The following is a 288358-nucleotide window of genomic DNA, read 5'->3' as shown; positions in this document are numbered from 1 at the left end:
GGACACCCACACACACCCACACACTCACACCCACACTCACACAGAGTGGCAGCAGGCAGCCGTATAAACCCTGGCCCCTCTCTGTGGCATTATCTCATGCCCAGAGCACTCCCGCTCCATCCTCTGCTGGCTTGGCTCCGCGCACAGAAGCATTATGCGCATCTGCCACACATTAATCGTCAAATTATGGAAAAATTGCGCGTCAAAAGCCATTACCAGGGCCTGGGTCCCCAGGGGCCTTCTCTGGTCTCACACTTTCTTCTCTTCTCTTCTCTCCCTTTTCTATCTCTCTCTCTCCATGCTAGAAAGGGAAACACTTTCTTAACTTTTCGCACATCTCATTATTCTCTCCCAACTCTTCCCAGAAATACATTTCACAGTACTTTCTTCTTGCTGAATCATCCTCCACCATCATCCACCCCTCCACTGACCACTGCCGCCCCACCCAATCGCTCCCTCTGCTTCTGACAGGTAGTGACTGTCTCCCTCCAGACCACAGAATGCCCCAGATATTCTTGTCATGAATAAATCAATGTTTTCTCGCCTCTTGTTTTGGTGTTAAGAGTGTTTTTGTCAGCACCTCGGGTCCCTCTTCCTGACTGACCGGCATACTCGTGTCACACCCTCTACGCCCCCGGAGGCCATACATTTAGACATTGGCCCAGCTCTGAGACTCTGGCCTTGGGTCCCTCCCCCCAACACAACAACGTTTCCTTGTGTTTTGCATATTCAGGAAACAACTTGGCGACAGATTTTGATTCCAATATTTTAAAATCCGCATAAAAAAATATGCACATTTTCCCACCAGTGGTGTGTTTCCACCAAACTGACTTGTTGCAGATAAAAATCAGTGTGTGATGACGTAGTGCACACAAAATGTACTTTTTTGTTTAAGTTTTCATTTACCGAGTGTGGGTAAACTGTGCGGGTAGGCTAGTCGACATGATGAGATTATTATGGATAAGAGCAAGAATATTTGTATTTGTCAAACGGCAGTCAAGCATCGACCACCATGTCACCAGAATAAGAGCCTCAATATTTATTGGAAAGGAGCATCAAGATCACCTGCACTTTCACCACCCTGTGAAGTTCATCATAACTTATTTCCTCTGTAGCTTAATAATCTGCATAGTTTCCAGAGTCATCCATGTCATCGTGTGACTCCAATTTTACTTCGAAATGGCGTTTCCAGCTCCATTTATCGCAATGAATTTTACAGACACAAAAAGATCCAACCATGTCGAACGAACAAATGATCTGTCGGCATTTATACAATTTTAAGTTATGACTTTCCTCACATAAAAACTGTCGATGGAAACATGGTTGATATTACGCCCTCTACGTATGCCTCAAACCATTAACATATATTATGCCTGTCCCAACCCCCTTTAAACCTAAATATTATGCAATTTTTTATAATCTATCCCGATGCTGCCCTGCTGCAGTCTCAGTTTCACACCAGCAGAGAGACATTCATTACACGTTTCAATCCATCCACTCACTCCAGATTTATTTCTTTAATTAAATGAAAGATATACATTGATATCTGGTTACACGGCATCCCTGCCCCATCCTCCATTCTCCACCCACCCACCACCCCAAAAACTCTCACTCATGGCAAAATCATTTGGATGTGAAATTTGGTTCCCACCCAAAACCACTCAGGCTCTTGGACATGCAACAGGAATCGTTTAGGGTTGTGAAAGACAAGATCAGAGGTTTAGCCAGGGGCGAAGGAGAAAACACACTAGCAAAATAATTACACACCTCCTAAAATGCAAGCAGGCAGGCACGCACACACACAGTGTGTAAATGAAAGATCTGCGCAGATTACAGCCTTCAACCACATCCCTGCTTTTTTGTGTGCTAATTTGATAAAGCCAGTAATCAATAACTCCTAGAGGAATATCAACAGTGAACAAACGTCTAAGTACACCCAGACTAGCAAAAATGTAATGTACCTAAAGTTTTTAATTGTGCTTTGACTGCTTTATTGCCTTGCGAGGGCAGGTACTTTGCCCCTGAATTCTCTCAAGTGGTATTCTGACGGTAAAAACAACCCTGAGGATCAAATGCCGGAGGAACTCATTGATCCGATGTCAGGCTCACCCTGGCGGAGATTGTAAGAGAGATTTGTGGGGGCAGAGAGAGTGGTGGTGAGACAAAGGGTGTGGATTCAGGTAGCTATAGGGCTAAGGGGTGACCTCACATTACAGTACTGTGTCATGTGTTCCTGAGAGGCAGGGGGAGGCAGGGGATGAGGGGGTGAGCAGAGAGGCCTAAAGCCTGGCCTTTCACGGCTCTCAGGGAACAAAGGACCACTTATACTACCAGCAGTGACAGCTGAAAACATCTTTAAGCTGAGACTGTGTGTGTGTGTGTGTGTGTGTGTGTGTGTGTGTGTGTGTGTGTGTGTGTGTGTGTGTGTGTGTGTGTGTGTGTGTGTGTGTGGGTGTGTGTGTGTGTGTGTGTGTGTGTGGAGAGAGAGAGTGGGGAAGTGAGAGGGGAAGAAAATCAGAGAGCGAGACATAGAAGAAAGGTATAAATATATGATGGATGTTTTGTAACCCGTATCTAGCTTCCCTTCAAAATACCCAGCAAAACAAATATTGGCCAATATTTTAGAGCTAAATCTGTATTCCAAAGGAAAATCACACTACAGACCAATGTCTTCACTGTTTGCAAAGGGTCCTTTTCTGGTCGCATAGTTGCGTAACAATCAGAACTGACTAATAATTACCATGCTCTCCATATTAATGTACCCTTGAAAAGGTTCCATTGAAAAGGGCACCAAGGGTTCTCTCCTCTGACTGACTGGCACAGTATGTCTGACCCTCCCAATGCCCTGCTTCCAATCACATTGGGCCTACATGTGAGCCCCTGTTGCTGAATGAGAGTCCTGACACAACTGAGGAACAGCAGGTCTCCCCCTGACCATGGATGCAGGGGAGGTTGGGCAATCCCACCCCTCTCTTCTACCCTTCTCATGAACCCCTCTCCCACCCTTCCTCCACACCAGCTGCTGTTTTGAAGGCTGGGATAAAGGCCTGCAGGTCAAGACCCAATCAGGACCCATACAATACCCATACATACAGCAACCATACAAGATCCATACATACAGGACCCATACAAGACACACGCATACAGGACCCATACAAGCAGTGTACAAAACATTAGGAACACCTGCTCTGTCCATGACATAGATTGACCAGGTGAATCCAGATGAAAGCTATGATCCCTTATTGATGTCACCTGTGTATGCGCCATTCATAGGGGGACTGGGCAAGACAAAATACTTAAGTGCATTTGAACAGGGTATGGTAGTAGGTGCCAGGCGCACTGGTTTGAGTGTGTCAAGAACTGCAACGCTGCTGTGTTTTTCATGCTCAACATTTTATCAAGAATTGTCCACCACCCAAAGGACATCCAGCAAACTTGACACAACTGCGGGAAGCATTGGAGTCAATATGGGCCAGCATCCCTGTGGAACGCTTTCAACACCATATAGAGTCCATCCCCTGATGAATTGAGGCTGTTCTGAGGGCAAAAGGGGGTGCAACTCAATATTAGGAAGGTGTTCCTAATGTTTTGTACACTCAGTGTACAAGACCCATACATACAGGATCCATACAAGACCCATAGATACAGGACCCATACAAGACCCATACAGTACATACAAGACCCATACGTACAGGATCCATACAAGACCCATACATACAGCACCCGTACATACAGGATCCATACAAGACCCATACAGTACATACAAGACCCATACGTACAGGATCCATATAAGGTCCCATACGTACAGGGTCCATACAAGACCCATGTATACAGAACCCATACAAGACCCATACATACAGGACTCATAGGCCTGAATTACACTATATGGCCAAACCATGCAAATCCAAGCCGCGCTGGCCTTCTTACGCATCCACCATAGTTGCTGGATCTGCACTAGAACGGACAATGTAAAACAAAAATATCAGAGCCAGCACAGTATGGTTTGGGTTCAGCCCAATAATGTGAATAAGGAAAGGCCCATATACGACCCATTCAGGACCGTGAAGGACCCATATTGGAACATACAGGACCATAGAGCTGTGCAATAAGGACAAGAATCCATATCGAGATAAATTGCCTGAATTGATACGATAACGATAAATAGAACGATAAGTTAATTTGCACCACAGTTTTTTTAATTACCCTTTAAACTACTACTACTAGTTTGATTGTTGTAGCCATCAATTGTCAAAGTAACAATCACACATATTAGCAAACTTTTTTCATTTCAAACTTCACATTCCTCTAGTATAGGCTAGAGCGATATCAGCAAAATGCCTGCGATAAGTGGTCGGTACAGCCAGTGTCGATCATTTTCAGTTTATCATCCCAGCTTAATAGGACCAGCACAACCTGAATGTGGGCTTTGTCCCCCATCGCAGGGATTGGCGATAAGGTGTGTCTGTGTCTGGCAAGTGGTGACCCATCACCACCCATGACCCTTGAACCCAAACAGCCACAAAGGCTACTTGTCCCCAGAAGCCATTTCAAAGGCCATGTCAGTGGAACTGGAGAACCTTGACCTCACTTTAAGATTGCGATGGTCGGAAATTGTTGAGTAGGAGTTGTCTTATTCTCTATAATGCAAATGTTTTTTAATTCAGGAACATCATAATATATATGCCATTTAGCAGATGCTTTTATCCAAAGCGACTTATAGTCATGCGTGCATTTTACGTACGGTGGTCCCGGGAATCGAAACCACTGTCCTGGCGTTGCAAACACCATGCTTTACAACTGAGCTAGATAGGACCATATTATTAGTGTAAAGTAACTTGTAAATTAGCTTCGCTTCGCAAAAAAGGTGAGGCTAATGGGGAATTTCATCTTCCTATGTGGCCCAGTCAGGCCATATGGGCTAATGGGAGGTTTGCAGTGACAACCGCCGCACATTGTGACAGGGGGGTAGCGGTGAGCAGGAAGTATCCAACTGACTCATCAGATGAGTCCACCAGGAGCCCTCACAATGGAACAGGCAGGGGCCAGAGGCTCCCAGAGGGAACTGGTGCATGTAATGAGGTCATCTTCCTGCTGACACAGCATCTCACATTCAACATGAACACCAATATCCCCTTATTATTTAGGATACTGAAGTTTTCTTTTTTTGAGTTGATGCATATATACATCATAAAGCTTGGTTATGAGAAACCCGGATATAACCCGGATATATACATCATAAAGCTTGGTTATGAGAAACCCGGATAAGATGCCTGGGATATGCTGATCTAAGACGGGATACTGTGGCATGTAAACATCTTATCCCGTTTACTGTTGTTTTATGGTCTGCGCAGGCTCAGTTTCACATATCATGGGTGTTGTGTGATGATGTTTTCATCTGATTGTCAAACAAATCACTTCAAAAAGTAGGCTACCTGTGCAGTTCAGTCCACCATAATAATTACATAATAATTAAGCCTACCATAATTCATTGATTATAATTTAAATTAAGTTTCTGCTTATAATTTCCTACATTTGGTAGGCCATATAATAATTTCCTACATTTGGTAGGCCATATAATAATTACTGACATTTGGTAGGCCATTTGTAAACTATAGTTTGATACATGCAGCTTTTCTTCTGTCATAACTTGATGCCCCAGAAGACTAATTAAAGTAGTGTTCACCAGAATAATGTCTTAATCTAGTAAACACTGGTCAATTTGTCTGTTTGGTTTAGGGACTGGGGAGAAAACGCAATAACAGTGGAAAGATTGGTCCTGTGAAAAATGTTCAAATGTCATCTGCTTGACCGGTTTTAAGGAAATGAAAAGCTTAGAAAATTACAAAATACATTTCTGATAAGACTTCAGTTCATCTTGGGTGCATATTTTATGTTGTTGAAATACTGTCTACTTGCATAACAGTGTCAAAGATAACAGATTAAACGCACATTCACATTTTCTCAAGACTTGCTGAATGAAAGAAATCATATTTCTCCACTCCTGTTCTCAAGACAAAATTAGCATTTGTATAATTTCACTGCAAGAACGGAAGGACTTACTATTACGCTACATGTGAGAGGTTATAGGCCTATAGTCAGTGTTCATATTTCAGTTACTATTCCAATTAACCCATATACTTAAATGAAGAATATTCTGTTTATTCACAGATACAGAGATACTCATGAGCGGGACATCAAAGTTGCATGTAAACAGTTTATCCAGAATAAGACCTTAACCGGGATATGAGCTACTATCGGGAATGCTGTGAGCATGTAAACGTGGTCCTTGAATGATTGGGAAAAGGCAAAAGGCTGATGACAAAAGACTGACCGAAAGTTGAAGTCGGAAGTTTACATACACCTTAGCCAAATACATTTAAACTCGGTTTTTCACAATTCCTGACATTTAATCCTAGTAAAAATTCCCTGTCTTAGGTCAGTTAGGATCACCACTTTATTTTAAGAATGTGAAATGTCAGAATAATAGTAGAGAGAATGATTTATTTCAACTTTTATTTCTTTCATCACATTCCCAGTGGGTCAGAAGTTTACATACACTCAATTAGTATTTGGTAGCATTGCCTTTAAATTGTTTAACCTAGGTCAAACGTTTCGGGTAGCCTTCCACAAGCTTCCCACAATAAGTTGGGTGAATTTTGGCCCATTCCTCCTGACAGAGCTGGTGTAACTGAGACAGGTTTGTAGGCCTCCTTGCTCGCACAAGCTTTTTCAGTTCTACCCAGACATTTTCTATAGGATTGAGGTCAGGGCTTTGTGATGGCCACTCTAATACCTTGACCTTGTTGTCCTTAAGCCATCTTGCCACAACTTTGGAAGTATGCTTGGGGTCATTGTCCATTTGGAAGACCCATTTGCGACCAAGCTTTAACTTCCTGACTGATGTCTTGAGATGTTGCTTCAACATATCCACAAAATTCTCCTTCCTCATGATGCCATCTATTTTGTGAAGTGCACCAGCCCCTCCTCCAGCAAAGCACCTCCACAACATGATGCTGCCACCCCCGTGCTTCACGGTTGGGATGGTGTTCTTCGGCTTGGAAGCCTCCCCCTTTTCCTCCAAACATAACGATGGTCATTATTGCCAAACAGTTCTATTTTTGTTTCATCAGACTAGAGGACATTACTCCAAAAAGCACGATCTTTGTCCCAATGTGCAGTTGCAAACTGTAGTCTGGCTTTTTTATGGCAGTTTTGGAGCAGTGGCTTCTTCCTTGCTGATCGGCCTTTCAGGTTATGTCGATATAGGACTCGTTTTACTGTGGATATAGATACTGTTGTCAACAAGAAATTTGTGGAGTGGTTGAAAAACGAGTTTTAATGACTCCAACCCAAGTGTATGTAAACTTCCGACTTCAACTGTATGTGGCAGGGACTACAGGAAATCACGGACTACAAAAAGAAAAGCAGCCACGTCACGGACACCGACGTCACGCTTCCAGACAAACTAAACACCTTTGTCCACTTTGAGGACAATACAGTGCCGGCCCGCTAACAAGGACTGCGTGGCTGACGTGAGTAAAACATTTAAACGTGTTAACCTTCGCAAGGCTGCTGGCCCAGACGGCATCCCTAGCCGCGTCCTCAGAGCATGAGCAGACCAGCTGGCTGGTGTGTTTATGGACATATTCAATTGCTCCCTATCCCATTCTGCTGTCCCCACATGCTTCAAGATGGCCACCATTGTTCCTGTACCCAAGAAGGCAAAGATAACTGAACTAAATTACTACCGCCCTGTAGCACTCACTTCTGTCATCATGAAGTGCTTTGAGAGACTAGTCAAGGGTCATATCACCTCCACCTTACTGGCCACACTAGACCCACTTCAGTTTGCATACCGCCCCAACAGGTCCACGGACGATACAATCGCCATCACACTTCACACTGCTCCATCTGGACAAGAGGAATACCTATGTAAGAATTAATTTGTTTGAAAAATTGCTTGTGTCATGCACAAAGTAGATGTCCTAACCGACTTGCCAAAACTATAGTTTGTTAACAAGACATTTGTGGAGTGGTTGAAAAACAAGTTTTAATGACTCCAACCTAAGTGTATGTAAACTTCCGACTTCAACTCTATACATTAAGATTTTTGAAGTAAAACATTTGCCATGCTCACATTGTGATTTAATTTGTTCAAAGTCCACATATCATAATTACTACAGAAGTAAACTTATTTTCAAACTGTAAGCTTATTTGTGTCTAAGGCCTACTACAAACTGGCCTTCTTCCATAGAGCTGGTGAATTCTATGTTCATTTGGGAATAAATAATAATCAAGCCAAGGCCAGGCTTGAAAAATGTAAGAATACATTTCGGACAGAAATAAAATAGGCCAAAAAGGCTCTGTGGAAAAGCAAGCACGATATCCAGATATGATAAATGTGTTAATTAAATCTGGCCCCAGTCTGTAATAATCTAATCTATCCGTTATTGCGAAATCCGCAAGAGGGTGAATTACAAACCGAGTATTTACTTGGGCCATAGTTCAAATCTGTTTCCTCTCAACACTAGGCATCTGTAGCATCTAAACAGAGGACCTTGATACTGCTTTGGTTCCAGACACCCTCCTGGAGTGGAGTTAAGGGGCACTTTCCAGATATACAAATGTTGAGCAGGCTTGCACAGAATATCAGATCTTTACATTGCCTGGAGAGGTGTTTAACGTCCCAGGAACCACATCAATATGATGTAATGATCTTGAAAGGATCTTGGTCTTGTACACAGATCAACAGTACAGAATGTGTGTATCTGGAACACACCCAAGACGCCCCGTTGAATTGTCCTCAGAAGGCATTTAGCTGCAGACACTTCAGCAGTGTGTTAAACGGTTCAGTGGATACACCTGTTCTGTTTGCCTGGCTGTGCCTCTGATAGCACTGGTTCACTCTCAGAACAGATCAGACCTGTAATTTACTCATTCTTTCTCTCCCCCCTTTTACTTTGTTTCAGGGTTGTGGGAGGTACAGATTATGCAGAAACTCACTTCCTGAGGAAATGTCTCTGGTGCTGACAGGCTACCTTCCTGCAAAGACTGTTATGCTAATCTGGTCTTGTTAAATGCTGCAGAATGTCTGTGGTGGACTGGGGAAATGCACCATGAAACTCAATAGGTCCAGGCAGGAAGAATTGGGATACAGTAGAGGAAGCAAACATGGCATGTTTTTTATCCCCCCACCACCCCGCACATTCTAGACCGCACTGACCCAGCCGAGGGGGGCAATATCTTGTTTTCAGAGGGGGTTTCGTCCCTGCCCAATTTTACAGCTGGATGGAGAACATCAATGGGGCCAGTGAGGCTGGGGCCAGACAATAGACAGGGAGCCAAGCCGGCACGCCAACCCAGGATTTCCTGGCTTAAGGCACAAAAAAAAGTTAGACTCCGCCGCACAATAAAGAATGAAACTCTTGTATTTTCAGAAATCGAGGTTGTGTAATCTATGAGCCCAGATCACAATTCAGAAATCCATTGCAAAGCAATGACGGACGTTAGTGATGATGTAGTATTGATGTGTGTGTTGGTGGAGATGGATGACCTATCAGGTGTATTCATAAGCTGCGTTGGCGAGTTAATGGAACTGTCCGCTGCAGCAGCACTGCCACCAAACACAACAGGACTTAAAAAAGCAAATAGAGACGTGGGGGTGGGCACTTCAAACTCGGCCGCCTCATGATCAAACAGCCTAACGGCAACCCTGGAAAATCCTGTCCACAGAGCTCTTTTCATCGGCTCTTAACTTGCATGGAAGCTGTCAGGACCAGTTAATGGGTTGATGCTGACTTCCAGCCAGTCTGCCATCCCAACCGTCCCCCGTTTCTTTCCCCCCTAGAACTTTCGGAAGTCTGGAGTTTTTGGGGGGCTTTTTTCCAGGAGTGTCTGCTGCCAGGCGTTCCCCCAGATTAACCTCCAGTTTCAAAGACACCCCCAGCTGTACCCCTTTGTGTGGTGTGATACCCTTGTATTCATGTGTGGACTCATTCATCCAGTCAGTCACTGTGCTGTGCTCTGCTCCATCAGCTGCCAAAGCCTCCTTTAACAGATCCATTGGTGACCCCTTATGATGCAGACCCCATGATCATGGGCAGTTTGGAAGATTCTGCGAATCCTAAAAAAAAATCACGAGACTTCTTTATATAAACCATCAAAAGCTTGAAAGCAAGATGCCGGAGGCAAGTTGCAGATGACACCTGGTAGATGGTGGTAGAGCATTTATTTAAACTTTGAATCTGTACTCTGTACTCCTTGCCAATAATCAGTGTTGTTTTTTCAATCTACTTTTAGCAGAGCTGTGGTTAAACGTAATTTTCAGTCGTTTGAGTTTCGGTTCAAAACACTTGACTACTGTCACTAGACTAGAAGAATTCTAGAAAGTCACTTTTCACTCTCACCCCTTTATCTGATGTTTGACTTTCTTCCTCAATCCCTCTGAAAGATCCTGTGATGCTTCTGATTTACGGTCGATTGGGGATGCCCTCATCCTTCCTGCCCATCCCTTCCTCCACCCATTCATCCCCTTCTTCCTTCTTTCTCCCCCTTGCAGGGGACATAAGCCTCTTATGGGGCAGCCTTGCCAGGGTTGAGGGGCTGGGGACGGAGTGTGGCTGTTTTTGTGCTCCGGCCCAGCCTATTGGTGGCTGAGCAGACTGCGGGGAGGGTCAGGGAGGGCCGTCAGGCTGTGTGGCCGGCCTCCACTCCTTCAGAGAGGGCCAACAGTGCTGCCTTTGTGTGGCAGAAACAGGAGAAGTCACTGATTACAAGCAGCAAAGGGGAAAAGATCCCTTCCTTCTTAAACCCCTTCGATGGCAGCTAAGAAGCCTAACATGGTCTATTATTCCACCTTATTTAAAACACAAAAGCTTATTCTTGAGCTCAACATGATGGTGGAAGGTAGGTGGTAGGTCTTAACTAATATGAGGTAGTGAGTTCATTGCATTCTAGGACATATTAAAGATTATTATTGGGATGTGCCAACATTAATCCAAAGGAGTTTCTGTATGGCATGAACTTCCCTTTCAAGTACTGCTGTGAACCACAACACGTAGGATACCTAAAGCAGTGTAAGGCAGAAATCCTTCACCAGCTCTCAGAGAAACCTGCTGTTCCATATAGAGGAAGAAGCCCCTCATACCCAGGCAGGGATAAAGGGACTATCCAATAGATTGTACCTCCGCTGAACGGCCTGCTCCAGTTCAGGGTATAAGGCAGTGATCCATGCCTCCTAAATGCCCTTGGAACTGCCAAACAGAGGTGTTGGATTCGGAAAGCTGCTCATTTCACTGCTGCTGTGTACAAGCCTCTCTCTTCTAAGCCCGACCAACAGGCTCTGAAAGAGGTCATTGTGCTGGGCTTGAGCCCCACTCTTTTCTCTCTTCTCCTCATGGCCACGCTGGTTACATTAGCTCCCGTTTAGCCCTCCGCGGCTGCCTGCGATCTGCTTCGCATTCAGCCGATCAAAGCCAAAGGCCCTGTAATGCAATAATGTGTGTCCACAGGGGGAATGGTGCTCTGGGAAAGTGCAATAGGTTAGAATATCAATGAGATGTGCCTGTGACCGTAACCGCTCACCTGTTGTCTGGTTGGGTTCTGGTCAAGGTCCTGGTCTCATGGAAGCACTCTCAGGTTCCCTGGACATGTAAAACACTCACAGTTCAACAACGACGGCCATCTGGCTGCTGGGCCATGCAGGTTTTAGGTGGAAACCTTTAGGTTTGGGGAAAACCTTTTTAAAATCACATGCTGTGTTTTAAGATCTTGATTATGTTTAAGTTTACCCTGATTGGATTGTTTTATTTAAATTGTATACCACCTCCCCTCTCATTGCAGAGATCTCTTGCAATGTAGTCTACATATTCCTGCCAAAAATAGGTGAGATACAATGTAAAGCCCTTTAAGCCCTTGCAAAAGTGCCACATAAATCAAATGAATGATAAGTTTTCCCCTTGTAACCATTCTAAACCAATTCTTCCTCTGAGAATAGACCTCCTATTCTAACTCGACACCCTCGACAATCTGTCCGAATGGCAGGGAGGAAACAGAAAGCGGAAGCATTTGGATGAGCCAGCTTTCTCTCTCCAGTCTTTAACCAGATAGTGTGGCGATACCATGTCTATCATGTGACAGGGGCTCCTAACAGGTGGCTGTCTGAGCTGCCTGTTCACAGGTTGTACCACTTATTCCCAGCCTGCCTGAGGTAGATTAAGTGTGTCCATCTGTCAGAAGAATTAGGGATAATCCGCAGGAATTTTCAGATTGTGAGGGATGGCAATAGGAGGTGAAGAGGGAAGAGGAGGGAGTAGTGGGAAGGGGGATTGTCAGAGGGGTGGGGGAGCTGGAGAGGAACTTTCACTGGGGTGTGTAACCTGAGCTCCTCAGCCACCTGCACTGGTCTGAGAGCCCAGGAAATTGAGTCCATGGGTCCATTATCTCAGCACCACGAATTACCCCACTCTGCACTAGGCTATCGCTAATCCTCACTGGAGGAGAGTCACATGCAGACTACAGTATGTGCAGCTAGCCCCCATTATGCAACAAGTGCCAAGAGAAAGTTTGACAGGGATTAGTGTGAAATCAAATGGAGCGTCTAATCACAAGGGACTAGCTTAACCCTCTGCTCACTTGTTCACCATTAGATCAATCAACCCTTTGGCTTTATAACACAACAGTGGGCCTAACTAACCTCATAGCTTACAAGTTTGAACAAACACTCTGGGGATAACACTGCCTAGTGGTTAGAGTATTGGGCCAGTAACCAAAAGGTTGCTGGATTGAATCCCCGAGCTGACAAGGTAAATATCTGTCGTTCTACCCCTGAGCAAGGCAGTTAACCCACTGTTCCCCGGGCGCCGAACACGTGGATGTCGATAATGGCAGCCCCCCGCACCTCTCTGATTCAGAGGGTTAAATGCAGAAGACACATTTCAGTTGAATGCATTCAGTTGTACAACTGACTAGGTATCCCCCTATCCCTTTCTTCCAAACATAGAACATACATGTGTACATGGCAAATATTCACAACAGAAAATACACTTAATCCTAATTTCACATTCGACCTGCACACAGACCCCACAATACTAACAAAGGAGGCAGGTGTTGGGCCTGGCAGGCTAACCTGTAACGTCCCTAGCTGAGTGACTGACTGACAGACCGGCATGAGATAGGAGATAGTGGTGGCAGAGGAACGAGCTGATGACAACTCGTCCTGCCCTCCCTCTGTGATCCCTCTGATTGGCTGAATGTTCAGAGGGCCGGGAATAAGGGAATGTGCCAAGCAGCAGTGGAATGCCCTACCATGCAGGTGTTAACATTCGTCTCAGTTAGAGTGGATGGGATCGGGTTTCCATCCTATTGCTCCACAACAACTCCCACGCCACCACCCCTATAGCCACCCGTCCGTGCAACCTTGTTGAAACAACAGCGGTGTTGAAAATCATTCACAAGTGTGTTGTTATTTCCTGTTCCCTCCTCATCAGTCATTCAGCATTCCCAGACCACATACATCCCCATCTAGCATTCCCAGTCCCATTCCCACAGTGTTCATTCACAGGAAAGAGACAGAAAGTTAGACAGTTATTCAATTGATCGGGCTACAATGAGCAGAGGGTTAATAAAATAAGTTGTACTAAATTGAATTTGACTAACCATATCCCAAAGGACACAATACCTTCAGCTTCTAGGGGAAAATCTAGTCTTATTAGCAGTGCACCCAAAGGCGTATTCCCATAGATTGCATATAGAGTACAACAGTACAACATAATTCCCATAAAACTTAGTTGGCAAACAAGGAAATCGTTTTTCCACCATTCATTTTTCCCATAGGGGATTTTAGAAACACTTAAAATAAGTGCTTTGTTTCGTGTAGGCTTACTCTGGCGTGACGTTTTCTGAACCGTGTTAATCTCTCTAGGACAAGGTGACTTTATCAATATATTCGCCTGTATTTACCCCCCCCCAAAAATGAAATGCTAATTAGCTGCTAATGTGGCTATCATAAAGAACTACAAATGTCATGATGATCTGAACAAAACTGCCAAATCGAGGCAAAGGTAAGAATCTCTGGATTAACTATCTAATGTTAACAAAATGTTGTAATTCATAAATTGCCAACATTTCTTTAAATAGAAAATTCTGTGAACTGTGTTGTGCAAGTTTTAAATTGACACAATACCTGTAAGCAAAGGTGTCAGCTAGAGATGACGTGCCAGAGCTTGCAAGGATTTGTAGTCTTGCATGATGTCTATGTTGATGCTAATTAGCATTTTCAAATCTGAGAGTAAATAGAGCCGAATATATTGATAAAGTCACCCTGTTCTAGAGAGATTTACATGGTTATCAAACGTAAAGCCAGGGTAAGCCTACACAAAACACAGCCCTAATTTTAAGAGTTTCTAAAAAATATATGGTTGAAAAACGATTGGAACCATTTCCCTGTTTGACTGCTAGGTTTTATGGGTATTATGACACCTCCACTGTGGAGCTCTATTAGTAACCCCAGGGCTTGGAGTGGTTAAGGTTGAGTTTTTTGTTGTTGACAAAAGCATTGAAAGAAAAACAACCAAGAGTGTTTTCAAAGAATATGCTGATGCGCAAATCCAACATGTTGCTTATAATTTGTTTTCTTTGGAAGACAAGACATAGAACAGGCAAAATCCCCCAAGTTCTGGTTGCAAAAAGCAAACCTGAATCACGTGGGGGTAAAAACTAGGTGGGCAACAAAACAGCTCTCTTTTCCTGATACTCCTAAGCATGGTTTCATTACCTAGTCTAAACTCTCCATCAGTCATTCTCAGTCATGTCCTTGCGAGCTCCAAGTTCACCCCTAAATGCCAAACAAGGGGAGGTCATCTGTGAAATACAACCAAATTGCATTGCACCCACCAAGTCCAGAACAAACTTACATAGGGATCTGCCTCCCTGCTATCTGTGTCTCCCACTCCAACCTCCAACGGGTGGGAGGAGGAAGGGCCTTGGTTTGGTTCCTTGCTCAAACATTGAAATGCACAAGGCCTCCGGATGTCTCCATTTCTAGTCAATGTCCACCCAAAACTGTCACAGACAAAACATTGTGAATGAGGCCCTCATCAACCAATCCCTCAGCCAGCCTCAACAAACACACATATGCACGCGAGCACGCACACTCACTCGTTCTTAGGTCATGTGCATGGAAGGGAGATTTAAGATTTGACAGCTCCCCCAACCTGGACACACACATACACCATATCTGACAGCAGTATTGGAGTGGTTCTGAGTGATTTGACCTCCTCTTCCCTGTTTTTTTACTGTCCTGTACAGTATGCTGTACTGTGTAATTCTAATAGACCAGGGGGGTGCCAGTTTTTCCTGGAAATGTATCCAGTTAATTTTGAGTCCCTAACTGCAAATATTGACTCATTGGTGAGTGAGTGTGTCATTTAAACCGGAGTTGGCACAGTCTATTAATGCATAATATGATTGAATGTTATAATAGTTGTGCAGCATGTGCTAAAGTTCTATAATTAAATGACAAGAGCAGTCTTGATAGTACTCATGTGAAAATAGTAAATGGAGCATAACTGAAATTAAATCTGTCACACCCTTAACACGCAATTACCTTCAATATGGGTATCAAATACACAGACATTCACAAACAAACTATTGTTTAAGTATGCCAAGGCATTTAGGCAGGAAATCATGGATCATTAAATGTAAAGGTAAGCATGCAATGGAAAATGTGATGAACCAAATAGACCTACTAAATACTCCTGCTCTAGTACCATTTATTGCAACAACAAAAAAACTGCATGGCTGCACTAATGATCTTCCAGATTATCAGATGTTCTGGAAAATGTGAAAGTGTGCAAGTCTTGTACAGGGACTTAAAAACAACAACATATTCCCAAGGTTCCACTTTGCTAGTACTGTACCTGCATGTTCAGGCTTTATTAATAGCAATGAGATGAATGTTGGGCTCTGTTGTCTCTGTACAGTCACATGCTCAAGACGAACTGAGGGTAGGTAGCCCCCTCCAACAACTAGTATCATTGGAATTTTTCAGATAGGCGTAGACAATGAACAGACCTGTCATCAATAGGCATGGCCATGGTGAATAAGTGGTCAAAGGTTAATAAGAGAAAAGGCTACTTACTGGTGGTTCTGTTTAGGGTAGTAACTACCTATTCTGTAACCAACCACACCCAACCACAATCATCCCCAGGCCCTGACATCCCAGTCCGCCTGGCTCCCAGCCCACAGTCCTAGACACCCAGACCAGGTAGTGACCTTGTTTCACAGGGGCAGTTTGTCAGGCTGGTGGCCACCTGCCTGGGAAGTTGGCTGAGGTTTAGCCTATTTGCACAATTGATTGGGAGGTTTGGCATATCTGATCTGTAATTATATGGTCTCCACATAATGAGGGTAATACCAGAGCTACTGTATATAATGACGAGATGGTCTTGTCTCCGCCCTAACAATGGGAGTCGTCGTCCCAAAGGCGGGAAGGTAGGTCACCTACGATTCTGCTTATTGTGGACAGATTTTAACGGGAGTGAATCCTCTCGTGTCGCACCTTCCTCTCTGTAAATATAGGAGGAAGAGAGTATGGCGGCTTATGCTTCCTCCCCCTCCCCACACCTAACCCCCAGCAGGTGGACTGCTCCTTACTCATTAAACCTGGCTATATTGGCTTTTTCATTTACAAACGTTATTTCAAGAATCATATTAGGGAGCAGAACATTTTAAAGATCTCAAGTTGCTTCCATTGGCATTTCAAGGTTCATGACCTGTACTTTTCAGTGTTATTGCTTTGTGAGTGAATCCAAGCCAAGTAAAGCAGAAACTGTCCCAATGGCCGAATATGGTGCAACGGTCTAGATTTGAAACCAGAATTCTCTTTCCTGCACAACACAAGCTGGAGATCAGACTCTAATGTTCTCTCTTGGATGATTTAAATGGGCGCCACTGTTGCTGTAAAAGATTTAAAGGACTTAACACATTGCATCTAATGTCTGGTGCTGTTGCATCTCAGGAATATCAGGGCCCATATTCATAAAGCGAGTAGGAGTTCTGATCTAGGATCTGTTTTGCTAATTTTGAATAAGATTCTATAAACAGGGGTGACCTAATCCTAGATCAGCACTCCTACTATGAGATTCTTTATGAATATGGACCCAGAACAATATAAGGATAGAGGCTCAGACTCCAATATACAGTATGTAACACTAAAAAATACATTGACAACATCCAAACTTCTCAATTCAGTATCTCCAATGTATATGACAAGGTACCATGGTTTATTTGAGATATTCATTTCAACTGTATATTTTGGGTTGCTATCATGTTAGTGCTGGCTTTCATCTCGTTCCAAAAGAAGAACAGCCCATTCATCCTGACCAAGACAAATCCTCCTGTCTGGTTGTGTTATGGCCATTTCCCCTTCTGACAACATCAGGCAGCCTGCACAGTTACACGCAATGACAGCACGAGGGTAAACACACTAGGCAGCCTGTTAATGTTTATGTAAAAGGTTAACCATACAACATTGCTATCCTATCTTCTGCTCCACAACAGGGGGATGTGTGCGGGGCCTGTTCCAGATGTGAGCTGGCCTACGTGAGTCTGCAGTGTTAATAAACCTTGGCACCTCTGACAGAGGCCTAGTAGTGCCAAGGTCTATGAATTGTGGCCCAGGACACCTCCCCATTGCAGTAAATAGAAGTTATCAATGAAAAGACAGCCTCCCTACCTCCTGCGCGCACACACACTTTATGAATGGAACTTGTACCTAAGCCAAATCAAGCTCATTGACCTCTTTGGCACAGAAGCAATGTCCTGAATAGACACAGGGAGAAATAAAGTAAAAAGCAGCCTTTGTATCAGCTAATAACTTCCCACCCAGTTTGATCAGTGTACTTCACTCAAACAAGATGGCCCATTTTAAAATAAGCTCTATACACACCTCAAAATTCAGCCATAAGAAAATGTCCTCAAATAAAATGTCAGCTAAAAACAAAACCATCACCCAAATAGACATGTGGTTAAATCTTAGTTGAGAACCACATGAAACAAACAGATGTGTATAATTATACTGTGATAACAATATAGAACATGTTGAAAAGCTGAACTGTTCTTGAGAAATAATTTGAGTGTTCACTGGATGTTTGCTTGTCTGTATGATGTACAACCCTGGCAAGAGGCTTCTGAGACCGATAGACTGGCTTGCTCTACGGCTCAGGCTAGAAAGGAGTAAGTGCGCCATACAGTGGCAAGCCCATAAAAAAAGTCACATTCAAATGTACAGTAATGTGATTGAGGAGCAAACACATTTGGGTGAGAGGAACACTGAGTAAATAGAATAAAAACAGGAAATCTGACTTTTGTTCAAACATTTTAACTAGATACGTTTTCTAGTACTTCAAGCCATACATAGTTCATATTGAAAATAAATCTCAATTTACAACACAATTTTTGTTTGTTTTAATGTATTTAGAAGCCCTCGAATGAATTACATCCAAAATCAATGCAACATTTCTTCAGCCAAAGGCTGGGCCACACATTCAATACTAAAATACCCAACTTGTCATGTCTGATGCTAAAAAAAAAAAAAAACTAGTCTTAAGACATGCCAAAACTGCACATAACCAAAACAACTAGTCACAAATTAAACTGGGATGGGCTCTTATCAATCAAAACATGTATTAATGCCTTTATAGATCCATATATCACCTTTTCATTTGAAAGAGTAAATAAAGTACAAATCTAGGATACTTTACCATCTGTCAGTAACTAATGCACCGCACATTCAATCCCTCACTTATCTGATACAGCCAGTCTATGAACCATGTCCAAGTAGATATTTAGTATTTTCAATAAATGCAAAAACATAGAAAGTATCAGCACTAACTAGACGACAACAGCCTTTGAAATAGCTTATTTTAGTTTCACCACCGAAGAAACAATCTCAGATGATCTTTACAATCACATCAGACAAATTCCATTCAAATGCCACTCCATCAGACTCACAAAATGTTGACCAACATTCTGACAATCTTTCCTGGCCCTACCAGCACAGATGGACAACTACAGAATAAAACATTATTGCATGAATTCTACAACTATGACATAGCACAGCAGATGTCTAGTAAAGGTATATGTCACATTGTAAGTAAGTTGTTTCATATACTTTTTCCTGTGTGACCAAAACACAAATACATTGCTTTTTAAGTCCTGGTACCGACAGCGCATTCCTAATAAAGAGCACAGTTAGAATATGACATTACTTCTCTGCTGCGGCGTATTGTTAGTATGACAGCGCAGTTTGTAAACTGATACAAGCCCATGTGCATATAATAAAACGATTATAGGATGTGCTTATCTGCCAGTCATTTACTTAAAATAGACATCAATCTAGGTTCTCACAGAGGTTGGTGGGTGCAGAAAATGTAACATATATATATATAAAAAACATCCAAGGCCGCATTTACACAAGCAGAAGTATTCTGATATTTTATCCAATTATTGTCAAAATAGCATTCTGATTGGTCAAAGGACTAATTAGTGGAAAAATATCAGAATTGTGCTTCCTGTATAAACACATCCCAAGTCACTCTCCATGTTGCTAACAGCAAACTGAAAGAAATATAATTAATAGAACGAGTAATAATTCTAGAAATAACTTCCTGTACAGGATATGTTGGAGTTTCTCCTCAGCCAGTCGAAGAGAAACGTTTAAAAAGAGAGGGATGAAATGATCAAGTGTTGGGGGGGGAGAAACAAGGATTAGGAACCTAAATGGGAAAAAAGGTGAAAAAAATAAATTAAAAAAATCCCACAGATCCAGAACACAACTGCAAGTCCCTTGCAAAAACCCAAAAGAATATCCAAGGAAATTCTGTCCACAGTCATATCATTGTACTGTATTATGTCTGGAATTTGAAATATTTATGACATCATTATGAACTGAACAGAATGATAGATAACATGTCCAGGAGCCTCTATTCCTCTCTGGTCTGACCGACTAGAAACACAACCAACACACACTGCTGGTCAAAGGTTTAAGAACACCTACTCAGTCAAGGGTTTTTCTACATTTTTACTATTTTCTACATTGTAGAATAATAGTGAAGATATCAAAACTATGAAATAACACATATGGAATCATGTAATAACCGAAAACAAAATTGGAGATTCTTCAAAGTAGCCACCCTTTGCCTTGATGACAGCTATGCTGACAGTTATACACATGGAATGCATTTCAATTAACAGGTGTGCCTTGGTAAAAAGTTAATTTGTGTAATTTTTAATGCTTTTGAGCCAATCAATTGTGTTATGCCAAGGTAGGGGTGGTATACAGAAGATAGCCCTATTTGGTAAAAGACAAAGTCCATATTATGGCAAGAACAGCTCAAATAAGCAGAGAAACGACAGACCATCATTACTTTAAGACATGAAGGTCAGTCAATACAGAACATTAAGAACTTTGAAAATGCAGTCGCAAAAACCATCAAGCGCAATGCTGAAACTGGCTCTCATTAGGACTGCAACAGGAATGGAAGACTAAGAGTTACCTCTGCTGCAGAGGATAAGTTCAGAAATTGCAGCCCAAATAAATGCTTCACAGAGTTCAAGTAACAGACACATCAACTGTTCAGAGGAGAATGCGTGAAATCAGGCCTTCATGGTTGAATTGCTGCAAAGAAACCAGGACTAAAGGACACCAATAAGAAGAGACTTGCTTGGGCCAAGAAACACGAGCAATGGGCATTAGACCGATAGAAATCTGTCCTTTGGTCTGGATTCCAAATGTTTGATTTTTGATTCCAACCGCAAAGACGCAGTATGGGTGAAGGGATGATCTGTGCATGTGCATTTCCCACCGTAAAGCATGGGGGGGGGGGGGGGGGGGGGGGGGTGCTTTGCTGGTGACACTGATTTATTTAGAATTCAAGGCACACTTAACCAGCATGACTACCACAGCATTCTGCAGTGATACGCCATCCCATCTAGTTTGGGTTTAGTGGGACTATCATGTGTTTTCAACAGAACAATGACCCAACACAACTCCAGGCTGTGTAAGGGCTATTTTACCAACAACGAGAGTGATGGAGTGCTGCATCAGATGACCTGGCCTCCACAACCCCCCGACCTCAACCAAATTGAGATGGTTTGGGAAGAGTAGTCGGAAGAGTAGTCGGACCACAGAGTGAAGGAAAAGCAGCCAACAAGTGCCCAGCATATGTGGGAACTCCAAGACTGTTGTAAAAGCATTCCAGGTGAAGCTGGTTGAGAGAATTCCAAGAGCGTGCAAAGCTGTCATCAAGGCAAAGGGTGGCTATTTGAAGAATCTCAAAATAAAAATATATATTTTTTGATTTGTTTAACACTTTTTTGGTTACTACATGATTCCATATGTGTTATTTCATAGTTTTGATGTCTTCAGTATTATTCTACAATGTAGAAATAGTAAAAATAAAAGAAAAACCCTTGAATGAGCAGGTTTTCTAAAACTTTTGACCGGTAGTGAACTGGAATTTAGACATGGAGTAGACAGAATGATATAGAGCTGGAGTAGAGATTCATCCATGAGGCAGATACAACACCACAGAAAGAAGAACACCACATTTAGGCTGCCCTCTGTCCAGGGATTGTTCCTGACATGAACAGGAAAAACTCTGGAGCCTACTTGTAACCTGTATTGTAACAAGGACGTAGAGTTTTTCCTGGTCAGGTGATCCTTCTGGCCCTAACTGAGGGAACTGTGGTGTTGGTGGGGGGTACTGGGAGGCACGTCACTCGTAATCTTGGCTGAAAGCGCCCCAGTCCTCCTGTACTGGTTCGGCTTCAGGCGTATACTGGTACTCTGACTGCTGGTTTTCTGCTGTGTACTTGTTTTCCGATGGGCTGATGAACATCGGGCTGCTCACTTTCTTCCCTCTGACACTGAAAAAATACATTGAAATTGATTAGAACAAAGCCACTAAAACATAGAAACAAAAACGTCAGTAACAGGTATTTTCTGCATACGTTAGCTGCTGTTTGGAATCAAAACAAACTAGCTTGGCAAATAGTGAGGTATACACTGGTGTGTGCATGCAGTGGTTGTTGTTTCTACTAGCTCACTGGGGATTGGAGTGAGAGAGAGGGATACATACTGGTTCTTATGTTTGGAGCCGCTGATGTGTGCCTGATACTGTTCCACAGAGTTGAGTTCGATGTTGCATACAGTACATGGGTAGCCCTTTACTGTGGAAGCTGGAGACACAGGAGGGACTAGTTGGCAAAGAACTCCATTTTAGACACATAAAACCTACATGCAATGACCCAATACTGCATTGGCACACAATTGATTTGCCTGTAGTGTCTGGCTCCTACTGTATATTACACTCCAGAGACACTTATTAACACCTGTTAGAAAAAAAGGGCCTCAAACATATGCAACACATATAGCCGATTAATTTGGGCCGATTTCAGGTTTTCATAACAAAATCGGTAATTGGCCTTTTTTGGACGCCGATTATATTGCAATCCACGAGGAAACTGCGTGGCAGGCTGACCACCTGTTACGCGAGTGCAGCGTCAAAAGGACCTTGTGGCTGCAAGGAGCAAAGGTAAGTTTCTAGCAAGCATTAAAAACTTCTTATAAAAAATATTTTACAAAATCTTCACATAATCACTAGTTAACCTAGTAATATCATCAACTGTGTGTAGTTAACTAGCTTGTCCTGCGTTGCATATAATCAAAGCGGTGCCTTAATTTATCGAATCACAGCCCACTTCAACTTCGCCAAACAGGTGATGATTTAACAAAAGCACAATCGTTTCACAAATGTACCTAACCATAAGCATCAACGCCTTTCTTAAAATCAATACACAGAAGTATATATTTTTTTATCTGCATATTTAGTTAACATGAATTTCTTAACAGGCAATATTAACTAGGGAAATTGTGTCACTTCTCTTGCGTTCAGTGCAAACATAGTCAGTGTATATGCAACAGTTTGGGCCTCCTGGCTCGTTGCGAACTGTGTGAAGACCCTAATTATTTTGCCAGATTTTTACATAATTATGACAACATTGAAGGTTGTGCAATGTAACAGCAATATTTAGACCCGTTCAATAAAATACAGAATGGTTGCGTCTTTCACTGAAAGAATAAATGTTTTGTTTTTGAAATGATAGTTTCCGGATTTGACCATATTAATGACCGAAGGCTCGTATTTCTGTGTTTATTATAATTAAGTCTCTGATTTGATAGAGCAGTCTGACTGAGCTGTGGTAGGCAGCAGCAGGCTCATAAGCATTCATTCAAACAGCACTTTACTGTGTTTTGCCAGCAGCTCTTAGAAATGATTGAAGCACAGCGTCGTTTATGACTTCAAGCCTATCAACTCCCGAGATTTGCCTGGCAATACTAAAGTACATTTAAGAACATCCAATAGTCAAAGGTATATGCATTTGTTTATTTATTTAATTAACCAGGTAGGCTAGTTGAGAACAAGTTCTCATTTGCAACTGCGACCTAGCCAAGATAAAGCAAAGCAGTTCGACACATACAACACAGAGTTACACATGGAATAAACAAACATACAATAGAATATTCTATATACAGCATGTGCAAATGAGGTAGGATAAGAGAGGTAAGGCAATAAATAGGCCATGGTGACAAAGTAATTACAATATAGCAATTAAACACTGGAATGGTAGGACGTGCAGAAGATGAATGTGCAAGTTCAGATACTGGGGTGCAAAGGAGCAAGATAAATAAATAAATAAATAAATACAGTATGGGGATGAGGTAGATTGGATGGTCTATTTACAGATGAGCTATGTACAGGTGCAGTGATCTGTGAGCTGCTCTGACAGCTTGTGCTTAAAGCTAGTGAGGGAGGTAAGAGTCTCCAGCTTCAGAGATTTTTGCAGTTTGTTCCAGTCATTGGCAGCAGAGAACTGGAAGGAGAGGCGGCCAAAGGAAGAATTGGCTTTGGGGGTGACCAGTGAGCTATACCTGCTGGAGCGCGTGCTACGGGTGGGTGTTGTTATGGTGACCAGTGAGCTGAGAAGGCGGGGCTTTACCTAGCAGAGACTTGTAGTTGACTTGGAGCCAGTGGGTTTGGCGACGAGTATGAAGCGAGGGCCACCAACGAGATCATACAGGTCGCAGTGGTGGGTAGTATATGGGGCTTTGGTGACAAAACAGATGGCACTGTGATAGACTGCATCCAATTTGTTGAGTAGTGTTGGAGGCTATTTGTAAACGACGTCGCAGAAGTCGAGGATCGGTAGGATGGTCAAATACAAAACGGTATAGAGAGAAATAGTCGACGCGTCATAATTCCTATAATAACTACAACCTAAAAACGTATTAACTGGGAATATTGAACCACAAGCTTTCATATGTTCATGATCTGAGCAAGGAACTTCAAACGTTAGCTTTAACATTACACTTTTACTTTCTCCACGGTTTTTGCATTATTTAAACCAAATTGAACATCTTTCATTATTTGAGACTAAATAGATTTTATTTATGTATTCTATTAAGTTAAAAAGTGTTCATTCGGTAATGTTGTAATTGTCATTATTACAAATATATATATATATATATAGAATTGGCCGATTAAACGGCATCAGCTTTTTTTTGGTCCTCCAATATTCGGTATAAGTCAAAAGTTTGGACACATCTACTCATTCATGGGTTATTTATTTTTCTATTTTCAACATTGTAGAATAATAATGACATCAAAATTATGAAACAAAGATGTCGACCGATTAATCGGAATGGCCGATTTCAAGTTTTCCTAACAAATCGGTATTTTTGGCCACCGATTTGCCGATTTAAAAATAAAATGTTTTTTTACGCCTTTAACTATGCAAGTCCGATTAAGAACACATTCTTATTTTCAATGACGGCCTAGGAACGGGAGTTAACTGCCTTGTTCAGGGGTAGAACAACAGATTTTTACCTTGTCACCTCGGGGATTCGTTTTTGCAACCTTCCTAGTCCAACGTGCACTCCACGAGGAGCCTGCGTAGCAGGCTGACTACCTGTTACGCGAGAGCTGCAAGAGGCCAAAGGGATTCGTTTTTGCAACCTTACTAGTCCAACGTGCACTCCACGAGGAGCCTGCGTAGCAGGCTGACTACCTGTTACGCGAGAGCAGCAAGAGGCCAAGGTAAGTTGCTAGCTAGCATTGAACTTATCTTATAAAAAAACTAGCAATCTTATCATAATCACTGGGATAGGGGGCAGTATTTTCACGGCCGGATAAAAAAAACGTACCCGATTTAATCTGGTTACTACTCCTGCCCAGAAACTAGAATATGCATACAATTAGTAGATTTGGATAGAAAACACTAAAGTTTCTAGAACTGTTTGAATGGTGTCTGAGTATAACAGAAATCATATGGCAGGCCAAAACCTGAGAAGATTCCATGCAGGAAGTGCCCTGTCTGACAATTTGTTCTCCTACTAGGGCATCTCTATCAAAAATACAGCATCTCTGCTGTAACCTGACATTTTTTAAGGCTTCCATTGGCTCTAGGAAGGTGCCAGAAAGTGGAATGATAGCCCTCCAGTCTCTGGGCGAAAAACAGCAGGGGTTTTTGTGAGTGGTCCTTCTGAGGACAAGGACACTGGCGTGCGCGCGTGCACGAGACGACTCAATTTTTTTCTTTCACTGTTTGAATGAATACAACGTCTCCCGGTTGGAATATTTGCCATTTTACGAGAAATCGCATAAAAAAGTATTTTAAACAGCGTTTGACATGCTTCTAAGTACGGTAAAGAAATATTTTGTCATTTTTTGTCCCGAAACGCACCGGCATGTCACCCTTCGGATAGTTACCTGAACGCATGAACAAAACGGAGTTATTGGAATATAACTATGGATTATTTCGAACCAAAACAACATTTGTTGTTTAAGTAGAAGTCCTGGGAGTGCATTCTGAAGAAGAACAGCAAAGGTAATCCAAATCTTCTTATAGTAAATCAGTTTGGTGAGTGTCAAACTTGGTGGGTGTCAAAATAGCTAGCCGTGATGGCCGGGCTATGTACTCTCACCGAAAAGCTATTTTAAAAATCGGACACCACGATTGCATAAAGGAGTTCTGTATCTATAATTCTTAAAATAATTGTTATGTATTCTGTGAACGTTTATCGTGAGTAATTTAGTAAATTCACCGGAAGTTTGCGGTGGGTATGCTAGTTCTGAGCATCACATGCTAATGTAAAAAGCTGGTTTTTGATATAAATATGAACTTGATTGAACAAAACATGCATGTATTGTATAACATAATGTCCTAGGAGTGTCATCTGATGAAGATCAAAGGTTAGTGCTGCATTTAGCTGTGGTTTTGGTTTTTGTGACATATGCTTGCTTTGAAAATGGCTGTGTGATTATTTTTGGGAGGGTACTCTGACAATCTAATATTTTGCTTTCGCTGTGAAGCCTTTTTGAAACCGGACAGTGTGGTTAGATTAACGAGTCTCTTATCTTTAAAATGGTGTAAAATAGTCACATGTTTGAGAAATTGAAGTTATAGCATTTTTTAGGTGTTTGTATTTCGCGCCACGCTATACTATTGGATATTGGTGAGGCGTTCCTCCCTAACAGGTAACATTTTAGTCATTTAGCAGACACTTATCCAGAGCGACTTACAGTAGTGAATGCATACATTTCATTCATTTTCTTCTCTGTACTGGTCCCCCGTGGGAATCGAACCCACAACCCTGGCGTTGCAAACACCATGCTCTACCAACTGAGCCAACAATGAACACTTATTTTAACTTAATACATCAATAAAATCTATTTAGTCTCAAATAAAATAATGAAACATGTTCAAATTGGTTTAAATAATGCAAAAACAAAGTGTTGGAGAAGAAAGTAAAAGTGCAATATGTGCCATGTAAAAAGCTAACGTTTAAGTTCCTTGCTCAGAACATATGAAAGCTGGTGGTTCCTTTTAATATGAGTCTTCAATATTCCCAGGTAAGAAGTTTTAGGTTGTAGTTATTATAGGACCATTTCTCTCTATACCATTTGTATTTCATATACCTTTGACTATTGGATGTTCTTATAGGCACTTTAGTATTGCCAGCCTAATCTCGGGAGTTGATAGGCTTGAAGTCATAAACAGCGCAATGCGAAGAGCTGCTGGCAAACGCAGTAGAGTGCTGTTTGAATTAATGCTTACGAGCCTGCTGCTGCCTACCGCCGCTCAGTCAGACTGCTCTATCAAATCAGACTTTATTATAATATAATAACACACAAATACGAGCCTTAGGTCATTAATATGGTCAAATCCGGAAACTATAATTTCGAAAACAAAACGTTTATTCTTTCAGTGAAACACGGAACCGTTCGGTATTTTACCTAACGGGTGGCATCCATAAGTCTAAATATTGCTGTTACATTGCACAATATTCAATGTTGTCATAATTACGTACAATTCTGGCAAATTAGTTCGCAACGAGCCAGGCGGCCTAAACAGTTGCATATACCCGGACTCTGCGTGCAATGAACGCAAGAGAAGTGACAATTTCCCTAGTTTAATATTGCCTGCTAACACGAATCTGTTAACTAAAGATGCAGGTTTAAGAAAGGCATTGATGTTTATGGTTAGGTACATTCGTGCAACGATTGTGCTTTTTTTCCACAAATGCGCTTTTGTAAAATCATCCCCCGTTTGGCGAAGTTGCCTGTCTTTGTTAGGAAGAAATGGTCTTCACACAGTTCGCAACGAGCCAGGTGGCCCAAACTGCTGCATATACCCCGACTCTGTTGCACAGAACGTAAGAGAAGTGACAATTTTCCTAATTATAAGACATTCATGTTAGCAGGCAATATTAACTAAATATGCAGGTTTAAAAATATATACTTGTATTGATTTTAAGAAAGGCGTTGATGTTTATGGTTTGGTACACAGTGGCGCAACGAGTGCTTTTTCGCGAATGCGCTTGTTAAATCACCCGTTTGGCGAAGTAGGTTGTGATTCAATGATAAATTAACAGCCACCGCATCGATTATATGAAACACAGGACAAGCTAGATAAACTATTAATATCTTCAACCATGTTAACTAGTGATTATGTTATGATTGTTTTTTTATAAGATAAGTTTAATGCTAGCTAGCACCTTACTTTGGCTACTTGCTGCACTCGCATAACAGGTAGTCAGCTGCCACGCAGTCTCATCATGAAGTGCAATGTAGTCGGCCATGATCGGTGTCCAAAAATGCAGATTGTTATGAAAACGGCCCCAATTAAAAAAAATATAAAAATAAAAAAAAAATCGGCCATTCCGATTAATCAGTCGACCTCTACCTGGAATGCATTTCAATTAACAGGTGTGCCTGGTTAAAAGTTAATTTGTGGCATGTATATCCTTCTTAATTCATTTGAGACAATCAGTTGTGTTGTGACAAGGTAGGGGTGGTTACAGAAGATAGCCCTATTTGGTAAAAGACCAAGTCCATATCATGGCAAGAACAGCTCAAATAAGCAAAGAGAAACGACAGTCCATAATTACTTTAAAAGACATGAAGGTCAGTCAATCCGGAACATTAAGAACTTTGAACGTTTCTTCAAGTGCTGTCGCAAAATCCATCAAGCGCTATGATGAAACTGGCTCATGAGGACTGCCACAGGAATGGAAGACCCAGAGTTACCTCTGCTCAGAGGATAAGTTCATTAGAGTTACCAGCCTCAGAAATTGCAGCCCAAATAACTGCTTCACAGAGTTCAAGTAACAGACATCGCAACATCAACTGTTTAGAGGAGACTGCGTGAATCAGGCCTTCATGGTCGAAATGCTGCAAAGAAACCACTACTAAAAGGACACCAATAATAACAAGAGAATTGCTATGGCAAAGAAACGCGAGCAATTAGACTGGTAGAATTCGGTCCTTCGGTCTGATGAGTCCATATTTGAGAACTTTGGTTCCAACCGCCGTGTCTTTGTGAGATGCAGAGTAGGTGAACGGATTATCTACGCATGTGTGGTTCCCACCGAGAAGCATGGAGGTGGTGGTGTGATGGTGACACCATCAGTGATTTATTTAGAATTCAAGGCACACTTAACCAGCATGGTTACCACAGTATTCTGCAGCGATACACCATCCCATCTGGTTTGAGCTTAGTGGGACTATCATTTGTTTTTCAACAGGACAATGACCCCAACACACCTCCCGGCTGTGTAAGGGCTATTTGACCAAGAAAGAGAGTGATGGAGTACTGCATCAGATGACCTGGTCTCCACAATCACCCAACCTCAACCCGACTGAAATGGTTTGGGATGAGTTGGACCGCAGAGTGAAGGAAAAGCAGCCAACAAGTGCTCAGCATGTGGAAACTCCTTCAAGACAGTTAGAAAATTATGCAAAGCTGTTATGCCAAGACTATGCAAAGCTGTTATCAAGGCAAAGAGTGGCTACTTTAAAGAATTTGTTGAACACTTTTTTGGTTACCACATGATTCCATGTGTCATTTCGTAGTTGCGATGTCTTCACTATTAATCTACAATGTTGAAAATAGTAATAAAATTTAATGTGGAAGGCACAGGCTCACTTTCCATTTCACCCTGACAAACCGGAAAATCCAGTTGTTGGGGACTCGGCAGCGGCTAGGTCTTACTTAGCTATTAACGCTCGCATTTGATTGGCTGGGAGTAGAAATTACATTTCCCGTCGGTATAGGCATTTCTTTATTTTCCATTTCCCTACCATGTCGGTAGAGCAGGGCGATATGAAGAAAATTCACATTGTGATAAAAGTATTTAGCTCGATAACAATAAATACAAAGACAAAAAAAAAAATTCAATGGACAGTTACATTAGCGGCAAGGCTCTAGACAATTTTTTTGCAGTTCCAAGTAAGACAGAAGGTAGCCTATGATTAAAAAAGAAAGCAATTTCGAACCTAACCAGGGAATGCATGATTGACATTTTGATGTGCAATCTGTCAAAATAGGATCCTAAAATATACTGCTCAAAAAATAAAGGGAACACTTAAACAACACATCCTAGATCTGAATGAAAGAAATAATCTTATTAAATACTTTTTTCTTTACATAGTTGAATGTGCTGACAACAAAATCACACAAAAATAAATCAATGGAAATCCAATTTATCAACCCATGGAGGTCTGGATTTGGAGTCACACTCAAAATTAAAGTGGAAAACCACACTACAGGCTGATCCAACTTTGATGTAATGTCCTTAAAACAAGTCAAAATGAGGCTCAGTAGTGTGTGTGGCCTCCACGTGCCTGTATGACCTCCCTACAATGCCTGGGCATGCTCCTGATGAGGTGGCGGATGGTCTCCTGAGGGATCTCCTCCCAGACCTGGACTAAAGCAGTCGCCAACTCCTGGACAGTCTGTGGTGCAACGTGGCGTTGGTGGATGGAGCGAGACATGATTTCCCAGATGTGCTCAATTGGATTCAGGTCTGGGGAACGGGCGGGCCAGTCCATAGCATCAATGCCTTCCTCTTGCAGGAACTGCTGACACACTCCAGCCACATGAGGTCTAGCATTGTCTTGCATTAGGAGGAACCCAGGGCCAACCGCACCAGCATATGGTCTCACAAGGGGTCTGAGGATCTCATCTCGGTACCTAATGGCAGTCAGGCTACCTCTGGCGAGCACATGGAGGGCTGTGCGGCCCCCAAAGAAATGCCACCCCACACCATGACTGACCTACCGCTAAACCGGTCATGCTGGAGGATGTTGCAGGCAAAAGAACATTCTCCACGGCTTTTCCAGACTCTGTCACGTCTGTCACGTGCTCAGTGTGAACCTGCTTTCATCTGTGAAGAGCACAGGGCGCCAGTGGCGAATTTGCCAATCTTGGTGTTCTCTGGCAAATGCCAAACGTTCTGCACAGTGTTGGGCTGTAAGCACAACACCCACCTGTGGACGTCGGGCCCTCATACCACCCTCATGGAGTCTGTTTCTGACCGTTTGAGCAGACATGCACATTTGTGGCCTGCTGGAGGTCATTTTGCAGGGCTCTGGCAGTGCTTCTCCTGCTCCTCCTTGCACAAAGGCGGAGGTAGCGGTCCTTCTGCTGAGTTGTTGCCCTCTTACGGCCTCCTCCACATCTCCTGATGTACTGGCCTGTCTCCTGGTAGCGCCTCCATGCTCTGAACACTAGGCTGACAGACACAGCAAACCTTTTCTTGCCACAGCTCGCATTGATGTGCCATCCTGGATGAGCTGCACTACCTGAGCCACTTGTGTGGGTTGTAGACTCCGTCTCATGCTACCACTAGAGTGAAAGCACTGCCAGCATTCAAAAGTGACCAAAACATCAGCCAGGAAGCATAGGAACTGAGAAGTGGTCTGTGGTCCCCACCTGCAGAACCACTCCTTTATTGGGGGCGCCTTGCTAATTGCCTATAATTTCCACCTGTTGTCTATTCCATTTGCACAACAGCATGTGAAATTTATTGTCAATCAGTGTTGCTTCCTAAGTGGACAGCTTGATTTCACAGAAGTGTGATTGACTTGGAGTTACAGTGTTGTTTAAGTGTTCCCTTTATTTTTTTGAGCAGTGTATATATTTTTGGCTCTTCAGAGAAATTGCAGACATATTTGTAACTATTGGCTATATTATTCACCACCTGAGGAAGTGGGAACTCAAAACACTTAGCTAACTCTAAATATGATATTGTTGCTATATAAACCATGTAGGCTTATTGATTAATCAGTAAATCTAGGCTAATATCCTACCAAAACTTTTCAGCGCTAGGACAAGGCCACTTGATGTAGGCCTAGTGACTGCAAATAGTGCGCTTTGCTCCACGAGGGCATCAAAACCATACTACAGCCTACTCCGGTTGTAAAGTGGTGCAATTAACTAAATATTAAGAGGTGAGAAATAAACTATAGTTGCGTTAAACTGTCTCTCCCACAATTGCATTTTGAGCAATGTCAAATGCTTGTGCTTCTCATAATGCATCTCTCCCTCCTCCATGCGCAGTGGGGAGAGGGAGTGGCTCGCTCACAGCAGCAGACAGCAAAACAGGGACATGCAGATACATTCATAGCAGGAATCAGCAATGCATAGGCTATTCCTCAACTCAAAATTAGAAAGGTGTTCCTGATGTTTGGTATATTCTGTGTATATAAATATTTCCATCTTGACTCCACCCATTTTTATCGTCTTCCTAAGGAGAACTTCTCCAGGTTTACAAAAAGAGAAAAGCCTGGCCACACGAGGCTGTCCTACCTGGTGCAGTGGATGGCCCATAGGTCTCCATAAGCTTCTGCTGGGTCAGCTGTTTTTTATGCTTCTTGCCTTCATAGTGCTGCTTGGCCATGAGGGGGTTGTTGAACGAGGCATGGCAGATGGAACAGAAGTTGCCCTGGTCGTCCTCGGCCGGGCCTGACGATGCCACGTTGCTAGCCTCCTCTGACTGAGCCTCCTTCTTCTTCTTCTTCTTTTTCACTACTGGGGCCACAGCCTGAGGTAGTGCTACTGGGGAGGTAGGAGGCAGGATATGACACGTTCGTCAGACAGGAAGAGGGAGTTTAAGTTATATTTTTACACATTTGACAAATACAGGTATGCGACAGAGGAATAACACAGAATGAGGAGAAAAAGAAAATGCGTGCAGATGGGGTGGAAAATTTAAAACAGGCTTTTCTCATATATGGCCATAAGTGTAGATGGCCCATTACCTGCGGGCTGGTTGCCAAAGGTCTTCAGTCTCAGGTTCTTGGTGTGTACCTTGCCCTGGTAGTGGGACTCAGCCACCACCGGAGAGGAGAATGTCATGTTACATATATGACAGGCTTTGGAGCGGTCCGTCTCGCCATTACTGCTGGCCTGGAGATGGAGCAGGGGAAGAATACAGCAAAGTACAACAGAGGACACAAAAAGGTTAAGGGCGCTCTATCCATGAACGCAGTCTATTTATACTGGGCAGAGCAGGGCTGGATAAAACCTTTTCTAGCTGGTCCCATGTGACTCAGTTGGTAGAGCATGGCGCTGGCAACGACAGGGTTGTGGGTTTGATTCTCATGGGGAACCAGAAGGGAAATGAATGCACTCACTACTGTAAGTGGCTCTGGATAAGAGTGTCTGCTCAATGACAAAAAATACAACAAAAAAATCTAAATGTCTAGCTGAGAAATAAACTTACACTGTCTCCCGAAGGCGACTTGAACCTTTTGATGGTGGGCTCCTCTTCTTTGTGGATGCTCATGTAGCGTCTCACTTTGTTGGCATGCTTTTTGCTCTGAAAAGAATGACAGAATGAAAGAATGAAAACATCAGATGCTGCTCTGTATAGTGGTCAAGAAGATGACCATAAATAAATATCAAACTCAAGTGGGATCACCGACCTGATAATGTGCAAGTTTCTGGGAGTCAGAATTCAGGACAGCACTGCAGACTTTGCACAGGGCATCAGAAAACAGGTCACCATTCTCCTGTATCATTTTGTTTACTGAAAAATAATGTCAGCATTGATTTCAAAAAGAAGACATCAAAGATCTGTATATATATCCATCCATCCGTGGTATCACTATGATGCTCTTCAGCCTTTGATGAAGCGCTCACAGCTAAGTTAAAAGGCCCAGTGCAGTCAAAAAAGTGATTTCTCTGTTTTATACATTTCACACGGAGGTTGGAATAATAACTGAAAATGATAATGCACTTTAAGTGAAAGAGCTGTTTGAAAAGGCCACCTGACATTTCTGCCTGTTTTGGTAGGAGGGAGTTTTGGCCTTCCATGGTGACATCACCATGTAGTAAATTACCCAAACCGGCCACGCGCCAACTGATTTCGTCCCCCCCACACCAAACGCGACCACGACACGCAGGTTGAAAAATCAAAACAAACTCAACTAATTATATTAATTTGGGGACAGGTCAAAAAGCATTAAACATTTATGGCAATTTAACTTGACGGCTTCCAGTTGCTAGCTAATTTGTCCTGGGATACAAAAATGGAGTTGTTATTTGACCTGAAATGAACACGGTCCTCTACTCCGACAATTAATCCACACATAAAAACGGTCAACCTTATCGTTTCTAGTCCTCTCTCCTTCATGCTTTTTCCTTCTTTGGACTTTACATGGCGATTGGCATTTAACTTTTATAGTTACCACATGACCGACCAAACTCAGTTAATCTTTCATTCACCCATGTAGGTATAACCAATGAGGAGATGGCATGTGGGTATCTGCTTCTATAAACCAATGAGGAGATGGGAGAGGCAGGACTTGCACCGCGTTAAGCATCACAAATAGAACTGACTTATTTTAGCGCTTGGCAACGCAAATGCAAATTAATTGAATAACATGTGTTTAAATGTATTTTGCAACGCAAGCGGTGTGGTCAGCATGTAATAAGAAAGAGAAGTCCAAACTGCCTGACAAATTTCTCTTTGCTAAGAAGCGGGTTCTATTTAACCATTTTATTTGAAAGAAATCACAGTAAGGTACTAAATTGTTACGCAGATTTTTTTGATAGAGGTAACAGCTGCATTGGACCTTTAAATTAGAATACTGCTTTATGCGTGGTTGTTGTTATAACGTTAGCTAACTTAGTGGTACTAACGTTACTGCACTAGCAACTGATTTGGCCAATTTACTTAAGACACAGAAATAAAAACTAAAAGTACATAAATCAATGCAGTCCTTCGTAAGGCCAAGGCGGCTAGGTAACATTACTACTTTACTAATGCATTGCATCGACCTTGGAACTTGCTGATCATATGGCTAATAGCTAGCTAGAATAGTGCAGAGCTAGGTATTGCTAGCGTTGATTGTTTATGCTCTACTCACACGGGCAATGGTGGTAGCCCTTGGTTTTGGCTATAATAAATAATACATACTAGACCAAAGTGGATATCCATTATATTGAGCGAAGGAAAACATCAGCTTACCCTCCGCCGCCCCTGAAGGTAAATATGGAAAATCTCCATTAGGTTCCTCGAGCGCCATGTTTTCTGTCGTGTCAGCAGCAGCGGGCACATGCGTAATCGTGACGACACCAAAGAGCTAGCTTTCAAGACAACTGGAAATCGAAAAAAAATAGGTAAAATCATGACGTCAGTGATCTTCAGGACGGAAAGTCGGAGCTCTAGGTTTAGAAAGGTTAGAGTTCCCCGATTTAGAATTCCGAGTTGGATGACGGTTCAAAACTACTTTTTGAACCGTCCGTCCCCCCCCCCCCCCCCCGAGTTCCCAGTTGTCTTGAATGCACTGAAGTCGGAGATCGCCGAGTTCCCAGTTGCTTTGTATGGAGGACCAAATCTGGCATTAAAAAAATTATGAATACAAATGCACAAATAAATAATTGCAATAATAAATAATGAATAAATGCACACAAATGCATCAATACATAACTAAATGGATGAATACACACATAGATAAATCATTAATGAAAAAACTTTCATTTATTCATGTCTATTTTTTTCATTAATTTATTCTTGTATTTCTTCCTGCAATATGATGTGGGTGTGTCAAGCAAACGTATGTGGGTGTTATCTAACACCATTGGTTGATCAATGCCACAGCGCTTTGAGTGATTGCATGATAAAGAATAACATCAAGACGAAGCAGCTGCATTATAAATGGGATGCACTGTTGAGCGATACATCCTGAGGGGTTCGTGCTGATTGTACGGAGATTGTGACAGCCGGTTAAATGGCGTCCCTTGAGAGGGCAAGAACAAGATGTATGTCAGATGTGCAGTATTATCATAAGGAGACGTATACTTGGAATACGGAGGAGGAATGGAGGGAAAAAGAGAAGCAGAGGAGGTCTAAGAGAGGGAGGGAGGAAGACGGTGAGCTTGAGTCGGTTAAAAATGGCAGAAAAAAGGGAGATGGTTTGTTGAAGAAGAACGGTAGAAAGTGTAAGCAGAGTGAGCTGAAGACAGGAGGAGAAATGGAAATGAATGAGGGCGAAGTATCGGAGGTGGTAGGTGTGGTGAAGTTCTTGGAGCCCGAGGCTTGCACCGAGGGACAGGATAAAGATGAGTCTGACAGTAGGAGGGAAGTTTTTGGGAAAAGTGGACCCTTGCCTTTTGGCTGATCCATTTGTGGTTTTAGGGTGGGTGAAAACAGAGTTGGGTACTGTGGAATCCGTGAGGGTAACCAGAAGTGGTCTTGTGATAATTGTTTGTGTTTCTGCTGGTCAGAGGGAGAAGACGCTCGGCGTTAAACGAATGGTGGCAAGAAATGTGATTTGTTTCTCTCTCAAGAAAAGGGCCCCATTGAAAGGAGTGATTACTGGGGTAGCAGTAAATGTAAAAGTTGACCAACTGAAGGGGAAGATTCCTGGTATTTGTGATGCTCGTTGTTTGGTGCGACGCAGACAGGGTAACAGAAGAGTCATTGTCTGTTCTTCTGAGTTTTGATGTTGAGTCTTTGCCCGACAAAGTGATATTTGGTTATATAAAAGTTATCCTGTACGAGCTTTTGTACCAAATACATTACATTGTTACAGGTGTCAAGCTTATGGGCATGTGGCAGCAGTGTGTAGGAGGGAGGTTCCTAGGTGTGAGAAGTGCGCAGAAGGGCATGAGACAAAGGAATGTGTAGCATTGGGGAAAGTAGTGGTATTTGTTAATTGTAGGGGTATGGGCTGGGGATCATGCAAGAGAGGCAGATTGAGGTTTAGATCGCTTAACAAGAGTTCTGTCCGTGGTGCTGAATGCACAGTACTTTCCCCTCTGTGTTTAATAATGAAAATACCTACCCCAGAACATGGATGTGGTTTATTTCTGTGCATGTTAAAAAAGTAAAATAAGTAGCATATCTGGACATGATTTACTATAGATATATCTGTCAACACATTCATACACATGATGTATAATCTTGTAATATGATTCTGGCCCGGAATGGCAAAAATATATTCTGTGGCCCTCCATGGAAAATAATTGCCCAGGCCTGCTCTAGCTTAAAACGGGCATGCACAAAAAAGAGAGAGCTCAACATTATATTTAAACTACTCAATCAGTGTGAGGAGTGAAGTCTGATGGGCATTGACTAGAGCAGTGAAGTCAGGTATAGTTTCTGACGTCGTTATGCACAGGATTGCTGAGAGCTGAGAGTCAGTAAGAGATGATCTGTGCCTTGACTTGTTATATTTCATCACTGATAATGTCTGTTCACATACATAGGTTGACCCAAACAGTACAAACATCTGAGCATGACTCCTAATCTTTGGAAAGTTTTTGTTAATCGAGAAATGCATAGAACCTTGTCAGTGACATTGTTTTGAATAGTTCTCTAATCACTGCATCAGATTGAAGATCGATAAGTTGAAGTTGCAGGTCAGTGGGTGCGTTATCCACATTGAAGGTGAAAGGAGAGGAAACCAACAGCATGTCATTTTCCAACACTTTGAACTCTTCAAATTGATGAGAACTCACCGTTCGAAGCACACAGCAGCGATGTATACTTCTCATGCTGATCATATGATAGGGAACAGACTAGTAATGTCGGAAGGTGGGTGAGATTGTTGGCTTAATTTTCCAGAGAAGGCTTGACAAGGCTGTACACCTGATGTGCAAAAGGCCCTACCCTTGTAGTTTGGAATTCAGTTAATTCATGAGGGCCATGATGTCGATGGTGAAGGCAATATCAGCCAACCATTCTTTAACTTGTAGTTGAGGGAAATCCACATATTTTCCTTTCATTTGCAAAAACTCAGCAATCTCCGACTTCAGGTCCCACACCCTTTTAAGCACCTTCCCCAAACTCAGCCATCTCACGTTTGTGTGGTAGGGGAGATCTGCATGACCCGACTCTGTCTCTTCCAACAGTGAGACAAACTGCCTGTGGTTTAAAGATGTAGTGACTGTATCCACAACATGGCTCATTTTCAGAATACATTCACAGAGCACCTCCTGATGAATAAATGCAATGCAGGAAAATAATTTTCTGATCTGGGTTCAGCTCAGCTACTTGATCTTGTATCCTTTTCAAAAGGCCAATGTTTTTTCCTGTCAAGTTTAGGCACCCATCAGTGATCACACTAGATAACTTTTCAAAACTCAGTCCCAGCTTTGCCACACACTTATTAACCTCCTCCAATAAAATCTTTCCCTGTGGTAGTGCTCTTCATTGACTGCACTGAAGCTCCTCTGTCATTTCAAAGTCTGGGGTTATGCCTCGTAAGAATATCAATAACTGCGCCGTGTCATGTGGATCACTGCTCTCATCCAGGGCCAAGGAGAAATAGGTGCAATCCTTTACCATGTCTTTCAACTGTTGTTCCATATTCTCTGCAATGTCCTCAACACGGTGTGTCACTGTTCGTCTTGACAGGGAAACATTTTCTAACAGCTCTTTCTTGTCAGGGCAAAGTATTGCTGCAGAGTCAATTAAACATTCTTTAATGAATTCGCCCTCAGCGAATGGATTGCTATGTTCAGCAATTTTGTGGAGAGTACATAGCTAGCTCTCGCAATTCTGCTTTTGCAACTGAGAAAATAACTGTTTCGATGCACTTGCCCTCTGCTCTGACGACAAATTCCTATATTTCTCTGCATGCTTCGGCTGGAAGTGTCGGGACAAGTTGTAGTTTTTCAAGACAGCGGTGCTCTCTTTGCACACTAAGCACACAGCTTTCCCTGATACCTCAATAAATAAATGTTTCGATGTCCACTCTTGCTGGAACATCCTACATTCATTGTTTGCTTTCCTTTTCCTTGAAAAACAAATCTTCTGCAAAAATCAAATGAAATGTTATGTCACATACACATGGTTAGCAGATGTTAATGCGAGTGTAAAGAAATGCTTGTGCTTCTAGTTCCGACAGTGCAGTAATATCTAACAAGTAATCAAACAATTTCCCAGCTCAGTTGGTAGAGCATGGTGGTTGCAACACCAGGGTTGTGGGTTCGATTCCCACGGGGGGCCAGCACAGAAAAAGAATAAGAAATGTATGAAATTGTATGAAATGTATGCATTCACTACTGTAAGTCGCTCTGGATAAGAGCGTCTGCTAAATGACGTAAATGTAAATGTACCTAATACACACAAATCTAAAGGGGTGAATGAGAATATGTACATATAAATATATGGATGAGCGATGGCCGAGCGGCATATGCAAGGTGCAATAGAAGGTATAAAATACAGTATATACATATGAGTAATATAAGATATGTAAACATTATTAAAGTGGCATTGTTTAAAGTGACTAGTGATCCATTTATTAAAAAGTGGCCAGTGATTGGGTCTCAATGTAGGCAGCAGCCTCTCTGAGTTAGTGATGGCTGTTTAGCAGTCTGATGGCCTTGAGATAGACGCTGTTCTTCAGTCTCTCGGTCCCAGCTTTGATAAACCTGTACTGACCTTGCCTTCTGGATGGTAGCGGTGTGAACAGGCAGTGGCTCAGGTGGACGTTGTCCTTGATGATCTTTTTGGCCTTCCTATGACATTGGGTGCTGTAGATGTCATTGAGGGCAGGTAGTTTTCCCCCAGTGATACGTTGTGCAGACCGTGCCGCCCTCTGGAGAGCCTTGCGGTTGAGGGCGGTGCAGTTGCCGTACCAGGCTGTGATACAGCCCGACAGGATGATCTCGATTGTGCATCTGTAAAAGTTTGTCAGGGTTTTGGGTGACAAGCCAAATTTCTTCAGCCTCCTGAGGTTGAAGAGGCGCTGTTGCACCTTCTTCACCACGCTGTCTGTGTGGGTGGACCATTTCAGTTTGTCTGTGATGTGTACGCCGAGGAACGTACGTTTCCACCTTCTCCACTACTGTCCCATCGATGTGGATAGGGGGATGCTCCCTCTGCTGTTTCCTGAAGTCCACGATTGTCTCCTTTGTTTTGTTGACGTTGAGTGAGAGGTTGTTTTCCTGACACCACACTCCGAGTGCCCTCACCTCCTCCCTGTAGGATGTCTCGTTGTTGTTGGTAATCAAGCCCACTACTGTTGTCTGCAAACTTGATGGTTAAGTTGGAGGCGTGCATGGCCACACAGTCGTGGGTGAACAGGCAGTACAGGAGGGGGCTGAGCATGCACCCTTGTGGGGCCCCAGTGTTGAGGGTCAGCGAAGTGGAGATGTTGTTTCCTACCTTCAACACCTGGGGGAGGCCCGTCAAATTCCAGGACCCAATTGCACAGTGCGGGGTTGAGACCCAGGGCCTCCAGCTAGATGATGAGCTTGGAGGGTACTATGGTGTTGAATGCTGAGCTGTAGTCAATTAATTCTTACATAGGTATTCCTCTTGTCCAGATGGGATAAGGCAGTGTGAAGTGTGATGGCGATTGCATCGTCTGTGGACCTGTTGGGGCGGTATGCAAACTGAAGTGGGTCTAGTGTAGCCAGTAAGGTGGAGGTGATATGATCCTTGACTAGTCTCTCAAAGCACTTCATGATGACAGAAGTGAGTGCTACAGAGCGGTAGTAATTTAGTTCAGTTATCTTTGCCTTCTTTGGTACAGGAACAATGGTGGCCATCTTGAAGCATGTGGGGACAGCAGACTGGGATAAGGAGCGATTGAATATGTCCATAAACACACCAGCCAGCTGGTCTGCGCATGCTCTGAGGACGCAGCTAGGAATGCTGTCTGGGCCAGCAGCCTTGCGAGGGTTAACACGTTTAAATGTTTTACTCACGTCGGCCACGGAGAAGGGGGGGGCACAATCCTTGTTAGCGGGCCGGCACTGTATTATCCTCAAAATGGGCAAAGGTGTTTAGTTTGTCTGGAAGCGTGACGTCGGTGTCCGTGACGTGGCTGCTTTTCTTTTTGTAGTCCGTGATTTCCTATAGACCCTGCCACATACAGTTGAAGTCGGAAGTTTACATACACTTGGGTTGGAGTCATTAAAACTCGTTTTTCAACCACTCCACAAATCTCTTGTTAAACTATAGTTTTGGCAAGTCGGTTAGGCTACTTTGTGCATGACATGTAATTTTTCCAACAATTGTTTACAGACAGATTATTTCACTTATGTATCACAATTCCAGTGGGTCAGAAGTTGACTGTGCCTTTAAACAGTATGGAAAATTCCAGAAAATGATGTCATGACTTTAGAAGCTTCTGGTAGGCTAATTGACATCATTTGAGTCAATTGGAGGTGTACCTGTGGATGTATTTCAAGGCATACCTTCAAACTCAGTGCCTCTTTGCTTGACATCATGGGAAAATCAAAAGAAATCAGCCAAGACCTCAGAAAGAAAATTGTAGACCTCCACAAGTCTGGTTCATCCTTGGGAGCAATTTCCAAATGCCTGAAGGTACCATGTTCATCTGTACAAACAATAGTACGCAAATATAAACACCATTGGACCACGCAGCCTTCATACCGCTCAGGAAGGAGACGCATTCTGTCTCCTAGAGATGAATGTACTTTGGTGCGAAAAGTGCAAATCAATCCCAGAACAACAGCAAAGGACCTTGTGAAGATGCTGGAGGAAACAGGTACAAAAGTATCTATATCCACAGCCAAACGAGTCCTATATCAACATAAGCTGAAAGGCCGCTCAGCATGGAAGAAGCCACTGCTCCAAAACCGCCATAAAAAAGCCAGACTACGGTTTGCAACTGCACATGGGGACAAAGATCGTACTTTTTGGAGAAATGTCCTCTGGTCTGATGAAACAAAAATAGAACTGTTTGGCTATAATGACCATCGTTATGTTTGGAGGTAAATGGGGGAGGCTTGCAAGTCAAAGAACACCATCCCAACCGTGAAGCACAGGGGTGGCAGCATCATGTTGTGGGGGTGCTTTGCTGCAGGAGGGACTGGTGCACTTCACAAAATAGATGGCATCATGAGGGAGGAAAATTATGTGGCTATATTGAAGCAACATCTCAAGACATCAGTCAGGAAGTTAAAGCTTGGTCGCAAATGGGTCTTCCAAATGGACAATGACCCCAAGCATACTTCCAAAGTTCTGGCAAGATGGCTTAAGGTATTGTCAAGGTATTGGAGTGGCCATCACAAAGCCCTGACCTCAATCCTATAGAAAATTTGTGGGCAGAACTGAAAAAGTGTGTGCGAGCAAGGAGGCCTACAAACCTGACTCAGTTACACCAGCTCTGTCAGGAGGAATGGGCCAAAATTCACCCAACTTATTGTGGGAAGCTTGTGGAAGGCTACCTGAAACGTTTGACCAAAGTTAAACAATTTAAAGACAATGCTACCAAATACACTCAATTAGTATGTAAACTTCTGACCCACTGGGAATGTGATGAAAGAAATAAAAGCTGAAATAAATCATTCTCTCTACTATTATTCTGACATTTCACATTCTTAAAATAAAGTGGTGATCCTAACTGACCTAAGACAGGGAATTTTTACTAGGATTAAATGTCTTGAATTGTGAAAAACTGAGTTTAAATGTATTTGGCTATAAGGTGTATGTAAACTTCCGACTTCAACTGTATATCCCAGACAAGATTGAATGGGACAAGTAGACAAAGTGAATAGAAGTCCATGATTACATCCCTAACAGTTTGTATGAATGACTGGCTACAAACAATACATGTTGCCAGAATGGCTGAGAGAGAGTTGCTGTACTCTCTGGTAAGGCCCTTGCGTCCAGTACCACTGAAGGCCGCAGTATTCAGTAAGGCAGTGTAACCATCCAGGTACACGTCACCGCATGCAGTGGCCTGATGACAAATGCATTATGCACCTTTAAATCACCAAAGCCATGTTAACGTTTACTCTACATGTTTAACAAGGCAACCCTTTTGTTAGTGTCATTGATATGGAAATTCACACTCAATATTCAGTTCATAAGCATTGACAAATCGGGGTAGGCAATCCTGGCACTTCATGTTTTTAATTTAACCAACCTGGAAGACGAGGTGTATTGAATTTACGCAATTACTGAACTGATCAATTATCTCAGTTGGTCAGGGCTGCATTCAGTACATAAAAACATGATAGCAGTACTGTACAGAATGACCAGTTGAAAAACGGGGAAGGGTTGGGTTGTGGGTTCAAAATGCACCACAGCCCTTTAAATACGTCACTCCTTGCATCAAGCCACACCCACTGAACAAACATATCTCAGTCTGTTTAAGAACGTTTTGGGAAAGTGTTGTTCAGTACAAACCGTTGTGCAATGTAGAAAACGTTCAAGCGAACTGAACGCACCCCTGGTTTAGGGCTTAGTTGGAACAAAATCCTGCAGTACCTGCGGCACTCCAGGATCAGGGTTGCCTACTGTTAAGTGACTACTGTGCAAAGTATTGGGCAACAGCTTTCTTCCAGGGCCCATATTCACAAAGCATCTCAGAATAGGGAGTGATCTACGATAACCTCCCCCTTGTCAATGTAATTGTGAAAGTAAAATGGATCCTAAAATCAGTACACCTACTCTGAAGTTATTTGTGAATCGCTAGCCTGTCAGAAATGCCACTCTACCTGAAATGCAACAAAGATATAAGAATTAGCTTAGTCAGTCAATAACTTGGTTAACTATACTGAACAAAAATAAACTTAACATACAACAGTTGGTAGCTCAGTTGGTAGAGCATGGTGTTTGCAACACCAGGGTTGTGGGTTCGATTCCCACGGGGGGCCAGCACAGAAAAAAAAATGTATGAAATGTATGCATTCACTACTGTAAGTCGCTCTGGATAAGAGCGTCTGCTAAATGACTAAAATGTAAATGTAACAATTTCAAAGATTTTACTGACTTACAGTTCATGAGGAAATAAGTCAATTGAAATACATGTATATCTATGGATTTTACATGACTGGAATACAGATGCATCTGTTGTTCACAAATACACAAAAACACATGGGCCTCAGGATCTCATCACTGTATATTTGTGCATTCAAATTGACATAGATTAAATGCAGTTGTGTTTGTTGTCTGTAGCTTATGCCTGCCCATACCATAACCCCACAATGGGGCACTCTGTTCACAACGTTGACAGCAGCAAACCGCTCACATGGTCTGTGGTTGTGAAGCCGGTTGAACGTACTGCCAAATTCTCTGAAACGACGTTGGAGGAGACTTATGGTAGAGAAATTAACATTCAATTATCTAGCAACAGCTCTGGTGGACATTCCTGCAGTCAGCATGCCAATTGCACACTCCCTCAATATTTGAGACATCTGTGGCATTGTGTTGTGTGACACAACTGCACATTTTAGAGTGGCCTTTTATTGTTCCCAGCACAAGGTGCATCTGCGTAATGATCATGTTGTTTAATCAGCTTTTTGATATCCACACATGTCAGGTGGATGGATTATCTTGGCAAAGGAGAAAAGCTCACTAACAGGATGTAAACAAATTTGTGCACAACATTTCAGAGAAAAGCTTTTTGTGCTTATGGAACATTTCTGGGATCTTTTATTTCAGCTCTTGAAACATAACCAAACACTTTACATGTTGTGTTTATATTTTTGTTCAGTGTAGGTAATGAAACACTCATGTAAAATGTGCACAAGCCTAATCTTCCAAATTATATGGTAACAGTCTAGTTGCAGTGAAATTAGGAGGGGCATTTTTCTTGCCACCTTTCAATCACCAATAAACAGGCAGGAGAACAAAGTAGTTTGTCAAAAATGGTTGAATAGTCAGTAACTAGTTAGTCTTTAAACTATAGCTACAAATTACATAGCTAGTTCTTTTGTACAGTAGCTAAACTGAACTCTGACGGTGGAGTAAACTAAATGTTAGCTAGCTTTACCCCAGCAGCTTTCTGGCTAGTAATGGCATTTTTATCAGCTTTATTAATCAGATGAATAGCTAGCAAATATATTCTTACACCTGTCCCCCTTGTAGCAGCTTGCTGACCCAAGTTTTTGATGCATGCCTCCACGCGGAAAAGCATGTAATCTGGAGTTGTGTTTTCAGCAGCGTTTAACCAAAACAGTAAAAAGTCCCGCATTTAAACTGATGCAAACGGATACAAATAGTGGAATCATGGCAAATTTGGACTAGATAATGCTTAACAAGTTAGTAGTGTTATATTAATTCAACAAAAGACAACAATTAGTTAATTTGACAAAAAGGACAAGTCAGTTAAATCGCACCGTGGAAGTATTAGACTTCATAATTGCATTGGGGGTATACTTATATTTCACTGTACAGCCTTACTTATGGATCTTGGGTCCATGATATGGGGTAACAGCCTACTCAGTGACACCCACAGAACCCACCTGTGAAGAATTTACACAAATATTAGCATTTTAGCTCTTATTGCAGAATTTTGACTGGGAAATCACCTCCCCAGTCAGTCGATTGTGAAATGAGCCACATTATCCCACCAGTCAACCTACTACTTGTATTGAACTTTCATATTGCAATGTACAGACTTAGCTAGGGATCTTGAGTCCATGAAATGGGGTATCAGCCAATTGTGTAGTGCAATTTTCTTTAGGTGAGGGAGTGGACATGATCTAATATCAAAGTTTGTACTGACAGGTATAGCCTATTGAATATCATTGTACATTAGGCCTACACATAAAATGCATCCTCCAATTGCAATGTCTTCTACCTATGCCCACACAGTCAAATGTTTTTCTATTTTTTGAATTACTGTTCGGCAGGGAAATTAAGGCAGATGGCATTAAACTATCAGCTTTTCTTGTAGGCCTATTTTGTTGAAATCCAAGCTTAACCTGCCTGGTTGCACACACTGTTACATTTTGGCAGCATGAGGAAATAAATGTGACTATTCAGCTTCAGATAAGAAATGACAGATGTTTTTGGTGTAATATAGGCCTACTATGCTACAGTAGCCTTAATACATCCTCCAATTGCATCATATTTGGTTCTGTTATGTTAAATACACAATCATTGTGATCTTACGAGACATTGATTCAGCTTTGATCTATCTTTACTAAATGAGCACCATTGTGAGAAGTGAATCTTATATTTGTAATAAGTGATGAGTAGGACTATTAGGTGTAGGCAACAGAGCTTGATGAGGGTTATATTAAGCGATTTGAGCGCCCTTCGAATCATGGCGGTGAAAGGACAGCACCGTAACCAAGAGGTGTCACATCGTTTTGGGTTCCACTGCGCAAGAGGGGTCCCGTGGAGTTTTATGAACATCAAGGCAGACACGCTGGGAATTTGGATCCTAGATCTCGTTGGTGTGATGATGATGTTCTTATGGTTGATCAGTTTGTCTGCATAGGCAATAGATGTGGTACGTTTCTGTAAGCTAAGCAATCAGACACTAGGTCGAGTTCAAGTGTGTTGTAGGCCTACAGGAGCCCCAATTCCATTACAAACTGTTGAGGACAGCCGTTTCAACAATTTTCGATCTGTTGCTGTTCTAGTTACTTCGGATTTGGCACACTCAAAGTGGTCAAGCCACAGAAAGAGAGAAAACAGGGAAGAAACCATCATTTACCAGCCATAAGTTTGGACATACCTACTTATTCAAGGGTTTCTTAATTTTTTACATTGTAGAATGATAGTGAATACATCAAAACTATGAAATAACACATATGGGATCATGTAGTAACAAAAAAAGTGTTAAACAAATCAAAACATATTTATTTAGGAGTTTCTTTAAAGTAGCCACCCTTTGCCTTGATGACAGCTTTGCACTCTTGTCATTCTCTCAACCAGCTTCACCTGGAATGATTTTCCAACAGTCTTGAAGGAGTTCCCACATATGCTGAGCACTTGTTGGCTGCTTTTCCTTCACTCTGCGGTCCAACTCATCCCAAACCATCTCAATTGGGTTGAGGTCGGGTGATTGTGGAGGCCAGGTCATCTGATGCAGCACTCCATCACTCTCCATCTTGTTCAAATAGCCCTTACACAGCCTGGAGGTATGTTGGGTCATTGTCCTGTTGAAAAACAAATGATAGTCCCACTAAGCTCAAACCAGATGGGATGGCTTATCGCTGCAGAATGCTATGGTAGCCATGCTGGTTAAGTGTGCCTTGAATTCTAAATAAATCACTGACAGTGTCACCAGCAAAGTATCCCCACACCTCCATACTTCAGGGTGGGAACCACACATGCGGAGATCTCTCCGTTCACCTACTCTGTCCACCTTCTCTTCATCTATAAGTCTCTTCTTCTTATTGGTGTCCTTTAGTAGTGGTTTCTTTGCAGCAATTCGACCATGAAGGCCTGATTCTGATTTACCTCCCTAATCTTACTACATTTGCACACACTGTATATAGATTTTTTCTATTGTTTTATTGACTGTACATTTGTTTATCCCATGTGTAACTCTGTGTGGTTTGTGTTGCACTGCTTTGCTTTATCTTGGCCAGGTCGCAGTTGTAAACGAGAACTTGTTCTCAACTAGCCTACCTGGTTAAATAATAAAATAAGAAATTCAAAGTCTTCTCTGAACAGTTGATGTTGAGATGTCTCTGTTACTTGAACCCTGTGAAGAATTTATTTTGGCTGCAATTTCTGAGGCCGGTAACTCTAATGAATTTATCCTCTGCAGCAGAGGTAACTCTGGGTCTCCCTTTCCTGTGCCGGTCCTCATGAGAGCCAGTTTCATCATAGTGCTTGATGGTTTTTGCGACTGCACTTGAAGAAACTTTCAAAGTTCTTGAAAAGTTCCGGATTGACTGACCTTCATGTCATAAAGTAATGATGGACTGTTGTTTCTCTTTGCTTATTTGAGCTGTTCTTGCCATAATATGGACTTGGTCTTTAACCAAATAGGGCTCTATTCTGTACGTCAACCCTACCTTGTCACAACACAACTGATTGGCTCAAACGCATTAACTTGTTATGGATAGGGGGCAGTATTTTCATGGCCGGATAAAAAACGTACCCGATTTAATCTGGTTATTACTCCTGCCCAGAAACTAGAATATGCATATAATTAGTAGCTTTTGGTAGAAAACACTCTAAACTTTCTAAAACTGTTTGAATGGTGTCTGTGAGTATAACAGAACTCAAACGGCAGGCCAAACCCTGAGAAGATTCTGTACAGGAAGTACACTGTCTGACCATTTCTTGGCCTTCTTTGTCATCTCTATCCAAAACAGGGGATCTCTGCTGTAACGTGACACTTTATAAGGCTCCCATAGGCTCTCAGAAGGCGCCAGAACGGTCGGAATATTATCGCTATTTTACGAGAAAAAAAGCATAAAAATTGATTTTAAACAGCGTTTGACATGCTTCGAAGTACGGTAATGGAATATTTTTACATTTTTTGTCACGATACGCACATCACCCTTCGGATAGTGTCTTGAACGCACAACAAAACGCCGCTATTTGGATATAACTATGGATTATTTGGAACCAAAACAACATTGGGTGATGAAGTAGAAGTCCTGGGAGTGCATTCTGACGAAGAACAGCAAAGGTAATCCAATTTTTCTTATAGTAAATCTGAGTTTGGTGAGTGCCAAACTTGGTGGGTGTCAAAATAGCTAGCCATGATGGCCGGGCTATCTACTCAGAATATTGCAAAATGTGCTTTCACCGAAAAGCTATTTTAAAATTGGACACCGCGATTGCATAAAGGAGTTCTGTATCTATAATTCTTAAAATAATTGTTTTTTGTGAACGTTTATCGTGAGTAATTTAGTAAATTCACCGGAAGTGTTCGGTGGGAATGCTAGTTCTGAACGTCACATGCTAATGTAAAAAGCTGGTTTTTGATATAAATATGAACTTGATTGAACAAAACATGCATGTATTGTATAACATAATGTCCTAGGAGTGTCATCTGATGAAGATCGTCAAAGGTTAGTGCTGCATTTAGCTGTGGTTTTGGTTTTTGTGACATTTTATGCTAGCTTGAAAAATGGGTGTCTGATTATTTCTGGCTGGGTACTCTGCTGACATAATCTAATGTTTTGCTTTCGCTGTAAAGCCTTTTTGAAATCGGACAATGTGGTTAGATAAAGGAGAGTCTTGTCTTTAAAATGGTGTAAAATAGTCATATGTTTGAAAAATTTAAGTTTTCGGATTTTCGAGGAGTTTGTATTTCGCGCCACGCCCATCATTGGATATTGGAGCAGGTGTTCCGCTAGCGGAACGTCTAGATGGAAGAGGTTAAAGAAAGAAATTCCACAAATTAACTTTTAACAAGACACACCTGTTAATTGAAATGCATTCCAGGTGACTACTTCATGAAGCTGGTTGAGAGAATGCTAAGAGTGTGCAAAGCTGTCATCAAGGCAAATGGTGGCTACTTTGAAGAATCTCCTATAAAATACATTTTGATTTGTTTAATACTTTTTTTGTTACTACATGATTCCATAGTTTTGATGTCTTCACTATTATTCTACAATGTAGAAAATAGTAAAAATAAAGCAAAACTCTGGAATAAGCAGGTGTGTCCAAACTTTTGACTGTTACTGTACCTATAGGCTGCTATAGCCTACATATTCATGCCATCATTTTCCTTGAATTTTTGTGGTAATTAAATAGAATCTTTCAGAATGAATTTTACAGAAATATTTTTACCAGCTCAGTGTATTCTGAAATTGAAAAAAGTGAGGGAGCACTACGGCAGCACAACATCCCTGGTATCAGCCTACTCAGTGACCCCCACAGAGCACAACTGAAGAGTGTACACACATATTAGCATCATAGCTCTAATTGCAGGACTTTGAATATGGCAATCACTTCACTATTCAGCCTATTGACTGGTGAGCTAATGTGGCTTATTTCACAGTGGTGTCAAAGTCCTGCAATAAGAGCTACGACCTTAATATTTGTGTAAACTCTTCACGCTGTGTTCTGTGGGTTTCACTGAGTTGGCTGATACCTATGGATCTTGGGTCCATGAAATAGGCTAAGGCTGTACATGGCAATATAAAATGTCCAATACGCACAATAGACTGACTGGTGAGGTGATTTTCCACAGTCAAAGTCCTGCAATATGAGCTACACCGCTCATATTTGTGTAAACTCCTCACAGTTGCGTTCTGCTGGTGTCACTGAGTAGGCTGATACCCCATTTCATGGACCCAAGATCCATAGGGAAACATTGCAATTAGAGGTCGACCGATTAATCGGAGTGGCCGATTAATTAGGGCCGATTTCAAGTTTTCATAACAATCGGAAATCGGTATTTTTGGACGCCGATTTGGCCAATTTTTTTTATAAATATATTTTTTGGCCTAGGAACGGTGGGTTCACTGCCGTGTTCAGGGGCAGAACGACAGATTTATGCCTTGTCAGCTCAGGGATTCAATCTTGCAACCTTAAGGTTAACTAGTCCAACGCTCTAACCACCTGCTTTACATTGCACACCACGAGGAGCCTGCCTGTTACGCGAATGCAGTAAGAAGCCAAGGTAAGTTGCTAGCTAGCATTAAACTTATCTTATAAAAAACAATCAATCAATCATAATCACTAGTTAACTACACATGGTTGATATTACTAGTTTATCTAGCCTGTCCAGCATTGCATATAATCGCTTAGGTACACGTTGCTCCAACCATAAACATCAATGCCTTTCTTAAAATCAATACGCAAGTATATATTTTTAAACCTGCATATTTAGTTAATAATGCCTGCTAACATACATTTATTTTAACTAGGGAAAATGTGTCACTTCTCTTGCAAACAGAGTCAGGGTATATGCGGCAGTTTGGGCCGCCTGGCTCGTTGTGAACTGTGAAGACTATTTCTTCCTAACAAAGACAGCCAACTTCGCCAAACGGGGGATGATTTAACAAAAGCGCATTTGCGAAAAAAGCACAATCGTTGCACGACTGTACCTAACCATAAACATCAATGCCTTTCTTAAAATCAATACACAGAAGAACATATTTTTAAACCTGCATATTTAGCTAAAATAAATCCAGGTTAGCAGGCAATTTTAACCAGGTGAAATTGTGTCATTTTGCGTTCATTGCACGCAGTCAGGGTATATGCAACAGTTTGGGCCGCCTGGCTCGTTGCGAACTAATTTGCCAGAATTTTACGTAATTATGACATAACATTGAAGGTTGTGCAATGTAACAGGAATAACGTTTTGTTTTCGAGATGATAGTTATTTGTATGCGTTTACATCAGTTTCAATGCAGGACTTTTATTTTGAAGGTGAATCGCAAATTACACTATTGTGGCAAATCGTTATTGTGGCTAGTTTCACATATGTAGTGCAAAAGCAGGCAAACACTATTGAGCAACAAGTGACATTGATCAACCAATGGTTTGTTAGATAACACCCACAGACATTAGATTGACACCCCCGTCATCATATTGGGGGAAGAAATACAGAAATAAATGAATACAATAATTATATTTTAATTATACAATGAATAAATAATATATACTTGTATACCTAGATATGTAGAGAACATTAATTTATTTTATTCCGTATTTCCTTGCTAATTTATTTAAATACTTGTGGTTCATTTATATGTAAATACATTTATAATTATGGCAGTTTTGATTCTCCAGTTTTCAACGCGGCATAATTTGCAGCAAAGATTGTGGTAACCTTAGCAGGATCCATCCTCTTTGGCAACCGGGTAAAACCTTTACCTTTTCTACAAACAAATGCTTTGTCAAAATAACTCATTTGAGGTGTTTCTGAGCTAGCAGAGTTATCTTAGCAAATTAGTAAACTATGATCACCTTTGGTTGAGAAAACAAGAAAGGGGTGCGTGAGTGTGCCGTAGTTCGCTAATTTAGCCGTGGCGCTGCTAAAAAGTTATGACATTATTTTTGACAGAGTAGTTTTACACAGCTTGCTGTAGTTTCATCTGTTAACATTTTAACGGTTCTCTAGTGTTGTAAGATCGCTTACCTTGCATGTTTGCTTACATATGTGTACCTGTTTGAAATGTGCATTCCAAAGAGAGCACATCACATTTCACCCCTCCATCAAAAAGTTCGCCCTGCTTTGAGTCACGTGGTCGAAGAAAATGGCTTCTTGAAACGAATTTTGTCAAATGTGTTGCTAAAAGTAGAAATTATAACTACCTAAAACTGAATGCGAGTGTTAGTATTGGACTTAAGGGTTTGTAACTTCAATCTCAAATCGTTATGCATAAGTAACCGTTCTACTTTCGTTTTTTCACGATTCTCAGGAAGATGGGTGTGCAGCAGATCTCAACTGTCGTAACTGAAGATAGCTAACGTTAGCTAACAGTAGCTAGCTAACTAACAAATCTGTCTCGACTTAAGCACCAAAGTCAACCGAACAACATGCCTCCTCGGAAAAAGCGAGAGAACAGAGACACCGATGATTGTCCCAGGAAACGACGACGAGCTCAGGAAGAGGGCAATGTCGTCATCTCAGACAGCGACGAGGTAACCAGCTGAACTGATGTTAACGTTACTGTATTTAGCTAGCTGGTAGTACACTGAATTACTGTATTTAGCTAGCTGGTAGTACACTGAATTGCTAGCAAACTATCTTCCCACACTAGACTCAGAACTACCGCGCTAGGTATATTTCTGTGTAAAGTGACCTTTCATTAAATCTTAGGTAGAATATAAAGACTGTATGGTATACTTGATAACTGTCTGCTTTCAAACAATTTGTATTTGGATCTCTAAGCTAGGCATCCAGGCTTGAGTAATAATATTATACAAACCTGGATGCCTAGCTTAGAGAGCCAAATGCAAATTGTCTGAAGCAGAGAGACTGCTTGGCCGACAGTTATCAAGCATAGCAGGCAGTCTTTATATTCTACATGTCATTGACAACTCATCTCTCTTCTAACCCAGGATGAAGACTTCAGACCAACATCATCATCATCAAGAGGGGAGCGCAAACAGGAGAAGGAGAGTAGAACACGATCAAACGGTATACTGACCAACATGTCTCCTTATTTGTAGCTAATTAGACCCATAATTTTCATGTACCACATCACCAGAATGCAACTATTGAAGCACTGCAAGATGGAACTTTAACCTACTGTACTGAAACTGTCCCTTCTCTTCACAGAGATGACAGAGGAGGAGATGCTGGACCTGGCCATGAGACTGAGTAAACAGGAGGCCAGCAGCGCTGCTCTCCGGCAACGACAGGAGGAGGAGGCCGTGAGGAAGGCCATTGCTGAAAGCCTCTACGTAAGTGTAGATATTACTGACAGAAATCAATTGTCGCCTGGAGATTTCCTCTAGCAGTCCTCACCGTTGTTTCGGATCAATCCAACCATTTGTATTGCATTCTATCTATCCTATGATACATGAGTGTTGCTGTATCCCTCCAGGCAGACAGCCCTACTCATCCCCACTCAGAATCTTCGCTCGGTGCAGGGAGCCCTACCCAACAATGTCAAAATTCTCCTCCAGAGGGAGAGAGCAGCATACAGCCCCCCAGGCGTAAGCTCTCCTACCCTAACCATGGTGTGGCTGACAGGGAGGGAGCCCGCGGTGGAGGTGTGCCTCCCTCAGACAGGAGGGGGAAGAAGGATGGAAGCCCATTACTAGATATGCCTGACCTGTCTCAGACCCAGAAGGTCTACTTCCAGTCCTCCCCCCTCAGCCAAGCTTCCACCTCAGTACCTCTCCCATCCTCACAGGTCAGTGGTGCACACACACAGACCTACGCCATTACTTATCTGTCATTGTCTGTTCAACCCTGGCTGTTGTTCTGCATTTCTTCAGGGGCTTCAATGGGCCCAGATCTAACTAACTACGCTCATACCTTAAGACTTAACTAATGTATGTGTTAAGTTCTGGTGACAGCAGGGTAGAAGAACCAACAACTTACTTAGATCTAAATGTGTTTTTAACAACAATGTTAGCATCATCTTACACTCATCACAGGCTAAGAATGCATGCCAGATCAGTTGTTACAATGTTTTTATGATAACATCTTCTATGCCATTTTAAGGAGGAGGGGTCTTCTCAGAGGAACCTTTTCGGAGACCGCTCAGCCAACGCAATAGAATCTCAGGACTACAACAACTCCACAAAGAGTGACTCCCAGTCCCAACTCAGGATCAAGTCCCCTGTTTTCCCTTCCACTACAGCTCCCCAAGCCAGCAAACCTGTCCTGTGCCTGGAGAAGCTTAGCCAGGACCTCCTAGTAGACTGTCAGGCCTCTGGGTTCCTACTAAAGGGTCATCCTAGCTTAACGCTTCCCACAAAGTCCCAGAAATCTCAATCTTATCAGCCCGAGAGCCCCACATTCTCCAATACCCCTGTGTTTTCTGAAACAGAGAGAGGTGTGGAACCAGGCCAAAGTACTCTCTCCTTTCCTAAACGCGCCATGTTCTCTAATAGTGATTCAGTAGAGGAAGAAAAAGAGGCCAGTCCCACCGTTCCTAAAAGCCTGGTCTTTTTCAAGACTGACAGAGGAAAGGCAGAGGCACAAGGGAGTACAGCTTCTCCTAAAAGCACCGTGTTCTCTAAGACTGAAAGAGGACCAGAAGAGAAAGAGACCTTCTCCGGAAGTCCAGTCTTTCCCAGAACTGATCAGATAAGGGACCAGGGTCCACAGAGCTGTGTTGAACATGTCTCTACAACAGGAGACTATGAGGATGGAGACAGAGATGATGTTGTGAAGAGCAGGGATGCCTCCGAGTGCCTTCCACCACGCCCCAGAACAACCCTGTCCCTGAACAAGAGATTTGTGCCTATAAGGAAGACCGCTGGAGTTTCAGACAAAGTTGTTGACCAAGAGGAACGTGAGGGTGAATCCTCGCAGAGAACTGTAAACAGGATTAGCACGCCTGCAAAGTTGGGTATGTTTTTTTCCCCTATTGTTTTAACCACTGTCATGCATACAAAGCAATGTTACGATCATACATTGAGTTTGAATAAGAACAAGAAATACCTTTATGGCAGGTTCAAATGGCCTCTCTGCCTGCCCTTTTGGCTTTTTATGTTCAGATTCAATGTATGTATTGACATGATTGTTCCCTGTAGCTGCAGAAGAAGACCTTAATTCAGAGGAGCTTACATTGGCTTTGGAAACTCAGCCAATGCAGGAGTTAACCAGTAATATAGCGCTACGCTGGTCAGATGACGACGGAGAGGAAAATGGTCCTGAAAAGGTGAAGCCAGAGAACTACAATATTGTCTATCACCAGTACTGTTATATAGCTTTTGGCCTCACCTGAAACCTAATTTACAGTGTATTGTGGAAACATCTCTCTCTTGCAGTCAGCTCACTCACCCAGCCCAGTCTTCCCAAAGGAGAATGACCTCCCTCAGTCAAGCAACCAGGGTCTCTCCCCAAACACCCACCACCAGCGTTCCCCCCAACACAGACACAGCCCCTGCCTCGTCCCCAAGAAACGCACTCACAACTTCAAAGGCGCCACGTGCGAGGAGGGGGAGAGCCAGTCCAAGTGCATCCGGAAGAAGTTCACATTCAAGGGCATGTATGGAGCCCCCTCTCTTCTCAGACAGGCTGCAGGTAGAAGGAGCCAGGATGAGGCCAAAGCCGGAAGCACCTCGTCCCACCAGCCCCTGGCCTCCTCCAGCCGCCTCTCCCCCCCCACAGACGGCCAGCGTGATGGGGGAGTGGTGCGCTACTACTGGGGTGTGCCTTTCTGTCCACGGGGGCAGAACCCAGACGCCTACACACAGGTGATCCTTCTTGGTCTGATGTCATTTTCATTCATTTTTCTCTCACACAGACATTTTCTGGATTATGAGTCAATGTGGGTAACTGACATCTGGGAACACAAAAAAGTGAGGGGTATGAATACTGTGTGCTATTGTATTGTGTAAGAAAAGTTCCATCCATTATTTTGTAATATTTCATTGATCTGATGTTAGATGTCAGGACTTCTAACTGTAAGTGTCTAATAGAAATGACATGATTTTCCTTACAGGTGATCCTGTCCCAGCTGGAGGTGTATGAGAAGAGCCTGAAGGAGGCCCAGAGGGGTCTGCTGAGGAAGGCAGGCTGGGGGGAGCCAGTCCTCCCTGGGCCCCCAGAGAAACCCTTCTCCAGGAGGGGACGCCTCGAGAGACGCAGGGCCCCACAACTCCTGGAAGAGGAGAGGGGGGGGAAATGTCAGGAAGAGCTAGTGGAGGTGGTAGAGGATGGTGAGGGAGAGAAGAGGGAGAGACAGCGGTCACGGAGGGGGGAGGGAGGGAGGAGAGGAAGACAGGAGTGGAAGGACTGCCAGGATCTGTTTGTGTCCTCTCCTGAACAAGAGGAAGTGAGTATTGCTTAATAATTAGAAATGCCTATTATAGGTAGCTTGGAGCAATGCATTTATGTATTTTCGTAGGCTGTATTAATATATATATATTTATATTTTTTGTGAAAAAATCATGTCAATCATATCAAAGGTTCTGATGGTGCTACAGTACTTACTAAAAGTTCCTTGTTACACTATCTAACCACCAGATGGCACTATCAACAATTTACAATCCCAATGTGTTATTATAATACGGGCTTAAGTGTGTGTCTTTTTGGGATAGACACATTTTGTTATGTAGAAAGGTCAATCCACTTGATGTTTTTCCCCCAGCAAATTTGTCTTTGTTTTGTCTTCCCATAGAAATCTCCCTCCCCTGTATTTCATGCAGATACCAGTCAGCTAGTTCTACTTCAACGGTAAGGGAGGCGTAAACTGCTAAATCATACACTATGGACCTAGGTTGTCTTTAATCTCAATGATACAAGTGTATTAATTGTGCACAAGAATGAAAAAAAGTATAAAGAATTCAAAGTTGATTTCTCATTTTATCAGGAGACTTGGCCTTAGAAGAGAAGAGGAAAGACTAGCAGAAAAACAACTGCCTGATTTACTGGAGGAGAGGGAGGAAGACGAGAAGGAAGAAAAGATGGATGATAAAGAGAGTGGAGAGAAGAGGGAGGAGGAAGAAGTGGATGTCGGAGGCTTAGAAGTTCCAGGTATAAGAAATTATGTAATTATTCCATAAACCAGTAGGTATATATGGTTACATTTGAATAATTAATGTTGTGAGCTTCATATCTAGCTGTAATTGTCATGTTGCTACTTCTCCTTGTTGTTTCTGATGGCAGAGACCCAACTCAGTGACGACAGCACTCAAGACCTCATTGTCACCAGCCCTGCACAGGTTAGAGTCACTTCAACACTACCAAAGACACTCATACATCAAATCAAATGTATTTATATAGCCCTTCTTACATCAGCTGATATCTCATAGTGCTGTTCAGAAACCCAGCCTAAAACCCCAAACAGCAAGTAATGCAGGTGTAGAGCATTTTGACTACGGTTCTGAATGATTCTCCTTCTTTTACCCAACACCTAGAAATAATGGGTGTGTGCATAGAATTGTGAGGCTATGGTTAAAATTTTAGCCATTTAGCACAGTGGTTCCCAAACTGTGGTGCTTACCTCGGGGTCCCCCCCTCCAAAAAGAAAACTCTGTCCGGCTTTCAACTTACTCTTGAAAGTTGTAATAGTAGAATCGAATGCACAAGGTACTATTTCGAAATTGGGGAGTGCATCATCAGTATTCCTCTTATCATTGCATACCTTAGTGAGCTGTTTATAACTTGTCAAATGTCCAGATCAACTAACCCATGTCAGGTAGCGTTTTTTAGCTAGATTGTTACCCTATACATTTTGTTGTGATGTTTGTCACTCAAATATGACATGAATACACATGAGACATGGCAAAATGTATAGAATCAAGAAAATTTGCTTTAAGCTGCAAAATGTTCTCTGCACCCCATGACAAAATGTGTAGAATTGCAGGAAATAAGCTTTAAACTTGCAAAATGTCCTCTCCGCCAACAAAATGGGTGTGAACAGTTTGTGTCATGAACAGTGCTTGGACCTATGGAAATATGGGTTGTGGGAGGTTCCCCAATGCAGGAAGGGGGGCCTGAGTGAAAAGGTTTGGGAACCCCTGATTTAGCAGACGCTCTTATCCAGAGAGACTTACAATTAGTGCATTCATCTTAAGATAGTTAGGTGAGACAACCACGTATCAGTCGTAGGAAGTACATTTTCCCTCGAAGTTATCAGCAAAGTCAGTGCTAGCAGGAAAAGACAAGTGCAGTTTTTTTTGTGGGGGGCATTGTGGGATTTATTTAAAGTACTCTTTGAAGAGGTAGGGTTTCAGAAGTTTTCGGAAGAGGATTGTTGATGTCTGATTGATTTGGCAACCTGTAGCCCCAGCCAGAGAGCCAGTCCCTTCCTCAGATCCAGACCTTTCTTTCATCACCCCGTCCCCTGGAACAGCGTGAAGAGGGGATGTTGGTGGTTGGAGAGGAGGAGGGGCGGAGGAGTAGCCCTGTGGGGATCCCTGCTGTAGGAGAGGATGTTCGGATGGAGGAGGATATTCCAGAGCCTGCCTTCCCTCGGAGCCCCAGCATGGACTGTCCCATGTGCATGCGTCTCTTCCCCCTGACGGAGATTGAGATGCACGCTGCCTACTGTGACGGGACCACCGGTATCATGGAGGAGGAAATGGCAGAGGAGAGCCACTTGCAGGGTGATACCATTTTCCTGTTGTAGGACAATACATCTGATTCTGAGTAGGCACAGCAGACCAGCATGCTGAAAATTATTAACTTGTCAATGTCGCCAAATTTCACAGTACCCACAAATGGTATTTTATACTACTTCAGGACTGATGTACATACAGTAAAACAGTCCTGTTGATATGTAGTTTCAGTCAAGGCTCGTAGGAAGAGGACCAGAAGGGGAGAGATCATTGGAGAGGAGCAGCCCAGCTCTTCTGGCTCTGGCAAGTAAGTAGGTATGACAGCATTTACCTTGGTCTAGCAGCACGTCTTACTCGGGTTACTTTGGGATTTTGTTGTGTGTCCCATCCTAAGGTGTTGAAAGTAAATGTCCCTTACTCCCCCTTCCTGCAATGCCTGTACATGTTAACACATATGAATTAATGGAAGACAAGCAAATGATGTTCATACCTTTTCTACGTGTGTTGTCTCCACGGCAGGGTGGTACAGGGAGAGAAGTGCTTCCTGTATCAGCAACTATATCCTCTCAAGGACCATGAGAAGCATGTAGAGGACTGCATCAAGAACAAAGAGGTCTCCAAGGCTGCACCCAGAGACGGACAGGTACTCCTGGTTAGCAGTACTACACACACTAGTACTTGTTTTTTTTCTTCTTCCTGGCACTGATTCTGCTGATAGCAGCTATTTCAAAGAAGGGTCTACTTGCAGTGACTGTGATATATGGTTGTTTTTTCTTACTAAACTTGGTTGAATGCAATGACTTCAAGTTACTCTGGATAAGAGTGACTGCTAAATGACTGTAGCTCTTCTGGTCTTCTGTCTGTGTGACGATCTTCCAGAGTGGAGACTTGCTCAGTGCTCTGGACCAGACAGAGCATATATATTCAGGTACTGTACTCTAACTTTCTGTCATTGGCTTGTTTTACACTTTCCTGAAGCCTCTTTCCACCATGTTTGAATGGGAGAAAAGGAGAGCCAATGTTTTCACACTATTTGGTCTCTTTCTAGGGACTGCTGAGGCTGAACCATGTGATACCACCTTCAATAACCAACAAAGGTAAGCAAAACAACAGGAAATAGTGATGGATTCTTTTGGGGGAAACTCCATTTGACCGTTACTGTAGTACCAACCCCCGGTGACATGGGGAGGGGAGTCTGATAAGCGGACCCTATTTGTCTGTCAAAGATATACCCTGATAGTTAGTTCTCTGAAGCATCATAGCAAGTCTATTACATGCTTATAAGACTTCATAGTTGTCCATAGTGGACTAAGGCTGTTAGTATACCCCTATTTAAGTAGTTATTAATTTGCCATTATCTGCTGGTTTAGTAGTTCATAAAAAATGACTTTTTGAGTCAATATGAGATGGTAGTAAGCAGACTGCAGCGTTTAGTGCTGGTCTACACTTGATTGGGGATTCCACAGCACTCCTGTAACTATATATCATCAATCTACCTCTCAAGCCCATAACTTCTCTGTATAACAGTGTGCATGTTACACCTGCACTTGTCCAATATGAAATGCAAATTTTCACTCTCCGTTGCATAATGTTTTCCTACGGTCTACACCAATGAACATGACCCTGCTCTGTATAACTGTGTTACTTTTATTCCAGTGGCCTGATTGATGATCTGGACACAGCAGAATCTGGGGGAAGAGGAGACGCGCCCCAGGTTTCAGAGTGAGCACCTCGCCCATCCAATCCTTCACCCCTGTCTCAGAAGCCACAGACTGCCTTATCGACTTCTAACGCCAATGCTCTTCCTCTACCTCCTCTTCCTCCTCCAGGCCCAGCCAAAGAGAGAGATTAAAACAATAGTTTACAAAAAAATGTAAATTACTGTCAACCACTTTTTATACCCCTGCATATCTTTTATTTGTATTGTTTGTTACACTGAATTGAATGACAAAAATGTGTGTTATTAATATGGTATTAAATTATACTGATTTATTTTATCTACTTTCTTTGGGAGACATGTTTGTTGGATTGTTACTATGTGGATGTCATGAGGTATATGTGTAGTTCGAAACTATTTCTTGCAGTAATACATACAGAAATCTATGTAGAGTCAATTCACTTTTGCAGACCAACCAAAAGAATGCATGCATACCAAACCGTCCTCATTGTACATTATTGGGTTGTAGTTCTCCCCCCTCCAAAATATCAGGTTACAGCAGCCTTCATCAGTGCCACTGGCTGTATGATTGTCATAGAAATACAGTGCTACCAGTGTAAACAATTATTACAAGAGGACTGATTGTCAATTGCAGGTAAACATTTCTTAAATTTATTTTGTAGTGAATTTAGGTACGTTCTGTCGAGTTAATTTTGTTTTTGTTTTATGGTATATCAAGTATATGGTAGGGCTATTTACACCTGATGTTGCTTGAAGTATTTATTTCCAAAGTATGCTGAAAACGTGTACTTTCTTCTGCCAACACTACAAGCATATCAAGTTGTAAGTGATTCAATCCATGGAATGTGCTATAGAAGTACAGTTAACACTGCTATTAATCTTACAGCTCTTTGCCATCTGTGTACCATTCCAGTGATTCTATATCCTCCCAGATGAGCAGCAAGAAGACCAAGAGGGCCAAACTTAGCCAGGATTCCTCAGACCAAGTCAGCATATGCATATCTGCAGATACCTTCCACATGGTACACCTGCTGTGTGTGACCTTACCGCTGCGTTTCATCCTTCCTCTGCAGGGGAAAGTGTCTCTGAGTAGGATGAGGACCTAGGAGAGGTGTCATCTCACCTGCAGAAAGACCTGAATGAATGACTGGGCGAAGACACCAAAAGGCTCCTCTTAAGATGCTTCCCACCTTTGTGAGGACCACACCTAATGGAACAGGTATGTTATAAGAGACATGGTCTCGATGTGGTCCCGCGAAAGCGTCTTTTATGTGGACTGAATTTTGTATACTCAAGGAAGGTGGAAACTACTCTGGTTGGCTTCAACAGAGACTGGTGACTTCCTGGCACTAGACCTGGGAGGGACTAACCTACATGTCCTCTATTTGAAGTTATGAGAGGAGGATCAGCAGCATGAAAGATGTTTTCACCATCCTTGAGGAGGTTGATACTTCTGGAAAGGTATGTGTTAACATGCGAGTGTTGACCCACAGTGTTAAATGTAACACTTTATTTGTGTGTGTATGTGACCCACCGAAAGAGTGTAAAACTAACACTTTTCAAAGTGTTGACAAACTAACAGCCTAAGAGTGTTGGGTCTGTAACACCGTGGTGTTGCAAATTCTGACTTAAAATAACACTTAGTAGTTTTGCAGTCATTCTTGGAGTGTTGTTTTAGCGTTGTAGGGTGTAGAGCATTATTTGCATATTTCCCAGCATGCATTTCAAGTGAATGTTAGTGATACCCACCCATGACTGTGTTTGGTAGTAACAAAGACATGGTTTTGCAGTCAACATCAAGTCACTGCCTGAGTGAATGTTTTTTAATTAAAGTGAACTATTTATGTAGATATATTATACATTTCGTAAGGCCTAGTTTTCCCCCAATATTGTGGTCTGATGATCCTGGTTCAAGGGCCATATAAAATCTGCAAGTCACAATATGCTGGTTTTTGAAGTGATTTGTAATTCCTATTGGAATCCTGCCAGAGGGAGGATATTCAACGATTTTTATCACCCACAACCAGCATTCAGAATGACTGCTATGGTAAAGTACTAGCTAATGAAGAATACCTAAACCATCTAACCACATACAGATTGGATTAGTACATTTATTTTTAATTTTTGGGGGGATTAGTTTAGATTTGTTATTTATGTCTGTGTAGTACTATTCTAAAAATCAACCTGCAACAAAGCATGCTGGGAAATGTGTTGAGGCCCCTCCCTAGTACATCTTTTTCACTCAGAGTTAACAGAAATGAACTCGACTCAGTTGAGTAGCAACACCACACGGTGTTGATTCACACTTGATTTATCCCACTGGTGTTAACTCCACTAGAATAACACTCACCTCCACACTAAGATTTTAACACCTTCAAATTTTAACTCCGAGAGAGACCTCAGGAAAATAACTGAAGTTAGTGTGAAAGCGGAGAGTGTCGCAGAAGAAGAAACAGAGAATCCATCCACGTTCCTCGCAAAACCATGAGCAGCAATGAGCTCAGATGCAGAGGCTGTGCCAGTGGGTTAATTTAAAACTGCCTTGTTCAGGAGCAGAACAACAGATTTTTACCTTGTCAGCTCTGGAATTTAATCTTACAACCTTTCGGTTACTAGTCCAACGCTCTAACCACTAGGCTACCTATTGGAAAATAAAATAAATAAATGTGATGCTGGATGACAACATAATGATGTTTGTTTCCAACATTCGGGCTGTTTTCCTAAAGAAGTTAAATCTGCTTTGCATTTTGTTTCCTTTCCACGATACTAACGAGTATCCCAACCCTAGAAGGAACCAGTGACAGTAAAAAAACAGCAGGGATGAATGTTGAAACTTGTCGAAGGTATTTCAACAGGGCGGAACGTTGAGGGCATGCCACTACTCTGCCAGGCAGGCCCCAAACAAGAAAGAAACATTTTAGAGGATTTTCTATCTTCAGAGGTCTATAATATTTTTTTTATGGCTGACTGTGTTCCACCCAAACAATAGCAGTTCCTTTCCTGTGGAACTTTTTTGCCTGTTTTCTGACGTGTAGGTCAGTTTACACCCCCTAATAAAATCGTCAATTAGTCCATGTTTCAAGTCAAGGACATTGCTATAAGTTTTTTAATCTAACCTTTTATTTATCCAGGTTTCATTGAGATCAAATATATTTAACAAGGGAGACCTAATTGAACCTGGATGAATTAAGATGTAAGTATAGGGCTGGGTGCCTCCTGAAAAGATATCAACGTTGCCATGAGCAGATCTGCTTTACAACATTGATTTAAGATTAAAGTATCATATTTGAAGAGAACAGAAAAGTAGGATCTAGGGATTCATCCAGTCAACTTAAAATGATACATGACTTTCACTGGAGATGGAATATTTCTGACGGAGAATTGCACCTCCATACCTTCAGGCTCTGATCAGTCCCTACACCCAAACAAGGGCACTGCGTTCATCCACCTCTGGCCTGCTCGCCTCCCTACCTCTGAGGAAGCACAGTTCCCGCTCAGCCCAGTCAAAACTGTTCGCTGCTCTGGCACCCCAATGGTGGAACAAGCTCCCTCACGACGCCAGGACAGCGGAGTCAATCACCACCTTCCGGAGACACCTGAAACCCCACCTCTTTAAGGAATACCTAGGATAGGATAAAGTAATCCTTCTAACCCCCCCTTAAAAGATTTAGATGCACTATTGTAAAGTGGTTGTTCCACTGGATATCATAAGGTGAATCCACCAATTTGTAAGTCGCTCTGGATAAGAGCGTCTGCTACATGACTTAAATGTTAAATGTAAATGTCAAGCAAGAATTTTGCTAGGACTTTCTGGGAGTGGTCTGAGTGGAAAGGGGAAAACTGAAAACTAGCTGTTATTGGCAGAGAGGTTTGGAACTGTCTTTGTCATTGGTCTATTAACCAATTTACTCAGTGCTTAATTTGTAAATTGGGAGGTACCGGGAACAAAAAGCGAGCCCAGGAGGGGTGACCTGGGGAGGCTCTGAGGTACAGGAACGCACAAAGAAAAAAAAAAATGTTTATAACAAAGCAGTAGAGGCCTTATATAATTGCATGAAATGTGTTTAGAAATAATTTTAGATGACAGAAGACCTTTGCAGATTTTTTTGTAATAGCTCACAAATGATCGAAATGACAGCCAACTTTGACACTGAGAATCTGAGATCAATAAAAATGGCCCTGTCTTGAATACATCAATAGCCTAGGTGTGTGGAGACTAGGGTTGCAAAGAGTGGGGAAACTTTTTCCATGGGAAGTTAAGCCCGGGAATGTTGGGAATTTTGCTTAAATTCATCAATAAAGTTAGCTTATAACAGTGAACCTTTTTTTGTGGGATACACAAAGGCAATTCTAGGTCTTGAGGCATAGTTTAACCAAAATATCTCCAATTCAATGGAATTGCAACCCTCTGCATGCACAGTGCATTCTTCCATCACATGTGCAGTGCAGTCTTCTATCCCATGTACAGCTGATTCTCAAGATCTTGCACACTAATGAGATGCTATTGAGCCCACACTACTACACTGTCTGAGCCTAGGACTAAATACTTTCTGGGAAGTTTTGATTTCAGTACTATTTCAGTACTAGGTGGGGTAAATATATTTTATAACATACAATATCTTTTGTTAACTAGTAAATAGTATCCTGCAGCAAAATGTGTTTAAATCATTTCTAACTTAACAATTTCTGCCTGTTCGTTTTTGCTACCATGTGGGTTTTAGCTTGCTTGAGCCTGCTAACTGAGAAGTGTTAATTTACCTGTTTCCATACATGTTTCATTTTAAAACATTTATCTTACAAAGAATTTGTTTAATCTAACTGCTTAACTATTTATCTGTACATAGAATTGTATTTGTTTAGTTTTTATACACTTTTTTTCTTCTAATCTTTACAGGAATCTGCCACGGGCACTATCTGATGTGTGGAGACATTTCACTGCAGCTAATGTAGAAGGAAAAGCTGTGTACATTTGCAAATACTGTGCCAAATCATATGTGAAGAATGCAACAAAGATGCAGAATCATCTGGCCAAGTGCATAAAGCTCCCCCAGCGCTCACAACAAGCAACCTCTGACAAAAGTCCCTCTACTTCTATTCAAGGTGAAAATGATGAATCAAACACCTTATCAATAGCAACAGCTCATGGTCCTCCTGAATCAGAAGTGTTTTTGACTCAGTAGAGGAACGTAGTCAGAGAAATACGGATAAATGTCTTGCTCAAGCCGTGTATGCAACTGGTTCACCTCTGATGCTCACAGGCAATGTGTATTGGAAGAGATTTCGGAGTGTTCTTCGCTCAGCATACACCCCTCCAACCAGACATGCTTTATCTACTAATTTGCAGGATGCAGAGTTCAACAGAGTTCAAGGTCAAGCAAATCATAGAGAAAGCAGACTGTATTACAATCATCTCTGATGGGTAGTCGAATGTTCGCGGGCAAGGAATAATTAACTACATCATCTCCACCCCGCAACCAGTATTCTACAAGAGCACAGGCACAAGGGACAACAGACACACCGGTCTCTACATTGCAGATGAGCTGAAGGCAGTAATCAATGACCTTAGACCACAGAAGGTATTTGCACTGGTGACAGACAACGCTGTGAACATGAAGGCTGCTTGCTCACATCACACCCATTGGCTGTGCTGCTCATGCATTGAATCTGCTCCTCAAGGACATCATGGCACTGAAAACAATGGATACACTCTACAAGAGAGCCAAGGAAATGGTTAGGTATGTGAAGGGTCATCAAGTTATAGCAGCAATCTACCTCACCAAGCAAAGTGAGAAGAATAAGAGCACCACATTGAAGCTGCCCAGCAACACCCGTTGGGGTGGTGTTGTCATCATGTTTGACAGTCTCCTGGAGGGGAAGGAGTCTCCCCAAGAAATGACCATATCACAGTCTGCTGATATGGACAGCCCCATCAAGAGGATCCTCCTGGATTATGTATTTTGGGAGAGAGTGGTAAGCAGCCTGAAATTCCTGAAACCTATAGCAGTAGCCATTGCACGGATTGAGGGAGATAATGCTATCCTGTCTGATGTTCAGACTCTGCGCAGATGTAAGATAAATCCTTACTGCCCTGCCCACTTCACTGTTGCTCTAAGCAGAGGAAACTGCAGTTCTGAAACGCATCAAAAAGCGTGAAGACTTCTGCCTGAAGCCCATACACGCCGCAGCGTACATGTTGTACCCCAAGTATGCTGGCAAGAGCATCCTGTCTGGTGCAGAGATCAACAAGGCCTATGGTGTCATCACTACCGTGTCTCAATGGTTCATTTTAAGTCAAACTACAAATATGGGACATTGCCTGGAAAACCGTCTGTCAGCCACAAAGTCCTTTTTAAACCACTCATGTGACTGATCAGGAAAACACAAGTCAGAGAATTTAACTTAGACATACTCAAGGTAATACATCTTGGTGACTCATGTGGGCTGTGACTTTGCCAGCTTTTGATGGCTGAAAGCCATGCTCAGTTTCTAGAGAAACCGCATACGATTCCCCAGCCTGCATAGGTATGAATCCCCTTTCAGACCCGTCTCTTGGATTTTCACACTCCGTTGTAAAATGTTGACTCATTGTGATGTCTTTCCCTGTCCAGTGGTTTTACCACATTGCGGCCTGCCTGGCTGAGTTCCTGGAGCTGAAGGATCAGATGCTACCTCTGGGCTGTACCTTCTCCTTCGAGCAGAAAGACATCGACAAGGTTCATCAGTCAGCCAACACACACAAACACATGCACCCACAAAGGATCCATACATGCAGCCAGGACTGATATTAGTAGAAAATACCAAGCCCAGGTTACTTCTCAACATTGGACTAATTCAGAGTCATGACATTTGAACATTTAATTGTCTTTACACTTGTTTGGACAGTCTATTTGACAACTTTGTCAGAAAAAGTCAAGGGCTAATAGTAAATGATGGTCAAATCTCACTCATTGTCTGTGACCTCGACTTCCAGAGTATCCTGATCCGTTGGACCAAAGGCTTTCTTTAACTGTTCAGGAGTGGACGTGGTCAGGCTACTGAGAGAAGCCATCCACAGCAGAGAGGTGAGTCTGTAGGCCTCTTTTACCATCCAACTACCACCACTTTCTAATAAACTAATATTTCTAATATTTTGATGGGATATGCATTTGGAATGTTATTACTACATTAGTAGAGCCTATAAAATAAGTTGTTATACCAGTTAATTTATTTCTGTCTTTCTTTCTCCCCCTTGGACTATGACTTTGGTTCAGTTGCAATGGTGAATGACACTGTGGGGACCATGATGAGCTGTAGATACAGGGACCAGAGCTGTGAGATTGACATGATCATTGGTAGGTAGTACCTATCTGTACTGCAGCCACACTACTGCAAACATAGCATTAGAGGAAAGAACACATATAAAGGCACAAGATGCCCCATTTAGCCTAGCAAGTGAAGGAGAGGGTGACTGTAGTAACCATATATAAGTCATGTTATTACAAATTGCTTGCCACAATGTTAGGGATGTCAAGGATAACCATGGAGTCCTATCTTGAAACATATCATGTAGTTTAGTGCGATTTCTAGCACTTCCACAATGCAATGGCTCCCTCTGCTGGAGATGATAGCAACTAGGTTTTGTTTGCGTTTTTGTGTGTGTGCATGCAATATGTTGCGTTCATTTCTGTGTAAGATTCTCTGCCTCCCCAGGGATGGGGACAAACGCATGTTACGTGGATTAGATAAAGAACATGAAGAGAGTGGGCAGGGAGGATGTATGTATTTACAGGTAGCCTGGCAGGTAGGAGCATTGGGTCAGAAACCGAAAGGTGACCGACAAGGGTTGGGGGGTGTTGTAGACGATGGGACATCCAAACTGAGTTTGACCTGGTGGTGGATCGACATTTACTCAACCCAGGCGTGCATGCGTATGTGTTTCTCCACCAAATTAATGAGCAGTCAAAAGTACGTAGCTAAAGTAAATAAAAATACATAACTTCTATGTTTGACTCTCTTGACTTTCATTTGCCGAATACGGGCCAAACCTCATTCACCCTGGTCAATTTATCTGTGTACTTAACTGTTTTGTGACTTTGTCCAGGACAGCTTTGAGACCAGATTCATCTCTGGAGATAGTGACTGACACACCATGCTCTTATGTGTCATATCTCTAGTTACACAGATCCTAAATTTAGCAGTTATTTTTTTTAAATCAATGTGCTACATAATACAGAAGCTACTACTGGGTAAGATTGAGAGAAATGAGTGCAACTGTCTTTACAACTATATATTATAAAATCGACTAGAAATGGAAGGGCTGGGAATTGCCAGGGACCTCATGATACGATATTATCACAATACTTAGGTGCCGATATGATGTATTGCAATTCGATACTGGAATTTTTGGGCAATTTAACGTTCCTAACATTGCTCACCATATGTCTGCTGCAAAGGGACATGAGAAAATGAGCTTTGATCAGTCATAGAAATATTGTTAGTGCTGAAAACAAATTAGCTCCCTCATTAAAAAGAAGCTGAAGAACTAGTTATGAAGGAAAAATACTGGAATTTTGGTGCCGGTACAGGCAACTAGCGCCAAAACTATATTGTGATATTGTCGTTACGATATATGGTAAAAATACGTTCACCTCAGAAATGTTATGAAATTATCCACAGGGTTATTTCAGTTTAAGTGGAAAGTTACAGATAAATCCTGCTTTTTATATTCTTGAATGGAGAATATCCTCTTGTGCTGCCATAATAACAATGTGGATTTCCTGCCTTTGTTTCCTCAGCATATTCACAAGTCACTGAATCTCAGTAATATGTCGGTCTAACCACTATCCTAAAGTTAATTACACCCCTCCCTCAACCTTATCCCTGCCTTTCCACTCTGTTTGTCTAAATGCAGGAATTTCACATGATGGAAAATTATTTAATAGAATAGTTATTTTCCAATTGTCCATGGAGATTGTATCTCTCTTATTCACTCCTTTGGTCCTCCTGACAGTGCAATGTCAGTATCAGGTGTGCAGGTAGCCATACTTTGATTTGACTATCTCCCTGTCTCTCTCAACATTGTTATCCCCCTGTTTCTCTTCCCTCCAGCTTCAGTAAGCAGCTCCAGTAGACCGTAAGAATTCTGGTCCCTAACTGTGACATCACTTTCCTCGTCTCGGAGGATGGCAGCGGAAAAGGGCACTGCCATGGTAACGGCGGTGGCACAGAAGCTGGCCATGTAGCCCCGACTGTTAGAGGACAGCAGAGGAGGATGAGGAAGATGAAAATTAATGAATGTGTTAGGCCAGAGTGGAAAGACTACTTGAAATGGAGCCCCATAAAAATGGCCACCTCAAATGCTTTTGTTGTACGGTACATGCTAAACAGCTCACTCACTTTCTCCTACTGTATGGAAAGTAATGAATTCATTAAGGTCAACTTTTTTATAGTAGGCGTAGGCTATTTATTTTTTTATATTTGTTTTATTGTACATGGTTAACTTTCAGTGAGGAAATTCCCTTTTTTCTGAAACTTCTGTGTGAAATATGTATTATGTATAAGAAATGTTACATTATTTTATACAAGAAAACTTTTAATGGGTAAAATCGCACTGTATTGTTAGTATATTTCTATACCAGATATTTGATACTTGGACATCACTGCAGCTATATTTGAATGGCAGCTTGGTAATACAATTTGTCTTGAAGTAAAAATCTCTGAATTTCATGGTCAAGCCAAGTTCCACAGAATGGAAAGAGACACATGCTCACTCCTGTTGGAGAAACTGTACAGAGGAAGATCAGGTCATTAAATCAATGTTTTCAGCAAAATTATACAACTTTAGAATATTCAGTCACTCTTAAACAACAGACACCTTTCTGAACACGTGTTATGTTGTTCAAAATGTATTGCAAATGAAAATGGCTAGCATTTGATATTGATACAATGTTGCACTGTACATTTCCCTGCACCCCCAGTAGGCTAGTAGTTATGTTGCACTTTTTAAGCCATAACACCTATCACGTGCTTGTCTTTGCTCACCTTTTCTCCCAGTGTGGTATAGTGTAAAATACAAGTCACGATTACTTAAAATGATCACCAGGCGTTTGTCTCCATGTCGGTACCATGGTTATACCCGAGGAGCCGGACTGACCAGCTCAAAGATTGATATTAGGCTACACTGTTACTAAATTTCAATTTGATGCAACACCATCGTGAAAAATAAAATAAGGACATTTATAAGCATGAACAACAATGATTTCAGAATGGGAAAAATGTCCTCTCATTAAAAATATCCACTTTCATATTAACAATAAGTTAGGCTACTCTCGCAAACAGTTTTGGCCACACCTAGATCCTGTCCTATTTTGATAAAAAACGAGGAGCCTTTTCTTGTGCATTTGTTGTGTGCCGGTGAGTACCCGGCTGTGTAACTTGATAGGGGGCTTCGAGAGGGAATAAGGGAATGTGGGGCTGCAATGGAGCAGAATGCAATACAGGTAAAACTGACACTCACTATATTGTTTAGAAATAAATCGTAATTTTTCTATGCGCACACATGCCATTTTTACCTGTTGACATCGGGAATAAAAAGACTATTTCGGTCTTAATTTGATATCAGTTTGCCGGTTTTCAAGTCTGTAATTTTGTTTAGAATGTAGACTTGATTGTCCTATCACGCTAACAAGTCTTGCAATTGCAACTTAGCTGAATGAGTCACAACTTTCCAGTGGAGAAAATAGCTCGCTATGATTTTTGAAAGCCCCAAATTTCGCTAACATGGTTTCACGATTTTATTTGCCAGCGTTTGCAATGTAATTCAACTTCAATATTTCTATATTTTCTTCCTGTTAATGATTAATTTCTTTGTGTCGTGTCGACTACCTACGTTTTTTACCCCCACCCCCACATTAAAGAACGTTTATCTGACGATTCGACAATATTAAGATTATTTTGTTTTTCAACTAAAACAGTGGTGTAACTTAACCGTGTTTTGAATAATTCGAAAACAAATATCTTAAATTTACAGTGACGTGATATTAAAGATTACAACATCATCGATGCAACTAGGTGGAGCAATATATTTATCGAACAAATAGCCAACATATGGATAGAAAAAAACCGCCGACGTTATGTCGTGTGTATTTGGTATTGCTCAGAACGGAATGAGGATTTTCGTGATGGAAATCGTTGTACTTTTTACTTGAAATTGTGATGATTATTTTTGATTGTATCATACCAGGCCTACAAAAACGCACAGGATGATTTTGTTTCTGTCGAATTGAAAGACTTCAATAACAATAAACCTACATTGGTTTTATATTTAATATCAGAAATATTAAAGTTATATCATTCGTGATGGTATTTAAGTTATAGGCCTGGCAAGCATAGTTTTCTCTACATTAATATTATATGTCCCTCGGATCCTCCTCTGTTCTAAATAAATCCAATAATGTACTTTTGTACCCCTTAGAATGTTGTAATATTGTGTTAACGATCATTTGTATATTATGATATCCAAGGTCACATAATGTTCTTTTGCAGATAGAACACATTTTCTATTAGTTCCTCTCTTCCTGGAACAGCAGTGCCAATCTAAAGCCATCACGAGCATTGACGTAATCCTATCTGTTGGTTAGTGTTTCTATTTAAAAATCCACTCCAAAAATGTAAAGCCCAGTCTTTTATATTTTGTGGCTTTATTGTAGAATCAACCTTACTTAATTTTCACCACTAGTTGGCCAAGTGATCAACGTGTTCTGTTCCTGCTACACTAGGTAGGGGACGGGGTTGTCCACAAGAGGGGGTGGGGAGGGGTGCGAATTTGAGACATTTCCGCATTTAGGCATCTGGGCTAGGCCCTATAATAGGCCTACAGGGGTGTTAATTTTAGAAGACCCTGAACATAGATAATGGACCGACCTATTCTTTTTTTTTTAGATTAGGCCTTCAGAGTAAAAAAAAAAAAAAACTTTATAGAAATTAAACATTATTACAGCACTTTTCTTCATAGTTTTGGATGAAACACCCAAAAATGTTTTTTTTTTTTTGCATAGATAAATTGTATAGTTTTTATTTTATACCCCTCCAAAAAGACAATAGAATATGCTTGGAGGCCCATATCTATGAGTTGCCTACTAAGTAGATTAATACTTTGGAATGTGTTTTGGTGAATGGTAACGCTAAAGTGGCATGATGCTAGAGTGGCGAGCAGAAGGGCACTGTATTTAGCCATTGTAATTTATGGCCACTTGCAGCGAGGTCACTCACGCATAGAGACATAGACTGTGCAAACTATACTGAACAAAAATATAAATGCAACATGTAAAGTGTTGGTCCCATATTTCATGAGCGGAAATAAAAGGTCCCCGAAATTTTCCATAAAGCACAAAAAGCGTATTTCTCTCAAATGTTTTGCACAAATTTGTTTACATCCCTGTTTGTGAGCATTTCTCCTTTGACAAGATCATCTATCCACCTGACAGATGTGGCATATCAAGAATCTGATTAAACAGCATGATCATTACACAGGTGCACTTTGTGCTGGGGACAATAAAAGGCCACTGTAAAATGTGCAGTTTTGTCACACAACACAATGCCACAGATGTCTCTAGTTTTGAGGGAGCGTGCAATTGGCATGCTGACTGCAGGAATGTCCAACAGAGGATTGAATGTTAATTTCTCTACCAATGTCGTTTTAGAGAATTTGGCAGTATGTCCAAACGGCCTCACAACCGCAGACCAAATCTAAACACACCAGCACAGGACCTCCACATCCGGCTTCTAAGCCTGCAGGATCGGCTGAGACCAGCCACCCTGACAACTGAGAAATACTCCTGTTTCATGTCTGTAATAAAGCCATTTCGTGGGAGAAAAACTAATTCTGATTGGCTGGGCCTGGCTCCCTAGTGGGTGGGCCTGTGCCCTCCCCAGCCCACCCATGGCTACATCCCTGTCCAGAAATCCATAGATTTGGGCCTAATACATTTATTTCAATTGACTGATTTCCTTATATGAACTGTAACTCAGTAAAATTATTGAAATTGTTGCATGTTGCGTTTATTTTTGTTCAGTGCATTTGGAAAGTATTCAGACCCCTTCACTTTTTCCACATTTTGTTACGTTACAGCCTTATTCTAAAAGGGATTTAAAAAAATCCTTGTCAATATACACACAATACCCCTTAATGACAAAGGAAAAACAGGTTTGTAGTCATTTTTGCAAATGTATAAAAAAAAAAAATTGAAATATCACATTTACATAAGTATTCAGACCTTTTACTCAGTACTTTGTTGAAGCACCTTTGGCAGCGATTAGTCTCGAGTCTTCTTGGGTATGACGCTGCAAGCTTGGCACATGCATTTGGAGCTTTCCCATTCTTCTTTGCAGATCCTCTCAAGCGCTGTCAGGTTGGATGGGGAGTGTCACTGCACAGCTATTTTTCAGGTCTCCAAAGATGTTTGATCAGGTTCAAGTCCGGGCTCTGGCTGGGCCACTCAAGGACATTGAGACTTGTCTCGAAGCCACTCCTGCGTTGTCTTGGCTGTGTGCTTAGGGTCGATGTCCTGTTGGAAGGTGAACCTTCGCCCCAGTCTGCGGTCCTGAGCGCTCTGGAGCAGGTTTTCATCAAGGATCTCTGTGCTTTTCTCCATTCATCTTTCCCTCGATCCTGACTAGTCTCCCAGTCCCTGCAGCTGAAAAACATCCCCACAGCATGATGCTGCCACCACCATGCTTCACAGTAGGGATGGTACCAGATTTCCTCCAGATGTGATGCTTGACATTCAGGCCAAAGAGTTCAATATTGGCTTCATCAGACCAGAGACTCTTGTTTCTCCTTTGGGTGCCTTTTGGCAAACTCCAAGCGGGTTTTCATGTGCCTTTTACTGAGGAGTGGCTTCCGTCTGGCCACTCTACCATAAATGCCTGATTGGTGTAGTGTTGCAGAGATGGTTGTCCTTCTGGAAAGTTCTCCCTTCTGTCAGTGACCATTAGGTTCTTGGTCACCTTCCTGACCAAGGCCCTTCTCCCCTGATTGCTCAGTTTGGTCTTGTGGCCATCTCTAGGAAGAGTTTTGGTGGTTCCAGACTTCTTCCATTTAAGAATGATGGAGGCCACTGTGTTCTTGGGGACCTTCAATAGAGTAGAAATGTTGTGGTACCCTTCCTCAAATCTGTGCCTCGACACAATCCTGTCTCGGAGCTCTACGGACAATTCCTTCGATTTTGCTCTGACATCCACTGTCAACTGTGGGACCTTTTATACAGACGGGTGTGTACCTTTCCAAATCCTGTCTAATCAATTGAATTTACCACTGGTGGGCTCCAATCAAGTTGTAGAAACATCTCAAGGATGATCTATAGAAACCGGATGCACCTGGGCTCAGTTTCGAGTCTCATAGCAAAGGATCTGCATACTTATCTAAATAATCCATTTCTATTTTTGATTTTTTTAAATACATTTGCAAACATTTCTGAAACGGTTTTCGCTTTGTCATTATGGGGTATTGTGTGTAGATTAATGATGATTTAAAAAAAATATATTTAATCAATTTGAGGATAAGGCTGTAACGTAACAAAATGTGGAAAAAGGGAAGGGGTCTCAATACTTTCCGAATGCGCTGTACATATTAACTAATGTTGATAAATGGTGAGTAATGCAGGCCTTTGCCAAGAACATTGGGTGGAATCTGAAGGTGTATGTTCATGGCCAAATTAATAATTTCTGTAATGTGAAGGGGTGTCTGTGTGTAAAGAGTTGTGTTTGATAGTCAGTTTATACACATTGATGGGATAAATAACATCTATATTTAATTCAAACTTTGACATTTAAATGATGCTTTCCTTGTCTGTTAGACATTTGTGAGGGGCACAAGTTAGTTGAACTAATCAAATGAAGTATTTTCTTTTTAAATGAAGTTGATTTATGTAGCAGATGTCAATTGGGCTGTACAAGACATAGTCACAGTGCTATTGCTCCCAGTATAATTGCTGAAAATAAATGGTGACAGTACACATGGTTTTGCTGTTAAACGAAAGCAGCTTATAATAGTGAAATGAACATACAATTATCAGAGCAACAGCTCTGGTGGACATTCCTGCAGTCAGCATGAACCTGTATATAGCCTCGCTATTGTTATTTTACTGCTGCGCTTCAATTATTTGTTACTTATATTTCTTATTCTTATTTTTTTGTAGTTTTTACTGCATTGTTGGTTATGGTTTGTAAGTAAGCATTTCACTGTAAGGTCTACACCTGTTGTATTTGGTGCATGTGACAAATAACATTTTATTTTAATTGCACACTCCCTCAACTTGAGACATCTGTGGCCTTGTGTTGTGTGACACAAGTGCACATTTAGTGGCCTTTTATTGTCCTCCAGCACAAGGTGCACCTGTGTAATGATCATGCTTCTTGATATGCCACCCCTGTCCGGTGGATGGATGATCTTTTTCAAAGCAGAAATGCTCAATAACAGGGGTGTAAAAAATGTGTGCACAAATTTGAGAGAAATAAGCTTTTTGTGCATATGAAACATTTCAGGGATCTTTTATTTCAGCTCAAGAAACCAACACTTTACATTTTGCGTTTTTTATATTTTTGTTCAGTGTACATTATGGTCCGAGGTTGATTCAAATCACATGCCTAGTCACATTGAACAGACGGGAATGGTTAAATGACTCTAACCGCTCTTTCTTTTTTTGTGAAAATTGCTCTCAGTGGTTAGGTGCTCCCTCCTGCCTGCGTGGATCCTTTGCCTTCTATAAGTCAGTGAGCTGTGGGGCCTTGGCCGGGGCCCCTGCACTGGTCTGGAAACTGGGGGAGTTCTACTATGTCCGCTGTGGCCCCCAAGAACCTGTGTGCATTGCTGAGGTACGACTTCCCATAGCTCCGTTAGTTAGCGCATGATACTTGCCATACCAGGGTGTATTCAGGGTGGTGAAATGTGCAAAACGTTGCAGATGGATACATAATAATCTGTTCTTCACTGAGGATTTCTACCTGATTTTTGAGCGTTCTGTAACATTGCAACCTCCTAAACAAGACCCAGAGTTTTGAGTTTCATTCCTTCTTGTGTCACATGTACTGCTTACGTATTAATTGTAAGTCGCTCTGGATAAAAGCATCTGCTAAATAACTATGCATTTCTTATTTCAGGTGACTTTACTGTGGGAGGACCAGGCCCAACGCCATCTACTGGCCAGCTCCAGACTCTACTACCTCCCTGAGGATACTCCCAAGGGCAGGACCAGAGAGCATGGAGAGGTGGGGGGGGGGGGGGCACTGAGCTCTATAATATAGACATCATTTGGGGGCAACCAAGGGGTGTGGGTCTGGTGTTTCCTCACAATGTTTATTTTTTTGGTACTGATAGATTAATTGAAAATATTTATTTTTTGTATAAAGAATGAATGAATGTGTATATCGTTTTTCATCGTTTAGGATTTTTCAATAATTTTCACAACTCTGCTATTCAAATCTGAAAAAGATATACATTTTCACATCTACATTACTGTAAACACTGAACGTGGGTGTCATTTTCTCTGTTCAACGTAGAAGTACTTAGAATCACACAAAATTACAGTCCATATCTGTCATTGCTAGACTAGTATGTCATACACAGCCTAACTCATGAAAGGACATACTGTATTGTGCAAGATAATTTGTTGCTTAGGAAAAATGTGGCTTGGGTTGACGTAATAATGGATTGTGTGTGCCTGGCATTTAGCCGACTTGTTTAACCACCGATAACTTTAAGCAGGAATCCTTAGATTGTTGTGTCACTTCTCCCCTCATTCAAGTGAAACATTTTGTTATTAACCTAGACAATTCATGTGTAGTTAAATGCATTTTCATTCAAGTCGGTTTTTTAAACCTTCCGTTTTAATAATGCACAAGTATGGCAAAGACTAGTTACATGAGATGTATTTATTTTCCCAGGTGGTTGTTGCTGTGATGTAAATCATGAGTTGTTATGAGTCCCAGATTTTCCAAAGTTGTTTCCTATTTCTCTACAGTCCTATGTTAATAACAAATGTGTTGGGAGGAGTAGGGGGCCTGATGGCTCCTCATGTGCCACAGGCTATTGGCACTCTGACTTATATCATGTGAAGTATTTCCTTGATTCTTAAAGTGTTTGACCCTTTCTTTTACGGTATGCACCAATTTAAAGAGTGTGTGTTCCTCAGGATGAGGTGTTGGCCGTCTCTAAGAAGATAGTGGTGCGGGTGGAGGATCTGGTGAGGTGGACCTGTCCTGAACCTCCAGGATGGAAAGGAGGAAGCCAGAAGTCCAGCGAGACCAACAGTCATCACAAACCTACCCCCATCATTACCAATGGACCCCCAGCATCACTCAAAGAGAAGGGTGAGAGTGAGCGTCTGGGGGTCAAGGTGCTCAGCTACCCCCAGTATTGCCGCTTCCGCTCCCTGCAGAGACGCATTCAGGACGGGGTGGTGTTGGGGCTGCAGGATCCCCATCTGCTGGCCCTGGGGGGGATCAGGGTGGCCCAACTCAACACCCGGGTCCTCTACTGCAGGGACACCTTCAACCACCCCACCCTGGATAGCAACACCAGTGTCTGGACACAGCTGGGTGAGTGGCTGGGGGAACTTGATCTCTCTATGTTGATGAACTGTAAATGTGGCCATTGTGTGGCCATTGGCCAAAGTGATTTGATTTTATGAATCTAATTGTGCAATGGAATCTGAAATGTGATGACAAAGAAATTTTTATTAATTAATGCCAGATCAAACTTATCTTATTGACCGACTAATTTACTGTATGTTGTGGACAAAATGTGCTGAAGTTATGGGATATACAAAAATACAATATTTTTTGGGGGCACATGCTTCTCTTCTTATTTGGAATTAGGGTGAAATGTGTGTCTCGTTCCCAGGATGCACCTCCCTCAGCTTGAAGGGGCGACCCCTCAAGAGAAGAGGAAGGCCAGAAGGCCAGAAAGCTGTGGAGCCACCAGCACTCAACCAATCAGAGTCCTGGATAGAAAGAATAACGGTACAATTTGTTTTGTTCTATAAAGTTTTGCTATGGCTACATACCAACTTCTTCCAGTTACTTTCAGATGTCTTATTATTAACCTCATATTCACTTAATCACTTTATATCCTAGTAATTACCTTGAGTTTTTTGTTTGTTATGAAATGCATCACAACACACTATTTATGCCAAGTAGTTACTATTCTTAGAAATGAAAATTCCACATAATTTGTTAATGGACACCAACTGAAGTGGGACTGTAAGAAAAAAGAAAGAAATGGGACTGTACAGCATTACCACATGTAGTAGGGTTGAAAACATTATGTATCGTGTAGGAAAATGAGATGGGCAGTTTGGAGATGCAACGTGAGGGGGGCTGTCTCCCCCACCCTGAGGAGCAGATGTTCCTGGATCAACTCTACTGCTACATGGAGCGCTGCGGCTCACCCATCAGCAAGGTGCCCAACCTCGGCTTCAAGAAGAGTGAGTCACAACAACCATTAATATTCATACCAAAGACTTTGAATACAAAGTGCGTTTTCCCTACGGAACTAAATAAAATGTTCCCATCATGTGGTTATGTCTTTGAACAAGCTCTTTATCTGTCAGTGATGTAAACCAGACAGTCAAAGTCACAGCTCTTAGGACCTATGCTATGCTTTAACACTCTTACCTGTGTGTGTCCACAGTTGACTTGTTTGTCATGTACTCTGTAGTCAAACAGTTGGGGGGCCATGAGAGGGTGAGTAGTGAAAGCCGTCGTTCTTTATCAGCCACATATCTTATACACTAGTGGATAGATCGCAATGTCTGAGCAAATTACTTAGACAATTACATTTTTATAAATAGTTCTAACTCTTTACCATCTCTCCTGTAGGTGACGTCCCAGCGTCTGTGGAAGAAAGTGTATAATGAACTAGGAGGAAGCCCGGGCAGCACCAGCGCTGCCACCTGCACCCGGAGGCACTATGAGAGGTGAGGCAGGAACACTGCTGGTGCCAGACTAGTTTACATTGTGCCCCACCTAAAGCATGCCTATTTTTCTTGTGACAAAAGGTAACCATGTTCATAACTAAAGTGCACAACTATTACCCGTGCTTCAGCTGTGAGAAACTGAGTCAGGGCTGAAACTATTCATAAAAAGTTTTCAAAAGATTGTAGTTCTAGAATGATGCCGTTAATGTACTTGATGGGAATCCCCAGCAGTTGAGGCTTCTTGGCCTTGGTGTTTCCTTACAAAACTTGTTTTTCATTCTGAAACTTTTGGCTTTGTGTGTTTCCCTCAGGCTGATTCTTCCTTACGAGGAGCACAGAAACGGAGGTGGTGCAGAACTAAAACTCCCAGCATCCTCTGGGCCTACCCGGGTTAGGGGGATGAGTGGGAGGAGACCGCTGGTGAAGGGGAGAGGAGCAGAGGCCAACCAGGAGAAGACTGTAACCCCTACCCCTCCAGTGAGTCTGTCTGCTAATCTCTCACTCTACATACAGTTAATAATTTTTGACTTGCTCAGTAGATGTCAGTCATTTGATATTTAATATGCAGTCACCACTCGTTATGTCTTGTTTTGATCTGAATCTGATGTAAATGAATGTATGATTGTATTCTATGATGTTATAGAGACTAAAATGAGAATTCCTCATGTATGGCATCTCTCTCACTAGACTATTTCTCCAGACGGTGTCGTGGTAGTGAAGAGAGGCCGTGGTAGACCTCCAGGCAAAAAGAACCAGGTCAAACTCCTAGTCTCCAAGGCCAGTCCAGTGGTCCTGTCTCCCCCAGCTAAACCTAGCCTGGACCTTGGGGCCCAGCCCCCTCTCCAGGCCCCCTCTTTCGAGTCCTTGTCTGTGTTCCAGGGGCTAAACCTGGCCAACCTGCCACTAACCCCAGACCTGTCTCCCATGTCTGCCCCCTTCCACCTGCCCAAAACCGAAAGGGAGGTAAAGATGGAGAACGGAGATTCTCCAGCACCATCACCCACTCTGTCTCCTGCCACTTTCTTGCCTGCTCTCCCCAGGCTCCACACAGGGGGGTCCTTCAGAGGATTCAGCCCCACTAAAGGCCTCTGTACCCTTGATCTCTTTAGGAGCCGACTGGGCCTCACTAGCCTGGACACCCCTGGTCTAACCCCCCAGGACCCTGCCTCCCACCAGCCCTCCAGCCTTTACCTCCAGGCCAAGACAGGGAGCCCAAACACCACCCTTCTCAATGGGAACCAGCCCCACCCCCAGTCTCACCATCAGTCCCACCACCAGTGCTGGGGGTGCGGGCTGGATGAGGAAGCCCAGTGGGGGGGTAGCAGCAGCACCAGGAAGGTCCGTAGCAGCAGGCCTCCTCTGCCCCCTCTCCGGGTCCTCCCGCTGGATCTGGACTGCAGCCTGCAGGTGCGCCAGCTGATGCGTACGCGGTTGGGCCCGGCCCAGCTCCACTCTTTCACCAAGCGGCTGTCGGAGGTCTTATCCCAGGACCTGAGTAGCAAGCCACATCTGCCTGCCACCCCTCCCCCAGAGCAGGCCCTGCCCCTCAACCTCAGCAAGTGCTCCACCACCAAAAGATCTGCCTTTGATGAAACTGACTACAGGATGTCTTCAGGGGATCAGGATAATCGTGACTCCACACTCCCCTTAGCTAAAAGTTGTAGGGTGGAGTCGTGTGATGAGGCTGAGGACTTGAGCTCACCCAGCAGGGCCAGAGCTTTCCTCCTGGAGCTGCCCCAGCACACCACAACCACCACCAGCCCAGACACCTCTACTACACCCACCCAGCTTTTCCTCACCAAGTCTGGGGAGACCTGGGGAGACACCCCCCTGGAGAACCAGGGCAGGACGTCTGACTCTGAGCCAGCAATCCAGGTGAAGGTGGAAGAGGACCTGAGGGAGAGCAGCTTGGTGGAGCCTGAGGAAGACTGCTCTGCTCTGCAATCAGAGAAAGATGAGATGGAGGGGAGGAAACTAGAGAGGATAGAACAACAGTGTAATATCATAAAGATGGGCGATGGCATATCAGAGAGGGTGAAGGGGACTGAGGATTCCTTAGCCCACTCTGCCAGTGACTCTGGGGGCCAGCAGGTGCCAATGGATGATGAGGAGATGGAATGTGATGTTGAGGCATCTATCAAAGGGCTGCCCAGTCCTATCCTACCCCCAACCCAGGCCCAGCCAAGCTGCCTGAACACCTGCACAAAACCCCAACTGCACATAACAGACTCATGACCAACACCAACAATCACTACACCACTCTACCTTATAGGAGGATACTGTCAAACACACAATCAAAGACTAATCCTTTAAACTCCGTAACGACTCACACACACACACTTTGAAACACTGCCATTGCCTTTAGATGACACCATTATATTGTTCTGTATAGTACTATGCATCATACAACTTTCGTGCTTCTAACTTTATTACACAAAAATTAGAGTGCAGAGGTTTTTACAACAATTCACCAATTTCCTGAAAAGGATTGGATAAAAGATGTGCCTTACATCTGTTGCGCTCTGATTTCGTGTCATTCACACAGTACAACAGCCAGGGGTGTATTCATTGCCAAATGGGAAAGGACCTATCTGAATTTGTACAATAGAAACTCTAGTTGTCATTGCAAAACATTTTTCCATTGCAAAATGCTTTGCTACAATGTGCACTAATGAATACACCCCAGGAAACAGTGTTTGAGTCCTATTTGTACTTCCTGTTTGCGAGTCTTTAACACTGACAGGATTTGCACACCTACTGTACTTGTTCCTTTTTTTCTTTCTTTTATGAGGCAGTCATTTATGAATATTTCCTCTGATGCCAATTTTTTGGGTATTTTAATGTTTGTGTCTAGTTTAGAGAAACAATGCTGACACCACTTGAGGTTTTTAGTCCTTGGTGCCTTGATCAGAGTTTGACCCCAGTATGTCTGGTATATTGTATCTTGTGTATGGACCTGGGGTGTACTCCGATCTGTTTTAGAGTAGCAGGGGAATTCTATTGACTTCAAGAACCAAAGGCCTTTCATAACTCATTCAATAGAGAGAGTACAAGTTTTCAGTTGTGCTTTATAGATTTTTCTAAATAATTTTAAAGATATATCCCTGTTGATATATCTTTATGATATATCTGGATCAAAAATCTGAGCTATTTGTGGTTCATCCTGTTAGTGTTGAGTGTCTATCCTCATTGCAGCCTGATATATTTCTTTATGTATAAAACAGGCAGCGTACCTTTGGTGAAAGGGCCACATTGGGTGAGTTGGCAAAATGTTGTAGTTGAGCTACACACAATTTTGGTGTGGTAAATTCCTTATCAAGTTGAATAGAGATTAGGGATTTAATTAAATTATTGTTTGTGTAGCTTTTTGATGTTATTTTGATCATTTAGAGTTTAAGATCAAATGTTTACATTCAATAATGCAACTAATAATATTAAGTTGATTTTGTATCTTTAGTGCTTTGCAGATGGTCAGACTGGTACTGTGTTAGAGTTGGTTCAGAGTATACCTACTTCTGGAATGGGAACAAGAGTCCATCTTCATTCAACTATGGTGGACTTAGATTCTCTGCTACTTTTTTATACTTTTTAGCCAGTAGTTCTGAACGTAGCACTTATGAGCCAAAAGTAGACCCGGAAGATTGCGTACTACGTCACATATGCAGATATGTGCGCCACTTCATTGCTCACACTCACTCTCTCTCTATTAATCTCACTCACTCACTGAGCTGTTGGGCCCGCACTGCAACCTCATTGGAGATCACTGGGCAAGCCTATTGGTAGCTGTCATATTGCTAAGGGACTGGCCCACTAGAGATTTTGTGGCTAATTGAGGTAAAACAGTAATTCTTCTCATAAATTATGCATGTATGAACTACACATTGACACATCCATCCCAAAGTGGGAGGATTACAAAATACTTTCTTAGTTGCCAAAGTACCAGAGAATGTCTTTAAACTATTCTTAGAAAAAGAAAAAATAGCATATGGAATTGATTTGCAGTTGACTCCGATCTACTGTCTTTTATTTTCCCCCTATCTCCCCCCCCCCTTTATTACTTGAACAACTGCTACAGAGTTAATGTCATGTAGTTATATCTCTATTTAAACCTGTGTATCAGTTGAGCTCATCTTGCTCATGGCAGACATTGTCTCTGGTATTCCTTTCGCTGTATGTGAGAGTAAGACCAGTGCCATGCACATCTTGACTCCTGTACTCTGACAATTGATTATATGGTAATTTCAACCATTTTTGTTTTAACACTGTATATTTATATTAAAGATGTATCTGTTAAAAGGTGGGGGTTGCAGATTTTTGTATGAGTGTATATAAGTCTTTTAGGGGCGTTTTACAAAAAAATTCAGACACAGATTAAGTCTAATCCTGTACTAAAATCTGTTTTTTGGAGATTTTCCATTGAGCTTGTGTTTTAGCCCAGAAATATGTTTAATCTATCTGGGAACCACCTCTAGTGTATGAAACTGTGTCACTCTTTCACGAGGCATGATGTATAGAGACCCGCAGTTTCCTAAAATGACTACTAGATGGTGACAAAACACCAGCACTGTCCTGTGACAGGCCTGGCGAGGCATTCTACAGTCCTGAAGGGGAGGAAGGATACTCTACCTAGCCTACAGAAGTAAGTGCTGAGTTTGCTTCAGCGCTAAACAGATCATTGCCGATACATTCCATCATTTAACAGCCCAGAGATCTTGAATAGATATGAGCTTCAATGGGCCATGCACTTGGGCATGTGTCAAAATGCCCACCTTCAGCTATAATTTGAGAAAGTGTTATGGTAACTGCTAGGCCTACATGTGTCAGGAATCACAAACCATTTACTGAGACCTTCCAGATAAATGGATGTGTGTTTGGGGGACAAGCAAATCTTATTAAACATATAAAATGTGCTTTCAGTAGCCTAGTCTTGCTTTATTGTATTGTTTATCCACCCCTGTGAACTCATTCAATATCCCACAAGCACACAAATACTTCCATACTTTTACATATCAAACACACTGGTTTCTTGTTGATGGAAGCAGCTCCTGTATTCAATGCTTTAGCCAGGCCTGACATTTAGTTAAACAATCACACCAAAGAGGAAGTTAACACATTCCAGAAGCCACCAAAACATTGCTTTGTTGTGCTGGTCGCTGCTCAGTGAAGAGGTAACTGGGGTTCAGGTTGGGGCAGAGATGTGCTATTGTCTGTTTAGCCATGTCATGGACTGGGGTCACACTTTGTCTTTCTTTCTGTGACCGGGATAGCATGCAGAGAGCCTGGTTGACCTGCATTTTTGGACACGTTTTTGTAGAGTACTGAAATTCCTGTCATTCAGCTGCTATCGGTGGTCCGATTCTGTTTTCCAACTTAAAAAGCTCTCCATGGGTCCAGGCTTCACTGGTCTGGTATGTGGATAGTATTTTTTTCTGCACAGCAAGAAGTTAACCCTTTGAGTCATAAATCTTTTTTCTGTAAGTCTGGCCGCCTTGTCTCAGAGTGAGACACTCAAACCGCACGTATTTCCTCCACACTTGACCAAGGTTGTGTTGACTAAAGAAAACACTAAATGCTTTATTAAGTGCGTTAAGAGGTAGTGTGAGATTTACATGTTAACTCTTGAACCCACTTAAGATCAGAGCACCTTGCCTCCCTCTAAAAAGAGTGTTTCAAATGAACTCACAAAAAGTTTGCCTTTTATCCTCTCCTTTTGATGTTAGTCTTTGTTCATTATGTGGAAAATAAAGCACAGAAGAATGAATGTCTCACCAAAATGAAGTGTTTTGTTTTTTTTCTCCAGGGGGTTGCAACAATGGCCCTTAAGTGCTTATTTGGTGTGTTTTGTTTTTCAGCACATCAACCATCTGTCTGTTCCCCATGGCAGCAGAAAGAGTGTGTGTGTTCAGGGGGCCTGTGTCTGAGCAAGACTTTTGGACACCACACAATTGTTTTCCTTTTGGAAACTAACACAGTCAGATGTGAGGCTAACTCAGGGATAGGATACAGCCATTTGTGCATGCCTGCCTATGTGTCAGTTGTAGCAGACCTTTCCAAGGATGTGGTCCTCATCCCTCATAGACAGAGGAGTTGGCTAAAGCATAAACAAATCACATTTTATTTGTCACATGCTTCATAAACAACAGGTGTAAACTCTGTGAAATGCTTACTTACGGCCCGTACCAACAAAGCAGAAACAAAGAAATACATAATGAGTAACAATAACTTGGCTATAGATATTGGGTACCAGTACCGAGTCGATGTGCAGGGGTACGAGGTAATTGAGGTAGATATTTACATATAACTAGGAATAAAGTGACTAGGCAACAGGATAGATACACTGTTGCAACTGTTTATGTGATGAGTCAAAAAAGTTGTGCAAAAATGGTCAATGCAGATAATCCAGGTAGCAATTTCACTAACTATACTGAACAAAAATATAAACACAACATGTAAAGTGTTGGTCCCATGTTTCATGACCTGAAATATAAGATCCCAGAAACGTTCCATTCGCACAAAAGCTTACTTCTCAAAAATAAGCTTTTACATCCCTGTTAGTGAGCATTTCTCCTTTGCCAAGATAATCCATCCACCTGACAGGTGTGTCATATGAAGAAGCTGATTAAACAGCATGATCATTACACAAGTGCACCTTGTGATAAGGACATTAAAAGGCCAATAAAATGTGCAGTTTTATCACACAACCCAATGCCACAGATATCTCAAGTTTTGAGGGAGTGTGCAATTGGCATGCTGACTGCAGGAATGTCCACCAGAGCTGTTGCCAGACATTTGAATGTTCATTTCTCTACCATATGTCGTCTCCAACTTGGTTTTAGAGAATTTGGCAGTACGTATTCAGTGTATGTAGCAGTCTTATGGCTTGGGGGTAGAAGCTGTTCAGGGTCCTGTTGATTCCAGACTTAAATAAGAAATACAATAAAAAGTAACACAATAAAATAACGATAGCGAGGCTATATACAGGGGGTACCGGTAGATAGAGGCAAAGTGACTATGCATAGATAATAAACTGGGTCAATGCAAATAGTCCGGGTAGCCATTTGATTAACTGTATAGCAGTCTTATGGCTTTGGGGTAGAAGCTGTTAAGGAGCCTTTTGGACCTAGACTTGGCGCTCCGGTACCGCTTGCCGTGCGGTAGCAGAGAGAACAGTCTATGACTTGGGTGGATGGAGTCTTGGCCCCAGTGATGTACTGGGCAGTGCGCACTACCCTCTGTAGCCCCTTGTGGTCAGATGCCAAGCAGTTGCCATACCAAGTGTTGATGCAGCCAGTCAAGATGCTCTCAATGGTGCAGCTGTAGAACTTGTTGAGGATCTGAGGGTTCATGCCAAATCTTTTCAGCCTCCTAATGGGGAAGAGTCATTGTCGTGCCCTCTTCACGACTGTGTTGGTGTGTGTGGACCATGATAGATCCTTAGTGATGTGGACATAGAGGAACAAAGCTTTCAACCCGCTCCACTACAGCCCAGTCGATGTGAATGGGGCGTGCTCTGCGCTCAGTTTCCTGTAGTCCACGAGCAGATCATTTGTCTTGCTGACGTTGAGGGAGAGGCTGTTGTCCTTGCACCAAATGGCCAGGCCAGGCCTACCACCGTTGTGTCGTCAGCAAACTTAATGATGGTGTTGAAGTCGTGTGCGGCCACGCAGTCGTAGGTGAACAGGGAGTACAGGAGTGGACTAAGTACGCACCCCTGAGAGGCCCCCGTGTTGAGGGTCAGTGTGGCGGATGTATTGTTGCCTACCCTCACCATCTGAAGTTAGGAAGTCCAGGATCCAGTTGCAAAGGGAGGTGTTAGTCCCAGGGTCCTTAGCTTAGTGATGAGCTTGGAGGGCACTATTGTGTTGAGCGCTGAGCTGTAGTCAATGAACAGCATTCTCACATAGGTGTTCCTCTAGTCCAGGTGGGAAAGGGCAGTGTGGAGTGCAATAGAGATTGTGTCATCTGTGGATCTGTTGAGGCGGTATGCAAATTGGAGTGGGTCCAGGGTTTCTAGGACGATGGTGTGGATGTGAGCCACGGCCAGCCTTTCAAAGCATTTCATGGCTACAGATTTGAGTGCTACTGGGCGATAGTCATTTAGACAGGTTACCTTAACGTTCTTGGGCAAAGGGACTATGGTGGTCCTACTTGAAACGTAAGTATTACAGACTGGGTCAGGGAGAGGTTGAAAATGTCACTGAAGGCACTAACCACCTGGTCAGCGCATGCTTTGAGTACGCATCCTGGTAATGCGTCTGGCCCTGCGGCCTTGTGAAAGGTAACCTGTTTAAATGTCTTACAATGGCTACAGAAAGTGTGATGACACAGTTGCCCGGAACAGCTGGTGCTCTCATGCATGGTTCAGTGTTGCTTGTCTTGAAGCGAACATAGATGGCATTTAGCTCATCCGGTAGGTTCACGTCACTGGGCAGCTTGTGGTTAGGTTTCCCTTTGTAATCCGTGATAGTTTGCAAGCCCTGCCACATCCAACGAGGATTCGATCTTAGTCCTGTATTGACGCTTTAGCTGTTTGATGGCTCGTCGGTGGTCTTAGCGGGATTTCTTATAATCGTCCAGATTAGTGTCCCGTTTCTTAAAAGTGGCAGCTCTAGCCTTTAGCTCAGTGCCGAAGTTGCCTCTAATCCATGGCTTCTGGTTGGGAGAAACAGTACCAGTCAAAAGTTTGGACACACCTACTCATTCCAGGGTTTTTCATTACTTGTACTATTTTCTACATTGTAGAATAATAGTGAAGACATCAAAACTATGAAAAGGCAACAAATGCTCAGCACATGTGGGAAGTCCTTCAAGACTGTTGGAAAAGCATTCCTCATGAAGCTGGTTGAGAGAATGCCAAGAGTGTGCAAAGCTGTCATCAAGGTAAAGGGTGGCTACTTTGAAGAATCTCAAATATATTTTGATTTGTTTAACCATTTTGTGGTTACTACATGATTCCATGAGTGTTATTTCATAGTTTTGATATCTTCACTATTATTCTATAATGTAGAAAATAGTAAAAATAAAGAAAAACCCTTTTGACTGGTACTGTATACGTATGGTCACTGTGGGGACGACGTCATTAATGCACTTATTAAGAAAGCCGGTGACCCAGGGGCGAAAATATGATATCAACTTTGGAGGGGACAATTACATTACATTTTCTCAAGAGCAATTCCTGAGGGGGACACCAAAAGTAGTGCTGTAACACATAGCCTACATTGTAATATGGTAAATGTATATTGAGGAACCAAAGAAATAAGGTGTTTGCCGTACTCCTAACTACCGGTACCCAAAACTACACAACTAATCACAACAGCAATACCATTGCCTTTAACAAATCTTAGTTCAGTCACCAGTTTAAGTTGAGAGTGGGGGTATCCATGGCATTTTCCAATTATGTTCCTATTTTACAAGTAAAAAAAATTGAGAACCTTTCATAATGTTGCCAAACAAAGACTCAACAAACTTACCTGAGACTCCCTGTCTCTGCCAGTCTGTCCCTGCATATCTGTCCCTAACTCTGCTGTCTGTGTGCTATCTGTTGCCTGCTCTGCCTAATGACATCATTGTGAAACATTTCCATTAGAATTTAATTTCTTTCTTATGAACATTTTATCAACTAGTCTTTGAGATATTAGGCTACTAGGGTTCTTAGTTTGCGTTTTGGTGTACTGAAAAATACTCTGATGTCCGTCTTTTATTTTTCTGCCATTTTTCTACCTGGCTGGCTGGCTACACACACACAGTGTGTAGGTTATTTACAGTAGGAGATGGGCTTCTATCATCTTATCTTTTATCATTCTATTTGGGCTTCGATCTAAAAGGTAGCTAGCAAATGTGAAACGGATTAAAATGACAAGAGTTGACAGCTGTATGAGTTCACCATTTACACAACATATGCTGCAACCTTTTGTAATTTTAATAGTTTGTTTCATATTGAATGGCTTCCAACAATAGCTGAATTTGCAAAGCTAGCGAGCACCAATTCCGTTTCAGTGGTGTTTGCTATAATCTTTGCTACCGGGGTTAAATAAAGGTGAAATAAAATAAATAAATAAAAGTTCCCTTGCGACAATTTAGCTTTTGTAACGAGACCATTAAATATATTTAAGACAATGGTAGAAGAGAGTGTAGTTCTGTTCAGTTTGGACTTCAGTTTATCGCTAACCTTATCACAGGGACTTTGAAGCACTAATTTACATAATCTGCATGCTGATCTTGGAATAAATTGACGATAGCAAAGATTCCATCTTTGACGAGGCCATATAAATGGAATAGGTACTAGCTTTTGCGCGCTAGCTCTGCATATTCAGCTAGTGTGTGTGCGCGATTGACTGGATTAACCTCACGTTAGTTACGTTCATTGAGTGCCTTTCAGACAGTAGATACGACCCCTCTGTTACCTTGCCAACTAAGGAACTGGCAGTGGATCAAACCATTGTGAGGCAGAGGGTGGGGGGGTTGCAATCTTTTGAAACTTAAAAACGCGCTATTAAGTGTCTATAATCAGCACAATTGCTTTCATTGCATATTAATAATATTATTTAAATTACATAGTTATGTTTCAGTGATATATTGGGGGGGACAAATCATATTTTTCCCAGGATGGGGGGGTCGTGTGTCCCCCGTCCCCCCCCCGGGATTTCCGCCCCTGCGGTGACCTCAGTGCCATCGGATGAATCCCGGAACATATTCCAGTCTGTTCTAGCGAAACAGTCCTGTAGTTTAGCATCCGCTTCATTGGACCACTTTTGTATTGAGTGCGTCACTGGTACTTTCTGTTAGAGTTTTTGCTTGTAAGCAGGAATCGGGGATAGAATAGAATTCTGGTAGAATTCTGGTTTGACACATGGATGCCGAGGGAGAGCTTTGTATACGTTTCTGTGTATGGAGTAAAGGTGATCTAGAGTTCTGTCTCCTCTAGTTGCACAGGTGACATGCTGGTAGAAATTAGATCAAATGGATTTCAGTTTCCCTGCATTTAAAATCCCCGGCCACTAGGAGCGCCGCCTCTGGATGAGCATTTTCTTGTTGCGTATGACCCTATACAGCTCGTTGAGTGCCAACATCGGTTTGGAGTGGTAAATGGAAAGCTACGAAAAATATAGATAAACTCTTGGTAAATAGTATGGTCTACGGCTTATCATGAGGTATTCTAACTCAGGCGAGCAGAACCTCGAAACTTCCTTAATATTAGAGATCCCACACCAGCTGTTGTTAACAAAGAGACACACACCTCCCCCTTGTGCTTACCCGAGGCTGCTGTTCGATCCTGCCGATGCATAGAAAAACCAGCTAGATGTATATTATCCATGTCCTTGTTCAGATATGACTCCGAGAAACATAGGATATTACAGTTCTTAAGGTCCCATTGATTGGATAGTCTCAAATAGAGCTCATCCAGTTTGTTCTCCAGTGATTGTATGTTCGCCAATAGAATGGAGGGTAGAGGCGGAGCCTGTAAAACAGCAGCTGTCCATTGAAGCCCCATTCTGAGTAGTGCAGTTCTGAGACCAGAGTACTAGAGTGGAGATGTGAGTTGGAACGAAAGCCTTTTGTCTTTGTCCACCTGCCTTCACTCCCCTTCACCCCATAGACTTCCTAAAATAGAACCATATCAATAAATCAATACCACTCTTTTATGAGCTCAGAACAAGCTGCTCATTGTCCTCCATCTCCCTCTGTTTCTCCAGCCCAGTTTGAAAGTACTCTGAATGACTAAGAAATCATGTTACTTTGTTCAAATACGAGAAATGAATTCTAATTCCTCAATCTAATGCTATGGTGTTTTAGTCTACTTTCGGCCCTACTGACAGATTATAGGAACTAGTTTGTGTTGTGTAATTCAGTTTGAGCTTGATGCAAAAGCTGCTGTATTCTCCTCCCTTCAGCCCCAGCAGAGTAATTTGGCCACTGAAAGACTGAGAGCCTGGTGTCAGAGTCCTGTATGGAGCTACTGGCTCAATCCCCTGCTGCTCCATTTAAGACAGGGTGTGAGCTTTGGACACTGAAGCCAACACACACACATACCATGATCCCACCCACCCACCCAAACAAACACACACTCACCCCCCATGTATGCATGCCACTGCTGGAGAATCCTGGACATTGGATCCCAGCCCATTCTTTGCTAGACAGATGTCTTCCCTGAGAACAATCACCATCTCCAGTGAAAATAATTGGTACCTTAGCCATCTGCAGGAGACGCTGAGGACCGGATGGATGAGGAGAATAATTAATGTTAACCCACTTAACAGGGAGGGGGGCCGCTCTGGGCCAAACACAAATCCTCATTGGATGAGACAGCAAGGAAGGAGGGGTGAGTGCGGGGGGCGTGAGCATGTGTGGTATGAGGGTCATTGATGTGGAGATGGAATATTGTTGGATAAAGATGATAAGAGCATATGTAAGTGTAGAGGTGTGTATTGTGTGTGTGTGTGTGTGTTGGGGGGAATGATTGACACTCATATCTATTTCTACATTAGTGACATGCTGTGATTTGTGTCAGTTAGACTGATGAAGGATTACTGCTCTTCCCCCTCCTGAAAATAAAGCATTATGAAACCGTAAATGTACACAAGAGACATTCTATTACCATGTTATTACCAATTTAGTTTATGCTGTAATGTAAAGTGCCACTATCCATGGCACTTTCTCTCATGGATGCTAGAAACATGGCCTGTCTCGTATTGTGTTCTGAGTGACAGTTCCCTGGCAATGGTAGGGCTGGCAGACGTACACTACATGACCAAAGGTATGTGGACACCTGCTCGTCGAACATCTCATTCCAAAATCATGGGTATTAATATGGAGTTGGTCCCCCCCTTCGCAGCTATAACAGCCTCCACTCTTCTGGGAAGGCTTTCCACTAGATGTTGGAACATTGCTGCAGGTACTTGCTTTCATTCAGCCACAAGAGCGTTAGTGAGGTTGGGCGCTGATGTTGGGCGATTAGGCCTGGCTCGCAAAGTTGGAAGCACAGAATCATCTAGAATGTCATTGTATGCTGTAGCATTAAGATTTCCATTCATTGAAACTAAGGGGCCTAGCCCAAACCATGAAAAACAGCCCCAGACCATTATTCCTCCTCCACCAAACGTTACACTTGGCACTATGCATTCGGGTAGGTAGTGCTCTCCTGGCATCCTCCAAACCCAGATTCGTCTGTCAGCCTGCCAGATGGTGAAGCGTGCTGCCAATGGCGGCGAGCTTTACACCACTCCAGCCGACGATTGGCATTGCGCATGGTGATCTTAGGCTTGTGTGTGGCTGCTCAGCCATGGAAACCCATTTCATTAAGCTCCTGACGAACAGTTCTTGTGCTGACGTTGCTTCCAGAGGCAGTTTGGAGCTTGTGTGGCCTACCACTTCGCGACTGTGCCATTGTTGCTCCTAGACGTTTCCACATCACAATAACAGCACTTACAGTTGACCGGGGCAGCTCTAACAGGTCAGAAATTTTACAAACTGACTTATTGGAAAGGCGGCATCCTATGACGGTGCCACGTTGAAAGTCAAGGAGCTCTTTAGTAAGGCCATTCTACTGCCAATGTGTGTCTATGGAGATTGAATGGCTGTGTGCTCGATTTTATACACCTGTCAGCAACGGGTGTGGTTGAAATAACCGAATCCACTAATTTGAAGGGGTGTACACATACTTTTGTATATATAGTGTATGTGGGTGTTGAGCACAATGAAGCCTGGGTGCACAACACTGAGGCTGCCCCTGAGGCTCCGTCCAACACTGTTTGGGTAGGAGTTGGGTCAGCTGTAGGCACAGATTCAGGATCAGTTTACCCTCCCCAAACTGTAGCTATAACCATAAGGAGAAAAAAATAACAAAACTGACCTTAGCAACTTAATCTTACTCTATACTCAAAAATACACTGTAGACCCAGACTGGGCTCTAGGATCTTTATCCCAATTATCATGCAACAAAACTGTTCTCTCTCTGCCCAATCTGCATACAGTACAGACTACAGACCCCCCACCCCCGCTAGTCCTCAGGGTTAGGGTAGCTCACTCAGAGAGCTCCAGGCGCACGATGACACAACCCCACACTGACATGTTTCTCATCCCAGACACACACTCCAGACTGGGCTGGATGCTGTCAGGGCTGATTGCTCCTGTTATTTGTTAGTAAAACATTATCACTCTGAGAGTTGCAGCTAGCTACAGCCTTGAGAACTGGTGGCTTTGGGGTGAATCTCTTTTCCACAACAAGGCCCAGACATCAAACACCCATCTCTGGATAACCAGCCAGAGCCAGACAAAAGCCTAAAACAACAGCTGTTAAATAAAGGGCTGTTTTAATGAGAATGTAGTGTCAAAAAATATGACTTGGAAGCCCCCTGTCGCCTGTTAGTTAGACCCCCATTCCTGTAAGAGGCTATAGCTACTGTTCGAAATAAATTATTTTTCATCTCCCTGGTCTTTGTCAGGTGCTGGTTTGACGAGTCATTCCATGTCGGTGCTGGGCCTGGTCAGATCAGGATTTAGTGCTGACTGCTGACGGTGACGCTCTATATGGCGCTAGGACCCAGCAGTGGTTTTTAGAGGCCTGTGAATTTTTCGCACTAGGACCACGCAGTTTGTGGGGCTGTAGCGCGGCATTGTCTTTGTTCCTCCACTCAGAATCTCTCCCCCTCTCACTTTCTCTCCGCAGTGTCTCTCTCCCTCTCTCTCTCTCTCTATACTCTCCTTTACTTCCATTACAGTATTACACCGGTCTGGATGATTGCAGAGACAGCAACATGGCTGTGAATCTCGGCAAGAACAGACTGGCCCTTCTAACAGCCTACCAGGATGTTATCAACGAGACCTCGTCCACTGACTGGTAAGTCAATTGAACTTCCCTTATTTATCATGGCTCATCGGCATTAAATGTTTTTATTGCAGGGTTTAATCGTTGGGGGGGGGGGGGGGGGGGGGGTACGGTTGTTGGGGATGCGGATGGATGCACAGGACGGGATATGCACATCCCCCATGCAGTACCGTCTGCAGGCTGTTTTTTTGTGATAGGCTACGCAGCATCCCCCTGGTCTTTTGCAGGAGGAACGGGATGGGGAGAAATGCCGAAGTAAGCCTACAAATGAAAGTGCAAAAAGCACTGTGGCAAACATCGCAGGGAAATCATAGTTGATACTATAGGCTACTATGTAACGATCCATGATGCGGGATGATCTACTCATAAATGCATAAAATGTAACGGTTCCATTCCAAAGCTGTCAGATGCAGGGCGTTCAGCCCACAGGGGGATTTTTTTGTCATACAATAAAATCCCACTTGTTAAAAGTGCTGAAATGTGCGGCTGTTCACAGCAGACCAACTGACACACCGGTCACTGGCTGCTCCTAGTCCAGAAAAGCAGCAGGCAATGTGCGCATTGATCAAATATTGAGAAAGAAGAAGGGTGATTCATTGTTTGCTCAGAGCGAGTTTTTACTTTGGACCACCGACCACTGTGTTTCTGTCTGTCATAGCCAGTGTACGAAGTGGGGAGCCCTGAAAAGGTTTGAATATTGAGATAATTTACGTACGTTTCCCCCTTTGCAATAGCATACCGCTCGTTTTCTTAATTTTGAATAAAAACATTTACATGTAGCGTTCTCGCATCCCGACTAGCGAGGGCTGAGATGATATGGGCGAGGCGAGTAGTGTCAATCTAAAAACGCTCAATGTGACCGGCCCTGTTCTCTTCTGCTCCCTCTTCTCTCTTCCTCTTATTATACGCGATGTAACTGCTGTTTTGGCCTGTTGGGAGGGGAAAAGTTGCAAATGTGATGGTCCCATTCGAGTTATCTACACATTCCATCGGGCCTTGTGTCAATGTGGAGGCGTTTCTCTGCCCTTTGTGTGGAAATGGATACACATGGTCAGTGGAATAATATCTCTTCACCTACAAAACCAGCTGGCCTTAACAGAGAGAGTGAGACATTCTGAAAGGCTGCATCCATTGAAGTCCACTGATGATCACTTCTCTCTTTTGAAGATGGATATGCCTTTGACTCTATGCTAAACAGCTTAAATTATCATATTTTTCCAACTAAAGATAACCAATTGCTATCTTTCAAGACAATATAAAAAATATATTTTTAGAGCATGTGTTATCCTTTGGAGTTTATCTCTATAGCCTTCTAGGCCTATAGAGTTGATCTGACTGAATCATCTACAACAGCACTCTTTTAATGTCTCTTTAATAATAAAAGATGCCATAAGCCAAGAAACAATATATTTTCAAAAAGAAAGGAGGACCAAGGCACTCTTCATATAATTAATTAAAATGCCTTTATTTGTATGGCATGTTCAATAGAAACAAAGTTTTAAAAATCCGACGGGTTTCAGCTGCATGGCCTTCGTCAGGGAGTACAAAGAAATAATACAATGTCCTCTTTTGAACAGCTTTTCCAATTAGCCCTAATTTGAAGAGGGAGTGGTTACAAAATTGATTGGACACACCTAGTAAGCAATACTATACACATTAAAAAGTGAAATAATGTAGCTATGTATCATAAAAATACAACTCCACGCTAGAAGTATCAGAACACTTAGAAAGATAGTTCTAACCTTAAATATGACTGGGAGAAATGTAAAGAATAAGAAAGCAATATATTCCATAGTACACTAGAACACAGCAAAACATGAACAACAACAGTCTAAACATAGCTGAGGGCAATTGAGAAAAATGTCCACTAGATGACAGCAAATGGACCTATCACGACCCTACAGGAAGGGTGAGAAATCCATATCTTCATTTAAACCAGGGTATTTAGTGGCCTGAAGTATGTAAATCCCAAAACTTTCCCTTTGGTTTAACTGTTTAAGACGGTCCCCTTTTCTAATAGAGGCCGGAATATGATCAATACCCATAGCTTGTGGGGAGGCAGGGTTGCCATGGTGTAAGGACTTGTAGTGCCATGCCATGGGGTAGTCTTCATTGCCTATCCCTATGGTGTACTTGTGTTCCGCTAAGCGGTCTTGAAGGTGGCTCTTTGTCCGTCCAATGTAGAACACCTTGCACTGTGGACATTCCAATCTATAGATGACATGAGTGGTTTTGCAGTTAATGAAATGCTTGACGTAAATCTCCATTTTGGAAGCTGTGTCAACAAAATACTTTTTCTGTGCAATATTTCTGCAATGGTTGCACTGGTTACATTTAAAAGAGCCCTTGGGTTTGTGGTCAAGTCAAGTTTTTTAAGAGTCACCCGGAAGATAACTGTGGACTAATTTGTCCTTTAGGGTAGGACATCTCTTAAAGCTTATGACTGGTGGCTCAGGAAAGACTTGACGTAGTAGCGTATCACTTTGGATGATTCCCCAATTATTTTTAATGATTATGTTAATGTTCTCTGCGTCAGTGCTGTATTTTGTAACAAAATACACTCTCTCTGATGTATCACAAGGCTCTCCCCTTCGCAACAAGTTCTCTCTGTCAAGTAATCCAGCCCTTATACCTGCATCTTTCAGGACCTGAACGCTGTATCCCTGATTCAAGAAGCGATTCTCCATTTCAGCAGATTTGACACTGTAGTCTGTTTCCTGATCGCAAATTCTGCACACTTTTTGGAATTGGCCATATGGAATATTCTCTTTTAGCCTTTTGGGGTGTTATCTTCCAGGGTGACTCTCAAAAAACTTGCCTTGACCACAAACCCAAGGGCTCTTTTAAATGTAACCAGTGCAACCATTGCAGAAATATTGCACAGAAAAAGTATTTTGTTGACACAGCTTCCAAAATGGAGATTTACGTCAAGCATTTCATTAACTGCAAAACCACTCATGTCATCTATAGATTGGAATGTCCACAGTGCAAGGTGTTCTACATTGGACGGACAAAGAGACGCCTTCAAGACAGCTTAGCGGAACACAAGTACACCATAGGGATAGGCAATGAAGACTACCCCATGGCATGGCACTACAAGTCCTTACACCATGGCAACCCTGCCTCCCCACAAGCTATGGGTATTTATCATATTCCGGCCTCTATTAGAAAAGGGGACCGTCTTAAACAGTTAAACCAAAGGGAAAGTTTTGGGATTTACATACTTCAGGCCACTAAATACCCTGTTTAAATGAAGATATGGATTTCTCACCCTTCCTGTAGGGTCGTGATAGGTCCATTTGCTGTCATCTAGTGGACATTTTGCTCAATTGCCCTCAGCTATGTTTAGACTGTTGTTGTTCATGTTTTGCTGTGTTCTAGTGTACTATGGAATATATTGCTTTCTTATTCTTGGCACTTCTCCCAGTCATATTTAAGGTTAGAACAACCTTTCTAAGTGTTCTGATACTTCTAGCTTGGAGTTGTATTTTTATGATACATAGCTACATTATTTCACTTTTTAATGTGTATAGTATTGCTTACTAGGTGTGTCCAATCAATTTTGTAACCACTCCCTCTTCAAATTAGGGCTAATTGGAAAAGCTGTTCAAAAGAGGACATTGTATTATTTCTTTGTACTCCCTGACGAAGGCCATGCAGCCGAAACGCGTCGGATTTTTAAAACTTTGTTTCTATTGAACATGCCATACAAATAAAGGCATTTTAATGAATTATATAAAGAGTGCCTTGGTCCTCCTTTCTTTTTGATGACCAATTCCCCCCTTTTACCAAAGACCACCTTCTGTCTACCAAAATGTACTATTGTGTACCTTAGTAGCGCTTCCCTTCCTCCTCTTTCTACTAAACAATATATTTTATCAGTCTGTCACCATTGTTTTGTTTATTTGTCAATACTGATGTAGCCTTTTAATGATGCCTAAATGGCAGCATCTGCATGTCTTGACTGGGCTTCAGTAGTCTACCACCAGCCTGTTGGATTGCCCATGCCCTGTAGAGCCCCACTAACCCCCATTTCAGCCTGTGTCTGCTTGGAACAGGTTCACAAAAGTCCACAAAATGGAAGCAAAGCAAAGTGAGATTTTCCTGTACATAGAAATTACATATTCTAAATTAAGATTTTATGAAGATACAGCTTGTATGTGTGATGATGAGACCTGTTACCATGCTGTTTTATTATAATAGTGTTGTAAACATTATATTGTTAAATGATAGAAGGCTAACCTAGTCTTTTGAGAGGAGGCATCCACCCTCAACCTGCCTGTTAGCCAGTAACCACACTACTAGAGAAATTCGTACCTGTAGTTGAATATCACTCTCTGCTTTTTGTTCAAGTGGGTTGCACCCATATCATTGACAAAGGTTAATATTTCCTTAGGCTGTGTTTAAATGTTGCAAGGGCCCATTTATTTGCTTATTTATCAGATTATAGCAAAGAATAGCTTGATAATGCAAAGGGCCTCAGGCTTGCCCCAATTACTTGCACTTGAACTGAGCTGAACAAAGACAGGGCTTTCAACCATCTCTGACCCTAAACAACCTCAATCTTCCCCCCTCTTTCCCTGTCCATATAATACCTCATCATCTATAACATCATGGCTGCCTTGCCCCCTGACACACAAGTGCGCATGCACACACTTACACACATGCCCTGGCACTTTTTTTCATTTGCATTTTAATCATGTAGCAGACACTCTTATCCAGATGTAGCATACATTTTCCTACTTCTTCGTACTGGTCCCCTGTGGTGCCATGCTCTACCCACTGAGCCACACGGGACCAACACACACACACACACACACACACACACACACACACACACACACACACACACACACACACACACACACACACACACACACACACACACACACACACACACACACACACACACACACACCACACACACACACACACACACATACGCGCACATACCGCAAAAGTATCATACCCCCTCAAAAATATGAGTCCTCTTCATGGGCCCTCAATGCCTCTGACACACAGGTGTCTTTCCCCTAATAGCAGTAAGTGGTGGATTCATTGTGGGCTTTCTGTTCACATAACTGACCTTCCTTCTTCACTGAGCACCACTGTCCCTTGTCATGCATTTTTCAGGACTTTTTGTGGAGTAAAAATGTATTCCCATTCATAATCCTATTTTCCCTAACCCTAAACCTAACTTTAAGCCTAACCGTAACCCCTGAACCTAACCCTAACTCCTAACTCCTAACTCTAAACCTAACCTTAACCCTAAACCTAACCCTTAAGCCTAAAATAGCATCTGAACAAATTCAGGACATTAAAAATGTCCAGACTTTTCTAAAATGTTCTTGTTTTCCTACCTTGTCGGGACATTCTGGTGACTTGTCAGGACATTGCGGTCCTGATAAGGTAGGAAAATATGTACACACACACGCCCGCATGTGTGCGCACTCACACACACACACGAGGTGATGGAGGCGGATGATTGGCACGACAATGGGCCGCAGGTCATCGTCACGGTGTCTCTGTGCATTCAAATTGCCATTGATAAAATACAATTGTGTTCGTTGTCCGTAGATTATTCCTGCCCATACCATAACCTCACCGCCACCATCTGTTCACAAAATTGACATCAGCGATCCGCTGGCCCATACGACGCCATACACTCTGTCTGCCATCTGCCCAGTACAGTTGAAACCGGGATTCATCCATGAAGAGCACACTTCTCCAGCATGCCAGTGGCCATCGAAGGTGAGCATTTGTCCACTGAAGTCGGTTACGACGCCGAACTGCAGTCAGGTCAAGACCCTGGTGAGGATGACGAGCACGCAGATGAGCTTCCCTGAGATGGTTTCTGACAGTACTGTATGTGCAGAAAGTATTTTGTTGTGCAAACCCACACTTTCATCAGTTGTCCAGGTGGCTGGTCTCAGACGATCCCGCAGGTGAAGAAGCCGGATGTGGAGGTCTTGTGCTGACGTGGTTACAGGTGGTCTGCGGTTGTGAAGCTGGTTGGACGTACTGCTGCATTCTCTAAAACAATGTTGGAGCTGGCTTATGGTGGAGAAATTCAACATTTAATTCTCTGGCAACAGCTTTGGTGGATATTCCTGCAGTCAGCATGCCAATTGCACACTCCCTCAAAACTTGAGACATCTGTGGCATTGAGTTGTGTGACAAAACTGCACATTTTAGAGTGGCCTTTTATTGTCTTCAGCGCAAGGTGCACCTGTGTAATGATCATGCTGTTTAATCAGTTACTTGATATGCCACACCTGGCAAAGGAAAAAATGCTCACTAACAGGAAGGCAAACAAATTTGTGCACACAATTTGAGAAAAATAAGCTTTTTGTGGTTATGAAAAAAAATCTATGATCTTTTATTTCAGCTCATGAAACATGGGACCAACACTTTACATGTTGCGCTCATATTTTTGTTCAGTATATGTTCTTACTCCTCCCATCATGCCTTTTAATCTTTCCAACCATGTCTCTGAAACCTGAATACAAAGCTAGTTATGCGTTGTGGGAGCTATAACAATCAAACGCTGGCGGCAAATGCCTCATACAGGGGGAGAAGACACTACCTGTCTGATCATGGCATGACGAGACATTTTTCAAAACGGTTCAGAATAGGCAAAGCCAGTAATAACTATTGCAGAAAGAATGCAGGTGGATGATGAATTATATTATAGTGTCCTTCGATTCAACGAGGGCCAGCCAGAGCCTCAGTGACAGTTATGGCTAGAGCCTAGAGGACTCTTGAGAGGCTCTCCTTTAGTGCCTGCAAGAGAAAATTGAGGCTTTTTGAACTCCACCATGAAGATGTGACGCACAACGAGCCAGAATGTAACAAGGGTTATCCAATATCAAACACACACAGACATCTGGAATGTTCCATGTAGAGTGGTGGCTGTTGCTGATTCACCGGGAGCTATGGGTTTGACCCTTTGACCCCTAGCCCTCTCAGAAAGTCATTACCTGACATGTTTCCTATTGGTCCTGATGATGTATTCCTTTACCCATCAGGCTGCATTGATTGGCTTATCAACTACAGACAGACAGGACAGGTCAAAGGCAATCCTTTTACTTGGATTAGAGAGGTCCTGGTTGGTTGCTTCAGCAGAAAGGCTTTGTTAAAAAGTGTAATATCTTAGTTTCTGAAGACAAAAATAGAAACTTTTTTTCTGTCTTTTGCAATCAGTTGTCAATTTTTTTTTAAACAATGTTCTAATTTGCTCAGTCAGATTTTTTTGCTCTCCGTCTGTCATCACCGGTATGTTGTAGTTCTCAGACAGACAGCCAGACTCCTCTCTGTCCAATCAGCAGCAGGTTTGGCCCCTGACTTCCTGTCTGTCTCAGGAGAGAGGATTCTCCTGGAAGTCATCAGTGTGTCAGTCACCTGGTTGCATGGCCACCTCTGGCTGCTAGCCCACTAAAAGCTATCCCACCATGCTCCATCCATACAACAACAAAATGTGCAATAAATCTCAAATTTGTTGTAGGTAGTTTTTCATTTCACCCCGTATTTTCAGTTATGTGGCTACATAAATCAGGATTATTGTGCACTTCAAAAGTACAACATGAGTTAAGGTGTCAATCTTTGTGTTTCTGTGCCTCGATTGTTATTGACACTGCATTTTGTGTGTAAGTAGCCTGACCTATTCTCTCCTTTCCCTCCCCCTCCCTCAATCTCTTGCCTCCTCCTCCCACTCCTACTCAAGTGGCGCAGTGGTCTAAGGTACTGCATCTCAGTGCTAGAGGCGTCACTACAGACCCTGGTTCGATTCCAGGCTATATCACAACCGGCCGTGATTGGGAGTCCCATAGGGCGGTGCACAATTGGCCCAGCGTCATCCGGGTTTTGCCGGGGTAGGACGTCATTGTAAATAAGAATTTGTTCTTAATTAACTTGTCTAGTTAAATAAAGGTTAAATAAAATCAATAAATAAATGCCCATCCCCCCTCCATGTCAACCACACATGGTGCTGGTGACATCCCTGGGGACAACACACACACACACATGCATGCAAACACACAAATAGAGAAAGAGAGGTATAGCTACAACTGTATAGGGTTCTTTTACACTCTTGTGCCATTGAGAGAATGGGAACCAATTTAGGCCACACACACTGTATATTGGGCAATAGTGGTCTGGGAAAAGGCAGGAAGAGCTCGCATAGTGTGGTTGAATTGGCCTCATTCATGTAATTAGCAAGAAAATCCACAAACTGCTAATTTTAAATTCAAGAACGTTATTATGCAAGAATTTTGTTCTGGTCCAAGTGTTCTGGGGTTTCGAGTTGACTATGAGAGCACTGTATTACAATAAATGCTATTTAACCCTCCAGTTAAGACAAAATGTCAAAATTTGGTTTGGGAAATCATTTGCACTCCACTTGCACTTTCATGCCATGGGGATGAAGATTCAATTGGGTAGAAAAGATAAGCCATGCAGTCAATCCGCAGAACAGCTGTCTAACAATAAGTCGCACAACTAGACCTAAGGCTGTCTACTCTGTCGTTTTCCATGCAAGATAACTTATTTTAAGGTGATGATCACAAATAAAATGATGGATTGGACACTGTCTGCCTGAAGTCATGGATGAGTTTCCTTCACTGACTTTTCATGGTCTTGCGTTTTGACTGCTCCAAGATCACAAAGACAAAACAGTATAAAAACATCCATCTAGCATGCTCTGCAAATGGAGAACAGAAAAGTTTTCATTGGCCCTTGGCAGAGCTGAAACTTCCCTCTGAGAAAGAAGTTATCCTTTGTTTACGGAGCCCAAAGCTAGAAAGTAGACCTTGAAAAGACGGTTTTGGTTTGCTCAGCTCCTTCAATCAGTCAGTCAGTCACTCGAATCACAAAGGAAGGCAGAGAAACACCAGCCGAGACTGGAAACTCTACTGTTTGCTCACTGCTGCCAAGAAATGACCTGGAAACCAGCGAGGGCAGTAAGAATCTGGAAAGTCATGTGACCGATAGGCAAGTCACTTAAAAAACACAGTTTTGAAGCGATTTTTTGGTGTAAAATCCAAACCCATTAAATTACTAGTATTCATTCACTCAGACCTCCTCACTCCTGGATTCACTCGGCTCTTGATCGCTCTCCAAACCGGTCGTGACACCAAGTCGGCCAACCCTTTTTTCTTACCTTCTATCAAAGCTTTACTGTAGTACAACTGGTGAGACCATGCTTATAAATGTCACATCTCTTGGCCTTGAAATGTTTGCTCATAAACCCGGAGACATGACTTTAATTTATATAAATGGCTTGAGCAGGTTGAAGAAGACATCTGCTGTGCCGTCACAGGGGTATTGTACAGTACAGGGACGGTGATGTATTCTGGGAAAATGTTTATTATATGAAGTGGTTTCACGGACTGGTCGTGGCTGACAGTGTGTCTGTTGTCACCCTGTGTGCGGGGAGACAGAGGCATATTGTGAAGGACACCATGGCGTTTGGCTCCCTATTCACAGTTCCAAGGTCGCTGGTTGAATGGAAGTCTGATAGAGAGACTGGGAAGTCTGGGCCTTGTGTGTGTGTGTGTGTGGGGGGGGGGGGGGGGGGGGGGGGGGGCTCTAGGCCAGACAGACAGACAGGACTCATCCCATCAGCTCCTTTCACTTAGCCTCTGACTACTGGTATTGACCAAATCACAAGCATGACAACCTCCTCAAACTGAGTTCGGACTCCATTGGCTTTAATACCACTGAGTGATGTGCTATTTGGAGAGGTCCTATGTGGTAGAGGCACAATGCCTTACCAACTAAACATTGACTTGATTTGAATTGGAATTCAATGCAAAAAGAATCCTGATACTGTTCTCTTCTTCATTCTCCACTTTCCATTCTGACCTTGAGTCTAATTTACTGACTAGTATTTTACAGATGGTGGCCATGAAGTTCGTTTGTACATACAATCTGTCAGTGTTTGTCCCTGTGTGTTGATTTAATGACTTCTACAGCCCAGTATGTTGCATTGAAACAGATCCTCTTCAGGGAGTCTCTAGCGAAGATTCATAGTCATAGCAAATATTCCTCTCCTCGCTCCTCCACATCACATTCCCTCTGCTACCTCTGGACCCTAGGAGAGGACAGAGAAAGGAATCCTCACTGTGGAAATGGATGCCTGTATAATAAGTCAAATAATTCCTTCCCTTCTTTCAGAACAACACCGTGATGAAAATGCAGATTATTTGGCACTTGGGTAATACTGTCAGTTAGCAGATCGGCGTCAGACACAGACCAGAGTGTGTGAGACAGTAACAATAATCCTGTCAATGTATTGTGTGTTTTGGCATGGCCTCAGTTGTAGGAACTGGACTGTTATTCTGTCTGGAGCTCAGTCTTCTGCTGCTTATTGTGATTATGAACACGTCACAGGGCTTGACAATCCTTCAGAATGGGTTTATGAGTGACCTTTGAACATTTAGCAGGTTTCTTATGCCCTTTACAGACAGACTTTACGGTATGTTGCCTTTAAAACAAATCTGGCAATGTTTTTTAGAGCCCAATTCATACAGTCCCATTTTTACCACATTCTTGCCAGTTTAAGCCTTTTATATTTCCTGTGTAGATGCCGGCAAATTTAGGAGTGGGAGTAGACATGGGCCGATGTGGGTGGACATGCATTTTAATAAACCCATTGAATATACACCATCACAAATAAATCCATTATTAATTTGTTTTAGGCAGGCCCTAAGAAACATTTGAAAACACTTTGAAAATGTATTTTCAAAATAATAGAATGGCAGATATTGATTTGAATTATGTTACTGGTTTTTGCAGCCTATATGCTACATGGCTGCGCCATGCACATGAAATCAACAGTTATTTTGTTAATTTAACAGACAAGACACACTTAGACTACCCTGACCACAGTCAATTCAAATACTATTTCTCCCACAAAACTTGCGTCACAGCAACGTGTGGAACCGCTGTCATATAAAACTAGAGGCGTAGGCATGGGAAACCAGGCCCTGCCAGGCAGATTGAGAGAAATTTAGAGAAAAAAATGATATATTAATACATTATTATTTAAAAAATGCTAACATTTCTGGCTACGCCCATGTATAAAACAAGTGATATTTTGAAACTGCCCAAGGAGCAAAACACTTGGGTGAACTGTTGGAATCATGGAAATAGAATGATTATTCTAATTCTACAGTTAGAATATAAAAAAGTGGGCACTTTGAATACAGTGTTTGACATGACAACAAAATAAAATTCCAGGGAGGAGTCATTGTGACAGGGTAGGAACCAAAATGTTGACAAGTGTTTTCTAAGGGACCCTATAATCTTTGGCTACATTGAATGTTATCTTAGCTACGTGATGTAGCTAACATATTTTTGCGTTGCGTATTCCTTTGATTTAGAATATACTGTTGCACAAAAACATGCAGATGTAGGTCTACACCAAAACTGATATTGTCAGGCTGTATTTCTAGTTACGTTTGCTCTGACTCAGTACATTTATTAGCTAGCTAGCGATTAGCTTTAGCGGCTAACATAGAATTAACGGCTAAGACTAGCTGTTTGCAGATGTAAGAAACACAAACAAATAGTGTAATTATAGAAAGCTAGTGGATTTATATTAGGAAGCAATGTGAAAACAGAATTGTCTCACGAGTGGCGCAGCGGTCTAAGGCACTGCATCTCAGTGCTGGAGGCGTCACTACAGACCCTGGTTTGATTCCAGACTATCACAACCGGCGTGGTTGGGAGTCCCATAGGGCGGCACACAATTGGCCCAGCGTCGTCCGGGTTAGGGTTTGGCCGGGGTAGGCCGTCATTGTAAATACGAATTTGTTCTTAACTTACTTGCCTAGTTAAATAAAGGTAAATATATTTTTTTAAGTATATTTGTCATCAACATTGTTGCATGTGCTGCATTGACCATACAGAGAGAGACTAAATAAAAATAAAAAATAAATAAATACAGAGAGAGACTCAACGCAAGTATCTCCTGGTCGAAGAGGAACAACAAATGCGCTCCTTGAGTGACAAGGGGCGGCGCTAGGTCTGTGTGGAAAGTGGCATGAGAGAGCAAGCGGAAAGAGATGACTCAAGTAGCGAAGTAAACTATAAAAATGGAGGTTAACAAAACAAACATTCAAATACCGTTATAGAAGGTAAAGTAAACCGATCTGTGCATCGTAAAATACGGTATACCGCCCAGCCCTAGGGTGAAGTGACATGCCTCGCAAAGTTCAGAACCGGCAGGAGGATAGTAGTAATGGGTGCTGCCTAGCGAAGAGCGTAGTGCGTGCCAATGCCTCCTCAGCATTACGGCTACATTTCATACTAAGCTGTAGGCAGAACTTTACCGCAATCATGACTAGGTCGGTTGGCGGAAATAAAAGTAGAGGCTTTGTCTCCTGCAATACCTTTCATATATAAAGAAAAGTCTGAAAAAAGTTGTTGGGATGCTAAAGTTGGCATAAAGACGTCTTGGTTTGAAAGGTGTATTAGTATGTCAGTATCTGATAATAAGTGCACAGTTTTGTCCCAAAGGAAAGTATAGAAAGGATTCTGGTCCCCTCTAAAGTGTTAAAATAAACACTATTTGCTTTCAGCATCAAGAGGACCTTTCATCTTGCTGTGGGAAATGTTAGGCTAACCGTTAGCGCCAGATAGCATTACCCGTCCCAAATGGAATTCCTCCGCTCAAGCATCTTGTGTGCTGAACACAGCAGCAGCTACAGTAGCAGCAGTCAGCTCAGTTGCCCATTAAAGCACATCTGGCAGTGCCCGCTCTCTCGCTTCAGGCAGCCGTGGCTATTTCTGATTCTAACAGGCTTTAGCATAAATAGTGCATCGACAAGCTAGCATCTCTATCCAACACCAATGCAGCATGCTAGCTCTCTTGGGACGGAATAGGCATTCTGTCCAGGTCAGGCCTGAGAGCCTACAGATGATGCCACTGCTAACAGGCCATTGAGGATTATGGGTGCAGGAGGGAGAGGTTCGCTAGCTAACACAGTCCCTCACTCTGATTCAGTTCCTACACTTCATCCCAACCCTTCTTCAGTGTCTTCATCCCCCTTCACCCATGACCCTCCACCCAACCCACCCCCAATGACCCTACTCCGCTTCAACCCCTTGTGAGTTCATCTTCCCCCCCAGCCCCTTACAACCACTACTGATGTCCCCTTCCAGCTTTAGTTCCTACCCCCCACCCCTACCCTCCAGACTGGGCTTCAGTTGGACTTGATAATCAGCTGTGTGGAAGTAATCGGCCCGCTAATCCCCCAACAGTAAACAGCATATCTCCAACTTTAAACATCTCACCCCCTAGATAAGTCTGGCTGTGCCAGTAGTTTTGGGGATAACAAAAACAGACAGCAGTGTGGTCTTATCAGAGAGCTGCTTCCCCTGCCTGACAAAGTACAGCAGGCCTCGCCCCAGGCCTCTGCTGAGTTGAGCTTATGAAAAATAGCATCTGATGAAATATGAACAAAACGGCTTTATTTAGGCCTTTGAGAAAAATACTACAAGGTGGTGAAGCCAAAGCAGAAGACTGGCCTTTGTGTACTTTGGTTGGCGGCGGTTTGAAGTGTGTGTGTGTGTGTGTGTAATGCTGTTTGATCTGTGTGCGTTTCTGTGTCCTCTCTTACGCTGTTTCAGGTGGATCCCACTGCTCGCTCTCTATCCCAATGGGACTTCCTATGAGGAAACACTCCTTCTAAAATAGGTCCGGCAGCTAAAAGCTTACCCCAGGTGGTGGCTCTGGTAGCCTCTGTGTTACTATGCTCTTTGTCTCCAGCCCTGTTTCTCCTGGCACTACTCCTTCCCTCCTGCATATCTTTCCTTCAGAAAGGAAGAACGGAAGACAACTTAGCAGGGATATGAAGGCTATCCAGTCAAGGCTATTCAGTGGCTTGGCCCTTTCTACTCTTTACTGTAACAACTATTTCCTGTGTTCAGTTTAGTTTCAGGGTCTTTGTCTGTGCTCTAGGCTTGGGCGGTATACCATATACAGTGAGGGAAAAAAGTATTTGATCCCCTGCTGATTTTGTACGTTTGCCCACTTACAAAGAAATGATCAGTCTATAATTTTAATGGTAGGTTTATTTGAACAGTGAGAGACAGAATAACAACAAATAAATCCAGAAAAACACATGCCAAAAATGTTATAAATTGATTTGTATTTTAATGAGGGAAATAAGTATTTAACCCCTCTGCAAAACATGACTTAGTACTTGGAGGCAAAACCCTTGTTGGCAATCACAGAGGTCAGACATTTCTTGTAATTGGCCACCAGGTTTGCACACATCTCAGGAAGGATTTTGTCCCACTCCTCTTTGCAGATCTTCTGCAAGTCATTAAGGTTTCGAGGCTGACGTTTGGCAACTCGAACCTTCAGCTCCCTCCACAGATTTTCTATGGGATTAAGGTCTGGAGACTGGCTAGGCCACTCCAGGACCTTAATGTGCTTCTTCTTGAGCCACTCCTTTGTTGCCTTGGCCGTGTGTTTTGGGTCATTGTCATGCTGGAATACCCATCCACGACCCATTTTCAATGCCCTGGCTGAGGGAAGGAGGTTCTCACCCAAGATTTGACGGTACATGGCCCCGTCCATCGTCCCTTTGATGCGGTGAAGTTGTCCTGTCCCCTTAGCAGAAAAACACTCCCAAAGCATAATGTTTCCACCTCCATGTTTGATGGTTGGGATGGTGTTCTTGGGGTCATAGGCAGCATTCCTCCTCCTCCAAACACGGCGAGTTGAGTTGATGCCAAAGAGCTCCATTTTGGTCTCATCTGACCACAACACTTTCACCCAGTTGTCCTCTCAATCATTCAGATGTTCATTGGCAAACTTCAGACGGGCATGTATATGTGCTTTCTTGAGTAGGGGGACCTTGCGGGCGCTGCAGGATTTCAGTCCTTCACGGTGTAGTGTGTTACCAATTGTTTTCTTGGTGACTATGGTCCCAGCCGCCTTGAGATCATTGACAAGATCCTCCCGTGTAGTTCTGGGCTGATTCCTCACCGTTCTCATGATCATTGCAACTCCACGAGGTGAGATCTTGCATGGAGCCCCAGGCCGAGGGAGATTGACAGTTATTTTGTGTTTCTTCTATTTGCGAATAATCGCACCAACTGTTGTCAACTTCTCACCAAGCTGCTTGATGATGGTCTTGTAGCCCATTCCAGCCTTGTGTAGGTCTACAATCTTGTCCCTGACATCCTTGGAGAGCTCTTTGGTCTTGGCCATGGTGGAGAGTTTGGAATCTGATTGATTGATTGCTTCTGTGGCCAGGTGTCTTTTATACAGGTAACAAGGTGAGATGAGGAGCACTCCCTTTAAGAGTGTGCTCCTAATCTCAGCTCGTTACCTGTATAAAAGACACCTGGAAGCCAGAAATCTTTCTGATTGAGAGAGGGTCAAATACTTATTTCCCTCATTAAAATGCAAATCAATTTATAACATTTTCGACATGTGTTTTTCTGGATTTTTTTGTTGTTATTCTGTCTTTCACTGTTCAAATAAACCTACCATTAAAATTATAGACTGATCATTTCTTTGTCAGTGGGCAAACGTACAAAATCAGCAGGGGATCAAATACTTTTTTCCCTCACTGTATACTGTATACCAGGGCATTTGGAAATAGCCATTGGATGGTTTTTTAATACCGTCAATACCATTGAGACTATTTATTTGAAGTTTTTCAATAAATGTGTAGCTACTTTAAGTAAATACCTGCAGTCAACTTGTGCAATACGTTAGGCGATGAAGCAGATTGCGTTCTTCATTTCACACCACATTATTTTACATTTTGAAACTTAACTGTGGTTCCCCAGAACAGTTGAGCCAGCCACGTGTTTGTTTGTGAATAGCACAACAGGAGATGGCGGAGCACGTGAGTCTAGCAGTGTAGCCTATTGACAGGGGTTGTGTTTTATATTGAAAGTCAAGTGTTTTTTTTGGTTCAAAAGAGTGATCAGGGACGTGCAACTAATGTTTTCCTTCACATAAAATACATTAGTGCAACACATTCGGCAGAAAATAGCTTTGCTATTTGGCTGGCTGCTACACATTTAAATGAGTTCACAATGAAAAAGCAATGTCTTTTTTTGCAAAAACGATGCATGGCCATCATATGTCGAATGTTTATCATAGAATTTTTTTTGCCAGCTACATTTCCTAATAAAGTTAATTTTACATTTTATCTGAGAAAAGAAGGCTGGCTACACCGAGAAAAGTGTCGGGGGCAAACTAGCTACACATCAGTTGGAGCGTTGTATGCTGATGTGAATTCTCATCTGAGTGGAGAAGTGCAACTGAAGCACAACAATTGTGTGATGCCGTGCAGAAATGACAGAAGAAGCGTTTTAGATCTATTTCTTATGCGTTTTAATATTTTTTTCCTGTGTGAAAAGCGCATAATTCTGAGTTAACCCGAGCCATACGTTTAACTTGCTAGTTATCTAAGTAACGTTAAGTGGCTGAATTAATAAGGTGATGGGGTATCATATTGTGTTAGCTTTGAGAAGTCAAAGCACTTTGGATGAGTTATTTGTACAGTACTGGCTGTTGATTTCCAGTACTGGCTGTTGATTGTGTTTTTCTCCTCCATTCTCGGCCCGTCTGCTCCTCCCCTGTCTTCTCGGACCAGAGCATGCAGGGTCCATGTTATCTGGGATCATTGGGACGTCCCTACCCAATTGACATTGACATTTTGAAATGGTTGGTAAGGGCTAGGGACTTCCCATGGACCCCGTGAAGCACTAACCAAACAGGCAGGCCCGTTCTCCTAGCGACTCCAGACTCCACACAGACACAGCATGTACTGTAGGCCTACACATGCTGCTCCAGAGCCATTTTTTTAATTTAACCTTTATTTAACTAGACAAGTCAGTTAAGAACAAATTCTTATTTACCATGACGGCCAAACCCGGGCCAATTGTGCGCCGCCCTACGGGACTCCCAATCACGTGGAGCTGCACTAGAAAAAAGCAATCCCATCTCCAAGCAATTTAAAGAACACAATCAAAGCTGAATTATTCATTTAAGTCACGACGGTTCTGCTCACTAGATTGAAGTGAATGATTTATTCTGCGTTTATATGGTTTGCCACAAATTCAATGGATGTAGTATTTTGTAGGTCATGATGATGAAACGTAGTCATGGTATGTTAGTGGTGATATCTACACCAGTGATGACGAGTGGAGAGAACAGTGTTCCAAGACACAATGAAGACGTGGGTTGGGGTCTTTTAAAATACATTTTATGTTACATACAGTATTTATGACTATGGAATTATGAATTATTTAATTATCATTAGTAACTGCAGTTTGTCAGTTTGTTCTACATTGTAAGTACTAGTAGCATTCTTTTCACCCTTCCAATGGTACCCGCATGCATCCATTCATATGTATTATTAACCTTCTTTGGTTACATTATATGTGAACCTGCTGTTCTTTTTCTTCTTTACTGTTTGCAGGGTTTGTTTTTCAAATAGATATATATTCCATTCCTTTGTACCATCAGAGCACTTGATAAAAGGACTGCGAAGCAGAAAAGCACAGGGAGCCCTTACAACAACAACAAAAGAATCCTCAAAATGTAGAAATCGTATTTTTAAGTGTAATATAACTGTTGAACTTACATTTCACATGTGAAACCATATTTTCACATGTTTTAAATGTAGAGTTCACATGTTAACACCACTTTTTCAGGTGAGAGGAAAGATATTTTTTCACCTCACATGAGCAATGCAGTGGCACATGTGAAATTGGAGGTTTCACATGTTAAAACTTTCATGTTCACATGTGGAATTGCAAGTTCACATGTGTTGGTGAAATAGTTGTATTCTCCTCACATGTGAAAAGGTGGTGTTAACATGTTGCAGTAACAATGTTTCCACATATGGAATTACAAACTCTGTAATACCATTCTGTACAAAAGTAACATGACCTACCTGAGTATCATAATTCAAGTGTCTTAAAAATAATGATTTATTATGCGCCTGTCTTCATACGTTGGTCAGTGACCGCTGGCAGAAACCCAGTGAAAGAACAGAGAAGCTAGTATTCTGAGTCTCCTTATTTACCCTTTTAAACCCTTTACTACACATCATTGCCCTCAGGCAACAGAAAACCCTTTTTCCCTTCTGATAGTGACGACAGTGTGCTTGAGGACAGTGACCGCAAGGAAGAATGGATACCAGAATCAGGTTTGAGAGGCAGTGAAATACAAGTTTATGCCCATATTGTATTTTCTTATGAAAAGAGTGCTTGTTTTTACTATATTTCACATAATAAATGTTTTAAATATATCAGATTTTACTTGGTGTTTTAGTACCCTTTTGGCACAGCGTTGCCCTAAGGCAAAAGTATAAAACTGCAACAAAGCAAAAAATATATTGATACATTATCAGAAAGCCAAAAAACAAACAAAACAAATGGCCTTACATGGGCACAATTTACCCGCTCTCAACCACCTCAGTGCTGGAATTATGTTTATTTGATTGGAATGCTTCCCCCCCCCACGCCATTGGCCCCTCTTGCAGTCCCCCACCTCTACCAAGGGGTCATTAAATCAACCAATGTGAGAGCAGGGGGGAGTTGTTGTTGCCGAGGGGATTTATTTAAATCATATTCAGGTCGTTTATCATGAAGACCATGCTCTGGGGTGCTCTCAGGGCATTCCTATTGAGCTGCACTGTAAATGTAAATGCTCCGTCTGACCCACCGAGGTTGAAATGTTCATAGTGTTGTTTTTCCCAAAACAGTTCTATCCATCACATGTTGTAGTGACCGGGGTATTGAGATCTGCTCACTGTGCTCTGCGCTCTCCTCTGCCTGTGCGTGCTGCATTTGTAACCCTACTGCTACCAGCACTTTGGGCCCTTTGCCCAGATTCTGGGAGAGAGAGAAAGATAGAGGAGAGCATTTATAATAGGGCTGTTTATTTCCCAAAAGAGTCTCTCCATCTGATTCTGCTATCTGTTGTTGTGATTGTGAGAGTTCGTTGAGGCGTTCCGGGATATTAGCAGAATTGACAACACAGATGAAACCATAGCACTAGCAACAGTTATCAATTGTTAAAAGGTTTTAAAAACAATTCTAATACATTTCAGGGATTATGGTAGGAATTCAGGTATTCAATTTATTGTCAAATTTCATCCTTTTAAAAAAAATCTTAGAATGCACTCATATATACATTTTGTAATGGTATCAGGTAATTTAAAGAAAAATAGATGTGCCTCATTTGCATAAATACACTGGGTGTATTTGCATATATGAATACATTAACATAAAGGGGTGGGACATGGCTGCAACCACCAAAACACTTGCTTTGTCTGTCTAGGCCTACCTGCACTCAACTATGCTGTCTAGACTGCCTCATTCAAGTGTGTTAATAACAAGATACCCTCGGGGGGAAAAAATGAACACGCTTGGCTCTAGGTTACACCTATTTATACGTACTTTACATTGTTTGTGAGATCAGACATAATATAATCTGACTGTTGATTTTTGATTTTTACAGACAATGTATTCCATTGAGCCAATTTCAGCCATTACCAGGTTGTGTTTGACAGGTGATTACAAACATTTCTGCGGCCGTAACGTTAACGGGGAAAAAAGGACAGGCACAAGCAGGAGTATGAAAGAGTCACATGAGTAAAATGAACGCAATCAATCCAGCGAGATTTAAGTGACAGGTGTATTTTGCACCCTTCAAACACAGGAAATAGATGGCTGAAAAAGACAGATCCTCAGGTGGGCGGAGTATGCACGTTGCTAACTGCACTCTTTGAATGCCGCCTTTTTAACAAGAATTGTCTAATTTTGTTGTGTTCCTTTGAGCTAGCTCAAACTGTTTTATCTCTCCATCTGTCTCTATTTTGCTCTCTCTTTCGTTCTTCTATCGATCTTGCTTTCTTTCTTCCTTCTCTTTTGCTCTCCCTTTATTTGTTATTTTCTCCATCTCCTTTCTCTCTTTTTTGTTTTCTCCTCTGTCAGATTAAAATATGTTTCGATTGATTTACAAGAGAGCTGCAGACAGTATGAAGCACCAGCACAGTGTATGGTTTCTCTCAGCTTGGTTCGATGAATGTGAAAGTCCTCTACTAGGCCGCTTTACTCACATTCTCCCCAGTAATATCATGTTTTAGGTCAAGGCTCCACTTGGCACATCACAAAATGAAAACCTTGTGGAAAATCAAGTTATAATCGCTTGAATAAAATTGTATTTATATCCAACCAATAGCGGTGCTGCCAAGACCTGCCTGCATCTCATATGATGCATGGAGGATGAAGCTTAGGGATTTGTGGAAAATATTAAATGATTTGCAGAACAGTGTCAGGGGAGGAGAGGGGTAGAGCTTAGGCCCAGCTAAGATGAGAGGGGAGTGAGTGTAGGCTTCACTATGGCCCCAATGGGCCTTCCTCCATCCTCAAGGACGTTTGACTGTACATCACAGTAATTGTCTGGGTTTCTCCTCCCATGCTGTGAGGGTAATCTTTTGGTAACTGCTGCTTGTCTATAACTCTGTTGATGGAATTCTACGGGCACAGTAAGGCCCCCACACTCCTCTCCATCTGGCGTCCTGCTTCGCCTACCTCTCTCTCTCTGTCTCCTCTGCCTCCCTTGCTATACCTCCCATTTTCCTTGCTCCCTTTAACACTCTTTTCCTCTCTTGCCTGCTCTCCCCCTTTCCCTCCCCCTTATGTCTCTCTCCCGTCATCCCCTTCTCTCTCTCATATACATCATTCGCTCTCATTAATTCCCAATCCCAGGAGCAGAGAGGAGACTGCTCTGCTGTCAGCTGATGTAGGAGATTAAGGATGAGATCATAGAGTTCTCTCCTCTCCTCTCCCCCACCAAACCCAAAACACACAATACTGCCGAGAGACAGAGAGAGAGAGAAATATTTGTGGCAGTGACAATATGCAGCTGTTTAATGTATTAATGTAATGTACTTTGTCTTCGTACAATTCATATTTTCTGACAATAGGACCATAGCTTTCAGATATAAATCAGATGTAAATATACCAGGCACATACATAGACAGGATTGTTCTCTCTCGTGCTGTCTAGGTTCTCTCTGCACGATTAAGCTTTAGCTGTCACGAAGAGAAAACATGACCTGAATTTGTGTGTTAGTGTTCAGATTTTGCATCACATCATCCGCACAGTGTATTTTTCCAAGATGGCTCCTCTTCTGTCATTACCACTGTATATGAGCACATAGATTATCTGACTATGTCCCAATCTAGATGAACATAATGCTTAGTTAGAGTTTAGAGATTTGTCTTGGTGAGACTTGTGATCAGAGTGTGGGTAGGTGCAGGTGCACGGTGCCACTGGCCACTGTAAAGATCGTTTGATGCCCAGGGCAGAACTCATTCCATTAGTCCTGCTTTCATATCTCTGTCTGTCAGTTTGTCTAACATGGTGCCAGGTGCACAACATTGAGGGTTTATTGGGATTCTCAGTCACAGCAGCCCTTAAACACAGATCTAGGATCAGATTGCTCAAGACACAATCCTAAATGTAATCATTAGGGGATTGAGAAAATATCTGGTCCTGTATCAGTGGTTAGAGGCAACTTTGGCAGCACAGGCTCTGGGTACCCTATTACTGGGGAGGCAGACTAGAGGGAGGGAGGAGAGGACTCTAGGCTGTATGATTGTATCAGATCTGTTTATGTACAGTGTAGTATAGCACTAGCTCTCCACTTGACGTTATGGCCAGTGTCTATCAGTGACTGAGTGCCCGTCCCCTCTTTGTATACCACTATTGTTGGCATGAGAGTGTGTGTCCCAAGTGTCCTCACTCCTTATCCTTCTTTTTGAGGGGCAGCCCAAATTCCTGTCCAATCGCTGTGGTATAAGTCCATTTTAGAGTATTAAGCCCAGCGCTTTGAAAGTCATCACATAGATGTGTGGAAGCGATACAGCAGATTATAAATCCACTGTTTGGCTCCATGGGTCTGGTTTTCTCTCTATGCCTCTGGACAGTTCAGTCCATATGGTTTTATATAGTTCTCTCTCCCCTGGGCTAGTTCCATTCTATACACTTCTCAATCTCAGTGGAACAGAGGGCTGTTTGTGATCCGGAGCCAGGCTCACTTTCCATCCCCATCTCCATCCCTGTGCCCATGGCCAGTGTTTGATGTCCTCTCCTTTCCCTGCCTGCTGCATCTCTAATGGGCTCAGTTGGAGAACCAAAACCTAGAGACTAGGAGGACCACTGTAGCAGCACTCAAACTGGGCCTTGATTCACTGTTACCAGTATATCAATTGGGTCAAGTGAAAAGTATAGGAATGTGGTATTGTCGTTCTTTAGTGTTTTAACAGGGTTGTTTTAACCAGGGTGTATTTGGTGTCGTAGCAACACATGCTTTGACTCACCACTTATAAAATATGACATTATTCCTGAAGCACCCCTATCTGTACTACTCATTTGGTTCTTACTGATATGCGAGGAGGAAGGTACAGCAGCTGTACACTTAAAAGAGGATTTATGTTACTGTAACAAACATAGTGGATGTAGCTGTGTTGGTGGGGCATAATGCTTACATCACCAAAGTTCTGGATTTGATTCCTGTTTGATACAGTAATGAATACTTCTGTATTGACTGTAAGTCACATGATGACGCAGCAGCCTTGTGGAGGACAGGGAGGAAAGGCAGCGCGTGTGTGTGTGCGCGCACGTGTGTGTTTTCCGGTTCGATGGAGGTCAATTGTTAAAAGTACAGTAGGGTAAGTGCAGTGGATTAGTGGTGTTATTTTGCAGACAGGGGATGGCTCCAGGGCCTATAGCTGCAGTAGTAGATCAATATAGATATCTGATTCTGGTTAGGCTCTGTGTACCAACAGAGTGTTACTACGTGTGTGTCGTGTAAGTGTGTGTGAGTGCGTGCGTTTGTTTATCTGCACACATCTGCAAGCGTGTTTTGGAAAGAGAGATTGAGGGAGGTAGGGATGTGAAGCCAGGCTGCAGTTTGCTGAGGTTAGCAGACTGCAGCAGTAGAAGAGGGGGTGGGGCTGGGAGGAGGAGTGAGCTTGCTCACAGGGGCATTCTGGGTAGTTCTCTCTCTCTATACATACATACACTACAGCATCCTGGGCAGTACCAGAGTGGATGCCAGTTCTGGGCTGTTGACTATAGGATAGAATGGGTGCTAGTGCTCTATGCAGCATTAGATTTGATGGTGGCTTTATTCAGGCTGTGTTTAATACCAAACAAATCCTGCTGCCATTGACCTAACAAGTCCCTGCCTTCTACCAGTCTGTTTGGGTAGGATTTTACCCAATGCCCATTATACACATTGTCAATCTGCTCTGCCTTGTCTGCATATCAGAAGATGGGCAGTCATGTTAAATGGTGCTTAGGTAGTCCCCACATCTATGAGGTAACCTATGATAGTGATGCAGATTGTGGTTTGATTTCCTTGTTTTTGTTGCTGGTGCTGTTGCTGTTGCTGTAGGAGATGTAGATCTATATGCAGCTAGTGGCCAGGTCCTCTTCAGTCACTCTTGGCAAGGTCCTGGTAGGGCTGTGTTGTGTTCTGGGAGGCCAGGCAGACTGCAGAACAGCACTGGAATTTTAATACCATGCAGACATCAATCAGTCTGAATGGGCTCGGCTTCAATCCCCTTGCTGCCTTTCCTCTGTGTGTTCTCTCTCTCTCTCTTTCTCTCTCACTTGTTCTCTCACTCCCTGTCTCTTGCTCTTTCACTCCCTCTCTCTTTTGCTCTCTCTTGCTCTCTGTACCTTTTTCTTGTTCGCACTCATTCTCTTGCTATTTATTTTTCTTTCCTGGCTCTCCTCCTCTTTCCATTTCTCTCTGTTTCTTTTTTCTGTATGCCTCTTGCTGTTTTTAGTTTCCCTCTGTCTTTTTCTCTCTTTCATTCTCTATCATCATATCTCCATTCTCTCCCCCTCTCTCTTTACCTGTATGTTAGGGATTATTATTTGGTAAGAAAATATAAGTCAATCTGAGGGATCTGATCCAGGCAAATACTAATAATTATGTAATATGTAAAACCCTGATAATATTCTCATCAAGAATCATCTTCTGTTTTCCTGCATCTGCCTTTTACACAACGCTAGGTACAGACATCCCCGTTTCTGGTTTTGAGCTGACAGGGCTGTAGTTTCTGACTGAGACAGTGAGGTGAGCATCAGTGATGGATGCTCCAGAGGGGTTATAGATATCTAGCCAGGCTAAATTTAAGCACAGAGGATGGGGGACTGTGATCAAAAACGGAAGCGGTAGCGGTAGGTCACAGAAGAGGTTGTCTTTCTCTCCTGCTCTCTTCCTCTCCTTTCCCTGATCCAGTATTCTGTTGTGTTAAGAAACCAATATCTAGCCTACTGATTTTGCTGCACTCGTTATGTATAGGGGTCTTAGGCTTAGCTACATGGTCTGTAACCTAATGTGATGTGTGCATAAATGTGGAGTAACGTTCACACTGATTCACAGCAATAAGATGCTAGATAAAACGTGTTCAAACTATAAAAAACTGAAAATAACTATAGAGTAACTGAAGCCTTTGTCATTTCTTTTTATACCTTATGTATGAAATTGGAACAAAATAATCACAAAGCAATAGTATAATGCAACACTCAAAATAATATTTTCTGAAAGATCAGATAAGGACAACCGAAAACACGTTCTTTTCACAATAGTCCCAACCATATTAGTCCGTAACTAAATCAACCAATAATTGTCCAAATCAGCCTAACATGCCACTCAGTCCAATAGTAATCCGATCCGTCAGTGACACGGTCGCAAGACTCAAAGTCATTTATAATCCAGCAAAAAGGAAACTTCACCAGCCTTAAAAGGTAAATAAATATTTGTGTGGCATCAAAAATAGCAAGGAAAAAATATTGATCTCACCGTGAAGTATGTGTTCCCCTTTGAACCGATGACTTTAAAAACCTCTTAAGGATCGGACCCTTTTTTTCAATTTTCGCCTAAAATGACATACCTAAATCTAACTGACTGTAGCTCAGGACCTGAAGCAAGGATATGCATATTCTTGATACCATTTGAAAGGAAACACTTTGAAGTTTGTGGAAATGTGAAATTAATGTAGGAGAATATAACACATTAGATGTTTTTCTTTTTGTTCCATCATCTTTGAAATGCAAAAGAAAGGCCACAATGTATTATTCCAGTTTAGGCACAATTCAGATTTTGCCCACTAGATGGCAGCAGTGTATGTGCAAAGTTTTAGACTGATCCTATGAACCATTGTATTTCTGTTCAAAATGTTGTATCAAGTCTGCCCAAATGTGTCTAATGGGTTTGTTAATACATTTTCAAGTTCATAACTTTGCAATCTCCTCAAACAATAGCATGGTATTCTTTCACTATAATAGCTACTGTAAATTGGACAGCACAGTTAGATTAACAATAATTTAAGCTTTCTGCCCATATCAGATATGTCTATGTCCTGGGAAATGTTCTTGTTACTTACAACCTCATGCTAATCACATTACCGCACTTTAGCTCAACCATCCCGCTTGGGGGGACACCGATCCCGTAGAGGTTAAATTGTTAAGAAACTGTTTGGAAGCCATGGCGAGATTGCACATAATCCACCGTTTGGGCAGGTGCGCTGGAAGGGGAATGCTTTGCGCGTATTCCAGCTACCTAACAGAGATCTAAACAAACACTTTAAAGACAAAATTCTCTAAAAATGAACCTCGCAAAAACCTAGGTCACAAACAGACTACCCAGGAGCTGCATAATTCTCTCCATGGTGCTTTTTTCACACCCCTTTTCTCCCACCATTACGTAAAGATACATAATTTGACAGCGCATTCAATTAAAATACTAAACATTGTGTTCATAGACCAGACCCTTATTGTCAGTTGGGAAAAGGCACATACTTTACATAACATTTCTGGTCTAGGGATTACCTTTTACCTTTACTTTGATGACCATGTATGTTTTTCACTTTAGGCTCATTTAGATAGGGCTATATGTGTAACATTTGGTACATAGGGAAGTAAGCATGTGCGACTAGGTGTTGAATGTACAGTATGTACCCAGGAGACAGACACCTTACCTTAGGTCCAGGCCCAGCTCCTTCTTGACCTCTTGGTCGCCAGTCCAAGCAGATAATTATTTGTTCACATGGTGATAAAACAAAAATATGTAAAAAAAGGAAAATTACAAAAAGGCATGCCCAAACTAAAGACTCAAAAACAAACAAAGAGAGAAGAAGAGAGCTAAAGAGGGAGGGGGGGGGGGGGGTGAGAGAAGTAGAGAGAGTGAGCAAGTAACAGACAGATGGCTCTCCAAGGTAAAGAGTAAAATGGGTCCAGTCTCTCATTGTCTGTCCACTGCTGGGTAGTAAGGTGTGTCGTGTCTTTGGCTATGCCGGATTAAGTGATATGACATGCTATTCTATAAAATCATTTCTCAGTAATTAATATCACCTGATTAAGCTAATCAGGTAAATGTAATTAACTAGAAAGTCGGGGCACCACGCAATAATGTTTATGGAGCTGTTATCTTCCAAATAAACTCTTAAAGACCTAGTAATCTTTTACATCAGTAGCAGTCAATATTTAATCCTCACCTTATTCAGTCTCATCTGAAAGTTGTAAATTCTTGGTTATCTTCACGAACCCTGGCTAACAAGTTGAATCAGCAATACAAAATTTGGTTTAATTATTTATCTACTAAATACCTAAATAATCACACAGAATTACATCTACACAGAATGGATCATACATTGATTACAAATGATGTCATAAAGGAAAACGTCTCTAGCGGACGGAACAGATATGACGGCTGGTTACACAAAGAAAGTGGGTTGGGTTTTGAATAAAAGAGCGGAAAGACTGAGGAACAAAAAGATTTTGTGTCTCTATCGGGACGGAGGCAGCTATGCTATCGTAAATACAGTATCATATGCATTCTAAATAACCTCCCATTTGAAAAAGGAAAATGCAATAAATATTTACTCTGAGCTGCGCTTCGGTAGATTGGTCGTAGATAGAAGGCCGGGTTGTCCAGCATGGATGTCTTGTCCTCTGAAGAATGTCTAGTGGTGAACTGGAGCGTGGTAGGATGGATACTCTGTCCGTCCTCTCCTAGCCCATGTTTACAGCTGCTGTTGCTAACGCAACGGCTAGGAGGTATCACTTCTTTAGTGAATAAGAGTTCAAAGTTCATACCAAGTTGCCATACTTTAAGCTCATGCTATATTCTGGCTGGTATAGTCGAAATTCGTCCTTTCGGCGTGTTGATCGTCATGTTCACGTTGAAATTCTATGCTAATTCCGTTCTTGTCGTTCAACCAGAGCTCACGCTGAGGTTGGCTTAGTTCTGTTGGTGATCTTTGTCCTTTTAACGTGGGGACCGCCGAACCTCTCGTCCTTGGAACAGAAAGTTGAATTTTCGTCAACGGGTTTATATAGTGGTGAAAGAAGGGCGTGTTTCATAGTTTACAACCAATGTCTGTTCACTTGGGCGGGGCCTCTGAGTGAGCAGAGTTTCTCTATGACAAACCGTTCTTTCATTTAAGAAGCTAAAATTACATTTCATCTTTTCACAAATAGTTTAATATTTAAACATTTAAATTGCACAACAATTTCAAGTGAATCTGATAACTAGAATTTGTCGACTTTCCAAGATACAGTTTGTCATCCTGTCATTAGTACTAATGTCTCAGACAACAACTGATCTGAGATCATATTCATTAACCTCCCTGGGCGAGCGTCCCACCCTAGTCAACAGCCAGTGGAATCGCGTGGCAGGAAATACAAATACCTCAAAAATGCTATAACTTCAATTTCTCAAACATATGACTATTTTACACCATTTTAAAGACAAGACTCTCGTTAATCTAACCACATTGTCCGATTTCAAAAAGGCTTTACAGCGAAAGCAAAACATTAGATTATGTCAGCAGAGTACCCTGCCAAAAATAATCACACAGCCATTTTCAAAGCAAGCATATATGTCACAAAAACCAAAACCACAGCTAAATGCAGCACTAACCTTTGATGATCTTCATCAGATGACACTCCTAGGACATTACCGTAATTTCCGGACTATTAAGCGCACCTGAATATAAGCCGCACCCACTGAATTAAAAAAAAAGTATTATTTTGAACATAAATAAGCCGCACATGTCTATAAGCCGCAGGTACCTACCGGTACATTGAAACAAATGAACTTTACACAGGCTTTAATGAAACATGGCTTGTAACAAAAATAAATAGGCTTAATGAAACACGGCTTGTAACAAAAATAAATAGGCTTTAACGAAACACGGCTTGTAAAAAAAAAAAAAAATTAGCAGTAAGCTTTAGTTGTCTTTTTGCACTGAGTCAATTCCTCACGCTGCTGTTTCCAACGTCTTATCATCGACTCATTAAGACCAAGCTCCCGTGCAGCAGCTCTATTTCCTTTTCCAACAGCCATATCAATCGCCTTCAACTTGAAAGCTGCATCATATGCATTTCTCCGTGTCTTTGCCATGATGAGGGTGACAAAATGACTACCGTAATCAGAATGATGGGAAGTTTGAGAGCGCTCGATTTAATCTAAACAGTAAACAAAAAAGTTGTTTGACCTTAACCCGTTCGGCAATTTCATTGGTCTAATGAAAGCTTCATGCCGCCAAAACACTGAGCACGTCACAGAATGTGTTTTTTTGGAGAAAAAAAATTGAAAGAGGGAAAAATCTATATATTAGCCGCGTCATTGTTTAAGCCGCGAGGTTCAAAGCCTGGGAAAAAAGTTGCGGCTTATAGTCCGGAATTTACGGTATGTTATACAATACATGCATGTTTTGTTCAATCAAGTTCATATTTATATCAAAAACCAGCTTTCTACATTAGCATGTGATGTTCAGAACTAACATACCCACCGAAATCTTACGGAGAATTTACTAAATTACTCATGATAAACGTTCACAAAATACATAACAATTATTTTAAGAATTATAGATACAGAACTCCTTTATGCAATTGCGGTATCAGATTTTAAAATAGGTTTTCGGCGAAAGCACATTTTGCAATATTCTGAGTACATAGCTCGGCCATCACAGCTAGCTATTTTGACACCCACCAAGTTTGGGACTCACTAAACTCAGAATTACTATTAGAAAAATTGGATTACCTTTGCTGTTCTTCGTCAGAATGCACTCCCAGGACTTCTACTTCAACAACAAATGTTGTTTTGGTTCCAAATAATCCATAGTTATATTCAAATAGCTCCGTTTTGTTTGTGCGTTCAGGTCACTGTCCGAAGGGTGACGCGCGAGCGTGTCAAACGCTGTTTAAAATCAAGTTTTATGCTATTTTTCTCGGGCAACGTTGTATTCATTCAAAGGCTGAAAGAAAAAAATTGAGAATTCTCGTGAATGCGCATCTCCAGTGTCACTGTCCCCAGGCTGACCACTCACAAACTCTCCTGCTGTTCTTCGCCCAGAGACAGCAGACACCCCATTCCACTTTCTGGCGGCTTTAGAGAGCCAATGGGAGCCTTAGAAAGTGTCACGTTACAGCACAGATGCTGTATTTTCGATAGAGATGCAACTGAAGGACAACAAATTGTCAGACAGGGCACTTCCTGTATGGAATCTTCTCCGGTTTTGGCCTGCCATATGAGTTCTGTTATACTCACAGACACCATTCAAACAGTTTTAGAAACTTTAGAGTGTTTTCTTTCCAAATCTACTAATTATATGCATATTCTCGTTTCTGGGCAAGAGTAGTAACCAGTTTAAATTGGGTATGTTTTTTATCCGGCCGTGCAAATACTGCTCCCTAGCCCCAACAGGTTAAGTACCAACGCATATTTACAACTGGTTGGATTACCGAAATATGGTTCCGTTTCCCACCTTTTGATGTTACCAGACTCTATGTTACAAAGGCTTTACAAGAGTCAACTCTATAAAGTAGAGAGAGAGAAAAGGGGAAAGGTATTTATGGGGGTCATAAACCTCCCCCAACTGGCCAACGTCATGACAGGTGCTAATCCAGGTAAAACGGTCCTGCCAAGGAGGAGGGGTGGTTACATCATAGATGTACTATCAGGGCCACGTTCAGTAGGGCACAACATAACAAAAGGTTTTGCAACCAAAACTAAAATCTGTGTTCTCACTGGACACATTTTGGCATTACTTCTCAGTTTCACTCTACTGAACACCACCCAGCTGTTTTTTTTGTTTTGTTCTGAGTGTGCTAAGATGTCTGTTCATCCCATTAGTCTGACACTGAGCGTGTCTTCTTTCATTAGGAAATACATAAAACCAGAGGTGTGGACTCGAGTCACATGACTTGGACTCGAGTCAGACTCGAGTGACAAATATGATGATTTGCAACTCGACTTTGACTTTAACACCAATGACTCATGACTTAACTTGGACTTGAACCTTTTGACTCAAACTGACTTGATACCTTCTCCAAGCCCAAATATAAAAATTATGCTATTTAAAAAAGTGTGCAGCGCATCAACTTTTCATTTAACGGATTACAGTTTGATTCGGACAGCCGCCAATCAAATTGTGCCAGCTGAGAAAAAGTTGCGCATGGCAGTGCAGAGGAACGTCGGTGGGTGAATTCAGATGGAGCCCTTGGAAAGATGATACCCCAAATTATTATTTTCGGATATAAAGACTACGCTGTAGTCAACAAAAAACGCAACAACTTCCAAAGCGAAACAACTTCCAACTTTGTTCGACATTTGAAGCTGCACAAAGAACGGTAAGTCGTGGCTAATATAGCCAACAGCTATATATAACTTTGCTAGTGTAGCATGTAGGCTAACGTAACATTAAATCAATGAGCCTCCACACAGTCAGTCAGTGCAGGAACGTGAACATTGCACCCAATATTGAGCTACAACTGGCTAGGCAGTTGGTAGCCTAAATCCTGCCTGATGTTGCTGCTGCTCCTAAATCCATTGACATACGTTAGCCTACTAAAGGGTGGGTGTGTGGTGTGTGTGTGTGTGTGTGTGTGTGTGTGTGTGTGGTGTGTGTGTGTGTGTGTGTGTGTGTGTGTGTGTGTGTGTGTGTGTGTGTGTGTGTGTGTGTGTGTTAAGGTTGGGCGATTGTGTACAAGCCTACATTGCACGATTGCGCCCCATAGCGATCCTCCATAGTCGATCACTATGGGGGGTTTTTCTCATGGCTACCCATGTATTTCCGTGGAAATATAAAGTTTATTTGGAAAGTAATAAATATATATATTTTTAAAATCATTCATGTAAATGTAATATACTAACTATTACTATGGTTAAAAATATGAAATGGTATTACATTTGGTGAAGAGCACATTATGACTTGTTTAGGACTTGAAACTTGACTTGAGACTTGTCGGTCTTGACTAGGGACTTGACTTGGGACTTGAGTACTAAGACTTGAGACTGATTTGTAAAACAATGACTTGGTCCCACCTCTGCATAAAACCATTAGGTTGACTTTTATTAGAACCAACATTACAGTAGCTATGGATCTATAGAAGGCCTAGAGTTGTGAAATTCTGCAACAAATGTATTGTGTTTAGTTCTGAAGCGTAGCCAGCACCCCCTTTATAAATCACAATAAAAAAAGTATTCTTTTTTTTTTAATAAAGAAATTGCACTAGGCCTTTATTACTCCCACCCCAAAACATATTCCTGCAGCCATGTTCTGAAGTGACCTGGCCAGCCTTCAATGCCCTGTTCGAAGACTTCTGCAGCTTAGAACAACAGAAGCTACGGCTTTAGGCCATAAATCTCATTATCAAATGAAAATCTCATAATTTCTAGGATTAGCTCTCAATAGCTGTTAGCAGAATTCTAACAGTGGATGCTAACAAGGCTTGGCATGGCATGGCTGTGTCCCTGTGCCCCTCCACAAGGGGATTATTATAGGATAGAGAGAGAGGTTGAAATGTGCTGAGCAGGAATGTCATCAGTGATGGGCGAGGTGGTGATTGAGTTGAGAAGGAGAGAGAAAAGAGCGTGTGAAGGATGACATCTCCCACACATACATGCACACAAAATTACAAACACTCACAAACACACTCTTCCCTTGTGAGTTGTGTTCACAACATGTTTGTGAGAGCACGCTCTGCTCCTGAATGTTATAAATGGTATGAAGGAGACTGAAACACAGAGGGAGAGAGAGAAATATATACTGAAATAAAGAGAGAAATATATACTGAAATAAAGAGAGAAACATAATGAAATAAGGAGAGAAATATATACTGAAATAAAGAGAAATATATACTGAAATAAGGAGAGAAATATATACTGAAATAAATAGACAAATATATACTGAAATAAAAAGAGAAATGTATACTGAAATAAGGAGAGAAATATATACTGAAATAAAGAGAGAAATATATACTGAAATAAAGAGAGAAATATATACTGAAATAAAGAGAAAAATATATACTGAAATAAAGAGAGAAATATATGCTGAAATAAAGAGAAATATATACTGAAATAAAGAGAAATATAAACTAAAATAAAGAGAGAAATATATATACTGAAATAAGGAGAGAAATATATATACTGAAATAAAGAGAGAAATATATATACTGAAATAAAGACAGAAATATATACTGAAATAAGGAGAGAAATATATACTGAAGTCAAGAGAGAAAAGTATACTGAAATAAAGAGAGAAAAGTATACTGAAATAAAGAGAGAAAAGTATACTGAAATAAAGAGAAATATATACTGAAATAAGGAGAGAAATACATACTGAAATAAGGAGAGAAATATATACTGAAATAAAGAGAGAAATATATACTGAAATAAAAAGAGAAATGTATACTGAAATAAAGAGAGAAATGTATACTGAAATAAAGAGAGAAATGTATACTGAAATAAAGAGAGAAATGTATACTGAAATAAGAAGAGAAATATATACTGAAATATATACTGAAATGGTCGATGCTGGTCCAATTGTGCGCCACCCTATGGCCGGATGTGATGCAGCCTGGATTCGAACCAAGGACTGCAGTGACGCCTTTTGCACTGAGATGCAGTGCCTTAGACCGCTGCGGCTTTCAGGAGCTTGTGCACAAGTGTGTGTGTTTTACGACAGTGTTAACCAGATTGGGACATTTTTTGTATTTTATTAGGATCCCATTTACCTATTGCGGTAGCAGCAGCTACTCTTCCTGGGGTCCACACAAAACATGAAACATGAAATAATACAGAACATTAATAGACAGGAACAGCCCAAGGACAGACCTACATACATTTTAAACGTTACACCTCGCCTACATACACATATCATCTAGGTCAAATAGATCGGGGAGAGGCATTGTGCAGTGAGGTGTTACTTGATCTGGTTTTTGAAACCAGGTTTGCTGTTCACTTGAGCAATCTTTGATGGAAGGGAGTTCTATGCAATCATGGCTATATAATAGTGTACGTTTTCTTGAAATTGTTCTAAATTTGGGGACTGTAAAAAGACCCCTGGTGGCATGTCTGGTGGGTTAAGTGTGTGTGTCAGTGCTGTGTGTAAGTTGACTATGCAAATCATTTTGAATTTAACACATTAATATTTATTATAAAAACAAGAGGTGATGCAGTCAGTCTCTACTTTTAACCAAGAGAGACTGTCATGGATAGTATTGATATTAGCCCTCTGATTACAGTAAAGAACAAGAAGTGCCGCTCTGTTCTGTGCCAGCTGCAGTTTTTCTAGGTCCTTCCTTGCAGCACCTGACCATATGCCTGGGTAATAATCAACATAAGATAAAACTAGAATCTGCAGGACTTACTTTGTGGAGTGTGGTGTCAAATAAGCAGAGCATCTTTTCATCACGGACAGACCTCTCCCCATCTTCACAACCATTACATCAAAATGTTTTGACCATGACAGTTTAGAATCCAAGTATTTTAGTCTCCTCAACTTGCTCAACAGCCACATTATTCCTAATCAGATTCAGCTGAGGTCTATAATTTAGGGAATGATTTGTACCAAATACAATGCTCTTAGTTTTAGAGATGTTCAGGGCTAGTTTATTACTAGCCACCCATTCTAAAACTAACTGCAACTCTCTGTTTAGGGTTGCAGTGATTTTCCTAGCTGTGGTTGCTGAAGCGTAAAGGGTTGAATCATCAGGATACATAGACACACAGGCTTTGTTTAATGTCAGTGGCAGGTCATTGGTAAAACTAGAAAAGAGTAGAGGGCCAAGAGAACTGCCCTGCGGTACACTACACTTCACATTTAACATTAGAGAAGCTTCCATTAAAGAAAACCAACTGTGTTCTATTAGATAGATAGCTCTGAATCCACGATTTATGAGGTCAAAAAGCCATAACACATACATTTTTTCAACAACAAGTTATGGTCAAAGGCTGCACAATCTTCTTATTATCAATTTCTTTCAACCAATCATCGGTCATTTGTGTCAGTGCAGTTCATGTTGAGTGCCCCTCTCTATAAGCGTGCTGAAAGTCTGTTGTTAATTTGTTAACAAAGAAATAGCATTGTATCTGGTCAAACACCATTTAAAAATGTTTTTGCTAAGAGTCGGCAGCAAGCTGATTGGTCGACTGTTAGAACCAGTAAAGGGTGCTTTACCATTTTTGTTACGGAATAACTTTGGCTTCCCTCGAGGTCTGAGGACAAATTTTTTTCCAGACTCAAATTAAAGATATTACAAATAGGAGTGGCAATATAGTCCGCTACCTTCCTCAGTAGCTTTCCATCTAAGTTGTTAATACCAGGTGGTTTCTCATTATTGATGGACAACAATACATTTTCCATCTCACCGACACTAACTTTAGAAAATTCTAAATTACAGTGCTTTCTCTTCATTTTTAGGTATTCTATGCATGAATATGATGGCTCATAGTTTGTTGTTGGCATTTCATGCCTAAGTTTGCCTACTTTGCCAATGAAATAGTTATTAAAGTAATTGGCAACATCAAAGGTTTTTGTGATAAATTAGCCATCTGATTCAATGAAAGATGTTGAAATAGTCTTTCTGCCCATAATTTCATTTAAAGTATCCCAAAGCTTTTTTACATTATATTTTATGTAATTTGTCTGAGTTTCATAATACAATTTATTTTTCTTTTTTTTTCTCCAGTTTAGTCACATAATTTCTCAATTGACAGTAAGTTTGCCAATCAGATGTGCAACCAGCCTTATTAGCCACTTTTTTTGCCTCGTCCTTTTCAACCATACGGCTTTTCAATTTCTCATCAATCAGTTGGTTCCTCTCGTTCTTGGCTCTCTCCAGAACAGCCATCTTGTCCTTAAACCTTAGGAACTTAACCACAATCAGCCTGGGTCTGTCACCAGGGCTGGTTACAGGTTTTCCAGACCCATGGGCGCAGTCCACCTCAATCTTCCTTTGATCCATCTGCAACTTTTCAGTGATCATTTTTCTTACATTCTCATCAGACTCAGCCCAGTTCTCATGTGAAGACTCTGGTATGCCATCGATAATGATGTTATTCCTCCTCGAATGTCCCTAGATTGTCTGTTTTCATAGTAATCTGTAATAATGATTCACAGACAGTGTTGATGTCATCTCGTGTGGACTTACAGTTTGGTGTCATCTTTCAGGACATCCACCTCTCCTTGGGAGAACTGTTCTTAAGGTCCTGGACCTGTTTAGTCAAGTCTTCATTATTTTGTTAGTTGAGTCCATCAGTATTTGGACAAAACTCTTTAATCTATTTTCCTGTTGTTGTAACAACTGCTTGTAGAACTTTTTGTTAGTTTAAAAGATCTTTCACCTGTGATAGAGAAACACAGTTCTCTCCGTTACGCCTACCGGCTTTGGCTTTGGATGACATGGTAGCAACGTAGGCTAACACTGGTAGTCCACACAGTTTCAGACAGGGCAGGCCGTAGGGCAGATGGAAACAGCAACAAACAGCAGGGATTTAGACAGCCACAAGCCCAGGACACTCCGGGCTTGGATTAGGGAAAATGGTAACAGTGGACTTTGGTGGGTAGATACTGCATGTTATAGCTGCTTGTCCTCCTCCTCCTCCCCCTCATCTCATCCTGCTTTGTTGCGTTCTCTATGGCCTCTGTGGAAGCTGCTGTAGTGGCTGTTTGATATAGTTATATGGCATCATAGTATTGCCGTCAGGAGCCTTTCTGATCTGTGCTGTTCTGTCGGTCTGAGGCTGGGCTGATGCCCCAGTTATTGCTCACTGCTCAGAATGATGAACACGTTGGAGTTGAGTAGCCACTGAGCGTAAGGTCCTTATGGCATCTGAGGTATACTAGCTAGCAGGCATGGGGACGGATAAGATTCTCTTATCCTCTCTGTCCAAGTTTTCTTTCTCCTGTTCTCATCTCTCCCATTTCTCTCCTCTCCAGCATTTTCAGCAAACCCAACATTCAGCATTTTCTGCAAACCCAGCACACTTGCATTGCATTTTTAGGATGCAGAGTTATGTACTCCACCAGATAGCTTCCCAGTGTATGAAATATACATTGTCCGACCGCCCCTTCATATGAAATATAAATGTCCTTGTCATAATGGCATTAGGGTTGTCAGGCTGATGGTTGTGTCACTGTGCTGTTGGAGGACTTGGGGGATGGACGTGGCTTGCTGACTAACCCTCACCTCTGCTGAGGCCACTACCACACTCCCTCGCTCCCTCTCTTGACTTCAAGCCCTTTTATTGATAAATGGGCCTTAACCCAAAGCCCTCTCCCCACAAACCATGTGTTGTTGTTGTCTGCACATGGGATAGCCGGTATCCTCCCTATGTGGTTTGAATGGGAGGTGTAGGCCTGTGCAAAGAAGAGTGGCATATACATGGTATAGGTGTCAATGTAAAGATGTGGGCATGCTTCACTCACACCATATACTGTATGGATATGGCTAGGCTAAGTAGACAGAGCTGAGGCCCAGGCTAAATTACGGCACATTTCACAGCTGCTTTTCAAAACAAGAACTGGCCTTGTTTCACGTGCGTAATGAGACTGAAATGAACATAAGCAGTTTATATGCATCTAATAGCCAAAGTAAATACCTGGCTTCAGAGAATCCAATTTGAGCCGTTTGGATTGAAACTGTCCGATGCCTTCCCCTTCCCTCACCCGACTCGGTTATGAGCTGTGTTTCAGCTGTGAAATTAGCCGGAATTTTAGAGACATGAATAAGGAATATTTCTGAGGAAATTTAGGAATCCCCCTTGCTTTTCTCATATTCCTATAGCTGCGCTGCAGGGAACTCGGTGGCCAGAAAGTGAATCTGTGTCGCTAAATCAGACACGACTCTAGCCTTTTAGCTACGCCCCCCCGGACTGTTCTGGAAAAGTCGATGGAGACTCCATTACCTCTGGAAGCGGAGAGATACAGTTGAAGTCGGAAGTTTACACACACTTAGGTTGGAGTCATTAAAAGTCGTTTTTCAACCATAGTTTTGGCAAGTCAGTTAGGACATCTACTTTGTGCATGACACAAGTAATTTTTCCAACAATTGTTTACAGACAGATTATTTCGCTTATAATTCACTGTATCACAATTCTAGTGGGTCACAAGTTTACATACACTAAGTTGAATTTGCCTTTAAACAGCTTAGAAAATTCCAGAAAATGATGGCTTTAGAAGCTTCTGATAGGCTAATTGACATGATTTAAGTCAATTGGAGGTGTACCTGTGGATATATTTCAAGGTCTACCTTCAAACTCAGTGCCTCTTTAGCTTGACATCATGGGAAAATAAAAAGAAATCAGCAAAGACCTCAGAAAAAAATTGTAGCCCTCCACAAGTCTGGTTCATCCTTGGGAGCAATTTCCAAATGCCTGAAGGTACCACGTTACTCTGTACAAACAATAGTACGCTAGTATAAACACCATGGGACCACGCAGCCGTCATACCGCTCAGGAAGGAGACGTGTTCTGTCTCCTAGAGATGAATGTACTTTGGTGCAAAAAGTGCAAATCAATCCCAGAACAACAGCAAAGGACCTTGTGAAGATGCTGGAGGAAACAGGTACAAAAGTATCTATATCCACAGTAAAACGAGTCCTATATCGACATGAACTTAAACTCCGCTCAGCAAGGAAGAAGCCACTGCTCCAAAACCACCATAAAAAAGCCAGACAACGGTTTGCAACTGCACATGTGGACAAAGATCGTATTTTTTGGAGAAATGTCCTCTGGTCTGATGAAACAAAAATAGAACTGTTTGGCCATAATGACCATTGTTATGTTTGGAGGAAAAAGGGGGAGGCTTGCAGACCGAAGAACACCATCCCAACCGTGAAGCACGGGAGTGGCAGCATCATGTTGTGGGATTGCTTTGCTGCAGGAGGGACTGGTGCACTTCATAAAATAGACGCCATCATGAGGAAGGGAAATTATGTGGCTATATTGAAGCAAAATCTCAAGACATCAGTCAGGAAGTTAAAACTTGGTCACAAATGGGTCTTCCAAATGGACAATGACCCCAAGCATGCTTCCAAAGTTGTGGCAAAATGGCTTCAGGACAACAAAGTCAAGGTATTGGAGTGGCCATCACAAAGCCCTGACCTCCATTCCATAGAACATTTGTGGGCAGAACTGAAAAAGCTTGTGCGAGCAAGGAGGCCTACAAACCTGACTCAGTTACACCAGCTCTGTCAGGAGGAATGGGCCAAAATTCACCCAACTTATTGTGGGAAGCTTGTGGAAGGCTACACGAAACGTTTGACCCAAGTTAAACAATTTAAAGGCAATGCTACCAAATACTAATTGAGTGTATGTAAACTTCTGACCCACTGGGAATGTGATGAAAGAAAGAAAAGCTGAAATAAATCATTCTCTCTACTATTATTCTGACATTTCACATTCTTAAAATAAAGTGGTGATCCTAACTGACTTACGACAGGGAATATTTACTAGGATTAAATGTCAGGAATTGTGAAAAACTGAGTTTAAATGTATTTGGCTAAGGTGTATGTAAACTTCCTACTTCAACTGTATATATGCATAACTTATATAGCTCTACCATAAAGAATGACACAGACTTCCTTAACCTAAAATAAGTAGAGAAGGAATTTTGTGTCGTTGGCTCGACACATGGCATATGCTCAGAAGAACATTTCTCACAGCGCTTCTCCTCTTGTTGATACGGAGGATGCACACATTTTAACTGTCCCTAATGTCATGATATGTTTGGTAAAGTACAAAAGCTGAAGAACATATGCATATCCAGTATGTTTTGCAGGTGCTGGAGTTATAGGTGACCTCTTGAAAAATAAACTACTGCTACATAATTCAAAATATTGCCTACTTGCTAGATTGATGAATACAGCCATAGTGAAACAGTGCATAAATGCTGTCAGCTCAATTAAGCAGCCTGTTATTGTGAGGGCATTTAAGCAGCCTGTTATTGTGAGGGCATTTAAGCAGCCTGTTATTGTGAGGGCATTTAAGCAGCCTGTTATTGTGAGGGCATTTAAGCAGCCTGTTATTGCGAGGGCATTTAAGCAGCCTGTTATTGCGAGGGCATTTAAGCAGCCTGTTATTACGAGGGCATTTAAGTAGCCTGGGAAAGGGACAGAAAGGTACACAGGGTTCTGTTCTGTTCCAGGGACTTGATCAGTGACATAGTCTGCCAACGGCTTATGATGATGATGCAACCAAAAGCAATACATTTGTTAAAAGCCCAAATGCCTAAGGGCCCAAAGATGTTATCATTTAAAGGCCTGAAGATGTTATCATTTAAAGGCCTGAAGATGTTATCGTTTAAAGGCCTGAAGATGTTATCATTTAAAGGCCTGAAGATGTTATCATTTAAAGGCCTGAAGATGTTATCGTTTAAAGGCCTGAAGATGTTATCATTTAAGACCTGAAGATGTTATCGTTTAAGACCTGAAGATGTTATCGTTTAAGACCTGAAGATGTTATCGTTTAAGACCTGAAGATGTTATCGTTTAAGACCTGAAGATGTTATCGTTTAAAGGCCTGAAGATGTTATCATTTAAGACCTGAAGATGTTATCGTTTAAGACCTGAAGATGTTATTGTTTAAAGGCCTGAAGATGTTATCATTTAAGACCTGAAGATGTTATCGTTTAAGACCTGAAGATGTTATCGTTTAAGACCTGAAGATGTTATCGTTTAAAACCTGAAGATGTTATCGTTTAAGACCTGAAGATGTTATCGTTTAAGACCTGAAGATGTTATCGTTTAAAGGCCTGAAGATGTTATCATTTAAGACCTGAAGATGTTATCGTTTAAGACCTGAAGATGTTATCGTTTAAGACCTGAAGATGTTATTGTTTAAAGGCCTAAAGATATGATTGTTTTTTGCATAATTTGGAATTATTGGTATAATATGTCCCGGGAAGGTATCATAACAAGGAAATCATCATATTTTTTATATCAGCTGTTGGAAACAAGGTCTTAGTAATACAATCATGCCTCCGAAAGTCTGCAGTTAGTATAAATGTCTGCAGGAATAAAACCCAAGCCTATTAGATACTGTTGATAACAGCCAGTTTATTCTCTCTACTGTTGTTGCTGAGTTTTCAGTCTCAATCCATTTTCATGACTCTTCCCTCTGAGTGGTTCTGTCAATATATTCCCTCTCCGTGTCACATCCGACAGTTTAAACGCCATCCTCAATTTCACAGTAATCACTTCATTTCTGGCAACAAGGGTCAACTTTTCCTACTCAGAAGCCAAATGCAATCATGTGGTGATCGCTCAGTGTCTGCTCAAATTCCGTCTGTGAATATCTCCAAACAGCAAAATCCCCAGGGACCTGCAGTGGGGTGGTCGGTCTATCGCTGGGGCCCAGTCAGTAGTAGTGCTCAAACAGACGGCCGGGCAAAATAATAATGATTTACCCAAATGACTGAGACGTCTGCCAGCCCCGTTCCCCGAAACACTGCAAACCAAACGGCGTATGGCAGACCATTCTTTCATGAATGTATCACCTCATATTAATTCAAGGAGGAAATGGATTTTGGTTGCTTTATGCGTGTATGTGTGTGAATGTGTGCATGCATTAGTGCATACAGACGAGCGTGTGGTAGTAATTTGGCCCTGTGAAAAGGGTTGGGGGGTGGTTAATTCTGTGTAACAGTTTAGCTTCCGTCCCTCTCCTCGCCCCTACCTGGGCTCGAACCAGGGACCCTCTGCACACATCGACCACAGCCACCCTCGAAGCATCGTTACCCATCGCTCCACAAAAGCCGCGGCCCTTGCAGAGCAAGGGGAACAACTACTTCAAGGTCTCAGAGCGAGTGACGTCACCGATTGAAACGCTATTAGCGCGCACCCCGCTAACTAGCTAGCCATTTCACATCGGTTACATCTGCCCCTATTATGTACAATATTCCTGTAACAGAAACTGCCTACACTTCACTGGGTGTAAATGTGTTATCGGCGCTATTATCTTTGGCATTAAGAACATGACATGATGAAAGACAGGGGCCTGGCAGAAACATTGAACCCAGCTAATAGGTTTTCTGCTTCCAAGCTGTTCCTCCAGCTATACCATCGTCCACCATCTCATTTCATTCAAGGCTAACATTTAGTATCGACACTGAGGAGAAATGCTCGACAAACACCTTCCCACTGAAACATCTCAAAACAGCTGTCACTGACTGTGACGGCTATCCACAGACATACTGTGTGTCACCTACACAAAACAGCAATAACACTTATGTGAACGGTCACACCAGCAACAACAGAAGGTAGGATGGTAATTGGATGCTAATTGGTTGACACAAAATCTAAGCCAAGAGCTAGTTCTTACATACAGGGACTGTGGCGACATCTGCCTCTACTTTGTCTCCAACAACTGTACAGGAACTATGTGTAACTTTGTTAACCATGGTATGCATGTAACACAGCCACTGCTGTCTCATTGCTGTACTACTAACTACCATTTAAACAGTTTTCACCCATCTGATGTCTCTCAATGGTTTCCTGCTATGAAAAGGCCATCTGTGGAGTTCTGTCAGGGGAGTGGTCAGTGGTAGGGAGAGGTGGCCAGTCCAGATGTCCAGTGTAAGTAGACAGGGCAGGAGGGGGTCCCTCCCACCCCATCAATGAGGTCCTAAAAATGGGCAGTGAGGAACAATGAGGTTGAGATGGCAGATGTACTACCAGACACACATGCACGCATGCACACACACATTCTGTACACACACACTTTATGGATTCTGCCAGGGCCTAACTGACCCCATCACTCTCCAGCTCGGGTCACATCTGTCTTCTGTCTGTGTTAACTGTTTACAGCCTCTCAGAGCAGCAGCACAACAACACCACAAGTACACAGCAACAATTCTAACATGCTCTTTGATGAAGTGCCTACCAATAAGGACCCATCTGAACAGCTCAGTAGGCCTATACTCCTGTCAATGCTGCTCTCTCTGGCACAGCACACTCAAACAGACTATTTTAGGTTCTCAGACAGGGGGTGGAAACTGAAAATATGGGACTCGTTTTTTTCTCTTGTAAAATCAACATTTTTCAAAAATCCCCCCATTATTTCTTGACCTGAAATAACAAATATGTTCAAATGTATAAACAGCACAGTGAAGGAGCCCAATCAGTGCATACCAAGGGCTATAGAGGGCATTTGTTGCCGGGATTCATGTATGTAATGATGTTCTCTGAACATGGGTGTGTTAAATAGACCACTACTATACTGTACACCTTCTGAAGTAGGCTAAAGACCAGCCATTGGCGGTGAATATCTGTGTGAGAACAAGAGTGGAATTGAAACCTGTTAACGGAGTCCTTCAAAGTGATTTAGAAGACAGTTCTGAAGCTGCCTGGCAAGCAAATCTAATCAAGTGCAGAATTTCCATGAAAATATTCATATTTAGTACTAATCAGAAATGTCAGTGTTTCATATACCCAACTCAAAAAAAATTGTTGACTGGGCTATAGAGCTTATTTAAAAAAATATCCATAGGCTATCTGCATTCTCAAAACAGCTTTAGGTTATCATTAAAGATGACAGTAAATAATGAGGGAAAAACAAGAGTTAGCTGAATATGTGTGCATTATACCGGACATCTGACCTGGGCCATACTAAAGGGGAGGTTTTCTGCGGGGATGGACTTTTGCCAATGTGGCTCCCCAATTGATTTAGTCAGTGTCAGCAATAACAAATGTAATGGCTCAAAACAAACAACACGATTTGTACCACCCCTTCATCAGGAACAGAAAGAGAGAGGCCATCTGTTGTAGGAAAAACAACATGTTGAGATCTCATACAACTTGGCTCTAAGGGAAGAAATGCCTTTGCTATGTGTATGAGCATGCTAACCGCTAATATCAAGGACAAACAGGCACACATATGGCAAGAGCCAAGCTATGTTCGAAAATGGCAAAAATGGAAGCAACAGTAACACCAAGCTACGTGGAAAGTGCAGACTGCCATACTGCCAAAAATATGTCTAAAATCTAAAATAGCAGCTACAGTATGCTATTTCTTAAACTCTATGTCAAGTGCATGTAGACTGCCATCCACACGGCAATTGTAAGCTACAGTAAATATAACATATTAAATGACGGCTACAGTATACAGTACAGGCCCTTCAAAGAGGCTGTACGACACACATACGGTTGAAGTCAACATTTTACATTCACCTTAGCCAAATAGATTTAAACTCAGTTTCACAACTCCTGACATTTAATTCTAGTAAAAATGCCCTGTCTTTGTGAGTTAGGATCACCACTTTATTTTAAGAATGTGAAATGTCAGAATAATAGTAGAGAGAATGATTTATTTCAGCTTTTATTTCCTTCATCACATTCCCAGTGGGTCAGAAGTTTACATACACTCAATTAGTATTTGGTAGCATTGCCTTCAAATTGCTTGCAAGCCTCCCCTTTTTCCTCCAAACACAACGATGGCCATTATGGCCAAACAGTTCTATTTCTGTTTCATCAGACCAGAGGACATTTCTCCAAAAGGTACGATCTTTGTCCCCATGTGCAGTTGTAAACCGTTGTCTGGCTTTTTTATGGTGGTTTTGGAGCAGTGGCTTCTTCCTTGCTGAGCGGCCTTTCAGGTTATGTTGATATAGGACTCGTTTTACTGTGGATATAGATACCTTTAACCCTGTTTCCTCCAGCATCTTCACAAGGTCCTTTGCTGTTGTTCTTGGATTGATTTGCACTTTTCGCAACAAAGTACGTTCATCTGTAGGAGACAGAATGCGTCTCCTTCCTGAGCGGTATGACGGCTGCGTGGTCCCATGGTGTTAATACTTGCGTACTATTGTTTGTACAGACAAAAGTGGTACCTTCAGGTGATTGGAAATTGCTCCCAAGGATGAACCATTTTTTTTCTGAGGTCTTGGCTGATTTCTTTTGATTTCCCCATGATGTCAAGCAAAGTGGCACTGAGTTTGAAGGTAGGCCTTGAAATACATCCACAGGTACACCTCCAATTGACTCAAATGATGTCAATTAGCCTATCAGAAGCTTCTAAAGCCATTACATCATTTTCTGGAATTTTCCAAGCTGTTTAAAGGCACAGTCAACTTAGTGTATGTAAACTTCTGACCCACTGGAATTGTGATACAGTGAATTACAAGTGAAATAATATGTCTGTAAACAATTGTTGGAAAAATTGCTTGTGTCATGCACAAAGTAGATGTCCTAACTGACTTGTCAAAACTATAGTTTGTTAAAAAGAAATTTGTGGAGTGGTTGAAAAATGCGTTTTAATGACTCCAACCTATGTGTATGTAAACTTATGACTTCAACTGGAGAGAGAGAGAGATAGAGAGAGAGAGACTTGTTATGACATGCATTATCTGAGTTAGGTCCACAGAAGGAGCGGCTTGTATGGAGAAAATTTGAATGTCCTTTCAGCTAGCTAGCTGACAAGCTTGTGTGTGCAGAGCGTCACCAGAATTAAAAACACGTTATACCGTTTTGTAGTTAATAAATCCATTGTGAAATGTGATAACTAGGCCTAAAGTATCCTTAACTAGCATTGAAAAAGTTTATTCATTCTTCTCGAGCCAATTAAATATCTATCTCCCTATCTTCTGAATCACGATTGTAACGTCAGTACAGTAGCCTATGCTTCGAAGGAGGGAGGGAGGGGCAGGTAGCCTGAACACAAATCGTGGCAAAGATTTTCAGCTTGCAGGCAGACACTGGAATAAGTTTCTGAGTGACAGAGTGAGGGCTTTGCTTAGGCTCTTTGTTGCGTTTTTGTGTGGGACTGGGAAAAATGCCTGGAATGTAAAATAACGTTATTAACCTGTTCCCATGCTTTTAAAATAATGGTTCTGTTCCAGAACAGTATGGATCACTTTTGTTCCAGGTTCCGTTTCTCTTCATTGAAAAATGTCATTATTTTCTGGTTTTTGGTTCTGTTCCCTGAACCGTTTCCAACCCTTGGAGCCAACATTATGTTTATTCAACACCAGGGCTTTAGAAGCTCCTAGGAATGTTGAGAGTTTTGTATTCTGACTAATAAAATTGTGTGAAATGTATAAATAAGTAATTTAAACATAATATCAGCAATTCTAGTGCCCGATTTTTGGGAACTGTAGTCTGATTTTTGCCATAAATATAGCTTATTGAGTTTAAAGGCTGCCCATATTGAGGGGCTAATCTATAGTGTGCACTGTAAGCTCTAGGGAGCGAGGGGGCTATGGCTGTAGCCTAGGCGCTATCTTTAGGGGAGGGGACCATTGAGGCAGAGACAGACACAATGGGGCATCAGCTGGAAACCTTGATCCATAGTAGTCAATTGAAATGATTGATGGAGGGGAGATAGAGGCCATTTCATATGTTAAAGCGATTGGCCTCTGGTGCAGGAAGTAGTCAGTTATGACTTTCACTCATTATTAGTTATATTGGTGTAGTAGTGGATGGCGGCTAGTTATACCTTTTACATTGGCTTTCAATCAAAAGGCTTTAACTCCAACTGTGTTAGCCATGGCACCACATCCACTGACTATAATTGTCCCTGGTCTTGGTAGCAGTTAACTAAAATGCTTTAATGGACACACCACAGAGAGCTAGATTTCTTTTCAACCCAAAATGGAGACCATATTCTCCCAGCCCAGTTGGTGGCTGTGCCTGCTTTGTCCTGGCAGGTCCTCTGGGCTAAATGTCCCCCAGCAGTAGCATCGAGGCTCAGAGCCCTGGTCTCTCTGTTATTGGAGCTTCTCAGTGGCCATATGGAGCAGAGTTCAGCTTGAAAGCTTTCACACCTCCTCTTCTTCCTGGGGCCTTCCGTCGCCTCCGCTCTGTGTGTGTGCGTTTCACACAGAGGAACATAGAGTCTCTGTGAGTCGCAACTTCCCTCCGTAAAGCCCTAAAGTCTCAGACTCCCCGCGTTGCAGGAGGGGAAGTGACCGGCACAATGGCTCCACTTCTTGAGAGTGAAATAACAAGGAGAAAGCCAAACAGGTAACCTGGGATCTGAAATGGGCCCTTGGTTTGCATCAAAGTCTGCTGTGAAGATATCAATCAGGGATGTAATGTAGTCATAGTGCCTTTGATAAATTATTCCTGTGATTATGTAATGTCAAAATGTCAGGTCTCAGCTTCATTTCTATTTCTGTCTCCTAAGATGCCTTCCACTAATTATTTTTACTTTACACATCCTGTGAAAAATGGAGCAGAAAGCTTTTCCACCCACCTCTTCTTCAGATGTCAAGATGATGACACAAAGCACGGATGCTCACATTTACAATTCATTTTAATACAGGCGCCTGCTTCTCCATTGGGCTCCTCCTTCTCCATCAGTGGGGCATAGAAGGAATAGAAAGAAGGAACACTAAGTTATCCACTGTAAATCTCAATCACACCTCCAATATGGCATGCATCACCAGTATCTTGTTGTTCTGTTAGGTCTCTGATATGCATGTCTGTATGTATCCGTGCCATGGAACTGCTCAGCACACAGACAGAGAGACAGACCTGGCTGCTACCCTACCGGAGGAACTGGCTGTGCACACACACACACACACACACACACACACACACACACACACACACACACACACACACACACACACACACACACACACACACACACACACACACACACACACCCCCCCCCCCCGCATGCACGCACTGTATAGGTTCTAATTGAAGGTGGAGGAAGCAGGTGACTGGGTGTATGGTGCAGGTGTGCATGAGAGAGAGGGGCTGGATACATGACATTGATTTATACGCTCTCTCTCTAAGTCTCTTTCTCTCTCTCTATGTATCTGTCTCTCTTTCTCTCTCTGTCTCTCTCTCTCTGTGCGTCTGTCTCTCTCTTTCTCTCTCTGTCTGTCTCGCTCTGTGTGTCTGTCTGTCTCTCTCTCGTTCTTTCTCTCTGTCTCTCTTTCTCACTCTCTCTCTGTCTCTCTCTCTCTCTCTACCTTCACATATTTCATTCTCCCCCTTCACATGCTATATCACACACTCCCTCTCCTCACCAGCCATCCACTCAGCCCTAGCAGCTGTGACATCCTACAGATATATGTTGAGCTGTATTACAGATAAAACAAATGTATTTTTCAATTCTTTTCCATCGAAGCCAGTTCCATTGGACATCTGGCTGGCGCTGTAGCTTTCTTCAGACGTATCTGTTTAAAAGATGTGTTTAGATTTCAAGACACGGACATTAAAGCACTCCAGTGTCAAGATTAGCCGAAGATCATATCTGCTCTTGAGGTCTTGATGGTGTATGGAGTAGCAGAACTCTACGCCTTTGTCTGGATGGTGATCTTTTGGGATGACGTCTCTCTCTTCTCTCTTGTCTGGTGCTAGAAGGGTTATTCTTCCCCATGGGAGAGAGGCGAGAGGCAGCAGCAGCCGTGGCTGTGTTAGTCACACCAAGCACTCAGCTCTGTGATCTAAAGCTCTTCAGAGACACTGGAGCAGCAGCCAAATGATCAACACAGACTGAGACATTTCAGATGGAGTCCTGGAAATGCTAGTAGAAAACCCCCTTCTCTGGAGAAAAGAGATCTAGCTACAGACCGCCTTTCTGTCCTAAACAAATCTTACTAAAAGGGGGAAAATTAACAGAAAGGAAAAGATTATTCAGTGTTGGTTGTGGGAGCTGTCCTAAGAGAGTGTTGGTGGGGTTTAGCAGTCTTTCTCTGTCCAGAACAGCTACAAATCTGTTTGTGTGTGTGTGTGTGTGTGTGTGTGTGTGTGTGTGTGTGTGTGTGTGTGTGTGTGTGTGTGTGTGTGTGTGTGTGTGTGTGTGTGTGTGTGTGTGTGTGTGTGTGTGTGTGTGTGTGTGTGTGTGTGTGTGTTGTAATGGCTTCTTGAGGAATGACATCAACACACTGGTTCATAGTGGTGCAGTCGGAGGGAGGAAATGAGAGAAGAAGAGAGAGAACAGCGAGAGGGGGAGGACATTGAGGAGAGATGGGTGGATTGTGACACCACCCTCCTACAGATCAGGCTGTTGGCACAAAGGCCTTGAGTCTCTGGGTGGTTGATATATAGTATTATCGCTACTCCACTCCACACTGCTCCATGACTTGTTGTTGAAATTGTAGTACAGTGTGATGTCTGATATAGCCTGGAGGGTAGTAGTAGCCTGGACTGTTGTATTAACTCGAAATGTCACAACGACAAGGTTCCAGTTTAACAGAGTTTATTATACCGTATGAACACACTACAAGGTAGCCATTCCACTCAAGGCTAGGTCCATCAACCACAAGACTTCCCGCACAGGCGCGCTCTTGACAGAGTGATAGCCCCGTAATAACAGAAATATAGGGATACTTAAAACATGAATTTAACAGTACAGTGTGATATTGCCTGGATGGTAGTAGTATCCTGGGCTATTGTACAGTGTGCTGTGTGGATTGTAGTGTATTGTAATTTGCAATGCGATCTGAATTGTAGTGATGTGTGGTGAGGTTTAGCACGTTGTCCAACGCCCCAGCACTATCACAAGAAACTGGGTGAAGGGAGAGAGGAGCCACGTCTCAGGCTCACTGGCACACCGCCCACTCTGACCAACCGACCGAAGCGCTTGCCACTCAGCTCACCAAGGGCAGCGAGTGTGTGAGGAGGCTCCTCTTTGATCCACATCCATTTGGTTTGCACGCCAGCCCAGCCTCCACCAATTCATGCTGTAGAAACTACACACTATACAGCCAGAGGATATGACTGGGGAAATGTTCAATTAGATTCCATTTGGAACTAGATAACCAACAATAATGTCGTATACCTAAAGACATTCATATACCAGTTAATGTGTATTACATTTGGTAATGACATTACTGCTGTATCATGGTTCAAATCAAGTGAATAAAAGAAACCCTCCTAAATAATTCTGTCTGTAAGGCCCAATGTCATGTCCTGTAGTTGGGGTGAGTTGGAGGGCCAGCATGTGAACATAGACAGAGGCGAGGACATTGCAGTTGTCTGCTGTTGCTGTGTTCAGCAGGCTGGTGTTTTACTGTCTCAATTCGATTATGATGCTACGATGGAGATGTTAATGTGAGCTGAGGCCTCCCCAGGCCTTCTCAGTGTGTGTGTGCGTGCGTGCATGGGTGTGTGGCTGGCTGGCCGGCTGACGGGACTAGCTCCTGCCAAGGCGAAGGGAAGGGGAAGACTCAGATTAGCTCTGTGACAGCCTCTTGGCAGGCCTGCGATAGTGGGGACAAGCCTGTCCACTCTGGGCTTCTGCTTCTCCTTTCCTTCCCCCTTCCTTCCCCCACACTTTTGTTTACAGTTGACTGTCTGCTATTGGCATGGCAACAGTGTATTGTGTATGTGTGTTCCAGCGGTCAGCCGCAAGATCTGATTGGAACAGAAGGAGGAAGAAAATGGCCATGGCAGTGGCTGTGGCACCATGGGAAGGCTATGATATACATCGAGGGCACAATGGAGTCCTGTCGCTGGCCAGACCACCATGGAGACTGGACTGGGCATTGTGTTTAAATAACATGCCTTCCTTTTTCCAGCGTTATGGTACTGCATACTACTATTTTTCAAATTACTAACTTACTTTAGTGCTCATAATAATTTAGGTATAGAACATGACCAGAAATCTGCCTCTGTTTTATTCCTTCACCCTCATTTTACATGATGTAGGGATGTTCCATTGGTACAATGATACTGAATTCAGAAACAGATTTTCTGTCTTGTGGTAAATATGAGGATTTGTCATTAATATGAAATGTTCTGACTGAGGCAGATCCAGAAATATCCATGGGATTATATAAATCCAGACAGGACAGTCTGATGGTAGCCCTTCTCTCCACTCTCCTCTGCAGCCAGGAGCAGTTTATAGAACCTTTCAAAACTGCAGATTACACATGGAAAGTGGATGTGTCACCTGAATACCTTTAAGACCTTGGAATTGATTATAGGTGTAGGTGTCCCTCCAGGACACCCGATGTCAGGAAGGCCAAAAAGATCATCAAGGACAACAACCACCCGAGCCACTGCCTGTTCACCCCGCTATCATCCAGAAGGCGAGGTCAGAACAGGTGTATCAAAGCGGGGACCGAGAGACTGAAAAACAGCTTCTATCTCAAGGCCATCAGACTGTTAAACAGCCATCACTAACTCAGAGAGGCTGCTGCCAACATACAGTAGAGACTCATATCATTGGCCACTTTAATAAATGGATCACTAGTCACTTTAAACAATGCCACTTTAATAATGTTTACATATCTTACATTACTCATCTCATATGTATATATTGTATCTTATACCATCTATTGCATCTTGCCTATGCCGCTCGGCCATCACTCATTCATATATTTATATGTACATATTCTTATTCCATCCCTTTAGATTTGTGTGTATTAGGTAGTTGTTGGGGAATGGTTAGATTACTTGTTAGATATTACTGCACTGTCGGAACTAGAAGCACAAGCATTAACATCTGCTAACCATGTGTATGTGACCAATAAAATTTGGTTTGAATAGATTTTGACATATTGGCAGTGCTTGGGCTTTTACTGTCTAACTTGACTAACACATTGGTTTCCTAGCTGTAGAATGACAATGAAAACGAGTTGTGTTACCTAAAAATGGACCTGAATTCCCTTCAATACAGTAGTTGGTTGTACACTATCTAACCTCTGTCTGTCTGTCTGAGTGTGAGGTCAGACTGAAACCTGGCAGCCTCGGTGGCTGTGCTGCTTGTGTCCTTTGAGACAGAATCTGTTGAGGAGAGAGAGTGACACTACCCCTCTGTGCTGATTGGGGAGTTTTGGGAGGTAGCCTGGAGGTGACGACATGCTCTGGGTAGCTGCCTAGCTGGTGTTGACATAGTGGCTCTGACAGACTGGCACACTGAGGTCACTCAGAATCTACAGAAACATGCTCTGATTGGGAGAGGCTAAATCCCACAGGGTGCTAGTCTGAGCTCAGCTTGTCATAATAGAGCACATTTCTCTTATTATTGACCTTTATCATCTCTATATTGCATCATCAATGCCTGTACATAGCATCATTATCTAGCATCAATGCCTATACATAGCATCATTATCTAGCATCAATGCCTGTACCTAGCATCAATGCCTGTACATAGCATCATTATCTAGCATCAATGCCTGTACCTAGCATCAATGCCTGTACATAGCATCATTATCTAGCATCAATGCCTGTACCTAGCATCAATGCCTGTACATAGCATCATTATCTAGCATCAATGCCTGTACCTAGCATCAATGCATGTACATAGCATCATTATCTAGCATCAATGCCTGTACATAGCATCATTATCTAGCATCAATGCCTGTACCTAGCATCAATGCCTGTACATAGCATCATTATCTAGCATCAATGCCTGTACATAGCATCATTATCTTGCATCAATGCCTGTACCTAGCATCAATGCCTGTACATAGCATCATTATCTAGAATCAATGCCTGTACCTAGCATCAGTACCTACTGTAGCATCAGTGCCTGTACATAGAACCTTGAAGCTGTCTTCTACATAAACAAGGACAATAGTTTTGTGTTTAGTGTTCACAAGTAAAGAAACCCAATGAAAATCAAATCAATCAAATATATGTAAAAACAGAAAGATAATCACACAAGGAATAAATACACAATGAGTTAAGATGACTTGGCTATATACACAGGGTATCAGTAACGAGTGGATGTGCAGGGGTACGAAGTAATTGAGGTAGATACAGTATGTACATATAGTTAAGGGTAAAGTGACTAGGTAATAGGATAGATGATAAGCAGTAGCAACAGCGTACACTGTATGTGATGAGCCAAAAGAGTTAGTGCAAAGGGGGGGATCAATGCAGATAGTCCGGGTAGCTATTTGGTTAACTATTTAACTAACTATTTAGCAGTCTTATGGCTTAGGGGTAGAAGCTGTTCAGGGTCCTGTTGGTTCCAGACTTGGTGCATCGGTACCGCTTACCGTGCTGTAGCAGAGAGAACACTCTATGACTTGGGTGGCTGGAGTCTTTGACAATTTAGGGCCTTCTTCTGACTCTGCCTGGTATAGAGGTCCTGGATGGCAGGGAGCTTGGCCCCAGTGATGTGTGTGGGCCATTTTAATTCCTTAGTGATGTGGGCAACGAAAAACTTGAAGCACTTGACCCGCTCCACTACAGCTCTGTCGATGTGCTCGGCCTTCCGTTTCCTGTATTCCACAATTAGATTCTTTGTCTTGCTGACGTTCACTGACATCGGCTGACCTCCTTGCTGCTAGGTCACTGACCTCCTCCCTATAGGCTGTCGCATCGTCGTCAGAGGTCAGGCCTACCATCGTTCTGTAGTCAGCAAACTTAATGATGGTATTGGCGGCCAAGCATTCGTGGGTGAACAGGGAGCACAGGAGAGGACTAAGCACACCCCCCCCGAGGGGCCCCCTTGTCAATACCTACCCTTACCACTTGGGGGCAGCCCGTGTGGAAATCCAGTTGCATAGGGAGGTGTTCATTCCAAGGGTCCTGAGCTTAGTGATGTACAGCGGGATGTTTGCAGCATGCTTCCCTGGCCAAATTCCCTAGTCATTATCTGTGGGAATGTTCATCCAGCAATTTCCCTGCCTCAGCAACCGCTGGTTTGGCAGGCAGCAATTTTTCCATCTGCTATAGCTATCAGCCATTACCCATTAGCATGTTAGCAATGTGGAGTGTGGGACAGATGGAACGGTGGCTCAGCGCTGAGTTTGACCCAACCTGGATATGGACAGGTTTCATTAGTACAATAGGTAGTTTGCAATGACAAACTGAAGACAAGTCGTTTCACAGAGCTGAAATTGTCCAAAAGCACTGAAGCATCTTGACAATTCCAGAACTGTTGCCTTGCATCTGAATAGAACACTTGAAATGTGCTTTTGGATCCTTGACATGGACAAACTTCCCAAAATGTTTTGGGGCTATAGAGGAGAATTCACAGGAGTATTCACTATTCAGTAGTGGTTGTTTCACAAAGAGAAAATAAAATGGTCAGTGGCTTTCCAAAACCACTAGTAGATTTTTATCTTTTGAGCTGTGGCCTTGAGTCTGAATCGAAAGCTTAGATATGCCTCATGAGATGTTAGACAGAAATGTCAGACAGAGACAAACATAGGGATTTCAATAATCTCAGTGTCACATTCTTACAGAGAGGGATCAGCAGCTCTCAGAAATACAGAGCATGACTCACAAGAATGATGTTCTTCTCGCTAGCTAACCACAAAGCCTCAAAAGATTGGAATCCCAAAAATGGTCCTCCCACACTCTCCTTCTCTCTCTCCTTTGTCTCCGTCTCTAGCAGTGGTAAGAAGAGACGGATTAAAACAGAAAAGTGATTCTCTCGCCTGCAGACTACAGTATGTAGTCTAGACCAGGGGAATACCTGATACCTGGCTGATATCTGCCTTGGAGGTGTACACAATATTGGTATTAGGCTGTAGTAGAATGTGTATAAAGGAGTATTTTCTACCTATTCCTTTAGATATTCACTGATGTATTAGAGATTGGATGAGTTCTAGCAAGGTACCATGTCAGATCAGTGAATACCTTAAACAAGAACAAGGAAGGAACTAAGGAGGGAAGGAAGACTGTTAGGAAGGATGCCTTTCTACAGTATTTTTGGCCCTTAGTATGGCTTGTATTCCTCAGACAGATGCAGCTTGTTTCATGTGTCTACTGAGACATGGAGCTGTACAGTAGCTACTGATGCTATACCTTAGAATAGAAACCTCTGTACTCTTGAGTTATTTTTAAGCCCTGGTACATCTCTCTTACTGTGACGGGGTGAATGAAATAGATGTAACTTTATATTTAGATCAATTAAAAATGGGGATATATGAACGTTAGTGTGTGGGTGTGTGTGTGTGTGTGTGTGTGTGTGTGTGTGTGTGTGTGTGTGTGTGTGTGTGTGTGTGTGTGTGTGTGTGTGTGTGTGTGGGGGGGGAGTGATTTATGGGTCAGCTGTTTGTTCACCCGCACCCTCCCGCAATTGCTAATAACCCATCCGCAACTGCTCGACTATATGTGGTGAGAGCATCAGCTGTTACGGACGACTGTGTGATCACGCTCGCTGCAGCCGATGTGAGTACGACCTTTAAACAGGTCAACATTCACAAGGCCGCAGGGCCAGACGGATTACCAGGACGTGTGTACTCCGAGCATGCGCTGACCAATTGGCAAGTGTCTTTACTGATATTTTCAACCTCTCCCTGTCTGAGTCTGTAATACCAACATGTTTCAAGCAGACCACCATAGTCCCTGTGCCCAAGAACACCAAGGTAACCTGCCTAGATAACTACCGACCCGTAGCACTCACGTCTGTAGCCATGAAATGCTCTGAAAGACTGGTCATGGCTCACATCAACACCATTATCCCAAAAACCCGAGACCCACTCCAATTTGCATACCGCACTAACAGATCCACAGATGATGCAATCTCTATTGCACTCCACACTGACCTTTCACAACTGGACAAAGGAAACACCTATGTGAGAATGCTATTCATTGACTACAGCTCAGTGTTCAACACCACAGTGCCCTCAAAGCTCATCACTAAGCTAAGAACTCTGGGACTAAACCCCGCCCTTTGCAACTGGATCCTGGATTTCCTGACGGACCACCCCAGGTGGTAAGGGTAGGTAACAACACATCCGCAACGCTGCTCCTCAACACGGGGGGCCCCTCAGGGGTGCATGCTCAGTCCCCTCCTGTTCTCCCTGTTCACCCATGACTGCACGGCCAGGCACAACTCCAATACCATCATTAAGTTTGCTGATGACACAACAGTGGTAGGCCTGATCAACGACAATGATGAGACAGCCTACAGGGAGGAGGTCAGAGACCTGACCGTGTGGTGCAAGGACAACAACCTCTCCCTTAACGTGATCAAGACAAAGGAGATGATTGTGGACTACTGGAAAAGGAGGACCGAGCACGCCCCCATTCTCATCGACGGGGCTGTAGTGGAGCAGGTTGAGAGCTTCAAGTTCCTTGGCTTCCACATCACCAACAAACTAACATGGTCCCAGCACACCAAGACAGTCGTAAAGAGGGCACGACAAAACCTATTCCCCCTCAGGAGACTGAAAGAATTTGGCATGGTTCCTCAGATCCTCAAAAGGTTTTACAGCTGCACCATCGAGAGCATCCTGACGGGTTGCATCACTGCCTGGTACTGCAACTGCTCGGCCTCCGACCGCAAGGCACTACAGAGGGTAGTGCGTACGGCCCAGTACATCACTGGGGTCAAGCTTCCTGCCATCCAGGACCTCTATACCAGGCGGTGTCAGAGGAAGGCCCTAAACATTTTCAAAGACTCCAGCCACCCTTGTCATAGACTGTTCTCTCTGCTACCGCATGGCAAGCGGAACCGGAGCACCAAGTCTAGGTCCAAGAGGCTTCTAAACAGCTTCTACCCCCAAGTCATAAGACTTCTGAACAGCTAATCAAATGGCAACCCGGACTATTTGCATTGCTACCCCCCACACACACACTCTTCTACACTGCTGCTACTCTCTGTTATTATCTATGCATAGCCACTTCGACAACCCTACCTGCATGTACATACTACCTAAATTACCTCGACACCGGTGCCCCCACTCATTGACTCTGTACCGGTACCCCCTGTATATAGCCCTGCTATTGTTATTTACTGCTGCTCTTTAATTATTTGTTATTATTCTTCTCTTTTACTTTTTTTGTATTTTTTTAAAACTATATTTTGGTTAAGGGCTTGTAAGTAAGCACTTCACTGTAATGTCTACACCTGTTGTATTCGGCACATGTGACAAATAACATTTGATTTGATTTGATTTGAAGGGAAATCTGAGGCCTGCACCCAAATCTAACCCGTAAATATAGAAAATGCAATGTACAGTCAGAGATGACAGAATCATTTTTTGACAGGCCTTTTTAGGTAGGCCTATGTTTCTGCTTATAATTTCCAACATTTTGGTAGGCTATTTGTTTGTCAACTTGTCTATAATTAGATACATGCAGCTTCTCTTCTGTCATTACTTGTTGCCCTAGAAGACTACATAGACCCTTGCTCAACAGAGTGCCAGAAATCGATATAATTAATGTTTCAATCTAGTTGACAACGTTAAAGTTTGTTTTCTATTTCTTCTTTCATCTCTGCTTCTCTCGCTCTGCAAATACTTTTAGGGACTGTGGAGAAAATGCAATAACCCACCCCCTGGTTTTAAGGAAATAAAAAGCTGTTAAAATGACCTAACATGTTTCTAATAAGATTTTAGTTCAGCTTGGATGCATATTTTATGTGGTTGAAATACAATCAGCTTTTATGATGCTGATAAAGATAGCATTATTACAGATGGTCCCTAACCCTACATTCATTCTCTCAGGATGCTGAAAGAAATAAAAAATATTTCTCCACTCCTGTTCCCGAGTCAAATTTTACATTTGGTATATCATTTTACTGCAATAAAAGCTTAATTCTGCTGGAGTTAATATTATATTAGGCTATGTGATAGGTTATAGACCTAAAGTCAGTGTCCAGATTTCAGTTAGGCTACTATTCCGTTTAACCCATCGGAACAGTACAGTTACCTTGAAGTCCCCATCTTGTGACTGTGAAATTTGTATTACACCTCACAATCATCACACATAACATATCATCTTCTTTTACCACTTTACCAAATCTTTCCCAAACATTAGGCTACTGTTCTGGTCTTCCCTTCGATTTATTTTCAACTCTCCATTTCAGCGATTTTCTATTATTGAATTCAACTCCGACATTGTCCTTTTTGCCTCAATGTTAACTTTTTCTGCCCAAGTTCCCAAAAGCATTTGGCAATTGGCGTGTATTTGTCACGCTACAGTTGAGCCCTAAGTTGTAGGCTTCGGGGGCTCTGCAGTATGATTTACACAGGAATGATACAGTTAGGGATTTTATTGCATTGTTTTGTCTTTATTCCATCCTCTTGCCCTTCATCCACACAATATTGCATGACCCTAAACCAGCCCGCCCCGTGGATATAACTGTGGGGACCGCCGGTTATGAGACAACCCGCACATCACTAGTGTGTGATTGTGTGTACAGCACAGTAAAGGACATGTGTGGCTTGCGGAGTACAGCTGTGTGATGGGGTGACACGTATTCTGGTCGAGATGTGACCTGCAGTCAAAGAGCAAAGACTGGGTGTGTGTGACCTCTTTCCCAGAAAGGGTTTTTCTGGTAATGTGTGGGTAATGTGTTTGTGTGTGTGTGCTAATGTTTTTGTCTACTGTGTGTATTTTGTGTGTGTGCGTGTCATCTCTGTGTCTTTGCCTAGGCCTATTTATGTGTGTATGTTTTTCTGTGTGTGTTTGTGTGACCCCCTTCCTCAGAGCCACAGATGTCCCGGCCCCGGCTGCCATGAGCCACTCTACTCCCTAGGGGTGTCACAGATCCAGCTTCAGCTGTGCTACTTGCTGTTGCAGAAAATCACACACGCCTGAACCCTACCCCAGCCCTTGTGCTAGTCCTAGCCTCATCTGTGCCTGCCCATGTCCCCCACACTGTCACTCCCTCCATCCCTTAATACATGTTCCGTTTGCTTCTATTTAAGAAATGTTTTGCAACAGAATCCGTGGAATGAATACACCCCTCATCACCCGCACACACAGTTAACTGTCATAGCGGCCACATACAGCATCATCACTTTGTTTGTTGTATAATTCCTTCTCGCATCTATCTGCTCTCCTCTTCTCAACTTTTCCCTTCGCTTGTGGACTTCAGTGCACAACACAACAGCAGTGTAAAAACTTCTTCAAGCTAAACCTTCATACCATCACCGTTACACAGCCTATGTCGTTGTCACCATATTAACGTTACAGTCAACAAATTAGAACTAACGTGTTAATAAACCCACATTCCAATCCATGTGTACAATCACACAGTACAGTGTGTACAGCAAGCAGTTTAGCAGTTACACCGGTGGGCCACAGTGGCAATACATTTGTAAAACCGAAAGTTTACCTTGGAAGAGTTGCAGTGTTGGATAGCCTTAGCCAGCTAGCTAACATAAATAGCATTCCTCTCTGTTTGAGTCAGGATGTTGAGCAGGCTAAATTAGCTGGATAAGCTTTTTTCATTGCAAAACAGTGTGTTTTAATTCGGTTTTTTTTGGTGACGTGAATATATTTAGGATAGTTTTGTCTGAAAAGAATAACTTTTTGAATGTTTCACTATTTTCCCCTTCCTCCTCCAAGGAGCCGTCACTGGCAGGCACACACACACACACGCACGCACGCACGCACACTGTCCTCATTGAAATTAGTCACTTTATTTCTGATTTGTGCACCGTTTAGCCCAGCCACTCTCAGTACCCCGTTTAGCCCACAGTAACCTCTCAGTACCCATGACTATATAAGGCTATTTTCCCAGCTTGTTTTCTCAGCATACTTACTCAGCTCACTCCCTTACTCACAATGCATTCCCAGACCAGAGAAATAGTTTTGACTACACCCTACCCTGTCCTCACCCCTCTCCCTCCTCCTCTTAACATCCCTCTCCATTTCCATCTCAACCCTTCCTCTCCCTCCTCCTCTTAACACCCCTCTCCATTTCCATCTCAACCCCTCCTCTCCCTCCTCCTCTTAACATCCCTCTCCATTTCCATCTCAACCCCTCCTCTCCCCCAAAGTTTGTATGAAATCAAATCAAATTTGTCGCATACACATATTTAACAGATGTTATTGCAGGTGTAGCAAAATGCTTGTGTTCCTAGCTCCAACAGTGCAGTAATATCTAACAATTCACAACAATACACACAAATCTAACGTAAAATAATGGAATTAAGAAATATATAAATATTAGGACGAGCAATGACGGAGTGGCATTGACTAGAATATAGTAGAATACAGTATATACATATGAAATGAGTAAAACAGTATGTAAACATTATTAAAGTGACTAGTGTTCCATTATTATTAAAGTGACCAGTGATTCCATATCTATGTATACAGGGCAGCAGACTCTAAAGTGCAGGGTTGAGTAACTGGGTGGAGGCCAGCTAGTGATGGCTATTTAACAGTTTAATGGACTTGAGATGGAAGCTGTTTTTCAGTCTCTCGGGTCTCAGCTTTGATGTACCTGTACTGACCTCTCCTTCTGGATGATAGCGGGGTGAACAGGCCGTGGCTTGGGTGGTTGTTGTCCTTGATGATCTTCTTGGCCTTCCTGTCACATCGGGTGCTGTAGGTGTCCTGGAGGGCAGGCAGTGTGCCCCTGGTGATGCATTGGGCAGACCGCACCACCCTCTGGAGAGAGTGTATGTGTGTGTACACACACACACACACACACACACACACACACACACACACACACACACACACACACACACACACACACACACACACACACACACACACACACACTGTGACTGTCTTTTTGGCACACTCTCTCTCTTTTAGCTCACAGTCAAATCTTATTTATACAAACACAGATGCTCTAGCATCAAGGCAGTCTCTACTGCATGTGTTACATGTGACAAATTGTTGGTCTCCAGTCCCCCATGACAACTGTCACTCTTACAGTCCGAACACCAAGACAACCACTGTCACGGAAACAGAAGCTACTCACAGGTGACACACACACACACACAAATACACATAAACATACAACCAGGGATGAATGATGTAGTGTTATGCGAAGAAAATCTTGTGGATAATTCATCATATTAAACTATGGGATTAAAGCCCCGACACTCGCCCATCCTGTTCTATTCATGGCATTTCTGGGGAAATAAAGCCACGTTTGATGTTGCACAATGCACCGTTGAGAAGGCTACAGTTTGGGGGCATGATTCAGTTAGGGAGAGGTCTAAGAAGATTAGGTAAAATACCATTTTGTGAGTGACGACCACCACATCACTGGAGGTGTGATACAGGCATTTGTAGGATGGACAAGGAGAAGAAAGGGCGGATGAGGATGGAGAGTGGGTAGCGGAGGGAGGGAGGGAGGGTAGCAGAGGGAGGGAGGGAGGGAGGGAGGGTAGGGAGGGAGGGAGGGTAGCAGAGGGAGGGAGGGAGGCAGAGGGAGGGAGGGAGGGTAGCAGAGGGAGGGAGGGAGGGAGTTAGGGAGGGAGGGAGAGAGGGAGGGAGTTAGGGGGGGAGGGAGGGTAGCAGAGGGAGGGAGGGAGGGAGGGAGAGAGAGAGGGAGGGAGGGAGGGTAGCAGAGGGAGGGAGGGAGGGTAGCAGAGTGAGGGAGGGAGGGAGGTTAGCAGAGGGAGGGAGGGAGGGAGGGAGGGAGGGAGGGAGGGAGGGAGGGAGGGGAGGGAGGGAGGGAGGGAGGGAGGGAGGGAGGGAGGGAGATAGTGGCACAGATGGCTCAGTCATAATTGCTCCTCTATGACCTTTATTTGCACCCCCCCCATGACATGACATCGCATCACATCTCATTTGACACTCAATCAATATGTCCTCTCATCTCTGTAGCTCAGTTGGTAGAGCGTGGTGTTTGCAACACCAGGGTTGTGGGTTCGATTCCCACGGGGGGCCAGCAAAAAAAATTATGAAATTGTATGAAATGTATGCATTCACTACTGTAAGTCGCTCTGGATAAGAGCGTCTGCTAAATGATGTAAATGTAAAATGTAAAATCTCTATGGTATTACACTGGAGGCTTTACAACTACCATTTTTGCTAACTTCATTCTCAGTCTTTGAGACACACACATAGTCACGCATGAATCCAGGCATACACACACGTACTCACAGAGAAGAGGAGGTGTAACTCAGGTTGCCATGGCAACTGGGAGGCAGATGAAATGGATACTGTACATCCGTTGAATCTACTGTACTGTAATTCCCCCACACATATTAATAATGTTCAGCCTCTGGCCCTCCATCCGTTCTGAGTAGAGAGGCTATCTTATAAAAAGGCCAAGTCATTCCCAGTGTTAAAGTAAAGCTGGAGAGTATATCATGGTTATATTGTAAAAATGCATATGTAATTTAAGGTTAGGCATAAGGTTAGCAGTGTGGTTAGGGTTAGGTTTAAAATCAGATTCTAAAATCAGAGATATTGTCAAGGTGAAGTGGGGCATCTGATTGGTACAGGATGAGGGGTGTGTGTGGAGTGGAATGGGGGGTCTCCCAGGGACCAGACAGGCTCGCCTGGCTCCCTGCCTCTCAGACGGTGTTGTATGTGTTGACACGGTTCCTTAGTGTCCTTACAGGCCCAGTCCTTGTCTTTGTCTCCATGTGGACCTGCTCAAGAGAAGTGACAGCGTGGTAGACTGGACATCATCGTGGCCCTCCAGTGAGCATGCCCAGAACCCTCCCTGCTAGACGACACACACACACACACACACATACACTGAGGGCACTTTAGTCCACTGGATCAGTCTGTAATTAGGCCAAATGACCCAGGATGAGGCTGAGATTCTGAGACCATATCTAGGACTATTTCAGCTTTTAACACATGAGTTATAGCTAGTGGTTATTCTACTTAGTCATAGAGTCCTCTGGAAGGGCCTCACTAACTCATTTTATTAGGTGTGAAGACAAGCTGTCTCAGTGATATTGTGTTATTATATACGGATCTCTATCAGAAGGTTGGTTTTCGAAGAGAATATTCTCAGCAGACAGAGAGAGGCTAAGGCAGCTGTCTCAGTGATATTGTGTTATTATATACGGATCTCTATCAGAAGGTTGGTTTTCGAAGAGAATATTCTCAGCAGACAGAGAGAGGCTAAGGCAGCTGTCTCAGTGATATTGTATTATATACGGATCTTTATCAGAAGGTTGGTTTTCGAAGAGAATATTCTCAGCAGACAGAGAGAGGCTAAGGCAGCTGGATCTGTGGTGCAGCTTTTTGAAGTGGTTTGTGTCCATCCGTTCCACAGCCTCTTTTGGCTTCCTTATCTGGTACACACACACACACACACTGCATCCCACTGTGTGTTTCCTCTTGCTCTGCTTCAGCTAAGCAGCACACATACACACCCCTGACACACCCCAACTTCCCACCTCCGGGGAAAGAAGTGGTGTTGCCAAGGCAACGGCGGGGATGCTGTTGGTTGTCATGGTGATGCACCATGGGGAGTAGACCAGTGAGCAAGGTTTTACTGCCCTACAAGAAAATGATGTAGGTAGAAGGGGAGAGAGAAAGAACTTGTGTGTGTATATATAGAGAATATACTTCAGTGTGTCTGTTTGCATACTCATGCATGTACAGTTCTGTATATCTGTGTTTGTGTATGTGTGCACTATATTCTGTTTTTTGTGTGTGCAGGTTCTTTAGACAGTTTACCACTATGGCACAGTTCAGAGACTGACACAGCACCTTTGCATTAGTGTGGAATTGATTTCCATTTGGCCTCTGATGTGTAGAATAGAGAGAGGGGCTCTTTCTGTCATGAGTAAGTCAGGGATCCTGGGCTCTCCCTCGTTCCCTTTCTTTCTCTCTCCTTCTCTTCCTCTCTCACTCTCTCGCTCTCTCTTTTGCTTTCCCTCACTCTCTCTCTCTCTCTTTCTCCATCCTTAAACCCTGTATTTCTTTCCTCTCTCTCTCTCCCTCCCTCTTCTTTTTCCCCCTCTGCCTCGCTCCCTCCCTCTCTCTTTCCCTCTACTCCCTGTCTGTCTGTAGGATCAGCAGTACGTGGTGGTTTGAAAAATGAATGAAGTGAATTAGTGGTTTGGGGGCCATGATGGAGGAAAACTGGGGTTGTTTTCACCACCTACATCACAACAGAGTTTGGTTTTGGAATGAGGTGAACCACCATCACGTCAGGGGCTGGCTCTTTGGGAAATGTCTTTGTCATCTTTGACAGCAGCCCACAGTGAGGCCACGTGTGAGGTCACTGCCCACAATCCCCAAGCCCTCATTTCAATGTCATTGAGATGTATCACTCACACACACACACACACACACACACACACACACACACACACACACACACACACACACACACACACACACACACACACACACACACACACACACACACACACAGCAGGGTCCAGGAGATTGTCAGGATCTCTGCAGGGGAGAAGGGATTTTGAGAAAGACAAGAGGAGTGCCAGAATGGAGAGGGATTGAGAAAATTGTTTAGTATAAAAAGGACAAGTACAGGGTGAGAAGAGAATATAGCCCTAGGTCTCAGTAGTACCGTGTTGGTTGTATCTGACTTCAGTACTCAGGCTATCTACCCGTACTCCTCACTATGGAGCCAGAACAGAGACATAAAAGACCGATTTTATCACCAGGTTTCTCAGCTCAATTTCCTCATATCAGGATTTCACCATCTCTCTTTCTCTCTCTCCCTCTCTCTTTCTCTACACCCGCTCTCCCTCCCTCCCTCTCTCTCACTCTCCCTCTCTCCTTTTCCCGCTCTACTCCCTCTCCCTCTCCCTCTCTCTCTCCTCTCTTTCTCTCTCTCCCTTTCTCTGACATTTTCTCCTTTCATTCCCTTTTTTCCTCACACGCAGACACAACACACAACACACAGTCAGACACACACAGATACATACATACATCTTTGCAATATAGATCAAAAACACTTGGGTGAACTGTTGGAATCACAGAAATAGAATGATTTATATTAAGAAGTAAAGTGGAAAGCAGCATAGTTTTTGTTTGGAACAACTGTTGACTTCATTTCATCGAACAGAACAACATGCAAACGTATAGTGAATCTAACAGAGGAGGAACAAGAGAAGACGGGGAGAGAGATGACAAACTGAGTATAAAAACGGACATAACATGTAATATTGTGATTCCGATGTGAATTGTGCAGCCCTACAGTCTGGGGTTGAACACAAAGATCACACGGACACGGACATTTTGATTCCTGGCACTGCTGCTGGAGACCAGTGTTGTAGAGAATAGAATCAAGATGTTAGAGGTTCCTCTCATATCGGTTTGTGTTCCAATTAAAAACCCATCTATGTTCTTCCATACGTCAAATGCAGGCCGTACACACATACACACATACTCGCACACACACACGCACACACACATACACTAATTAAAAGATCTGTAGGCCCACTAAAGCTCTGTATACCCACCCATGTAGGGTCACTAAAGCTCTGTATACCCACCCATGTAGGGTCACTAAAGCTCTGTATACCCACCCATGTAGGGTCACTAAAGCTCTGTATACCCACCCATGTAGGGTCACTAAAGCTCTGTATACCCACCCATGTAGGGTCACTAAAGCTCTGTATACCCACCCATGTAGGGTCACTAAAGCTCTGTATACCCACCCATGTAGGGTCACTAAAGCTCTGTATACCCACCCATGTAGGGTCACTAAAGCTCTGTATACCCACCCATGTAGGGTCACTAAAGCTCTGTATACCCACCCATGTAGGGTCACTAAAGCTCTGTATACCCACCCATGTAGGGTCACTAAAGCACTGTATACCCACCCATGTAGGGTCACTAAAGCTCTGTATACCCACCCATGTAGGGTCACTAAAGCTCTGTATACCCACCCTGTAGGGTCACTAAAGCTCTGTATACCCACCCATGTAGGGTCACTAAAGCTCTGTATACCCACCCATGTAGGGTCACTAAAGCACTGTATACCCACCCATGTAGGGTCACTAAAGCTCTGTATACCCACCCATGTAGGGTCACTAAAGCTCTGTATACCCACCCATGTAGGGTCACTAAAGCTCTGTATACCCACCCATGTAGGGTCACTAAAGCTCTGTATACCCATGTAGGGCCACTCTATAAAGCAACATAATTATATGGTGGTAGAATCCAGGCTTGTTCTCTGTCCTCTTCTCTCTCTACCACCCGTGCTATCTGTGCGTGTGCCTGCCTGCCTGCCTGCCTGCCTGCCTGCCTGCCTGCCTGCCTGCCTGCCTGCCTGCCTGCCTGCCTGCCTGCCTGCCTGCCTGCCTGTCTATCTGTCTGTCTGGCTGGCTGGCTGCCATAATGCTTACTATACCAGATACCAATAAATCCTGACAAACCACTCCTGTCTCTATGAGCATCCCATACCTCTACCTCCTTCCCAGTCTCCATCTCTCATATCTGTAATGTAATTACTGTAGCCTAGATCTGCTGGGACAGCCTGTTCTGCTGTGCAAGCTCATTTACAAGCAGTGTGTGTGTGTGCGTGTGTGTGTGTGTGTGCGCGTGTGTGCGCGCGTGTGTGTGTGTGTGTGTGTGTGTGTGTGTGTGTGTGTGTGTGTGTGTGTGTGTGTGTGTGTGTGTGTGTGTGTGTGTGTGTGTGTGTGTGTGTGGGGGGGGGGGCGCGTGTGTGCGTGTGTGTGTGTGTGTGCGCGAGCGTGCGTGCGTGCTTTTTAATCTTGGTTCTGAGATAACAAAGAGTTGTTATGTAGAGTATGTTCTGGTCTGACTGCTGACGTCTCATTGTGGTACAGTACAGCCTGAGAACTTCTTCCACTGCCATCATCAAGTAGACAGCAAAGCTAATGATTTTGACATACATATGAATTATTTCATTCTCAATATGCGTTTCTCTCAAGATGAAATTAATAAAGTATGTTTAGCTGGTGTGAAGAAGTCTTCCTGGATTGTTGGTATGTTGAGGTAATATATTTAGACTGGACCAGGCTTGTGCTTTTGTCTCATTTTTATGGCAAAAAAGTTAGCTACCTATTTAGTCATGAAATATTTGACACTCTGTACTTCTGGAAAAACTCTTTGTTTGGACTCCCAATATCTCTCCAAGCCATGGACGGTAATGTTGTGTTTGCTTTGGCCATTAGGATTCAGAGCCAGAGTGGGGCGTTGAACTTCACTTTGATCAAATCAAATGTTATTTGTCACATGTGCCGAATACAACAGGTGTGGACCTTATAGTGAAATGCTTCCTTACAAGCCCTTAACCAACGATGCAGTTTTTAAAAAAATACCTAAAAAATAAATACAAATAAAAGTAACAAATAATTAAAGAACAGCAGTAAAATAACAATAGCGAGGCTATATACAGGGGGTACCAGTACAGAGTCAATGTGTGGGGGTACAGGTTAGTCGAAGTAATTGAGGTAATATGTACATGTAGGTGGAGTTATTAAAGTGACTATGCATAGATAATAACAGAGTAGCAGCGGGGTGGGGGGGCAGTGCAAATAGTCTTGGTAGCCATTTGATTAGATGTTCAGGAGTCTTATGGCTCTGTTTTGCTGAAACATAATAAATAGTTGGTGTGCCTGATCTGAATATGGGGCAGCGTGAGTGTGGCTGTGTGGCTTTACTGTACATGTGCTTGTTTTGATGAGGGTCAGATGGTGTGTGTGTGTGTGTGTGTGTGTGTGTGTGTGTGTGTGTGTGTGTGTGTGTGTGTGTGTGTGTGTGTGTGTGGTGTGTGTGTGGGTGTGTATGTGTGTGTGTGCATCTGTGTTTGCGTGCGTGAGCGTGTGTGTGCTTGTGCGTGCGTGCGTGAGCGTGTGAACATATGTGAACGCAAGTGTGTTTGTGTGTCATTGAACTTCACTTTGACCAGCAGTCTCCAACACACCCTTGGGGACATTGTAGCTCTTCCCTGAGGGGAGGAACCAAATAACACTAACACTTGCCCTGATGTCCCCTTTGCCTCAGGAAGATTCAACATACAGTTGAAGTCGGAAGTTTACATACACCTTAGCCAAATACATTTAAACTCAGTTTTTCACAATTCCTGACATTTAATCCTAGTAAAAATGCCCTGTCTTTGTCAGTTAGGATCACCACTTTATTTTAAGAATGTGAAATGTCAGAATAATAGTAGAGAGAATTATTTATTTCAGCTTTCATTTCTTTCATCACATTCCCAGTGGGTCAGAAGATTACATACATTCAATTAGTATTTGGTAGCATTGCCTTTAAATTGTTTAACTTGGGTCAAACGTTTCGGGTAGCCTTCCACAAGCTTCCAACAATAAGTTGGGTGAATTTTGCCCCATTCCTCCTGACAGAGTTGGTGTAAATGAGTCAGGTTTGTAGGCCTCCTTGCTCGCGCATGCTTTTTCAGTTCTGCCCACAATCTTTCTATAGGATTGAGGTCAGGGATTTGTGATGGCCACTCCAATAACTTGACTTTGTTGTCCTTAAGCCATTTTGCCACAACTTTAGAAGTATGCTTGGGGTCATTGTCCATTTGGAAGACCCATTTGTGACCAAGCTTTAACTTCCTGACTGATGTCTTGAGATGTTGCTTCAATATATCCACATAATTTCCCTTCCTCATGATGCCATCTATTTGTGAAGTGCACCAGTCCCTCCTCCAGCAAAGTACCCCCACAACATGATGCTGCCACCCCACGTGCTTCACGGTTGGGATGGTGTTCTTTGGCTTGCAAGCCTCCCCCTGTTTCCTCCAAACATAACGATGGTCATTATGGCCAAACAGTTCTATTTTTGTTTCATCAGACCAGAGGACATTTCTCCAAAAAGTATGATCTTTGTCCCCATGTGCAGTTGCAAACCGTAGTCTGGCTTTTTTATGGCAGTTTTGGAGCAGTGGCTTCTTCCTTGCTGAGCGGCCTTTCAGGTTATGTCGATATAGGACTCGTTTTACTGTGGATATAGATACTTTTGTACCTGTTTCCTCCAACATCTTCACAAGGTCCTTTGCTGTTGTTCTGAGATTGATTTGCACTTTTCGCACCAAAGTATGTTCATCTCTAGGAGACAGAACGCGTCTCCTTCCTAAGCGGTATGAAGGCTGCGTGGTCCCATGGTGTTAATACTTGCGTACTTGTCACGACCGTCATATGAATAATTGGACCAAGGCGCAGCGTGAGTAGAGTTCCACATTTTAATAATAGTGAAACTTCCAAAACAACAAAGATATAATGATTGTGAAATACGTAGTGCACATAGGCACTCATACAAAACAATATCCTACATAGCAGGTGGGAAAAAGGACGCACTAAGTATGGTCCCCAATTAGAGGTAACGGTTATCAGCTGCCTCTTATTGGGAACCATACACACCCACCAACATAGAAATATAATACCTAGAAACCCCCCTAGTCACGCTCTGACCTAAAACACCATAGAGAACCCCCGAGGGCTCTCTATGGTCAGGGCGTGACAGTACCCCCCCCCTAAAGGTGCGGACTCCGACCGCAAAACCTGAAACTAGATGGGGAGGGTTAGCGTGGGCAACTAGCGTCGGTGGCGGCTCCGGTGCGGGACGTAGCACACGCTCAGACCACGGATCTGGCCATGGAGCCGGGCTGAACGCCGTGGAAGGCTCCATGGCCAGATCAGAGGAAGGCTCCGGCCATGGAGCGAGACTGGATGCCGTACCTGGACTGGGCACCGGCGCAGAGGAAGGCTCTGGCCATGGAGCGGGACTGGACGCCGTGCCTTTACTGGGCACCGGCACAGAGGAAGGCTCCGGCCATGGAGCGGGACAGGACGCTGTGCCTGGACTGAGCACCGGCGCAGAGGAAGGCCTCGGCCATGGAGTGGGACTGGACGCCATGCCTGGACTGAGCACCGGCGCAGAAGAAGGCTCCGGCCATGGAGCGGGACTGGACGCCGTGCCTGGACTGAGCACCGGCGCAGAGGAAGGCTCCGGCCATGGAGCGGGGACTGGACTGGGCATCGGCGCAGTGGAAGGCTCCAGCCATGGCACCGCCGCAGGAAGCTCTGTGCCGTGGACCGTCACTGGAAGCTTCACTATCATTAAAATGTGGAACTCTACTCACGCTGCGCCTTGGTCCAATTATTCATATGACGGTTGTGACAAGTACGCAAGTATAAACACTGGAAGCTTCGGGCCGTGGACCGTCACTGGAAGCTCTGGACTGTGAACCATTGCTGGAAGCTCTGGACTGTGAACCATCGCTGGAGGTTCCATTTTACATTTACATTTTAGTCATTTAGCAGACGCTCTTATCCAGAGCGACTTACAGTAGAGAGCATACATTTTTTTTATTACATTTTTTTAAATACAGGCCCCCTGTGGGAATCGAACCCACAACCCTGGCGTTGCAAGCGCCATGCTCAACCAACTGAGCTACAGTGGGTTCCAGCCTGTAGACCTTCGCTGGAGACTCCGGATTGTACACACGCACTGGTGGACGAGTGCGTGGAGCCGGCACAGGACGTACCGGCCTGGTGCGTGGAGCCGGCACAGGTTGCACCGGACTGATGGACACGCTCCTCAGGGCGAGTGCAGGGAGCCGGCACTGGACGTAACCGGTCTGGGAAGCCGTACTGGAGGCCTGGTGCGTGGAGCCGGCACAGGTTGCACTGGACTGATGACACACTCCTCAGGGCGAGTGCGGGGAGCCGGCACAGGACGTACCGGGCTGGGGAGGCGCACTGTAGGCCTGGTGCGTGGAGCCGGCACAGGTTGCAATGGACTGATGACACGCTCCTCAAAACGCCTGCACTGCAGCATACTCCTAGCCAACATCTCTCTCCGATATCCTTCCTCAAACTGCTCTATCGACTCCCAGACAGTCTCTGGCTCTCGGCTCGGCCGACCGCCCCTTATGCCCCCCCCAAAAAGAATCTTGGGGTTGCCCTTGGGTTGTTTGTGGCAACGGACCCCGGCGTCGTCGCTGTCCTCCTTTACTCCTCGGCAACTCCCGCGAAGGAAGGGTCTCGCATCCACCTAGTATCTCTTCCCATGACCAACTCTCTCCTTCACCTCCTGGGCACGCTGCTTGGTCCTGTCTAGGTGGGATATTCTGTCATGACCGTTGTATGAATAATTGGACCAAGGCGCAGCGTGAGTAGAGTTCCACATTTTAATGATAGTGAAACTTCCCAAACAACAAAGATATAACGATCGTGAAATACGTAGCGCACATAGGCACTTATACAAAACAATATCCCACATTGCAGGTGGGAAAAAGGACACACTCAGTATGATGAAACTTCCGACTTCAACTGTAAATGTAAAGCCCTCCCATAGAGACCCACTCACTGTGATTGACAGCTGAGGTGCCCCTGGGATCAATCTGTTAATACACACAATCAGTGTTCCAATCTCAAAATTCCTCCCCATCCAAAAGGATATGAACTCGCTGAGCCAGTGCTAGTCAGCCACACAGTTACATTTACATTTTACATTTAAGTCATTTAGCAGACGCTCTTATCCAGAGCGACTTACAAATTGGTGCATTCATCTTATGATATCCAGTGGAACAACCACTTTACAATAGTGCATCTAAATGTTTTAGGAGGGGGGGGGGGTTAGAAGGATTACTTTATCCTATCCTAGGTATTCCTTAAAGAGGTGGGGTTTCAGGTGTCTCCGGAAGGTGGTGATTGACTCCGCTGTCCTGGCGTCGTGAGGGAGCTTGTTCCACCATAGGGGTGCCAGAGCAGCGAATAGTTTTGACTGGGCTGAGCGGGAACTGTGCTTCCTCAGAGGTAGGGGGGCCAGCAGGCCAGAGGTGGATGAGCGCAGTGCCCTTGTTTGGGTGTAGGGACTGATCAGAGCCTGAAGGTACGGAGGTGCTGCATGGTCTTGTAGTGGATGCGAGCTTCAACTGGAAGCCAGTGGAGAGAGCGGAGGAGCGGGGTGACGTGAGAGAACTTGGGAAGGTTGAACACCAGACGGGCTGCGGCGTTCTGGATGAGTTGTAGGGGTTTAATGGCACAGGCAGGGAGCCCAGCCAACAGCGAGTTGCAGTAATCCAGACGGGAGATGACAAGTGCCTGGATTAGGACCTGTGCCGCTTCCTGTGTGAGGCAGGGTCGTACTCTGCGAATGTTGTAGAGCATGAACCTACAGGAGAGGTTCAGCTTGAGGTGGTGATCCGTCATCCACACTGATATGTCTGCCAGACATGCAGAGATGCGATGCGCCACCTGGTTATCAGAAGGGGGAAAGGAGAAGATTAATTGTGTGTCGTCTGCATAGCAATGATACTAGAGACCATGTGAGGATATGACAGAGCCAAGTGACTTGGTGTATAGCGAGAATAGGAGAGGGCCTAGAACAGAGCCCTGGGGGACACCAGTGGTGAGAGCACGTGGTGCGGAGACAGATTCTCGCCACGCCACCTGGTAGGAGCGACCTGTCAGGTAGGACGCAATCCAAGCGTGGGCCACGCCGGAGATGCCCAACTCGGAGAGGGTGGAGAGGAGGATCTGGTGGTTCACAGTATCAAAGGCAGCAGATAGGTCTAGAAGGATGAGAGCAGAGGAGAGAGAGTTAGCTTTAGCAGTGCGGAGAGCCTCCGTGACACAGAGAAGAGCAGTCTCAGTTGAATGACCAGTCTTGAAACCTGACTGATTTGGATCAAGAAGGTCATTCTGTTAGAACTCCTCCACCTATATGACCCATCTTATGACCCATCTGTCACCAATGGGAGTGCCGTGTCGTGACTATCATTAATGTGTTTGACTGTTATTTTATAAAATAATTACATACCACATTCAATTATTACGTGATTAAATTAATCATATAACAATTAATTAAATAGTAATCTGGGTCACCACGGGAAAAGTTATTTAATGAGTTACTATCTCCCGACTAAACTCTTAAGATATAAATATCTCTTTCATCAGTCACAGTCAATTCATTCATTCTTTTTTACCTTATCAGTCTCATTCTGAATGTTGCAAAACTCTTGGATATCTGCACGAACCCTAGAATAAATGATGAACCAGCAATATACAAATTGGCGTAATTATTTATGTACTAACTAACTAAATAATCACACAGAATTACATAAACACACAAACAGGATACCTTACACATTGATTACTACACAATGCAATGAAAAGTCCCTAGTGGACTAAACCAATATGACGGCCTGAACACAAAATGGCGGATTCAAAAGAGAGGGAAAGGTAGAGCCAAAGGAATTCCACTATCGTACATACAGCTGATAACTATCCTCATGGAAATGCGAATACTTTGCACATGAACGGCCGCTCATTTGAAAGAATTGCAGTGTGCATATTTACGTCTGTATGTCTTTGCTGTCTCTCTGTTGACAACGCTCGATCCATCTACGGGGAGTAATTAGACAGAAAGTCTCTGGTTGTGTAAGTTTCTGGTTGTCCAACAGAGGTCACCATGTCCTTTGTAGCTGCAGCTTCTCTGTCTCGGAGTGTCTGTTAGACCGAATCTTCCAGAGGAGGTGTTCGTTAGAATGGATCTTTCAGAGTACCACCCGGTGGTTCTCTGTCGAGTTTACTAGACAAAAGTACTTAACCTCTATGGGACCGGCGGGACGAATTCGTCCCACCTACGTAACAGCCAGTTGAATCCTGTGGCGCGATTTTATTCTGAGTAGATAGCCCGGCATCACAGGGCTAGCTATTTAGACACCCGGCAAGTTTAGCCTTCACCAAAATCCCATTTACTATAACAAAAATGGTCTTACCTTTCCTGTTCTTCGTCAGAATGCACTCCCAGGACTGCTACTTCAATAACAAATGTTGGTTTGGTCCAAAATAATCCATCGTTATATCCGAATAGCGGCGTTTTGTTCGTGCGTTCAAGACACTATCTGAAAGGGTAAATAAGGGTCGCGCGCGTGGCGCAATTCGTGACAAAAAAAATCTAAATATTCCATTACCGTACTTCGAAGCATGTCAACCGCTGTTTAAAATCCATTTTTATGCCATTTTTCTCGTAAAAAAGCGATAATATTCCGACCGGGAATGTCCATTTAGCTAAACAGAGGAAAGAAAACAAAGCTTTCGGTCGACGCGGGCATGAGCCTGAGTCTCGCAGTACTGTAACCAGCCACTACCCAAACGCGCTACTTTGTTTCAGCCAGAGCCTGCAAAGCCACGATTCAACTTTTTGCCGCCTTCTGAGACCCTATGGCAGCCGTAGGAAGTGTCACGGGACAGCTAAGATCCTCACTCTTCAATAAACAGAGACAAGAAGAACGACACCTTGTCAGACAGGCCACTTCCTGCATGAAATCTTCTCAGGTTTTTGCCTGCCATATGAGTTCTGTTATACTCACAGACACCATTCAAACAGTTTTAGAAACTTTAGGGTGTTTTCTATCCAAAGCCAATACTTATATGCATATTCTAGTTACTGGGCAGGAGTAGTAACCAGATTAAATCGGGTACGTTTTTTATCCAGCCGTGTCAATACTGCCCCCTATCCCCAACAGGTTTACCTCTCTGGGCCAGTGGGACGTTTGCGTCCCACCCTATTCAACAGCCAGTGGAATCGCGTGGCGCGAAATACAAATACCTCAAAAATGCTATAACTTCAATTTCTCAAACATATGACTATTTTACACCATTTGAAAGATAAGACTCTCGTTAATCTAACCACATTGTCCGATTTCAAAAAGGCTTTACAGCGAAAGCAAAACATTAGATTATGTCAGGAGAGTACCCAGCCAAAAATAATCACACTGCCATTTTCAAAGGAAGCATATATGTCACAAAAACCAAAACCACAGCTAAATGCAGCACTAACCTTTGATGATCTTCATCAGATGACACTCCTAGGACATTATGTTATACAATACATGCATGTTTTGTTCAATCAAGTTCATATTTATATCAAAAACCAGCTTTTTATATTAGCATGTGATGTTCAGAACTAGCATACCCACCGAAAACTTCCGGTGAATTTACTAAATTACTCATGATAAACGTTGACAAAATACATAACAATTATTTTAAGAATTATAGATACAGAACTCCTTTATGCAAACGCTATGTCAGATTTTAAAATAGCTTTTCGGCAAAAGCACATTTTGCAATATTTTGAGTACATAGCTCAGCCATCACGGCTAGCTAATTTGACACCCACCAAGTTTGGGACAACCTAATCTCAGAATTACTATTAGAAGAATTGGATTACCTTTGCTGTTCTTCATCAGAATGCACTCCCAGGACTTCTACTTCAACAACAAATGTTGTTTTGGTTCCAAATAATCCATAGTTATATCCAAATACCTCCGTTTTGTTCGTGCGTTCAGGTCACTATCCGAAGGGTAACGCATGAGCCCATTTCGTGACAAAAAAAATCGAAATATTCCATTACCGTACTTAGAAGCATGTCAAACGCTGTTTAAAATCAATTTTTATGCTATTTTTCTCGTAAAATAGCGATAATATTCCAACCGGACAACGTTTTATTAATTCAAAGAGAGAAAGAAAAAAATGCCGAAGTCTCGTGAATGCGCATCTCCAGTGTCACTGTCCCCAGGCAGGCCACTTACAAACTCTGCTGCTGTACTTTGCCCAGAGACAGGAGACACGTCATTCCGCTTTCTAAAGGCTTTAGAGAGCCAATGGAAGCCTTAGAAAGTGTCACGTAACAGCACAGATGCTGTAATTTTGAGAGAGATGCAACAGAAGGACAACAAATTGTCAGACAGGGCACTTCCTGCATGGAATCTTCTCAGGTTTTGGCCTGCCATATGAGTTCTGTTATACTCACAGACACCATTCAAACAGTTTTAGAAACTTTAGGGTGTTTTCTATCCAAAGCCAATAATTATATGCATATTCTAGTTACTGGGCAGGAGTAGTAACCAGATTAAATCGGGTACGTTTTTTATCCAGCCGTGTCAATACTGCCCCCTATCCCCAACAGGTTAACCTCTCTGGGCCAGTGGGACGTTTGCGTCCCACCCTATTCAACAGCCAGTGGAATCGCGTGGCGCGAAATACAAATACCTCAAAAATGTATTAACTTCAATTTCTCAAACATATGACTATTTTACACCATTTGAAAGATAAGGCTCTCGTTAATCTAACCACATTGTCCGATTTCAAAAAGGCTTTACAGCGAAAGCAAAACATTAGATTATGTCAGGAGAGTACCCAGCAAAAAATAATCACACAGCCATTTTCAAAGGAAGCATATATGTCACAAAACCCAAAACCACAGCTAAATGCAGCACTAACCTTTGATGATCTTCATCAGATGACACTCCTAGGACATTATGTTATACAATACATGCATGTTTTGTTCAATCAAGTTCATATTTATATCAAAAACCAGCTTTTTATATTAGCATGTGATGTTCAGAACTAGCATACCCACCGAAAACTTCCGGTGAATTTACTAAATTACTCATGATAAACGTTGACAAAATACATAACAATTATTTTAAGAATTATAGATACAGAACTCCTTTATGCAAACGCTATGTCAGATTTTAAAATAGCTTTTCGGCAAAAGCACATTTTGCAATATTTTGAGTACATAGCTCAGCCATCACGGCTAGCTAATTTGACACCCACCAAGTTTGGGACAACCTAATCTCAGAATTACTATTAGAAGAATTGGATTACCTTTGCTGTTCTTCATCAGAATGCACTCCCAGGACTTCTACTTCAACAACAAATGTTGTTTTGGTTCCAAATAATCCATAGTTATATCCAAATACCTCCGTTTTGTTCGTGCGTTCAGGTCACTATCCGAAGGGTAACGCGTGAGCGCATTTCGTGACAAAAAAAATCGAAATATTCCATTACCGTACTTAGAAGCATGTCAAACGCTGTTTAAAATCAATTTTTATGCTATTTTTCTCGTAAAATAGCGATAATATTCCAACCGGACAACGTTTTATTAATTCAAAGAGAGAAAGAAAAAAATGCCGAAGTCTCGTGAATGCGCATCTCCAGTGTCACTGTCCCCAGGCAGGCCACTTACAAACTCTGCTGCTGTACTTTGCCCAGAGACAGGAGACACGTCATTCCGCTTTCTAAAGGCTTTAGAGAGCCAATGGAAGCCTTAGAAAGTGTCACGTAACAGCACAGATGCTGTAATTTTGAGAGAGATGCAACAGAAGGACAACAAATTGTCAGACAGGGCACTTCCTGCATGGAATCTTCTCAGGTTTTGGCCTGCCATATGAGTTCTGTTATACTCACAGACACCATTCAAACAGTTTTAGAAACTTTAGAGTGTTTTCTATCCAAATCTACTAATTATATGCATATTCTCGTTTCTGGGCAAGAGTAGTAACCAGTTTAAATCGGGTACGTTTTTTATCCGGCCGTGAAAATACTGCCCCCTAGCCCCAACAGGTTAAACAGCTGCAGACTGAATGTTCCTGTGTAGTCTTCAGAGTTTCTAACCATTTCGTACCTTTCAGCTCACGCTGTCGGTCACGTTGGTCTAATATAGAGCTTGAACCATTTTACACAACCGTAGCAACCCGGCAATGTACTGGCCTCTAGAGATTTAAATTCCTACCATTTCAACGTGCAGCCACACTACACGTTTTTCTGGTCTCGTAGATTCTAGCCATTCGTGACGTCCGGTTCAACACCGTCCGCCTGCTTGGTCTAATATGTTAATTCTTCACGAGGGGTTTTATGCACTCTGGCAAAAGTGGCATTCCATGACGCCAACATAATGTCTGTGCTCACGTGGGTGTGGTCACTGACTGGTTAAAACGTTATATGAAAAACAATTATCTAATTTGGAAGGCTAACATCACGTTACGTCTTCTCACAAATAGTTTCATATTTAATCATATAAGTTCCACAACATTTAGATGTGAATCTGATAACTGGGACGTATACATTTGTAGAGGTACAGTTATTTAGTTATACCGTCCTTCATGATATCACAAAACAACAACTGTTGGACATGTTATTCTTTAAATACCCATGGACCATTCCCAATGTTTGGATTCTAGAAATATTGTTTCATTATCCAGCCTTTTGATGTTGGCGTTTTGACGGGACGAATCTCCTTGTAACAAAATGTTTCTTTCACCTCCATCCTGCAGAGCCATAAAGCAGAGTTTCTACAAGGTATTTAGGACCGTCATAAAACAGCCAACTTCACCCCTCTCCCCCTCTGTGGGAGAGAGAGGGCGCTGTAGAGCGGACCCACTGTAACCTGATCCTTCGGATCCTCACAGGAGAGTCATGACAGGAGGTACATGTATTTGGGCTGAGCCACCCGACCTCATTTTAGGAAAAACAACCTGGCTCAGTCCCCTTTTATTGCTTTGTGTGTGTGTGTGTGTGTGCATGTGTACGTGCGTGCGTGCGTGCGTTTGTGTGTGTGTGTGTGTGTACGTGCATGTGTACGTGCGTGTGTTTGTGTGTGTGTGTGGACATTAGAGCAGGTTTCAACATACGAAACCTTTTATTAAAGCAAGATGTGGCGTCTGTATTGGATTCTTTTGTCTCTGCCGGCCGCTTCGGGTGGTGTTTAGGAAACGTTGACTCACCTTCCTAGAAGGGAAAAGCTTTGTCATGACAAACAGCCCTGATTGGACACCATGACCCTCCGAGAGCCAATCAGATTAGTTGTTTGTGCTGGGGCGAGCGTCGGTGTGATCATTGATGACATGGTTCAGAAATGAGTTGCGGGGGGTTCGAATGAAACCTATTTGACTGCTGACGGCCTGATTGGTCTGTCTTCCTCTCTTCTTCTCCTCTGATACCATTGATCTCTCGCTCCATCTCTCCATCTCTCTCTCTCCCTCCATCTACAGCATTATTAGCAGAGAGGACACTGAGAGACTCACACTAATAGGCTATCTGCTGGGTTTTCCACAGTGTTTCAGCTCTCTATCTACCATCTCTATTAGTTTCTAATTTCCTGTCTCTGCCCCATCTTCATCGTATCCCTTTCTCTGTTTCTATTTCTTGTTCACATTCTCTGCCCCCCCTCCCCCCTGGAGTCTTGTTTTCTTGTTTTTACTCCTCCTCTCTGATATTGAAGTGTAATTGGTCTATAGTGAGGGACTCTCAGTCCCAGCCCGCTCATTCCCTCTTTCCACCCTGGGAGACAATAGAAGAGGCCCCCAGCACCCTCGCTCTCACTCCCGCACCCTTCTCACTTGCATTCTCTCACTCCTTCACCCCCGCTCCCATGCATTCTCTCACCCCTACTCCCCTGCGTTCTCTCACTCTCTCACCCCTCTCACCTGCATTCTCTCACACCCTCACCCCCGCTCCTCTGCATTCTCTCACTCCTTCACACCCGCTCCCATGCATTCTCTCACCCCCGCTCCCCTGCGTTCTCTCACACCCTCACCCCCAATCCCCTGCGTTCTCTCACACCCTCACCCGCGCTCCCCTGCATTCTCTCACACCCTCACCCTCACCCCCGCTCCCCTGCATTCTCTCACACCCTCACCCCCGCTCCCCTGCATTCTCTCACACCCTCACTCCAGCTCCCATGCGTTCTCTCACTCCCTCACTCCAGCTCCCATGCATCCACTGACATACTTTGACCCTCCCCCTCTCTCCCTTTTCCTCTACATCTACTTACCCTTCTCTCTTCACCATCCACATACCCCCTCACCCCCACCCCCCTCTCTCATTTGGACACCCTTCTGAACCCCTCCCTCCTATTCGCCCCTCCCCCACATGTCGCTCTCTCCATCTCTCTCCCCCTCAGCAGTAGCCCCATGCCTGCTGTATGCCATGCAGTCTCTCTCTCTCTCTCTCTCTCTCTCTCTCCAGGCCCAGTGACATAGGCTCCACAGAGCAGAGCTGTTTCTAGGTCATGCCAGTCTTTTATGAATAATAAAAGGAGTCTGCTTTAAAGGGAATTATTTATAGTGCTACACGTGAACTAGCTTACACATTCTCTCTCTCGCTTTCTCTACCTCCAATTTCTGTCTCCATCTTTCTTTCGCTCTCTCTCTCTCCATGTCTATCTTTCTCTTTCACCCCTATCTTTCTCTTTCTTCCTCCCCCACTCTCTCTCACTCTCTCTCTCTCTCTCGCTCTCTCTCTCTCTCTCTCTCTCGCGCTCTCTGACTCTTCCTCTCTCTTTCTGTCTCTTCCTCCCCCACTCTCTCTCTCTCTCCCCGTATCTCTCTTATTTACTCTCTCTCTCCATTGTCACCCCGCATCCCAGTCTCCTCTCAGCTCATTGGCCCGGGTGTGTCCCAGACAGACTGTAGATGAGCTACTGGGTGTGGTGGGCTGGGGTGGGGAGAGGAGAGGGGGATGGGGAGGGTTAGGTTAGGCCAGCCAGAGAGAGGCCTGCTTAAAAATATCCCTGCTCTGCTATAGCTGCCTTATGTGGATGGAAATTGATACAAAGTAAGGAGACTGAAGGATGGCTTGAATACAACAGGCTTAATGATCTTTAAACAGTACTTGTATGGCTTCAATAATGTAAGAGGGAAAAGTGTAGGGGGAGTAAGTTAAATCTCAGTAAGACAAAAAATAATGGTGTTCCAAAAAAGGTGCAGTCGCCAGGACCACAAATACAAATTCCATCTAGACACCGTTGCCCTAGAGCACACAAAAACTATACATGCCTCAGTCTAAACATCAGCGCCACAGGTAACTTCCAAAAAGCTTTGAATGAGCTAAGAGACAAGGCAAGAAGGGCCTTCTATGCCATCAAAAGGAACAGAAAATTTGACATACCAATTAGGATCTGGCTAAAAATATTTGAATCAGTTGTAGAACCCATTGCCCTTTATGGTTGTGAGGTCTGGGGTCTGCTCACCAACCAAGATTTCACAAAATGGGACAAACACCAAATTGAGACAATGCAGAATTCTGCAAAAATATCCAAAAATAAGCGATTTCCAAACCTTCCATAACAAAGCCATCACCTACAGAGAGAAGAACGTGGAGAAGAGTCCCCTAAGCAAGCTGGTCCTGGAGCTCTGTTCACAAACACAAACACACCCCACAGAGCCCCAGGACAGCAACACAATTACACCCAACCAAATCATGAGAAAACAAAAAGATTATTACTTGACACATTGGAAATAATTAACAAAAAAACATAGCAAACTAGAATGCTATTTGGCCCTAAACAGAGAGTACTCAGTGGCAGAATACCTGACCACTGTGACTGACCCAAACTTAAGGAAAGCTTTGACTATGTACAGACTCAGTGAGCATAGCCTTGCTATTGAGAAAAGTCACCGTAGTCAGACCTGGCTCTCAAGAGAAGACAGGCTATGTGCACACTGCCCACGAAATGAGGTGGAAACTGAGCTGCACTTCCTAACCTCCTGACAAATGTATGACCATATTAGAGACACATATTTCCCTCAGACTACACAGATCCACAAAGAATGAAAACAAACCCAATTTTGATAAACTCCCATATCTACTGGGTGAAATACCACAGTGTGCCATCACAGCAGCAAGATTTGTGACCTGTTGCCACAAGGAAAGGGCAACCAGTGAAGAACAAACACCATTGTAAATACAACCCATATTTATGTTTATTAATTTTCCCTTTTGTACTTTAAATATTTGCACATCGTTACAACACTATATAGACATAATATGACATTTGAAATGTTTTTATTCTTTTGGAACTTCTGTGAGTGTAATGTTTACTGTTAATTTTTATTGTTTATTTTACTTTTGTTTATTTTTTATTTCAATCACTTTGGCAATGTCCCATGCCAATAAAGCCCTTACATTGAAATTGAAATGGAATTGAGAGAGAGAGAGAGAGAGAGAGAGAGAGAACCCTGCAGAGATGAGGAGAGAAAGGACAGCCGGTCTGAGAGACAGGACCGTTAAGGCCTGTACGGCTGGAGACCGAGGGAGAGAGGGAAGGAGATTGGAGACACAAGGGGATGAGGGGATGAAGAGAAACAGAGAGGGATTGAGACAGTCCTTCTGATGGAAGCCTCATGGCTGGCTGAACAGATACTACAGTACAGTATAAAGGAAGGTCAACCAGATTCACCTGGAAATGTAGGATGTAATCCCACTCACCTTCATTCACCCCTTGCCCGTGTGTGTACGTGTATTAGTACTTGTGTACGTGTGTGCATTATTACTAGAGTGCTGGTATGCGATGGTCCCGCTATAATCCAGGCGGAAGAGAGACTGTATTCCCACAGTCATTAATTAAACATGTTTATAATCTGCTTATTGTCTCACGTGTGCACATATCTACCTACACACACACACATCTCTCTCTCTCTGTAGAATTCTGGGTAATAGAGTCTCACTGCATTGCTCTATTCAGATAATAATTCTATGTCTCTATCTCCTGTCATTGTCTTCAGAATGGGAACAATAATACCAGCAGTTTAGCCTGAGTACATATCTATCTAATGCCGTAAAACTAGCAGAATGAATTGAAAAGGGATTCTAAAGCTAGTTCATTGCTCCAGGCGTTACATTTTTACACAGCTAAGTAAAAAGATGATGCCATTGTCTCTCCTATCCACTCCTCGGGACTAACAGCACCCGTGAACTGGTGTGTAGAGTATTGGCCTTGAGTGGAGCGCATTCCAACCCGTACCCCCTCCCTCTTCCTCCCCTTGCTCATATAGTTACCACTGTATGAATGTTAAATATAATCATACTGGAGAAAATTCTGGTGAAAGATAGTATGGCTGTTATGCTTGGATGCTGTGTTGTTCTGGAGTCTAATTGTCTGACGGTCTCTCTCTCTCTCTGTGTTTCTCTCATGCAGGGCCTTGTTCTCATATGAGGGCAACAGCAATGATTTGACCCTGGCATCATCAGGAGGTAAGCAAACTCCACCAGGAAATCTGAAGATGATTGATTGTTGTTCTGGTTTGTTTGTTTAAACTGTACTCTCTGTGCCTCTTGCATTGATAACATGTATTGAGATGGGGAAAAGAGCCTGCAACTGACTACTACTGGCTGTTTGGAGGGGAAATGTGGCAGTAGAGGGCATACTCATTAGCTTTGAGGCCTCCATTGAAGGTGACAGCCAGCCATTGTTGTCGGTGTGAACAATCACATGAAAAGGAAATGATGTTTTGTTAAGATGCTAACTATTCCATCAGGAAGGCATAATCATTATTACATTTTTGTACATTTGACATTTTAGTCATTAAGTCATTTACAGGAGCAATTAGGGTTAAGTTTTTTACCTAGTCGGCTCGAGGATTTAAACCAGTGATCTTTCGGTTGCTGGTCCAACCCTCTAAACTGCTACGCAAAGTTGATGACTATGCCTGTTAATAAAAGTGATCCATATTTCATATAGCAGTGCACGCATCTCCTCTCACTGCTCTGTTAATCATGTCTGCGAGACCAGCTTGGCCTGGTCTTGTGAGATCCACTATTAGTGGAGGGTTGGAACCTGGAAAAGCTCTGGGATACACAGCATCCCACACACAAAGCATGATTTATTGCCATGCCTATGATTGTGGTGAGGCAGACCTATCAGTCATCCTATTGGTGTAGAGTAAGTGGAGTGGACGGGCTGGACCAGTGAGACCTGACTCTGATTGGACAGATGGGGTTTGGAGTGTGTTTGTGAGTGTGTGATGGCATTGGTGGCAGCTCTGTTCACTTGCGTTGGAGCAGTCAGGTGTGAGTGTGGGCGTCTGTCTCAGGGGTCATCATGACCCTGTTCAGGACGCAGGTGTGTGTTTATGTGTCTGCACTCTAGTCCCCCTCCTACTTTACCCAACCACAGTCAGCGGTCCCTCCATCTCAATACCTTTACCATCGATGAGATTTTAATGTTTCAGCAGCTCATTGGAAGTTGCCTATTTACATTGGACATAAGCCTGCAATGCTACCAGACTGCAGCTCTCCTCAGTGTAAGTCATGAAGGAAATGCATCGGCCCACCAACCAGCCAGAACTATCAATATCAAGCTATTGAATGATTATATTGGATGGTAACGGTAAGGATCATATAGGGCAGACAGCTGCCTATGGTGAGACGTGAAGTGAAATAGAATGTGAGCTATCGTACAACCTGGCTGGTTCCACCAGGCCAGTTTGTGCCTGGAGCAGTATACCGTAGGAGAGCTGAACTGTGAGTCACTGAAGAGCACTGGGCCACACACATCATGTGGAGGAGGACAGAGCCTGTGTCAGTGTGGAACGGTCAGATCAGCCTTGAGAGTGGTAGTGATGTGTTTTTCTGTAAACACTCTACCTCTCATTCTTCTCATCAGTTGTTTCTCCCTTCCTCCTATTCCACCTTCCTCTCCCTCTCCTCGTCTTCCTCCTTTCCTCCTACTCTCCTTACCCCTCCTCTCTCTCCCCCTCTTCTCCTCCTCCTCCCTCCTCCTCCTCCCCTCCTCCTCTAGCTGGAGGTCTAGCAGAGATCACAGTGACCTTTGATAATGGCCGGGTCATGTACGGCTTCTGCAGCCTGAAGGAGCCCACGGCCGTACTGCCGCGCTACGTCCTCATCAATTGGGTGAGTGTGTGTGTGTGTGTGTGTGTGTGTGTGTGTGTGTGTGTGTGTGTGTGTGTGTGTGTGTGTGTGTGTGTGTGTGTGTGTGTGTGTGTGTGTGTGTGCGCATGTGTGTGTTAGTACAGTATATGTATGTCTATAAATGTGTGTTAGTACAGTATACTGTATGTATGTCTATAAATGTGTGCTAGTACAGTATATGTATGTCTATAAATGTGTGTTAGTACAGTAAACTGTATGTATGTCTATAAATGTGTTAGTACAGTAAACTGTATGTATGTCTATAAATGTGTGTTAGTACAGTATACTGTATGTATGTCTATAAATGTGTTAGTACAGTATACTGTATGTATGTCTATAAATGTGTGTTAGTACAGTATACTGTATGTATGTCTATAAATGTGTGTTAGTACAGTATATGTATGTCTACAAATGTGTGTGTACAGTACATGTGTAACTAGCTGTGTATGCCTCTATAGGTAAACTGTCAGTGTGTTTCCATTCAGTCTTCCCTCCCTCCTGTCAGTGTGTGTCCATTCAGTCCTCCCTCCCTCCTGTCAGTGTGTGTCCATTCAGTCCTCCCTCCCTCCTGTCAGTGTGTTTCCATTCAGTCCTCCCTCCCTCCTGTCAGTGTGTTTCCATTCAGTCCTCCCTCCCTCCTGTCAGTGTGTGTCCATTCAGTCCTCCCTCCCTCCCTCCTGTCAGTGTGTTTACCATTCAGTCCTCCCTCCCTCCCTCCTGTCAGTGTGTGTCCATTCAGTCCTCCCTCCCTCCCTCCTGTCAGTGTGTTTCCATTCAGTCCTCCCTCCCTCCTGTCAGTGTGTGTCCATTCAGTCCTCCCTCCCTCCCTCCCTCCCTCCCTCCCTCCCTCCCTCCCTCCCTCCCTCCCTCCCTCCCTCCCTCCCTCCCTCCCTCCCTCCCTCCCTCCTGTCAGTGTGTGTCCATTCAGTCCTCCCTCCCTCCTGTCAGTGTGTTTCCATTCAGTCCTCCCTCCCTCCTGTCAGTGTGTGTCCATTCAGTCCTCCCTCCCTCCTGTCAGTGTGTTTCCATTCAGTCCTCCCTCCCTCCTGTCAGTGTGTGTCCATTCAGTCCTCCCTCCCTCCCTCCCTCCCTCCCTCCCTCCCTCCCTCCCTCCCTCCCTCCCTCCCTCCCTCCCTCCCTCCCTCCCTCCCTCCCTCCCTCCCTCCCTCCCTCCCTCCTGTCAGTGTGTGTCCATTCAGTCCTCCCTCCCTCCTGTCAGTGTGTTTCCATTCAGTCCTCCCTCCCTCCTGTCAGTGTGTGTCCATTCAGTCCTCCCTCCCTCCTGTCAGTGTGTGTCCATTCAGTCCTCCCTCCCTCCCTCCCTCCCTCCCTCCCTCCCTCCCTCCCTCCCTCCCTCCCTCCCTCCCTCCCTCCCTCCCTCCCTCCCTCCCTCCCTCCCTCCCTCCTGTCAGTGTGTGTCCATTCAGCCCAGTGAAACTCAGGCAGTCTGAGACAGTCTAATGGGCTTACTGTGTCTATTGTTGTGACAGGCCCAGACATCCCCTCTGGCTACTGGTCTCTGTCACATTTTAGGATGACTCTAGAGTGAGATTTGGGGTCTCTTGTCCATTATTACAAACCTCCATTTTGGGTTTATTGTAGTTCTCAGGCACTGCAGTCGCCCATCAACCCCTCCCAAAAAGAAAACAGAAAATATATGTTTCCTGTGGTCGTAATAACTTCTAATGTGATTCAATTCAAAAGTTCTCCAGAGATGTGTTATTAACTAGGAGGTGAATGGCCCTGGAATTGATATTATTTGTATTATTTTATAATTCTGTAGCAGCAGTACCAGTTCAGTAGCCATGTGTTTGTATGCTTGATTATTATTCCACTATTCCTTTCATGTAATCAGTGGCCATTGTGTTGTTTTGAATAGGTCATGGTAATGTAATGCTACCAGGAATGTTCCTGTTGAGACACAATGCTTCATTCACTCATTATTACTACTGTTATACTGGACACAAAGACAACATTTTGAATAGAATACAAAGAGCACATCCAATCCTTTCAATGTGGTTACTTTGATTGATGATGATGATGTCGCCGGCGATGATGACACTACTACTGTATTCTTGAAGTCAGAAACACACAGTAGCTCTAACCCAGTCTCCTCCCTCCCTCTTCTCTAACTCTCTCTCCCTCTCTTCTCTCTGTCTCTTCTCCCTCAACTCCCTCAACTCCCTCTCTTCTCTCCCCCTCTCCTCTCCCTCCCTTCACTCCCTCTCTCCTCTCCCTCCCTCTCTTTCTTTCTCTCCTCTCCCTCCACTCCCCCTCTCCTCTCCCTCTCTTCTCTCCCTCTCTCCTCTCCCAGGTTGGTGAGGATGTGCCTGATGCCAGGAAGTGTCAGTGTGCCAGCCATGTGGCTAACATTGCAGAGTTTTTCCAGGTCAGTCTCACTGAGGTAAACCCAACTGCTACTCTTAAGACTTTTGAAACTGTTTGTTAAAACGGTGTATGTGTGGGGTGTGTGTGTGGTGTGTGTGTGTGGGGTGTGTGTGTGTGAGAGAGAGATGGAGATAAAGAGAAGAGTTTTTCTCCTGACTGTGAAGGCCATGGAGCTTAAGGAATCTCTAGACAGATTCCTTCAGTCAATTGATGTGAAGTGTCAAGCATCTTCTCCATAACAGCTCTTTTCACTGGCCATTCAGACTGATCTGCTTGCTCACACTGTCGGCTCTGGCCTTCGATTTAATGTGGGGTTAGCTGGTTGAAAATACTCTATCGAGCTGGGAGTTGCAGACACCTGTAAGGTACACACACAGACAACCAGACAGGACACACAGGCAGCCAGACAGGACACACAGACAACCAGACAGGACACACAGGCAGCCAGACAGGACACACAGACAACCAGACAGGACACACAGGCAGCCAGACAGGACACACAGACAACCAGACAGGACACACAGGCAGCCAGACAGGACACACAGACAGCCAGGCAAGACACACAGGCAGCCAGGCAGAACACACTGGCAGGACACCCAGGCAGGACAGCCAGGCAGGACACACAGGCAGCCAGGCAGGACACACAGGCAGCCAGGCAGGACACCCAGGCAGCCAGACAGGACACACAGACAACCAGACAGGACACACAGGCAGCCAGACAGGACACACAGACAGCCAGGCAAGACACACAGGCAGCCAGGCAGGACACCCAGGCAGGACAGCCAGGCAGGACACCCAGGCAGCCAGGCAGGACACCCAGGCAGGACAGCCAGGCAGGACACCCAGGCAGCCAGGCAGGACACCCAGGCAGGACAGCCAGGCAGGACACCCAGGCAGCCAGGCAGGACACCCAGGCAGCCAGGCAGGACACCCAGGCAGGACAGCCAGGCAGGACACCCAGGCAGCCAGGCAGGACACCCAGGCAGCCAGGCAGGACACCCAGGCAAACAGGAAGGACACCCAGGCAGCCAGGCAATACACCCAGGCAAACAGGCAGGTAGGCACACAATCTCATGCACGCACGCACTGTCATGGTTCTACCTGTCACCAGAGGGCGACAGAGACCGTCCTAGAGACATTAACGACACTCAGGTGTGTCCTATTTACTCATTATGATTTCCCTGTTAAAGAGGTGTGTTTTCTGTTGTCCTTTGCAGAAGCTTGAATTGTTTACTGTGTGTGGTCTTTTCCTGAGTAAGGTTTCAAGACTTAGTGTTTGTTCAAGTGTACTGTGATCCTGCGGCTACCGGTTCTCAGTAAAGTATTATGTTTATCCTTAACCACTGATTCCTCGTCTGGTCTTTTCTCTGTACCTTGGTCCAACCTTACCACGTCATACGCACGCACGCATGCGCTCACTCACATGACACACATGCAGACACACACACTCTCTTTCTCTCTCTCTCTCTCTCTCTCTCTCTCTCTCTCTACCGGTGCCTTTGTTTTCTTTGTGTTTGAAGATGAAACAGTGTATGGCTTATCCTGTCTCAGAGATCATTCCTGCACACACAACAGGATTCCCACAGCATCACTCTCACTCCCAAACAGATCAGCCATTTTGACTGGAAAACAGGAATGCGGACTGATAGTATGTGTAGGTTGAATGTCATCTATGGTGAATATAAATATGTTATTAATCCTGTAATTAATTCAACACTATCATTTTGATGTTTGGATGCCTTTTAGCTTCTATCCACGGTAATAAGATATAATATAATATACATATTTCTCCTTTAGCTATCTTTACATCATACCTCTACATCTGTACATCATACCTCTACATCTGTACATCATACCTCTACATCTGTACATCATACCTCTACATCTTTACATCATACCTCTACATCTGTACATCATACCTCTACATCTGTACATCATACCTCTACATCTGTACATCATACCTCTACATCTTTACATCATACCTCTACATCTTTACATCATACCTCTACATCTGTACATCATACCTCTACATCTGTACATCATACCTCTACATCTGTACATCATACCTCTACATCTGTACATCATACCTCTACATCTTTACATCATACCTCTACATCTGTACATCATACCTCTACATCTTTACATCATACCTCTACATCTGTACATCATACCTCTACATCTTTACATCATACCTCTACATCTGTACATCATACCTCTACATCTGTACATCATACCTCTACATCTGTACATCATACCTCTACATCTTTACATCATACCTCTACATCTTTACATCATACCTCTACATCTTTACATCATACCTCTACATCTGTACATCATACCTCTACATCTTTACATCATACCTCTACATCTTTACATCATACCTCTACATCTGTACATCATACCTCTACATCTTTACATCATACCTCTACATCTTTACATCATACCTCTACATCTTTACATCATACCTCTACATCTTTACATCATACCTCTACATCTTAACATCATATCTCTACATCATTATATCTTAATCTGTATATATTTACATCCTCATATCACTGCATCTTTAAATCCTCATATGTCTACATTTTGTACTTCTTACATCTAGGCGTTCCGCCAGCGGAACCCCTAGCCAACAGCCAATGGGATCGCATGGCGCGAAATACAAAAACAACTAAAATACCACAATTCAATTTTCTCAAACATACAACTATTTTACACCATTTGAAAGATAATCCTCTCCTGAATCCAACCACATTGTCCGATTTCAAAAAGGCTTTACAGCGAAAGCAAAACATTAGATTATGTTAGGAGAGTACATAGACCAAAATAACCACACAGCCATTTTCCAAGCAAGCATATATGTCAATAAAACCAAAACACAGCTAAATGAAGCACTAACCTTTGATGATCTTCATCAGATGACACTCCTAGGACATTATGTTATACAATACATGTATGTTTTGTTCAATCAAGTTCATATTTATATCCAAAAACAGCATTTTACATTGGCGCGTGATGTGCAGAAAATGTATTCCCACCAAAAACTTCCGGTGAATTTACAAAAATACTCATCATAAATGTTGACAAAATATATAACAATTATTTTAAGAATTATAGATACAGAACTTTATGCAATCACTGTGTCAGATTTTAAAATAGCTTTTCGGCGAAAGCACATTTTTCAATATTCTGAGTACATAGCTCGCCATCATGGCGAGCTATTCAGACACCCGCCAAGTTCGGGGCAACCTAAACTCAGAATTAGTATTAGAAATATTGTATTACCTTTGCTGATCTTCGTCAGAATGCACTCCCAGGACTGCTACTTCCACAAGAAATGTTGTTTTTGTTCGAAATAATCCATAGTTATGTCCAAATACCTCCGTTTTGTTCGTGCGTTCAGGTCACGAGCGCAATTCGAGACAGAAAAAGTCAAAATGTTCCATTACCGTACTTAGAAGCATGTCAAACGCTGTTTAAAATACATTTTTATGGTATTTTGTAACGTAAAATTGCGATAATATTCCAACCGGACAATAGTGTATTCATTCAAGGAGAAAAATAAAAAACAGGGTGCTCGCGGGAACGCGCATATCCAATCTCTTTGTCCTCAGGCAGACCACTCAGTAACTGAGCTCCTATACTCTGCCCAGAGACAGGAGAAGGCTCAATCCACTTTCTGAAGGCTTTAGACAGCCAATGGAAGCCTTAGAAAGTGCAACGTAACAGCACAGATACTGTAGTTTCGAAAGGGACTAGAAAGAAGAACTACATTTCTCAGATCCTACACTTCCTGGTTGACTTTTTCTCAGGTTTTTGCCTGCCATATGAGTTCTGTTATACTCACAGACACCATTCAAACATTTTTAGAAACTTCAGAGTGTTTTCTATCCAAATCTACTAATAATATGCATATTCTCATTTCTGGGCAAGAGTAGTAACCAGTTTAAATCGGGTACGTTTTTTCATCCGGCCGTGAAAATACTGCCCCCTATCCATATCAGGTTAAATCCTCATATCTCTACATCTTTAAATCCTCATATCTCTACATCTTTAAATCCTCATATCTCTACATCTTTACATCCTCATATCTCTACATCTTTAAATCCTCATATCTCTACATCTTTACATCCTCATTTCTCTACAGACTCCTTCTCTCCATACACCCGCTCTCTTTTCATCTCTCTCTCTCTCTCTCTTGCATCCCTTTAGGCCATCTGTCTGTCCCTCTCTTTCTTCCTTCCTCTCCCTCCTCTCTGAACATGACATAACCCCTTTTCTCTTTCCAGCCATGTGTTCTGTGGGTCTAAAGCTAGTGAGTGATGTGTGTGCACATTGCCCCAATCAAAAGTAGTCTGAGGAGGCCTGTGCTCCATGTGCCCTGCAGTCTGACACAAATATAACCTCCACAGAACCTCTGGGAGCCTGCTCCTTTTACCATGGGACACCATCTCACACAAGCCATTTAAAGGGGAAAGGTATACTTCCATTGAAGGTGCGTTTTTTTGCTTTTTTGCCCGCAGGGAGTCAACGTCATCATCAACGCCAGCACCATGGAGGACATCGAACCATCTGCCATTGGACAGAGACTGACAAATGGGATGGCTTCGGTGGCCAGCCCCGTCCTCAGCCGTCTGAGAACCAAAGAGGAGGAGAATGGAGAGGATGGAGTGGTAAGAGATGGAGGGGGTGTGAGGTGGAGGGGGAGAGGGAGAGATGGAGGATAAGATGGAGCGCTATATGGAGAGAGGGGATTGGAAGGAGTAGAGAGATGGAGCCAGAGAAGGGATACAACGACGGAGAGGGAGGTGGAGGGATAGAGAGATGCCTTGAGAGAAAGGTTAAAGGGACAGCAAGACGGAGCCTGGCAGGAGAGGAGGGGGCGTTACGACATAGGTCAAAACAAGTAGTCTGTGAAAGAGCTCTCTATTAGTGTGATGTGTGACACAAGGCCACAGCTATGTTACTGTTTAAGAGGAGAGAGAGGGAGAGAGAGACAACAGAGGGAGATAAAGACAGAGATAAAGGGAGAGGGGGAGAGAGGGGGAGAGGGAGAAAGAGAGAGCGTTGGAGAGGGCCTCTGAGAGTGAGGCATTGTTAATGTTTAGGAACTTCAACAATGGGCCTTACTATGTGTCAGATGGTCCATAAGAAATGAGTCACTCAGCTGGACTGCTAGCAGGCTCCCTCCTCATTCTCTCTCTGCGTATCTGGACACAACTGAACCAGGACGTTAGGCTAGCTGCTGCGCTAAAGGTACATTACATTCTGATAGATCGTCTACAGTGTATTGCTACCAAAACATGACGACATTAAGCTGAGGTAAATTCCTTGAGTTTAAAGAATGATATATACTGTAGATTAACAAACTAACAAAATGTATTGTGTCACAGGGTTTTACAATGTCACACTGGCACTTTTGAACAGGCTACCTTGTGGATAACATCTATTTTTAAGGCCCGCACCTAAAGGGTTCAAGTACAAGCTGTTCATAATATATAAGTTAAAGTTATATAACTCCATATAAATCATATCCAGGCAATGGTGCACAATAAGTGATACGGTAATTGTGTGTCCAACAGAAATATGACACTATATGTCTAGACTGACCCTGCTGGTTACGGGTGGTGTGGTGCAATAGGATTTGGAGGGCACAGTAATTGTGCTATAGCAGACGCTGACCCTGAGCTGTGTGTGTGTGTGTGTGTGTGTGTGTGTGTGTGTGTGCGTGTGTGTGCACCATGGTTCTCTGACTAATGGTTGTAACCAACCACTTCCCCTTTCTCTCTCCTACTCCTTTCCTCTTTCCCTATTGGGCCGATGTCCAGGGCACCGTGTACACCAAAACCAACGCAGAGATTGAGATGAAGAAGATCAATAGAGAGGAATTCTGGGAACAAGCCAAGGTAGGAATGAACATGATTCCCGCTAGCGTCAGGAGGGAGGAAAAAAGGGATGGAAGGAGGCGGGGGTTGACTGGGAGAAGGACTCTGGAGACAAGAAGAGCAGCACTGTTATTCGTTCCTCTGTCTTTTTTCTCTACCTTTTCCTCAGACTAAGAATGATAGCATGAGTAGTGGTTTGAATTGGAGTGTGTAGGAGTAGGATCAAAACAAAGTCAAACAATGTCCCCCGTCTTCCAGAAGCAACGCCACAAGCCAATGAGACAGACTCAAATGAGATATGACATCCACTGCTCTCTGTCCTTGAGGTTATTTGAATTTGAATCATTGTGAGTTGGCGGCTTTGCCCTCTAAATGGTAGTTTGTGTTGATTTTGCTCAATAGAAAGACCAAAGCCAAATGTTCTGTTTTGCATTTTAGTCATTGATGTTTTATGTTGTGACTAATTGGTTATTGAACAAATGTTGAAATATATTTCTGTCTTTTGTGTGTACCAGCGTGAGGAAGAGTTGAGAAAGGAGGAGGAGAGGAAGAAGGTTGCGGAGGAGAGGCAACGCTTCGAGGAGGAGAGGATGGAGCTGGAAAGGAAAGAGCAGGAGGATAGAGAGAAGAGGTACCGCGAGAGGGAGAGGCAGATCGAGGAACACAGGTGGGCCGCACTGACTTATGGGTAATGTGTTGTATCACGTAAACTCTGGTGCTTGGTCCATGTGGTAACTCTGTGTGTGTGGAGCAGAAAGAAGATACAGGAGGAAGAGGAGGCCAAAGAGAGGACACGGAACCATCCCCTCATAGTAAGTGTGTGTGTGTGTGTGTGTGTGTGTGTGTGTGTGTGTGTGTGTGTGTGTGTGTGTGTGTGTGTGTGTGTGTGTGTGTGTGTGTGTGTGTGTGTGTGTGCGCACCAGAGCATTATGTGTATTCTCTGTTCCATGCCAAAGAGGGTCTTGCCTTAGTCACTCCCCACCACTGAAAGAGGCAGTCTGCTTTTAGAGAACATTTCTGATCTCATTTCAAGACTAGTCACAATGCATCATTGATATTGTCTGGGAAGAAATATTTAGAAGAAACAAGAGTTCTATTTCATTATCCCGTTTAAAAAAATCTAACTTTAATTCAATAGTAGCATCAACATTAATAATTTTAGCTCTGGCACGACATGACACAAGAAGATTTATTCTCCAAATATTGGACCCCACAGTGTTTTCACTTCTCTCCTTCCTTTTACCATTCACTTCCTTCGAAAACAATACTTCTGCTTTCAGAACACTTTGAAAATACCATCTTGTACGTCTGTGATTTTGTAATGGCTGCCATGCTGTGAGAATGTAATTACCTTGTAGGCGGTTTCCTTGTACCCATCTCTCGCTCTCTCTGTCTCTCTCTCTCTGCAGACAGCAGAACCTAGCTATGAGGACCTGGAGAAGGCGAAGGAGTCTGAAGTGGAGGTGGGTTTCAGACCATCAGTCCCAATGGGGGGATTCATTGCATACAGAAAATCGACTCTGTATATCATATTCTATGCCTCTCTAGTGTTAGTAGGCTGAGACTGAGCGAGTAAAGTAGAGTGTAGCCCAGACTCCTCACCTGTATATATGTGTCATTGTGACAGTAGCACTCCTGGGCTTTGGATCTGTGTTAATGGGACTAGTCAGGCTATACTGGGATATTTGTCTCTGGCTCTCTGTGTGTAAGGTCAATTCTGTCTGAAAGAGTGTGTGTGCTCTTACGTGCATTTGTGGTGTGAGTGTATTACCTATGTGCGATGAGTATCTCGTGTGTGGGGGGGGGGGGGGGGGGGGGTGCTCTACGTGTCTAACGTTGTACTGTATGTATGTTTGTTGACAGGAGGCGAAAGCCCTCATTGCCCAGCGGGCGGACAACCCCAGGGAGTTCTTTAAGCAGAAGGAAAAGGCTGTGGCTACTGGTTTGGACATCTCCCCTGTCTCTAGCCACAGGACCGGTAAGACCAGGAAGAGGGAGGAGATGGAAGGAGGGAGGGAGGGAGGGAGGGAGGGAGGGAGGGAGGGAGGGAGGGAGGGAGGGAGGGAGGGAGGGAGGGGAGGGAGGAAGAGAGGGAGGGAGGGTTTGGGTCACCTGACCACCATTTGTCCTGTCATTCACCTCCTCACAGGCCTCAGTCCCTGTACTCTGCTGTACGTCACCAGTGTGTCTGTCATCACTGTGTATGAGTGGACAGAGCCTGTTGGACCTAGACACCTGGGTATACCACAGAGATCTGGAAGGCAGGAGAACAGTTGGAGTAGAATTCAGACTAAGACGAGAGGTAATCCAGTTGAAGACAGAGGAAGATGAAGATGGAAGAAGAGAGACAGATGCTGTAGCAGTTATCCCTTGCAGGCTACATAGATACGGAAAACAAGTGGCTCCAAGGAGCCAGTTGGAGTGGATGGAGACTGGAACAAGTGCCTGACTCAGTGAGGGTCTCCATACTGAACAAGACAACACACTGTCTCTCCTCTCCACCTGCAAACCCAAAGAATCTCCCTGAAACAATATCTGTTTTCGTCTAGAAGCAACAGGATATTTTCAACATTGGAGAAAGTTTCTGTGTTCATTCCATCTTAACATACTGAACTGAATCCATGTTCCTTCCTCCATCGTTAATGAGCTTGGTGCAGTGCTTCTACTACTGCCTGCTTTGTCCACAGAGTGTCATTACCACACTAACAACTCTCCCTCTTCTTGATATGTCTCTTTCTCTCTGTCTCTTTGATTTGATTCATGGTTGTGCATCCATTTGTCTTGTCGTCCGTCTCTCCATTCATCCATCCATCCGTTCGTTTTATTCCTCCGGTGTCTCCCTCTGTTCTTTGGATCCTCTCTTGAGCGTCTCTTCTTCTATTCTGTCCTCACTATTGGGTTTCTATGGGACCATACCCATTCTCCCACAACCCTTCACTTCTCACCGGGGATCCTCCTGGGCCTTGCCTCGTTTTATCTTGACTTTCTCCTTCCTGTCTTCCTTTTACTCTCCCCTGTCTCTCTTTTCTCTGTGTCCCTCTATCACTCTCTCCCTCGCTCGTCTTTCCCTGTCCTCCCCGCGTCTGTATGTGTGTGTGTGTCACCACCCTGGGCCCTGTCTCTTGTCAGGCCGTTTGGACAGCCCGTTACCAGGCCGTTTGGACAGCCCGTTTTTGAAGCAGCAGCACAGTCCCAGCGAGCCCAGTCCGCCCCCCCTCCGCACCCCACCTCACGCGAGGCTGCAGCCCACTGCACCCGGTAGGTACTGGACAGGAGGAGGAGCAGGGAGCCCCCACCCACCCACCCCCACATTACCACAGTAGAGTACACGCCCCCCGTCACCCCAAATCATCTCCTGAAGCTGCTGTAACAAACTCAGCCCCCTCTCCTGCACCATACCACCCCCCCACCCCCACTAGCTCAGAGCACAACTGTGGCTACCTACTGTTAGCTAACCTGGGCTTGACGTGCTCCATTTTATTTTGCGTCCTTGTAGAGCCTGAATTAGATATCTCCATGGTAAAGTAGACCAGATTGGTACTGTCTGTAGGAGATGGGTGGCTGTGTAGTGTGCTAAAAGCACTTCCGCTGTGATGACAGATCCTGTTCCCTCTAAAGGCTGTGTCTCAGCCAGTCAGCACTCTCCTGGTTTGGCCTCTCTCTCTACACTCCCACTCTGATGCAGTTTGCTTTTAGTTGTCTTGCTGATGTTGGCAGCTTATATCAAAGAGCGCAGTTGATCATGACCCTTAGTTCTGCCTGCTACTTAGTGCCTCTTATATCTCCTTTTACAAATGAATCTGTATACTAACTACCCTAACTTACTAACTACCCTAACTTACTAACTACCCTCACTTACTAACTACCCTAACTTACGAACACACTATCTTGTCAACCACCTTCAGTCTTCCACACGCCAATAATGTTTACTCCATGATCCCTCTCGGTCAACATATTTATCTGTCTGATCTTTTATGCAGGGTTGTGGAGATGAGAGTAGGATGGTTAGGGAAAAAGTCATAGTGAACCCTATAGGGCAGGTTTTCACCTGGAGGAGAGAAGGAGAAATGGAGGAGAATAATAGAAACCTGCATAGGTTCCATGCTCCATTATTTATTTTGCCAATCTTACTTCGTATCCACCTTTACCCCATCTACCCATCATCCCTGCCCCATTTCTCCGTCCGCACACACACCTTGCATACCTTCTGACGAATGACCTGTGAGTGTGTGTGCCGTCGTTATTGAGCTGCCCGTGGTCTCAGGAACTGTGTTGCGTACCCTGTGGGCCCTGTGTGTCCATACAGTAAATGGATGTTACCCCTAACCTATGTAGAGTATTGTACCAGAAATTGTACTGTAACTGTACTGTGTCTTTCCTAATATTGTGTCTGTGTCTGTGTAAGGGTGGCCAACCAGTTCTAACCAGTTCCAGCTAATTCTAACCAGCTCCTACTAGATCCAACCAGGTCCTAGTAGTTCCATCCATCAGCTAAGTCATGAAATTAGTTTAAATGAAAATGGATTCCTATACCACCATCATGACCTTTTCACCTCGGTGTATTGACCCCTTAAATTGAAACTGTTTATAAATGGTTCAGCGTTGATGAGGACAGGAGGCAATATTCTATCCTCCTCTATTCTCTTTAGTATTTAAAGACCCCTCGATTAGAAAGGAAATGGCAAGTCCACCCAAGCAAGATGCTGCTGTCAATATAATGAGCAGTCACATCGGGTCATTCATCTCTATGTCCTGTTGTTTCCAGTCACAGTGATGTTGGTCATTATCGTTGGTTTGCTTGTTCATGCCTTGGCTCTTAGTAATTACTAGAGCATGTTCTGTTATTGTGTTTGTTGTTCCTGGTCCTAATTGAATTGAAGGGAATTATGTTTGGTGTATCAGCCTGTATAATGTGTTTGCTGGGGTTTATTCGTTGAGTGGATATTCATTGTTTCTCATCCAGATGCGCCCTCATTCTTTGCAAAGTACGTACAGACAGCAGAGAATCATCAGCTGCCTCCAGAACTTTTAATGGACTTTACACACACCCAAAATGTATACTGGGGCAGGATTAAATCAGTCAAGACATATAAACAAAAGGAATCCTGCACTGAGTATTGCTGCTCCCAAAAGTGAATTCACTGTTTATATCAAGACAAACAGCATCACCGTGAAGATCTTTATCAGAGGGTATTATTGCTTGAGGTGCTGAAGATTCCCCTAACCACAAATCTCAGATCAGATTACTTTACCATTCCTAACCATAATCACTGGATATCTGATCCTGTATCAGTGGTTAGGGGCAACTTCTAGCTACAGTACTTATTGAAGTCCATGTACTGTATTGTAGTGGAGAGCTGATATAGCCCATATGGAGTAACTGTTGCTGCAGCTCATGCATGGGATTGACACTACTGCTCTACTGGGTTACTTCTACACTATATATACAAAAGTATGTGGACACCCCTTCAAATTAGTGGATTCAGCTATTTCAGCCACACCTGTTGCTGACAGGTGTATAAAATCGAGCACACAGCCATGCAAACTCCAAAGACAAACATTGGCAGTAGAATGACCTTACTGAAGAGCTCCGTGACTTTCAACATGGCACTGTCATAGGATGCCACCTTTCCAACAAGTCAGTTTGTCAAATTTCTGCCCTGCTAGAGCTGCCCCGGTCAACTGTAAGTGCAGTCATTGTGAAGTGGAAATGTCTAGGAGCAAGTGGTAGACCACAAGCTCACAGAACAGGACCGCCGATTGCTGAAGCGTGTATTGCATAAAAATCGCCTGCCTTCAGTTACAACACTCACTACTGAGTACCAAACTGCCTCTGGAAGCAACGTCAGCACAAAAACTGTTAGTCGGGAGCTTCATGAAATGGGTTTCCATGGCCGTGCAGCCACACACAAGCCTAAGATCACCATGCGCAGTCCCAACAGTCTGCTGGAGTGGTGAAAAGCTCGCTGCCATTGGACTCTGGAGCAGTGGAAACGTGTTCTCTGGAGTGATGAATCACGCTTCACAATCTGGCAGTCCGACTTTGTGGAAACAGTTTGGGGAAGGCCCTTTCCTGTCTCAGCATGACAATGCCCCCGTGCACAAAGTGAGTTCCATACAGAAATGGTTTGTTGAGATCGGTGTGGTAGAACCTGACTGGCCTCCACAGACCCCTGACCTCAACCTCATCGAACACCTTTGGGATGAATTGGAACGCAGACTGCGAGCCAGGCCTAATCGCCCAACATCAGTGCTCGACCTCACTAATGCTCTTGTGGCTGAATGGAAGCAAGTCCCCACAGACATTGTTCCAACATCTAGTGGAAAGCCTTCCCAGAAGAGTGGAGGCTGTTATAGCAGCAAAGGGGGGACCAACTCCATATTAATGCCCATGATTTTGGAATGAGATGTTCGACGAGCAGGTGTCCACATACTTTTGGTCATGTAGTGTATTTTCTGAAATGCCTGATGGAAAGGACCCACGCTTCACCATCACCAGTGATTTTACGTCACATGATCTCATCCCCAGCTACATTTGAGCTTTAGCAGAAATACTCTGCCACAGTTGCTGTTGCACCATTCAAGTCAATCCTGAAAACAAATAACCGTGCCATTGTCATCAGTGTCAAACTGAATGCAGTGTTCAGGCTAGCCTGACTGCTCATTGTGACCAATGGTATTATTTTAATTGTGTTCATGTGATTCTGTGGTGGCATTTTGTCTGTGGTTGGTAACATTTTGAATGTGTTGGTGATTTGATTGTTGGGTGGTACAGTATTTTCATTCTGTTAGTGATTTAATTGTTTGGTGGCATTTTGATTGGGATTGATATGATTGTGCGATGGTGATGTTTGGTGGTGATGGTTTGAAGTTGTTATGGTGTACACTTTCTGATATTCCTCCAGATGGCGATGATGAAGGGAGCTTAGATCACAGTATGGGAACGTCCTCAACGCCAATCCCCAAAATAGTCACCACACCCATCCAGGAGGCGGAGGATGACAGCCGGAACGAGTGGGGTAAGATTAGGCAGAGTTGGGTTATACTGGGGTAAGCCTGAGGCACTTACGAGGACTTAAATCCTTGAATTCTGTTTGATTATTTTGCTATAGGCTACTTTGTACATGGCTAATGTTAGCATTGAAAGTCATTGAGAGCACTTACTCTGTTAGATATCATTCATCTCAGACAAACAAAGACAGCGGGCACACACATTCACACGCATTTTTATTTTGTCTTAATATTAACAACATTTGAAATATATATTTTGATAGACCAAAGTATCAGCTATCACACCATGTAAAGGAACAACATCCTAATTAAAAACAATTCACAAACTGGATTCATGTCAACTCCGTTAGACACCATAAAATGCATTTCATTTTTACAATTATTGTCCAACAAGTGTTTAAAGGCCTTAATTCTAACATTAGATAATTTTTGGCACGTTTTTTTTCTAGATTTAGAACTTTAAAAAAACATTTATAAAGCACAGCAAATACCCAAAAAAATAAGCATATGTTGCAGAACAGTGATTACATTTTTTTTTTTATATATTAACCCCAAAAATATTGACTCCATCAATGACAGAGTTGACCACAGATACTCAAAACAGATATATTTTTGCCTATAAAAATAAAACTTCAATACAAACATTTGTAAAATATGGAAAATGATTGATGTGAAAATTCCCAATAAAAACAACAATTCTATCAGATCTTTAAGCACTCTGACGAAGCTGACGTTAGACAAAAATCAGAACTAGTGGATGTTTTACGGAGTTGACAAAAATATAACATTTTCTTCTTCATTCATTACAACCTGTAATTAAAATTGATTTTTATTTGGATTTCATGTAATGGACATGCACAAAATAGTCCAAATTGGTGAAGTGAAATGAAAAAAAATAACTTATTTTAAAAAAATTCAAAAAAATAAGAAACGGAATATTGGTGCATGCATATGTATTCACCCCCTTTGCTATGAAGCCCCTAAATAAGATCTGGTGCAACCAAATACCTTCAGAAGTCACATAATTAGTTAAATAAAGTCCAGCTGTGTGCAATCTAAGTGTCACATGATCTCAGTATATATATATACACCTGTTCTGAAAGGCCCCAGAGTCTGCAACACCACTAAGCGGCACCATGAAGACCAAGGAGCTCTCTAAACAGGTCAGGGACAAAGTTGTGGAGAAGTACAGGTCAGGGTTGGGTTACAAAAAAATATCAGAAACTTTGAACATCCCACGGAGCACCATTTGAATCCATTACTAAAACATGGAAAGAATATGGCACCACAACAAACCTACCAAGAGAGGACCGCCCACCAAAACTCAGACCAGGCAAGAGGGCATTAATCAGAGAGGCAACAAAGAGACCAAAGATAACCTCGAAGGAGCTGCAAAGCTCCACAGTGGAGATTGGAGTACAGTTGAAGTCGGAAGTTTACATACACCTTAACCAAATACATTTAAACTCAGTTTTTCACAATTCATGACATTTAATCCTAGTTAAAATTCCCTGTCTTAGGTCAGTTAGGATCACCACTTTATTTTAAGAATGTGAAATGTCAGAATAAAAGTAGAGAGAATTATTTATTTCAGCTTTTCTTTCTTTCATCACATTCCCAGTGGGTCAAAAGTTTACATACACTCAATTAGTATTTGGTAGCATTGCCTTTAAATTGTTTAACTTGGGTCAAACGTTTCGGGTAGCCTTCCACAAGATTCCCACAATAAGTTGGGTGAATTTTGTCCCATTCCTCCTGACAGAGCTGGTGTAACTGAGTCAGGTTTGAAGGCCTCCTTGCTCGCACACGCTTTTTCAGTTCTGATCACAAATTTTCTATAGGATTGAGGTCAGGGCTTTGTGATGGCCACTCCAATACCTTGACTTTGTTGTCCTGAAGTCATTGTCCATTTGGAAGACGCATTTGCGACCAAGCTTTAACTTCCTGACGGATGTCTTGAGATGTTGCTTCAATATATCCACATCATTTTCCTGCCTCATGATGCCATCTATTTTGTGAAGTGCACCAGTCCCTCCTGTAGCAAAGCACCACCACAACATGATGCTGCCACTCCCGTGCTTCACGGTTGGGATGGTGTTCTTCGGCTTGCAAGCCTCCCCCTTTTCCCTCTAAACATAATGATGATCATTATGGCCAAACAGTTCTATTTTTGTTTCATCAGACCAAAGGACATTTCTCCAAAAAGCACGATCTTTGTCCTCATGTGCAGTTGCAAACCGTAGTCTGGCTTTTTTATGGCGGTTTTGGAGCGGTGGCTTCTTCCTTGCTGAGCGGCTTTTTAGGTTATGTCTATATAGGAGTCGTTTTACTGTGGATATAGATACTTTTGTACTTCTTTCCTCCAGGATCTTCACAAGGTCCTTTACTGTTGTTCTGGGATTGATTTGCACTTTTCACACCAAAGTACGTTCATCTCTAGGAGACAGAACGCGTCTCCTTCCTGAGCAGTATGACGGCTGTCTGGTCCCATGGTGTTTATACTTGCATACTATTGTTTGTACAGATGAACATGGTACCTTCAGGCGTTTGGAAATTGCTCTCAAGGATGAACCAGACTTGTTGAGGTCTACAAAAAAAATTCTGAGGTCCTGGCTGATTTCTTTGGATTTCCCCATGATGTCAAGCAAAGAGGCACTGAGTTTGAAGGTAGGCCTTGAAATACATCCACAGGTACACCTCCAATTGACTTAAATTATGTCAATTAGCCTATCAGAAGCTTCTAAAGCCATGACATCATTTTCCAAGCTGTTTAAAGTCACAGTGGCAGGGCTCCCTGCCTGTGCCATTAAAACCCCTACAGCTCATCCAGAACGCCGCAGCCCGTCTGGTGTTCAACCTTCCCAAGTTTTGTCCCGTCACCCCGCTCCTCCGCACACTCCACTGGCTTCCAGTTGAAGCTTGCATCTGCTAAAAGAGCATGGTGCTTGCCTACGGAGCTGTGAGGGGAACGGCACCTCCGTACCTTCAGGCTCTGATCAGTCCCTACACCCAAAGAAGGGCACTGCGTTCATCCACCTCTGGCCTGCTCGCCTCCCTACCTCTGCGGAAGCACAGTTCCCGCTCAGCCCAGTCAAAACTGTTCGCTGCTCTGGCACCCCAATGGTGGAACAAGCGCCCTCACGACGCCAGGACAGCGGAGTCAATCACCACCTTCCGGAGACACCTGAAACCCCACCTCTTTAAGGAATACCTGGGATAGGATTAAGTAATCCTTCTAACCATCCCCCCCCCTACCCTTCCCCCCCAAAAAATATATAGATGTACTACTGTAAAGTGGTTGTTCCACTGGATATCATAAGGTGAATGCACCAATTTGTAAGTCGCTCTGGATAAGAGCGTCTGCTAAATGACGTAAATGTAAATGTGTATGTAAACTTTTGACCCACTGGAAGTGAGATACAGTGAGTTACAGCTGTGAAAGAATCTGTCTGTAAACAATTGTTGGAAAAATGACTTGTGTCATACACAAAGCAGATGTCCTAACCGACTTGCCAAAACTATAGTTTGTCAATAAGAAATTTGTGGAGTGGTTGAAAAACGACTTTTAATGACTCCAACCTAAGTGTATGTAAACTTCCGACTTCAACTGTATCTGTCCACAGGACCACTTTAAGCCATACACTCCACAGAGCTGGGCTTTATGGAAGAGTGGCAAGAAAAAAATAAGCAAACATGTTTGGTGTTTGCCAAGAGGCAAGTGGGAGACTCCCCAAACATATGGAAGAAGGTACACTGGTCATATGAGACTAAAATTGAGCTTTTTGGCCATCAAGGAAAACGCTATGTCTGGCGCAAACCCAACACCTTTCATCATCCCGAGAACACCATCCCCATGGTTGTGGCAGCATCATGCTGTGGGGATGTTTTTCATCGGCAGGGACTGGGAAAGTGGTTCAGAATTGAAGGAATGATGGGTGGCGCTAAATACAGGGAAATTCTTGAAGGAAACCTGTTGCAGTCTTCCAGAGATTTGAGACTGGGACAGAGGTTCACCTTCCAGCAGGACAGTGACCCTAAGCATACTGCTAAAGCAACACTTGAGTGGTTTCAGGGGAAAACATTTAAATGTCTTGGAATGGCCTAGTCAAAGCTCAGACCTCAATCCAATTGAGAATCTGCGGTATAACTTAAAGATTGCTGTACACCAGCGGAACCCATCCAACTTGAAGGAGCTGGAGCAGGTTTGCCTTGAAGAATGGGCAAAAATCCCAGTGGCTAGATGTGCCAAGCTTATAGAGACATACCCCAAGAGACTTGCAGCTGTAATTGCTGCAAAAGGTGGCTCTACAAAGTTTTGACTTTGGGGGGGGGGGGGGTAAATAGTTATGCACACTACATTTTTCAGTTTTTTGGTCTTATTTCTTGTTTGTTTCACAATAAAAAATATGTTGTATCTTCAAAGTGGTAGGCATGTTGTGTAAATCAAATGATACAAACCCCCCCCAAAATCAATTTTAATTCCAGGTTGTAAGGCAACAAAATTAGAAAAATGCCAAGGGGGTGAATACTTTCGCAAGCCACACAGTAGCAATTTAGTTTTTCCTCAGTTGCTTTAGGACTCTAAAACGAAATTAACCTCTCTAGGGTATGTGGGACGAAATCGTCCCACCTACTCAACAGCCAGTGGAATCCCGTGGTGGTGATATTCAAATACCTTAGAAATGCTATTACTTACATTTCTCAAACATATGACTATTTTACACCATTTTAAAGACAAGACTCTCGTTAATCTAACCACACTGTCCGATTTCAAAAAGGCTTTACAACGAAAGCAAAACATTAGATTATGTCAGCAGAGTACCCAGCCAGAAATAATCAGACACCCATTTTTCAAGCTAGCATATAATGTCACATAAACCCAAACCACAGTTAAATGCAGCACTAACCTTTGATGATCTTCATCAGATGACACACCTAGGACATTATGTTATACAAAACATGCATTTTTTGTTCAATCAAGTTCATATTTATATCAAAAACCAGCTTTTTACATTAGCATGTGACGTTCAGAACTAGCATACCCACCGCAAACTTCCGGTGAATTTACTAAATTACTCACGATAAACGTTCACAAAAAACATAACAATTATTTTAAGAATTATAGATACAGAACTCCTTTATGCAATCGCTATGTCCGATTTTAAAATAGCTTTTCGGCAAAAGCACATTTTGCAATATTCTGAGTAGATAGCTCGCCATCACGGGCTAGCTATTTTGACGCCCACCAAGTTTGGCACTCACCAAACTCAGATTTACTATAAGAAAAATTGGATTACCTTTGCTGTTCTTCGTCAGAATGCACTCCCAGGACTTCTACTTCAATAACAAATGTTGGTTTGGTTCAAAATAATCCATAGTTATGTTCAAATATCCTCTGTTTTGTTCGTGCGTTCAAGACACTATCTGAAGGGTAACGAAGGGTGACGCGCCCGGCGCGTATCGTGACAAAAAAATTCTAAATATTCCATTACCGTACTTCGAAGCATGTCAACCGCTGTTTAAAATAAATTTTTATGCGATTTTTCTCGTAAAAGTGATAATATTCCGACCGGGAAACCCTGTTTTCGTTCAAAGACTGAAAATCTAAAATGGACTCTTCTCGTGCACGCGTGCGCCAGTCTCATTGTTCTCTGATCGACCACTTACCAAATGCGCTACTGTTTTTCAGCCATGGCCTGCAAAGTCATCATTCAATGTTCTGCCGCCTTCTGAGAGCCTATGGGAGCCGTAGGAAGTGTCACGTTACAGCAGAGATCCTCAGTTTTCAATAAAGAGAGTGTAGAAGACCAAGAAATGGTCAAAGAGGGCACTTCCTGTAAGGAATCTTCTCAGGTTTTTGCCTGCCATATGAGTTCTGTTATACTCACAGACACCATTCAAACAGTTTTAGAAACTTTAGGGTGTTTCCAATCCAAATCAATTATATGCATATTCTAGTTTCTAGGCAGTAGTAATAACCAGATAAAATCGGGTACGTTTTTTATCCGGCCGTGCAAATACTGCCCCCTACCCTAGAGAGGTTAAATGTAACATTTGGGGGTATGGGGCCCCCAAAACTCATTGGTCCCCTGTCGTGCGTGGGCTGCGGCGGTGTGTGCAACGCCAGTGACACGCATGCACACACACACACCCTGGGACTGTGTGTTTTTTCCCAGGCCTAATTTGCCTTCACAGATGGCTGGGCTTCCCCTGCTCATGTCTCTAGTCCCCGGTGGCACTCTGGTACTGTGGACAGTGTTAAAGTACACCACCTGAACACCAATGAGTGTAACAGAAACACAACACAAGGGTATCACTGTGTGGTGTTCTCTGAAGTTAAAGCTGTAATTCATGTCATGTTGTGGACCTAAGAGATCTTGGACTGTAGGTATACTGTAAGAGCATCAATAAACAGTGTGGTCTTTCTATTGCTGCAACGATGTGTAAGTGGAGTTTATTATCTGTGAACTGTGTGACTAGATTGACAGGGCATACTGATGATCTTCTGACTGTTTCGCTTTGTGTCCTGTCAGGGCTTATTGATAACAAGTTTTGACTGTTATCAATAACAGTCCCCCTCCCTCCCTTTCTCTCTACCTTCCTCTCCTCTAGGTGAGCCCAAGCAACAGCCAGGCCCGGTCCAGGACTCCACCCCCACCAAGCCCATTCAGAGCGTGGCACCCCAGACCCGCACAGACTCCAAACCCCCATCCTCAACCCCGGACGACTATGACCCCTTCTCAGGCTTCAGGCCCCTGCCTGCCCCCACCGCCACAGACCCCCTGGTGGAGCTATGGGACAGCAGCCCTGCCACCGGCATCGCCCCCTCTCAGGCCCCACACCCTGGAGGGCAACCCCAGCCCCTGCTGAGCTTTGACGAGATGGGGGATGTACCATTCTGCCCGGGGGGTCCCGAGGGGGTCGAGGAAGAGCCCTCCAGCCTAGTGGATGTGGCCGGGACCCACGATATGACCCTGAGCTACCAGCAAGCACTGCAGCACGCTTCAGATGATACTCAGCTGATGACCAACGGGGAGACCCTGCTCAAAGAAGGGACTCAGGTCAGGAGAGGAGCAGTAGTCATGTTATCTCATATTACAGTATATTGAGCAAAATTACTTGGCAGTACTTTACATGCATAGAGTTGCCCTTATACATTAAGTTGACGATTTGCCAATACAGCAATACAGCATGTAATTTCTCAGCTGCACAACAACAAAGGTATGTTGTCTGCACTATCTGTATCGTATCATTCCTTATAAAAAAAAAGTATTATATTATGTGCCACATGATGGCAGTAAATGCATTCTACATCAGCACTAGTGGGTGCCACTGGTTACCTGGAGAGAGAGGATGGCAGTTTGTTCTGTGTTCCTGATCTGGAACAAAGATGAACAACACAAACAGATAGTATAGTACTGAATGATCTATGGTACAAATTGCCTCCAGATAACCTTGGCTGTACTGTACATGTAGTATTTGTTTGGACAGAGTGGCTCGGTGATAAACAGTGACTTCAGAAAGTATTCACACCCCTTGACTTTTTCCACGTATTGATGTCTTTAAAGACTGAATTTAAAATGTATAAAATTTTGATTTTTGTGATCTACACACAACACCCCATAATGTCAAAGTGGAATTTTGTTTTTTGAAATATTTACAAATGAATTAAAAATGAAAACCTGAAATGTCTTCAGTCAACAAATATTAAACAATTTTGTTATAGCAAGCTTCAATAAGTTCAGGAGTATAAATGTGCTTAACAAGTCACATACAAAGTTGCATGGAATCACTCTGTTTGCAATAATAGTGTTTAATATGATTTTTAAATGACTACCCCATATTTGTACCCTACACATACAAATAAAATAAAACATTTCACATGAGCAGAATAAAATTAAGTGTAGACCTTACAGTGAAATGCTTACTTACAAGCCCTTAACCAACAATGCAGTTCAAGAAATAGAGTTCATAAAATATTTACTAAATAAAGTAAAATAAATCAAATCAATAAAAAAGTAACACAATACATTTACATAACAATAACGAGGCTATGTACAGTGAGTACCGGGTGAATTATCTGTAAGGTCCCTCACTCTAGCAGTGAATTTTAAGCAGAGATTCAACCACAAAGACCAGGGAGGTTTTCCAATGGTTCGCAAAGAGAAAGAGCACACATTGAATATCCCTTTGAGCATGGTGCAGTTAGTAATGGATGGTGTATCAATACATCCAGTCACTGCAAAGCTACAGGCACCCTTCCCAACGCAGTTGCCGGAGAGGAAGGAAACCGCTCAGAGATTTCACCATGAGGCTAATGGTGATTTTAAAACAGTTAGAGTTTAATGGCTGTGATAGGAGATAACTGGGGATGGATCAACAACATTGTAGTCACACCACAATACCAACCTAAATAACAGAGTGAAAAGAAGGAAGCCTGTACATAATACAAAATATTCCAAAACATGCATCTTGTTTGGAATGAGACACTAAAGTAATACTGCAAAAATGTGTCAAAGATAAAAAACACAATTATTGAATAAAAGGTGTTATGTTTGGGGCAAATCCAACACATCGCTGAGTACGCCTCTTCATATTTTCAAGCATGGTGATGGCTGCATCATGTTATGGGTATGCTCGTCATTGGCAAGGACTAGGGAGTTTTTTAGGATCAAAATAAACTGAATAGAGCTAAGCACAGGCAAAATACTAGAGGAAACCCTGTTTCAGTCTGCTTTCCAGCAGATACTGGTAGACAAATTCCGCTTTCAGCAGGATCATTTCCTTAAACACAAGGCCAAATATACAGTCTGCTAAGCAACTGTAGTTCCTTACCAAGACGACATTGTATGTTCCCTTGTGGCTTAGTTACACTTTTGACTTAAATCAGCTTGAAAATCTATGGAAAGACTTGAAAATGGCTGTTTAGCAGTGATCAATAACCAACTTGACAGAGCTTGAAGACATTTTTTAAGAATAATGTGCAAATATTGTACAATCCACGTGTGAAAAGCTCTTAGAGACTTATCCAGAAAGACTGTAATCAGCTGTAATCACTGCCAAAGGTGATTCTAACATGTATTGACTCGGGGTTGAATACTTTCAAATTAAGATATATGTGTTTTATTTTATTTTAATAAAAAAAAAAAATATATATATATATATATATATATAATATATATATATATATATATTCCACTTTGACAGTAGAGTATTGTGTAGATCGTTGACTAAAAATGACAATTAAATAAATTATAATCCCACTTTGTAACACAACAAAATGTGAAAAAAGTCAAAGGGTGTGATTACTTTCTGAAGGCACTGCAGCAGTAGCATAGTGTGTCTATATGTCTACATGCATAGAAACAATACTGTTATCAACTAATGTTTCTGCCTGTCTGTCTGTGCAGGCAAACGAGGGTTACTTCAGCCAATCGCAGGAGGAGGAGAAATGCTCTGCTAAAATGACCCCAACGTCAGTGTTTTATAACAAGCCACCAGGTGAGAGAAGGAGAGCGAGAGAGAGAGAGAGTGAGAAAGCGAGAGAGAGCGGGGCATGTCAGGATTAAACATCAAAATAACCTTTTTGCCTGAAAGCTGTGAGGATTATTCTGTTGGAAATACATCAATATATGAAAAAGTAGTAACGTGTAAAGTGTTTGAAGAGTTTATAATTACATCATTGAGGGTTATTTAATCATTTGTAAATGCATTATAAACCATTAATAAACGCGTATATCGCTTTGGTTTAAATAGAGCAATTAACTGGTCAGTGCTTACCAAAAAGTGAGCCAATATTTACCTTCTGTTATTATCCATTTACAAATGCTATTATAATATGCACCCTTGTGTATAATCATGCAACCTTATTTTCAATGGTTGCACAGTTAAACAATAGTTATTTTCTCCCTCTTGGGTGTGATGCATTAGTGCTCTGTCCCAGGAACAGAAAAGGTTGGTTTTCAGACCAATGGTCAACATCGCACTATTTTGACCAATGCGTTATTACCCATTAATTAATAGTTTATAGTGCATTTACAAGTAATTTAATAACCATTAACAACATCATTATAAACTCTTTATAAACCCTTTACAAATGGTACCTTAACAATCACCAGCTTGGCTAATCATGTTGTTGTTACTATTTTATTCAGGAACTGCTGTCACACTTATTTTTGAAGACAGTAGACTTATGATGCTGATTGTTATAGTATGTGGTTGTTTCTGCCCATTTATTTGACATATTGTAAGACACCATGGATAAAAAGATTAAAGTTTGTGTGTGTGTGTTTGTTTTTTCAAACATTGACCAAGTGGATTTATGGATGTTTATCTATGCCCTGTGCGTGTGTACAGAGATTGACATCACATGCTGGGACACAGACCCTGTAATGGAAGACAGCGACTAGACCATGGCGAAGTAGTCCAGTCCGGCGGTGGGAAGCAGAAACAACGCATCATCAACAACGAAATATACTTTTTTTAAAGTAATAATAACAACAAGTCTTGCATAAAAAAAATCTGTATAATGTTCTAGAAGGGGGAAAAAACTGATGTTAGCCACAGAAAAGGTTTTTGAGTTATTGTTAAAGATGCTAATGGGTTAATGATGAGCTCTTGGTTTTATGTTTTTTTTTTTTTGCTATGCAGAGTAAATAGTGGGGAGTGGGGAATACTTTCTTGAGAATGTATGTGTCTTCTACAGCAGACTAAACACACTGTACCAGACAGGTAGCCTATTAGAATGTATAGCAACCCTCCCCCTCCATTCTCCCTCATTCTGGGTAGCTACAGTAGTTGGGGATAAAAGTGGGAGCGGTGCCTGGTGGGATCAGAGAGGAGTGGTGCCTAGTGTAATCCTGTAGTCTTTGATGTTTCAGTTTGGCCATGGGGGTGATGAAGGCGTGGTGGACATCAGACTACAGGCTGGGATAGCAGTACCATTGTATTACTCCGTAGTAAAACCCTGATACACACAAGGGAGGTATAATGAAATACTTGTTTTGTGCTGTACCAAGTCACTTTGAAAATGAATATCTATTGTAGTTTGTTATCGTTGTGTTGATTGGCATACTCTCCCAGCAGAAAATCTGACATGGGGAAAATAAGTATGATTTTTCTACCTATTAGAAGTGTTCTATAAATTGACATTCAGGATCTTTGAATCATGGCAATAGTGGTAGTCTCTTGTTTTGTCTTCAGTGAAAACTAGGCAATGACTGTATCTAGAGCACTCAGATGGGAATGAGGACGTTCGTCACACATTGTGGCACTATGAACGGAACAGTGTGTCTTGTGCTAAGATGGTTCTAGAGCTGCTACAGTAGTCTCTGCTTTGTAACACTACACCTTCTTTGCAGTAGATGATACAAATGCACCCTTTCGCTTTCCATGTGTATTTATTTCCCTTGTCCTTCTTTTAAAATGATGTAGTTCACATGCACGTCCCTAGATGGCCTCAGCACCGTTTTGTATACTATTGTAATTCTACTGTTGGACTACCTCTGTGTTGTTTTTGCACAGATCTCATTCTCTCACCCAGTTATCTCGGTTCTGATTCGCTGTTAACAGTCTAAATGAGAACCATTCCGGTGGATTAGTTTTGCCAGGAGCCCTTCTAAATGCTTATGATTATAAAGCCTGGTTTTAAACGGTATTATTGCTCTAATGTTTAGAAACAGGTTCTAGCTTCTTGATGCAACCCTCTACACATGGCTTATAGACCAGTCTTCCTTTATTTGATCTACAGGAGGTTTCTTATCATTACTGTTCAAGGTTATAGTTTCATTCCTGAGATCTGATTCTATATCAATCCAGGCATTCTTACCCATAGATATAGAACAGTTCTATAGCAGGTATATGTTGTTATAGCTATGTGCTATTACCACAGAATTCTGAGTGGGAACCAACAAGCAATAAGAAAATAAACCAATCAAGTATTTTGTCCTGTAAATAGTGTTTGTTTTTTAGAAATACACAACTACAACTAATGAACGTCGAACACTTCTTTGTCATTGTGGCCCTTATGATTATGCCACTTTGAATTTAGGCTTGTTGTGGGATTGAATGAGATGTTTAAATAAAGTTTATTTGAAGCGAAATATGAAATGTGATTCCATATCCCTACCAGCCTTTTTCTGTATATGAGAATCAACTAATGCTTAGTAAGAGCTGACCAACCCGCATCTTTAGCAGTAACTGACACCCTTTCTACATGATTTCAATGTATACTTCTTCACCCTGATAACCTCCTGGGTAGTTATTATTATTATTCTCTCCCGATCACACTACTAGGAGACTACTACTACTACTATACTACTACTCTACTACTACTACCCCTGTTTGCCCCAAAGCAAGGCTTAGCTGTTCCTTGTCTTATCTCTCTCTTTTCATTTAAAATATATTTTATTTATCTTCCCTCTTTTCCATCCGCTTCTCACACACTCTGTTTTTTAAATAAGCACAAGATCTTTTGTGACATGCTAAGTGCTGATGTATGTTAATAAAAGACTTAAAAACCTCCAAATGATGACTTCAGAGAGTGTTTTTGATTTGACAGTTTTTCTTTTGGCTGTATCACCCCAATCTAATGCATCCTTGAATACTTCAATAGTATCATGAAGTGCTAGCATCATAGAATTAAATAGAGCACTAAAACGAACATTGACATCCTGGCAACATGACTAAAATGACGGCCATTTTGGTCAGAGAATCTCATATCATTATATTCTAAGGTAGAAGTGCACTTTTTTTATATTGATCATATCATTTATCATCTTGAAGTACTGGATTGCTCCAGGCCGCTCACTGATGCATTTCAAAGCTTTCTCTGCAAACAAATATCTCAGTCATTCAAAGCAGGAATGAACACAAAACATTCAACAACATTAAAAGTCTGTCACTGCCACTTGTCATGTTTGTTTTAATCTGTATTTTATTCAACTGCATTTTATTCAAGAGATGTTGGCACTGTTGATTTAGTAATAGTCCAGGTATGGTCCTGTGTGGCTCAGTTGGCAGAGCATGGTGCTTGCAATGCCAGGGTTGTGGGATTGATTCCCTCAGGGGACCAGTACGAAAATGTATCCACTCACTACAGTAAATTTCTCTGGATAAGAGCATCCGCTAAAATGTGAAATGTTCTGTAAAGACCCTTTCTCCTCACAGGTATACATGGAACACATAGGCTGCATCCCAAAGGCACCCTATGCCTTCAAAAAGTATTCACACCCCTTGACTTTATCCACATTTTGTTGTGTTACAGCATGAATTTAAAATGTATTCAATTGAGATGCTGTGTCACTGGCCTACACACAATGCCCCATAATGTCAAAGTGGAATTGTGCTTTTAGAAATTCCTACAAATTAATAAAACATTTGTCAATAAATATTAAATGAATTTGCTTAACAAGTCACATAAGTTGCATGGACTCACTCTGTGTGCAATAATAGAGTTTAACAGGATTTTTGAATAACTACGTCATCTCTGTACCTCTGTCACATGTGCTCCCTCTCCGGCCTCTAGGTCACCAGGCTACTCTTTATGGCGCACACCTGTCACCATCGTTACGCGGACCTGTGTGTCGTCAGACTCACCTGGACTCCATCACTTCCCTGATGACCTTCCCTTTATATGTCACTCCCTTGGTTCCTTCCCCAGGCATTCCCCCAGAGTTTCTTACCAAGACGACATTGAATGTTCCCGAGTGGCTTAGTTACACTTTTGACTTAAATCAGCGTGAAAATCTATGGAAAGACTTGAAAATGGCTGTTTAGCAGTGATCAATAACCAACTTGACAGAGCTTGAAGACATGTTTTAAGAATAATGTGCAAATAAAGCTGTAACTACTTTGTAGCCTACAGTAGTTACAGCGTTGACTTAAATTGGCTTGAAAATCTATGGCAAGACTTGAAAATGGCTGTCTAGCAATGATTGACTTGAATTTCTTTAAGAATAATGTGCAAATATTGTACAATCCAGGTGTGCAAAGCTCTTAGAGACTTACCCAAAAAGACTCACAGCTGCAGTCGATGCCAAATTTGCTTCTACAAAGTTTTGAATACTTACGGTATGTAGATTTGATATTTCTGTATTTTATTTTCAATACATTTCGAAAAACATGTTTTCACTTTGTCATTATCATGGGGTATTGTGTGTAGATGGGTGAGATTTTTATTTATTTCATCTGTTTTGAATTCACAACAAATTGTGAAATAAGTCAAGGGGTATGAATACTTTTGGGATGCACTGTAATGTCTATATGGGCCCTGATCAAAAGCAGTGCACTATATAGGGAATAGAGTGCAATTATTTACACATCCATACAGTACAGTAGTAGCAGCAGATGTAGGAGTGACTAACAGAGAACAGCTCCTGCAGTCAGACGTATAGAGAATACTTTGCATGCTACATGTTGTATGTACATTTATTCACAGCAAAACAGTTTGTATATTCACAGTATGTGTGGGATGTCAGTCACTGAGAGTCCATACTATAGCAGGGCCATTTCCTGCTTTAGGCCAAATCAATCCGTAGCCTATCTGGACAGATATGCTCCCTTGGATGGTATTTGGATATATCCTCAAATGATGGATCTCCCACAGTGATGTCAATCCAATATTGGAGGAACGGTCCACTCCATCAGGGCATTTTATCGATTTCCTCAAAATGGCTGTCACATTGACAGCTAGACAAAAAGTTCCAGTTCCAACCGTGTTTAGCGAGCCCTGGGAGGGAAACCCTGTGGATGTCAGTCGTCAGACACGACTGACAGTCCCAGTCCTACACTAGTAGATAGAAGCCATGTATCCTAGCCATGTGCACCATCCCCAATGTGCTCTGAATGAGTATGCACTGACTGGCCACACAGCTGATGTTCCCTTGCATTCTAAACAGACACTAGCTAGCGCTCTGGCCTGGTGGTTACTTAGCAACACGTATGCCACTAGAGGATGGAGGACAGTGGCATACACCTCTGTCTTTTCCTTCTCCTGTTGCGGGGGAGAGGAAAGACAGAACATAAAAACAGCACAAACAAAACAAACGTGGTACAATGAAATAAACTGGAATCAATGCATGACAGCTCAGGGAGGCAATTGTCAGTTAATCAAGAGTACTGTATGTGACAAGTTGTGTGATTAAACAGACAAAACCTTTGTCAAAATAATATTCAACATTACTTCAAGCATGGATAGAAACACAAATTAAATAGTCTTCATTTTCAGTTACACTTAAAGCATGAATTAGTACATTCAGGAGCCATGATAATCAGCATCACTTGTTTGTTTTGATTGTTCTGAAAAAGAAAAGCCTGTAAGTTCTTCAAATGATTGTCTCAATGCAATTTTCTATATACTTTAGACCAGTGGTTGCCAAACTTTTTATAGTCCCGTACCCCTTCAAACATTCAACCTCCAGCTGCGTACCCCCTCTAGCACCAGGATCAGCACACTCACAAATGTAGTTTTTTGCCATCATTGTAAGCCTGCCACACACACACTATACGATACATTTATTAAACATAAGAATGAGTGTGAGTTTGTCACAACACGGCTCGTGGGAAGTGACAAAGAGCTCTTATAGAACCAGGGCACAAATAATAATATAATAATAATCAATCATTTTGCTCTTTACTTAGCCATCTTACATATAAAACCTTATTTGTTCATCAAAAATGGTGAATATCTCACCACAGGTTAATGAGAAGGGTGTGCTTGAAAGGATGCACATAACTCTGCAATGTTGGATTGTATTGGAAAGCGTCTCAGTTTTTTTCCACACACAGTCTGTGCCTGTATTTAGTTTTCATGCTAGTGAGGGCCGAGAATCCACTCTCACATAGGTACGTGGTTGCAAAGGGCATCAGTGTCTTAACAGCGCAATTTGCCAAGGCAGGATACTCTGAGTGCAGCCCAATCCAGAAATCTGGCAGTGGCTTCTGATTCAATTCAATTTTCACAGAACCGCTTGTTGCATTTTCAATGAGGCTCACAAAAAATCATACAATGATGGAAAGACCTGTGTGTTGTCCTTGTTAACGCAGACAAAGAGCTCCAACTTCTTAACCATAGCCTCAATTTTGTCCCACACATTGATTATAGTTGCGGAAAGTCCCTGTAATCCTAGATTCAGATCATTCAGGCGATAAAAAACATCACCTAGATAGGCCAGTCGTGTGAGAATGCAAGCGGTCAGACAAGTGAAAATTATGGTCAGTAAAGAAAGCTTTAAGCTTGTCTCTCAATTAAAAAAAACATGTCAATACTTTGCCCCTTGATAACCAGCTCACTTCTGTATGTTGTAAAAGCGTTATATGGTCGCTGCCCATATCATTGCATAGTGCAGAAAATACACGAGAGTTCAGAGGCCTTGCTTTCACAAAGTTAACCATTTTCACTGTAGTGTCCAAAGCGTATTTCAAGCTGTCAGGCATTCTCTTGGCAGCAAGAGCCTCTCGGTGGATGTACCCAAGTAGTGTCGGGAGCCACTGCTTGCACGCGCATTACCACTCCAATATGTCTCCCTGTCATGGCTTTTGTGCCATCAATACAGATACCAACACATCTTGACCACCAAAGTCCATTTGTGTCACAAAGCTGTCCAATACTTTAAAAATATCCTCTCCTGTTGTCCTGGTTTCCAGTGGTTTGCAGAAGAGGATGTCTTCCTTAATAAACATAAGACATATACCAGGAGCTGTGCCAGGCCCGCCACGTCTGTTGACTCATCCAGCTGTAATGCATAGAATTCACTGGCTTGTATGCAAAGCAGTAATTATTTCAGAACATCTCCTGCCATGTCACTGATGCGTTGTGAAACAGTGTTGTTTGATGAAGACCTTGTCTGTATAGTTTTTTGGGCCTTTCCCCCCAGCCATATCCACGGCAGCAGGAAGAATGAAGTCCCCCACAATAGTATGGGGCTTGTCTGTCCTAGCCACTCGGTAGCTCACCATTTAAGACGCTTCTAGCCACTTCTTATTAATGGTATCTGTTGCTTTTATACATGTCTTACTACTTGAAAGTTGTCTTAATTCTCGCTCAAAAAAACTCCAGTGGGTTGTTTTTCGAATTGGCACGTTTTGTTTCTAAATGTCTGCACAAGAGTGAAGGTTTAATCGAGTTGTGAGATAGTACTTTTGCACATATAATACACTGTGGCTGAGAAAAGGCACTACTCCCAATATAAGTGAACCCCAAATCAATGTAGTTCTCATCATATTTGCGCCTCTTCGATGGTCCAACGTCCCCGTCTGTTGTTCGGTGCTTTCCCGGGTAAGGGGGCAGTAGCTCTTCAGTTACATCTGATTCACAACTGTCAGTTTCCATGCTAGCTGGGCTAACAACAAATGTAGAATTACTGATGCTAGCATTGGATGTGCTCGTGGAAGCAGAACAACTTGTCGACAGGTGCAGGTGTAGTACTGTAGTACTACCAGTAGAGCTGGTATGTGTCTCTATGGACGCGGGCCTTACTTTTTTAACCATTTATCAATTTTCGAGCAAATGGAATGAGCAGCAGCTACGTTTGGCTACATATGGACTGTTAGTGGAATTCCCGCAAAAGAGTAACGGTTAATGTGATTGGATGTTAATTATTTGACTAGGCTACCTGTATTTGACATTGTGTTGTTATTTCGCTGAACGCTAGATGGTTTCATTTTATTTTTGACAGTGTAACGAGGCTACTCAGGCGATAAAAAAACTCACCCAAATATATAGCCAAGTTGGAAAATATAAATGGATTGTTTGAAAATGTGAAGAAAATTTTCTTTTTTAAATATATTTAAATAAAATGCGAATCACATTTTTATTTGGCGTACCCCCGACAGCATTGCCCCAGTTTGGGAATACCTGCTGTAGACTATACTTTTGTTAGAAAAATATCTTAAATATCAGCATCCGAAATAAACTTAATGGACCGTCTCAATGCTATGTTACACAGAACAACAAACTACCATAATATAGAAATAGAACCAAGGACAAACTGTGACATTGTCTGTATAGATTCAAACTGAAATACTTTTTACCTCTCAGTAATAACATTATCTCTATCTGCAGGAATGGCCTCGAGTAGTTCTCTCATTCTCTTTCTCCCTCTCGCTCTCATCTCTGTCTCTCCTGGCGTTGGGTACTGTATGTTCCCTATCTCTACATTTATATAAGCTCCTTGAGGACAGCACCTCAGCTTTGCACTGACAAGCTTCCTAATTTGTCCGAGCATCTCAAGGGTACTGCCAAGTAAGCCCAGGCCATCAAATACTCCATTAATTTCAGTGGATTATGTAATGTGATTGAATTGGGTTACATAACAGCTAATAACAAAGTGGTGGACCTTGGTGGTAACACTGTTCCTAATAGGCTTAACAGGGTAGTAAGAGAGGTCAGGATTTGATAGATTCATTTCCCCCTGCAAAAGCATTTCATAGCTAAATAAACTTTTTTTTTAAATCAGGAAAAGGAACAGAAATCCCATCTCTGCAATTGCTTGGTGCATGGTGATAGCTTTGTTTTTCTACCATGACAGATGACATTTTCTGTGATGGTGTCTGCTATATGTACTGTAGCACCCCCATGGCAACGTGAAGGAGAGCGTCTCACAGACACATCTTGCCTGATGAGTAGCTTGAGATGAAGACAGAGGGATAATGATGGAGGGAGAGAAAGAAAGAAATGGATTCACAATCACAATCTTGATAAAACACTTCCCTCATGGACAGATAGCGACCACACACACACACACACACACACACACACACACACACACACACACACACACACACACACACACACACACACACACACACACACGCAGTCGCTGTACACTGAGGAGCAACAATCCCCAGCTGGGGGTTATCAAATTGATATTCATAGTCCACTTCAGAACATCTTGAAGATATGACAAAGAATGCTAAAGAATAGTTTTTTTTCAATACAAAACAGAGTTTCCATTGCACATTGCAATGCTCCGAGCAGGGCGATAGTTACTTGGGCTGAATGCCCCAACATGTCTTTCTTGGTCCTTCACTGTACATACTATACATCAAGAGAAACAGCAACACAGAGCTACTGCAGGTCATTAAAGATTTCCCCCTCTTTCAACCTGCAGTCTTACAAAGAAAGGCTATGAAAATGTCTTTAGAAACTCGGCGAGGAGAGAGGAGAGGTCGCTAGGGGCCCAAGGTGTCATGGGCAACAGACAGTTCCAGGGAGCTATGGCAACAGCAGACTCATATAATAGCTGCTCTGCATCAGGCTGCGACGCTGCAGAGAACAGAGAGATCAACACAACTAAAGAGATAGAGAGAATAGAAAGAGATGGAGGGAGAGAGAGAGACAGATAATGGAGGGAGGATGAGAGGAAGGCTGGGAAGAGAGACCATCTTTAGAAAGGGTGTCCCATCTCACTCTGTCAACACCTCTGAACGATATTTCTCCTCCCCTATCCCCTTCATCATCAGTCCAACTCTACAACCCAGATGCAACTCCTCAAACCCAACCCAGCGCCTCTCTACCTCAACCAAGTGTCCTTAGCTCCAGTCAGACCCCCACCTCCAGGAGGGTTAGTCAGGCCTACACGGCCGTGCTGCGACCCAGCAGAGGGAAGGCTGTGGGCAAGCCACAGCTCTGCTCTAGCCCCCTGAGCCCCTGGAGCCCATGGATACTTCTCAGCCCCAGCTCTGGGTGTGTGTGAGTCCGGCCCTCGCAGGGCATGGTGACGGTGGCCTGGGCCTGCAGAGAGAGGGGCTCCGTGGGGAGGGTGTTGTGGTTGAGGTCCATTGTGGAGAGCAGGTGACCCAGGGAGTCCCAGCTTCGGGCGGTGGGCAGGCGGATCAGGGAGGAGTAGCCCCGCTCAGAGAACACCGTGACAGGGGGAGTCTTGGAGGTCTCAGGCTCCTGCTGCTCCAGCCTGGAGGTCTCGGGGGTGGGCTTGGTGTAGGTGCCCCCCCGGCTGTCAGCCAGCACCTCACAGTAGGGGGGAGGGGGGTCCTCCATCAGAACAGCCTCCTCGTAGCAGGGGGGCTTCCCAAACACGTCCGTCTCTGGGGAGAAACAGACACTCGTATGTTAGTTCCCCCTTTTCCATCGACACAGTAGACCTATGGGTTCCTGTGGACAGGGTTGTGTGGGAGATCATCATTGGTAAACTGACTGGCTATTACATAATGTTAATGTAACTCCTTTGACGCCTCAGCCAGCTCAAATGACTGACTTTACATCTGGAGTTACTGATACCACTGCCAAGTCCTACACTTACAGCTTTGCCTTTAAACTGTGAATCAACATACGTTGAGCGGTGAGCATTCCATTGATTACTACAGTGGCCTACAGTAAAGGCTTCTTTGATGACTCAATTCTGACAGTTTTTTTATAGTGCTAAATGGCTTCACACACAAGCGTGCGCGCGCAGCACACACACACACACACACACACACACACACACACACACACACACACACACACAGTGTGAAGAGAGATTAATGGGATATTTGTCTGACAGGAACACTCAAGCCACAAGTGGGAGGCTAATTTACTGATGTATTAAAGCACAATCATCTGTCTTCAATCCCTTTACAGCTCACAGAGAGAAAACCCAGAGGAACAGAAGAGGTGGGAGTAGAGGAGATTAGAAGAAAGCGGGTAGATGGGTAGTGGACTTGTGCCTGATTCACACTGTAGTGCCAAAGTGAATCAGCCAATACTGTTCGGGGTGCCCCTGCCCTAGAGTGAATCAGACATTTCTCTTCAGGGGAAACAAATCATGTCGATTGTAATGAATATATCATCAAGAGATGATCTCATTGTTTTGGGCTATTGATCATCTCAGAATATCCAGTGCATTTGGAATGTATTCAGACCCATTCCCTTTTTCCACATTTTGTTACGTTACAGCCTTATTCTAAAATTGATTGTTCATCATCAATCTACACACAATACCCCATAATGACAAAGTGAAAACAGGTTTTTAGAAATGTTGGCAAATTTATTAGAAATAAAAAACAGAAATACCTTATTTACATAAGTATTCAGACCCTTTGCTTTCAGACTCTAAATTTAGCTCAGGTGCATCCTGTTTCCATTGATCATCCCTGAGCTGTTTCTACAACTTGATTGGAGTCCACCTGTGGTACATTTAATTGATTGGACATGATTTGGAAAGGCACACACCTGTCTATATAAGGTCCCACAATTGACAGTGCATGTCAGAGCAAAAAACCAAGCCATGAGGTCGAAGGAATTGTCCGTAGACAAGCATTTCGCTACACCCGCAATAACATCTGCTAAACACGTGTATGAGACTGTCACGTCCTGACCAGTATAAGGTTAATTGGTATTGTAGTTTGGTCAGGAGGTGGCAGAGGGTATTCGTTTTATGTGGTTCGGGGTGGTGTGTTTTGTTGAAGGGGCATTTGGTTTTAGTATTCCGGGGTTTTTGGGCACTGTTTGGTTTTCAGGTATTCTATGATTTGTCTAGTATGTCTGTTTCTATGTTTGGTTAATTGGGGTTGGGACTCTCAGTTGAAGGCAGGTGTTGTCTATCTGCCTTTGATTGAGAGTCCCATATATGTGGGTGTGTTTGTGGTTGTTATTTGTGGGTGATTATTCTGTGTTTAGCCTTGTGCCTTAACAGACTGTTTTTGTTGATCGTTCGTTCTTTGTTATTTTGGTGTTCATTTTGTATTTATTAAAAAGCAAGATGAGCATACACATACCTGCTGCGTTTTGGTCCTCCATTTCCAACGACAAGCGTGACAGAATCACCCACCAACTATGGACCAAGCAGCAGAAGAAGGAGCAGAGGGACTTCGAGTTGGACTGGCGGGAGAAGTGGACCTGGGAGGAAGTACTGGACGGGGCCGGACCTTGGCACCAGGCTGGGGATTATCGCCGCCCGCAGTGGGAAATTGAGGCAGCCAAGGCAGAGAGGCGGAGGTACGAGGCCATGGACGCGCTGAGGGTGAAGCACGAGAGGCACCCCCAAGACATTTTTTGGGGGGGGCACACGGGTAGTTTGGCTAGGCCTAGGAAGAGCCGGAAGCCAGCTACCCGTGGTTATATGGAGGAGCGTATGGGGTGGAGAGCGCCATGTTTCGCTGAGGAGCGCACTATCTCACCCATACGCACGCACAGTCCGGTGCGCGTTGTTCCAGCCCCTCGCAGGTGCCGTGCTAGAGCGGGCATCCAGCCTGGTAGGAGGATGCCTGCGCAGCGCATCTGGTCGCCGGTACGCCTCCGAGGACCAGGCTACCCAACTCCCGCTCTACGCACGGCTACCATCAGGCCCCTGCACAGCCCAGTCTGCCCTGTACCAGCACCCCCGCTGTACAGGGCTACTAGTTCCATCCAGCCAAGACGGGTTGTGCAGGAGGTAAGATCAAGACCGACTGTGCGCCTCTATAGCCCTGGGTTTCCAGCTCCTGTCTCTCGTGCGGACCCGGAAGTGCGTCAACCCAGTCCGACTCGTCCTGTTCCCGCTCCCGGCACTAGCCTTCAAGTGCGTAAACCCAGCCACGCCAGTCAACAGTCGTCGTCAGAGCTGCCCGCCAGTCAACAGTCGTCGTCAGAGCTGCCCGCCAGTCAACAGTCGTCGTCAGAGCTGCCCGCCAGTCAACAGTCGTCGTCAGAGCTGCCCGCCAGTCAACAGTCGTCGTCAGAGCTGCCCGCCAGTCAACAGTCGTCATCAGAGCTGCCCGCCAGTCAACAGTCGTCAGAGCTGCCCGCCAGTCAACAGTCGTCGGAGCTGCCCGCCAGTCAACAGTCGCCGGAGTGGCCAGACTGCGCTGAACAGCCGGAGTGGCCAGACTGCGCTGAACTGCCGGAGTGGCCAGACTGCGCTGAACTGCCGGAGTGGCCAGACTGCGCTGAACTGCCGGAGTGGCCAGACTGCCCTGAACTGCCGCAGTTGCCAGACTGTCCCGAGTTGCCAGACTGTCCCGAGTTGCCAGACTGCCCCGACTGCCCCGAGTTGCCAGACTGCCCCGACTGCCCCGAGTTGCCGACTGCCCCGACTGCCCCGAGTTGCCAGACTGCCCCGACTGCCCCGAGTTGCCCGACTGCCCCGACAGCCTGGAACGGCCGGAGCCGGAGCCACCTCCAGAGATAGGTGGGTTGGGGAGGGGGGGTGTAGCACAGTGCCGTCGTTGACGGCAGCCACCCTCCCTTCCCTCCCTTTAGTAAGGGGGAATTTTTCTTTTTGGTGTTGCTTGGGGTTATTTTTGTTAAGGTGCTTCCGGGGTTAGCACCTTTAAGGGGGGGGGGGGGGGTACTGTCACGTCCTGACCAGTATGAGATTAATTAGTATTGTAGTTTGGTCAGGACGTGGCAGAGGGTATTCGTTTTATGTGGTTCGGGGTGGTGTGTTTTGTTGAAGGGGCATTTGGTTTTAGTATTCCGGGGTTTTTGGGCACTGTTTGGTTTTCAGGTATTCTATGATTTGTCTAGTATGTCTGTTTCTATGTTTGGTTAATTGGGGTTGGGACTCTCAGTTGAAGGCAGGTGTTGTCTATCTGCCTTTGATTGAGAGTCCCATATATGAGGGTGTGTTTGTGGTTGTTATTTGTGGGTGATTATTCTGTGTTTAGCCTTGTGCCTTAACAGACTGTTTTTGTTGATCGTTCGTTCTTTGTTATTTTGGTGTTCATTTTGTATTTATTAAAAAGCAAGATGAGCATACACATACCTGCTGCGTTTTGGTCCTCCATTTCCAACGACAAGCGTGACAGAGACAAATAAAATGTGATTTGATTTGATTTAGAGCTCCGAGACATGATTGTCTCAGAGCCTCTGACCACACCTGGTACTTCCTCTAGTGTTGTCACTTCTCTAGTAATGTGTGGAAACCCAGCCTGGTAAAGGGAGAGGTACTTGTGTGCGCTTAGACATGGTCATAACATGGATAACATGGTTTAATCATAAACTCCATTTCCCAGCCTCCATTTCTTTCAAAGCGCACCTACAGTCTGTCTATACTACTATTTATTCTAGGCAGTGAGCCATACCACTTTGCACTTCAGAGTGTTTTTCCACTGGAAGAAATGTTCCTGCTCACTAAAAACACAACCAATTGATGTTGAGGATATAGAACGTCTGATATGGAAATCCTCGACAGCATGTGTTGGAAGTGTCATCATGGTGACACTAATGTTTAGATCTGCTGTATGTACATGTCTGCGTATGTCTACATCTCCACAACCAATTACACTAATGTTGTTATGATCCCTTTTTCCACCACATGTTCATAACGCCCTGCTCTGGCCCCCTTTGTAATATTAGCCCCAGCCTCTATATGTATAAATAAACACTAAGCAGGCTTCCATACAGTAACAATAGAGGCCCAGAGCACTGGAGCTATTTCCACTGGGAGATGAAAGGAATGTTTCATGAGCCAGGTGGTCATGTTTGTTCCCGTGTCAGCAACGCCTCTGGACAAAGAGAGGGCCAACAAGTGCAGAGGGGTGGCAGGGCCGTGGAGGGTGGTGGAGGACAGCCCAGAGCTCAGGGACAGCCCAGAGCAGAGCCATGTCCCCTAGGGACATGATTGCTAATCTCAGCCTCAGTGGCCCTGGGGCTCCGGGGCCCACCACTGTCGCCAAGGACAGCCCCATGACGTAAGCACAGCAGCAGCTGCAGGGTGCAGGGTGGGAGGTATTATTGGAACAAGCCCTCTCCAATGCTGGAGGCCGATGGATCTCAGCATGAGAAAATGGAAATTTAAAATGTAAATGAAGCTTGTTCAATTACATTTCTGAACACAAGCTGTGCCTTGAGTATCAATCATTTTGTGGCCATTTTATGTCTTGACACTATGTCATTTGGGGGAGGGGATCCCGAGTGGCGCAGCGGTCTAAGGCACTGCATCTCAGTGCTAGAGGCATCACTAGTGACCCTGGTTTGATTCCAGGTTGTATCACAACAAGCTGTGATTGGGAGTCCCATAGGGCGGCACACAATTGGCCCAGCGTCGTCCGGGTTAGGGTTTAGCCGGGGTAGGCTGTCATTTTAAATAACAATTTGTTCTTAACTTACTTGCTTAAAAATGTATTTCCCTTTATAAGTGGCTGTCTTCCCAATGAGCAGATTCCTCCTACTTTAAGGTGTTCACCTTAACCACCCTGTCCTGCTGCCCTGGTACTGAGTTCCTTTATCTGGCTTTTGTGCTTGCTCGCTCTCTGTCTATTTCAATGGTTTCTGCTAGCTTACCTTTCACTCCACTGACTGACTGCTATGCTGTTGGCGCCTACTAAATGTCGAGCTGCTAGCAGTCTGTCATTGCGCTGGCTGCTGTGCTGCTATCTCTGTCACCGCTCTGCCCACGCACTGCCTACGCTACAGCGCTAACTGTCACCATGTCACCCACAAAGGAACGCAGAAAGCTACAATGAAAGCCAACAGCAAAAAGCCTTTAGAGTCCCTGCTGTCACTGCTGTAGCTTGTAATGTACAGAAAACAGCAGGTGTATCGTGGGTTATGCTCTTTGTATATTTATGTTGCTTTCATATTGAACTGGAAAGGGACAATATGTGAAAGCTGTAAAGAGTTGCATACACTCTTAGAGAAAAAGGTTCCTTATAGAACCAAAAAGGCTTCTATCGCTTGCTTCATATATGGAACCCCTAAAAGTTCTATATCGAACCCTTTTTTCTTTGATCAGAACCCTAGAGGTTCTTCTTGACTGAACTAAAATGGTTCCATATTGAACCCTGCATAGTGCCCTTTATGAATGACTACTACTATTGAATAGTAATATTTTGAGTTATGAATATAATTTAATTAACTATTAAATAATGGACTAAAGAGTAACAACATAGTATCATTATATGCAAACATAGTTTGGACATATGCACTGGTGGCCAGGGGGGCATCTCTTTGTTTGAATGATGGCCCACATCAACTCTGGTTGACTTCTTACAATACAATGCAATACAATATACTTTGTCCATTAGTTAGAGTGAACAACAAAAATGTGTCTTCTGCTCCCATCGAAACCCCCCCCCCCCCACCCCCACCCACCCCCAGCAGAACTCAAACATACAGTTGAGATGAGCACAGGTTCAAGCCCCTGGATGGAGAGCATATTGTGGGGTTAAGGGCCTTGCTCAAGGGCCCAATGGTAGGGGAATGTTTTGAGGATGTGAACCCAGCAGCCCCCTAGTTGTCAGATCAATTTCTCCTGTTTCTTTCCATCGCCCAGCCCGGGATTCAAACCGGCCACCTTTCGGCAACAGGTCCAACTCCTTAGCCGCTGGGCTACCTGCTTGGCTGGTTCCATAAATAAGCATGAGTTAATCTGACAAAATGAATACAAAATGCTATGCAGCCATATAATTATTATGATGTAGAAGAACAACTGCCTTTGTTGTCAGCAGCAGCCGAAAGAGAGATCCTCTGCCTCCAATAGTTCTGGGTTACTGCCAGACTGAGCAAAACATAGTGTGTTAAATGTTGTGTCCATAGATACTGAACAAAAAGACTGAACGGCTGGCAACCAAACCGATAGAACGAACGACCGACCAGCCTTGGGTAGCAACCCTAGAGTTGTGCCGGGACTATATCATGTGGTAGGATGAAATAGTATGAATAAATTTATCAAAATAAAGTTACATTTAAATATGTAAATCATTATTTGAATATTAAGTTAACCTGTTGTGCAAAAGTGATAATGCCCTCGAAGCCGGTGTTTGGAGGATATATTGACAAGGTTTGCCAGCCCTCCACTTCATCTCGGGCCTAACAACACCAGTGCCAATATACAGTAGCTTCCAAACACCGGCTTCGAGGTCATTATCACTTAAGTGTATGCTTTTATTAAACACATGATTTCCTCTTGCGTCTAGCTAGCAGTTCGTTTGCAACAGCACAGATTTGTATGAACTTTGATGTTTGCCACTCAGACTTCAGCAACAATGTTGTTGATCTTCACCTTGCCATAGAGAGCTAACAGTGTCGGACGTCAGCTAGCCATTATTCTGACCAGGTAAAATCATGCAACAACATCATTAATATGGATATATAGTCACCAGCCAGTTTATTAGGTACACCCATCTAGTACCGGGTCGGACCCCCCTTTGCCTCCAGAACAGACTAAATTCTTCAGGTCATTCTACAAAGTGTAGGAAATGTTCCACGGGGATGTTGGTCCATGCTGACGCGATGGCATCATGCAGTTGCTGCAGATTGGAGGGCAGTACATTCATGTTGTGAACAGCCCGTTCCATCTCATCCCAAAGACGCTGGGTTGAGGTCTGGGGACTGACCAGGCCACTCAAGTAAACTGAACTTGCTGTCATGTTCCAGGCAATGTTTTTCCACTCCTCAATTGTCCAGTGTTGGTGATCGAGTGCCCACTGGAGCCGCTTCTTCTTGTTCATAGTGATAAGAGTGAAACCTGGTGTGGTCGTCTGCTGCAATAGCCCATCGGTGAAAAGGAGCGACGTTCAGAGATGCCATTCTGCATACCACTGGAGGTCGGCCGTTTCTGAGAAACTGGATCCAGCTCACCTGGCACCGACGATCATACCACACTCAAAGTCGTGTAGGTCACTCGTTTTGTATATAGAACCTTTTTTTAGTAAAGGGTTTCTTTAATCTCATCCAATATAAAGAACCCCTTTTTTTTATAAGAGTGTAGGTACACATAAGCAAGAACGAGCTAAAGAGTTGAAGGTACTGTAGTCTAATAGCAATCTTACTTTGTCATAGTGTGTGTGTGTGTGTGTGTGTGTGTGTGTGTGTGTGTGTGTGTGTGTGTGTGTGTGTGTGTGTGTGTGTGTGTGTGTGTGTGTGTGTGTATTTGTTAATTTGGAAGACAGAGTGAGGGAAGCCACAGGTGGAGGGGCTGCTCCAGCTAATGGAGCTTCAGTCAATCCTGTCCTCCGCACCTGTTCCTGTGCAGCAGGCCAGTGATGTGTGTGTGTGTGTGAGTGTAATAGAACATTCAAGTAAAAAAAGTAGTGTTACAGAATGAGTACCTTACCTTGTGGGGAGGCCCAGCTGCCCTGGGGGAGGGATCGGGGAATGTGGAGCGGTGGGGAGAGGGTCAGCGGGGGGCAGAACTGGAGGGGCTCTCTGGATGGAGGGTACCCAGCCAACCCTGCCGTGCCCAGGCACTCCAGTGACTCCATCTCCAGGGCCCTTAGACACTGCTCCCTCAGCCTCTCCTCCCTCCTCCTCTTCAGACGACGCTGGACAAAGCTACAGAAGCAGCACAGCATGATGATGAGAGCCCACACCAACCAGAACCCAGCGAAACAGGCCAGGAAGGTGTACGTGCCCTGGGACATCACCATGGTGACGAGGAACTAGTTGACTTGGAACTACCGAGGTGCGTGAAATGAGGAGCCAACTGGACTTGGGAAGATACGTTAAATCAAATAGCACTGGCTGCCACTGAGGAGACAAGGGAAAACATTCAAAAGAAAGATAGGGCTCCAGTCTCCTGAGGAGTTTGGTTGAATGTGTAGTCTTCTGTTGAGTTGTAATCCTCTTATATCAGTGTGACAAAACAGCCCTGATTCTGTTAAGAGGACCGGGTATCTAGTGTGCTTACACACACACACACACACACACACTACAACAGCACTGTCTCAGAGGCTCTTCTCTAGTCCAAAGGCCAAGTATTATCAGTTGTTTTCCAGCCTGCAGGTCACTTCAAATCAGATGTCCTGTGGTTCTTCAGAGGTAAAACAAGGTGATCTTCTACATTCTCACTCCAGTCTCACTGCAAAACTCATAGTCTAAATCACATCCACCGTCCAGGTATCCTGAAGAATCACCGCTTAAGAAAACTCTGATCACAAAAAAACACAGAGCACTACTCCTCCTTCTCACTGAGGTTGAGTGCCTGCTCCTCTCCCCACCAGGCAGACTGAGTGGGCCCTCTGAGGGGTGAGGCCTGGATAGGGGTCAGGCAGTGCAGCGCCACGTGACGTGCCAGTCTGTCCCACAGCTGCCTCCTCCAGGACACAGGGCCAGACCCAGGGGTTCCACACACTCACGCTGGGTTCCGAGGCATTCCGAGTACCCCCTCTGGTGCGCTGAACCCCAGACGATGGATTCTAGCACCTTTATGGGGTACTACCGACGTTATGCTGCTCAACAAACAGAGAGAGGAGAGAGGGTGGAGGGGTCCATCATTATGAATTATGAAATAGGCAATATTTTCAAAACATGGCACTGCAATATCAGAAAAATGGACACGGGCCTGTCTAGTAAGTGATCTCAGCTGTTCAAGCATCATTATGATGGTGACCTCAAGGGGTGAGTATCAGTTTCACACATCAGAGAGGAAGGATCAGAACAGTACATAGATCTCTTTGGGAAAACAGGGCCCTTTATATGGGCGCTAAAGGGGACCCAATCCTGCTAATCCTTCCCAGATAACTAGTGCTGAGCGATTAACCAAAATGTTGGTTATTTTTCGTTTTTTTAAACAACTAATTAACCAATGTCGGTTCAATTATTTGAATTGCATTTTGTTTCGTTTTTTTCTGTGAGCTCAATGCACACATCGCACAGTTTTTCTAGAGATAAAGCAGATCCAGCCTGAACTGTGCGATGTAGTAGAGAGTGTTTTAGTTTCCAACAGGACAATATTCTAGATAGTTTAGTGCATAAAATGTGGTAATTAACTACAATGACCATAATCCATTGCGCATGTACTTGTCTGGTCTGCGTTTCTTTTATGCCTTCTACTGAAGAGAGAAGAATGCTTGATCATGAGGTGATATAGAAAGGAGCTGTTGCTTCGAGAGATGGCTCTACCTGAAAATACATGATCTAAGTGATTGATAGTTGGTATTCAGCTGTAATAAAAGTATGCCTTATTTACTTTAAAGAACTATTAAAATAGTGATTTTGTCAGACAGCATTGGCAGCAGCTCTATAGAGATGAGATGATGACTTGGAATGAAATTATAAAGTCATCAAATAAAACAAATGTAATATACACAACAACTTAAATATTTTATTAAAGTAAAAGTATGTGAATAAATTATGGTTAAGTGATAAGCAGTAATGGGCAGTCACTACCATCACAGGACTTTTGTTTTATTCTGTGTTTTTACAGCATTCAAACAACATAATGCAAAGTGCACTTAATGTAAAGAAATATATAAAAAAAAATACGGAATCCGTGATATTAAAAAAAAAATTATTGAACAGAATCCGAACCGACCTCAAAAATCACGATTTGCTCAGCACTTCAGCTAGCACATAACATTCTGAGAACCATATGGTTCTTAGAGCTTGGTTGTCCTGTGCTTATTTTGCATACAACCTTCCCAAACCTGTTAGCAACGGGTGTGGCTGAAATAGCCAAATTCACTCATTTGAAGGGTTGTATATATATATATATATATATATATATATATATATATATATATATATATATATAGTGCCTCCCAACCCCATAATTGTTATCAAGCCATTTCAGGCTATCAATCAAGTTAGAGTAGCTTGTCCTACTATCTTAGCTAAGATAACCTGTTGAAAAATAGATATAGCTTTTACATAGAATTAGGAACAATGATTGTGGCTCTAGATGGCAGGAAAAATTTGTTTCAGGTGTTTGAAAAATGCAAAATTCTTCTACTTATGTGCCCCCACACACACCATCTTCATGTAGCCTACTTCAAGCCCCCTCTAAAATAATGGGTGCATGACGCCATGAATGAATGAACAATACTTAATTCGCATGCGCACCTGATGAATGTCAGGTTGTGAGATACAGCTTCCATTTCCATAACATCTGATCATGAAAATGTCAATACAACTCGTTTACCTTTGTTGCCAGTGCGTCTCCTTGCGCACTGATAGGTTATCCTGATGGACTGAACTCAGAGACACGACTCGCTCCGTTCCATTGAAATGGCCTGAAATGGAGCTCACAGTTTATGACAGCAAGAAAAACCGGTGAACCAAGGTGTTTCGGATGTATTTATCAATAAAGTAAATACAGATATCATAAAGTATTTGTTCTGTTGCCTTGAGCGCAAATTACTTCTTCTCCATCCCCACAGCATGCAGTCATTCAGTGAGTGATGCTACGCCTCCGTTCCACGCGAACTTCCTCTGGTTCCTTGGTATCGCCTTTCATGAACGATAAGCGGCAATTACGAGCGCTGTAGTGTTTGGTAATGAGGGCTAGAATAACGTAGTCTATATTCACCTTGGCAACCTGGCTCCTCCCTTTCTAGCTATCATATAGTCAATCAATCTCCTCCTTTCGCTCCATCGTAATCATCGTGACATTCAAGCGGTGTAGTTTATACGGCCACACAATCAATGCAGATGGGGTTTTCCAAGGACGTTAACTGTAGCCTGCTCTTGAAAAGGTTAGAATTCCTTTGATAACAGGGCATGATTATCTCTCTTTTTTGCTTTCTCACATTTTCTTGAATATTATATGCTGTGTTATTATCCAGACTTGCAAATGGAACACATATATATTCGAATAGCATGCATCATAATACTTCAAAATATATCAAATGTAATCGATTTACATCCAGGTTCAACTGATCCTGTAACAGGCTGACTACACCGCGAGCTTTGCAAAATACATTTTGAAATCAGTATTATTGAATTAATTGCACCCACACTGCTCACGCCGCCAACGAGCATCTGCGTTGCCATTGGCTAACACGGAACCCAAACCGGCAAACTCGATCACCACACACAGGTTAAAATATAAAAACAAACTGAACCAATTATATTAATTTGGGGACAGGTCGAAAAGCATTAAACATTTATGCCAATTTAGCTAGTTAGCTTGCACTTGCTAGCTAATTTGTCCTATTTAGCTAGCTAATTTGTCCTGGGATATAAACATTGAGTTGCTATTTTACCTGAAATGCACAAGGTCCCCTACTCATTTTTTTTTTACACCTTTTTCACCTCATTAACACCTGATTTACTTGACAAAAGACATCTCAATGGGGGGTCCAGGTTAGTCATATAGTACAAGTGTGTGGGGGGGGGGGGGCTTGCCTCTTTTGTTCTCTATTGTTCCTCAAATTGTTCATGAAGCAAGGAAGGAGGCCGATGACATCACAGATTCCCATCAGAACAACTCTTTTTTTATTTAACTTGGCAAGTCAATTAAAAACAAATTCTTATTTACAATGACGGCCTACCCCGGCCAAACCCAGACGACACTGGGCCAATTGTGCGTCACCCTATGGGACTCAGCCTGGATTCAAACCAGGGACTGTAGTGACACCTCTTGCACTGAGATGCAGTGCCTTAGACCACTGCACCACTCGGGAGCCCATCCTTGAATGTCCTACACCTTGAAGTTTGCAGTTGTGTCTAAAAAACACTATTTTGCTGAAAGCGTGTGTGTAGGCTACTTTACAGTATTTATACAGTAAAAGTAAAAAATAATCGCTGGAGGACGTTTCCCTATTAGGAAAGAGAAGGTAGTAAGTAGCCAACACATGCTCTGTCCAATGACTGTATGGCTTTGTTTTAGGATTGTGTACATTAAGGAGTTTAAAGACAAAGTTGTGAGCCCAATAAAAAAAACTTGATATTGCTCATCTGCAATAATGGCACTGCTAACCTGTGTAACTAGCCATTGGAGATTTCCACTTTTGCTTACTGACAGAGAGCCAGCTTGTCACATTGCTCACCATATCCACTCTCTCACAGTACAGCTATTGTGTGTTTATTGATCATTGTTTGACAAGTGAGGGTTAGATTGAGAGGTAGACCACACAATACAGCCTCAATAGCCTCAGAACAATACAAATAATCATCTTTCAATTGTTATTCTTTGTCAATACAAGGGAAATCATGTTGCCGTAAACTTTTGGCAAAGGGTGGAGGGGAGAGGAGGGTTTGACACGTTGTAGATGGCTCTCTTTCAGAGAGCTGTCTTTTCCTGTGGTCCTGTCAGAAACCAACCTCTGTGGCCTCTTTTCCTTCTCCCCCCCTCCACTCTTGGCAATCCAACATTTGATCTCCTAATAGTCTCCAGCTGCTCTACAGTCCAAAGAGATACTATACACTAGAACTCTTGGCTTCTCCATCATAAGATGCATTTGTTTCCCAAGAAGTGGACTCTTTTCCTAGCTCAATTGGACTATTTTCCTTGCCCCTGGCTACGTTCATTTGAGAAATGCTCACCCATATTTCAATGGGCCGTGTAGAGCTGGCTCTGAAACCTACATGTCAGAAAAGTCTCCAAGACTGTGTTACTGGGTAATTAATTATTAAGGTCATGAGAGAGAGATCATTCTACACAGCCTGCTAAACATTTGAGGCTGACTAAGATTGAACATTGAATGTCAAACGTTGAATCTTCAAAACAAAGAAAATCTTGACTGAAAACAGTATTTTGTCAGATGGTCTGCTGTACAAACTCAACTTTGAAAGCCTCTACACTTAGAAGAAAAGGTTCCAAAAGGGATCTTCGGCTCTCCAATGGAATTGACAACTTTTATTTATTTAGCAAATACAGTGTCCATATAAGGACACCCTCAGACTCAATATGGACACCATACAGATTATATTTCATGCTGTAGCATGTAAAGGATTTATGCATTTCTTACAGGTACAGCTTTATGCATTTCTTACAGGGACAGCTAGGATCTCTCCCCTGTTTAATGTTCAGTGACTTATGTGTCAGACGAGATCTGTCTGTCACCTAGGCTGCATGAATATTCATTTACTTAGTGTCCTCTACCACATGTACTGTTGAATGGAATGACTTAGGCCAGAATTCAATCCAATCATGCTTTGTGGGCAATTCAGGTTTTAAAGGCAATGTCCCCGTGTTCACAGAGACTGTATTCACGGTAAACGCTGCATGTCGACTCAATCGGAAAATACCTTTTATATGGTGTTGTCACAGGGGTCGTGGAATGGAGACCAAGACGCAGCGTGGATAGTGCTCATTCTTAATTCTTTAATGAAAACACTTCAAACAGCAAAACAAGAAAACGACCAACAACAGTCCCATCAGGTACTACGACTAAAACGGAAAACAACTACCTACAACCCCAAAGGAAAAACAGGCTAACTAAGTATGGCTTCCAATCAGAGACAACGAAAGACACCTGCCTCTAATTGGAAACCATACCAGGCCGAACATGAAAACCAACACATAGAAATAGATAACTAGAACAAACCCACATAGAAACAGAAAACCCAAAATACATACAAAACAACCACCCCCTGCCACGCCCTGACCACTCTACTATGGCAAATGACCTCTTTCACTGGTCAGGACGTGACAGGTGTATTGTCGACAAAGCGTGATCGTATTGAATCCCTAAATATTTCTGGTCAGAAAGAGACATATGTTGTTGTTGTTTGAAATGTACCTAGAGTAGACCGCTAGATTCCATTCCAGACCATTTTATTCCAAAGTTGGGGAAACTGGCTACTATAGCAGTTCTAAACATGGTCAAACAGTTGTCTAGCTCTAGACTAGCTTTCTGTGATTGGGTGACCTATCACTCTATATTTGGAATCTGTACAACATTATCACCATGAAACAATACAGACATTGCTATGACAACACTCACAGGGGAGGGATATTGTAAAAATGTAATATGTATGTAAATGCACTGAATGTAAAATGTATGCACTCATGACGAAGTCACTTTGGACAAAAGCATTTGCTAAATGGCATGTAGTATTATATATATTATATATTCCAGTACAAAAGGCTGTGAGCGATCTCTATCACTTCGCCTTTGTTTTTGTGCAATAAGAGATAACAAACATATCAGAGAGCATGCAGAGCCAAGAGTAAAGACCTCTGGAGCCGCGGGATCATGAATACGCTGTACGTTGCCTCATGGTGCTTTAGTAATAGAAACGATATACAACAGTACTGTCGTTCCCTGTTTTGGACTGCATTTGCATTGATTCATCTCATCACTACAAGGGTAGCTAAATATAAACCCTGGCACACTAACATACTATTGTTCTGTGTTACAGTGTTCATCTGAGAAGAAAGCACTGTCTCTTTTCCAAGTTGTGAAGTAAGCCAAGAGACATCTTGTTTCTAACAGTTTCTTCAGACAATTTGTCCATATGCGAGCTGACTTTGTGTTTATAGGTCCCATGCCTAATTTGAACACACACACACACACACACACACACACAGGTGCGTGAACACACATACACACAGGAACATGCACACACATGCTCTTACTTAGCTCCTCTGTTGTTCACTTGTGAGGTGCACTGTGCTTGGCGTACATCAATGCCTCTCTTGTTTTTTAGGACCCTGGGCTCCTTGAAATGGTATTTTTGTTCTGAGCTGAAAAAAACGTATTCTTCTTGTCGGCTCTGAGCTTCGCATTGCTGAGGGAAACCAGAGTTCACAGGAGAGACTTGACACTTTCTTAATAGAGGTCTCATTGGAACCCTGACCTGTTCACCGGACGTGCTACCTGTGCCCGACCTGCTGTTCTCAACTCTCTAGAGACAGCAGGAGCCGTAGAGATACTCTCAAAGATCGGCTATGAAAAAGCCAACTGACACTTACTCTTGAGTTGCTGACTTGTTGCACCCTCGACAACTACTATGATTATTATTATTTGACCATGCTGGTCATTTATGAACATTTTAACATCTTGACCATGTTCTGTTATAATATCCACCCGGCACAGCCAGAAGAGGACTGGCCACCCCTCATAGCCTGGTTCCTCTCTAGGTTTCTTCCTAGGTTTTGGCCTTTCTAGGGAGTTTTTCCTAGCCACCGTGCTTCTTTCACATGCATTGCTTGCTGTTTGGGGTTTTAGGCTGGGTTTCTGTACAGCACTTTGAGATATCAGCTGATGTACGAAGGGCTATATAAATAAATAAATACATTTGATTTGATTTGATTCATTATAAGAGGATACTAAAACAATATAAGCAGTTCATAGATACTTTTGACAAGGCTTATAATGCATTAGGAACACATCATAATGCTTTTTACTGTAACTGTATCCCTTAAGTCAAGTGTTATTCAGTATTTTGTTAACACAAATATCTAAATCAGTACAGCACGTTCACAAGGAATCACGACCATCAGCTGCTGAGAGCTATAATTTGTTGCTTCATTCCCATGGGGTTGATAAAGGTGGGTAGTAAGCACGAATCATGGTATAGTGCAACCGAGAGAATTCAAAAACACATTTAATAAAAAATAATGATCGTGTCCTATCTCATGTAGAATTACTAGAACAAATCATTAGAAGCTATCATTTGTCCCCTCATCATTCCCTGTGGTGTACTCAAGACCACAAACAAGATGTCGCCTGAAAGACATGGTTGCCTTGTTTCTAGCACCTAGCCAACTTGGATAGAATGGCACACCCCTTTTTCAAAAATTCAGTTAATTGAAATGGTATATTTTTCAAATATCACCCTTTCTAAAACAAGCCATACAAAGCTGGTTGCAATTCCAGTTTGATCCTCCAGAAAAGACAGAACAAATATTACAACAAATAATGTTTACATTCAAATATACTAATTGATAAAAATAATAATAATCTTCATTAATGAAATTATGAATATGAAAGGTGGAGTTATGCAGTGGTGGAAAAAGTACCCAATTGTCATACTTGAGTAAAAGTAAAGATACCTTAACAGAAAATGACTAAAGTAAAAGTGAAAGTCAACCAATAAAATCCTACTTGAGTAAAAGTAAAAAAGTATTTGGTTTTAAATATACTTAAGTATCAAAAGTAAATGTAATTGCAAAAATATACTTATGTATCAAAAGTAAAAGTAAATGTATAAGTCATTTCAAATTCCTTATATTAAGCAAACCAGACAGCACGATTTCTTGTTTTTTAAATTTACGGATAGCCAAGGGCACACTCCAACATAATTTACAAACAAATAATTTGTGTTTAGTGAGTCCGCCAGATCAGATGCAGTAGGGATGACCAGGGATTTTCTCTTTAAGTGCGTGAATTAGACAATTTTCCTATCCTGCTAAGCACTCAAAATGTAACGAGTACTTTTGGGTGTCAGGGAAAATGTATGGAGTAGAATTTACATTATTTTCTTTAGGAATGTAGTGGAGTAAAAGTAAAAGTTGTCAAAAATATAAATAGTAAGTAAAGATACCCCAAAAAACTACTTTAAAGTATTTTTACTTAAGTACTTTACACCACTGGAGTTATGTCACATGTGCAGTTAACAATATGGACATTTTTGCTCTATCCAAAATTACAACCAACTGATTGCAGCATTACCGCAAAAATGTAGGAGGCAAGTGGAAGAGGAAGAAGGTAGGGAACTTGATTGTCTGCCTTTTATTAAAGACCAAAATTGGCATAAATAAATAAAAACATATCAGTTTTACTTGAGGACCAAAATGTTGTCCACGGCGTCATTCAGGTTGCAAAATAGCTGGGAAGAGATTTTCATTCTGCTGATTCCGCAAAACAACGCGTGATTCAACACTTACAGTTTTTTTATTTAAATTATTATACAAAATTCTTGCCACAAACAGATTGTTATGTATATGGGGCATGCAACCATCTCAGCTCTGCAGATTTAGCTAAGATGAGACAGAATCATTAGATCACTTATTATTATTTTTGTAGCTTGTTTCTGGTCACAGGTTCATGAAGGGCTGAAAAATCACATTTATCTAACATTAACCCTACATATAGCACTGTTGGGAGATTTGGAAAACCATTGTCAATTCATTGTCATGGATCCCTCCAGAACTTTCATTACGCACACCTGGCCCCTATTCCCAGTGATTAGTAAATGTATAAGTGTGTCCTTGGTTTACCATTGTCCTGTCGATTATTGTTCCCATGTCTGTTGGTGGTGTGAGTACCTATGCGTTGGTGCAGCTGTTATGCTGCGTGCTATATATATATATATATATATATATATATATATATATATATATATTGTCTATTACAGGTATCGTCCCGTGGCGTTCAACGAGGTTTACCCTCGATATTTTCTTTGGTACAGCCCAGTGTTTTTGTATACGTGTTTGTTTTGGGTGTATTAAAACCCCTATTGTGTATTCCCGCGCCTGTCTCCAAAATCCTTTATACCAGCGTGACATCCATCAACAATATAATACTTTTAGTAAAAATATGTATCTGTAACTTACAATCTGTAGATACTATGCTATTAGACAGGCTCAGAATTTATGTGAAACATCACAGCACAGAAAAATATATGGCACATGGAAATCATAAGAGGGCAGTTTATGGAGATACTGTAGGTGGGATGGACTGAGAGTAGCTGAGGGGTGGGTTTAAAAGCGCATGTTCTATAATAGTTATGACTGAAAACACGATGTATAAGTACTATCTATCTAGATGTAATGTACAGTGCATTCGGAAAGTATTCAGACCCCTTGACCTTTTCCACATTTTGTTAAGTTAAAGCCTTATTCTAAAATTGATTAAATAGTTTTCTTACCTCAATCTTTTTTATTTTATTAATTTTTTAACATTTTATTTCACCTTTATTTAACCAGGTAAGCTAGATGAGAACAAGTTCTCATTTACAACTGCGACCTGGCCAAGATAAAGCAAAGCAGTGTGACAGAAACAACAACACAGAGTTACACATGGAATAAACAACCGTACAGTCAATAACACAATAGAAAAAAAGAAAGTCTATATACAGTGTGTGCAAATGGCATTAGGAGGTAAGGCAATAAATAGGCCATAGTAGCAAAGTAATTACAATTTAGCAGATTAACACTAGAGTGATAGATGAGCAGATGATGATGAGCAGATGATGGTGTGTAAGTAGTGATACTGATGTGCAAAAGAGCAGCAAAGTAAACAAAAACAATATGGGGATGAGGTATGTAAACTGGGTGGGCTATTTTCAGATGGACTATGTACAGCTGCAGCAATTGGTTAGCTGCTCATGTAACAGTGAAGGTTCCGTCCCTCTCTTCGCCCCAACCTGGGCTCGAACCAGGGACCCTTGCACACATCAACAACTGACACCCCACGAAGCATCGTTACCCATTGCAATGCAAGGGGAAACCCTACTTCAAGTCTCAGAGCGAGTGACGTCACTGATTGAAACACTATTAGCCCGCACCACTGCTAACTAACTAGCCATTTCACATCGGTTACACTCACCCCCCTTTTGACCTCCTTTTTCCGCAGCAACCAATGATCCGGGTCACGGCACCAATGTAACAGTGTAGGTTCCGTCCCTCTCTTCGCCCCAACCTGGGCTCGAACCAGGGACCCTTGCACACATCAACAACTGACACCCACGAAGCACCGTTACCCATCGCGCCACAAAAGCCACGGCCCTTGCAACGCAAGGGGAACAACCACTTCAGGTCTCAGAGCGAGTGACGTCACCGATTGAAACGCTATTAGCGCGCACCACCGCTAACTAACTAGCCATTTCACATCGGTTACACTCAGATAGCTGATGTTTAAAGTTAGTGAGGGAAATGTAAGTCTCCAGCTTCAGCGAGTTTTGCAATTCGTTCCAGTCACTGGCAGCAGAGAACTGGAAGGAAAGGCGGCCAAATGAGGTGTTGGCTTTGGCGATGACCAGTGAGATATACATACCATACCCCATAATAATAATGCAAAAACATGTTTTGGGAAATTTTTGCTAATTTATTTAAAATAAAACACTGAAATGTCACATTTACATAAGTATTCAGACCCTTTACTCAGTACTTTGTTGATGCACCTTTGACTCCGATTACAGCCACGAGTCTTCTTGGGTATGATGCTACAAGCTTGGCACACCTGTATTTGGGGACTTTCTCCAATTCTTCTGTGCAGATCTTATCAAGAGCTCATCCCTCAAGGACACTCAGTGTCCCGAAGCCACTCCTGCGTTGTCTTGACTGTGTGCTTAGGGTCGTTGACCTGTTGGAAGGTGAACCTTCGCCCCAGTCTGAGGTTCTGAGCACTCTGGAGCAGGTTTTCATCAAGGATCTCTCTGTACTTTGCTACGTTCATCTTTCCCTCGATCCTGACTAGTCTCCCAGTCCCTGCCTTTGAAAAACATCCCCGGAGCATGATGCTGCCACCACCATGCTTCACTGTAGGGATGGTGCCAGGTTTCCTCCAGATGTGATGCTTGGGATTCAGGACAAAGAGTTCAATCTTGGTTTCATCAAACCAGAGAATCTTGATTCTCGTGGTCTAAGAGTCCTTTAGGTGCCCTTTGGAAAACTCCAAGCAAATTGTCATGTGCCTTTTACTGAGGAGTGGCTTCCGTCTGGCCACTCTTCCATAAAGGCCTGATTGGTGGTGCTGCAGAGATGGTTGTCCTTCTGGAAGGTTCTCCCATCTCCACAGAGGAACTCTGGAGCTCTCTGAGTGACCATCGGGTTCTTGGTCACCTCCCTGACCAAGGCCCTTCTCCCCTGATTGCACAGTTTGGCTGGGTGGCCAGCTCTAGGAAGAGTCTTGGTGGTTCCAAACTTCTTCCATTTAAGAATACTGGAGGCCACTGTGTTCTTGGGGACCTTCAATGCTGCAGAAATATTTTGGTACCCTTCCCCAGATCTGTGCCTCGACACAATTATGGCTCGGAGCTCTACACGAAACTGTCTCGGAGCTCTACGGACAATTCCTTTGACCTCATGGCTTGGTTTTTGCTCTGACATGCACTGTCAACTGTGGGACCTTATATGGACAGCTCTGTGCCTTTCCAAATCATGTCCAATCAATTGAATTTACCACAGGTGGACTCCAATCAAGTTGTAGAAACATCTCAAGGATGATCAATGGAAACAGGATGCAACTGAGCTCAATTTCGAGTCTCATAGCAAAGGGTCTGAATACTTATGTAAATAAGGTATTTCTGTTTTTTATTTTCAATACATTTGCAAAAATAAAATAAAAAACTGTTCACTTTGTCAGAGTGGGTTATTGTTAGTAGATTGATGAGGAAATTATTTAATACATTTTAGAATAATGCTGTAATGTAACAACATGTCGAAAAAGTCAAAGGGCCTGAATACTTTCCGAATGCACTGTACATTTTAAGAATATATTGGAATATAACAGACCATTTTCGTTTTTCATAGAATAAAAACCTTACAGTGTAACAACAGTTTTAGTAAGTAATAAGCTACGGTCCAGTTACAGCTTCTTCTGACAAAGTAGAAACAAAAAAAGTGTACTTTTTTGAGAGTGTGCACAGAACAGAGGAAGTGCAATTCTTACATTATTGTTCTAAATTCAATCACTCTTCTTCATCCTCATCATTCAGTTCATTCAAATTCAATTGTAATATATTTTGTCACTCCCATTCAACAACTCCAAATCTCTTTTGCATGTGCTGCAAAGGGATAACTTGAAATAACATGATAAAGGTTAATTTAATAATCGAAAGGGAAAAGGGGACTTTTTGTTGGTGTTGCTTGGGGTTATTTTTTGTTAAGGTGCTTCTGGGGTAGCACCTTTAGGGGGGGGTACTGTCACGTCCTGGCCAGTATATAAGGTTAATTGTTTTGTAGTTTGGTCAGGGCGTGGCAGGGGGTATTTGTTTTATGTGGTTCGGGGTGGTGTGTTTGTGTAAAGGGTGTTTGATTTAGTATTTCCGGGTTTTGGTTTATGTTTAGTTAATTCTATGGTTAGTCTAGGTTGTGTGTTTCTATGTTTGGTTGATTGGGGTTGGGACTCTCAGTTGAAGGCAGGTGTTGTCTATCTGCCTTTGATTGAGAGTCCCATATATTAGGGTGTGTTTGTATGTGTGATTGGTGGGTGATTGTTCTGTGTTTTGCCTTGTGCCTTACCAGACTGTTTTTGTTGATCGTTCGTGTTTTGTTATTTTGTATGTTCATTTTTGAGATTAATTAAAAATCAAGATGAGCATTCACGTACCTGCTGCGTTTTGGTCCACATTTTCTGATGACGATTTCGCATTATCGTCAGAAGACGAAGACAACAATTGTGACACATTGTCAAAAGCGCAAGAGGTACTGTTGCATGACAAACAGGTGCAATAATATTTTTCTGCCCGTTTGGAAGTGTGAACAACACTAAATACATTTTAGTTAATACCAGAGATTTTTTTTTTTAAAGCCTTTCATGCAGCATACCAAAGTTTAAAAACAGCCCGATTTGTGAAATTGATTTATCCGACATTTTGAGGTTGCATGAGGCTTGCCGATGACAGAATCTGTAGGATATTAAACATACACTCAAATAAAATCAAATACAACAGGACCTTACCGTGAAATGTTTACTTACAAGCCCTTAACCAACAATGCAATTCAAGAAATCGAGTTATTTATATTTACTAAATAAACTAAAGTAAAAAAAATGATTCAATCAAACAGTAACACAATAAATGTGCATAACAATAACGATAATAAATAGCAAGTAGCATCAGTGTAAAAACAAAAGAGTGGCCATTTGATTAGTTGTTCAGCAGTCTTATGGCTTGGGGGTAGAAGCTGTTAAGGAGCCTTTTGGTCCTAGACTTGGCGCTCTGGTACCGCTTGCTGTACAGTACCAGAGAGAACAGTCTATGACTTGGGTGACTGGAATCTTTGACAATTTTTTGGGTCTTCCTCTGAAACCGCCTAGTATATAGGTCCTGGATGTCAGGAAGCTTGGCCCCAGCCTTATGGTCAGATGCCAAGCAGTTGCCATACCAGGCAGTGATGCAACCGGTCAGGATGCTCTCGATGGTGCAGCTGTATAACTTTTTGAGGATCTGGGGACCCATGACAAATATTTTCCGTCTCCTGAGGGGGAAAAGGTGTTGTCATGCCCTCTTCACAACTGTCTTGGTGTGTTTGGATCATGATAGTTTGTTGGTGATGTGGACACCAAGGAACTTGAAACTCTCGACCCGCTCCACTTCAGTCCCATCGATGTTAATGGGGGCCTGTTCGGCCCTCCTTTTCCTATAGTCCACAATTAGTTCCTTTGTCTTGCTCACATTGAGGGAGAGGTTGTTGTCCTGGCACTATACTGCCAGGTCTCTGACCTCCTCCCTATAGACTGTCTCATCATTGTCAGTGATCAGACCTACCACTGTTGTGTCATCAGTGGTGTTGGAGTTATGCTTGGGCACACAGTTATGGGTCAACAGGGAGTACAGGAGGGGACTAAGCACGCACCCCTGAGGGGCCCCAGTCTTGAGGATCAGCGTGGCAGATGTGTTGTTGCCTACCCTTACCATCCGGGGGCGGCCCGTAAGGAAGTGCAGAATCCAGTTTCAGAGGGAGGTGTTCAGTCCCAGGGTCCTTAGTTTAGTGATGAGATTGCGGGCGCTATGGTGTTGACCGGTGAGCTGTAGTCAATGAACAGCATTCTCACATAGGTGTTCCTTTTGTCCAGGTGGGAAAGGGCAGTGTGGAGTGCGATTGAGAGTGGGTTTAGGATTTCTGGCATGATGGCGTTGATGTGAGCCATGGCCAGCCTCTCAAAGCACTTCATGGCTACTGACGTGAGTGCTACGGGGCGGAAATCATTTAGGTAATAATTTAGGCAGGTTACCTTCACACAGGGACTATGGTGGTCTCTGTGAAACATGTAGGTATTACACTGTTGGCCAGGGAGAGGTAGAAAATGTCAGTGAAGCCACTTGCCAGTTGATCCGCGCATGCTTTGAGTACACGTCCTGGTAATCCGTCTGGCCCTGCGGCTTTGTGAATGTTGACCTGTTTAAAGGTCTTGATCACATCGGCTACGCAGAGTGTGATCACACAGTTGTCCGGAAAAGCTGGTGCTCTCATGAATGCTTCAGTGTTGCTTGCCTCGAAGCGAGCATAAAATGCATTTTGCTCGTTTGGTAGGCTTGCGTCACTGAGCAGCTCGCTGCTGGGTGTCCCTTTGTAGTCTGTAATAGTTTTCAAGCCCTGCCACATCCGAAGAGCGTCAGAGCCGGCGTAGTAGGATTCAATCTTAGTCCTCTTTTGACGCTTTGCCTGTTTAATGGTTCGTCTGAGGGCATAGCAGGATTTCTTATAAGTGCCCGGATTAGTGTCCCGCTCCTTGAAAGCAGCAGCTCTAGCCTTTAGCGCCGTGCGGATGTTGCCAGTAATCCATGGCTTTTGATTGGGAAATGTACTTACGGTCACTGTGGGGATGAAGTCGTCAATGCACTTATTGATGAAGCCAGTGTGTCACGACTTCCGCAGAAGTCGGTCCCTCTCCTTGTTCGGGCAGCGTTCGGCGGTCGACGTCACCGGCCTTCTAGCCACCGCCGATCCACTTTTCATTTTCCATTTGTTTTGTCTAAGTCTTACACACCTGGTTTCACTCACCCAATTACCTGTTTATTATTTAACCCTCTGTTCCCCATGTTTGGTTGTGAGTGATTGTTTGTTGTATTGTGGTCCGTATTTGTGGGCTTGGTAATTCTCTTGTATTTTGATGACTTTGAGTAAAGTTACTTTTATTTACTCATCTCTGCTGTCCTGCGCCTGACTCCTCTGCACCAGCTACACATAGATCCTTACACAGTGACTGAGGTGGTATACTCCTCAGTGCCATTTGATGAATCTCAACATATTCCAGTCTGTGCTAGCAAAACAGTCCTGTAGCATAGAATCTGTGTCATCTGATCACTTCCGTATTGAGCGAGTCACTTGTACTTCCTGCTTTAGTTTTTGCTTGTCAGGAGGATAGAATTATGGTCAGATTTGCCAAATGGAGGGCGAGGGAGAGCTTTGTATGCGTCTCTGTGTGTGGAGTAAAGGTGGTCTACAGTTTTTTTTTCTGGTTGCACGTGACATTCTGGCATAAATTAGGTAAAATGGATTTAAGTTTGCCTGCATTAAAGTCCCCGGCCACTTGGAATGCCACTTCTGGATGAGCATTTTCTTGTTTGCTTATGGCCTTATACAGCTCGTTGAGTACGGACTTAGTGCCAGCATCGGTTTGTGGTGGTAAATAGACTGCTACGAATAATATAGATAGTGTGGTCTACCGCTTATCATGAGGAATTCTACCTCAGTCGAGTAATACCTTGAGACTTCTTTAATATTAGACATCCCGCACCAGCAGTTGTACAAATAGACACACACCCCCGCTCCTCGTCTTACCAGACGTAGCTGCTATGTCCTGCTGAAACACGGAGAAGCCAGCCAGCTCTATATTATCCGTGTCGTCGTTCTGCCAAGTCTTGGTGAAACATATATTACTTTTTATTTTCCCGTTGGTAGGATAGTCTTAATCACAGATTGTCCAGTTTGTTTTCCAATAATACCAAGGGTAGTGGTGGTTTACTTTCTCGTCTGCAAATTCTTACAACGCACCACGCCCTCCTCCCCCCTTTTCTCCGTATTTTTTTCACGCTGATGATGGGGATTTGGGCCTTGTCTCGACAAAGCAGTATACCCTTCGCGTCGGACTCATTAAAGAAAAAAATCTTCATCCAGTTCGAGGTGAGTAATGTTCTGTTCTGATGTCCAGAAGCTCTTTTCGGTCAAAAGAGATGGAAGCAGCAACATTATGTACAAAATGAGTTACAAACAATGCGAAAAAAATCACAAAATAGCACAGTTGGTTTGGAGCCAGTAAAACGGCAGCCCTCCCCTCCCCGCCATCACATCTGCATTAAAGGAGCGCCGCTTCTGGAGGAGAATTTTCTTGTTCGCCTATGGCCAAATACAGCTCGCTTATGGCCTTATACAGCTTTTTTTTGCTAATGGCCTCAGTGAGTTGTATAAGGCCATAAGCAAACAAGAAAATGCTCATCCGGAAGCGGTGCTCTTAGTGGCCGGGGTCTTTAATCCGGACGTTCATATGAATATAGGCAACAGAAGCAAGAACAGAAGAATAAGGCTGAGTGACTCACTCATTCCTGGCTTTCATTCAAAATAAGTTATATTATAATGCAGGGTTAAAGACACATTCTTTCTGAATGTCTTTAGCATGCAGTCTCTCCTCTCGCTACAGCTAATGTCATTCGAATTATTATGTAGATTAATATATTTGTAAGGGTTGATGCATTTATTTGTTAGGGCATATCTGGTCTGTGATATTGAGTTAGAAATGTAAAACTTTAGAGTACTTAAGCCTTGAATACATTGCAAGTTTGCTATTTTTTGTCCATTAGGCTACAATAGGACTCAACTCTGACTGACTGTAGCATCTATCAGTAGTCTAAACTATGGCAGAAATTGTGGGATTTTAGGATACTAGGAAAAATAGGATACTTGTGCCTTACAGCCAATTACATAAACGAAGAGTGGATGTTATCCATCACGCAGTGGGACAGTGCAGCTCAAAACTACAGATAACAGAAGGCCAGCTGTTGTGAAAGAATACTTGTGGTTCTTCCTCTATCGCTTCAAGAGGCCTACTGTCCTCCTGGTAATTGTGTGGTTCCAAAGGATAAAGCATGACCTACAGATGGATGTGTGGTTTCAGAGAGAAACCAGCTGCGAGCCTGCGACCAGGCAAAGTGGATGACATCCTTTTCCTGCACAGCAGGGGGGGTCTGAATACTTATGTAAATGTGATATATAAATATAAAAACCTGTTTTTGCTTTGTATATATATATATATATATATAATATATATATGACAAAGCAAAAACAGGTTTTTATATTTTTTTGTAAATGTATATATATATATATATATATACATTTACAAAAAAATATAAAAACCTGTTTTTGCTTTGTCATTATGGGGTATTGTGTGTAGATTGATGAGGGAATAAAATAAAAAATAAAAAAATCTGAATAAGGCTGTAACGTAACAAAATGTCGAAAAAGTCAAGCGGTCTGAATACTTTCCGAATGCACTGTAAATGAATATCACCCTGTAGCACTCACTCCTGAGCAAGGCAGTTAAGCCACTGTTCACCGGGCGCCAAAGACGTGGATGTCGATTAAGGCAGCCCCCCGCACCTCTCTGATTCAGAGGAGTTGGGTTAACTGTGGAAGACACATTTCAGTTCAAGGCATTCAGTTGTACAACTGACTAGTTGTGCCCCTTTTCCTTTCTATCATCATGAAGTGTTTTGAGAGGTAGTTAAGGATCATATCTCTTACATCTTACCTGATAACTTAGACCCACTGCAATTTGCATATCGCCCCAACAGATCAACGGATGAAGCAGACGCAATCGCCATCACGCTGTGCTCTGCCCTATCCCATCTGGAAAAGAGGAATACCTATCATAGTGCCCTCCAAGCTCATCACTTAGCTTGGGGCCCTGGGTCTGAACCCCACCCTGTGAAACTGGGTCCTGGACTTCCTGACGGGCCGACCCCAAGTGGTGAAGGTAGGCAACAACACCACCGCCACACTGATCCTCAACACAGGAGCCCCACAAGGGTGCGTGTACAGCCCCCTCCTGTACTCCCTGTTCACCCATGACTGTGTGGCCACACACGTCTCCAACTCAATCATCAAGTTTGCAGACGACACAACAGTGGTAGGTCTGATTACCTACAATGACGAAACATCCTATAGGGAGGAGGTGAGGGACCTGGTGGAGTGGTGCCAGGAAAATAGCCAGTCACTCAACGTCAACAAAACGAAGGAGCTGATCATGGACTTCAGTAGACAGCAGAGAGAGCACGCCCCCATCCACATTGACGGGGCCACAGTGGAGAGGGTGAAAAGCTTCAAGTTCCTCGGTGTGCACATCACTGACAACCTGAAATGGTCCATTCACACAGACAGTGTGGTGAAGAAAGGGAAAGGGGGATACCTAGTCAGTTGTACAACTGAATGCCTTCAACTGAAATGTGTCTTTGGCATTTAACCCAACCCCTCTGAATCGAAAAGGCACAATAGCGCCACTTCAACCTCAGGAGGCTGAATTTTTTTGGGCTTGGCCCCTAAGACCCTCATAAAATTCTACAGATGCTCAACTGTATCACTGCCTGGTACGGCAATTGCAATGTCCTCAACCGCAGAGCTCTCCAGAGGGTGGTGCGGTCAGCCCAACGCATCACCGGGGGCACACTGCCTGCCCTCCAGGACATCTACAGCACCCGGTGTCACAGAGAGGCAAGAAGATCATCAAGGACCTCAGCCACCCGGGCCATGGCCTGTTCAACCCGCCACCATCTAGAAGGCGGAGACAGTACAGGTGCATCAAAGCTGGGACCGAGTGACTGAAAAATAGCTTCCATCTCCAGGCCATCAGACTGTTAAATAGTCACCACTAGCCTGCCCTGAACCTTAGTCACTGTTTCTAGCCGTCTACCACCCAGTACTCTACCCTGCACTTTAGAGACTTCAGTAATGTTTGCATACTGTTTAACCCACTTCATATGTATATACTGTATACTTCTAGTCAAGGCTGATCCTATATAACTACTGCTGTACACACCTTTTCTATTCATATACTGTCTAATTCACACCATTATACACATATGCTGCATATTTATATTCCGGACTCTGACATAGCTCATTCTGATATTTCTGATAATTGTGTGTAATGTTTTGTATTGTTAGGTATTACTGCACTGTTGGAGCTAGAAACATAAGCATTTCGCTGCACCTGTGATAACATCTACAAAATATGTGTACACGACCAAGACAATTTGATTTCGGTCTATTATTGAGGGGACTGTACAAATCATCAAGGACACCCCCCCCCCCCCCCCCCACATGGATTGTGTTTTGCTAGGCTGACTTACACTGTGGCCTTAGTGGTCGGATGCAGTGTCAGGCTGAGATGAAGGAAACTCATTTCCCACATATTGAGGAGGAGTGATATTTTCATTTCACAGCAGGGGTTAACCATTATGTGTGTGGGAAATCACAGTGCTATGTGACCTAAGCCTGACTAAACATCCATAAAGTGTCCACGCAGCAAACTAGCGACACAGGATATTTCCAGTATCGTCCTATAGGGAATAGAGGAATGTGGCTTGTATGTGTGTGTCTGTGTGTGTGTGACTAACGTGACCTAGTGAGTGAGAGCAATAAAAAAAGTCACTTCCCAGTCAGAGACGCTGATCATGTGCTCACTAGCGTGACATCAAAGGCATTCTAACTGTCCATTGTGATTGGTTGTTGTGACTGAGTGTGACTGTGACACGTGGCACACGGAGGTGTAATTCAGATAGATACTATCAGTGACACAGCAGCATCAGGGAGGCCAGGACGGTGCACAATGGAAAGCATTGTGTTGTGACGTTGGGTCCTGCTCACTCTCTCTCCTCCTGGGCTTTATTCATGGGTATTTCCCTGGAAGTTGACTCAGGTAAAGTTCTAATTTCCCAGTAAATGGAGAATACCTCAGGGCACAACATGCGGTCTTCCCGAATGGCACCCTATTACCTATTTAGTGCATTACTTTTGACCAGGGCCCACAGGGTAGGGGCCACTTGGGACGCAGTCATAGAGAGTGACTCAGAAGGATAATGAAATGTAGTGTCTCTTCCATAGAAATGAAACGCTCAGTGGTTTTAGTTTCCTATTATTTATTGGTTGCAAAGAGACTTGATGCACACTAAGTAAATCACACTAAGTGATATAGTCTGAAGAAGAGTCACCACCTAGATACATAGATCTCTAAGACAATCCCTAGCCTTGCCCCATCTACATGATGGAACACTGTTGGTTTCGGCAGCCCTCCATGGCCTTGGTTAACGCACAGACACCAAATATCAGTGTGAGCCATAACCAGCTCTCTTATCACCCTGATAGGAGGGTGATAAGGAAATGTGTTTCTCATGTGTTGTTGTACCTACAATAGCAATATGGACATATCTCAATCAAAAACCCTGGATGAACGGAGATATCCGTACAACGCTGAGAGCCCGTACCGCAGCGGTCAATGTCAGTAGAACAAACTCTGATGACTCGGTGTAATACTATTGCTGCACCATCAAGAGTGTCCTGACAGGTTGCATCACGGACTGGTACAGGAATTGCTCCATCCACAACCACAAGGTCCTCCAGAGGGTGGTGAAGACAGCCCAGTACATCACTGGGACCGTGCTACCACCCATCCAGGAAGGCACGCAACATCATCAAGGACCCCACACACCCGAGCCATGAGCTGTTTTCTCCCTTATTGTAGGGCAGACGGTACTGGAGAAGTCTGATACCAACAGGCTCAGAGACCATTTCTATCTACAAGCCATCAGACTGCTGAACACTTGAACTGGACTGACCACCTGCTTGGATTCTGTGCACCTTAGCACACATGCACTCACTCAAGCACACACCCACACAGACATGGAGATATACAATACATGATCAAAAGTATGTGGACACCTGCTCGTCGAACATCCAATTCCAGTTGCAGATAGCAGATAGCACAATGCAGATTAGTGAAACATTTAAGTGTGACAAATGTGCAAAAAATTAAGAAATCAGGAAGGGGGCAAATACTTTTTCACAGCACTGTAGGTGATACAGATGAATGTGATTGAATGGAGACAAAGTTTTGAATTAAAAGGGTTTGTTCAAAAACTTTGTTCAAAGGTCTCTTTTCCTGAAGGGACCGCAGCTGTGCTCTACATCATCATAGTCATCTGCTCTAATCACTAACTGACTGACTTCACACAGAAACCTTCAACGGTTGAGAGGGGAGGAGAGTTGGGAGACAGGATAGATAGGGTGGTTCTGGTGTTATACTGTATGCTTCAGGGTTGTTGTGGAGAGAGAAATAGAGACTAAGAGAGAGAGAGAGTGATTAAGTGGATAGAGGGTCTCTCTCTCTCTCGATCTCAGCAACAGCCCAGCCTACCCTGATGATACATTCATGCCATAAAGACTGTCTGCACCGGGCCTCCTTTCAATATTAAAAAACACAAATCTATTTCAAGCATTTCTTTATTTTAAATCCCTCTTAAAGAGGGTTGCCTGGCAACGGTGGGGAGGCTGGTGAGGAGTGAGAGAGAGGAAAAAGAGAGGTGTGAGGGAGGGAGGGAGGGAGGGAGGGGCACAGATGATGGTTTGGAGAAGAGGAGAGCCAGACAGATGAAGGCTTTATCAGTACTGTATTGGTGAAAATAAGTGCTGGGACAGAGAAGCACTCTGGTAGAATAGCATGCAGTGATGTGGGAGCTACACAATACACATCATGATCCTACAGGGAGAAATAGTTCAAATGGACGGTGGGCACCAACACCTGAGCAGCCTGACACTTATAATGTCAGGTGATGCACCTGCTGCACTAATGAAGTGCAGCTTTCGCCAAATGAATTATCCCTCTAACTCTTCTCGAAAATCTGATGCCCAAAGGAATGCAGGTGCAGCGGAGGTAATTTGCAATCACGCTCTCGTGATTGGTAGCCCTACCTGAGACTCATAAGCCCAATAGCTGCCCTCGGATCAGAGGGATTTTCCTTTGATCTAATGGTTAAAACTTAATTTTGGTTCTCGAGCGAGAGCTACCGGTTACAAATCCTACCTGTTACACAGGCAACTGTCATCTACACTGAACCAAAATATAAACGAAACATGTAGTGTTGGTCCCATGTTTCATGTGCTGAAATAAAACATCCCAGAAATTGCCCATATGCACAAAAAGCGTATTACTTTCAAATTTTGTGCAGAAATGTGTTTACATCACTGTTAATGAGCATTTCTCCTTTGCCAAGATAATCCATCCACCTGACAGGTGTGGCATACCAAGAAGCTGATTAAACAGCATGATCATTACACAGGTGCACCTTGTGCTGGGGACAATACAAGGCCACTCTAAAATGTGCTGTTTTGTCATACAACAGTTCCACAGATGTCTGAAGTTTTGAGGAAGTGTGCAATTGGCATGCTGACTGCAGGAATTTCTGTCTGTAATAAAGCACTTTTGTAGGGAAAAATGTATTCTGATTGGCTGGACCTGGTTCCCCAGTGGGTGGGCTTGGCTCCCAAGTGGGTTGGCCTTTGCCCTCCCACTGGGGAACCAGGTCCAGCCATGATTGCGCCCCTGCCCAGTCGTGTGAAATCCATAGATTAGGGCCTAATGAATGTATTTGAATTGACTGATTATATGAACTGTAACTGAGTAAAATCGTTGAAATTGTTGCGTTAATATTTTTGTTCGTTTGCAAGATTGAATTACACAAGACACGCCAAAGCTAAACAAAAAAAGTTTTATTGAAGTAAAATACTTTGTTACATGGAGGTCCTGTTTGACTGGCCATGACTAATGTACATTTTCACAGGCACCTACGGAGACAGATTAGAGGCAGACAGTACGAGTTGATAGAAGGGAAAGAGAGAGAGAACAAAAGAGCTCAAACAAACAACACATCAGAGTGATACATAGCATGTACATGGCACATGTTCACATCTTCCTCATTATTATTATCATCGAGTCCACTTTCATCAATCATCATTGTCAACATATGAGGTTGATCATCATCATCATCATCATCACTATCCTCTCGGTTGCTTCCATTTGGCATGTAAACACAGTAGGACAACAGAGACCTACGTAATGGTCTCCAGTGACACACAGTACGACATTTGGCCTTGCAGAAGACAGTGTGGGAAGGCAATGGAGTCAGAGGAAGTTAACATGAATAAAGTCTCAAACCTTCCTGAGCTCAGGGAGGTATCACACATGCAACGTAACAAACGTTGTGACTTGGACTTAGATACAATAGATCAGACAAAGAATACTAAGTGCTTGATTTAATATGGTATTTAAAGGATATATGGACTTTCAGATACTTTTTTTTTTCACCTCATACTCAAACATGTTCTCCAAGTGAAGTGTAACACAAAGTGTGCCTCCAAGGTGTGAGGGCTTAGTGCAGTCTGAACATAGTTGGCAAAATGTCAAGAGTATGGCAACACACCAAAAACATTTACAGAACACAGAAAACAGTTTGGAGCGAACACATAGGTAAAAACATTGAGCACATGATAAAAAATAAATAACTGAAATAAAATGTAGAAGTATTGTACAGGTAGATAAAGATGGCAGGATAATGTTAGGAAGGAAGCACCTTACTAAAGACACGACCAGTTTGACTGCCTAGCATTAGCATAGCCTAGCATTTCAGTTCAGCACATGGTGCACCAAATAGCTTTTTACAGCTGCTGTAGCTCACCAGAAAGGCTTGTAGAATCACAGAAGGTGTGTAACACAATATAACATAAACACAGATAAATATTAAAAGCATAAGTAAATGTCCCTGAACCCTTTAAAGTCAAAGTAAGGTATGTGACACATGAACTGGACAAGGCCATGACTTAACTGTCTGGCACTAACTGCCATTTTCACTTCACAGATAGTCTTTTCACATAGGGAACAGCGCTATAGTTTTCAACTGTCATTCCAAACTTTGAACAAGCATATCTCCTGTCCCGTTTGAGCTTGAATTGTTGTTACTTATAGGCCCAAGGGGGTGCAGCATCATTCGTGGGGAAAACATGTTTACTGTTGCATTGTTTAGATTTACATTTGATTGAGTTGTCAAATAACACGAATTCAATGAGAAATCAACAAAAAATGTCACCATGTCATTGGATTTAGGTTAAAAGTTGGGTGAAAAAAAATACAGAATTCCCTGACGTTGCTGACTTCTTGCAAATCCAATCAGTTTCCACGTTGATTCAACGTCATCACAGATTTTTTTTTTTAAATTCAGTTATTGCCCAGTGGGTCTATTCCGTTCTTTACTGAGGTAAAAATTAAGTATATGTTTGGCAAATTTAACTGTTCTCATACCCACTGTCAAAACCTGTTGCTTTGTGCTCTCCTGTTGGGCTTGGAATACTAACAGAGATTTAGACATCCTCCTGATGTTCCGAGAACGTTCCTAGAACTCCCTTGTACAGTAGCACGTTCACTCATCATGACCAGGACAGAGAGTCTAGTACAGGGTTTCTCAAACTCGGTCCTGGGGATCCCAAGGCATTCTCGTTTTGGTTTTTGCCCTTACACTACACAGCTGATTCAAATAATCAACTAATCATCAAGCTTTGATTATTTGAATCAGCTGTGTTGTGTTAGGGCAAAAACCAAAACATGCAACCCCGCGGGTCCCCAGGACAGAGTTTGTGAAACACTGGTCTAGTGGTTATGGTAAAATATGGACACACAAAACATCAGTGCATTGCAAGAAGAAAGTGTCAGAGGTGTGACGTGGATGCAGACAGACAGAGAGGCCCTCCCTCCTCTCTCAATGTGTAAGCCTGGCTCAGGAGCACATTGTAAAGACAAATCATAATAATCAGACTAGAAGTCCTGCTCTAGTATCACGGTGGAGCTGTTGTTGTTGTGGTTTTAACTTTACACCGGGTAAAAAAAAGTCATATTGCTAAATAAACAAAAGTAGCATAACTTTACACGGTACAGTACGGTATTGACTGGAATGTAGGCAAGTTCATCTGAGAATCACACACAATAAAACACAATTCAATGAGAGATGGGGATGGTAAGAGGAGTTTTGGAAGTCTCTTTCACTTCCGTTGGGAGTGCCGAGGTTGCCATGGAGATGGCTTAACCTCTCCGTAACCCCTCCCTTCCCCTTTGACCCCTCTTCCTCAGTCTGATAGAGTCTCTGGTAAGGAGGGTTCAGCGGGGGATACCATAGTCCCATAGTCTGTCAAGGAGCTCAGTCCTTTTATAGTCCAACATCCACAAGGAGAATCCCACTGAGTTACATAATGCACAGACACACATCAGCATGGCAAAGGAACACATGAGGTACAACAGCGGCAGAAGAGACAGGAGAGAGAGAGAGAGAGAGGCAGCATGGTCTGAAGCACCTTGAATGGGAAGGACTTAATTATTCAAATATTTTGAGGATAAAAGACAAACCAGTTTGGTCATGAGTGCACCGCTAAATTAAACTCAGGAGCTCTGTGACAAAAGTGTAGCAATCTAGAGGATGCCATGGTAGAGGAAACTCCAAGGCCATTCTCGGCTATCCACGTGTTACGAAAAGGTCCCTTTTGGCATTTGAATTAGTGTACTAGAAAATTCCCTTCTCTAGCTCATAATGTGGTTGGGAACTAACATGCTTTTTACCTAAACCATGATTCTTAGGAAGACACATATAGGACTTTAGAGGTCACATATATGATACACTTGTTTGCACTTGTGCACTTACATATGCATCGTTCAGTCATATCTATTTGGCTTACATCAAATGTCCCTAGATAGAATGTACATATCACCTCATACTAAGAGTTCCCCTCAGTCTTCAATTTCCTTTTAAGCCTACACTTCACACAAATATCCTAATTTGATTGTCTAGAATTGCACGAAGTAAATATTAATAATATATATTTTGAATATACATTTCAAATAAAATAAAAATTGTTAGCAATCTGAGCCCCGTCGACACTTTTTATAAGACAAAGAAAAGGAGAAAGAAAAAGAAAAGTGTCTTGCGATATTGGCTGAGAACATCATCAACAGATGAGGTGGGGGGTTGACAGTATGGTCACAGCTGTTGTTGCCATGCATGAAAATGTGGACGGATTCTGAATCATGATTACATTTAAATAACATGGACTTTATGGCTATATATTGAAAATATACATTCCAATATTTATATAGAACTATCTTAAAAATACAAATGTGCAAAATTTGTAAACAAATTAGATCCTCGGTGAGGCTGGGAGGAGGGTGCTCAGTCACAGCCTGGTGGGCTCCTCATCACTGTCGCTGCAGTTCCCACAGCAGTCCTGACAGAGGGCGACAGAGAGCAGGCAATTATCAGGAGGCCCAAAGAGAAGTTTACAGGACAAGTATTGATAAGGAAACAGGAAACCATTATGTAAGCTTCAGGAGCATGATCTGACAATTCATCTCGATGGTTGTACAGTCGTCTCAAATAAAACTGTTACTCTGGACCCGAATCACTCTTGACGAACATATCAAGAATATTTCCATATTCCTAACATTGCAAAAATCTGAAACTTTTTGTCCAAAAATAATGCAGAAAAGCTAAGCCATGCTTCTGTCACTTATAGATTAGACTACTGCAATGCTCTACTCTCCGGGCTACCCGGATAAAGCACTAAATAAACTTCAGTTAGTGCTAAACACGGATGCTAGAATCTTGACTAGAACCAAACATTAGCTCATAATACTCCAGTGCTAGCCTCTCTACACTGGCTTCCTGTTAAGGCTAGGGCTGATTTCAAGGTTTTACTGCTAACCTACAAAGCATTACATGGACTTGCTCCTACCCATCTCTCCAATTTGGTCCTGCCGTACATACCTACACGTACGCTACGGTCACAAGACGCAGGCCTCATTGTCCCTAGAATATCTAAGCAATCAGCTGAAGGCAGGGTTTTCTCCTATAGAGCTCAGTTGTTATGGAATGATCTGCCTATCCATGTGAGAAACGCAGACTCGTTCTCGACCTTTAAGTCTTTACTGAATACTCATCTCTTCAGTAGGTCCTATGATTGAGTGTAATCTGTCCCAGGTGTGCAAAGGTGAACGGCAAGGCTCTGGAGTGACGAACCGCCCTGCTGTCTCTGCCTTGCTGGCTCCCCTCTCTCCACAGGGATTCTCTGCCTCTGACCTATTACGGGGGCTGAGTCACTGGCTTACTAGTGCTCTTCCATGCCGTTCCTAGGAGTGGTGCATCACGTCGTGCCAGGCTTTTTTCGCTATACTCGACTTGAGTGGTTGAGTCACTGACGTGATCTTCCCGTCGGGTTTTGCGCCCCCTCGGGCTCGTGCGGAGATCTTCGTGGGCTACACTCAGCCTTGTCTCAGGGTAATAAGTTGGTGATCTGTTGATATCCCTTTATTGGTGTGGGGGCTGTACTTCGGCAAAGTTGGTGGAGTTATATCCTGCCTGGTTGGCCTTGTCCGAAGGTATCGTCGGACAGGGACACAGTGTCCCCAGAACCCGCCTGTCTCAGCCTCCAGTATCTATGCTGCAATAGCCTATGTGCCGGGGGGCTAGGGTCAGTACGTCTTATATGGTGAAATTCTCCTGTCTTATCTGGTGTCCTGTGTGAATGTATGTACGCGCTCTCGCTCTCTCCCTCTTCTCTTCTGCTCCCCCCCCACCCCCAACCCCCACCCCAACTGACATTTACTCCTGAGGTGCTGACCTGTTGCACCCTCTACAACCACTGTGATTATTATTTGACCCTGCTGGTCATCTATGAATGTTTGAACGTCTTGAAGAATGATCTGGCCTTAAATGGCCGTGTTCTGTTATAATCTCCACCCGGCACAGCCAGAAGAGGACTGGCCACCCCTCATAGCCTGGTTCCTCTAGGTTTCTTCCTAGGTTCCTGCCTTTCTAGGGAGTTTTTCCTAGCCACCATGCTTCTACATCTGCATTGCTTGCTGTTTGGGGTTTTAGGTTGAGTTTCTGTATAAGCACTTTGTGACATCTGCTGATGTAAAAAGGGCTATATTTGACATGATGTACTACAGTACCCATACTGCTCGTTGTGAGATCTTACACAGAGCATTATGGGTGATGTAGTACATCATGCTACAATAGGTGCATTCTGGCTTATCAAAAAATCCCCATAGTCAATAAGAATCCATACACCTACAGCCCAAAACATACAGAGACCTAACAAATCAAGTATAACATATAATGTAGAATCGATGACACACACACAACACTGAGGTTTTAGGTTTAATAAGGTTGAGGATCTAACCTGTCTCCCAAAAAGCCTCTGTAGCAGCCCCTGTTTAGGAGCAGGCGAGGGCAGTCCTCTCCAGTCCAGGTCCGGGGGAACTGTCCCGTCCGTATGAAACACGTTGAGCTCCTGAAAGCACTCTGACTCAATCATCTGGAACCAGAAAAAACAATCCGATCACAACCTCAAACCCCAAATCCATAGTTTAACAGCTTCACTGATAAAGGGACATGTCAGGGTAAATAACAGCTTCACTGATAAAGGGACATGTCAGGGTAAATAACAGCTTCACTGATAAAGGGACATGTCAGGGTAAATAACAGCTTCACTGATAAAGGGACATGTCAGGGTAAATAACAGCTTCACTGATAAAGGGACATGTCAGGATAAATAACAGCTTCACTGATAAAGGGACATGTCAGGGTAAATAACAGCTTCACTGATAAAGGGACATGTCAGGGTAAATAACAGCTTCACTGATAAAGGGACATGTCAGGGTAAATAACAGCTTCACTGATAAAGGGACATGTCAGGATAAATAACAGCTTCACTGATAAAGGGACATGTCAGTGTAAATAACAGCTTCACTGATAAAGGGACATGTCAGGGTAAATAACAGCTTCACTGATAAAGGGACATGTCAGGGTAAATAACAGCTTCACTGATAAAGGGACATGTCAGGGTAAATAACAGCTTCACTGATAAAGGGACATGTCAGGGTAAATAACAGCTTCACTGATAAAGGGACATGTCAGGGTAAATAACAGCTTCACTGATAAAGGGACATGTCAGGGTAAATAACAGCTTCACTGATAAAGGGACATGTCAGTGTAAATAACAGCTTCACTGATAAAGGGACATGTCAGGGTAAAAGACTTTGAGACGGCGTACTAAACGGCACCCTATTACCTACATAGTGCACTACTTGGGCCCTGGTAAAAAGTACTGGACTACATAGGGAATAGGGTGCTTTTTGGGACGCACCCTGAGTGTCTTTTGCCAGGATATTGATCAGAACATCAGTATGATGAAAGTGAAGGCCATCTTGATAGGAAGGGGAAGAGAAAGCACTAAAATAGGAGTCATTTGGCCAGTGTCTCTGTTGGCCATAGCTGATGGCAAAATAACTGACTGACACTCTTTGTCTTTGAAATGACTCATAGTAAATGTGGTGTTTTAAAACGGGCTGATGTTAAATCTAACCACATCAGTGATTCAGAAGACTTAATATGATACTTTCTAAGGTTGTGTCCCAAATGGCAGCCTATTCCCTATACAGTGCACTACTTTTAACCATAGCCATGTGTCTTCTTGGTGCCAAAGCAGCTGTTTTGATACAAATCACAAGTTGCTTTTATAACCCACTGCTATCTCAATTGGCCCGGTGTCCGTCTGTCTGTCTGAACTGCTACAGACAGTAGCCTGCAGTATTCTCTGGACTACGACCCCATTAGCCTACAAAAACATATTTTCTGACCTCCTTAGTAAATATGGGTCTGTGTGGCTTGACCTAGTGCTTCTATATTGGGCCTTTCCTAAATATTGCTCATTTGTATACCTGGGGGATAGTGTCTAGCGTCTGCATACTGAGTGTCTTCATATTGCATGAGACAAGTTACAATTAATTTACTGGTCCAGAACGTTACGTGATGTGAAACAGGTTCATAGATGAAAAGATTGAGTACAGGTTGCTTCCTTTTGGTGCGTGTGTTATTGTGTGACCTCTGACCTCCATTTGCCAGGGGATGGACACGCTGCCTGTGGACACTTTACAGTAGAATGAGTCATCTTTGGGCTCCAACTCTACCCCCTTGACCGTGGAGAACTGCTCGATGTCCAGCACGTCCTTACAGTAAATGGCCTGGGGCTGGGGAAGCAAACAACAATGTATGTCTGCTGTACATCCTGTGTTGCATGCACTGTACATTTATGTAATCATGTGCTTGTGCTCTGACAATGCCTTCTTAACTACTCTCGAGGGGATTAATAAGGACATATGGCATATAAACACATCCGTGCACATACACTATAACATTAACAAGTGGAGGCAGCTGATTCAACCCATACGAGAAGACTACCATAGAAAGACCAACACGCTAGGTGTTTCATGTCATGGCAGTGTCACTACACAGTGATATTCTTGGATGTGTCACTCTTGGAATCTATCCAAATGATGCATTAGGGATGATGACATCTGTACAGTAAACAGATTGGGTCACGCAGTGTGTTTCCTTACATCAGGGGTGAAGGGGGCCTTCAGCCTGCCAGCTTTCAGCCTCTTGAAGTTGATGGATCGGAAGATGGGGTGGGCCTTCACCTCCGTAGCCCCCTCCCCCTGGCAGCCCAGCCTCTCACTGGGCTCTTTGGCCAGCAGCTGGGCAGAGACATGAGAGAGTGACAGCAGTGTTACTAAGCAACAAAGTAAATATGTTATGCTGTTATACTGTTGAATTATGCACTGATCTGCTGTATGTGTTTGGAGTTAGTTTTAAAATCATGACAGACAACCTTTTTGCTTATGATATTACAAGCCATAGAAAACCTGAATAAAAGCGTCCTTCATGCATGTACGTCATGAATGCAAATCTCTTGAAAACATGATGCTGCCTTCACAAATAAATTATTACCCTAAAGATATATTTTGATATGCAAAGCAAATGCCTGTGCCAACCAACAACAAAGCATGATCCCATGTTGTTGACAATATGAGGAGGTACTATAGTCAGGTACCATTTTGCAGAGGGACTTGGCGTCCTCTGAGAACTTGTCTGAGTACTCCTCCTCCACGTCTCTGACCAGCCTCTCTACGTCCTCACGTTTGATCTTCTTCTTGCGCTGCTGGAAGGGAGACTGGCCCTCGATCATCTCATACAGCAGACAGCCCAGCGCCCACCAGTCTGGGCTGAATGTGTAGCGCTCATTCTTCACCACCTCTGGAGCTGACACACACACACACACACACACACACACACACACACACACACACACACACACACACACACACACACACACACACACACACACACACACCCAGAGACATGATTACAAATAATGAAAGTACCATTTACATTTGTACTGTTCATTATACAGTAGTACAGTAACAGTATTTGAAAAAAAGTGTTGAATATCTTTTGCTGAATGGTGTTGAATGGTGCTTACCCATGTACCCTACAGTGCCCACCCGACCCTTGATGGTCTCTTCCTCGGGAACGTGGACTGCCAAGCCCAGGTCTGATATCCGGATATGACCTAAAGGAACACGGCACAACACACACTGTTACAGTACACCACCACCTAATGTTACAGTACACCACCACCTAATGCTGAAACACTTAACCTCATGTCATATCACATGCTATCCCCACAAAAGATGCATCTCAATCGAGATATCCGAATATGACATGAAACAACATACATACAGTATCACAGACACATTACATATAACACACCTCAACGCTGTGACACTTAACCTTATGTCATATGACATGCTATCCCCACAGATTATGCATATCAATGGATATGGCCAATCACGATGCAACAAAACAAGACATACAGTATTACATATAACACACCTCAACGCTGTGACATTCAACCATACGTCATATAACATGCCATCTCCAGTCTGGAGTCTGGACCACAGACTATGTATATCAGGGCATCCTTGAGTAAAGCAGATCTTATGAAAGCCATGTACCTTGGAAACCTTATGTTGTTTGCTAAAGAGCACTACTCAGTGGCCGCAGGTTTCACTGACAACCTTGAAAGAAAGCAGGAGCCCTCCGGTCTTGAGAGGTCTTTTGATAGACAATGTACTCCCTCTATTGGTGAATTACAGAACGACAGCCTCGGTTCACACATGCAGTAAGGCAGTAGTTACTGTACCAACTCTGGTTGCAGAGAGCTATAGTGTGTGTAGGCTTTTGTTCCGGCCCATCACTAACACACCTGATATATTATTAAATTAATCATCAAGAACTTGATTAGTTTAATCAAGTGTTTTAAAGTAGTGCTCGGCTGGACCAATAGCATTGTTCCAGGACCATGGGGTGGTCTCCAGGACCAGGGGTGGTCTCTAGGACCAGGGATGGTCTCCAGGACCATGTGGTGGTCTCCAGGACCAGGGATGGTCTCCAGGACCAGGGGGTGGTCTCCAGGACCATGGGGTGGTCTCCAGGACCAGGGATGGTCTCCAGGACCAGGGGTGGTCTCCAGGACCAGGGATGGTCTCCAGGACCATGGGGTGGTCTCCAGGACCAGGGATGGTCTCCAGGTCCATGGGGTGGTCTCCAGGACCAGGGGTGGTCTCCAGGACCAGGGATGGTCTCCAGGACCATGGGGTGGTCTCCAGGACCAGGGATGGTCTCCAGGACCAGGGGTGGTCTTCAGGACCAGGGATGGTCTCCAGGACCATGGGGTGGTCTCCAGGACCAGGGATGGTCTCCAGGACCAGGGATGGTCTCCAGGACCATGTGGTGGTCTCCAGGACCATGGGGTGGTCTCCAGGACCATGTGGTGGTCTCCAGGACCAGGGATGGTCTCCAGGACCATGGGGTGGTCTCCAGGACCAGGGGTGGTCTCCAGGACCATGGGGTGGTCTCCAGGACCATGGGGTGGTCTCCAGGACCAGGGATGGTCTCCAGGACCATGGGGTGGTCTCCAGGACCAGGGGTGGTCTCCAGGACCAGGGATGGTCCATAAAACATTTATTTACTTGTATAGTGGGCATTCATATTATTTCCATCTCTATTTTTACTCACCATGGTCATCCAATAGTATGTTTTCAGGCTTCAGGTCCCTGGACAAAAGACAGCAATACCAGGAGTTATAAAACCAATAACTAACTTCTATCTCTTCCATCAGCCTTGTGAGCAGCTGACAGACAGATTTACAAAACTTTGAAAGCTCTCAGCTCTTTGTCTTCCTTTGTCTCTCTTTCTCTCTCCCAACGTCTTGCCATCTATCGTTCTCCCAATTTCTCACTCCCTCCTATCTATCTCTCTCTCCATCCACTCTTGTAAGCTGATAGTTGTGTAAACACTAAATATGTTCCATAAAGTTCCTGTAGCCTTGTATGCAGGAAGTCGAGTACCCGCTGAACCATTCTATCAGAACAGCCTTGTGTGTGTGTGTGTGTGTGTGTGTGTGTGTGTGTGTGTGTGTGTGTGTGTGTGTGTGTGTGTGTGTGTGTGTGTGTGTATTTCCGTGTGCGTGTCTGTTCCTGTGTTTGAGTGTGCCTGTGTGTAGCCTCACCTGTAGACGATCCTCTCTTTGTGCAGGTCCTCCAGGCCACAGGCCAGCTCTGCAGAGTAGAACACAGCCCTCTTCTCCTCAAAGCCGGCCTCTCCCATGTGGTAGATGTGGAACTTGAGGTCTCCCCCGTTCATCAGAGTCAGCACTAGACACAGAGCATCCTTTGTCTCATACGCGTACGCTAGACTCACCTTCAAGACACACAGACAACATGGTCGTATTCATTAGGCACCAAACAGATGAAAACAAAACAAAACTGACTAAAATGTGGAAGGATTACCTGAACTTGTTCAATAAGAAGTGTTTTTTTTGTATTTTGTTGCAGAACGTTTTGCTCATTCTGCTATGGTGTGCCCTAATGAATAGGACACTTGGCTAAGAGACCAGTTTGAAAATCATATTTCTACTACTGTAAATTCCGGACTATAAGCCGCAACTTTTTTCCCAGGCTTTGAACCTCGCGGCTTAAACAATGACGCGGCTAATATATGGATTTTTCCCGCTTTACATTTTGTTTTCTAAAAAAAAAACACATTCTGTGACGTGCTCAGTTTTTTGGCGGCATGAAGCTTTCATTAGACCAATGAAATTGCCGAACGGGTTAAGGTCAAACAACTTTTTTGTTTACTGTTTAGATTAAATCGAGCGCTCTCAAACTTCCCATCATTCTGATTACGGTAGTCATTTTTTCACCCTCATCATGGCAAAGACACGGAGAAATGCATATGATGCAGCTTTCAAGTTGAAGGTGATTGATCTGGCTGTTGGAAAAGGAAATAGAGCTGCTGCACGGGAGCTTGGTCTTAATGAGTCGATGATAAGACGTTGGAAACAGCAGCGTAAGGAATTGAATCAGTGCAAAAAGACAACTACAGCTTACTGCAAATTTTTTTATTTTTTGTTACAAGCCATGTTTTGTTAAAGCCTATTTATTTTTGTTACAAGCCGTGTTTCGTTAAAGCCTATTTATTTTTGTTACAAGCCGTGTTTCGTGAAAGCCTATTTATTTTTGTTACAAGCCGTGTTTCGTTAAAGCCTATTTATTTTTGTTACAAGCCGTGTTTCGTTAAAGCCTGTGTAAAGTTAATTTGTTTCAATGTACCGGTAGGCACCTGCGGCTTATAGACATGTGCGGCTTATTTATGTTCAAAATAATATTTTTTTTTAAATTCAGTGGGTGCGGCTTATATTCAGGTGCGCTTAATAGTCCGGAAATTACGGTACTTCTAATATACACAATTAACAAAGCTATGAGGTAGGAGAAGGAGAGTAGCATTTGTGGGAAACAGAATTAACATTTAGCCACTTTTGGCTAGCACATTGGACCATTTATTTGGACAAATAAAATACGCCGAAATTATGTGTGGGGTCACTTGAAATGAAAACAAACCCAACTGAATCAAACACTGATGTTATCTTTGAATTAATAGTGTTATTCTTCTTCTTATTATTATTCTGATCTGATCTGAGTTATTAGACAGTAGTCTGGAAGAGCCATCTAGACTCAAATGGTCAACATTTTTAATGTTGCGGTCAAAAGCTGAGTTGGGTCAACAGTTTAGTTGTGGTCGACAGTTGAATTGACTGAGTTCAGTCAACTTGACATCTATATAAGGAAAAATGAGTAAGTGGTGCATCATATATGAATGTAGTTCATATATACATTACAATACAAAACATTAAGAACACCTGCTCTTTCCAAGACAGACTGACCAGGTGAATCCAGGGAAAAACTATGATCCCTTATTGATGTCACTTGCTAAATCTACTACAATCAGTGTAGATGGGAAGAGACAGGTTAAAGAAAGATTTTTTAGCCTTGAGACAATTGAGACATTGATTGTGTGTGTGCCATCCAGAGGATGACTGGGCAAGGCAAAATATTTGAAGTGCCTTTGAACAGGGTATGGTAGCAACTCAATATTAGGAAGGTGTTCTTAATGTTTTGTACATACAGTACCAGTCAAAAGTTTGGACACACCTACTCATTCAAGGGTTGCTACTTTGAAGAATCTTAAATATCAAATATATTTTTATTTGTTTAACACTTTTTTGGTTACTTCATGAATCCATATGCATTATTTCATAGTTTTGACGTCTTCACTATTATTCTACAATGTAGAAAATTGTAAAAATAAAGAAAAACCCTTGATTGAGTAGGTGTGTCCAAACTTTTGACTGGTACAGTATACATACAGCTGAAGTCAGAAGTTTACATACACCTTAGCCAAATACATTTAAATACATTTTTTCACAATTCCTGACATTTAATCCTAGTAAATATTCCCTGTCTGAGGTCAGTTAGGATCACCACTTTATGTTAAGAATGTGAAATGTCAGAATAATAGTAGAGAGAATGATTTATTTCAGCTTTTATTTCTTTCATCACATTTCCAGTGGGTCAGAAGTTTACATACACTCAATTAGTATTTGGTAGCATTGCCTTTAAATTGTTTAACTTGAGTCAAACATTTTGGGTAGCCTTCCATAAGCTTCCCACAATAAGTTGGGTGAATTTTGGCACATTCCTCCTGACAGAGCTGGTGTAACTGAATCAGGTTTGTAGGCCTCCTTGCTCGCACACACTTTTTCAGTTCTGCCCACAAATTTTCTATAGGATTCAGGTCAGGGCTTTGTGATGGCCACTCCAATACCTTGACTTTGTTGTCCTTAAGCCATTTTGCCACAACTTTGGAAGTATGCTTGGGGTCATTGTCCATTTGGAAGACCCATTTGCGACCAAGCTTTAACTTCCTGACTGATGTCTTGAGATGTGGATTCAATATATCCACATCATTTTCTTGCCTCATGATGCCATCTATTTTGTGAAGTGCACCAGTCCATCCTGCAGCAAAGCACCCCCACAACATGATGTTGCCACCCCCGTACTTCATGGTTGGGATGGTGTTCTTCGATGGTGTTCCTCTTGCAAGCCTCCCCCTTTTTCCTCCAAACATAACAATGGTCATTATGGCCAAACAGTTCTATTTTTGTTTCATCAGACCAGAGGACATTTCCCCAAAAAGTACGATCTTTGTCTCCGTGTGGAGTTGCAAACTGTAGTCTGGCTTTTTTTATGGCGGTTTTGGAGCAGTGGCTTCTTCCTTGCTGAGCGGTCTTTCAGGTTATGTCGATTTGCACTTTTCGCACCAAAGTACGTTTAGCTCTATGAGACAGAACGCGTCTCCTTCCTGAACGGTATGACGGCTGCGTGGTCCCATGGTGTTTATACTTGCGTACTATTGTTTGTACAGATGAACGTGGTACCTTCAGGCGTTTGGAAATTGCTCCCAAGGATGAACCAGACTTGTGGAGGTCTACAACTTTTTTTCTGAGGTCTTGGCTGATTTCTTTTCATTTTCCTATGATGCCAAGCAAAGAGGCACTGAGTTTGAAGGTAGGCCTGGAAATACATCCACAGCTACACCTCCAATTGACTCAAATGATGTCAATTAGCCTATCAGAAGCATCTAAAGCCATGACTTCATTTTCTGGAATTTTCCAAGCTGTTTAAAGGCACAGTCAACTTAGTAAACTTCTGACCCACTGGAATTGTGATACAGTGAATTATAAGTGAAATAATATGTCTGTAAACAATTGTTGGAAAAAATTGTTTGTGTCATGCACAAAGTAGATGTCCTAACCAACTTGCCAAAACTATAGTTTGTTAACAATAAATTTTTGGAGTGGTTGAAAAACAAGTTTTAATGACTGCAACCTAAGTGTATGTAAACTTCCGACTTCAACTGTACATATATTATACATAATGTGACACATAGTAGGAGGTAAGTGAGTAGCTCATATACTTACTACAAACCTACTGTTGACTTTCTCTAGAATCTGCTTCTCATTCAAGGCCATGGACTCTCCTTTCCTCTTCTTGATCCTCTTCTTCTCCAACTTCTTACATGCGTACATCTTCCCTGTGGCACGCACCTGGCACGCACACACCTGACATGAAGAGTGGATGAAAGAGAGAGAGAGACAGAGAGAGAGGGAGAAGATAAATAGAGAAGGCAAGTTAACTGCAAATTGTAGGTTTTTCATAGTTGAACACCACAATGTCTACTCTCGCCCAGTAAATACACTGTAATGGAGGCATGACCATGACTCAGGCCATTCACATGAGGAGAGCCCAAGAGGACACCAGTTAATGGTACTTGTATCCCAAAAACACACAAAGACACAGTTGATAATTACGTTATGGGCCCATCAAATCACATCCACACTGAGATCTTTGTTGGTCCTAGTTGATCATTTATAAATTCATCCCTTTGAGGGTCTGATGATGAAGATTATAAGAGACCACTATCTTTATTTCTTATTATCCACTTGTAAAATATAATTCTAAATGAAAGGAAGCTTTAGTTAAGGAGACATAGAGACAGAGACAGACCTTACCTCACCAAAGCCTCCCTTCCCTAATACCCTGTACTGTCGGAATGTGTTCTTAGTGACTGGTTGCCTGTGAGAACACAGAAAAAGGGTCAACACAATACAAAACAACAACGTTTTTGTCCCTTGTGGGAAAATGTGCTCAACTTTATCGACATACATTGACTGTACAGCAGCAATGCATCTGAACATACACGACTTTGTAAGTCATTTTTACAAAATGTTTGCTTTAAAAACACTATTCTGTCAAAGGACAGCAATAGGGGGAATAAAACCCTCTTGTTTAATACGTTCTTTCTTATCTTGTAAATCGACTTGAGTTCGGCCCAACACCAAAGACCAGGTAGGACTACTTTCTTAAGGCATTTAACAAAGTGTTGGCATATTTACTGTGAGTCAAAGTTGCGTCCCAAATGGGACACTATTCCCTATATAGTGCACTTCGTTTGACTAGAGCCCTACGGGCCCTGGTCAAAAGTTGTGCACTATAAAAAGGGAATAGGGTGACATTTGGGATACACACCGTGATGAAAGAGTAAGGTAAAACTTATCTCTTTAGTCACACCGATGACTCTTATAGGAAGACCATTGCATAAGCCTTGCCTCTGCTAGGCTGGAGAGTGGAGACATGTTCTGTTTGCTAATGTATTAAATATAGAGACCAGGACTCATGTATTTACATAAATAAATCTGTTCCCCAAAGGACTCGTTTGCATCCCATGCATGATAGGCCTGCTGGGATAAAGGTCTTTAAATGACCCATATAGGACAAACATGAGGATGGATATGAACAAAACCAAAACTGGAATGCGCAATAATGACTGTATAAAATAAATAATTGAAATACTGAGCTATATTGTATGCTCAAAACAATTGGGAAGTTATGTTATTTTATAATAATACAAATTGCTCAGAAAAATAGATTGTTTAATGAGTAATCATTTTTTTTCTCAAAGGTAGGGTTAAAAATGATTGACACCCATAAAGATTCTTATAAATAAAGTAGTCAAAAGTTTAGTATTTCTTCCCATATTCCAAGCACGCAATAACTACATAAAGGTTGCGACTCTACAATCTTGCTGAATGCATTTGCAGTTTGTTTTGGTTGTGTTTCTGATTATTTTGTGCCCCATAGAAATGAATGGTAAATAACGTAGTGTCATTTTAGAGTCACTTTTATTGTAAATAAGAATAGAATATGTTTCTCAACACTTCTACATTAATGTGGACACTACCATGATTACGGATATCATGATCAAAGATCATAGCCCCAAGACATACTAACCTCCCGGTTATTGGTAAGCATTGGCGTCAACATGGGCCAGCATCCCTATGGAACGCTTTTGACACCTTGCAGAGTCCATGCCCCAACAAATGTCTTAATGTTTTGTACACTAAGCAGAGTGAGCAAAGACACAGCCCCACTAAGTTGTAGAGGGTACAGTGCCTTCGGAAAGTATTCAGACCCCTTGGATTTTTCCACACTTTGTTACGTTACAGCCTTATTCTAAAATTGATTAAATATTGTTTTCTCAGCAAATCAAATAAAATGTTATTTGTCACATACCCCGAATACAACCTTACAGTGAAATGCTTACTTACAAGCCCTTAACCAACAATGCTGTTTTAAGAAAAATAAGTGTTAAGAAAGTATTTACAAAAATAAACAGAAGTAAACATTTTTTTAATAAAAATAATAATTAAAGAGCAACAATAATGCTAATAATCTGGGCAGCCATTTCATTAGCCGTTCTGGAGTCTTATGGCTTGGGGGTAGAAGCTGTTAAGAAGCCTTTTGGACCTCAACTTGGCGCTCCGGTACTGCTTGCCGTGCGGTAGCAGAGAGAACAGTCTATTACTAGGGTGGCTGGAGTTTTTGGCAATTTGTTGGGCCTTCCTCTGACACCACCTGATATAGAGGTCCTGGATGGCAGGAAGCTTGACCCCAGTGATGTACTGGGCCGTACACACTACCCTCTGTAGTGCCTTGCGGTCGGAGGCCGAGCAGTTGCCATATCAGGCGGTGATGCAACCAGTCAGGATGCTCTCGACGAATAGGCATTGTTGTGCCCTCTTCACAACTGTCTTGGTGTGTTTGGACCATAATAATTAATTGGTGACGTGGACACCAAGGAACTTGAAGCTCTCAACCTGCTCCACTACAGCCCCGTCGATGAGAATGGGGGCGTGCTCGGCCCTCCTTTTCCTGTAGTCCACGATCATCTCCTTCGTCTTGATCACATTGAGGGAGAGGTTGTTATCCTGGCACCACACTGCCAAGTCTCTGACCTCCTCCCTATAGCCTGTCTCATCGTTGCCGTGATCAGGCCTACCACTGTTGTGTTTTCAGCACAGGGATAATGGTGTTGATGTGAGCCATGACCAGCCTTTCAAAGCATTTCATGGCTACAGATGTGAGTGCTACAGGTCAGGAGTCATTTAGGCAGATTACCTTGGTGTTCTTGGGCACAGGGACTATGATGGTCAGCTTGAAACATGCTGGTTTTACAGACTCGGTCAGGGACAGGTTGAAAATGTCAGTGAAGACACTTGCCAGTTGGTCACAGTCGTCTGGAACATGTTCCAGTCTGTGCAAGCAAAACAGTTCTGTAGTTTAGAATCTGCATCATCTGACCACTTCCGTATTGAGCGGAATCTACACACAATACCCCATAATGACAAAGCGAAAACAGGTTTTTAGAAATGTTTGCAAATGCATAAAAAAACAAAAACAGAAATAGCTTATTTACATAAGTATTCAGACCCTTTGCTATGAGACTCGAAATTGAGCTCAGGTGCATCCTGTTTCCATTGATCATCCTTGAGATATTTCTACAACTTGATTGGAGTCCACCTGTGGTAAATTCAATTGATTGGGCATGATTTGCAGAGGCACACACCTGTCTATATAAGGTCCCACAGTTGACAGTGCATGCCAGAGCAAAAACCAAGCCATGAGATCGAAGGAATTGTCTGTAGAGCTCCGAGACAGGAATTTGTCGAGGCACAGATCTGAGGAAGGGTACCAAAACATTTCTGCAGCATTGAAGGTCCCCAAGACACAGTGGCCTCAATCATTCTGAAATGGAAGAAGTTTGGAACCACCAAGACTCTTCCTAGAGCTGGCCGCATGGGCAAACTGAGCAATCGGGAGAGAAGGGCATTGGTCAGGGAGGTGACCAAGAACCCGATGGTCACTCTGACAGAGCTATAGAGTTCCTCTGTGGAGATGGGAGATTCTTCCAGAATAATAACCATCTCCGCAGCACTCCACCAATCAGGCCTTTATGGTAGAGTGGCCAGATGGAAGCCACTCCTCAGAAAGGCACATGACAGCCCGCTTGGAGTTCTCTAAGACTCTCAGACCATGAGAAACAGATTCTCTGGTCTGATGAAACCAAGACTGAACTCTTTGATCTGAATGCCAAGCATCACATCTGAAGGAAACCTGGCACCATCCCTACGGTGAAGCATGGTGGTGGAATCATCATGCTGTGGGAATGCTTTTCAGTGGCAGGGACTGGGAGACTAGTCAGGATCGAGGGAAAGATGAATGGAGCAAAGTACAGAGAGATCCTTGATGAAAACCTGCTCCAGAGTGCTCAGGACCTCAGACTGCGGCGAAGGTTCACCTTCCAACAGGACAACGACCCTAAGCACACAGCCAAGACAACACAGGAGTGGCTTCGGAACAAGTCACTGAATGTCCTTGAGTGGCCCAGCCAGAGCTCGGACTTGCACCTGATTGAACATCTCTGGAGAGACCTGAAAATAGCTGTGCAGAAACGCTCCCCATCTAACCTGAAATAGCTTGAGAGGATCTGCAGAGAAGAATGGGAGAAACTCCCCAAATACAGGTGTGCCAAGCTTGTAGCGTCATACCCAAGAAGACTCAATGCTATAATCACTGCCAAAGGTGCTTCAACAAAGTACTGAGTAAAGGGTCTGAATACTTATGTAAATGTGATATTTCTGTTTTTATTTTTTTATAAATTAGAAAAACTTTCTACAAACCTGATTTTGTTTTGTCATTTTGGGGTATTGTGTGTAGATTGATGAGGGAAAAAAACAATTTAGTACATTTTAGAATAAGACTAACATAACAAAATGTGGAAAAAGTCAAGGGTTCTGACTACTTTCTGAAGGCACTGTATATGGAGGCGGTGTGAAGTAAGAGTAACATTTAATCACTCGCGCTGTGTAGGGGTTTTATCAGGCTTATAAATCTGTCTGTCTGTCTGTCTGTCTGTCTGTCTGTCTGTCTGTCTGTCTGTCTGTCTGTCTGTCTGTCTGTCTGTCTGTCTGTCTGTCTGTCTGTCTGTCTGTCTGTCTGTCTGTCTGTCTGTCTGTCTGTCTGTCTGTCTGTCTGTCTGTCTGTCTGTACCTCTCCAGCCACTTCCACTGCAGGAATCGGTTATAGTACATGCTGTCGATGTAGTCTGCGAAGGGAGCCACACTCAGGTAGTCATGGATCAGTCTAAAACAGAGGACAGAGAGACAGAAGGCAGTCAGAACACAGACAGCCCACTAACTGGGCCTTAGGTCCCTCCTTAAGGCCCAGAGTTCTTCCTGGTCAGGTCACATGGTCAAGAAGACCCCCATGCCCTACACATATATCATGCTGCTACGCCATGGGCCCATCTCTCTGACTACTATACCCCAAACATCAGTTCACATCTAAACATTCATTAACCACAACCAGAGGCAGCAATGACACAAAGGGTATGTTCAGGGTCGTAGTGTTGTTGGAACAGTTGTGAGAATGTTCAAAAATAGAAACAATGCTGAATGGAATGGCGGGTGATTGAAGTGGCTAAGGGTGATTAATTAGAACAATATTCATCAGAAGCCACATACCCTCAACATGCTATTGACACGCCCAGTGTGGACAACTGTTCAGAGGATGTTGCACAATGCAGTAGACAGTTCATAGGAAAACTCACTGAAAATTACCCTTTATTCTTAACTGACTTCCTTTGTTGAATAATGGTGAAATGATCTTCAAATATCTACCTTTTCTGATCTTGAATACATCCCTTATGCTGAGTAAGTACTGTATGTTAGTGTATTCTCTGTGACTGTGTTTCTTCTGTGTTGAGAGACAGACTCACCTGGTGCACTCATTGAAGAGTTCTTTACAGGGCTCCTGCTCCAGCCTCTCTGTAAACTGACACACCATGTCCTCCCCCAACTCAGGAATGTGATCCTCTGACTACAGGGCGATGGAACACAATACAACGTGAATTACGGATATATGACATCATAGGCCCAGATTAAGCCCACTCCTGGATTAAAAAGCATGCTCGATGGAGTATCTCAATTGAAAGTGATTTTTAGTCCAGGAATAGGTTGTCTGGGTCTGGGAAACCACACATCAACATTATTGAATATTTGACATCAAATCACTCATTGCCTGAGAATAGGTTATTCTACTGTACCTTTGGGCTGAAGTACTTGTCTAGGAGCTCCTGAGCACACTCCCTCCTCTTCTCATCTGGACTGACCTCATACTCTGCCTGGTGGGGGGAAGAAACAGTAACATACATTATTCAAACAGATGCACAAGCACACACCTGTACAGTGACATCTGCTCCAATAGGTCAGTTCTACCTTTTCCACTATAGCTAGTAGCCTACAACCACAGTACTTTCTGTACAACCTCTAATGGTACTAGAACCACGTTACCAAATCACTGTAGTAGGCATGAAATAGGAGAAACCGGCATGAAATAGGAAAATACTTTTTGAATCCATTGTTTATTTCATCATAAAATGTTTTCGTTTCATGCCTACTGAACACGACCCAGCCTACTGTAAGTACCTCCCTAGTACACTACAGCACAGTTCTACAGAGTAACTCACCTGGGTCCCACTCCTAACCACCATTTTGATTCATAGTTCTCTCTGGGTTGTTGATTCCTAAATCCCACCAAGTACAACAACATCAGGCCCTTGTGTCATGCCATCCTCCACCCTCCATCCAGCAGCATGATTTACAGTACGCTAAGAGCCTCACTCTAAAGTGTGTCCGCTGGACTCGCAGCACAACTTGTCCATAATGGTTAGTGACAGTTCAGACGGTTCAAATCTCATTTGCTCTCTCTCATGTAGCCCAGGCTCTGTGAGAGGCAGGAAGGAGACAGTTCCGTAAAAGGACGTGCTCACTACTTATGAAGTCGGAGAAGACTGTCTGCTATCTCTTATTTCACAGTCAGCCATCTATTCATCATTCTACTTCCATTGACTATTGTCGCTGTGCTAGTAGCATCCTCCTATTAAGCTTTTTTCTACTTGTAGGCTTTTGCATTTGTTAATAAACCAGAGAGGATCTAGCTACAACAACACTCCTCAGATCAACATACACGTGTGGCAGTTATGTGTTAGAGGGAAGGAGGTAAAGCGGATAGGTCATGACTGAGTGTGTGACTGCGTGCATGCAGGAGTGAGTGTGGTGTATGTGTGTATATGTGTGCTCCAGAACAGTATATTAGAAGAATGCCACGGGGGTCAGCCAGGGTGGAGATAGGAAGTTCAGGTTTATCATAGAGCCATTAGGAGGGGGCTCTGAACAACAAACACCCTGGTAGGCTACCCCGCTCCCCCTCACCCTCCAACACTGCCCCCCCCCCCCCCCCGGGACTGGGTGGGAAGAACACCACAAATGTGACCTAAACATTCTTCCACAAGAGCGTAGCGCGGGGCACATTCACTGAGAAAGAAGAGGAGGGGGGAGGGGCAGCGGAGGGTGGTATAATGACTTTGCTCCCAGAAGTCACAAGTTCCTGTATTCCATTAGCTACTAACCTCCCCTCCGACCCTTCCCTCCCCTCCCCTACTATCCTACTACCCTACCCTACCCTTCCCTTCCCTCCCCTCCTATCCTTCTACCCTTCCCTCCCCTACTATCCTCCTACCCTACCCTTCCCTTCCCTCCTATCCTTCTACCCTTCCCTCCCCTCCTATCCTTCCCTCCTACACTTTCCCCTAATACTTGAGAACTTGAGATACATCTAGATAAGCTAATTCAAAGTCCTTCTGAAGATGTGCATCTCGAGGAAAAACAAACAAGCATTTGTCTGTCTTTCTTACCACAGCGTCCAGAAATTTGACACAACGTCTCAGCTCAGCCCGGGTTTCACAGAACTGCCGAAAGAGCGTGCGTCCGATTGGCTGCCGCTCACAAAGGCTGATGTAGTCTTTCTCTGTGGAAGAACACAAGACAAGACAGAGAGGGAGTCAATGAGGGCCTCTCTCAGGGTAGAATGAAAACACTCAAGCACAAAAACACACATTAGAAGTCGGGCTGATGTATACAAATATATACTGTGCATAATACACGTGCTCACGCCTACTCAAATTCATTTGTGCACTTAAACACATTGTATACACACACACACACACACACACACACACACACACACACACACACACACACACACACACACACACACACACACACACACACACACACACACACACACACACACACACACACACACACAGTGCATATTAGAAAATGTATGAGTACTATGGTATCAAACTATTCCCACAAACCTCTGCCTAACCACTGTAGGTGGAGAAATGGTAATGAATGAGGCCTAAACACACCCAACACACACAGAACAATCTCATCTTCAACTACTTAAACTAAACAGAAATGGTCCATCATCTCCTCACACGTGTAAACAGTAATATATAGAGGTATTCTACATGTATGCATGTATCCAAGTTATTAGGCCCCATTTCCTCTTTACCATATGTGTGTGTCTATGTGTGTGTGTGTGTGTGTGTGTGTGTGTGTGTGTGTGTGTGTGTGTGTGTGTGTGTGTGTGTGTGTGTGTGTCTGTGTGTGTGTGTGTGTGTGTGTGTGTGTGTGTGTGTGTGTGTGTGTGTGTGTGTGTGTGTGTGTGTGTGTCTGTGTGTGTCTATGTGTGTGTGTGTGTCTGGTGAATAACAAATTGCCAGAGGGAAACGGCGATTTGCATCTGTGGCTCAGGTAGACACAAAGGATATCCAGGAGGCTGTATGATGGATCCAGGAGGACGTGTGCAGGTGGCCGTTATTGATAGCAACCGTGACTAAATACATTGAGAGCTACTCCAAGGTCGTCTCGGTAACCAGAGAGCAGCTGTAGACACATACCAGCACACGTGCACACCGCTATAGCTAGCTGTTCATAAAGACGACGGCAGAGAATGTTCCTTTTCCATTCTCTGAATACGCAAAAGGAGAACATCCTTTGGTATTTTTCAGGAGCATACATTGTTTTGTAAGTGTTAGGCCTATATGTGCCGTAAGTTACCTTACATGCTCTCTACTCAAACACAAAAGCTCTACTGTGCCTTAATGAAATTCATTTAAGTTTATTTATAACTTAATTCATTTAGTTTTGTTAGAAGTTAATTCTGTTATGAGATAATACAGTTGAGATGTCCAGTGATGCACCCTAAGGTTTAAATCATGTTGTAGACAAATTTAGCAACACACTTTTCTTATTTGGGTCTACAATGTCTTATTTGTCATCGATCAAATTACAGATTTGCCCTTTAATGTCACTACAACAATAGAACTACCCATGTCTTTCCACTAAATCATTTTGATACATGCTCATGAGCTGTCGGTTACTGTGTATCTGTTGTGTATCTATAGGGCCTTATGTGCTCTGTCAGTGTATGTGGTCTCTGATTGGGTTCTGCAATGGAACGGTGAGGAGGACAAAACAAGATTTGACCCCCTAATGGCTGTTTCATAGAGATAATCGCATTAGCCACAATGCAATTTCTTTCAGTCCTTGACAGAGGCTCTATTGACAGTAAGATAGTTGGAAGAGATCATGCAGATCCCCCTCTGAGCCCTGGCCTTTCTCACATCTATTGTTGCTTTCAATGGATGGATGGTTTTTGGCCCTGTTACAAGACCACCTGACTCGACCAAAATGTGAGTCAGAAGATAGAGAGGAGAATTGAAGTCAGACAATAAATTCATCACTGCATTTGATGTCATTTAATAAATTCAACGACTATAAACTTGATTCCACAGGCTTCATGTTTACATCAATGATGGGCTTTTAAAAACCGTGTAGTTCCAATTGTGAAAATCATCCCACAAGATCACAGCCATTAAAACAGTAAGCTATTTGGATTCTGCGACATATTGCATTGGGGCTGATAGCCTGATACTGCACTCTGCCTTGTTCCATCTCTCTCTGCTTGCTGCTCTGACTATCAATAGGGGCAATTCTCTGATAACAGAGTAAAATGTATGGAGAGAGGAGGGAGGCAGAGAGTGTGAGCGGCAGTGTGGTAAACCTGAAGCCAGTGCTCATTAACAGTTACAGAGAGTGCACAAAGCTTTATTGACTGCCGGATGATTGGTGGCTACTCCAGGCCACCCATGGAGACCAGAGGGTCCCTTATTAGGGCTGAAGCCTGGGAGGAGGAGGGGAGAGGAAGAGGAGCGGAAATGAGAAACATCATTTCAGTCAGTGTCTCTCGTGTCTCTCTGCCCCGTTGGGTGGTAAGTGGCGTTAGTTTCCTGGGAGAGTGGAAGGACACCAAAATAAACTGGAGGTGTGCATGTGTTTTCTCCTGAGGGCATCAGACTCTTTTTCTCTGTCAAGCCTCGCCGGTAAACATGGAAGTTAAGGGTTTCCTGAGCCCCTCTCTCGGTCTCTTTCTCGACACTCTGTGCAAACTGCATGCAGAAGAAAAGCTTTGAGTTGGTAATCGGCCGCCTGTCTGTGTTTATCCCGCACAATCTCAGGGGGAGGTGGCTCTCTCTCTGTCGCTGTGTATCAGACAGCATCTGGTGAGGGTAAACACCAGGGAACAATGAGAGAAATCCACATGTCATCCACTCAGGCCTGTAATTATGCCCTATGTGTCATGACCTCCGCTGAGGTCGGTCCCTCTCCTTGTTCGGGCGGTGCTTGGTGGTCGACGTCACCGGGCTTCTAGCCATCGTCGATCCACTTTTCATTTTCCATTTGTTTTGTCTGTGGGTTTTTCACACCTGGTTTCAATTCCCCCCATTGCCTGTTCATTATTTAACCCTCTGTTTCCCACATGTCATTGTGCGTGTTTGTTCTATGTTGATGGCTGTGTCTGACGGCTGGTATTTTGTTGCCGGGTTTTGTACTATGCACCAGTGTAATGTTCGTGGTACCGGTATATTTCACGCACCATTGTATTGTTTCTATACTGGTGGTTTTCGTGTATTAAATACCTTGTCCACGCATCTCAGCTCTCCTGCACCTGACTCATTTTCACCAGTTACCCAAAGCCTTGACACTATGCTGTACTGTATGTATCGTGCCTTCAGAAAGTATTCACACCCCTTGACTTTTTCCACATTTTGTTGTGTTACAGCCTGAATTTTAAATGGATTAAATTGAGATTTTGTGTTTCTGGCCTTCACACTATACCCCATAATGTCAAAGTGGATTTAAAAAAAAAAATTTAACCAATTTATTCTAAATGAAAAGCTGAAATGTCTTGAGTCAATAAGTATTCAACCCCTTTGTTATGGCAAGCCTAAATACGTTCAGGAGTAGAAATGTGCTTAACAAGTCACATAAGAAGCTGCATGGACTCACTCCGTGTGAAATAATAGTGTTTAACTGTACCCCACATATACAATTATCTGTAAGGTCCCTCAGTCGAGCAGTGAATTTCAAACAAAGATTCAACCACAAAGACCACAGAGGTTTTCCAATGCCTCGCATAGAAGGGCCCCTATTGGTATATAGGTAACATGTTTTCACTTTGTCATTATGGGATATTTGGGTGAGAAATGTTTTTATTTAATCCATCTTGAATTCAGGCTATAACAACAAAATGTGGAATAAGTCAAGGGGTATGAATACTTTCTGAGGGCACTGTATGTCTGCAAAGCAACAGTAAATACTACAGTATTCAGTGGTGTTTTTGCAGACTTTAGCTTGCAAAAACAACAGTGAATTATACAGTAAAGTCTGCAAAAACACTACAGTAAATACTATAGTATTTAACCATAGTATATCATAGTATTTTTTCATGTGGATAATCTCTACATTAAAATGGATACTTTGCGATTTTGGCAATGAATCTACTTTCCCAGAGTCAGATGAACTTGTGGATACCATTTTTACGTCTCTGCGTGCAGTTTGAAGGAAGTTGCTAACTAGCGTCAGCGCAATTGCTAATTAGCATTAGTGCAATGACTGGAAGTCTATGGTGACTGCTAGCAAGCTAAAAACAACCTCCAACTTCATACTAGATGCAGAGACATAAAAGTGGTATCCATGAGTTCATCTGACTCTGGGGAAGTAGATAAAGGGATTTAAGCGAAACCAAATATTCAGAAATATCCTAAATGCACCATAGAAGAACTTGCATGAAGTGCTGTTTTTACTTCCTGATTGAAGAAAGTTGAGCGTCAGCTGAAGTGCTGTACCACTGTACTCCAGTGGAGCACCAAGAGTGGAAGTGAACAATACACCACTACAGACTCAAGACTACTTCACCCGCATGTTTTCTACCACCACCATTCCCACAATTCAGCACAGCACGGCAAAACTGACAGCGATGAGATGTAGGCCTAGAAGCCAGCTTGGCCCCGTAGATCTAGCTGCTGTAGCTTGAAAGCACAGCAAAAAAATTAAAAATAATAATAATTGTTCATGGCCTCGGGGTGACAGTATATATTTTTTAAGATTTGGGAACAATCAATGTGTCTATTGTATGTATGGAAGGCCACAATAGGAGCTGGAGTCATAACCCAAAAGGCCCTTGGCCAGGAGCCTCAGCCTAGTGATATGCATCTCAACCTAATCTCCTGCCTTATGGAGATAAATCACAATAATGAGGAAATCATTTGATTTCCTTTAACCTTAATATTTTTTTTTCTTTCTTTGTTCACCACCACCTCCCAACCTACTGTTTGACCCTGACCAATGGAGGAAAGTAGCCTATTTTCATAAATTGGGCTCAAATCCATACAATTGTTCTACTCTTATGAACAAAATAGGTAAGAACTAGGAAGAGGAGCCACAATCCCACTGTTTGCCCCTAGTTTGACACAGTGAGATTTTGCAATGAGTCAATAGTGTCAACCTGGTGATGTAACAATGCCCCAAACTGGGTGTAGGCTAAATACTGTAACGACAGCCTTGAAAACAGCCATCTCATCCTAAAGTTTGGGCTTTGAGCTTCCACTTATATTTAATTGTGTTACTTTAATTTAGACTGCATTAGTTTCATACAAAACACAATCTCTTAGAACTGCTGCAGAACAAACACTCAAATATGCAACACTTTTTTTCTACCATCTACATATTGTAAGACATTTCAATTATCGTTAGTGAGATCTCACAGCAAAACTGTCTGCGTTCTGTGTCTACTTTGTGTTCAAAACCAGTGACCTATAAACATTTGCCACCATTTTCTTTTTGAACGGCAGAGTGAATTAAAACAAACATGCGAGTCAGCTTCCTCTTTCTGCCCAGGCCACAGCTTCCTCTGTGGTAAAATTGAAACACGGTTACATTATGTCTGCCTCTGCTTCATGGCTGAAGTCAATGATAAAATGCACTCAGCATTTACAGGTTAAACAGGATTCACTTCATAATTATCCATCTGAAAGAGCGATGGATGAGAGGGATTTATAAACCCTCTCTGTGCCGCTTTAGAGAAGCTGCCGACAATGCCTCTAAACTATCGGAAAAGAGAAAAACTAAAGTTACCACAGCAGCCTATCTTCATCATTCACGTGTTCCACAGGATACAATGCAAGCCCCATGATTACAAAATACTGTGCAATTAGCTGATCTGCGTTGGTGTGACTCCATGTTCAACAACTCCTGACTACCACCAGCAGCACCAGCCACAAATATAAGATTGTCAATCACCATAAACACAACGCCAATATACTGTATGTTTCTTTGTGCACAAAATAGCCAATAACTAATGTACTTCCTAACAAAATAATGGGATGATTGAATAATGACTCCTGATTAGATAATAGGATAACTGACGCATATTATACAGGCCTGCATTCCAACTGTACTAAATTATACATACAGTATGCTTCTTGTCTTGAGGGGATGAGGTGGGGATTTCCTCCACCATTGAAAGCACTGTATGGCCAAGTGCCATCAGACTACTTCATAACATAACACAGTCCGTCATCACCAACCCCAACTTGACTTCTGTCAGACCCAGTGTCTGGGCGGCAGGTAGCCTAGCGGTTAAGGGTCAAGCTGGAAAAATCTGCCATCCTGCACCTGGGCAAGGCAGTTAACTCCCAACAACTACTGTTCCCTGGGCACTGATGATGTTGATTAAGGCAGCCCCCTCACCTCTCTGATTCAGAGAGGAAACATTTTGGGTTGAATGCAGTCAGTTGTGTACCTGACTAAGCATCCCCCTTCCCAGATCTACAGTTGACAAACTTCAATCTCAGCCTCTAGTTATTGTTTTGTGGGACTTTTCCACCTCTTACAGTGCCTTCAGAAAGTATTCATACCCCTTGACCCCTTGGAATATTTGTATCCTGTACAGACTTTTCACTCTGTCAATTAGGTTAATATTGTGGAGTAACTACAATGATGTTGATCCATCCTCAGTTTTCTCCTATCACAGCCATTAAACTATTTCAAATCAAATCAAATGTATTTATATAGCCCTTCGTACATCAGCTGATATCTCAAAGTGCTGTACAGAAACCCAGCCTAAAACCCCAAACAGCAAGCAATGCAGGTGTAGAAGCACAGTGGCTAGGAAAAACTCCCTAGAAAGGCCAAAACCTAGGAAGAAACCTAGAGAGTAACCAGGCTATGAGGGGTGGCCAGTCCTCTTCTGGCTGTGCCGGGTGGAGATTATAACAGCACATGGCCTAGATGTTCAAATGTTCATCAATGACAAGCATTGTCAAATAATAATAATCATAGTAGTTGTCGAGGGTGCAACAAGTCAGTAACACAAGAGTAAGTGTCAGTTGGCTTTTTCATAGCCGATCTTTGAGAGCATGTAACTGTTTTAAAGTCACCATTGGCCTCATGGTTTGCTTCCTCTCTATCAACTGAGTTAGGAAGGACGCCTGTATCGTTGTAGTGACTGGGTGTATTGATATGCCATCCAAAGTGTAATTAAGAACTTCACCATGCTCAAAGGGATATTCAATTCTTTCTTTTTTACCCATCTACCAATAGTGATCATTGCTAGCCAATCATTTTCAAGTTTTGCCATAGATTTTCAAGCAGATTTAAGTCAAAACTGTAACTCGGCCACTTGGGAACATTAACTGTCTTCTTGGTAAGCAACTCCAGTGTACAGTTGGCCTTGTTTTAGGCCGTGTTTTAGGTTATTGTACTGCTGAAAGGTGAATTCATCTCACAGTGTCTGGTGGAAAGCAGACTGAACCAGGTTTTCGTCTAGGATTTTGCCTCTGCTAAGCTCCATTTTTGTTAATTTTGTAACCTGAAAACTCCCCAGTCCTTAATGATTAGAAGCATACCCATAACATGATCCAGCCACCACTGTTCTTAAAAATATGGAGACTCAGTAATGGTACTCAGTAATGTGTTGTATTGGATTTTTCCCAAAGACAAAACCTTTTATTCAGGACAAAAATGTAATTGCTTTGCCACATTTTTTTGCAGTATTACTTTAGTGCCTTGTTGCAAACAAGATGCATGTTTTGGAATATTTTTTTTAATGTACAGGCTTCCTTCTTTTCACTCTGTCAACTAGGTTAGTATTGTGGAGTAACTACAATGTTGTTGATCCATCCTTAATATTCTCCTATCACAGCCATTAAACTCTGTAACTGTCTTTAAGTCACCATTGGTTCCTCTCCGGCAACTGAGTTAGGAAGGACGCCTGTATCTTTGTAGTGACTGGATGTATCCAAAGTGTAATCAATAATTTCACCATGCTCAAAGGGATATTCACTGTCTGCTTTTTTTCCTTATTTTCTTAACCTATATACCAATAGGGGCCCTTCTTTGCGAGGCATTGGTAAACCTCTGTGGTCTTTGTGGTTGAATCTGTGTTTTAAATTCACTGCTCGACTGAGGGACCTTACAATTATCTGTATGTGTGGGGTACAGAGATGAAGTAGTCATTCAAAAATCATGCTAAACACTATTATTGCACACAGAGTCCATGCACCTTATTATGTGAGTTGTTTTTACTCCTGAATTTATCTAGGCTTGCAGTAACAATCCATTTTAAATTCAGGCTATAACACAACAAAATGTGAAAAAGTCAATGGGTGTGAATACTTTCTGAAGGCACTGTATTTGAGTGTGGAGTGCAGCTTTTCCCTCTTGTGTTTGGGACTTTTACTATGAATTTACACTGAACAAAAATATAAACACAACATGTAAAGTGTTGATCCCATGTTTCATGAGCTGAAATTAAAGATCCCAGAAATTTTCCAAACACGAAAAAAAGTTGTGCACCAATTTGTTAACATCCCTGTTAGCGAGCATTTCTCCATTGGCAATATAATCCATCCACCTGACAGGTGTGGCAAGAAGCTGATTAAACAGCATGGTCATTACACAGGTGCACCTTGCGCTTGGGACAATAAAATAATAAAAAGGCCACTCTAAAATGTTCAGTGTTGTCACACAACACAATGCAACAGATGTCTCAAGTTGAGGGAGCGTGCAATTTTGTATTTGTATTTATTAGGGGTCCCCATTAGCTGCTGCCAAAGCATAAAACATCACACATAAAACAAAAGATAAAACAGTACATCATTTAAAATCAAATCTTATTTGTCACATGCACAGAATACAACAGCTGTATACCTAACAGTGAAATGCTTACTTACAAGCCCTTAACCAACAATGCTTTAAGAAGTTAAGAAAATAAATAAAAATAGATAAGTAAAAACTAGAAAATAAAAGTAACAAATAAGTAAGCAGCAGCAGTAAAATAACAAGCGAGGCTATATACAGGGGGTACCAGTACAGAGTCAATGTGCAGGGGCACCGGTTAGTCGAGGTACATATTACCTCAATTAATATGTACATGTAGGTAGAGTTAAAGTGACTATGCATAGATTATAAACAGAGTAGCAGCAGCGTAAAACAGGGGTCTGGGTAGCCCTTTGATTAGCTGTTCAGTAGAAGCTGTTAAGGACATCGACTTGGCGCTCCGGTACCGCTTGCCGTGTGGTAGCAGAGAGAACAGTCTATGACTAGGGTGGCTGGAGTCTTTGACAATTTTTAGGGCCTTCCTCTGACACCGCCTGATATATAGAGGTCCTGGATGGAGGCCGAGCAGTTGCCATACCAGGCAGTGATGCAACCAGTCAGGATGGTCTCGATGGTGCAGCTGTAGAACCTTTTGAGGATCTGAGGACACATGCCAAATCAATTCAGTCTCCTGAGGGGGAATAGGCTTTGTCGTGCCCTCTTCACGACTGTCTTAGTGTGTTCGGAACATGATAGTTTGTTGGTGATGTGGACACTAACGAACTTGAAGCTCTCAACCTGTTCCACTACAGCCCTGTCGCTGACAATGGGGGCGTGCTCGGTCCTCCTTTTCCTGTAGTCCACAATCATCTCCTTTGTCTTGATCACGTTGAGGGAGAGGTTGTTGTACTGGCACCACATGACCAGGTCTCTGACCTCCTCCCTATAGGCTGTCTCATCGTTTTCGGTGATCAGGCTTACCACTGTTGTGTCATCGGCAAACTTGATGGTGTTGGAGTCGTGCCTGGCCATGCAGTCATGAGTGAACAGGGAGTACAGGAGGGGACTGAGCATGCACACCTGAGGGGCCCCTGTGTTAAGGATCAGTGTGGCGGATGTATTGTTCCCTACCCTTACCACCTGGGGGCGGCCCGTCAGGAAGTCCACATCTATAATGCAAAATAATACAAAAGGGCCTGTAGGACCTGCCTTGTTGATAGTGTTGTTAAGAAGGCAGAGCAGTGATTTACTATGGACATACTTCTCCCCATCTTAACTACTGTTAAATCAATATGTTTTGACCATGACCGTTTACAATCCAGGGTTACTCCAAACAGTTTAGTCACCTCAACTTGCTCAATTTCCACATTCATTACAAGATTTAGTTGAGGTTTAGTGAATTATTTGTCCCAAATACCAATGCGTTTAGTTTTTGAAACATTTAGGACTAACTTATTCCTTTCCACCCATTCAGAAACTAACTTCAGGTCTTTGTTAAGTGTTGCAGTCACTTCAGTTGCATGCTGACTGCAGGAATGTCCACCAGAGCTGTTGCATTTCTTTACCATAAGCCGCCTCCAACATCTTTTTAGAGAACTTGGCAGTATGTCCAAGAGGCCTCACAACCGCAGACCACATGTATGGCGTTGTTTGGGCGAGTGGTTTTCTGATGTCAACGCTGTGAACAGTGAGTCCCATGGTGGCGGCAGGGTTATGGTATGGGCAGGCATAAACTACAGACAAGGAACAAAATTGCATTTTATCGATGGCAATTTGTATGCACAGAGATACCGTGACGAGATCCTGAGGCCCATTGTGGTGCCTTTCATTCGCCGCTATCACCTCTTGTTTTAGAATGATAATGCACAGCCCCATGTCGCAAGGATTTGTACACAATTTCTAGAAGCTGAAAATGTCCCAGTTCGTCCATGGCCTGCACACTCACCAGACATGTCACCCACTGAGCAAGTTTGGGATGCTCTCGATTGGTGTGTATGACAGCTGGTTCCAGTTCCCGCCAATATCCAGCAACTTCGCACAACCATTGAAGAGTGGGACAACATTCCACATGTCACAATCAACAGCCTGATCAACTCTATGCGAAGGAGATGTGTTGGCTGCATGAGGCAAATGGTGGTCACACAAGATACTGACCGGTTTTCTGATCCATGCCCCTTCCTTTTTTAAGATGCATATCTGTATTCCCAGTCATGTGAAATCCATAGATTAGGGCCTAATGAATTTATTTCAATTGACTGATTTCCTTATATGAACTGTAACTCAGTAAAATCGTTGCATGTTGCGTTTATATTTTTGTTCAGTATATCTATCAATGGGCTAGCAAGTAGAGGAGAGGAGAGGAAGCGTACCTGTAGTTTGCCGGAGCTCCTCACACAGGCTGATGTGGGGAAACTGAAGCATCTGTTTCCATTTCTTGCTTTTTCCTTTTCTGTTTCCACCACCTCCTGCAAAAGAACAGTGGTTGATTAATCAAACAAAGGAAAAATATAACACATGGGAAAACACTAAGTAGCCTTGAGCGGCCCATAAAAATACATACAGCCCCTAAAAACAAACAAAAAGTGCTGTTGTAGATTCGTCAAGATAAAGCAGAGGGTCAGGGTCATTAATATAATGGCTGTCCTGGAGTGTGTGTCAAGAAGACAGAGAGGTTATTAATTTGTAGACATAGAAAAAGCAAAGTTACTGTATTTTAGTCTACCTCTTTAATTCAAATAAAATTGTATTGGTCGTGTACACATATTATGCAGATGTGATCGTGGGTTTAGAGAAATGCTTCTGTTCCTAGCTCCAACAATGCAGTAACATCTAACAATACACGCAAATCCAAAGAATTTAAAGAAAGGAACTAAGAAATATAGAAATATTAGAACGAGCAATGTCAGAGTCCAGAATATAAATATATATGTATATGATGATGTGCATAGACATTATGGACAATATATTAATATAAAAGTTGTGTACTGCAGTAGTTATAGGATGAGCCTTGACTAGAATACAATATACAATATACATACGAAGTGTATAAAACAGTATGTAAACATTATTAAAATGACCAGTGTTCAATGATTATGTACATAGGGCAGCAATCACTAAGGTGCAGGGTTGAGTAACCGGGTGGTAGCCGGCTTGTAACAGTGACTAAAGTTCAGGGCAGGGTACTGAGCAGAGGCTGGCTAGTGGTGACTATTTAACAGTCTGATGGCCTGGAGATAGACGCTGTTTTTCAGTGTCTCGGTTCCAACTTTGATACACCTATACTGTCTCCGCTTTCTAGATGGCAGCAGGATGAACAGGCTGTGGCTTGGGTGGCTGAGGTCTTTGATTATCTTTTTGGCCTTCCTGTGACACTGTGTGCTGTAGATGTCCTGGAGGGTTTGTGAGGGCCTTAGAGGCCAAGCCTCCTGAGGTTGAAGAGGCACTGTTGTGCCTTTTTCACCACACTTTCCGTGTGGATGGACCATTTCAGGTTGTCAGTGATGTGCACGCCGAAGAATTTGAAGATTTTCACCTTCTCCACTGCGTGTGGATGGGGGCGTGCTGTTTCGTCGTTGTTGGTAATCAGGCCTACCATTGTTGTGTCATCTGCAAACTTGATTACTGAGTTGGAGACGTGTGTGGCAACACAGTATTGGGTGAACAGGGAGTAGAGGAGGGGGCTGAGCACGTACCCTTGGGCCTCAGGATCTCATCATGGTATTTCTGTGCATTCAAATTGCCACCGATAAAATGCAATTGTGTTTGTTGTCTATAGCTTATGCCTGCCCATACAGTGAGGGAAAAAAGTATTTGATCCCCTGCTGATTTTGTATGTTTGCCCACTGACAAAGAAATGATCAGTCTATAATTTTAATGGTAGGTTTATATGAACAGTGAGAGACAGAATAACAACAAAAAAATCCAGAAAAACGCATGTCAAAAATGTTATAAAATGATTTGCATTTTAATGTGGGAAATAAGTATTTGACCCCTCTGCAAAACATGACTTAGTACTTGGTGGCAAACTCTTGTTGGCAATCACAGAGGTAAGACATTTCTTGTAGTTGGCCACCAGGTTTGCACACATCTCAGGAGGGATTTTGTCCCACTCCTCTTTGCAGATCTTCTCCAAGTCATTAAGGTTTCGAGGCTGACGTTTGGCAACTCGAACCTTCAGCTCCCTCCACTTATTTTCTATGGGATTAAGGTCTGGAGACTGGCTAGGCCACTCCAGGACCTTAATGTGCTTCTTCTTGAGCCACTCCTTTGTTGCCTTGGCCGTGTGTTTTGGGTCATTGTCATGCTGGAATACCCATCCACGACCCATTTTCAATGCCCTGGCTGAGGGAAGGAGGTTCTCACCCAAGATTTGACGGTACATGGCCCGTCCATCGTCCCTTTGATGGGGTGAAGTTGTCCTGTCCCCTTAGCAGAAAAACACCCCCAAAGCATAATGTCTCCACCTCCATGTTTGACGGTGGGGATGGTGTTCTTGGGGTCATAGGAAGCATTCCACCTTCTCCAAACACGGCGAGTTGAGTTGATGCCAAAGAGCTCCATTTTGGTCTCATCTGACCACAACACTTTCACCCAGTTGTCCTCTGAATCATTCAGATGTTTATTGGCAAACTTCAGACGGGCATGTATATGTGCTTTCTTGAGCAGGGGGACCTTGCGGGCACTGCAGGATTTCAGTCCTTCACAGCGTAGTGTGTTACAAATTGTTTTCTTGTTGACTATGGTCCCAGCTGCCTTGAGATCATTGACAAGATCCTCCCGTGTAGTTCTGAGCTGATTCCTCACCGTTCTCATGATCATTGCAACTCCACGAGGTGAGATCTTGCATGGAGCCCCAGGCCGAGGGAGATTGACAGTTCTTTTGTGTTTCTTCCATTTGCAAATAATCGCACCAACTGTTGTCACCTTCTCACCAAGCTGCTTGGCGATGGACTTGTAGCCCATTCCAGCCTTGAGTAGGTCAACAATCTTGTCCCTGACATCCTTGGAGAGCTCTCTGGTCTTGGCCATGGTGGAGAGTTTGGAATCTGATTGATTGCTTCTGTGGACAGGTGTCTTTTATACAGGTAACGAGCTGAGATTAGGAGCACTCCCTTTAAGAGTGTGCTCCTAATCTCAGCTCATTACCTGTATAAAAGACACCTGGGAGCCAGAAATCTTTCTGATTGAGAGGGGGTCAAATACTTATTTCCCTCATTAAAATGCTAATCAATTTATAACATTTTTGACATGCGTTTTTCTAGATTTTTTGTTGTTATTCTGTCTCTCACTGTTCAAATAAACCTACCATTAACATTATAGACTGATCATTTCTTTGTCAGTGGGCAAACGTACAATATCAGCAGAGGATCAAATACTTTTTTCCCCTCACTATACACTCACTGTACACTCTGTAGTGCCTTGCGGTCGGAGATCGAGCAATTGCCGTACCAGGCAGTGACGCAACCAGTCAGGATGCTCTCGATGATGCAGCTGTAGAACCTTTTGAGGATCTCAGGACACATGCCAAATCTTTTTAGTTTCCTGAGGTGGAAGAGGCTTAGTCGTGCCCTCTTCACGACTGTCTTGGTGTGTTTGGACCATTCTAGTTTGTTGGTGATGTGGACACCAAGGAACTTGAAGCTCTCAACCTGCTCCACTACAGCCCCGTCGATGAGAATGGGGGTGTGCTCGGCCCTCCTTTTCCTGTAGTCCACAATATTCTCCTTAGTCTTGGTTACGTTGAGAGACAGGTTGTTATTCTGACCTCCTCCATATAGGCTGTCTCGTTGTTGTGTCTGTTGTGTCATCTGCAAACTTAATGATGGTGTTGGAGTCATGCCTGGCCATGCAGTTGTGGGTGAACAGGGAGTACAGCAGGGGACTGAGCACGCACCCCTGGGGGGCTCCAGTGTTGAGGATCAGTGTGGCAGAAGTGATGCTACCTGCCCTCACCACCTTGGGGCAGCCCGTCAGGAAGTCCAGGATCCAGTTGCAGAGGGAGTCCCAGGATCCTTAGCTTAGTGATGAGCTTTGAGGGTACTATGGTGTTGAACGCTGAGCTGTAGTCAATGAATAGCATTCTCACATAAGTGTTCCTTTTGTCCAGGTGGGAAAGGGCAGTGTGGAGTGCAGTAGAGATTGCATCATCTGTGGATCTGTTTGGGCGGTATGCAAATTGGAGTGGGTCTAGGGTTTCTGGGATAATGGTGTTGATGTGAGCCATTACCAGCCTTTCAAAGCACTTCATGGCTACGGACATGAGTGCTACGGGTCTGTAGTCATTTAGGCAGATTGCCTTTGTGTTCTTGGGCACAAGGACTATGGTGGTCTGCTTGAAACATGTTGATATTACAGACTCAAATCAGGGACATGTTGAAAATGTCAGTAAAGACACCTGCCAGTTGGTCAGCACATGCCCGGAGCACACGTCCTGGTAATCTGTCTGGCCCCGCAGCCTTGTGTATGTTGACCTGTTTAAAGGTCTTACTCACGTCGGCTAAGGAGAGTGTGATCACACAGTCGTCCGGAACAGCTGATGCTCTCATGCATGCCTCAGTGTTGCTTGCCTTGAAGCGAGCATAGAAGTGATTTAGCTCATCTGGTAGGCTCGTGTCACTGGGCAGCTTGTGGCTTTGCTTCCCTTCGTAGTCTGTAATAGTTTGCAAGCCCTACCACATAAGACGAGCATCGGAGCCGGCGTAGTATGATTCAATCTTAGCCCTGTATTGACGCTTTGCCTGTTTGATGGTTCGTCGCAGGGCATAGCAGGATTTCTTGTAAGCAAACGGGTTAGAGTCCCGCACCTTGAAAGCGGCAGCTCTACCCTTTAGCTCAGTGCGAATGTTGCCTGTAATCCATGGCTTCTGGTTGGGGTATGTACGTACAGTCACCGTGGGGACGACGTCCTCGATGCACTTATTGATGAAGCCAGTGACTGATGTGGTGTACTTCTCAATGCCATCGGAAGAATCCCGGAACATGTTCCAGTCTGTGATAGCAAAACAGTCCTGTAGTTTAGCATCTGCTTCATCTGACCACTTTTTTTATAGACGAGTCACTGGTGCTTCCTGCTTTAATTTTTGCTTGTAAGCAGGAATCAGGAGGATAGAGTTGTGGTCGGATTTACCAAATAGAGGGCGAGGGAGAGCTCTGTGTGTGGAGTACAGGTGTGATCTAGAATTTTTTTCCCTCTGGTTGCAAATTTAACATGTTGATAGAAATTTGGTAGAACTGATTTAAGTTTCATTGCATTAAAGCCTCCGGCCACTAGGAGCGCCGCCTCTGGGTGAGTGGTTTGCTTATTATCCGGTTTGCTTAATTCCTTATACAGCTGACTGAGTGTGTTCTTAGTGCCAGCATCTGTCTGTGTTGGTAAATAAACAGCCACGAAAAGTATAGCTGAAAACTCTCTAGACAAGTAGTGTGGCCTGCATTCTATCACAATATTCTCTACTTCAGGCGAGCAAGAAGTCTAGAGACTTCCTTAGATTTCGTGCCCCAGCTGTTGTTTACAAATATGCACAGACCCCCCCCCCCCCCCAGAGTTTGTTGTTCTATCTTGCCGGTGCAGTGTATATCCAGCTATCTGAATATCCATGTTGTCATTCAGCCACAATTCCTTGAAACATAGGATATTACAGTTTTTGATGTCCCGTTGGTAGGATATTCGTGATTGTACCTCGTCTAATTTATTGTCCAATGATTGCATGTTGGCGAGTAATATTGACGGTAACGGCAGCTTTCCCACTCGCCTTCTGCGGGTCCTAACGAGGCTTCCCGCTCTGTGTCCCCTGTACCTGCGTTTCTTCCTCTTGCAAATAACGGGGATGTTGGCCCTGTCGGGTGTTTGGAGAATGTCCTGTGCCTCTTGCTTGTTGAAGAAAAAAATCTTTGTCTAATCCGAGGTGAGTGATCGCTGTCCTGATATCCAGAAGCTCTTTTTGTGCCGTAAGATACGGTTGCAGAAACATTAAGTACAAAATAAGTTACAAATAACACGAAAAAACCCCGCATAATAGCACAATTGGTTGGGCACCCGTAAAACTGCTGCCATTTCTTCCGTCGCCATTTTAATAATAGTGGCCATCGAAGGGGAGCATTTGCCCACTGAAGTCAGTTATGACGCCGAAATGCAGTCAGGTCAAGACCCTGGTGAGGACTATGAGCATGCAGATGAACTTCCCTGAGATGATTTATGACAGTGTAAACCCACAGTTTCATCAGCTGTCCGGGTGGCTGGTCTCAGACGATCCCGCAGGTGAAGAAGCCGATGTGGAGGTCCTGGGCTGGCATGGTTACACGCGGTCTGCGGTTGTGAGGGCAGTTGGACGTACTGCCAAATTCTCTAAAATAACATTGGAGGCGGCATATGGTAGCAAAATTAACATTCAATTCTCTGGCAACAGCTCTGGTGGACATTCCTGCAGTAAGCATGCCAATTGCACACTCCCTCAAAACTTGGGACATCTGTGGCATTGTGTTATGTGACAAAACTGTACATTTTAAAGTGGCCTTTTATTGTCCCCAGCACAAGGTCCATCTGTGTAATGATCATGCGGTTTAATCAGCATCTTCATATGCCACACCTGTCAGATGAATGGATTATCTTGGTAAAGGAGAAATTCTCACTGACAGTGATATAAACAAATTTGTGCACAACATCTTAGAGAAATAAGCTTTTTGTGTGTATGGAACATTTCTGGGATCTTTTATGTCAGCTCATGAAACATGGGGCCAACACCTTACATGTTGCATTTATATTTTTGTTCAGTATAGTTAACAAACAAATTGGCTAGCAGAATAGGCCTAGGCCTGCTACCTATGCTGTAAAGTTGCCCATCTTGGTTGGGTGGTGAAACCAACTCTATAAGTGGCATGTGCATGAACTGGATGCCATGCCCAGTAACATTTGCTATTCAAATAGTGGTTGGAAGTGAACATATTGACAGTATGTCTGGCTAACAATGTTTTATCACAATGGGAAGTGGACAAGATGCAAATGAGACGCTGAGCACATTGTTTATGCCTGGCAAAGAGATGTACAAGTATGACAAATGACCAATGAGAGATATATATCATATATCTCTCATTGGTCATTTGTCATACTTGTACATAGAACTTGTACTAGAAAACGAACTTGTGTTGAAGCCCCTGTGCCTCAATCTTGACAATTCCACACTATTGTAAAAAATACTTTGGAAGCTATAGAACATCATTTATTAATGTCTAGATTTGTTTTTGCCACATGTATTCCATTACAAACACCTTTAATGCATACTATTAAATTATATTATGTGAGCTAAACATAAAAATAAAAAATATATATAAAAACATATTCCTGAAAGTATAATTTTACTAATGTTACTGTCCCTAATACAACAAGAAAATAATTAAATACATATAATTTTGTCTTTGAAACATCGAATTCCATTCATTCCTATGGAGGACTGCTTCTACTGGGGAGTACCAATATGACCGACACGTGGCTTAAAAGCTTCTCAAATGACAAATATATAGCATCAGCAATCCAGGGTTTATATACTGTACATCACTGCAAATGACAGTGTACAGTCTGTTATCACTAACTTAGTATTGTTCGATGGAGACATACTCACTGGTGTTGAAAGAATGAGATTACATCCTGCATTAGTGCAAATACAAAGATAGACAAACCATATGGAAATCATAGCGCAAATCAGAGAAAGAGACAGCCTCTTATTCTTTCACTCTGCCACTGTTTTCCATCTTGAACTGTTGTTTGTGAGAGAAAGTATTAATGCATTATTACTATTTGATAATAACAGAATTACAGTGTTATTACCACCACCAACAAGAGTGGAAACAAATTAGAGGTGCTTCTACTAGAACACCGCATTGGGTTGAAGCAGATACAATAATACTGATTTGCAGTAATAAGTAGACTATTATTCTGTGGATTTGATCGTACCACTTCACCTGGCTACCGAGTAGGGTTTAGTCTCTCAGAGATATTATTTGATAATTTACAATTAATTGGTTCCTTTTTCACATTTTCCTGCAAAGCACACCCTCTTTTGTGCCTGATAAATGTAATAAGACTGGCACTCTGAAGAGATTTTAAGTTGAACTTAGGGTTGACATGTCCTACATCCAAATATAATAACACTTCACAGTGGTATTTAATGTGGATTTCAATGGCAAACAATGTGACCAGAGAGAGGCGACGCGAAAACAGAAGTCTGTGAATTGTCTATGGCAGATTCAATACTTCTCCTCTATCAAACAAACAGAGGCACTACACTGAGACTAGATAGAGAGTACAGTATTGATCCTAGCAGAGATGACAATACCATTTTGAACACTGTGTTTTGCTGTAGGCTACCTCTGACATACAGTACAATTGTTTTGGTTAGTTTTCCATTACAACGCATTTCACAAATAAACATCTGATTGGTTGATTGGAAATATACATATTTACAGATCAGTATGATGTTATTTGATGATGATACCGATGTTCCCTCTGGGAAAAATAAAAGTTGTTCTAAACTATTCTCTTTTACTGTATATATCCAAAATATGCCATGTGACTGATATGGCCAGAGAGGGGTTCATCAGACTGGGGTCAACCACCCTGTGAATGGAATGAGTCTGTAAACAGTTTGGAGGAAAAACATTCCTAAGTTTTAAAACAAGACCTTTGTTCATTGTGTTAGCACTAATTGATTTAGTATGAAAGAGGTATAACAAATAGATAGATCAAATGTCTTACTTTTGTCCCACATGATAGGCAACTTTTACTGTAGTTAGTTCATTACTGTCATTGCTTCCAATGTATCTGATAGTAGGACCACTATCAGATAATCTGTGACTGGGGGATAAAATGATATATACCGTGTTGCCATTTGTGTTTCAGATGGATACATTATAGGTCTACAGCAATTAGAAAACAATATATCCGGCTTGTTACATTATCTGCAACAGCTAGATACACCAGCTAGAGTCTATAGCGCTGCTTACTCAGTGATCATCTTCATGTTGTTATTTCACAACTTGACATAGGCCTAATATTGACACCCTACCAACACCACTACAATCCGCTAACATGGAGCGCACTGACATACGCTCATTGCCAACTAAAGGTCCACAAATGAATGTCTACTGGCGTTAATTTTGTCTGTGTGTAGCTAGCTCTTCATTGCAAATTGAATGCGGAATTCTATTCAATATGCTGTTTCAACAACGACAGAAGGATGCTGTAGTATAGAAAGCCGTAAAATCTAATGTCACGCAATTTGATTGACAGTCGCATCTTTTCTGTAGCCTACCAATGTCCAAGGTTAAGCTCGGGTAAATATTATGTATTTAGAGAGCATATGGGATGTTAATATAGTTATCTTAACGCTTCAGAGGCTTTGCAAATAATAAAGAGGTGCAGCAATCATTCAGCTCCTATCTCTATGGCCTGCGCTTCCTGGGGGAAACCCCAGGTTCTGAGCTAGTTCTGGCGGTGAAGAGAGAGAATATATATATGTCATTCATCAGACGCTTTTATCCAAACACGACTTACAATAAAACCTGCTGTCGTTTATGTACGGGTGGTGATAGGAATCGAACCCACTACCCTAGCGTTGCAAGCGTCATGCTCTATCAACTGAGCTACGAAGGAGCTGTCAAGCTTGTCATCCGTCCCTGCGCTCCGACATCTCTTACCTTCTCTTGCTTTCAACAGGACGGTGTTGGCCACGATATTCTCGAGCTCCATGTTTTCCTGGGTTGCAGGCACCACAGGCCCAATCTCGTCGCCGGGTTGGCAGTAGTATGTCCTCCCCCACCCCCCCACCCCCAAGGCAGAATATTTTAACCCTGATGTCTCTCCGTACCGTCGTTCGCTCCCGCTCTCCGCCCCGATGGTTGAGCTGCGTCGATTCTAACCCCACCCGCACGTCAACTATTGATGTATTCTGACATCGCAGGATAGTTTTAGTTTTGTCTTCATCATAACCACGCCCCTTTAACACAAATATGGATCAACATTAATATTCACATTCAATTAGTTATTCAAAATGATGACCTAATTTGGCTCTGTTCAGGTAAAAGAGCCGGTATATTTGGTTCCCAAACGGTTCGTCGTTCAAAATGCTTAAAAATCTCCAATGTAAAGACCAAAATGTAGGCTGCCATTATGACCGATCGTGAAATCCGCGTTCAAATACATTTTTACCTGGCCAAATTATTAGATGGCCTGCAAAACAAATATGGTTATTCTTTTACGCAATGAAAAAACATCAGCGTGGACCAGATTGACGTGCTCTCCCCACTTTTTATTTGTACTGCAGTGACGATTCATATGAGGCATTATACGGGTCTATAGCCCGATTGTAAAATGTAATATTAAACTATCAAGTGATAACTCAATGTCGCAGTGGAGCGACTATTGGAAGACTCGAACTGCTCAAGCAACGATAACCGGAAGTGACGACAGCTAAGGGGAGTGGTCGATTGTAAATGCAAACTTCATTTCAAAGTTCTTTGGGAGATTCTTGTGGAGTTCAACTTCATCTGGAAAAATCGTACACATTATATTAGGAAATCTGTTATTATGAACTCATATGAATATGGTGATCTCAATTTTTTTTATTTCCTACTTTGAATAATACTTTTAAGATAAATTGGGCTAAACATTTTTTATAGAATCCAACTTCAATTTGGAATTTCCTCCCTTATTATATCTTCTCCCGTTTTCGTGGCCTCAATGTTATGTTACTCTGTAACTATAACATTGATAAGATTCCTGCAAAATTATCTGCTTTTCATAGACAAGTATTCATAGCGTGGTCGTTAATATATAAACATAATTTTTCCCCGCATAGGTATTTCATTTGGAACAATAAGGACATTTTGTATAGAAACAAGTCTTTATTTTTTAAGAACTGGTTGAATAATCATATCCTGCTGGTGAGTCAACTTTTTAATGTAGAAGGACTGTTACTCAATTATGAGGATTTTTTTTAATCTCGTTACAATATCACTGTAACACCTAGAGAGTTCGCCATAGGCTTTGATGCTATTCCATCTGGAACTCTCATGTTATTTAGAGGTGTAGCCAGACCTTACCTTCTTGACCTACCCTCGCTTGATCCAGTTGACTCTCCAATAGGGAAAATATGTTTCTCTTTGGTCCCTCAGAACAACAGATCTATACGTGCTTTATTTCAAAGGGATATTGTATCCATTCCTTATGTCACAAGTTACTGGAATACATGGGTCACTAAATCTGTTGGGGAAAAAGTCTGGTTATTACCACACAAATACTTGCTTGTTAACAAGGTCAAAGAGGTCTCTTTCAGAATGATCCATAAGTATTTCCCTGCGAATCATTACCTGAAGAAAAAATACATGAACATTGA

General features: G+C 43.0%; 6 protein-coding genes across 15 annotated transcripts; 3 read left to right on the top strand and 3 right to left on the bottom strand.

Annotated features, from left to right (window-relative positions):
* Nucleotides 1–18450: 18450 nt before the first annotated feature.
* LOC106603481 (zinc finger protein 346) lies at nucleotides 18451–51909 on the bottom strand. 5 transcript variants are annotated; one of them, XM_014197231.3, is made up of 8 exons: nucleotides 51627–51762; nucleotides 34877–35007; nucleotides 33330–33433; nucleotides 33128–33223; nucleotides 32664–32811; nucleotides 32212–32460; nucleotides 22140–22239; nucleotides 18451–21927 (listed from the first exon to the last, which is right to left on the bottom strand). In XM_014197231.3, exons 2-8 carry the CDS (start codon nucleotides 34932–34934, stop codon nucleotides 21777–21779), a joined length of 906 nt encoding a protein of 301 aa, XP_014052706.1. In that variant the 5' UTR covers nucleotides 34935–35007; nucleotides 51627–51762; the 3' UTR covers nucleotides 18451–21776. The 5 variants fall into 5 exon arrangements, with proteins under 5 accessions (XP_014052706.1, XP_014052708.1, XP_014052707.1 ...); XM_014197233.3 differs by lacking the exon at nucleotides 34877–35007 and having other exon boundaries at nucleotides 51627–51909; XM_014197232.3 differs by lacking the exon at nucleotides 51627–51762 and having other exon boundaries at nucleotides 32212–32457; nucleotides 34877–35147.
* Nucleotides 51910–60174, top strand: LOC106603421 (uncharacterized). 4 transcript variants are annotated; one of them, XM_045717138.2, is made up of 18 exons: nucleotides 51910–52132; nucleotides 52553–52631; nucleotides 52773–52897; nucleotides 53041–53352; nucleotides 53667–54519; nucleotides 54704–54831; nucleotides 54941–55369; nucleotides 55618–55950; nucleotides 56296–56351; nucleotides 56488–56651; nucleotides 56784–56839; nucleotides 57904–58225; nucleotides 58403–58484; nucleotides 58697–58820; nucleotides 59021–59105; nucleotides 59226–59274; nucleotides 59834–59899; nucleotides 60007–60174. In XM_045717138.2, the coding sequence occupies exons 1-18, from the start codon at nucleotides 52028–52030 to the stop codon at nucleotides 60035–60037; spliced, it is 3399 nt and encodes a 1132-aa protein (XP_045573094.2). In that variant the 5' UTR covers nucleotides 51910–52027; the 3' UTR covers nucleotides 60038–60174. The 4 variants fall into 4 exon arrangements, 2 of the variants coding, with proteins under 2 accessions (XP_045573094.2, XP_082830741.1); XM_082974615.1 differs by having other exon boundaries at nucleotides 59057–59105; nucleotides 59834–60174; XR_014392171.1 differs by lacking the exons at nucleotides 59834–59899; nucleotides 60007–60174 and having other exon boundaries at nucleotides 58403–58492; nucleotides 59057–59105.
* A 266-nt stretch (nucleotides 60175–60440) lies between these two features.
* LOC106603482 (uncharacterized) lies at nucleotides 60441–83718 on the top strand. Its single transcript, XM_045717143.2, has 17 exons — nucleotides 60441–60841; nucleotides 60929–61074; nucleotides 61247–61316; nucleotides 64750–64955; nucleotides 66464–66568; nucleotides 66826–66916; nucleotides 67106–67186; nucleotides 68943–70333; nucleotides 75555–75707; nucleotides 75993–76100; nucleotides 77024–77429; nucleotides 77734–77852; nucleotides 78169–78316; nucleotides 78523–78575; nucleotides 78711–78808; nucleotides 79120–79285; nucleotides 79496–83718. Exons 8-17 carry the CDS (start codon nucleotides 70313–70315, stop codon nucleotides 81041–81043), a joined length of 2820 nt encoding a protein of 939 aa, XP_045573099.2. The 5' UTR covers nucleotides 60441–60841; nucleotides 60929–61074; nucleotides 61247–61316; nucleotides 64750–64955; nucleotides 66464–66568; nucleotides 66826–66916; nucleotides 67106–67186; nucleotides 68943–70312; the 3' UTR covers nucleotides 81044–83718.
* Nucleotides 83719–93395: 9677 nt separating this feature from the next.
* LOC106603483 (drebrin) lies at nucleotides 93396–204730 on the top strand. 3 transcript variants are annotated; one of them, XM_014197241.3, is made up of 15 exons: nucleotides 93396–93644; nucleotides 175188–175243; nucleotides 176790–176902; nucleotides 179235–179309; nucleotides 183832–183981; nucleotides 185137–185214; nucleotides 185709–185860; nucleotides 185948–186005; nucleotides 186603–186656; nucleotides 187057–187171; nucleotides 188323–188451; nucleotides 192099–192212; nucleotides 198817–199265; nucleotides 201615–201705; nucleotides 202561–204730. In XM_014197241.3, exons 1-15 carry the CDS (start codon nucleotides 93562–93564, stop codon nucleotides 202611–202613), a joined length of 1770 nt encoding a protein of 589 aa, XP_014052716.1. In that variant the 5' UTR covers nucleotides 93396–93561; the 3' UTR covers nucleotides 202614–204730. The 3 variants fall into 3 exon arrangements, with proteins under 3 accessions (XP_014052716.1, XP_014052715.1, XP_014052717.1); XM_014197240.3 differs by having other exon boundaries at nucleotides 179235–179324; XM_014197242.3 differs by lacking the exon at nucleotides 188323–188451 and having other exon boundaries at nucleotides 93397–93644; nucleotides 179235–179324.
* A 7047-nt stretch (nucleotides 204731–211777) lies between these two features.
* LOC106603484 (proline-rich protein 7) lies at nucleotides 211778–220491 on the bottom strand. Its single transcript, XM_014197243.3, has 2 exons — nucleotides 220179–220491; nucleotides 211778–212247 (listed from the first exon to the last, which is right to left on the bottom strand). Exons 1-2 carry the CDS (start codon nucleotides 220489–220491, stop codon nucleotides 211778–211780), a joined length of 783 nt encoding a protein of 260 aa, XP_014052718.1.
* Nucleotides 220492–244139: 23648 nt separating this feature from the next.
* Nucleotides 244140–287383, bottom strand: LOC106603485 (G protein-coupled receptor kinase 6). The gene is made up of 16 exons (XM_014197245.3): nucleotides 286662–287383; nucleotides 277343–277438; nucleotides 266378–266490; nucleotides 264728–264805; nucleotides 264401–264501; nucleotides 263674–263766; nucleotides 259296–259359; nucleotides 258705–258845; nucleotides 254895–255085; nucleotides 254402–254439; nucleotides 252804–252893; nucleotides 252375–252583; nucleotides 251881–252018; nucleotides 251374–251511; nucleotides 249663–249797; nucleotides 244140–247706 (listed from the first exon to the last, which is right to left on the bottom strand). Exons 1-16 carry the CDS (start codon nucleotides 286711–286713, stop codon nucleotides 247656–247658), a joined length of 1728 nt encoding a protein of 575 aa, XP_014052720.1. The 5' UTR covers nucleotides 286714–287383; the 3' UTR covers nucleotides 244140–247655.
* Between the last annotated feature and the right edge of the window lie 975 nt (nucleotides 287384–288358).

Source organism: Salmo salar, chromosome 04, assembly GCF_965601325.2.
Source record: "Salmo salar chromosome 04, fSalSal1, whole genome shotgun sequence".
NCBI classification, from domain to species: Eukaryota; Metazoa; Chordata; class Actinopteri; order Salmoniformes; family Salmonidae; genus Salmo; species Salmo salar.
The sequence above is the reverse complement of the archived record's forward strand: the minus strand, read 5'-3'. Positions and strand labels throughout refer to the sequence as shown.

Bases quoted from the DNA above. Each gene is read 5' to 3' on its own strand.
- LOC106603481 (XM_014197231.3), bottom strand. From the start codon at position 34,934: ATGGCGCTCGAGGAACCTAATGGAGATTTTCCATATTTACCTTCAGGG. The intron at 33,434-34,876 runs GTAAGCTGATGT...ATTATTTTTCAG, and splicing joins ACCTTCAGGGGCGGCGGAGG to TAAACAAAATGATACAGGAG. The intron at 21,928-22,139 runs GTATGTATCCCT...GTATTTTTTCAG, and splicing joins GGCTCCAAACATAAGAACCA to TGTCAGAGGGAAGAAAGTGA.
- LOC106603421 (XM_045717138.2), top strand. From the start codon at position 52,028: ATGCCTCCTCGGAAAAAGCGAGAGAACAGAGACACCGATGATTGTCCC. The intron at 55,951-56,295 runs GTGAGTATTGCT...GTCTTCCCATAG, and splicing joins CCTCTCCTGAACAAGAGGAA to AAATCTCCCTCCCCTGTATT. The intron at 56,352-56,487 runs GTAAGGGAGGCG...TCATTTTATCAG, and splicing joins CAGCTAGTTCTACTTCAACG to GAGACTTGGCCTTAGAAGAG.
- LOC106603482 (XM_045717143.2), top strand. From the start codon at position 70,313: ATGGAGCAGAATGCAATACAG. The intron at 70,334-75,554 runs GTAAAACTGACA...AATTGCTCTCAG, and splicing joins TGGAGCAGAATGCAATACAG to TGGTTAGGTGCTCCCTCCTG. The intron at 78,576-78,710 runs GTGAGTAGTGAA...TCTCTCCTGTAG, and splicing joins AGTTGGGGGGCCATGAGAGG to GTGACGTCCCAGCGTCTGTG.
- LOC106603483 (XM_014197240.3), top strand. From the start codon at position 93,562: ATGGCTGTGAATCTCGGCAAGAACAGACTGGCCCTTCTAACAGCCTAC. The intron at 179,325-183,831 runs GTAAACCCAACT...TTTTGCCCGCAG, and splicing joins TCCAGGTCAGTCTCACTGAG to GGAGTCAACGTCATCATCAA. The intron at 185,215-185,708 runs GTAGGAATGAAC...TGTGTGTACCAG, and splicing joins AATTCTGGGAACAAGCCAAG to CGTGAGGAAGAGTTGAGAAA.
- LOC106603484 (XM_014197243.3), bottom strand. From the start codon at position 220,491: ATGGTGATGTCCCAGGGCACGTACACCTTCCTGGCCTGTTTCGCTGGG. The intron at 212,248-220,178 runs GTAAGGTACTCA...GTTTCTCCCCAG, and splicing joins CAGCTGGGCCTCCCCACAAG to AGACGGACGTGTTTGGGAAG.
- LOC106603485 (XM_014197245.3), bottom strand. From the start codon at position 286,713: ATGGAGCTCGAGAATATCGTGGCCAACACCGTCCTGTTGAAAGCAAGA. The intron at 264,806-266,377 runs GTAAGAAAGACA...TCCCCCCACCAG, and splicing joins TCAAATTTCTGGACGCTGTG to GCAGAGTATGAGGTCAGTCC. The intron at 259,360-263,673 runs GTACAGACAGAC...GTGTTCTCACAG, and splicing joins CAGTGGAAGTGGCTGGAGAG to GCAACCAGTCACTAAGAACA.